This window comes from Salvelinus fontinalis, chromosome 19 (genome assembly GCF_029448725.1).
Source record: "Salvelinus fontinalis isolate EN_2023a chromosome 19, ASM2944872v1, whole genome shotgun sequence".
Classification (NCBI taxonomy): Eukaryota; Metazoa; Chordata; class Actinopteri; order Salmoniformes; family Salmonidae; genus Salvelinus; species Salvelinus fontinalis.
In genome coordinates this window covers 8102580-8380263 of record NC_074683.1, presented here as the reverse complement: position 1 = coordinate 8380263, position 277684 = coordinate 8102580, and the positions used below count along the sequence as shown (strand labels likewise).

The 277684-nt window shown below is 42.6% G+C and overlaps 4 protein-coding genes across 7 annotated transcripts; 3 read left to right on the top strand and 1 right to left on the bottom strand.

The window, feature by feature from the left end:
- The first annotated feature begins 40812 nt into the window (after positions 1-40812).
- xirp2b (xin actin binding repeat containing 2b) lies at positions 40813-75123 on the top strand. Of its 2 annotated transcripts, none has more exons than XM_055870620.1 (9): positions 40813-40938; positions 59679-59906; positions 60852-60980; positions 61785-61877; positions 62187-62247; positions 62400-62488; positions 62919-74148; positions 74644-74774; positions 75036-75123. In XM_055870620.1, exons 2-8 carry the CDS (start codon positions 59847-59849, stop codon positions 74733-74735), a joined length of 11754 nt encoding a protein of 3917 aa, XP_055726595.1. In that variant the 5' UTR covers positions 40813-40938; positions 59679-59846; the 3' UTR covers positions 74736-74774; positions 75036-75123. The 2 variants fall into 2 exon arrangements, with proteins under 2 accessions (XP_055726595.1, XP_055726596.1); XM_055870621.1 differs by lacking the exon at positions 40813-40938 and adding an exon at positions 50526-53109.
- Positions 75124-89641: 14518 nt separating this feature from the next.
- On the top strand, positions 89642-214370 carry b3galt1b (UDP-Gal:betaGlcNAc beta 1,3-galactosyltransferase, polypeptide 1b). 2 transcript variants are annotated; one of them, XM_055870618.1, is made up of 3 exons: positions 89642-89787; positions 131951-132054; positions 211929-214370. In XM_055870618.1, the coding sequence occupies exon 3, from the start codon at positions 212172-212174 to the stop codon at positions 213159-213161; it is 990 nt and encodes a 329-aa protein (XP_055726593.1). In that variant the 5' UTR covers positions 89642-89787; positions 131951-132054; positions 211929-212171; the 3' UTR covers positions 213162-214370. The 2 variants fall into 2 exon arrangements, with proteins under 2 accessions (XP_055726593.1, XP_055726594.1); XM_055870619.1 differs by lacking the exon at positions 131951-132054.
- A 963-nt stretch (positions 214371-215333) lies between these two features.
- Positions 215334-248854, bottom strand: stk39 (serine threonine kinase 39). Of its 2 annotated transcripts, XM_055870616.1 has the most exons (19): positions 248461-248854; positions 246795-246907; positions 246365-246473; positions 245895-246036; positions 242681-242736; positions 238968-239077; positions 238774-238875; positions 238484-238617; positions 238133-238181; positions 237963-238028; positions 235846-235917; positions 235313-235435; positions 234708-234749; positions 232539-232595; positions 231646-231713; positions 219463-219515; positions 219251-219319; positions 218849-218913; positions 215334-216841 (listed from the first exon to the last, which is right to left on the bottom strand). In XM_055870616.1, exons 1-19 carry the CDS (start codon positions 248564-248566, stop codon positions 216767-216769), a joined length of 1611 nt encoding a protein of 536 aa, XP_055726591.1. In that variant the 5' UTR covers positions 248567-248854; the 3' UTR covers positions 215334-216766. The 2 variants fall into 2 exon arrangements, with proteins under 2 accessions (XP_055726591.1, XP_055726592.1); XM_055870617.1 differs by lacking the exon at positions 235846-235917 and having other exon boundaries at positions 248461-248852.
- A 3515-nt stretch (positions 248855-252369) lies between these two features.
- On the top strand, positions 252370-275563 carry cers6 (ceramide synthase 6). The gene is made up of 11 exons (XM_055870615.1): positions 252370-252729; positions 254809-254914; positions 255807-255937; positions 260992-261049; positions 264678-264728; positions 264864-264956; positions 268651-268779; positions 269201-269307; positions 273635-273791; positions 274255-274278; positions 274517-275563. Exons 1-11 carry the CDS (start codon positions 252560-252562, stop codon positions 274682-274684), a joined length of 1194 nt encoding a protein of 397 aa, XP_055726590.1. The 5' UTR covers positions 252370-252559; the 3' UTR covers positions 274685-275563.
- The last annotated feature ends 2121 nt before the right edge of the window (positions 275564-277684 follow it).

The following is a 277684-nucleotide window of genomic DNA, read 5'->3' as shown; positions in this document are numbered from 1 at the left end:
ATATTCCTCCAAAGCTCAGTTGTCCTGAGTTTGCACAACTCTGCCAGGACCTAGGATCAAGGGAGACACTCAAGTATTTTAGTACTATATCTCTTGACACAATGATGAAAATAATCATGGCCTCTAAACCTTCAAGCTGCATACTGGACCCTATTCCAACTAAACTACTGAAAGTTTACATACTTCCTATGTCGAACATAATAAATGGCTTTCTATCCACCGGATGTGTACCAAACTCACTAAAAGTGACAGTAATAAAGCCTCTCTTGAAAAAGCCAAACTTTGACCCAGAAAATATAAAGAACTATCGACCTATATCGAATCTTCCATTCCTCTCAAAAAAAATTGAAAAAGCTGTCGCGCAATTAAGTAGGAAGTCGGGGCACCAAAGAAAATATTCAGATTACAAAGTTATAATTTTCCTAATATAACTTTCAGATATTTTAATATCTGCTCCATTAGTCTTTCAATTAATTAATTATTATTTACCTAACGTTAGTCTTATTCCGAACGTCGTAAATTGTTGGTTATCTGCACGATTCAGCACTATTTAAGCTGGTTAGGCCCGCCTGTTTTTGTGCGGGCTTGTTTCCTATTAGTCAGGTTGTGCGTGTAGTGTTCCTGTCCGTTTGTGCCCTGTGTTGGGTTGGACAATTTCGTATTTATTTTGCCTGTTGTTTTGGGCGTTAGCTTTGGAACCGTAAATAAATTCTGGTTTCCCCAGTATCCTCTGCTCTCTGCGTTTGACTCCGCACCCACCACTCCAGACGTTGTGACAGAAGCCCGCACCATCATATGGAGTTAGCAGGAGCAGCTGCACCTCCTCTCCCATCCATGAAGGAGCGAGTCCTCCATCATACGGCCATTCTCCACCGGATCGGGTCGGCAATGGACCAAATGATGGAGAGGATGGACCGATGGGAGAGGAGTGGCCTTCCTACCTCACCCCCAGCTCCTCCTCTGCCAGCACCACTTACCCCTCCTATGGCGTCTGGATCCTGTGCTCTGTGTCTGGCGCTCCCCAGGGAGTACGATGGAACGGTGGCTGGGTGCCAGGGGTTCTTATTACAGCTTGAGCTGTACCTGGCTACCGTTCGTCCGACTCCTTCGGGGGAGGAGAGCGTGAGCGTCCTCGTCTCCTATCTGACGGGTCGAGCCCTGGAGTGGGCCAACGCAGTGTGGAATGGCCCAGACTCGGCGAGGGACCACTACCCCGAGTTCACCCGCTGTTGTACAGCTGTTTCACCTGCGACAGGAGACGAGGAGCGCGCAGGACTTTGCGCTGGAGTTCCGAACCTTGCCCGCTCGGGCGGGGTGGAACGACAGGGCCATGATGGACCACTATTGCTGTAGCCTCTGGGAGGGCGTCCTCAGGCAGCTAGCTTGTCGGGACGCCACCCTCTCCCTCGACGACTCATTGACATGTCGATCCGACTAGACAACCTGCTGGCTGCCCGCGGGCGTCCAGAACGGGCCCTGTTGGTTCCACCTCCCGGCCCTCCCGCTCCAATCCCCATGGAGTTAGGGGGGGCCGCATCGAGGGGGACCGGAGGAGGAGGCTCCTCCTGCACCAGGTGTGGTTGGAGAGGACACACTGCCGATCGGTGCTGGAGGAGCTCGTCTGGGAGTCGGGAGGGCAGGCAGAGCACTCCTCGTTCACCTCAGGTGAGTCAGCACCAGACTCACCCAGAGCTCCCTGTTGGTCATATGTTCCTACTAATTTCTTTCTCTGAGTTTTCTCCCTCTCTACAGCATAAGGCGCTAGTCGATTCAGGCGCAGCTGGGAACTTTATGTATCGTGGGCTCGCGGTAAGGCTAGGGATTCCCCTGGTGCCGCTAGACCAACCCTTCCCCGTGCACTCCTTAGATAGCCGACCATTAGGTTCAGTGCTAGTCAGGGAGGCCACGGTTCCACTGGACATGGTAATGCAGGGGGATCATAAGGAGCGGATTAGTCTATTCACCTGTGTTTCCAGGTGCTGGGGTGCTGGGGATTCCCTGGCTGGCTAATCACAATCCTGAGATTTCATGTAAACAGCGGGCTCTCCGAGGGTGGTCAGAGGAGTGTTCAGGTAGATGCATAGGAGTTTCCATCGGTGCGACGACGGTGGAGAGTCCAGACCAGGTTTCCACTGTGCGCATTCCCTCTGAATACGCCGATTTGGCTATCGCCTTCTGTAAGAAGAAGGCAACCCAATTACCACCTCATCGACGAGGGGGTTGCGCGATAAACCTCCTGGTAAACGCTGCACTTCCCAGGAGTCACGTGTACCCGTTGTCCCAGGAGGAGACAGTGGCTATGGAGACATATATCACTGAATCTCTGGGACAGGGGTACATTCGGCCCTCCACGTCACCCGTCTCCTCTAGCTTCTTTTTTGTGAAGAGAAAGGAGGGAGGTCTGCATCCGTGCATTGATTATAGAGGTCTAAATTCCATCACAGTGGGGTTTAGTTACCAGCTACCTCTCATCGCCACGGCAGTGGAATCATTTCACGGGGCGCGTTTTTTCACAAAACTGGACCTTAGGAGTGCGTATAATTTGGTGCGTATCCGGGAGGGAGATGAGTGGAAGACCGCGTTTAGTACCACATCTGGCCATTATGAGTACCTCGTCATGCCGTATGGGTTGAAGAATGCTCCAGCCGTTTTCCAATCTTTCGTAGACGAGATTCTCAGAGACCTGCACGGGCAGGGTGTGGTGGTGTATATTGATGATATACTGATCTATTCTGCCACACGCGCCGCGCACGTGTCTCTGGTGCGTAGGGTACTTGGGAGACTGCTGGAGCATGACCTGTACGTCAAGGCTGAGAAATGTGTGTTCTCCAAACAAGCCGTTTCCTTCCTGGGTTATCGCATTTCCACCTCTTGAGTGGTGATGGAGTGTGACCGCGTTACAGCCGTGCGTAATTGGCCGACTCTGACCACGGTAAAGGAGGTGCAGCGGTTTTTATGGTTTGCCAATTACTACCGGAGGTTTATCTGGGGTTTTGGTCAGGTGGCTGCTCCCATTACCTCACTGCTGAAGGGGGGGCCGGCAAGCTTGCGCTGGTCAGCGGAGGCGGGCAGAGCCTTCAGTCGTCTGAAGGACCTGTTCACCGACGCTCCGGTGCTGGCTCATCCGGACCCCTCTTTGGCGTTCATAGTGGAGGTGGACACATCCGAGGCTGGGGTTGGAGCCGTGCTATCACAGCGCTCGGCCACGTCACCAAAGCTCCGCCCCTGCACTTTCTTCTCGGGGAAGCTCGGTCCGGTGGAGCGGAACTATGACATGGGGGGCCGGGAGTTGTTAGCTGTGGTCAAGGCTCTGAAGGTGTGGAGACATTGGCTTGAGGGGGCCAAGCACCCTTTCCTCATCTGGACTGGCCATCGTAATCTCGAGTATATCCGGGCAGCGAGGAGATTGAATCCGCATCAGGCCAGGTGGGTCATGTTTTTTACCCAATTTTGTTTCACGATCTCCTATAGGCCAGGCTCCCTTAATACTAAGGCCGACACGCTATCCCGTTTCTATGACACCGAGGAGCGGTCCATCGATCCTTCTCCCATCCTTCCAGCTTCATGTCTGGTAGCACTGGTGGTATGGGAGGTGGACGCGGAAATCGAGCGGTCGTTACGGTTGGAATCTGCACCTCCTCAGTGTCCAGCGGGTGTTCAGTATGTGCCGCTTGGTGTCCGTGATCGTTTGATTCAATGGGCCCATTCACTACCCTCTTCGGGTCATCCTGGTATTGAGAGGACAGTGCGGAGTCTTCGGGGGAGGTACTGGTGGCCCACTTTGCCCAAGGACGTGAGATTTTATGTCTCCTCCTGCTCGGTGTGCGCTCAGAGCAAGGCTCCTCGACACCTCCTCGAGTTACAGCCCCTCCCCGTTCCACAACGGCCGTGGTCGCATTTGTCGGTGGATTTTCTCACCGACCTTCCCCCGTCTCTGGGAAACACCACGATCCTGGTCCTTGTGGATCGGTTTTCTAAGTCCTGTCGTCTCATCCCATTGCCCGGTCTCCCTACGGCCCTACCGACTGCGGAGGCCCTGTTTACCCACGTCTTCCGGCACCACGGGGTGCCTGAGGACATCGTTTCTGATCGGGGTTCCCAGTTCACGTCCAGAGTTTGGAGGGCGTTCATGGAATGTCTGGGGGTCTCGATCAGCCTGACCTTGGGTTTTCCCCCTCTGGACATCGAGGGGTCCCCGGCGTACACTGTACGTTCTATTCTGGTCTATAGACGCCGGGTGAGGGTCCTACAGTACCCCGTGGACTGGGAGGGATACGGTCCGGAGGAGAGGTGCTGGGTACTGGTGGGGGACATCTTGGACCCATCACTACTGAGGGACTTCCACCGCCTCCACCCGGATCGCCCTGCGCCTCGTCCCCCGGGTCGCCCTCGAGGCCAGTGGCGGCGCGCTGCGGGAGCCGCGTGTCAGGGGGGGTACTGTCACGACTCCCACCGAAGGTGGCTCCCCTGCTTGTTCAGGCGGCGCTCGGCGGTCGTCGTCGCCGGTCTATTACCTGCCACCGATCCCCTTTTCCTTTTCTGTTTGTTTTGTCTTATTGGTTGCACATGTCTCTTATTTTGTTTATGATTCAGTACTATTTAAGCTGGTTAGGCCCGCCTGTTTTTGTGCAGGCTTGCTTTCTGTTAGTCAGGTTGTGCGTGTAGTGTTCCTGTCCGTTTTTGCCCTGTGTTGGGTTGGACAATTTTGTATTTATTTTGCCTGTTGTTTTGGGCGTTAGCTATGGAACCGTAAATAAATTCCAGTTTCACCAGCCCTCTGCTCTCTGCGTTTGACTCCACACCCACCACTCCAGACGTTGTGACATAGTGTATGACTGACAATTAAAAAGATTCACATGCTGTTCTCCTACCACATTCAATTTCCAAGTGAAACTTTAAAGTGTTCATAAATAAACTAGATTGTTATCACTCATTCAGTCATCTTATCTGTTTTAATGCTAAGTGTGTTCTGTTATTGACAACACATTGCAGTGGGATATCTGCATTGCTCGCTCTTTGGGGTTTTAGGCTGGGTTTCTGTAAAATAACTTAAAAGGGCTTTATAAATACATTTGGTTTGATTTGACGTAGCCTAGAAACACAGTTTTCTGTAGAGTCTACACCAATTGTGTGTACACTGTGTTTAGTGCTGCAACTGACTCTCAGAGCATTTCATATTATTCTGTACGTAAATCTGTGGTTCCATTTAGTATGATACGTTATGATGTATTCATTTGAGGAGGTCATCACCCATTTTATATAACAATTCTCTTTGTTACGAATTTTCAAAACGTACAATATAATTTAGAATTTTGGCTAGGTGGCTAACATTAGCTAGGGTAGGGTTTAGAGATTAGTGTTAAAGCTAGGCGTTTAGTTAAAGGGTCAAGTAACCATCTGTCTTATGTAACCATACCAAACTAACATATCATTTACTATGTTACGTCTACTCTATGACACCAGACTGAGTGTTCGGGGAGCTTTCAAAAACATTGCCTCATGATTACCACTAAGACTTGCCTTGATGCTGACTGTTGCAAATTATTGAAGTACACTGTCATCTAGTGGGCACTATTTGAAGATACAATGTGTGAGAGGCGTTTACTACAGTACTGTACACGTTCTATTGACCAATTCCATGTACTGTAGGCATATGAAACAAGGGACTCAGAAGAATGAGTTCTGATTGATCCAAGGTCCATGATGATACACCTGTGCAATAGCCTATGCATTTAATTGTAAATAAAAAAACTGACTACAGGCTACTACTTATGAAAATAACTAGCTTGGACTCCGGTACACAGCAGGTGGGATAGGTAGCTAGCTAGGACACTGGTAGACAGTTTACTTTGCCCCCACCTGTTGGGCACTGTTTTCCCGCAGTTCTGTTAACAACAGCGAGGGCAGGTGTTCAGCAGCCGTTAGCGAAGGACACTGTGTACACAGCCGGCGGGATAGGTCCAGTATCTAGCTAGCACAATGGTAGACAGTTTACTTCGCCCCCTGCCTGTCAGGCACTACTTTCCCGCAGTTCTGTGATCGGCAAGTGGAAGCGAAGGCCACTGTGTGCTATCTTAGCTAGGTAGGAAGACTCCAGTACAGAGTAAGCGGGGGCGACACGGGTAATGTTAGCTAGTTAGGATAGTGTGCAGGAACGAACCAATGAGATGCTCTCGACGGCGGTGTCCAATGCCCACATGCAGGAACGCCCCGAATTGCACGCCACAATCACACACTATTGGCTGGGTAGGGATGTGCTTCTCAGAAAGAACAGTAGATGATGCTAGTAGCTCACTTAGAGCAGGGATGGTTAGAAATACTCAAGATGTTATGGTACTCCTTCATTATGCAGTGATAATACATCTAGCTATGGCTTTTCAGTGCTGCTTCATGTACTATTGTATACAGAGGAGGTTGTGGTTATTACTGCAAGTAACATGTTATTGCCCATTTCATTGGAACCTCACTTTCATAGCATTGTCATTCCGCCTACATACCTAATTGATATGGGCACTCAAGCAAGTGTTATTGCCTTTCATTGCTAAAGGAATTGTGAAAAATCTTTTTGATATACATTGTGGTGCCTACAGAGTCTACCAGTTTTTCTACCATTACTCCCAGCATATGTACCATTATGTAATATTATGTTTTCTGTGTAGGGCCCCATTTTTCCTGACCATGTGACCTGAACATAAACACACATCTTTATTCTACTACTGTGAACCCGAATGTTTTAATTACATTTTGGCTTTTGCATTTCTCCTCCTTGTTTTATTCAGAGTGACTGTGTTATGTTTTGGCATCACAATTAGCAGTAAAATACTGTCTTGGTAGTGCTTATTACTTTAGCCCCTGACACATTACATAACCATATAATTATAACCGATGTGCTTATATTCTATGAGAAACAAAGTGCTAATTATTGGTTATTACTTTTTTTTAAAAGTTTGAGACAATAATGATAGCTGTGGTATTACAAGTATTGTATTAGCCTGTTAAAGACATGTGTTTTATATGTAGTAGTATCTAAATGGTCAATGGCCTTGCTGCCTCCGGGGTGTGTAACATGAGAGGTCTGAATAGATAGGGGATCCCGCTCTGGTCTGGCCTATGCTGAATTATGCATCCCTCTCAGGTGAACAGAGGATATCTGGTGTCAATCAGTCACTGTTGTATGTACACTATACAGTACCTGTCAAAAGTTTGGACACACCTACTCATGTGAGCGAAGCTGTCGTCAAGGCAAAGGGTGGCTACTTTAAAGATTCTCAAATATAAAATACATTTAAATTTGTTTTACACTTTTTTTGGTTACTACATGATTCCATATATGCTATTTCATAGTTTTGATGTCTTCACTATTATTCTACAATGTAGAAAATAGTAAAAATAAAGAGTATGTGTGTCCAAACTTATGACTGGTACTGTATATACAAAAGTATGTAGACACCCCTTCAAATGACTGGATTTGGCCATTTCAGCCACACCCGTTGCTGACAGGTATATAAAATCAAGCAGACAGCCATGCAACCTCCATAGACACCTTTCCAACAATTCAGTTCGTAACATTTCTGCCCTGCTAGAGCTGCCCCAGTCAACTGTAAGTGCTGTTATTGTGAAGTGGGAAAGTCTAGGAGCAACAATGGCTCAGCCGCGAAGTGGTAGGCCACACACGCTCACAGAACGGGACTGCACATTGCTGTAGCGTGTAAAAATCATCTGTCCCCAAGTGCAACACTCACTACCGAGTTCCAAACTGCTTCTGGAATCAACATCAGCACAATAACTGTTTGTCGGGAGCTTCATGAAATGGGTTTCCATAGCAGAGCAATCGCACAAGCCGAAGATTACCATGCGCAATGCCAAATGTCGGCTGGAGTGGTGTAAAGCTCGCCGCCATTGGAGTCTGGAGCAGTGGAAACGCGTTCTCTGGAGTGATGAATCACGCTTCACCATCTGGCAGTCCAGCAGACAAATCTGGGTTTGGCGGATGCCAGGAGAACGCTACCTGCCTCAATGCATAGTGCCAACAGTAAAGTTTGGTGGAGGAGGAATAATGGTTTGGGGTTGTTTTTCATTGTTTGGGCTAGGCCCTTTTGTTCCAGTGAAGGGAAATCTTAACGCTACAGCATACGGTGACATTCTAGATGATTCTGTGCTTCCAATTTTGTGGCAACAGTTTGGGGAAGACCCTTTCCTATTTCAGCATGACAATGCCCCCGTGCACAAAGCGAGGTCCATACAGTAATGGTTTGTCGAAATCGGTGTGGAAGAACTTGACTGGCCTGCACAGAGCCCTGACTTCAACTCCATCGAACACCTTTGGGATGAATTGGAACGCAGACTGCGAGCCAGGCCTAATATCCCAACATCTTTGCCCGACCTCACTAATGCTCTTGTAGCTGAATGGAAGCAAGTCCCCGCAGCAATGTTCCAACATCTAGTGGAAAGCCTTCCCAGAAAAGTGGAGGCTGATATAGCAGCAAAGGTGGGACCAACTCCATATTATTTTGGAATGAGATGTTCGACGAGCAGGTGTCCACATACATTTGGTCATGTAGTGTATTGTCATGGTCGTGCATTAGGATGATACCTCTACACTCCAATGTCTACAATGTCTACAATGTCTACAATGTCTACAATGTCAATGTCTACATTTAAAGTCATGCTGACAGTTACAGTAAGGTCAAGTTGAAATATTCACATTGAAAGTATGTGATGCACTGTAAAAAGAGTGTTGAACACAGTAGAATTTCAGTGTGTGTGTGCCCATCAGGTATTTTGTTCAAAGCCAGTCAGTTACCCCAGTCTGTTGAAAGAGACCTCTCAGATTTCATAGAAAGTGAAACCCTGTGGAGTGTACTGACCTGTGTCCTCCCCTCCCGCTACACGTATCCTGTGTATGTGGACCAGGCCGATACAATTCCCCAACAATGGAAATTCAATCTACCTGTATAAGTGAGTGGAGCCCAAACCACAAACGCTCTCGTCTCTCCAAGCCGTAAGTGGCCACAGCCTATATTGAACCGGTTAAGGGAGAACAAGTCAACAATAAGATGAGGGAGGTTCACAATTTCAGAAGTAAGACAGAAGAATCCTTCGGCACAGCAGACTGTGAGTGTGTTGTTATATCATGCTATCAAATCAAATTACTATATCTTTTTTATCAGATTGTGAGACTGTTCTGTATTGTCGATAAATTGTATAGATTTAATTGAATCGTTTTATTTAAACTCATTCCTATAATTCAATCTATGTAGATGGGGATATGGTATTTGGATCATTGTGTAGAAAAGCATTAGGTTACTTGAGATATGCTGTATGTCTCTAAAGCAGGTCTCATTGAAATGTTGCTCGTAAAATAAATAGAAACAAAGTAAGGGACTGAGTGAATATGTTGTAAACATTTATGCAAATGTGTAATTTCTATGCATGAGAGCAGCAGGCCCAATGCTACTGAGTGATACAGACCAGCTCTTTGTCTTCACACCATCAATAAAAAAACATAATATCCTCTTTCATGTTTCACCTCTGGAAGAGTTGACAACATCCATCCCACCTTTTACAATCATAAGTACTTTAAATAAAAGCACTAGGAATAGTACACGAGTAGTCCATTACTGCGTACAATCTTTGTTCAATGTTCAAGTACAGTCTCAACTTTGCATCAAAAGTAGGATTTGACAATGTTACTTACAGCACTTAAAAAAGATAAACATATAAACAGGCAAAAGCACTAAGCTTCTCTGTGGGGTTTGTGATGATTCATGACAACTATGAGATAATTGAAGGTAATTGAGGACCTATCCGCTTAGATTTTTTTGACTCATTTATTTAATGTGAACTATTATCATTCCACTGTAGCCTATCTGTGAGGATTGGCTAACATGCTCTTTGAACTTAGTCCACCCTGTGGCTGGTTGGGTCTCCGTTTTATTGATTTAGGTGAGAAATACAGTCAACCACTCCACAAATTTCTTGTTAACAATCTATAGTTTTGGCAAGACTGTTAGGACATCTACTTTGTGCATGACACAAGTCATTTTTCCAACAATTGTTTACAGAGTCAATTGTTTATTGAGACAATTGGAGGTGTACCTGTGGATGTATTTCAAGCCTACCTTCAAACTCAGTGCCTCTTTGCTTGACATCATGGGAAAATCAAAAGAAAACAGCCAAGACCTCAGAAAAAAATTGTAGACCTCCACAAGTCTGATTCATGATTGGGAGCATTTTCCAAATGCCTGAAGGTACCACGTTCATCTGTACAAACAATAGTACGCAAGTATAAACCCCATGGGACCACGCAGCCATCATACCGCTCAGGAAGGAGACGTGTTCTGTCTCCTAGAGATGAACGTACTTTGGTGTGCGAAAAGTGCAAATCAATATTAAAACAACAGCAAAGGACCTTGTGAAGATGCTGGAGGAAACGGGTACAAAAGTATCTATATCCACAGTAAAACGAGTCCTATATCAACATAACCACAAAATAGATGGCATCGTGAAGAAGGAAAAGGTATGTGGATATATTGAAGCAACATCTCAAGACATCAGTCAAGAAGTTAATGCTTGGTTGCAAATGGGTCTTCCAAATGGACAATGACCCCAAGTATGCTTCCAAAGTTGTGGCAAAATGGCTTAAGGACTACAAAGTCAAGGTATTGGAGTGGCCATCACAAAGCCCTGACCTCAATCCCATAGAAAATGTGTGGGCAGAACTGAAAAAGCGTATGCGAGCAAGGAGGCCTACAAACCTGACTCAGTTACACCAGCTCTGTCAGGAGGAATGGGCCATAATTCACCCAACTCATTGTGGGAAGCTTGTGGAATGCTCCTGGAAACGTTTGACCCAACTATTTAAAGGCAATGCTACCAACTACTAATTGAGTGTATGTAGACTTCTGACCCACTGGGAATGTGATGAAAGAAATAAAAGCTGAAATAAATAATTCTCTGCTATTATTCTTACATTTCACATTCTTAAAATAAACTGGTGGTCCTAACTGACCAAAGACAGGGACATTTTTACAAGGATTAAATGTCAGGAATTGTGAAAAACTGAGTTTAAATTTATTTGGCTAAGGTGTATGTTAACCTCCGACTTCAACTGTATGTTCCTTCTTTGCATACTAATATAATACCTTGTGAGAGTCATGTGCTTTCTGTCATGTTAGAGGTAGTTCAAACAGTCTGCTATCTTTGGGTGCTACTCTTAAAATATAGAAATATCTGAATTATTGAATTCAAGCAACACAGCACTGGAAATGCACAGCAATGTTTGTGCTCTCGCTATGTATATGCAGCTCTCAATAACAAATCCTAAGATTTGTTTTAATGGCCAAAGACTCAAACTCAAAATACATTATTTCCTGCAAGGAAAATCCATTTGACTCATAATGGATGAGAATGGGGATATATGTATGAATCACCCTCTTGATAAAGTACAGTTTATGACCATTTAAAGCATGACATCCACTTTGTCCCAGAATCGGGTGATCCTTCCCTTTCATTACTACTATGTGAGAGCAGTGTGGCGACTGAGGGGAATAGAAAGTTTAGGTCAGGCTTTGTGGATTGTGAGCATGTGGCTAGGAGAGGATTAGACTTGTCTTGATTTGTTTAACTCTAGGATATAGCTGGATTAGGACAGACATAACAGCATCCCTAATTGCTAGACTAATGTTGCCCTGACCCAAACATGCACCAAGTGTTCCTCTTCCTCCTCTGTAGGAAAGAGCCAATCCTCCCACTGTGTGAGATGGCAAAGCTCACAGTGACCGGTGATTAGAATGCCCAGTGCATTCACACACTGGTTAGTATGTCTGGGATGAATTTCTGCCACGACTGTCTATCTAATTTGCCTGAGTAATATATTTGGACTTTCCCTGTATTATAAATAATGAGTGTTAATGAAACATGCCCTCTTGTCATCTTCTTTAAAGCCACTATCGTGTCCCCCTCTCTGTCTGTGTGGATTATTTAATTCACTTGTATCCTGAATCAGATTATTGCTGCGGTCTCGTTTGCAACAAGGTGACCTGATATGAAAAATGATGATGTCACACACTGATGGTAGTTATATTGGAGCAAATTGTGGCATTGGGGCTCATGACACTACATTCTGTAGATTTGGGAATTCAAAAGCCAATCACAATGACAGTATGTTCTTCATCAATGTAATTTGTGTACCTCCCCCCTGACAAAGTCACAGCATGACTTTGTAACGTAACTTAGGCCACGGCTGTTAACACAATGCAGGGCAATAGACCTCAATGTTTTTACATGAAATACAACAAAGCCAAGTCAATTGGGTAATGAATGTTTCTCTAATGTTGCAGATCTCACTCCATTTTACATGATTAGTTATTATTGTGCAAGAGACAAGACGATGGACATATTACACAAATATGAATCGCTTTTCTTGGGAAATGCAGTCCAATAGCAAGACATGCATGATTACTAGCTGCTTCTTCTGCTAATGGAAGCCAATCCTGTGTATGGCCGATGGAGCAGAGTGACAGGATATTGGTGAGTAAATGACAGTTGTATGATACTGCGCAAGACAGGATCTCCGTCAAGCTAGCAGCTGTTTGGCAGTGCACGGTAAAATAATGCCTCTCCTAAGATTTTTGTTTCCAACATATCTTAGAGTGATCTCTACCATGGCTGAAGCTTGAACACTGTCACATGTTATATAATGAAATAGGCTAGTTATTCTGTAACCAATTAAAGCTGGAATCAGTAAAGGTGAAACTGTCGTTTGTGATATCATAGCAACAAAGAAATACAACCCCCCCCCCCCCCCCCCCCCCCCCAGAAATCCTTGCATGTTATTGTGCGCATGATAGAACAGCAGAGTATGTATTGCATTTTTTTTTTTTACCAAGATGCTCCATGCTCCTCTTCTCTGTTTCATAGACAAAACAAAAACTATAACAAATGTGCTGGGGCAAACAGTGGCGCTGTTTCCCAAATTGCAGATTTTAGGTTTTACGTTTCTGATGTTGTATAGGATCTCTGCATTACAGGCGGTCTTCGATAAAGTGTAATGACTTGTCTCTGCCACAGAGTGGCAGCCAAGACTCTACACACCAGGAGACTGGCTATGTAAGGTTTGGGTCCCATTGAAAGACTGCTTACATTGAGCTCTTGCAAACTATGTCACAATGTGACAGACAAGTTCTGTTGCAGTTGCTAGATCAAGCATATGTATTAAGGTGTATTGATTGTTCTTCAATTTAGGTGTTGAGTACAATAAGTTTGCCAATCTTTTGCCAATATCAAATATCTGTAAAAATGGAACATGTGAAGTTGCACTGTGCCAATATGTTTATCATAGCAGGATTTGACAGACAGTTTTATGTTGCATATCAGTCTCATGTTATTTCTGTCTGAGTTTGCTTCATAGCCCTTGTGAGTCTCTGACTGCATTGCACAAAGCCTTTTGATTTTGTCACATGTATACTTTCCCAGACACAGTAAATACCACACCCATGTCATCGTGGCCTCCTGAGAACATGTTGTTTCGTGTTCTGTACCTATACATAAGCTGTCCTTTCAGGCAACACTCCCCAAATGAATGAGACACATAGCTTTACTTTACAGATCTATGTCTAACTGATCTCCAATAAGTACAAAAGCCTGGATTTTACTGTAAACTGTACTGAGGGAAATGCCGAGATATTGTAATTGTTTATTGGCAAACCATTAACCATAATTTACCCATGGGAATGTAGGTCAATGCTGTTATGTCATCAAGGCTCTTTTTTTCTTCACTTGAGACGGTTATTTTTAGCTTATTTCTTGAGTGTCCGTAGTGGCTTTGGGGGTCTGAGATTAGATGACAGGCGTGACTGTGTGTCATAGGACAAGCACAGGCTAAATATATGTGCTGTTGCCATGAATGTGAATGTTGTGCTCATCCATGTCCTGTGTGTGTGTCTGTTTGACGGACGCTGTATTTGCTGTGTATTTGACACCTTAAGATACACTACGTGTCCAAAAGTATGTGGACAGCTGCTTGTCATACATCTCATTCCAAACTCATGGGCATTAATATGGAGTTGGTTCCCCCTTTGCTGCTATAACAGCCTCCACTCTTCTGGGAAGGCTTTTCACTAGATGTTGGAATATTGCTGCAGGGACTTGCTTCCATTCAGCCATGAGCCTAAATGAGGTCGGGCACTGATGTTGGGTGATTAGGCTTGGCTCGCAGTCAGCGTTCTAATTAATGTCAAAGGTGTTCAATCGGATAGAGGTCAGGGCTCTGTGCAGGCCAGTCAAGTTCTTCCACACCGATCTCGACAAATGTCGCTTTGTGCACAGGGGCATTATCATGCTGAAATAGGAAAGGGCCTTCCCCAAACTGTTTCCACATAGTTGAAAGCACAGAATCGTCTAGAATGTCATTGTATGCTGTAGCTTTAAGATTTCCCTTCACTGGAACTAAGGGGACTAGCCCGAACCATGAAAAACAGCCCCAGACCATTATTCCTCCTCCATAAAACTTTACAGTTGGCACTATGCATTGAGGTAGGTAGCGTTCTCCTGGCATCCGCCAAACCCAGATTCATCCATCGGACTGCCAGATGGTGAAGCGTGATTCATCACTCCAGAGAACACGCTCCCACTGCTCCAAAGTACAATGGTGTCAAGCTATACTTTACAATAACAGCACTTACAGTTGACCGGGTTTGGCCGGGGCAGGCCGTCATTGTAAATAAGAATTTGTTCTTAACTGACTTGCCTAGTTAAATAAAATGTAAAAATTATAAATAGAGCTGCCTCGACCAAACGACGCTGGGCTAATTGTGCCCCGCCCTATGGGACTCCCAATCACAGACAGATGTGATACAGCCTGGATTTGAACCAGGGACTGTAGTGATGCCTCTTGCACTGAGATGCGGTACCTGAGACCGCTGTGCCACTTGGGAGCCCAGGGCAGAAATTTGACGAACTGACTTGTTGGAAAGGTGGCATCCTATGATGGTTCCACGTTGAAAGTCACTAAGTTCTTCTGTAAGACCATTCTACTGACAAAGTTTGTCTATGGAGATTGCATGGCAATGTGCTCGATTTTATACACCTGTCAGCAATGGGTGTGGCTGAAATTGCCGAATCCACTAATTTGAAGGGTTGTCCACATTCTTTTGTCTATATAGTGTATGTAGTGTCTTTTCCATCATACTGTATGTCTTCCTAAATAAAATTCCCTGTTGATGTTGATGACTTTTTGCGAATCCAGTTAGTTTTCACGTTGCTTCAACATCATCACTTACATTTTTTGTTGAAATTATGTGAAAACAACGTTGACTTTTTTCCCAGTGGGAAGCTTCTAGTAGATGAGGGTAAAGTCATGGATGAATAAGTGACGGACAGCTGTGTGTGTGGGGGTAGTCAGAACAGCCATTTATCTGTCCCTGTTCCACATAATGATTAGGGGTGGAAAGCCATACCTGACATGCAATTTTAATGATCTGGCTGCTCAGGTAGAATATCCTCCAAATATTTTCTTAACCTCTGTGCAAACTTCTTATTGCATGTCATGTCACACATAGAGCAAAGGGCATGATACCAATTAACAAAATATCTTCTTAATAGATTCTTCTTTTGGATTTGAAATAAGTACGGAAAGGCACCTTTTTAATTTGAGAATATTTTCATACATGTCTGTTTTACTGTTTATAAATGAATGCACTTTATGTATCTCGTCCACCCATTTGAAGGTGTCATAAGTATTTGGACAAATCAACTTAAAGTGTAATACTTTTAGTCAAAAGTTTAGTATTTGGTCCCATATTCCTAGCACGCAATAACTACATCAAGCTTGTGACTACAAACTTTTTGGATGGACTTGGGCAGTTTGTTTTTTGTTGTGTTTCAGATTATAGAATAGAATAGATAATAAATGAATAGAAATGTATGGTAAATTGTGTCCTGTTGATGAGTCAGAAAGTTAGAGATGTACAAAGATCATTCCCCAAAACATGCTAACCTCTCACCATTACTAATAAGAGGGGAGGTTAGCATTTTCTGGGGGGGGTTATGATATTTATGCCTCTGACTTTCTCACTCACCATTATTCATGATTCATTCATGATCATCTCTCGCTCTCAAAATTCAATTCAAATGTGCTTTATTGGCCAGGGAAACCATATGTTAACATTTCCATGTGACGTAAAAAGTTAAATAAAGTGAAATAAGACAAACAAAAGTGAGAAGAAACCAATTGAACAACAAAAATTGTTTATAAATGAACAGTAAACATTGCACTCAAAGGTTGAAAAAATATTATGTTATATTATCAGCTAGGTACACTGTTTTGAGAGTGTGCAAATAGCTGTTGTACGAATAATAAACATATGTACTGGTGGTATTTACAATGTTTTTTGTGCTCCACAGGTTTTCTCATGGCAACGGGCCACAAATCTTGCTGCTGTGATTGCACATTGTGGTATTTCCCCTTTCAGATATGGGATTTTATCAATGTTGGATTTGTTTTCAAATTCATTGTGGGTCTGGGGCTGGGGGTGCTGGTTATATTATCGCTCTGCAAATACAGGACTAGTAAAAGTACTACTTTTAATTCCGATTTTTCAGGGGGTGCTGCAGCACCTTCAGCACCCCTACTTCCCATGGCTATGCTGTCTTCTCTTGAAAACCAGGTCAGCCTATGGTGATCTCTCTCAATAGCAAGGCTATGCTCGCTGAGTCTGTACATAGTCAAGGATTTTCTTCATTTTGGGTCAGTCACAGTGGTCAGGTATTCTGCCAGTGTGTAATCTCCATTTAGGGCCAGATGGCATTCCAATTTGCTCAGTTTTTTTGGTTGATTCTATCCAGGGTGTCAAATGGTTATCTTTTTGCTTTCTAGTAATTTGGTTGGGTCTAATTGGGTTGCTGGTCTGGGGCTCTGTTTCTGTTTGTGAACAGAGCCAAAGGAACCAGCTGGCTAAGGGGACTCTTCTCTAGGTTCATCTCTCTGTAGTTGAGGACTTTGTAGTGGAATGTGTGGGCATTGCATCCTTTTAGGTGGTTGTGGAATTTAACAACCCTTTTTTGGATTTTGGTAACTGGTGGGTATAGTTCTAATTCTGCTCTGCATGCATTGTTGGGGTTTTGCGTTGTATGCTAAATATATTTTTGCAGAATTCTGAATGCAATCAGGTGTTTGTCCCATTTTGGATATTCTTGGTTGGTGAGTGGACACCAGACCTCACACCCATAGAGGGCAATTGGTTCTATAACAGATAGAAGTATTCTCTCTCTCTCGCACTCTCAAACATCCAGCCCATGCATAATTCCAGCCTTTCCCATTCTGCCTGCCTGCCTGTGTGAATTCAAATTGGTCATTCTTCAAATTGTCAACCTGCCATTTAGTTCTTTCCAGTGTGGAGTTTTCTGTGCTGCCACTAAGCTTCACACAAATTAGAATGCTTAATCCACCCACCTCCTTGTGATACCCAGGCATCCTTGGTGAGAGAAAGCAATATGCTCTCTGCCTCGGCATGAATTATTCCAAAAAAAGTAGTATCTTCAGGACACCCTGTCGCAGACCACCACAACACAGTTTATTAGATAATACAATCAGGGTTTTTATACAGAATATGGAACATTGTTTGTTTTGCAGAACATATGTACTGTCCCTGCAGACATTGTAGAACATTTCTGCCACACTCCACTCCCTGAGATCCACAAGCATGTTAGCGTTGTGAGGAACAGGTTTCAATTGCAAACCTCAGTAGTATATGAAAAAGTAACTTTGGTAATAGCGCCCATGTTGACTAGGATTCTATTCATTCCTAATTTGATTGTTCGGGTAGAGTTGTGGATCCAGTTCGTTATACAGGATGACAATGCCCCCACCCATTCACAGGGCACAAGTGGTCACTAAATGGTTTGATGAGCATGAAAACAATGTAAACCATATGCCATGGCTGTATGAGTCACCAGATCTCAACCCAATTGAACACTTATGGGAGATTCTGAAGCGGTGCATGTGATAGTATTTTTCCATCACCCTCAACAAAACACCAAATGATGGAATTTGTAACAGAAGAATGGTGTGTCATCCCTCCAATAGAGTTACAGACACTTGTAGAATCTAAGCCAAGGTGGATTGAAGCTCTTCTGGCTCGTGGTGCCCCAACACCTTAGTAAGACACTTTATGTTGGTGTTTCCTTTTATGTTTGCAGTTACCTGTAGATCTTTGCACACAGTTGCGGAGCCGCGGGAAGATGTTTGGGGGAAGGGGAGCTGAGAATTTTTTTGCACGTGGTATAGACTGCTATATCGGTCTGCTAATACAGGACTAGTAAAGGCTCAGTACACTACTTTTCCCCCAAAAATGATCTTTGTTTTTTTATAGAGATTTTTCTGGGGGTGAATGCAGCACCCTCAGCACCCCTACTTCCCGTGGCTATTCACAGGTGTCTTTCAAAGTAAAGTATAAACACACTGGGCACTCACTGGTTGAATCAACTTTGTTCCACGTCAGTTGAACGAAATTGCGTTGAACCAATGTGGAATAGACCTTGAATTGATGTCTCTGCCCAGTGGACAGATTTTCATTAATGGATCCTGGTTTGTTGCCATGGCAAACTGAAAAGAAGCTCTAATGAAACATTCTCTGTGGGGAAAATGAATTGTTATAATGGGAACTGTGAAGGTAATTCCTGCAGCATGCATCAAGTGAAGCGTTTCAGGAGGATGCATTTAATTCACTAATTGTGACTTTTGCAAGATTAGGTTATATAAATATAAATAACTAGTCTGTGCTAGTTTATCAACACAGAGCATTTAATGTTTCAGCCATAAAGCAGTCTACACCCTGGGTTAAGAGACACAATACTGTATCTCATTTGACCAAATCGTTGTAATAGTAGTATTGGGGAAAACCAGGGTTCGTTGTCTCACGGGTTGGTTGTCACAGTGCCCCCACTAAGATTCTGGCTGACATATCAAAATGTGTTGGGAATATGTAGTGTGGATAGCGTTTGCACATTGGGAAGATGTCGCCGAGACATCAGAATAGAATGTTGATGCCTGGCCGACGTAGAAACAATGTAGAACTGTAGAATGTAGGTATCTGTGAGTCTTGCCAATTAGCAAACGATGTCTAAACTGTTTCTTCCTGATGCATCATGAATACATCTGTTGGGCAGAGGTATCTGGGTTTGTTGCCTCTCTCTCTCTCATACACTTATTTATTCTGTCACACAACCCGTACAGTACATGTACGCATGCGTGTGCAAACAAATGCATACACACACAAATTTACACAAAATGTCATATGTTGATCTCAAGGCATATAATGCTACATTTTGTCAGGAATATCGTTTGATCAAAGTAAAGCCTTGGCTATTTCTAAGACTGTATATACTGCATTTCTTCCTTTCTTGTTATAAAAGGAATAAACTACTAGAAAACATTGTGACAATCAACCCCATACCTTGGTATTTCTTTAGAAGTTTAAAAGAGTCTTTTAAGATATACTGGTGCTGAGAAATACACACAAGATTAAAAAGTGGGACAGCCAAGGTCTCCCCTAGAGCACAAATATTTCCTCTTCGGTGTCATCAACATCATAATATATTTGCCCTGATATAGCAGCATTCGCATGATCTCTATTTACAGTTGAAGTCGGAAGTTTACATACACTTGGGTTGGAGTCATTTAAACTTGTTTTTCAACCACTCCACAAATTCTTGTTAACAAACAGTAGTTTTGGCAAGTAGGTTAAGACATCTACTTTGTGCATGACACAAGTAATTTTTTGTCACGATCGTGTGGCGGATTAACGGACCAAAATGCAGCAGTTGGAAAATATGCCATCTTCTTTTATTTTAACACGAAGATGAACACGACACAAAAACACTTTAACAAAACAACAAAATAACAAAACGACCGTGAAGCTACAAACGTTGTGCACAAACATACAGGCTACTAACGTTCTTACATAGACAATTACCCACAACCAATGAGAGCCTATGGCTACCCTAAATAAGGCTCCCAATCAGAGACAACCGAAATCAGCTGTCTCTAATTGGGAACTCATTCAGGTAACCATAGACTCTCCTAGATAACTAACCAACATAGACAACGCTAGACATATACACTCAACACAAAACCATCTACTACACCCCATAACCCCTTTACCAAATAAACACCCAAAACCAACAAAACATAAACATTCCCCATGTCACACCCTGACCTAACTAAAATAATAAAGAAAACAAAGAATAATAAGGCCAGGGCGTGACATTTTTCCAACAATTGTTTACAGACAGATTATTTCCCTGCATCACAATTCCAGTGGGTCAGAAGTTGACATACACTAAGTTGACTGTGCCTTAAAACAGCTTGGAAAATTCCAGAAGATGATGTCATGGCTTTAGAAGGAAGGCTAGGATAGGCTAAATGACATCATTTGAGTCAATTGGAGGTGTACCTGTGGATGTATTTCAAGGTATACATTCAAACTCAGTGCCTCTTTGCTTGACATCATATGGGAAAATCAAAAGAAAAAGACCTCAGAAAAAAAATTGTAGACCTCCACAAGTCTGGTTCATCCTTGGGAGCAATTTCCAAACGCCTGAAGGTACCATGTTCATCTGTACAAACAATAGTACACAAGTATAAACACCATGGGACCACGCAGCCGTCATACTGCTCAGGAAGGAGACACGTTCTGTCTCCTAGAGATGAACGTACTTTGGTGCGAAAAGTGCAAATCAATCCCAGAACAACAGCAGAGGACTTTGTGAAGATGCTGGAGGAAACAGGTACAAATGTATCTATATCCACAGTAAAACGAGTCCTATATCGACATAACCTGAAAGGCCGCTCAGCAAGGAAGAGCCACTGCTCCAAAACCGCCATAAAAAAGCCAGACTACGGTTTGCAACTGCACATGGGGACAAAGATCGTACCTTTTGGAGAAATGTCCTCTGGTCTGATGAAACAAAAGTAGAACTGTTTGGCCATAATGACCATCGTTATGTTTGTAGGAAAAAGGGGAGGCTTGCAAAGCCGAAGAACACCATCCCAACCGTGAAGCACCGGGGTGGCAGGATCATGTTGTGGGGGTGCTTTGCTGCAGGAGGGACTGGTGCACTTCACAAAATAGATGGCATCATGAGGATTGAAAATTATGTGGATATATTAAAGCAACATCTCAAGACATCAGTCACAAAGTTAAAGCTTGGTTGCAAATGGGTCTTCCAAATGGACAGTGACCCCAAAGTTGTGGCAAAATGGCTTAAGGACAACAAAGTCAAGGTATTGGAGTGGCCATCACAAAGCCCTGACTTCAATCCTATAGAAAATGTATGGACAGAACTGAAAAAGTGTGTGCGAGCAAGGAGGCCTACAAACCTGACTCAGTTACACCAGCTCTGTCAGGAGGAATAGGCCAAAATGCACCCAACTTATTGTGGGAAGCTTGTGGAAAGCTACCCGAAACGTTTGACCCAAGTTAAACAATTTAAAGGCAATGCTACCAAATACTAATTTAGTGTATGTAAACTTCTGACCCACTGGGAATATGATGAAATAAATAAAAGCTGAAATAAATCATTCTCCCTAATATTATTCTGACATTTCACATTCATAAAATAAAGTGGTGATCCTATCTGACCTAAGACAGGCAATTTTTACTAGGATTAAATGTCAGGAATTGTGAAAAACTGAGTTTAAATGTATTTGCCTGACGTGTATGTAAACTTACGACTTCAACTCTATGTACTGTAGCACTAAAGGCCACAAACAGTCCTCAGACTGCCCCTCTGACAATCCCATAAGCCCAGTTAGCCTACCCTCTCCCATGCTTGAATGGTGTTAAAGCCCTAGAAGCCTGTTCAATGCAGCGTTCAGCCTGTTGTCGCTCTCTCTCTCTCACACACACACATACGCACATACTGTGCCTGGAGAAGAAGCAGACCTCATTCATGGTCCTTTGTCATCCCACTCCTCCTCTCACATCAGAAACAAAGAACTTCTGCCTTGGTTTCTGTCTCCCTCTCCCTCATTCAGGGAGGATAGTTGTGAGTCTGGCTGTGTGGAGTCTTGACAGGCGAGCATGCCTGGCTGCCCATGCCTGCGTGGGCTGGCTGGCTGCTGACTGCTCCAGGAGGATCTGGTGATTTGTTCTAGAGGATTCCTCCTCCCCCTATGCTTCAAAGGCCCTAAGCCTAATGGGGGAAGTGAGGGTCTATAGTATGCAGTGGATAATTAAAGTAGGGGAGAGTTCAGTAAGTTGAGCCATTTTTTGTTTACATTCAGTATCACTCCGTCATGTGAAATATAGTATTCTTTCTAACAAAGATATCTAGAAATAAATTTCAGGATGTTGTGTATCCCTGAAAATGAGCAAAATTCATGTAAACATTGCAATTTTCAAAACATAGCTTGTCCAACAAAAGTGGTCTCTTGGCACAACTTAGTCCGGGTATGGGTAAGTTGAACCGCGCCACAGGGTAAGTTAAACCGCCTACAATGTTCTGTACTGAATTAAATAATATCACTATCTTTTTAAAACCATATCTATCTTTATTTCCCAAACATAATTTAACACCAAAAATACACTTTGTAATGGTTTAAACACTTTTAACATAAGCCCTGTTACCTTATATCCCAGAGATGAGGCCTTGCATTACACCTGGGAAGAAAACACTTCAATTTGCTCAACTTGCCATTGGCTCAACTTACCCCAAGGCAAACATTTTCACTATATTATCCCACACAGCTACAAGGATGCACTTTCATACTAGGTTTAGGAGCTTATATTGAAGCTTACAGAGACCCCAACTGATGTAAGGAACAATCTTAAAATGATCTACTTTGATTTAGATACAAGCATCATAAAACCTCTAACACAATACATTTATTTGACTTGATGGAAATCTGTTTTTTGGACCTAACTTGCTTACCACTTTTTCCATGTTGTTTCTTCCTTCACAGACATGAAATGATGACCTCTTCCTAAACATTTGGTCAAATGATTCATTTTGTGTATGGTTTCCTAGAAACAAGGGTAGCTCAACTTACCCCTTTGGTTCAACTTACCCTACTCTCCCCTAAAGACATAGAGCATCATAGTGGTGCTCCAATGCTCATGCTAATGTAGATTAAAAAAAGACATGACAGTTTTTGCTCAGAATCAAAATGGACAAAAACTTCTGCAATGCTTGAGGCTGGGTTAATCACATGAAAGATACGGTGCACTCGGAAAGTATTCAGACCCTTTGACTTTTTCCACATTTTTTTACATTAGTCTTATTCTAAAATGTGTATCAAATAATTTTTTCCCCTCATCAATCAACACACAATACCCCATAATGACAAAGCAAAAACAGTTTTAGACATTTTTGCAAATGTATTAAAAATAAAAAACATAAATATGACATTTACATAAGTATTCAGACCCTTTACTCAGAACTTTTTGTTGAAGCACCTTTTGGCAGCAATTACAGCCTTGAGTCTTCTTGGGTATGATGCTACAAGCTTGGCACACCTGTATTTGGAAGTTTCTCCCATTCTTCTCTGCAGATCCTCTCAAGCTCTGTCAGGTTGGATGGGGAGTGTCGCTGCACAGATATTTTCAGGTTTCTCTTTAGATGTTAGATTGGGTTTATGTCCGGGCTCTGGCTGGGCCATTTCAAGGACATAAAGAGACTTGTCCCGAAGCCACCCCTGCGTTGTCTTGGCTGAGTGCTTAGGGTTGTTGTCCTGTTGGAAGGTGAACCTTCACCCAAGTCTGAGGTCCAGAGCGCTCTGGGGCAGGCTTTCATCAAGGATCTCTCTGTACTTTGCTCCGTTCATCTTTCCCTCGATCCTGACTAGTCTCCCAGTCCCTGCCACTGAAAAACATTCCCACAGCATGATGCTGCCACCACAATGCTTCACCGTAGGGATGGTGCCAGGTTTCCTCCAGACTTCAACTTGGCATTCAGGCCAAAGAGTGCAATGTTGGTATCATCAGACCAGAGAATCTTGTTTCTCATGGTCTGAGAGTCTTTTAGGTAACTTTTGCTAAACTCCAAGTGGGCTGACATGCCGTTTACTGAGGAGTGGCTTCGTCTGGTCCCTCTACCATAAAGGCCTGATTGGTGGAGTGCTGCGGAGATGGTTGTCCTTTTGGACAGTTCTCCCATCTCCACAGACGAACTCTGGAACTCTGTCCGAGTGACCATCGGGTTCTTGGTCACCTCCATGACCAAGGCCCTTCTTCCCCGATTGCTCAGTTTGGCTGGGCGGCCAACTCTGGAAGAGTCAGGGTGGTTCCAAACAATTTCCATTTAAGAATGATGGAGGCCACTGTGTTCTTGGGGACCTTCAATGCTGCTGACATTTTTTTGTACCCTTCCCAAGATTTGTCCCGCGACACAATCCTGTCTCGAAGCTCTAAGGTCCTTTGACCCCATGGCTTGGTTTTTGCTCTGACATGCACTGTCAACTGTCGGACCTTATATTGACAGGTGTGTGCCAAATCATGTCCAATCAATCGAATTTACCACAAGTGGACTCCGATCAACTTGTGGAAACATCTCAAGGATGATCAATGGAAACAGGATGCACCTGAGCTCAATTTTGAGTCTCATAGCAAAGGTTCTGAATAGTTATGTAAATAAGGTATTTCTGTTTTTTATTTTTAATAAATTTGAAAAAATATCTAAAAACCTGTTTGTTGTCATTATGGGGTATTGTGTGTAGATTGATCCAGTTTAATCAATTTTAGAATAAGGCTGTAATGTAACAATGTGGAAAAGTCAAGGGGTCTGAATACTTTCAGAATGCACCGTATATACTTGCAGCTTAATGTCCTCAGCTTTGATATCCATAAGACATAATTTTTCTGTCTGTGTTATCAACTGATCCTGGAATAGGCCTGTTGAATATGTCCACCTTTTTAGGAATAACATTGATACTATCAACAGCAAAGACTTGACAGAGATTTGCAACAGAGAATGCTTCAATCCAGAAAACAATTGTGCAAGGCAGTTATGCACAAAATGATGAGCGAGACCTGGTATTTGAATTAAACAATCCTCTGAACACAGTCACACATGAGCTGCCTCTGTCCATCAGCTTTTTCAAATGAGTCTTCCCCCAAAGGCCGTCCTTGCCAAGCTGGGAGGAAGAGATAGAGCTGCGAGCTGCTTCTCACATAAAACCCTGGGCTTCCTATCATCTGTGGTGCTCAACAGTCTACAGCAGCACAGTTTACATCTCAATCTGTCTGGCTGATCAGAGTAATCACAATTGGAAATCTGTTGGCACAATGCAAACAATTTACAGATGGATCCACACTGTTTGATACTTGGTGTTGGTGGTGGGAATGTCTTTCCCCAGGACTTGTTGACATTGTTTGGTGAATGATAACATAGTGATTGCACCATGAGTGTAGAATAAGAAATCTTTGAATTGTGCTGAAAAAACAAGCACACACAATACATGTAACGTGAGTAAAGTCATCGAGGATAACATACAATAAAGTCTGGGACTTACAGTATTTACATTGTGGTCCTCTTGATAGTTCAGAAGAGTATGTGTATTGTCAGTGTATATTCAAGCTGTTGTAGTTCAGAACCGGGGGACTTGTTGACTAGGTAGGTTTATAGATGACTAGTGAACTTTGACTTGAAATGCAAAACACTTCTTGACTGATGTCTTGAGATGTGGCTTCAATATATCCATTTAATTTTCCTCCCTCACGATGCCATCTATTTTGTGGAGTGCACTAGTCCCTCCTGCAGAAAAGCACCCCCACAACATGATGCTGCCACCCCGGTGCTTCACAGTTGGGATGGTGTTCTTTGGCTTGCAAGCCACCCCCTTTTTCCTCCAAACATAACGATGGTCATTATGGCCAAACAGTTCTACTTTTGTTTCATCAGACCAGAGGACATTTCTCCATAAAGTACAATCTTTGTCCCCATGTGCATTTGCAAACCATAGTCTGGCTTTTTTTATGGCGGTTTTGGAGCAGTGGCTTCTTCCTTGTTGAGGGGCCTTTCAGGGTATGTCGATATAGGACTCATTTTTACTGTGGATATAGATACTTTTGTACCTGTTTCCTCCAGCATCTTCACAGGGTCCTTTGCTGTTGTTCTGGGATTGATTTGCACTTTTCGCACCAAAGTATTTTCATCTCTAGGAGACAGAATGCGTCTCCTTCCTGAGCGGTATGACGGCTGTGTGGCCCCATGGTGTTTATACTTGCGTACTATTGTTTGTAAAGATGAACGTGGTACCTTCAGGCATTTGGAAATTGCTCCCAAGGATGAACCAGACTTGTGGAGGTCTACAATTTTTTTTCTGAGGTCTTGGCTGATTTCTTTTGATTTTCCCATGATGTCAAGCGAAGAGGCACTGAGTTTGAAGGTAGGCCTTGAAATACATCCGCAGGTACATCCCCAATTGACTCAAATTATGTCAATTAGCCTATCAGAAGCTTCTAAAGCCATGACATCATTTTCTGGAATTTTCCAAGCTGTTTAGAGGCACAGTCAACTTACTGTATGTAAACTTCTGACCCACTGGAATTGTGATACGTTGAATTATAAATGAAATAATCTATCTGTAAACAATTGTTGGAAAAAGTTACTTGTGTCATTCACAAAGTAGATGTCCTAACCAACTTGTCAAAACTATAGTTTGTTAACAAGAATTTGTGGAGTGGTTGAAAAACGAGTTTTATTGACTCCAACCTAAGTGTATGTAAACTTCCGACTTCAACTGTATGTGCTTCTCAATGGTAGTATAAGTGTGCGGTATTATACAAGAGGTGGGTCTAATCCTTAATGCTGATTGGTTACAACTGCATTTCAGCCCGTGTCTAATCCCCAAGTTACCACTGGCTAAATCTATGACGTTAAAATTCCTATTTACTCTGTTCCATCTGACTGCACAATCCACTGTCTAATCAGCCCAGCCAAGCACTTTATAAACTTGATCTCCACTATAAAAAGCATCTCGACATTATCTCACATTTCTTTAGACTAACATATCGCTATCAACAGCGGAGATTTGTATAAACCTTGTTGTCTGTCTCTCCGACATTTGCAACCTTGTTTCAATATTTAAATTCTATCTCCAGCCGTCCCATAGTAATGAACGTGTCGGGACGAGAAGGCAGGCAGGTAGCGTTTCTCAGACAGTCGAAATCATGAATCAGCTGGCATCATTTTTATGAATTTAAACAAAGAAATGTCAATTGAAAAAAGATAAAACGAAACGAAGTGCAGCTAGTTTGCAGTCTTTCCAGCTTCAGTTGGAAGTGATTGTGTTAGCTGTGTTGTTGGCTAGCACCTCTGAACAACAGTGTTCTGATGAGTGAGCACATTTTCTATGCCAGGTGAAATCGCGCCTCAGCTCATTGTTATAGATGTGTCCAAATAAATGTCACTAGCAAACAGCTTAAACAAATGCAAATGTGGCTACTTTGCTTTTATTCTGGCTGGACTGTTTGGAATGACAGTCGGTTAGCTGCAGTTGGCTAGCTACTGTAGCAAGCAAGGGATAAGAATGTTGCCAGCCAGTATGGCAATGGAACATTTAGAACGAACGACTGGGTCATGTCCAAAGATACAGAAAAATAGACTGAATGACTGGGTCGCGTCTCTGGCAACCGAACCAATAGAACGTTACCAGCCGGCTTGGGTAGCAAACCTAGATTTGTGTCAGGACTATATTATGTGGAAGGATGAAATAGTATGAATAAATTTAGCAAAAAGTTTTTTATGAAAGTATGTCAATCATTATTTCAATATGTTGGTAACCCATGGTATGGGTGATAATGCCCTCGAAGCCAGTGTTTGGAGAATACATTGACATGGTTTGCCAGCCATCGTCGAACAACACCCGTGCCAAAATATCCTCATACACAGGCTTCGAGGGCATTATCACTGATGATGAGTTGGTTATTTTAATCAGCTGTGTTGTGCTAGAGCAAAAAACAATATGTGCACTTGGGGCCCCAGGACCGAGTTTGGGAAACACTGCTATATACTACATCCCCCCTTTTCACTCTTAGGATATCAACAAACATTCATGGAAAACATTCTTGTTCTTAAATAAACTCATGACTGAAACTTTCAAATGTCATTTAATAAAAGAGAACATATTAGCTCAATATTTCTATTCAGCATGAACGTAAACACATATTTAATTTAACTCCGTGTTGTTCTGTTACAGGTACGTTTCAAGCTCTAAGTTTTTCTCAACGTCAACAACATTTCATAACACTTGAACTTTCTTTTTTCACATTCAGTTTCAATCTTTTCACAAACCAGGTTTCCATGTGAGTAAAGTAAAGTACGTCAATTAAAAAATGTCACGACAGGCCTGATGGAAACAACATTTGCCGGTAAACGTTAAAAATTTCAACAAAACAAAATACGCTAGACAAGGTGGGATCTTTTTGTGTCGGTAATATTAATTACGTGAGAAATGGCGGTGGAAAGATTTTATGCGCAGATACTGATATAATAATCATCATATCGAAGTAAACATGGAGTCACGCGATGACATGTTGCGTGGTCTCTCCACTACGACTCGGGAAAGCATGCAGTTTATTAGGCTGTAGATTATATGATTTGTGATGAACTTCACAGGGTGGTGAATGTGCAAGTTGATGAGCTTGATGGTCCTTTCCAATAGATATCGAGGGTCTTATTCTGGTGACATGATGATCGATGCTTGGCTGCCGTTTGACAAATTGTCCATAATAATCTCACTGTGTAGGCTTTTTTAAACAAACTATCTGTAGAGTTAAATGCGATGGAAACTCATTTTTAAAAATGTATTCAGAAGGAATAGGAATTTAACAGCAAAAGTAATTTTTATGTGCACTAAGTCATCACGCACAGCCTTTTATCTGCAACGAGTCAATTTGATGGAAACGCATCTGGTGAGAAAATGAGCATATTGTTTTTATTCAGATTTAGAATATTCGTATGAAAATCTGTCGCCATTTGGATGTAAACCTAGCTATGGTCTCTTCTTTAATATGATAAGTCTTTTCATGAGAGAATGGACTGAATAAGGCTATAGGGTCAGAATGGTGAAGGACAGTGTCTCACTTCTCTGGGCCACGACTACAGCTGGACGCCATCCTCGTGGTGTCTCCACGTGCTTTAGCACCTGGTTGCAGCCATTGAGTGGGTTGCAGCTCTGGGAGTGGTTTTGCACCTCTGTTGTAGTAGTGCTCTTGTTGCTCTTGTAGATGCTGCAGCATTGTTTGGGCACTTTGTGATTGGAGGACTATGCTGGATCTTGGAAGAATGCTCCTGAGTACTTTACCCATGAGGATCTGTGCTGGGGAGAACTCCATACCTGTCACAGGTGTATTTTTCAATGTGAGGTGGTGATCTGTGGCTGTTTGTTCAGCTTTCTTTAGCTTGTGTTTCACTGTTTTGACCATTCTTTCAGCCAGTCCGTTCTATTGTGCGTAGCCAGGACTTGAATGAGTCAGTTTTATACCTGAGGCAGTTGCAAAGCTTCTCATTTCAGTGCTTGCAAATGAAACATGGACGCACACAAGTTCTCTAGCTATTTAATTTCTAGCGAACACTGCTTTCATTCTGCTGATGACTGTTTGTGCTGTTTTGCATGACTGTTCTCATTGTTTTGGGAATGATGATTCTGTCTCCTGCTAAGAATCTACTGCCACTGTGTGTCTGATTGACCAGTATTGTTGCAGTCTTGGGTCAAGCTGCCTCCTGTGTTGTGGCCAACCTTTGCTGTGGACCTCGTGTAGCAGTTGTTTTCTTTTTGTGTTGCCTCACTGAGCTGTTTCAGCATGTCTTCACCCAGGGCGTCTGTTGTCTCCAGAGTGTAGATGGTTTTCTCATCTGTAGGTTCATCAGTCTGTGTGTTGACTCAAATCTCCACGACCGCTCGTGACAGCGTGTTTTCTGTGCTGCCACTAAGCTTCACACACGTTTGAATGTTTAATCCACCCACATCCTCGAGACCCAGGTATCCTTGGTGAGGGAAAGCAATATGCTCTCTGCCTCAGCATTAATTATTTCAACAAAAAGTTGTATCTTCAAGGACACCCTGTCACAGACCACCACAATACAGTTTATTAGATAATACAATCAGGGTTTTTATACAGAATATGGAACATTGTTTGTTTTGCAGAACATATGTACTGTCCCTGCAGACATTGTAGAACATTTCTGCCACACTCCACTCCCTGAGATCCACAAGCATGTTAGCGTTGTGAGGAACAGGTTTCAATTGCAAACCTCAGTAGTATATGAAAAAGTAACTGTGGTAATAACGCTCATGTTGACTAGGATTTTATTGCAACCTATTCATTCCTAATTTGATTGTTCGGGTAGAGTCGTGGATCCAGTTCGTTATACAGGTAATTGCCAAAATAATAGAAACACTTGTGCTTCCACACAGGTGTGGTTCCTAAATTAAGCAGTTGACATCCCATCATGCTTAGGGTCATGTAAAAAAAATAAAAAATAAAATAAAAAAAAATATTCTGATTATTCTGCACCCTCAGCACCCCTACTTCCCGTGGCTATGCACAGGTGTCTTTCAGAGTAAAGTATAAACACACTAGGCACTCACTGGTTGAATCAACGTTCTTTACTCTTAATTTCAACAAAATTACATTGAACCAAGGTGGAATAGATGTTGAATTGAGGTCTGTGTCCAGTGGGGAGACATTTTCATAAATGGAGCCTGGTTTGTTGCCATGGCAAACTGAAATCAAGCTCTAGTGAAATAAATGGTTATAATGGGAACCTTGAAAGTAATTTCCGCGGCATGCATCAAGTGATCATTACAGGAGGATGGTCTAATTGAATATTCCGGTTCAAGAATGTCTAGGTACCACCATTGTATTTCATCCACTAATTAGAGACACACACAACACTGCATTTCATTTGACCAAATAGTTGTAGTAGTAGTGTAGGGGTGGCCTGGGTTGGTCATCTCACTGGTTGGTTGTCACAGTGTATATTACACTCAATCTAGGGTGCCGTTTAATAATTTTGAAGAGAAAATGTGTGAATTATTTGAAATTGCTCATCCACCAGGCCAGTTCATGTCAGCAGGACAAAACATTTAGGTGAGGGGAATTTGTGGTTTTCATAGCTGAAGGAAAAAATGTTCCTCATAAATGTTTGAGTTATGGGATTATACATGAACAATTATCTATGTTGAAAAGCAACCTGGTCTCAGATCATTTTGTATTATTCTGTATGTAAATCCACAATTTGAGACACTCCATTTAGTATGATATGTTACGTTTTGTTAGGCATATATTAATTTGTAGGTGTCCATCACTCATTTCATCTATGTTATGTTACGAATTACAATTTGTATTATATGTTACGAATTTGCAAATTGTACAATATGTTCCGAATTAGCAAAACATATGATATGTTAAGAATTCTTGCTAGGTTGCTAACATTAGCTAGCTGGCTAATGTTATCTAGGCTTGGGGTTAGGAATAAGGTTAGGGTTAAGTTTTGGAGTTAGGTTGAAGGGTTAGTGTTAGGTGAAGGGTTAGCTAAAAGGGTTAAGGTTAGAGTTAGGGGAAGGGTACGCTAACATGCTAAGTAGTTGCAAAGTAACTAAAAAGTATTAAGTAGTTGAAAAGTTGCTTAAATGCTAAAGTAGTCCTTGATGAGATTCGAACTTGCAACCTTTGGGTTGCTAGATGTCCGCGTATGCTGACCCATCCACCCCGACCTACCACACTACTTTCATTTTTGGCCTTAACTAACCATCTGTCTTATGTAACCATACCAAACGTAACATACCATACTAATTTGAGTGTCATGGACTTACTTTTACTATATTATGTCTAGTCTATTAGACCAGGCTGTGAAAAGAAGAAGGTGAAAGCTACATCCCAAACCTATTTCTGAGTTGATATGTCAAGCCATGTGGTAACAGCTCCATTATAACCACATTGTTTGGGGACATTGCCACTGCCAGTATACACAATAAATCCCAAGCTCTATTGTGCTGTTGTTATAAAGACCTCCCGTACCAATAATCACAAACACCTTTCTTCAACATATCAAAATGTTGGAACTATGTAGTGCGGATAGCATTTGCACATTGGGAAGGCGTTGCCGAGACATCAGAATGGAATGTTGATGCCTGGCCGTCGTATAAACAATGTAGAATTGTAGAATTTAGAATGTAGGTATCTGTGAGTCTTGCCAATTAGCAAACGATGTCTAAATGGCATCTTCCTGATGCATCATGTATACATCTGTTGGGCAGAGGTAACTATGCTATCTGAGTTTTTTGCCTCTTTCTCTCATACACCCATTTTCTATCACCCAACCATACAAAGAACGGCTTGGCTATTTCTAAGACTCGTTATATGCTATATTGCTTCATTTCCTGTTACGAAAGGAGTAAGCTACTAGCAAGCATTGTGACAACCAACCCCATACTGTGTGACAACCAACCCCGCGATGGGGCTGGTTGTCACAAGTGGACAGAGTGTGTTTGATGGCTTATAACGCCATGTTGAATTACGATAGGATGCTGAAAATGGTCCCCATTTCAATCCAAGACATTGGTCTTTCCATTGAAGTTTAAAAGAGGCTTGTAAGATATACTGGTGCTAAGAAATACACACGAAAGTCAATCATGTGACAACCAACTCCGGTCTCCCCTAAAGCACAAAATATTTCCTCGTAGGTGTCATCAACGTCATAATGTATTTGCCCAGATATACACTAAACCAAAATATAAACACAACATGCAACAATTTCACAGATTTTACAGAGTTACAGTTCATCTAAGGAAATCAGTCAATTGAAATAAATTCATTAGACGTTAATCTATGGATTTCACGACTGGGAATACAGATATGCATCTGTTGGTCAAAGATTACTTTTTTTAAAGTGAGGGGCGTGGATCAGAAAACCAGTCAGTATTTGGTGTGACCAGCATTTTCCTCATGCAGTGCGATACATGTCCTTCGCATAGAGTTGATCAGGCTGTTGATTGCGGCCTGTGGAATGTTGTCCCACTCCTCTTCGGTGGCTGTGCGAAGTTGCTGGATATTGGCAGGAACTGGAACACGCTGTTGGACATGTCGATCCAGAGCACCCCAAATATGGGATATATGTCTGGTGAGTATACATGCCATGGAAGAACTTGGACATTTTCAGCTTCCAGGAATTGTGTACAGATCCTTATGACATGGGGTCATGCTGAAATATGAGGTGATGGCGGCGGATGAACGGCGGATGAATGGCCCTCAGGATCTCGTCATTGTGTAATTGTGTTAATTGTCCATTAACTTATGCCTGCCCATACCATAACCCCACAGCCACCGTGGGGCAGGTACTCTGTTCACAATATTGACGTCAGAAAACCACTGCCCACAATATGCCATACATCTGCCTTCTGCCCAGCGCAGTTGACACCGGTATTCATCCTTGAAAGGCACACTTCTCCAGTGTGCCAGTGGCCATCGAAGGTGAGCATTTTCCCACTGCAGTCGGTTACGATGTCGAACTGCAGTCAGGTCAAGACCGTGGTGAGGACGACGAGCGAGCAGATGAGCTGCCCTGAGACTGTTTCTGACAGTTTGTGCATATATTCTATAGTCGTGCAAACTAGAGGTCGACCGATTAGGATTTTTCAACGCCGATACCGATTATTGGAGGACCAAAAAAAGCAGATACCGATTAATTGGACGATTTTTAAAAATGTATTTGTAATAATGACAATTACAACAATACTGAACGAACAATTATTTTAACTTAATAAAATACATCAATAAAATCAATTTAGCCTCAAATAAATAATGAAACATGTTCAATTTGGTTTAAATAATGCAAAAACAAAGTGTTGGAGAAGAAAGTAAAAGTGCAATATGTGCCATGTAAGAAAGCTAACGTTTAAGTTCCTTGCTCAGAACATGAGAACATATGAAAGCTGGTGGTTTCTTTTAACATGAATCTTCAAAATTCCCAGGTAAGAAGTTTTAAGCTGTAGTTATTATAGGAATTATAGGACTATTTCTCTCTATACCATTTGTATTTCATATACCTTTGACTATTGGATGTTATAGGCACTTTAGTATTGCCAGCGTAACAGTATAGCTTCCGTCCCTCTCCTCGCTCCTACCTGGGCTCAAACGAGGAACACATCGACAACAGCCACCCTCGAAGCAGCGTTACCCATGCAGAGCAAGGGGAACAACTACTCCAAGTCTCTGAGCGAGTGACGTTTGAAACGCTATTAGCGCGCACCCCGCTAACTAGCTAGCCATTTCACATCGGTTACACCAGCCTAATCTCGAGAGTTGATAGGCTTGAAGTCAGAAACAGCAGAGCTGCTGGCGAAACGCACGAAAGTGCTGTTTGAATGAATGCTTACGAGCCTGCTGGTGCCTACCATCACTGGTGCCTACCAGTCAGACTGCTCTATCAAATCATAGACTTATTATAACATAATAACACACAGAAATACGAGCCTTTGGTCAATAATATGGTAGAATCCGGAAACTATCATCTCGAAAACAAAACGTATTTCTTTCAGTGAAATACGGAACCGTTACGTATTTATTCTAACGGGTGGCATCCATAAGTCTAAATATTCCTGTTACATTGCACAACCTTCAATGTTATGTAATGTTATGTCATAATTACGTAAAATTCTGGCAAATTAGTTTGCAACGAGCCAGGCGGCCCAAAATGTTGCATATACCCTGACTTTGCGTGCAATGAACGCTAGAGAAGTGACACAATATCACCTGGTTAATATTGCCTGCTAACCTGGATGTCTTTTAGCTAAGTATGCATGTTTAAAAATATATACTTCTGTGTATTGATTTTAAGAAAGGCATTGATGTCTATGGTTAGGTACAGTTGTGCAACGATTGTGCATTTTTCGCAAATACGCTTTTGTTAAATCATCCCCCGTTTGGCGAAGTTGGCTGTCTTTGTTAGGAAGAAATAGTCTTCACACAGTTCGCAATGAGCCAGGCGGCCGAAACTGCTGAATATACCCTGACTCTGTTGCAAGAGAAGTGACACAATTTTCCTAGTTAACATAAATTCATGTTAGCAGGCAATATTAACAAAATATGCAGGTTTAAAAATATATACTTGTGTATTGATTTTAAGAAAGGCATTGATGTTTATGGTTAGGTACACGTTGGATATTAATACGCTAGATAGTAATATCTAGTAGTAATAGATAGTAATATCATCAACCATGTGTAGTTAACTAGTGATTAAGATTGATTGAGTGATTGTTTTTTATAAGATAAGTTTAATGTTAGCTAGCAACTTACCTTGGCTTCTTACTGCATTCGCGTAACCGGCAGGCTCCTCGTGGAGTGCAAAGTAAGGCAGGTGGTTAGAGAGTTGGACTAGTTAACCGTGTTTTTGCAAGATTGAATCCCTGAGCTGACAAGGTAAAAATCTGTCGTTCTGCCCCTGAACAAGGCAGTTAACCCAACGTTCCTAGGCCGTCATTGAAAATAAGATTGTGTTCTTAACTGACTTGCCTAGTTAAATAAAGGTGTAAAAAAATATTTTTAATATCGGCCAAATCGGTGTCCAAAAATTCCGATTTCCCGATTGTTATGAAAATGAATGACCTAATTAATCGGCCATTCCGATTAATCGGTCGACCTCTAGTGCAAACCCACAGTTTCATCCAGTCCGGGTTGCTGGTGTCAGACAATCCCACAGGTAAAGAAGCCGGATGTGGAGTTCCTGGGCTGGCGTGTTTACACGTGGTCTGCGCTTGTGAAGCCGGTTGGACGTACTGCCAAATTCTCTAAACCAACGTTGGATGCGACTTATGGTAGAAAAATTTACATTCATTTCTCTGGCAACAGCTCTGGTGGACATTCATGCAGTCAGCATGCCAATTACATGCTCCCTCAAAACTTGAGACATCTGTGGCATTGTGTTGTGTGACACAACTGCACATTTAGGGTGTTCTTTTATTATCCCCAGCACAAGGTGCACCTGTGTAATGATCATTCTGTTAAATCAGCTTCTTGATATGCCACACCTGTCAGGTGGATGGATTTTCTTGGTAAATGAGAAATGCTTAGTAACAGGGATGTAAACAAATGTTTGCACAAAATTTGAGAGAAATGCACTCGTGCGTATGGAACAAAATTCTGGGATTTTTTATTTCAGCTCATGAAACATGAGTCCAACACTTGCATGTTACGTTTATATTTTTGTTCAGTGTAACAACAACCACATGATCTCAATGTATGTACTGTAGTACTAAAGGCCACAAACAGTCCTCAGACTTCCACTCTGACAATCCCATAAGCCCAGTTAGCCTACCCTCTCCCGTGCTTGAATGGTGGTAAAGCCCTAGAAGCCTGTTCAATGCAGCATTAAGCCTGTTGTGTCTGAGACAGTGGCAGAGCTGTCTCTGCAGCTCCATGGCTGATGCATGTAGGCAAAGACAGGATATCCTCCTGACAAAGCCTCCTGTCATCCATCATCAGTACTGACGGACAGTACACTTGGACCAGAGTGTGTCTCCAATTACCATCTCTCTCTCTCTCACATGCGCGCGCACATACTGTGCCTGGAGAAGAAGCAGACCTCATTCATGGTCCTTTGTCATCCCACTCCTCCTCTCACATCAGAAACAAAGAACTTCTGCCTCGGTTTCTGTCTCCCTCTCCCTCGTACAGGGAGGATAGTTGTGAGTCTGGCTGTGTGGAGTGTTGACGGGCGATCATGCCTTGCTGCCTGTGCCTGCGTGGGCTGGCTGTTCCAGGAGGTTCTGGTGATATTTTTTTTTCTAGACACCTCTTCCCCTGTGCATCAAAGGCCCTAAGCCTAATGGGGAAAGTGAGGGTCTACAGTTTGTAGTGAATAGTCACAGTAGGGGAGAGTTGAGTAAGTTGAGTAATTTTTTACATTCAGCACTCTGTCAAGGGAAATATACTATTTTTTCTAACAAAGATAACTACATATTTCGTGATGTTGTGCATACCTGGCAATAATCAGAATTAATGTAAACATTCGTTTTGCAATCATAGCTTGGCACAACTTGGTATGGGTAAGTTGAACCACGCCACAGGATAAGTTAAACCACATACACATTTCTGTACTGAATTAAATATTACCACTACCTTTTTAAAACCATATCTATCTTTATTTCCCAAGCACAATTCAAAACAATCACAATCGCTTTTTTGTCTTTTAATCATTTTAATTATCTCACATAAAAAACACTTCGTACTTTTTTAAAACACTTAATTAGGCCAGGCCCTGTTACCTAATATCCCAGCGATAATGCCTTGCATTACGCCTGGGAAGAAAACACTTCAATTGGCTCAACTTACCCCAAGGCAAACATTTTCACTATATTAGCCCACACTGCTACAAGGATGCACTTTCATACTAGGTTTAGGAGCTCATATTGAAGCTTACAGAGACCCCAACTGATGTAAGGAACAATCTTAAAATGATCTACTTTGATTTAGATACAAGCATCATAAAACCTCTAACACAATACATTTATTTGACTTGATGGAAATCTGTTTTTTGGACCTAACTTGCTTACCACTTTTTCCATGTTGTTTCTTCTTTCATAGACATGAAATGATGACCTCTTCCTAAACATTTGGTTACATGATTCATTTTGTGTATGGTTTCCTAGAAACAAGGGTAGCTCAACTTACCCCTTTGGCTCAACTTACCCCTTTGGTTCAACTTACCCTACTCTCCCCTAAAGACATAGAGCATCATAGTGGTGCTCCAATGCTTATGCTAATGTAGATTTTAAAAAGACACCTACGTACATTGGCTGTTTTGCTCAGAATCAATATGGACAAAGACTTCTGCAATGCTTGAGGCTAGGTACTGCAAATCACATGAAAGATATATACTTGCAGCTTAATGTCCTCAGCTTTGATATCCATAAGACATCATTTTTCTGTCTGTGTTATCAACTGATCCTGGAATAGGCCTGTTGAATATGTCCACCTTTTTAGGAATAAAATTGATACTATCAACAGCAAAGACTTGACAGAGATTTGCAACAGAGAATGCTTCAATCCAGAAAACAATTGTGCAAGGCAGTTATGCACAAAATGATGAGCCTGAGAGAGAGATCTGGTATTTGAATTGAACAATCCTCTGAACACAGTCACGCATGAGCTGCCTCTGTCCATCAGCTTTTTCAAATGAGTCTTCCCCCAAAGGCCGTCCTTGCCAAGCTGGGAGGAAGAGATAGAGCTGCGAGCTGCTTCTCACATAAAACCCTGGGCTTCCTATCATCTGTGGTGCTCAACAGTCTACAGCAGCACAGTTTACATCTCAATCTGTCTGGCTGATCAGCGTAATCTCAATTGGAAGTCACCCAAAACAACTGACAGACAGATCCAGACTGTTTGATACGTGGTGGTGGGAATGTCTTTCCCCAGGACTTGTTGACAGTGTTTGGTGAATGATACCATAGTGATTGCACCATGAGTGTAGAATGATAAGAAATGTTGCAATTGTGCTGATTATTTTAATAATAATAATTAATATTTCTATAGCGCTTTTCATTTGAATCTCAAAGCGCTTAGCATATTTAGTGTATTAATTCAACCATTTTAAAAACAAGCACACATAATACTTGGAAATGCATTACATTGTTTACGTGCACTACGTCATCACGCACAGCTTTTTATCCGCAACAAGTCAATTTGATAAACACATCTCTGGTGGGGAAAATGCGCATGTTGTCACCAATTGGATGGAAACCTAGCTATTGTCTCTTCTCTCTTTTTTTGTTGTCTTTTCTTTTCATGAGAGAATGGACTGAATAAGGCTATAGGGTCACAGGTTACTATCACTTTACCCTTTGGTGGAGCTCAACCTTTACCGTCGGGTTACAAGGAAGTTTTTATACCTTACCGCTTACTGGTGGCTTGATTTCTATGCCACTTCTGGTGTGTGTGGTAATTGTGATGGGTGAGAGCTCTGTGTTCACGCGCTTGTCTTCTGGAACTGTGGTGGGTGTGATGTGTGGCTCTTCTCCAGGTAAGTCAGTATCAGTGTGTTGCTTGATGTTCTTCTCAGGTGTCTCCTGTTGCGTCTGTACTGCTGACCTGATGACGATTCAATGGTGTGGGACCGGGGCTCACTTCTCGGGGTCACGACTACAGCTGGACGCCATCCTCGTGGTGTCTCCACCTACTGAGCCACCTGGTTGCAGCCACCTGGTTGCAGTGGGTTGCAGCTCTGCGAGTGGTTTCGCACCTCCGGTTGTAATAGTGCTCTTGTCGCTCTTGTAGATGCTGCAGCGTTGTGTGGGAACTTTGTGCTATTGCAGGTTGGAGTAGTGTTGCCATAGAACAGTTCTGTATAGGTCGCAGGTATCCAAGCAAACCCGCAGTTTCCCGCTTTTCCTCTGTGACTACCAGACTGCTTACCCATGCAGTGGGCTCTGTCAAACGGTCGACAACATCAACCTCCAGTAGCTGATTCAGTGGGCTTTTCAGTCTGTCTATTACTGCCATTGTAATCTTTCTGAAGCCAGGTATGATAGGTGGGACGTCTGGGTTCACATGGATGTGAAAATGATGAGCCTCAGAGAGAGAGAGAGACCTGGAATGGGAATTGAACAGTCCTCCTGAACACAGTCACACATGAGCTCCCACGCGTCAGATTTTTCAAATGAGTCTTCCCCCAAAGGCCAGCCTTGCCAAGCTGGGAGGGAGAGATAGAGCTACGAGCTGCTTCTCATACAAATCCCTGGACATCCTATCATCATCTGTGGTGCTCAACAGTCTACAGCAGCACAGTTTACATCTCAATCTGTCCGGCTGATCAGAGTAATCACCATTTGGAAATCTGTTGGCACAAAGCAAACAAGTGACAGACAGATCCACACTGTTTGATACGTGGTGGTGGGAATGCTTTTCCTCAGGACTTGTTGACAGCGTTTGGTGTATGATAACACAGTGGCTGCACCATGAGTGTAGAATGATAAGACCTTTTTGAATTGGGCTGCTACTAGTTGAGATTGGAATGTGTACCTTCTGTGTATACTCTAACATATTGTTATATTACATTTATTTTAGGACTAACTGATTTAATTCAGATCATTTAATTGAGTCCCAATGGCTGCAAATGCTATTTACTTTTATAAATATGTATGTTTTCCTTTTTAAGCATGCAGTAGCCAGATTAGGTGTGGGGAAACCACCTTTTCGGTTGAATGCATTCAGTTGTGCAGCTGACTTTGGTATCCCCTTTCCCCTTTCCTTTCTACAGTGACCCAACACCCTCAGTGACCTAAATATATACGAGACAAACATAGATATGGACATGTTCCTGAAACCCAGACTCCAAACTTCCGTTAAAACCCTGCACGCTTAATCCTGCCTTCAAACGCAGCACACGTCTATATGCATCAGCATTGATCTGTCAGTAAGACATAGCACATAAATATTTTCTTTTGACCTCGCTGCAAGACGCAATAGAATGCAAGAATGGAGAGCAATCTGTGTTGTTTGCTATGAGCTGCAGTGTGGGATACAAAAGATCCGTGTCTTTTTGAGGTATGTTAAAGAGGGAAAACAGGCGTTCTGAGGAAAGTCAGGAAGAAGGCAGACATATGATCCAGAGGGAGGCTCCTCCTGAAGAGAGCTTCTTTCAATTCTGTTTTTCTTCCCTCTGACTGTTTAGCATTGCTGATCTTCCTTGGCTTCAAAGATTCCAGGCAGGCAGCGCACAAAGCTTTACGAGTGAGATTTGAGTTGCGGGTGCTGTACTGGTTGTTAGAGGTTTGGCTCTGTCTGCCTCCCCATTCTCTACCTAATCCCCCAGAGAGCCTGTTCGGAGGCGCTGTCAGGGGTGTATTTTATTTGGAAACAAATGTGAAAACAGGGCTGGTTAGCAGCTAGGAATATATACTCCCAGCTTTAGTTTCTTGCTTTTATACAAAAACACGAGGTAAGCGTATTTTATGTGTGATGTCTAGAGCTGTGACAGTCTTGTAATTTGAGGTTACGGTAATTGGCAAGGTACACGGTCACCAACATAACCGTTCGGGTTATAGTGCTACTTCACTATAACCATTAAACTTTGTTATCAGCAGGATTTCATTATTATTATTCAAGTTATTACCTTTTAATATTAGTCAAGTATACCAATTAAGAAATGTCAAATTGGAGAGGAATTCCGAAAAAATACAGCAAGTCCAGTGCATCTTTCTCTCCACTTTTCAGAACAATTTGTATAACGTCACCAACGCTGCTGCGGTCACTCTCAGTGGTGGAAAAAGTATCCAATTGTCATACTTGAGTAAAAGTAAAGATATGTTAATTGAAAATGACTCAAGTAAAAGTGAAAGTCACCCAGTAAATACTAATTCAGTAAAAGTCAAAGTATTTGGTTTTAAATATACTTAAGTATCAAAAGGTCAAGTATACGTAAAAGTATATAACATTTTTATTTTATTTATCTACGCATAGCCAGGTGCACACTCCAACACTCAGACATAGTTTACAAGCTAAGCATGTGTTTTTAGTGAGTCTGTCAGATCAGAGGCAGTAGGGATGACCAAGTGAATTAGACCATTTTCCTGTCCTGCTAAGAATTTAAAATGTAACAAGTACTTTTGAGGGTCAGGGAAAGTGCATGGAGTAAAAAGTACATTATTTTCTTTAGGAATGTAGTAAAGTAAAAGTACAGATACCCCCCAAAATGACTTAAGTAGTACTTTAAAGTATTTTACACCACTGGGCAATATGATGAGTTCAAAGTTACTAGAGAGGATGCAGTAATGAGAGAAAAATCATATACTACTGGAAAAATGATATGCTACTGAAAATATTAGGATATGGGCTATGCATCCTACAGGATGAATCATGAAATGAGCTTGGCTACGTTTCATTCCGTTACACCCCATTTAATAAGAGCGGAAACGCAAACTAGCACCAGTCGTCATTTCTCACACATATGCGTCCCCCCCTTTAAAAAAAATCTGATTAAAGAGATGAAGTCCAGACAGGCTAAGCCTATTTTAGGAAACTTTTTGAATGGACATAGAGAATTGGTGAACTCAAACATGCACACCCACCAACCTAAAAGGATCCATCAATTAAATCTCACTGACACAAATCACATTTGTCCTTTCTCTCTGTCTTCTTCACTGTTCCCTTCTTGTACAATTCATGCATCTCCATTGGCAACTCCACTGGCCTATCTCAATCAGTCAATCAAATTTATTTATAAAGCCCTTTTTACATCAGCCGATGTCACAAAGTGCTGTACAGAAACCCATCCTAAAACCCAGCCTAAAACCCCAAACAGCAAGCAATGCTATCTCTAACCCCCTCTTTCTAGTTCTTGAGCAAGTAGGGGAGAACTGGAATGAAAGTAACATTTAGTTTTTTTCCTAATTACTCTGAGATCGATAGAGCTAGACACCATATTTTATGACAAACAACCTATATACAGTATGTCCTCTACCATTAGGAACTGTAATTTAATTTGAAGGGTAAATGAGTTGAAAATGAAATAGACTGAGAACAGAACTACTACAATATTACTTTTGTACCTGCCGGCGGGAGTAACACAGCCTTGGGACGGAAGTAACAACTGGCTAGAAGTCCACAATATCGGTCTTATCTCCATGTTTATGGTTTGTAATGCTCATTACTTTCAACTATCAGCCATAATTTCATGTCTGTGTCGATTTGAATAATGAATGCTATAGGTTAGACATTTATTAAAATGAACCATATTCGTCAACATCGCAATGTTGCGCCAATCACAATATTTTTCCTTACAGTATTAATCAGACTAAAATGGATCACATAATAGCTATATTAACCATAATTTTCAAATTTTACTTTCATGGGAATTTATTACATGATTTTCACAATTTTCAATGGACTTCATTTTTAGCCCAACCGATCAGGTGCACTCCAGCTGTCCTTGTCATGCAAGCTTTATTCTCTTCAGAAACGGCAAACTCCTCATGCTTCATGGCTTAACATAAGGTAATTGATTGTTAGGTTGTGGTGGCTAAGGTAGGGGAAGTTTGTAGTGGCTGTTTAAAGAAAGCTGAACCATAGACTACTTTCAGGGTGAGGAACCATTTAACATCAAGTTGTAACATAGTGAACTACTCCTTGAAACATTTATTTTATTCCAGGTCATCAGTTTACATTGTGTTACTTTCATCCCACCCGTCTTTCCTGTAACTTCTCCCAGGCTAACCCCCAAGACTAGCTAGCATGATACGTGAAACCTATGCTGTCAATTAGTCACTAGATGGGTTAACAAAATGACATACTGTATGTTTGGAACCTTAAACAACTTAACAAACAGAAAAACATTTCCGGGTCCGTTTTTTTTACTTACATTGATCAAAACCAATTTTTGTCAAAAACTCAGAGAAACATGGTCAGACTGGCCTGTTTTCTTTTCAAGGAGGTCTTCCTCCACATTAGGAACGTGCTGACTTCGCTACGTCATTCTAGCTTCTGTGTTATCTGAGAAAATGGGTGTGTTACTTTCGCCCCTTGTTACCTTCGTCCCGGGCTCTCCCCTATAGACAATGAACAGCAATATAGTTTGAAGTTTATTTCAAGCAATTAAACAAAGGCCTATTCGTGGAGAGAAGCATCGATTCTCTTGCTTGCTAAATGGTTTTAAAATAGGCTACAGTGTTGGCAATGAACTGGCGAGGAAGTTTGAATGGCGAGAGGATGATGTGATCACATTGTCTAAATTGATATCTTGCTGCACTGATGCAAATGTAAAAAAAACTGGCTGTGAGAAATGTGTTAATTCGCACAATGAACCCACAGACCTGTCAGTGGCAATGTCCCAGAGAACAATTTCTATTGGTCAACAGCTTATTTTCGCAGGCGAAAATATGCAAAAATCAAACCTGTTCAGAATAAATAATTGACGGATTGTGGAAGGACGATATTTCGCAAATGGTGTGAACGGGGTCATGAACAAGACATCATCGTATTTTTTTTTTCTTCCTAATTATTCGACCGAAAATAATGGACTTGGTGATGATGGGTTCTGACTTCTAATCTTGAAATGTTGTTAATCATCAGGTATCCTATGGCAAGGAGAAGGCCACAGTCTGGTTGTTACACCAGAAGTTAATGGTTATCTGTAGGAGGAATGTATATGGTGGAGTCAATTAAGGTTGGATATGAGCCAGGGCCTTGGAATGTTACTGTGTAAGAGATTGGCAATCACATGGTTGTGGTCACTGATAACGGTGGAGAGCTGTGGATTAGTGAGGAATGGGGGCCAAGGTTAGGTCAGGTCACAGTAAGGGAGAAGGAACAGTTTATTACCCGCATCACTTAACTTCCTGCCTAGCAATAAAGACATAATGTTTAGAGGGAAGGAGGAGACTTCACCTAAATTGGGGTATATATACTTGTGTTCGTGGGAACATGTCTTTGTCTGTTAAGCTGTCTGACCCATTGGGTGAATTAACTTGGTTTGAGCTTTAATAATCATCCGTGAGTTTTTGCTCGGTTCATTTATAACCTAACAGTGAGAAAGGGACTTTACTGAAAATAGGCCTTTTACAAGATGAAATCATAACCGAGGCGTTTGTTTCTTTAGGAAACTTTCTAAATGGACATATAGACCTATAGAGAGAATCAGCGAACTCACACACACACACCCCCATAAAAGGACCCGTCAATCAAAGCCACCAGTGTATATCAGAGACGAGCAAATATTTTAGCTTTCCTTGAGACGTATTCAAAAACCTAGGCTTACCAAAAGTAGGCTATAAGATAATGAATTAACAAGGAAAGTATGAAGGGGAGAGACAGCTATGTGAAAGTAGCATATGAAGATGAAATTGACAGTTATTACAATTGAAACAATAACACACAACATGTCTATACAGTCGTGGCCAAAAGTTTTGAGAATGACACAAATATTAATTTTCACAAAGTCTGCTGCCTCAGTTTGTATGATGGCAATTTGCATATACTCCAGAATGTTATGAAGAGTGATCAGATGAATTGCAATTAATTGCAAAGTCCCTCTTTGCCATGCAAATGAACTGAATCCCCCAAAAACATTTACACTGTCACGTAGAGTAGGCCAGAAGGCTAAACTGGATAACCTAACCTCTATCAAAATAAAAAGATGGCGGAGCCGCAAAAGTTCTTCTGTGCAAAGGTGTTTATTTACAAGTGATTCCGGAACAAAAAAAACAACAGTACTGCTATCAACGTCTACCTGATGGAACAGCTTAAAAACAATGCTGCCCCATCCACAGCTCGATCCAAAATGCCTCCAAAATGCCTCTCTCTGAACTGAAAGAGAGGCTCCTTTTGTAGGGCTAGCCCCTCCCCTCAGAACAATTAACCCTAATTAATTAAGCAATTAACAATACAAACCTACATTTTCCATTAACTAAACATACTAAAGGATATACATTGCAACACGGTTTTAAACAATATTACAACATAACATTTACAACATTACATCACTACTGACAATATCTTTCAATATGCCCATATGCATTAATGAGCCATTTGGGACAGGCACTATAAAGCCAGCCCAATTCCCTTAGCTCGGGTCCTTTTCCAGCCTACCCAGAAGCTACAGAGATGGAGAGAGAGAGGAACAGAACAAACAAACAATGCGCTCATCCACAACATTGATAAGTATAATTTATATTGTATATCTCAAATATGAACATTGACATAAGTGTGAAATGTATGCACTAAGACAGAAGTTAATTTGTGTGTCGACCCACATTGTTAACTTATCTTATAATGGCGCAGGGAGGAGTGATGAATGCGTGTGTGCGTTGAAGAACCAAATGCTGCCCGCGGCCAGTGACGGACTTCTACGTCACATCAGCCCTGCCACAAAAGGACCAGCTGACATCATGTCAGTGATTCTTTCGTTAACACAGGTGTGAGTGTTGACGAGGACAAGGCTGGAGATCACTCTGTCATGCTGATTGAGTTCGAATAACAGACTGGAAGCTTCAAAAGGAGGGTGGTGCTTGGAATCATTGTTCTTCCTCTGTCAACCATGGTTAACTGCAAGGAAACACGTGCTGTCATCATTGCTTTGCACCAAAAGGGCTTCACAGGCAAGGATATGGCTACCAGTAAGACTGCACCTACATCAACCATTTTCTAGGAGAGCGGTTCAATTGTTGTGAAGAAGGCTTCAGGGCGCCCAAGAAAGTCCAGCAAGCGCCAGGACCATCTCCTAAAGTTGATTCAGCTGCGGGATCGGGGCACCACCAGTACAGAGCTTGCTCAGGAATGGCAGCAGGCAGGTGTGAGTGCATCTGCACGCACAGTGAGGCGAAGACTTTGGAGATTGGCCTGGTGTCAAGAAGGGCAGCAAGGAAGCCACTTCTCTCCAGGAAAAACATCAGGGACAGACTGAGATTCTGCAAAAGGTACAGGGATTGGACTGCTGAGGACTTCGGTAAAGTCATTTTCTCTGATGAATCCCCTTTCCGATTGTTTGGGGCATCTGGAAAAAAGCTTGTCCGGAGAAGACAAGGTGAGCGCTACCATCAGTCCTGTGTCATGCCAACAGTAAAGCATCCTGGGACCATTCATGTGTGGGGTTGCTTCTCAGCCAAGGGAGTGGGCTCACTCACAATTTTGCCGAAGAACACAGCCATGAATAAAAATGGTACCAAAAAATCCTCAGAGAGCAACTTCTCCCAACCATCCAGGAACAGTTTGGTGACGAACAAGGCCTTTTCCAGCATGATGGAGCACCTTGCCATAAAGCAAAACAAAACATTGGAACAAAACATCGATATTTTGGGTCCATGGCCAGGAAACTCCCCAGACCTTAATCCCATTGAGAACTTGTGGTCAATCCTCAAGAGGCGGGTGGACAAACAAAAACCCACAAATTCTGACAAACTCCAAGCATTGATTATGCAAGAATGGGCTGCCATCAGTCAGGATGTGGCCCAGAAGTTAATTGACAGCATGCCAGTGCGGATTGCAGAGGTATTGAAAAAGAAGGGTCAACACTGCATGTCACATTCTGACCATAGTTCTTGTGTGTTTTGCTTGTTTTAGTGTTGGTCAGGACATGAGCTGGGTGGGCATTCTATGTTGTGTGTCTAGTTTGTCTGTTTCTATGTTTGGCCAAATATGGTTCCCAATCAGAGGCAGGTGTTTTGTGTTGTCTCTGATTGGGAATCATATATAGGTGGCTTGTTTTGTGTTGGGGTTTGTGGGTGGTTGTTTCCTGTCTTTGTGTTTTCTCTGCACCAGCTAGGACTGTATCGGTTTGCCACATTTATTAAGTGTTCACAGTTTCGTACTAAACATGTTGAGCACTGGCTACGCTGCGTGTTGGTTCGATCCTTGCTACACCTCCTCTTCAGACGAAGAGGAGGAAGGCTGCCGTTACACTGCAAATATTGACTCTATGCATCGACTTCATGTAATTGTCAATAAAAGCCTGTGACACTTATGAAATGCTTGTAATTATACTTCAGTATTCCATAGTAACATCTGACAAAAATATCTAAAGACACTGAGGTGGCAGACTTTGAAAATTAATATTTGTGTCATTCTCAAAACTTTTGGCCACGACTGTAGTCTATAGTCTATAAATTAAGAAAAAGTTCTGTATCAAATGATACCATGCCAGGTTGGATAGGATTGGCATATTGTCCATTCAACACAACGTTAACGCATTATAGGCCTCAGAGCCTATTCAGACACATCCAACCTTTTTTAAAAGAAGACAGATATATTGATTTAATAGCAAGCAATGAAAACGTGCATTGTATAAATGAAAGTCCAAACATCCCCAAAAAATGTTCTACTGAAATGCCATAGCCTATAGGCTAGGGCTTCTACACCCCGCACATCTAGCAGATCAGCTGTTTGAGTGTCAAACGACAGTTGGAAAGAGGAGGGGATGTAGACAGAATTTAGCAAAACAATTGCTTATAATCATTAGTAAATACACCTGCTATTAGGTAGGTAAAGTTTATCTACATAAAAATAAAGGAAATAAAAAAAGTGACTGTTGGCCTATTTTAAAGGGTTTTGATGTTTTTTTTTAAATATTCTTGCTGTCTTCATCCATAACCGTTAGTTACACGGTTATTCAATTGCATCACAGCCCTAGTGATGTCACTTATCTTCTCTTCCATGGCAATTAGGATACAGCTGCATCAGATCTGTTGCAGTGAAACATTTCTATCCTTTTGGGACATACCTCACAAAACCTGCTCCAAATTATGTATGGAATGTGAGTGGAATTTATCTGAATACAATTTGAACCAGTAAGTATATGCAAAAGACCCATCTTGCAGCAAGATTTGATTATTTTTAGGGTATGCTGTTAAGGCGGGGAGCAAGAATAGCGCTGCCATCATCACTCCTTGGTTGTCCTCACCCCCATCTCTCTCTTGCTGCACTGGGACACAAATGTCAGACAGTACATCAGCCATTACATTACAGACATGGGGAGACGTGTCTGGCTGGCCTGTAGGTCAAAGGAAAAGACCACCAGTGTGAGAGATGTCTGCATCCCAAATGGTACTGTATACCCTACATAGTGCACTACTTTTGGTCAAAAGGGTGCCATTAGGGTGCCATTTGGGACGCAAGCCAGAGAGTTTGCACGCTCTAGTGAGTACATCAGTAGAGTTTAGTGCCAGGGTTCTCTTGGTCATCAAAACAAAACTGCATTACATTTAGAAAATGTTCAAGTCATACACCATAACTACAGATGAGGTAGTTACAGTACACTTCAGAAAGGAAACAGTTCATATATTAGCTTTATGAGTGTCAGGTGTGCCGGATTTCTTTAATGTTTATATCCTCTAGGGAAATTTGCTTTTACAGACAAAACATGAAAGTATGTCAGGAAAGGAAAAGCAAGGGAGTGTGGGCATACAGTAGCAAGGGATTGATTTAAAAATGAATGACGGACTTGGTGAGTTCTGACTTCTAATCTTGAAATGTTGTTAATCATCAGGTATCCTATGGCAAGGAGAAGGCCACAGTCTGGTTGTTACACCAGAAGTTAATGGTTATTTGTAGGAGGAATGTCCTTATTGATGAATATGTACGTGTTGTGTATTTCTCGACTCGATGCAGAGAGCAAAATATGCACATTTTTACGTTTATTGTAAAAACGTCATCCAGTAGGCCAAATTAAATATTTAGCTAAAGGCTATAATTACCCTTTATACCCTTATCTGAATATATTTGAGTAGGCTACAGAACATTGTGCTTGTAATAATTTCCTTGATTTGATTTATTAACATAACATTACTGTAAAACGTTTCCACCACTGCAGTATTCCACCTTTTTATACAAGCAAACAAGGGATAAACCCCAAAATAATGAAACCAGAGGAAATAGTTATTTACACTTAATTTTAAGATCAACTCAGTATATATTGTAGTGGTGAAAGACCTGTATAGAGTATTTTATTTATAGGACTATCCTCCCAGTCACCTTGTCCTTCCAGTGACTGGGTGTGAAGACTGAGGTCTAACGTTTTGGGATTTGGCACAGATTCCAGTGTGTCCGTGAGTTTGTGTGCACACAGCTGTCCTAGTGTCATGCAGATTAACAGAGTCCTCCTACAGTAGAGCTACCTTCAGCTCTCACATCTGACTGTGTGTGTACGTAGTACTTAGACACTGCACTAGCCAACTACACTACGACCATACACTACGTAGCAATCGGCCTCTCGTAGACAGTACTTAGACACTGCACTATCGCAGGAATGAAGCATGTACGTGTTGAGTAACCCGAGGCTCTAGAGAGAGTCATTTGGTACTATACTACGGCGTGTTTATGACTGCTAATGTATTACTGATAGTGTGGTGTCAATCGCAGTCATATAGTCAGATGTGTGTAATACTGGTTCATCGAAGACACTTTGAAGTTTAGTTTTCCATTTCTAATAGCACATGTAATAGCATCTCACCTCATTGTGATGCACCACACCGTGGTATCTACTGTATCTCCCTCTTGTCTGCCTGCCCTGTAGTGCTCAATGAACTGAGCAGTAATACCAGCAACACTCTCACTTCTAGACCCAGAATAAAAGCAGTTCTATTGCAGCAGCAATTGCTCTACAGACGCTGTGATGAGGCTAGTAAAATAGCTCAATGTGCCAACCAGTCTGGGAGAGAGGCCACGGCTGGACACGGGCAGTGAAATCCCTCTCTGAGGTGCCAGCTGTGGGCACTCTGTATTATGCTGAAGTGGTGTTGACGGGGATGCTAATTCCTAACACGAGGGTCAGTTGTAGACCACCAGATGATGGTATCTCTGAAACCCTGGAATTGAAATGGGCCACTAATTCCTTGCTCAGACATTATCTGCAGTGTGCAGGATCGTCACTCACTTCACATAAACCAGACAAGGGAAAGAGGTGACATTCAGGTCACAGAAATAAACAGCAGTGACGATACAGTAATTTCAGTTGATGTAGGTGATGGCAGGGCTATTTAATTAACACTGGCAACATTCTGCATGATTCTCCAATGATTAAACTGTTGTACTAAAAGCACTGGAGGAAGGTTACATTCGTATTGTAATTTTAGAATGTCAGGAAAACATTAGCATTCAGTATAGAAAAACAGTGTTTTTGTAGATCAACATTAAACAAACAAATGGGTTTTTATTAGCTAGAATATGATTATGTTTCGCAGCCTAAAACATGATCATTACAGAGGAAAATGCTGCTTCCTGCACATTTTCATGCATTTAGAATTTGGTCTGTGTCTAACTGTAAGCCAACTGTACAATTTATGCTAATAAAAATACATTCATAAAATATAATTAACTAGCTTTTGCAGTTACCTACGTTACTGCCCACTCCTTCTTTCAGACAGAGTAGGAAAGGCTAGCAAAACAAGTAAAAAAGATTTGAGTTTAAAAAAAATCCCAGTGTGTTCAGTTAAATCGTGTACAGATTTAGACACTCTATTTGATGACTAACAGGATGTTTAAAAAAAAAAACATTACAAAAGGAGCAGAAATAATGTGCTTCTCTCAGGCAAAGGAGATTGCGCCAAAAATACATGAGACCAAGCTATTTGGTGGCTTGTGTGATTTTAATTTGTCTTAGCTCTGTCTGAACTCTCTTACCCCTGTCAGCAGAACCAAACGTGTTGTGCTTTAACCAAGTGTCTGTTTATAGAAATATAGCTTGAAGACATCTTTCACTAGTCTCTCTTGAAAGGTACAGGATGTGTAGGTCTGTTCATCATCCCAACATGCTTTGCACAGAGCAGTCCTGGACTTTTCTCGTCTCCCTTGCGGAGGTCTTTTCTGTCACATAGAACATGTCCCTTATACATTTTCCCTCAAGCTCCTCTAGAAAGTACATGTACATGTATTTTGAAGATGTACATTGTCTTCTTTGCAGTAAATAGTCAACAAAAAGGAAAATGTATAGGAAAATATGGAAAGACATTCCTGTATGTAAAAGACAATGAATAGGCTCACGCTACAGTTTCTCTTGAGACCAGTCTAGATAGTTTTCATGTGTAAAATATTATGCATCATGTACTTATCTGTCCTCACTGGTAGCTTAATCTAAACATACACTTACATAATCACTCGTTACCTACAGTATGTACCTGAGGTTCTGATCTACTGTATACTAAAGCTGTCGGTAGAGAAAAACTAACTCATTGTAGCATATATCTGCGGGCAGCATGGATGACATCATGGCACTTCTCCCATGGAAATATACTGCCTCTGAAACAGTTCATTATTCCTCCTGTTCACTGTGACTGGGTCTTTCTCTTTCCTGGCACGCTTGGCATGTTCAGTGATATGTAAAGGCTCTAAGTGTCTGATGGAAGTCACTTCTTATCTCCAGTGAGGGGCTGGGGATGGGTCCACCTGATGAGCTCTGCTGGTGGGGAACGGTGGAATGGCTCTGAGGCTGCCTCCTCTCCACCTCTCTGCATGACTTACCCCTCTGTTACGGATCAGAGAAGACAAAACTTGAAGCAGAACAAAAAGAGCTGCTATGAAAATAACATGAGGCTTAATCAATTCACTGAAAGTTGGCAGAATGGATTTCCATTGCCAGTTTATTTCACTCACTGAGATTGACTGGAAATACACCAACCCCTCAGCACCTCCCTGCCCTTTAAGAGTAGTCGGACTTGTTGATTGGACATTTACTCAAGCCACGAAGAGAGACCTGTATGAAATGAATTCAGGCTGTCTCCATGATCAAGAATCCTCGGAGAGTGTTGTGTTTCTGAAGGATCTCCTCGCGTTTCAGGCTTCCGTGGCGGTAGGAATGCGGTAGACGTGGTTCTTTAGGGCAGGTGTGGGTTACACATGGGGTAGACAGCACTGCAGTGATGCATGTCTGCCACGCCTGGCCTCCGCACATCCCCAGCTTTCAGGGATACCAGAGTCAGCCTGGCGCCGCTGCTCTCCAGCTGGGCAAAAGAGGACAAGGGAGAGGAGCGAGAGGAGCGAGAGCTCTCCGAGCCTCGGGTGTCTCTTGCGATGTCTGCTTTTAGCATTTAAAATCACCACTGACCCCATTCAAAACCCCTGGACGACACATCACATGGGACTGTTTTCTCTCTGAAATTAACTGTCATCATTTCAAATGAGCAGCACTTTCCTAGAATCCACCAGCTCACGCTGTGAGGGGTAATTTAAGACTGTAGAAGGGTAGAGATACCTAAAGCATTACATATAGGACTGAATGTGTGTGGTTTTGGCATATAAAGATGGGTCATGACAGCTGTAGTGGCAGAGTGGACAGTGAGCTATGATGGAATCTGTGATGATGAAACTGCAGTGACCTGATTTATTAGTAGAGTGGCCTGTAGAAGATGGTGGCCTACAGGAAGTATTTACATGTAGATTTCGCAAACTTGACATGGACGGTATGAAGGCCTCACCCTCTAAAAAAAGGGGGCGGGGTGTCTGAAATAAAATCAGCTTGTCACCGTCTGCTCCTTGGACAGAGGTGATCACGTACTGCTGGAGCGGGACTCCAACACCAAAAGGGATTTGACTTGTGGTGAGGAAAGACGTCCTACGGGCCAGGGGTTTTAGTGGCCTTCCTGTGGGATTCTATCGTCTGAGTTATATTTTTCTATTCTTCACCGACCTGGTAGGTGGCATCTTGGAGCAACTGTGCCTGTGTTGTTTGGGTGGTCTTTAACCTCCTACATAATGTTGTTGTTCATCAGCTATTCAAAAGGGATTCATTGATGCATGCATAAATGCCACTGTTTGCTACTCTTGTACATCATAGGCGTTTTGACTCTCAATAAATGATTTCAGTCAATAATATGCTGTCAGGAAGTAAAACAGTGCAATCAATATGGAGAAATAACAACGTGCTTTGCAGACCTGAGTTCTCTTTTCCCATGGGTTCATTATGTGTCAGTATTTGATAGTGTTTTTTAATGCATGGAAATAATTAGTAGTTAGAAGGAGAACTGAGGGGGGAGGTTTTGTTCTTGTGCCGACTCAAAGCATTATTATTGTCCTCACAAAGCAGACATTGTTATGGAGGTCCTGGCTCGGAAGTAATAGGCCAATCAGAAGTATAGTCATTTTACATTTTGGATTCAGACAGTAAGCTAACCTTGAGTAATGTAAACTGCATTTTTCCATGGAAAATACTGGATTTTCCTCTGTAGCCTCATTGACTAAGGAGACAGATGGTCATTCCTTGTTTTGTCATCACTGATAGCAGTAGCTCTGGCATAGACCACAGCTTAGTTCAATATTACTTTTGAGCTCTGCATATCAAAAGCAAGGCCCCGGTCTGTCTGATAACTGTTCCTCAGAAGGTAATTGCTGCCATAGACTACTGAAAGTGTTGAATGGCCAAAATAATTCAACTCACTTGATGAAATCGATGTATGAACACTATGGTATGACCTCAGACGCCACTATCGGTGCACTAAAGATTTGTTATATTAAGCCTAAGGCAGGACAGTGTCCGGATTCTGGAACTGGGTCTTCCAATCTTTAAAAATCTTGTCCTCACTGTTTGTCTCCAGCTCTTACTAAGAAATACGACTCTGCAGGCCAGCAACGTTTAAAATAGTGTTGATTTATTTTTACAGGTAGTTGGCGCCTACATTACTTCACTTTCCTGTTATGTGAGCTCTCAACTGAACATAAAATGTCACAAGATCTCCCAAGATTGTTGACACATTTCTTGGCCTCAAAGTTTCACACATCCATAATAAACATTATAGCTGGTCTATGGTTGCAAAAGGCAATGGTAGACATTGAACTTTCTCCTACAGTATAAGAAACCATTTTCTTGTGGCGTCAAGCATGTTGAAGCTGCCAGGATTTACGGTTTTAGAGTAGGAAACCTATCTTATTTTGGGACGTATCTATGCTTGTCCCCCGTCCCTCTTTACAGGGTCATAGGTTTATACTAGCGTGCCAATCATGCCTAAAAATAGGCTAAAATAGATGGTCAGAGACTGTTTTGCCCGAAGACAGTCTTGTCCACACAATCCTATGACGCTGTACTGATCAACAGCATCAACCAGCAGCAGGACTATCTATGCCTATCAGCATGTTTTAATTGTCCTCTTAAGTGGTCAAGTGTTTATAGACTCAAATAAGGTTAGCGCATAAATAGGTTACTAGTCACTGTTAATTTAAGAGTATACTTATTTATTTGCGGCTGAAAAGCAGCAGATGAAAAAATAACTGATTTGACATGTTCCCGTTAACAGAGAACTTCACAGCATTTAAAGCTATTTGATATAGGGATTCAATATGTGCTTTGCTGTCATAAATCATATTACGTAAGTGAAATATCATCTCCAGCCCGACTGTCTTTTTTGCTGACGGTGTTCTGCAGTTTTCATTCAGTTTGACAAAGTAGCATTTGCGGCTGTTCAGAGACCCTACTTTGTCTAATGCATGTTGAATCTGTTTTTAATTGGATTAATGTTTATTAGGGTTCACACCGCATACCAATTCAAAAACCTGAAATGATTGTAAATGAGGACTTCACTCTTAATGAGTGCCCCCTGCGGGATTCCAAAGCGATGCTTTACGGCTGGGTTTCCTAAACTCGGTCCTGGGGATCGTTTGGGTTTTTGCCCTAGCACCACACAGCTGATTCAAATAATCAACAAATCATCAAGCTTTGAAATTTGAATCAGCTGTGTAGTGCAAGGGCAAAAAACACGGTGCTTTGATAATGTATGTTCTACAAACCCAAAATAATATTTAGTGCTTCTGTAGTGCAACGTGAAACTGTACGTCCACGCTTCCCTAAAACCAGAACACCAGTGCTGAGGTACAGCCATCCCATCACATCATGAGGTTTCCATGCTGGCTTAGTGCACATTAGCCTTGGTGCTATGTGTGGAGTGTTAACAGTCTAAGGTGTCAGAGAGTCATTACCCTAACCATCTTTTACACACAGACTAACATAAATCTGTATTCTCCCAGTCTTTAATTTACCATCCGCTGGAATGGCTGTAATTGATTTGAATGATTCTCCTGTGTTGGAGAGGGACTGTCTTATTCACTAGAGCACCTGCATTCTCATGGAAAATATAATTGTGAATTCCCTTTGTACTGGATGTGTGCTGTCACTGTATAAGAAACGGTTACAATACAGAACGACTCACCTACTATCCATGACATACTGTTGATTACAGAACACATTAATAGTCTACTACAGGGTTTCTCAAACTCGGCCCTCGGAACCCCAAGGGGTGCACGTTTTGGTTTTTGCCCTAACACTACACAGCTGATTCAAATAATCAACTAATCAACCAGCTTTAATCATTTGGATCAGCTATGTAGTGTTCGGGCAAAAAACTAAACTTGAACCCCTTCGGGGCACAAGGACCGAATTTAGAAAACGCTGGTCTACTGTCAATGTTAGATTTAAAAGCTCATTCATATGGATGTTTGTGTACCCTTATTTTATAATAATAGCTGTACTGTAAACTCCTTGTAAGGTCTTCAGCTATATTTAAAACATAGTTGCCTTTTTGCTCTTATGTATGTTTACAGTCAAAAGCATACATTTTATGTCCAACGTTTCGACAGACAAGCTGTCTTCATCAGGGTATAATGACAAACACTGCGGGGTGGCTCATTTATATAGTGTCAAAAGACACACACAGGTGTCTGTAATCATGGCCGGGTGTGGCCTGATGTCATTGGTTAATTTTCATATATTAAAATAGCATACAAAAAACATAAATGGATAGCGCGCGATCATAGATACAATTAGGCTACATAAGCCTACAAACATTTACAATAGCAAAATCACAATAATCACAAGAATAGCTTCAGCTCAAAGTCTAGTTGAGACCAAAGGGAGCAAGGGTCTTTAAATTAAAGATCCAGGCCGCCTCTCGTTTTAACAATAAATTGTCTAGGTCACCCCCTCACCTAGGGAGGGTGACATGTTCGATGCCAATATAACGTAGAGACGAAATCAATTAGTTTTCTTCCAAAAAGTGGGCCGCAACTACGTAAGTCGAGTTTTTGCACCTAATGGTGCTACGATGCTCCGAGATAAGTATTTTAAATTCATGCTTTGTTTTACCCACATCATTTTTACCACAAGGACAAGTTATAAGATCAATAACTGCCTTAGTGGAGTACGTGATAACACCTTTGATTGGGATCTGCTTCCCTGTTTGGGGGGGTTTGTGTCACCTTCGTCTTCCTCCTCTTCTGAGGAGGAGTAGTTGGAAGGACCAATATGCAGCATGTTCATCTTGAATTTATTTAGAAAAGAGAACACTGAACGAACTAAACAAAAATAACAAACAACGAACGTGAAGCCATCGAATAATAGTGCTGACACAAAACACTACATATAGACAATCACCCACAACCCACAATGACAAAACAGGCTACCTAAATATGGCTCCCAATCAGAGACAACGACAAACACCTACCTCTGATTGAGAACCATATCAGGCCAAACACATAGAAATAGACAAACAACATAGAATGCCCACTCAGATCACACCCTGACCAAACAAAACATAGAAACATACAAAGACACAAAGCAAACTATGGTCAGGGCGTGACAGTCACCCCCCCCCCCCCCCCGGCGGCTCCGGACAGACGGGCGACTCAGGCGGCGCTGGACAGGAGGGAGACTCAGGCGGCGCTGGACAGGAGGAAGACTCTGGCAGCGCTGAGCAGGCGGGAGCACCTGTAGTGCGGAGACGGCGAGACAGCCTGGTGCGGGGGGCTGCCACCGGATAGACCGGACCGTGAAGGTGCACTACACGTCTCGAGCACCGAGCCTGCCCAACCCTACCTGGCTGAATGCTCCCCGTAGCCAAGCCAATGCTGCGAGCTGGAATAGGCCACACTGGGCTGTGCTGGCGAACCGGGGACACCATGCGTAGGGCTGGTGCCATGTACCCCGGCCCGAGGAGACGCACTGGAGACTAGATGCATTGAGCCGGCTTCATGGCACCTGGCTCGATGCCCACTCTAGCCCGGACGATACAAGACGCTGCTATGTACCGCACCGGGCTATGCCTGCGCACCGGGGACACCGTGCGCCTCACGGCATAACACGTGCCTGCCCGGTCCCTCTCTCTCCACGGTAAGCACGTGGAGTTGGCTCAGGTCTCCTACCTGACTTAACCACACCCCCCGTGTTCCCCCCCCTATACATTTTTGGGGCTGCCTCTCGGGCTTCCAACCGCGCTTTCGTGCTGCCTCCTCATACTACCGCCTCTCAGCTCTCGCTGCCTCCAGCTCTGCTTTGGGGTGGCGATATTCACCAACCTGAGCCCAGGGTCCTTCTCCGTTTAAAATCTCCTCCCATGTCCAGGAGTCCTGAGATTTCTGTTGCTGCTCGTTACCACACTGCTTGGTCCTTTGGTGGTGGGTGATTCTGTCACGTTCGTCTTCCTCATCTTCTGAGGAGGAGTAGTTGGAAGGATCGGAGGACCAATATGCAGCATGGTAAGTGTTCATCTTGAATTTATTTAGGAAAGAGAACACTGAATGAACTAAACAAAAATAACAAACAACGAACGTGAAGCTATCGAATAATAGTGCTGACACAAAACACTACACATAGACAATCACCCACAACCCACAATGACAAAACAGGCTACCTAAATATGGTTCTCAATCAGAGACAACGACAAACACCTGCCTCTGATTGAGAACCATATCAGGCCAAACACATAGAAATAGACAAACTAGACATACAACATAGAATGCCCACTCAGATCACACCCTGACCAAGCAAAACATAGAAACATACAAAGCAAACTATGGTCAGGGCGTGGCAGTTTGCAGGATCTACATTTCCAAGTGCCATTGCATTGAGCACAGCCATTACACTTGTAGTTTCCATCCAATAGGGGCAGAAATACACATTGTGGAGGGATATCTTGGGGTGGTAAATCAGAGTTTACCAATTGATCTCTGAGGTTTCTGCCCTGCGTGAATACGACCACGGTACTATCGTCGGATCTTAGAATGTGCCAATGTTTGTGAACGATTCCCTTAATTTGTTCAGAGCACTTTGAATAGCGGGTAGTTAGAATGCAATGCTTCTTCCAAACATTTTGGGGCATCTGAGCTCCTAGACTGTGCGGCTCTCCTTTATTTATTCAAGTGTTACACTCCGCTAGCCAGCACCTCGCCTAAATAAGTGTGCGTTTCTTTTGCCTCTAGATTACAGTCAAAAGCATGCCATGTGATTGCACTGTTCCAGTTATAAATGTACTCTGTAGCTGCAAAATAGATCTGCTTCTCTTAAATCTGTGCCCCCTATTTAAAATGGTGAGGGAAGTCTTGATATTGTAGCCTCGCAAGCCGCCTGACCAAGCTTACATGAATGTTGGCTCTGTGCAGCGGCTTGTGAGACTATTAACATAGAGTAGCTCAATGTAATGCACCTCTTTTTATAAGCATGTTTATAATTGCACCCATGGAAACTCAATGCTGGTCAAAGAGAACACTAGCTGTGTATAGTAAATTATCTACTGGTGATATAGGCTAGTCAAACCATAATATTGTGTATAGCAGTGTTTCACAAACTAGGGGTAGCGACCCCATTTGGGTCACCTGATAAAAAAAAAAAATGGGATCACGAGAGATCTCCACCCAAAAATATTACGCTTGGTTCATAAAACCGGTTTATGTCAGTAACCTCCAATATAAGCTGATGTGATTGTAATGAACAGAACGGTTTCTGTTTCCTGCCTACAGTGGCTCTATCTTCTAAATGGTTTAAGATACAAAATAAAGATAAATGAAAGATAAGATTCTCAGTAAAAAGTATGGGTCTTCTGTTTCCCTCTACAATGCCCACAAGCCACGCAGGACACATTAGAAGAGAGTGGACAAGACCAGGCTCTACATCGGACTGGGGGGATAATAACATTATCAATGATGAGGTTCATTTTCTACACAGAATATCATACAAAATTATTGCCTGATGATCTTCTGAACTTCCCAATACCTTTCTGATGCATTACAGTCACTTCAAACCATACTTCCTTCAGATTTAAATACTAACAAAAGTACTGTCAGACTGATTTGTAACAGACTGTCATAGTACCAATTTAATCATTATTTTTTACATGGTGGAATGCAATTGTTTTTTGGGGATCAAAAAAACGTTTGGGAACCCCTGGTGTACAACATAGGCTGTGGGGTAAATGTTATAATTAATGACTGCTGTTCCCTTAGCTGCTGGCAGCGCAGGTGTAACTACCAGGGTAGGACTTCTTGAGGAAGCTGTGAACCCAGAGGAACAGGATTCACTCTGAAGACTCAGATCCCACTGACAAGACCCACTGGCGCCGGGAATCCACTGACACCAGGAGCCACTGACACCAGATCCCACTGATCGTACCCATGGCCATGTACCAGCAGGCAGCTGTCTCCAATCAGCAGGACAACACCTTCTCCAGTGGGGTAGGCAGACACACACAATACACTATGGATATGGTCATACATTTATCAATCTATTTTTCAATTACCAGTTTTAGCTCATAGACTTACTGACAAACATTCTAAACTTAGAAGCTTCTAACAATGTAGGTGATAAGATAAAAAAAAGTATCATTTATTTTCGATGATTGTCCAAGTGTTTGAAATCTTTGTGTCCATTCTAATGAGCTAAATGCATTTTTTTTTAAATTAATTTTGTGTGTGTGTGTTTCATCATGCCTGTGAACCATGCCATGTCATGTGTGACAGTACGACCATTCCATTTTTAATGAGGTTGCATAATACGGGATATTTACAGTAGATAATTATGACCATGTTTTACAGTAGTTGCTGTCATGCAAAGAGTCAGAGTGGCCTGATTGTTGTGATAGCCACTGATGGCTTTGTGGTGCCATATTAGCGGAAAGTGATGACAGCTGACTAGTAGGAGAGTTCAGTGGCCCTGCAGGCCCAGGGAAGCACGACTCCTCTCATGGGGCTCAGAGTGGAAATGGAAGCAGACAGGCAACACAATGGGGTATCTGTGCCCCCTGCAGGATCCCATTAGTCATATTCTAGACCTCAAAGCTGTCAACTGGACTCTGCAGGGTGGGCAAAACAACTATCTGCCTGGACAACATGCTGTGTTGCACCACCCAAAAAGCAACCAACTAGAGAGATTGCTCTGCCATTGTGTAAACAAAATGCCACATGCTGTCAGGAGGCCTACATTGAAATGTGTGTGTGTGTGTGTGTGTGGGTATGTGTGTGTGTAAACACACTGCAATCTAAGTAATGGCTGCTCCAGTATTTTCTATTAACTTGCAGAAGTCTGTAATGAAACCCAAGCTCAATAGCCTATTAGGCATCTGTCTGATCCCAGGCCATGTAGGAGTGCAGGCAGCTAATGATGTTCCACTGCTTCATTAGGTCATGGAGGAGTCTGAGGTCTGCTCTGTGCCTGGGGGGCTCGCCAGCGTCAGGGCACAATTCGAGAACCAGGAAACTGCACCATCGCACAATGTCTCCCAGTTCCACTTCCACCGCAGAGCTGTGCAGGTACTGTAATTAATGCAGGCAGGCTAATGTCAGACATGCGATGCATGGGGGAACGTGCAGATTTAGTATGACCTACGCTGGTCTAATTCCAGCCTACCATTCAGCTTACCATCCATCCATCCACACCACTGTGTTCCTGCCCTCGTAACTTCCCCTGCTGAGTGGAAGTCACTCACTCAGTGAGCAAGCACAAATCTTGGTGAATATTGAATGATTGAAGAGGCTGGGAAGATGCCCTTTACTATATTATCTTTCGCCTAGTCGTGCTCCAAAGGCTCAAGTTACAGATGTTAGATTTCATACAGATCCCTGTAGACTGTCTGTCAAAACCCTTGGATTTCCCACTCTAATTGCTGCTGCTTTGAATGGGACTGTTTCTATAGCTGGGAATCCTAAGCTGAAGTGGCACAAAGGGGCATAAAACAAATGAAGTATTTTTTGTCCCTTTATGCATGGTGACAGCTGCTGTGTGTGATTTAAGGTGAAACATCCATGGAATCGTCCTCCTCGCCTGTCATCCTCCCTTTGTCTGTGATTTGTATAATTTGACTGCAGTAGGCCATCTAATTATCAGCTTCTATCCCATATTGTTTTCAGTGATGCACAGTCTATCTGCTGCTGTTTGAGCATTCATTAAACTCAGCCCCTTTTAGTGCTGGGCTGTCAAAAAGTGGGAGCCATTCCCTGCTGTGTGTCTGTCTGTCTGGTCTGTCTGTGTTTTTGCGTGCGTGCGTGCGTGCGTGCGTGTGTGTGTGAGTGAGAGAGTGTACCTGTATGTGACACTCAATGTCTTCCATCTCACAGGAAGTGCAATTGAACTCTGAGGTGACAATGAGGAGCAGTTCCAGAGAAGTCATCCCAGCCTCTCAGCAGGCTGTTTTCCACCAGGATGAACAGGTACATTTTGACCTTCTGGATTTCTCTGTTTCATCACATGACAGTGAAGCTGTGCTGACTAGATACGTTTGTCTTAGCTATATGTGTTAACAATTGTAAATCAGTGTTTTAAATCAGTTGTTCAGTAGAGAAAAACTCTACAGACCACAGTCAGTATACTGAAAGACCTAGTAGAGAGTGGATTAACTCTAAACAGCTTGATTCGTTCTTCAGTTAATTGTCGTTACATAACACAGATTCACTTTACATGTCCGCATACGTTTCAGAATAGGTGAGTTTTCTTCTAATAGACGTGCCTTTCTGATTCAGGTCACACATGAAGAAAACAACTTTACCTCCGTTTATGACAACAAGCATAATGATGAAAGAGGTACGATGTTACTTCACTATATGCTCATTATATTTGACATTATACACCATCATTTTGATCAATAGCACTGTTCAAATGATTCTAAATTCAATCATGTGAAGTAGATGGACGAATCTTTAAGATGATGTTGTTCTGACGTTTTGAATCTTTAGAGGAGGAAGGTCCTAGATTTACAACCAAGGAATTAAGAGATCACTTTGAGAGAACCATTGAAGAAGCTGCCCCAAGCAAGCCAATGAAGGTAATTGGACAAGGTTAATTAACATGCTTGGTCTTAAACACATTTTATTTCAACGGACAAAAATGGTATAATTCTGGGTTAGGTTACTGTACACAAACCCTGCTGCTTTGTAATCCCCATTGCTGAAAAAGTTAACTTTATTTGAATGGTAATTAGTAGCAGTGTAGCTAATGTGTAATTACAGCTTGTTAATTAAATAACACAGAAGTTTTTCCCTTGTTTTCAAAATTATAAAAATGATTTTATCAAACCATGTTCGGGCACCAATCCTTCAGTTAATAACGATGAGATTGAATATTGACAAATCATGATAAACAAAGAGTCGGCATGTTTAAACAAGCTATACATGTCATGTTTGCATTTAAATGTTGTTTCTTAAAACATGTCGGGGACCTCTAATGACCCCAATAATTATTTTCTTCCCAAAAAGATTGGCCGAGCTGACATCAATAGGTCTCATTGGGCTTCAAATATACCCGAAAAACAAGCCTCAACAAGTGAGATACAAAATGTATCATGTGCGATACAGAATTTCTCATCAAGTGAGATACATAATGTCTCATCAAGTGATATATGGAAAAATGCTGCTACTGAAGTGATAGAGGACACATCTGCTATTGCAGTTGACTACGAGGACACCGAATATTTCCCTCCACCACCTCCAGAAGATTTAGAGTACTTCCCACCTCCACCCCCAGACTTACTGCAGGTCCCATCAGAAAGTCCAGATATGTCAGTAGAGTGCTACTTATCACCTGAGCCCCCGGAATCAGCTTACCCTTCTAAACGTCCACTCAGTAGACAAGAATACTTCAGGCAGAGAAACCAGTATGAGTTAAAGCGCCTTTACAAGCATATCCATCCTGAGGTGCGTAAAAACCTAGAGATGTATAGTGATGTGGCTGAGTATGAAAACACCCAACAAGAGAGTCAGGAGGAGTTCACAGGGGAGACCAGGTATATATACGAGGATAACGGTAGCAGCCCCAACGACTGTATTAGCCCAGAAGAAGAATACCTGGAATGGGACGAGATCCTCAGAGGGGAGGTCCAATCAATGCGCTGGATGTTTGAGAACAAACCTCTGGATGCCATCAAAGACGACGCCTCAAATGAGGATGACGCCCAAAACATGGAACAGGAGATGATTGTTGGGAGTGATGTAAGAAGCAAAGCATGGATGTTTGAGACCAAGCCCATGGATGCTTTGGGATCAGACAACATAGCTTCAACTAAATATAGACACAAGTTCAATACGTTGGACAAAGGAGATGTCCGTGCTGCAGCCTGGTTGTTTGAAAACCAACCCATGGAGACCCTGAACAAACTGCATGGCGATGAAGAGCTAACCAAAGAGATAGTGTTTACCCAGGAAGATGGCAGCTCTACCATACACATGCTTGAATCTCAGTACATGGAAACTTTAGGCCGTACTGAGACCATTGATGACAGTCACCTCCTGAGTCTGAGATCAGTGCTTGAGGAAATAAAGGGAGAAGTGAAGACAATCACAAGCACATTTGAGACTCGGTTTATGTGCGTCCTCATGGGACAGTCAGGCCAGATGTTGGAGATAACATCTATACGCAAAGTGGAGACTGAGAAGGTGGACACTAAAACATCGACCTGGCTTTTTGATACCCAAGCCCTGGACATGACTAATAAACCCGCTGCCCCAGTGAAACTTGTGTGTAGCCTGTCCATGGAAGACAACTACAAAGGAGATGTTCACCGGAGTAGATGGTTGTTTGAGACAAAGACCTTAGACTCCGTTAATGAAGATGAATGGGAGAGCTCAACCCTGCAAAAGGAAGAGATAATTGGAGCCGATGTTCGAAAGCATTGCTTAGCGTTTGAAACTCAGCCAATGAATTCTCTGAAAGATGATGCAAATGCTAGACCCCCGACTATCGGTGGTAATGTTAGATCTGCAAGACACTTCTTTGAAACTAGTCCCGAGTCAGCTTTGAAGGACCTCAATGAGGTAGGGAGCCTCAGAAAGTTAGTGGCAGCTGAAGAACAGAAGGGTGATATAAGACACCAAAAATGGATGTTTGAGAATGAACGACTAGAGAACATAAGAGACGAGAAGAAGGAGATTATTCGTACTGTGAACTTCGACAATCTCACTGAAGATCAAGGTACAAGCTACAATGCAGATGTCCGTAAGAATTGCATGGTATTTGAGACCCAGGCAATGGATACTTTGAAAGATGATTCAAATGCTAGAGCCTTGTCCAAGGCGGAAATTGTCAGAGGTAATGTCAGATCAGCAAGACATTACTTTGAAACCACTCCAGCTGACAATGTAAAAGACCTTGCTGAGGTTGGGAAACTACAAAAAATGGTGAGACTTGATGAAGAGAAGGGGGATGTGAGGCACCAGAAATGGGTTTTCGAAAGTCAACCCCTGGAGCACATTCAAGAGGAAAAGAAGGAAGTTATTCGAACCATTAACCTGGACGAAATCGATAAAGTGGATGTCTCAAACTACAAGCAAATATTTGAAACCACAGACTTAACCAGATGGGATGAATCTCAAAAGATACTCGTGGAGGGTGTAACATGTGGCTCTGTGAAATCTAACAAACATCTGTTTGAGTCTACACCAATGTACGCCATGCAAGACAGCTCTGGCCATTACCATGAGGTGAAAACAGTGCATCGGGAAGAGGTTGTCAAGGGAGACGTAACAAGCTGCAAATGGATGTTTGAAACATGCCCCATTGACCAGTTTGATGAAAGTATCACTAATTATGAAGTTATTAAGGGAATATCCAAAGAAGAAGTTGAGTCTGGTGACGTTAAAACTGCCAAGTGGCTGTTTGAAACACAGCCTCTTGATGCAATTAAATACTTCAGCAATATTGAAGATGAGGAAAGTACAACTAAGGAAAGTGTTGAGATAGTAAAAGGTGATGTTAAAACCGGTAAGTGGTTATTCGAGACTAAACTAATGAATGTCCCATATGAGAAGGAGGAGTTGAAGAGTGAAAATGAGAGTGAGGAGATACGCAAAGGAGATGTAAAAATATGCACATGGTTGTTTGAGACACAGGCACTTGACACTATCCGAGATGAAACGGAAACTGTTCTACAAACATGCACTGTGAATCAAGAAGATGTCCAGGGCAAAGATGTACGAATGGCTCGTTTTTTATTTGAGACGGAGAATCTTGAGAACATCACAGGGGAGGATGAGAGCTTTAAGAGGGTTACAGAGATTGACATTCAGTCAGGAGATGTCAATAGAATGAAGTATATCTTTGAGAATCAGTCCTCTGATATCGTGACCTCAACGTCTGAGGAGTTCATGCAAAGGCTCAAAACTACACAATCAGAGAACATCCAGAAAGGAAATGTGGTGAACTGCAAATGGCTCTTTGAGAACCAGTCCATAGATGCCATACGTGATATCCAAGAAGAGACTCTGGACACCCGCACTGTGACTGATGTACAAGGAGGTAATGTGGACAAAGGTCGTTTTATTTTTGAGAGGTACTCCTTAGACAAAATCCAGGAGGCTTCCTCAGAAATAGATATTACAAAGTTGCAGAAAATAACTTGTGAGGAGGAAGAGAAAGGGGATGTGAGGAACTACACCATGATGTTTGAAACTCAGCCTCTTTATGCCATTCAAGACAAAGAGGGCCATTATCATGAGGTCACCACTGTCACAAGCGAGGAGATATTGAAGGGTGATGTGATCGGGTCCCGGTGGCTGTTTGAAACCAAGCCTCTTGATTCTATCAGGGATACAGATGAGGTCTATATCATCAAATCTGTCACACAGGAGGATGTTCAGAAAGGAGATGTTACTTCAGCCAAGTGGAGATTTGAAACACAGCCACTTGATACGATTGCAGAGGATATAAAAATGTTAGTTAAAACTGTTGAAGATATTCAAGGAGGAGATGTTAGAATGAATAAACAGCGTTTTGAATCTGATGAGCTGTCACAGAAGTCTGTGCGAACAGTTAATGTGAGTGAAATCCAGAAAGGTGATGTCAGGACAGCAAAATGGATGTTCGAAACTCAAACAATGGATAAAATACGTAGCCAGAGCGAAGAAAATTTAATAGAAACAGTCATGAAAGAGGAGGTGTTAAGGGGAGATGTTAGACAATCAGTGTGGCTCTTTGAACAGAATCCCCTTGACCATATAAAGGAGATAGATGAGGAAGATACAGTAGTTATTCAAGAGGAAATCCCCAAAGCCGATGTAAAGACAACAACATGGCTGTTTGAAACAACTCCGTTCCATGACTTTAATGAGAACAGTGTTGAGAAGTCAGAAATCCTGGGTAAAAGTATCAAAGGAACCCTTGAAGAACTTTATAGCCAGAAAATCGTTAATTCAAAAGGAGTACTCATTGAAGCAGATGAAATTGGGGACGTTAGAATGGCAAAATACCAGCTAATGAATAAGGATTCTCCAGAGATCCAAAGAGAGGAAATCATCAGCGGGGATCTGAGCAACATTATGATGAATCTTTTGAACCGTCGGAAAAGAATTGAGAGGGGGGTAGTGGTAGAGTCAGAAGAGAAGGGTAATATCAGTACAACAGTGCATCAACTGTTCAACCAAGAGAGGGGCATCAGTGTGGAAAAGGAGGAAATATTAAGAGGTGACATCCAGGAAGCTGTAAACAATCTTCTCAAGGAGGGAGGATCTGCTAAACGTGGTATACTCCTTCAAGAGGATGAGAAGGGAGATGTGCAAATGACTATTTATTCTCTTCTAAATAAAGAAGAGGACATCAGTGTTGAAAAAGAGGATATAATCAAAGGCAATATAAGACATGCACTCCAAAGACTATCCAACCCAGAAAACCAAGAGCAGATACGGATAAAGGTGGATGAGAACGAAAAGGGAAACGTGAACTTTTACTCCACATGCATTGAATCTGGGGCGCTTGACTATCTCAAACAACTCCAGGTAGAGCCAGATGAGACTCCACCTGAAAAGGTAGAGAAAGAGGAGATTATTAGAGGAGATATAAAGGGGACAAAACTCATTCTTGACAGTAATCGAGCACAAATTGAACGTACAGTATATGAAGAGGACATAGTGCGCGGAGATGTTCACAACTCAGTCAAGGTTTTCATGACTGAACCCACACTCTCATTGGATGGCCTACAGAAAGAGGAAATTGTGAGGGGCGATTTGAAAGCCGCTATGAACTCGCTGTCTCAGTCTGTAAATCAGACAGTGGTTGTAGAGAAAGAGGAGGTGGTAAGAGGTAACATACACAAAGCCCGAAGGCACCTTGAGTTGGCTCAAAGACGGCCCAAGGAGGTGGAAAAGCCAGAGATTGTCCGCGGCAACATCAAAGGGGCATTGAGGTCCCTAGAGAAATCTGCAACCTCTAAAGTTGAAGTTGTCATCGAAGATTTAGTACCTGGAGACATCAAAGGTACCTTAAAATCCCTGGAGCAGGCAAAGCAAACAGTCAGGGCGATTGAGAAGGAAGAGATTGTAAAGGGTAACATTCATACAGCAAAGCAGTGTTTACAAGAGGCTTCTAATGACAGGAGGACATGCCAACAGGAAATGGATGTTCAGGGAAATGTGAGAGGCACTATTGAGCTCTTATTGGAACCACCAGCTTCTCCAAGAATGACACGGAGACCCAGCTTCGAGGGTGATGTGAAAATGTCCATTAAGTCACTCTACGAGACACATGAGGTGCAGGAGGCAAGGGAGGAACAAACTCAACCAGAGAAAGAGGAGGTGATAAAGGGTGATGTTAAAGGCACAATCAAATCCTTGCTGGAATCAGCTCAGCGTGCAGCTCCTAAAATCAGAGTGGGAGCTAGAAGGGTCAAAGTTCCTGTGAGCTCTCCATTGCGCTCACAGCAAGGAAGCCCTCTATTACGTGCACAGCAAGGTAGCCCTGAATGTTCTGTTGTAAACAAAACTGAGAGTGAGACACTTAAAAATAGGTCTCAAAGCATTGAAGCACAAAGAAACTTACGAAAGATAAAGACGGCTAATTCAGTCAAAACGGAGAGCTCAACTCCAGAGAATCAATCCCTCTCAACTCAAACCACAATCAATACATCTGAATCACAGACTACTCAACAATCAACGGAAGTAATACAACACACAACCATCACTCAAAACCATGGTATTAAAACATTGGAGACTAAGTTCTGTAACCTCAATTCAAGTAGAACGGGTTTGATCAGACTAGATAAAACCAAAGTGAAAACAAATGTTCGTACCCCAACACGGACATTGTCTGAGTCTGAACTTTATTTCCCTCCCCCACCTCCATGTGATGATCAATCATCCCTAACCCCAGCCTCCTCTATCAATAGGCTGGATTTGGACCTTCCTCCTCCCCCAACTCCTCCTCCCCCACCCCCTGTTGAGACTTATAATTTCCCTCCCCCACCACCACAGGATTTCCTTCCACCCCCACCCTCACAGTATGAACTGGACTCTATGTCATCCCAGACACCTCATCAATCACTAGCTAAAGCCACAAAAGTTACTGTCAAAAAGGTGAAAGGTCCTGCATTGCACCAAGTGTCAAAACATGAGCCAACCGGTCAGATTCAGAAAATTCAACAGGCAACCTCAGAGAAACATACAACCATAGCCAACAAATCTGTGATGGAAATCAGCAAAACTCAAATTGAATCAACATCATTTTCATCTCAAACAGTTTCGTCTGAAATCCCAAAACCACCAGAATCACCACGACAATTAAAGAAAGTTTATGTTGCCCCTATAAGATTTACACATCCACCCTCTCCCCCTCCCTTCCTGAAATCCACTCAATTCAAAACTCCATTAATAAAGGCAGAGGAAAAGTACAGAAAACAGAAAGAGGATAGTACATCGCCTGCTACACTGAGTCCCATTTTCATGCATGAGCCAGTAACTGCTGCCCTTGAAATGCTCTCCTCTGAGGAGACCAGAATGGAGCAATCAAACAAGAGCATGATGTTTGGTTTCACTCAAGAGAATGCTGAAAAGACTGTGACCAATGTCAAGTCAGACACACTGTCATCTGATTTTTCCAAGCACACCCAAATCTCAGATACTCCTTCAAGCACAAATTTGATCTCTGCTGGGAATGGGCAAAGTCTCCCTGAATCTGCTGTTATTTATGCAAATATACATCATATTGTTGCTAATGAAACATCCAAAGTCTCCTCCATTCAGCACCAGACATCTATTTCCTCCACAAAGCAACAGACAGTTACTGCAGCTAAACAACAGGTATCGTCAGCATACACAGAGCAGTCACACTTTGCTGTAAGTAGCTCTCAAGTCCAGATCTCGAACAGTGATGCTAAAAAGGTTGAAAATGTGAATAAAGATGTCAGGAAAGATGTCAAAAACCTCAAAACCAACTCTCAAGTCCAGATCTCGACAAGTGACGATAAAAAGGTTGAAAATGTGAATAAAGATGTCAGGAAAGATGTCAAAAACCTCAAAACCAACTCTCAAGTCCAGATCTCGACAAGTGACGATAAAAAGGTTGAAAATGTGAATAAAGATGTCAGGAAAGATGTCAAAAACCTCAAAACCAACTCTCAAGTCCAGATCTCGACAAGTGACGATAAAAAGGTTGAAAATGTGAATAAAGATGTCAAGAAAGATGTCAAAAACCTCAAAACCAACTCTCAAGTCCAGATCTCGACAAGTGAGGATAAAAAGGTTGAAAATATGAATAAAGATGTCAGGAAAGATGTCAAAAACCTCAAAACCAACTCTCAAGTCCAGATCTCGACCAGTGACGATAAAAAGGTTGAAAATATGAATAAAGATGTCAGGAAAGATGTCAAAAACCTCAAAACCAACTCTCAAGTCCAGATCTCGACAAGTGACGATAAAAAGGTTGAAAATATGAATAAAGATGTCAGGAAAGATGTCAAAAACCTCAAAACCAACTCTCAAGTCCAGATCTCGACAAGTGACGATAAAAAGGTTGAAAATATGAATAAAGATGTCAGGAAAGATGTCAAAAACCTCAAAACCAACTCTCAAGTCCAGATCTCGACAAGTGACGATAAAAAGGTTGAAAATGTGAATAAAGATGTCAGGAAAGATATCAAAAACCTCAAAACCAACTCTCAAGTCCAGATCTCGACCAGTGATACTAAAAAGGTTGAAAATGTGAATAAAGATGTCAGGAAAGATGTCAAAAACCTCAAAACCAACTCTCAAGTCCAGATCTCGACCAGTGACGATAAAAAGGTTGAAAATGTGAATAGAGATGTCAGGAAAGATGTCAAAAACCTCAAAACCAACTCTCAAGTCCAGATCTCGACAAGTGACGATAAAAAGGTTGAAGATACAAAAACAGATGCCATGAAAGATCTCAAAAATCTAAAAACTAAAGATTCCCATAAGTCTGAGGACAAGAAGAAGAAGAAGGATAATTCTGCATCCCAAGGACCCGAAAAGGTTTCTGACCAGCCTACCAAAACAGAAAAGGTAACCCAAGAAACAATTGTCAAAGCAGCCAAATCACCCTTGGAAGACAAAAATAAATATGACAACTATGTATCACAAGCACCTGAGAAGGTTCCGAGTCAGTCAATTAAAGTAGAAAAGGTAACCTCAGAAACTAATGTCAAAATAGTCAAAAAGAAGGCCAAAGGGAAAGAAAAGCAAGTAGAAGTAAAAGACATGAAACAGCCAGATGAAACTAAGAAGGAAATAATTTCACAGGTGAAGGATGTAAAGGTGGAAGTGAGTGAGGTCACTAAGGTAAAGGTTTCTGGTGAGCAAACGCATCATGAGACTGAGGACAAAGTCAAGGTCAAGGAGGACATTCAGAAAGCTCTTGCTGTTAATGATAACCAACCAGCAACTCCAACTCCCGCAAGAAAGAAGAAGAAGAAGAAGAAGAGGTCAAAAGCCAAAGATGTGGCTACCTCTGCAGAATCAACTAAATCTGTTTCTGAAAGTTCCACTCAAAGTCAGGAGATCACTGTAGTGCAGACGCACAACGCCCATCAAGAGGAGCACATTCAGGTACACAAGGAAGTGATTATCACTGAAAGCAAAGTTGAAAGCAAAGTTCATCAAAGTATCCAGGAACAAGGAACAGTGAAAGTCGAAAAACAAGTCAAGGCATCGCAAAAGAAGAAAGAGGTGACCGCAAACCAGCAGATTCAAGAGAAACCAAAGGAGGAATACAGAAATGTTCCAGTGAAAGTGGAAAGTGGAAAAATGACAAGCCAGTCAGCCCAAAAGGAACCTGCGAAGCCCTCAACAGGGCGCACTGAGGATTCTCAAAGACGAGAACATGTCCAGAAGTTAATCTCACATATAACAGAGTTAGAGGGAGCTACAGGACAAATGGATTCTAAATCTGTGAAGACATTGCTCAGTACTATTCCAGAGTGGCTCATTGGTCCTGAAGAAACAGTTTATTTGGAGGGAACTGCAGTTGAACATAATATACAAAAGCTTACAGAAATTGTTTCAAATGTGAAAAAACTAGCAAAAGCAAAGCTAATGTGTTTAGAGGGAACCCACACTACTCTGGAGAAGCATAAGAGTAAACCTACTTCTGAAAAGATCATTGTTGGTGGTGCAACTCAAAAAATACGTAAGATAAGTGTTGGTTCTTCGAAAGTTGAAAGTCAAAAGAAAGTTGTGGAAAGTAAAAAGACATCACATGAAAGCAAAAAGCAAGAGTTGAGTGTAAAATATATTGATCGTAGCGCACCCTCACCCTTACTACGGATGCGCTCACCCTCACCCACCTTTATTACCATTGAATCTACCCAGAGAACGTACTCACCTTGGAGAATAACCCCATCACCTATCCCAACGCTCAGACCAGCCACTCCCCCAACGCCTCCCCCTCGCAAATTTGAACGTCCTACATCACACATCAATAGGGCTACACCCTCTCCCACCTTTCCTAGAGCAGAGAACGTGGCGTGGATAAAAGATACTACAGCCCAGCTTTCTTGTGGAGTGATGCCACCTCCAGTTCCTCTTCCTATGCAAGTCACAGAAAATAAATCTGACATTGTGGAATCCCCCGCATCATTCTATCGGCAGATCAAAATTGAGGAACAAACTGAGGAAACTTCTGAAATGCTAGCCAAGACAATTGTCACTGCCAAAAAACACAAAAAAGAATTATATGAAGAGGCTCAAAAGGCTGCTGTGGAGATCACAGGTGGAAAGTCATTCCCTAAAATGGATAAAGAAGACATGGACGCTTCAGAAATCTCAGACTCATCAATGGTGACTACATCAGTGAGAGACAAGAGGGAGTTTTTTGAAGAAGCACAAAAAGCTGCAGAAAATAAGACTTATGTGCGAAAGGATCCCATTGACATACCAGAGCGCTTGGGCCCAGACATGGAGGAGCCCAAAACAACAAACCAAGACAGTAAGGATGAAACACAAAGCACATCTGAGAAAATCACAGAGAACAGCACTGAAGTAGTGGGATCTACAGAGTCAACCGATAAAGAATTGATGGAAGCTTCAGAAATGTCAGAGTCGTCAATAGTGACTACATCCGTGAGAGATAAGAGAGAGTTTTTTGAAGAGGCACAAAAAGCTGAAACAAATAAGACCTATTTACGAAAAGACCCTATTGATGTCCTAGAGCCCTTAGGTCCAACCATTATAGAGCCTGAAACAGAAAACCAAGAGAGGAAGCAAGATGTACAAAACACAACTGAGAAAATCCCAGAGAAAATCTCTGAAGAAGTGGGATTTATGTGGGATGACCGGTGGGAGTCAGCTGCCATAGAGGCTATGGAAACTTCTGAATTGTCAGACTCATCAGCAGTGACATCAGTAAGAGACAAGAGAGAGTTTTTTGAAGAGACTCATAAAGCTAAAGTAAATAAGACTTATGTGCGAAAGGATCCCATTGACATCCCCGAGCGCTTGGGCCCAGATATGGAGGACCTCGAACCAGAAAACCAAGGGAATGAGAAGGAGAACCTTCCAAAGGTGGACTTGTCTGGATTAGTCAACAAATTTGAAACACCAGAAGAGAAAGTTTATGTCAGAAAGCCTATCACAATGAGAGAAAGACGTGGGAGTGAGACGGAATACACAAAGTCTGACATAGAAAATACAGAAACTCAAGAGGAGGAAATGCTTACTTTTGACATCAAGGCTATTAAAAATGTTTTTGAAATGAGTGAGCAAAGTCCATCTTTCAAAGACAAGAAAAATCAACCAGATGAGCTGGAGTCAAACCTGAGTGAAAACACCACAGCCAGTTCAAAGCAGGAGAACACCCAGGAGACACAGAGGGGCTCCGGGCAGATTTCGCCCCTGCCTTCCCAGATAGAAGTGCAACAAATGTCAGCAGACCCAACAGACTCTGAAACCAAGTTAGTCACAGAGCATTTCCTGAACTTAGGTGAATTAGGCAACAAGACTATTGGATCACTGAGCAGCACAACTGTTTCCCAGCACTCAAAGAGCGTAACAACCCACCGTCCCCCCTTCTCATATGCTGACGTGGTAAAAAAAAAAGTTTCTCAGGTGACGCCGTCTGAAACACCTGATGAGGCTTCCACTGAAGAGATGCTGAGGAATTTCCACAAAACATGGACGGAGAGTGAGAGTGTTTTCAAGAGTCTCGGCTACAGTGTCTCGGAGGAGAGAACATCACATGTTGTGTCACATCAAACGAAGACTGTTGTTACTGGTAAAGAGTTGTGCTGCCTGCATGACAGAACTTAAACTAACTGTTAATAATGGCATGTAAAAATGCCCTCTCTGATATTCAATGAGACCTAACATATTTACATGTGCCTGCTTCAACATGGAGAGAGATTATTGCGAATGAAAAAAGAACAAATGTGTCAATGAATAAAACATGGCAAAAGAACAAGACCTAAGCATGTTATGATGACATGCCGGAATAGAATCTCACACATACAATATATTGTAATGATCCTATTTAAATACAACCGTTCTCATTGTTGACCTTCAAAACCAACACAAAGTACAAGATTGCGTCAATACTGTATATCAGTAAATAATGTTTTTTTGATTGTGCCTATAATGTGATTGTGCCTGTTTGATGATTTACTATACTACGCATGGTCATGTAATTACGCCTTGATAACATTTCTTAATAACTGAGTCATTGTATGTTGTGATAAAAAAGGCTATAATGGTGTTCACTTTTCTCTGGCAGACTCGAGTACCCAAGTCGGAGCTTTGCACTGTATGTCGGAGGAGGGTCTATCCGATGGAGGCTCTAATAGCGGACAGAAAAAAATTCCATAAATCTTGTTTCTGCTGCGAGCACTGCAGAAATAAATTAAGGTAAAGTACAAATCAACCAAACCAAGTGGAATTCAAAGTGAGTGGATTTTTGTGAGTGGATTTTTGCTGTGAACTGGTAAGCAGTGCTTGAATGGTTGTGGTCCCAACAGTTTGTTGCTGCACATAAGACACCAATTCTATTGTGTTATGTTTGCAAATTAAGCAGTAAAAAGTTTGACATGTTTGTGGAATCTTGGAATTAATTGTAGCCCTTCTTCACACTTCACTGTTTTGAAAAATAATTATTTCTGTCTCCTCCAGCCTTGGCAACTATGTCTCTCTCCATGGACATCTGTACTGTTTACCACACTACAAACAACTTTTCAAGTCCAAAGGGAACTACGATAATCGATTTGGTCAGACACTTCACAATGAAAAGAATGTCAATGAAAGTGGCAGACTCATCACCTCATCAGAGCAACTTGATTGGAGGTATTCAAGGAGCAGCATAGGCACAACAGAAAAGGACACCCTTGAAAAAGAATTTATGAAATCAATTGACGAGAACAAACTAAATTGTAATAAGATATCTGTTGTGTGGCCTCCACAAGCCCACTCCCCACAGAAAGCCTTTAAAGTAGAGGAGGACATAAAGCTGACTAAACCACACTGGCCTCCGCAGGACAATTCCCCAAAGTCACCCAAACAACAACATAGAAAAGCTATTTCCAGGAGCTCTCTTTGAAAGAGAGCATTCCCACCACCATCATGTATGCCACAGAAAACAGAAGGAACTTCAAGCAGTCGATGGTAAGGCAACCTATGAGGGCAAAAAGACAGTTGGAATTGGGAAAAGTCTGAGACTGAAGGACAAAAGGACAAGTGCAGTTGATACGAAAGGAATAAATGGTAGAAATGGTATATATATTTATGGTGTGTGAGAGTGGAAGAAGATGATTAGGAAAGTACTGAGGGTCAGAGAGAAAGAGGAGTAGAATGACAGATGGAAACATGGAATGTTATGCTTAGAAATGGCACAGCCTACCTCATTGGTCATTCAAGATTGATCATTGAAGACATTAGCTCTAGATTTCACATGGAATTGACTCAGATTACTCATGTTTACTTGATCTCTAAAATATAATGTTAATGGGTCTCAGAAATATTTGACTAATATATTTAGGGTAATGTACTTTAATTGGTTAAATGTATATTTATCATTTAGTTTAAGTCCATGGAGAGAGTATTGTAGATTTCGAACACAGTCATTATTTTCTCTTGGCTATTTCTTTCAACATAAAGTATCAACATTTTTACATTGAACTTTTTCTAGCACCTGGTGTGCAGCCTAGTAAAAATGATCTTGGAAATACTTTATTTTTAATAAAATACAGTATATATCCTGTTAATTGGTATTAATATGGTTTGTTTTGGACATTTGTATCCTATTTTAAAGAGCAAATATTTTGCAATGCACATTAGATTCTTTAGATTAGACTACCTTACTTTGTACAAGATAATTCCTGATTCTTTCATCCTGTCAGGCTGGTTACTCAACAATTCTTTCAAATGTATTGCTGATCCAAGGGCAATAAAATTATTGAATTGGATAGTCTCAATTGACTTATTTTACATACATTTTACACAACATTCATACTAAATCTGTATAGAAACATACTGTATGAAAAACAGGTTTTTCAAAAGTGAAGATTTCTCCACACATACACATTTCGTGAAGCTAAGATTTACACTATACATACAAAAGTATGTGAACACCCCTTCAAATGAGTGGATTCGGCTATTTCAGTCACACCCGTTGCTGACAGGTGTATAAAACTGAACACACAGTCATGCAATCTCCATAGACAAACATTGGCAATAGAATGGCCTTACTGAAGAGCTCAGTGACTTTCAACGTGGCACCATTATAGGATGCCAACTTTCCAACAAGTCAGTTCGTAAAATTTCTGCCATGCGGAGCTGCCCCAGTCAACTGCAAGTGCTGTTATTGTGAAATTGAAACGTCTAGGAGCAACAACGGCTCTGCCACGAAGTGGTAGGCCACACAAGCTCACAGAACAGGATTGCAGAGTGCTTGCACGTAGCGTGTAAAAATAGTCTGTCCTCGGTTGCAACACTCACGACTGAGTTCCAAACTGCCTCTGGAAGTAACGTCAGCACAATAACTGTTTCCATGGCCAAGCAGCCGCACACAAGCCTAAGATCACCATGCACAATGCCAAGCGGCGGCTAGAGTGGTGTAAAGCTCGCCGCCATTGGACTCTGGAGCAGTGGAAATGCATCCTCTGGGTTGCCAGGAGAACGCTACCTGCCAGAATGCTTAGTGGCAACTGTACAGTTTGGTGGAGTTGGAATAATAGTCTGGGGCTGTTTTTCATGGTTTGGGCTAGCACAAAGCACGGTCCCTCAGTTCCAGTGAAGGGAAATCTTAACTCTACAGCAGACAATGACATTATCAACGATTCTGTGCTTCCAACTTTGTGGTAACAGTTTAGGGAAGGCCTTTTCCTGTTTCAGCATGATAATGCCCCCGTGCACAAAGCGAGGTCCATACAGAAATAATTTGTTGATCGTGTGGAAGAACTTGACTGAGCTCAACTGAATCGAACGCCTTTGAGATGAATTGCAACGCCGACTGCGAGCCAGGCCAAACCACCCAACATCAGTGCCCAACCTCACTAATGCTCTTGTGGCTGAATGGAAGCAAGACCCCGCAGCAATGTGGCATCATCTAGTGGAAAGCCTTCCCAGAAGAATGGAGGCTGTTATAGCAACAAGGGCGGGACCAACTCCATATTAATGCCCATGATTTTGGAATGAGATGTTCGACGAGCAGGTGTCCTACTTTTGGTCATGTAGTGTATGTGTAATCAAAATGTAACTGCTGAAGAACCTGACTATAAATACTTAACTGATAAATACTGCAGTTTACTCCTAGACAGCCCAAATACCATGTTATCTGCTACAGAGGAACTCACATATGTCAGCTATTGATAGGTTAAATGTTTGCTGAAGGAAAGGGTGCTTTAACAAGAGATCATCCTGTAACTTAACAACATGGTCCATACTGTTTTGAACCTTTTACATTCCCTATAATGCTTATAAGTCACATTGATTGATTCATTGATTGATTACTAGCCTACTATCATCAAATAATTACTTAGACTATGTTAAACCTTTGTTTCAATTCACTCGGGACAACACAGGCTTTAAAACTGTTAGTAAGAGTGTCCATGATCGAGTCTTTGAATGAAGAGATTGAGATAAAACTGTCTTGTTTGAGTGTTTGTTGCAGCTCGTTTGTCACGCCCTGACCTTAGATATCTCTGTTTTTCTATATATTTTGGTTAAGTCAGGGTGTGACTAGGGTGGGTACGCTAGTTTTTGTATGTCTCGGGTTTTTGTATGTCTAGGAGTTTTTGTATGTCTACGAGTTTTTGTATGTCTATGTTGTTTGTTGTTCTGTTAGGTGAGTTTCAGTTGATTCAAATTATGCGGAACTCTACTCACGCTGCACCTTGGTCTCATCTTTACAACGATCGTGACAGAAGATCCCACCAAAAATGGACCAAGCAGCGTGTACAGAAGGAGTGGACTTGGGAGGAGATCCTGGAGGGAGAAGGACCCTGGCCAGGGAGTACCGCCGACCTAAGGAGGAGATAGAGGCAGCAAAAGAGGAACGGCGACGATACGAGGAGCAGTGGGCAGAGCCGAGGAGCGAACCAGAGCCAGTCAGGGAGTCGGATGAGGAGCTCGACGCAAGATTCCGGAGAGAGGTGCTGGCATTACGAGCGCTGCAGAGCGGGAGTGCTGAGGTGTGTGTCATCAGCGCGGTGTCACCTGTACCGGTCCCACGCATCAGATCTCCAGTGTGCATCCACAGTCCAGTACGTCCTGTGCCTCCTCTCCGCACTCGCCCTGAGGTGCGTGTCATCAGCCCGGTGCCACTGGTACCGGTCCCACGCATCAGGCCTCCAGCGCGCCTCCACAGTCCAGAGCTTCCGGCGACAGTTCACAGTCCAAAGCTTCCGGCGACAGTTCCCAGTCCAGAGCATCCTGCGACAGGTCCCAGTCCAGAGCTTCCGGCGACAGTTCCCAGTCCAGAGCTTCCGGCGACAGTTACCAGTCCAGAGCTTCCGGCGATAGTTCCCAGTCCAGCGCTGCAGAGCGGGAGTGCTGAGGTGTGTGTCATCAGCGTGGTGTCACCTGTACCGGTCCCATGCATCAGGTCTCCAGTGCGCCTCCACAGTCCAGTATGTCCTGTGCCTCCTCTCCGCACTCGCCCTGAGGTGCGTGTCATCAGCCCGGTGCCACCTCTACCGGTCCCACGTATCAGGTCTCCAGTGCGCCTCCACAGTCCAGTACGTCCTGTGCCTCCCCTCCGCACTCGCCCTGAGGTGCGTGTCATCAGCCCGGCGCCACCTGTACCGGTCCCACGCATCAGATCTCCAGTGCGCATCCACAGTCCAGTACGTCCTGTGCCTCTTCACCGCACTTGCCCTGAGGTGCGTGTCATCAGCCCGGTGCCACTGGTACCGGACCCACGCATCAGGCCTCCAGTGCACCTCCACAGTCCAGAGCTTCCGGCGACAGTTCACAGTCCAGAGCTTCCGGCGACAGTTTCCAGTCCAGAGCTTCCGGCGACAGTTCCCAGTCCGTTTCACAGTCCGGAACCTCCAACGAAGGTCTACAGTCCGGAACCTCCTGAGACGGTCTACCGTCCGGAACATCCTGAAACGGTCCACAGTCCGGAGCCTCCAGCGACGGTCCCCAGTCCGGAGCCTCCAGCGACGGTCCCCAGTCCGGAGCCTCCAGCGACGGTCCCCAGTCCGGAGCCTCCAGCGACGGTCCCCAGTCCGGAGCCTCCAGCGACGGTCCCCAGTCCGGAGCCTCCAGCGACGGTCCCCAGTCCGGAGCCTCCAGCGACGGTCCCCAGTCCGGAGCCTCCAGCGACGGTCCCCAGTCCGGAGCCTCCAGCGACGGTCCCCAGTCCGGAGCCTCCAGAGACGGTCCCCAGTCCGGAGCCTCCAGCGACGGTCCCCAGTCCGGAGTCTCCAGCGACGAAGCCTCCAGCGACGGTCGGCGGTCCAGAGCCTCCAGCGACGGTCGGCGGTCCAGAGCCTCCAGCGACAGTCGGCGGTCCAGAGCCTCCAGCGACGGTCGGCGGTCCAGAGCCTTCAGCAGGGTTTCTCAGTCCAGAGCCTCCTGCGACGATCTACGGTTCGGTTCCTCCGGCGACGATCCACGGTCCGGAGCCTCCGGCGACAATCCATGGTCCGGGGCCTCCAGAGACGACCCACGGTCTGGAGCTTCCAGCGCTGCGTCCAGAACCGGAGCCGCCACCAAGGGTAGATGCCCACCCAGACCCTCCCCTATAGGTTCAGGTTTGCGGCCGGGAGTCTGCACCTTTGGGGGGGTACTGTCACGCCTTGACCTTAGATATCTCTGTTTTTCTATATATTTTGGTTTGGTCAGGGTGTGACTAGGGTGGGTACGCTAGTTTTTGTATGTCTCTGGTTTTTGTATGTCTAGGGTTTTGTATGTCTAGGAGTTTTTCTATGTCCATGTTGGCCTGATATGGTTCCCAATCAGAGACAGCTGTTTATCATTGTCTCTGATTGGGGATCATATTTAGGTAGCCATTTTCCTCGTTTGTGTTGTGGGATCTTGTTCTATGTTTAGTTGCCTGTCTGCACTATTTGTATAGCATCACGTTTCGTTCGGTTGTTTGTTGTTCTGTTTCAGTTGATCGTTCCAGTCGCTAGCTGCAGCGAACTGAAAAGCGAAGCGATCCAGGGATGTGTGTGCTTTGGTGCTTTGGGGACCTTTAACAGAATGTGACTGGCAGAATGAATGTTGTATGTGGAGGATGAGGGCCGCAGTAGATTTCTCAGATAGGGGTGAGTGAGGCCAGAGAGGGTTTTATAAATAAGCATCTACCAGTAGGTCTAGCGACGGGTATACAGAGATGACCAGTTTACAGAGGAGTATAGAGTGCAATGATGTGTCCTATAAGGAGCATTGGTGGCAAATCTGTTGGCCAAATGGTAAAGAACATCTAGCCGCTTGAGAGCACCCTTACCTGCCAATCTGTAAATGATATCTCCGTAATCTAGCATGGTCATCTGAATCAGGGTTAGTTTGGCAGATGGGGTGAAAGAGGAACGATTACGATAGAGGAATCCACGTCTAGATTGAACTTTAGCCTGCAGCTTTGATATGTGCTGAGAGAAGGACAGTGTACCTTCTAGCCATACTCCCAAGTACTTGTATGAGGTGACTACATCATGCTCTAAACCCTCAGAGGTAGTAATCAGACCTGTGGGGAGAGGGGCATTCTTCTTTCCAAACCACATTACCTTTGTTTTGGAGGTGTTCAGACCAAGGTTAAGGGTAGAGAAAGCCACTAAGAAATCTTTGTTGTGGAGCGTTTGACACAAAATCCGGGGAGGAGCAAGCTGAGTATAAGACTGTATCATCTGCATATAAATGGATGAGAGAGCTTTCTACTGCCTGAGCTATGTTGTTTGTGTAAATTGAGAAGAGCGTGGGGCCTAGGATTGAGCTTTGGGGTACTCCGTTGGTGACAGGCAGTGGCGGACACAGCAGATGTTCTGACTTCATACACTGTGCTCTTTGAGAGAGGTAGTAAGCAAACCAGGCCAAAGAACTTTATGAGACACCAATACTCCTTAGCCGGCCCACAAGAATGGAATGGTCTACTGTATCAAAAGCTTTGGCCAAGTCAATAAAAATAGCAGCAACATTTACATTTACATTTAAGTCATTTAGCAGACGCTCTTATCCAGAGCGACTTACAAATTGGTGCATTCACCTTATGACATCCAGTGGAACAGCCACTTTACAATAGTGCATCTAGATCTTTTAAGGGGGGGGGGGGGGGGGGCAGAAGGATTGCTTTATCCTATCCTAGGTATTCCTTGAAGAGGTGGGGTTTCAGGTGTCTCCGGAAGGTGGTGATTGACTCCGCTGTCCTGGCGTCGTGAGGGAGTTTGTTCCACCATTGGGGTGCCAGAGCAGCGAACAGTTTTGACTGGGCTGAGCCGGAACTGTACTTCCTCAGTGGTAGGGAGGCGAGCAGGCCAGAGGTGGATGAACGCAGTGCCCTTGTTTGGGTGTAGGGCCTGATCAGAGCCTGAAGGTACTGAGGTGCCGTTCCCCTCACAGCTCCGTAGGCAAGCACCATGGTCTTGTAGCGGATGCGAGCTTCAACTGGAAGCCAGTGGAGAGAGCGGAGGAGCGGGGTGACGTGAGAGAACTTGGGAAGGTTGAACACCAGACGGGCTGCGGCAACAAATTGCTTAGAATCAAGGGCAATGGTGACATCATTGAGGACCATTTAAGGTTGCAGTGACACATCCATAACCATAGCAGAAACCAGATTGCATACCAGAGAGAATACTATAGACATCAAGAAAGCCAGTCAGTTGATTATTGTCACGTTTTTCCAACACTTTTGATAAACATGGCAAAAATAGAAATAGGCCTATAACAGTTAGGATCAGCTTGATCTCCCCTTTTAAATAAAGGATGGACGGTCGCTGCCTTCCAAGCAATGGGAACCTCCCCAGAGAGGAGAGACAGGTACAAAAAGATCAGAGATAGCTGCCCCTATCATCGCCAAGCCTATCTTAAAGAAGAAAGGGTCTAAACCATCTGACCCAGATGTTTTTTTGGGGGTCAAGTTTCAGGAGCTCCTTTACCACCCCGGACTCAGTGACCGCCTGCAAGAAGAAACTTTGTAGCGGGGCAGTGGTAAAAGAGGGAGAAGCGTTGGGGCTAGTCCCATTAGAATGGGTGGGAGATAAGGAAATGTTGGACGGGCAAGGAGGCATGGCTGAGTCAAATAGGAATCCTGACTTCATGAAGTGGTGATTAAAGAGCTCAGTCATGTGCTTCTTGTCAGTTACAACCACATCATCAACTTTAAGGGACATGGGCAGCTGTGAGGAGGAGGGTTTATTCTCCAGGTCTTTAACCATTTTCCAGAACTTCATGGTGTTAGACCCACAGAGAGAGAACTGCTCCTTAAAGTAACTAACTTTGGCCTTCCGGATAGCCTGAGTGCACTTACTTCTCATTTGCCTGAACAAGAGCCGGTCAGCCTGAGTATGCGTGTGCCGAGCCTTTCGCCAAATGCAATTCTTGAGGTGGAGTAACTCCGCAAGATCACAGTCGAACCAGGGGCTCAACCTGTTTTTAATTCTCATTTTCTTTATGGGGGCGTGTTTGTTAAGAATACCGCTGAAAACATCAAAAAGTAAGGTCCAAGCAGCTTTGACAGAGAGGATCAAGCTGATTCTTTACCATTTTACAGTTAACATACAGTACCAGTCAAAAGTTTGGACACTCCTACTCATTCAAGGGTTTTTCTTTATTTTTACTATTTTCTATAATGTGGAATACTAGTGAAGACATCAACACTATGAAATAACTATATATTTTTTAATTCAAAGTAGCCCTGTTGGTGTCACGTTCTGACCTTTATTTCCTTTGTTTTGAGAACCATACATGCCGAGATCATCCGTTCATTACTCTGCGTCTCACAAAGACATGGCGGTTGGAACCAAAAATCAGACCAAAGGACAGATTTCCAACGGTTTAATGTCCATTGCTTGTGTTTCTTGTCCCAAGCAAGTCTCTTATTATTATTGGAGTCCTTTAGTAGGGGTTTCTTTGCAGCAATTCGACCGTGAAGGCCTCATCCTCACCAACCTGCCCTCCAAATACACCTCTGCTGTCTTCAACCAGGATCTTAGCGATCACTGCCTCATTGCCTGCGTCCGTAATTGGTCTGCGGTCAAACGACCACCCCTCATCACTGTCAAACGCTCCCTAAAACACTTCAGCGAGCAGGCCTTTCTAATCGGGTCTCCTGGAAGGATATTGACCTCATTCCGTCAGTAGAGGAAAAAGTGCTTTCCTCACCATCTTAAATAAGCATGCCCCATTCAAAAAATGTAGAACCAGGAACAGATATAGCCCTTGGTTCACTCCAGACCTGACTGCCCTTGACCAGCACAAAAACATAATGTGGCGTACTGCATTAGCATCGAATAGCCCCCACGATATGCAACTTTTCAGGAAAGTAAGGAACCAATATACACAGGCAGTTAGGAAAGCAAAGGCTAGCTTTTTCAAACAGAAATTTGTTCAACCTCTCTTTCATATTGTCTGAGATCCCCAAAGATTGGAAAGCTGCTTCTGTCATCCCCCTCTTCAAAGGGGGAGACACTCTAGACCCAAACTGCTACAGACCTATATCTATCCTACCCTGCCTTTCTAAGGTCTTCGAAAGCCAAGTTAACAAACAGATCAACGACCATTTCGAATCCCACCGTACCTTCTCTGCTATGCAATCTGGTTTCCGAGCTTGTCACGGTGCACCTCAGCCACGCTCAAGGTCCTAAACGATATCATAATCACCATCGATCAGACACAATACTGTGCAGCTGTATTCATCGACCTGGCCAAGGCATTCGACTCTGTCAATCACCACATTCTTATCGGCAGACTCAACAGCCTTGGTTTTTCAAATGACTGCCTCGCCTGGTTCACCAACTACTTCTCAGACAGAGTTCAGTGTGTCAAATCAGAGGGCCTGTTGTCCGGACCTCTGGCAGTCTCTATCAGGGTGCCACAGGGTTCAATTCTCAGACTGACTCTTTTCTCTGTATACATCAATGATGTCGCTCTTGCTGCTGGTGATTCTCTGATCCACCTCTACGCAGACGAAACCATTCTGCATACTTCTGGCCCTTCTTTGGACACTGTGTTAACTAACCTCCAGAAGAGCTTCAATGCCATACAACTCTCCATCCGTGGCTTCCAACTGCTCTTAAATGCAAGTAAAACTAAGTGCATGCTCTTCAATCGATCACTGCCCACATCTGCCCGCCCATCCAGCATCACTACTCTGGACGGTTCTGACTTAGAATATGTGAACAACTACAAATACCTAGGTGTCTGGTTAGACTGTAAACTCTCCTTCCAGACTCACATTAATCATCTCCAATCCAAAATTAAACCTAGAATCGGCTTCCTATTTCACAACAAAGCATCCTTCACTCATGCAGCCAAACATACCCTCGTAAAACGGACTATCCAACCGATCCTTAACTTCGGCAATGTCATTTACAAAATAGCCTCCAACACTCTACTCAGCAAATTGGATGCAGTCTATTACAGTGCTATCCGTTTTGTCACCAAAGCCCCATATACTACCCACCACTGCGACTGTATGCTCTCGTTGACTGGCCCTCACTTCATATTCGTTACCAAACCCACTGGCTCCAGGTCATCTATAAGTCTTTGCTAGGTAAAGTCCCCCCTTATCTCAGCTCGCTGGTCACCATAGCAGCACCTACCTGTAGCACGCGCTCCAGCAGGTATATCTCTCTGGTCACCCCCAAAACCAATTCTTCCTTTGGCCGCCTATCCTTCCAGTTCTCTGCTGCCAATGACTGGAACGAACTACAAAAATCTCTGAAACTGGAAACACTTATCTCCCTCACTAGCTTTAAGCACCAGCTGTCAGAGCAGCTCATAGATTACTGCACCTGTACATAGCCCACCTATAATTTAGCCCAAACAACTACCTCTTTACCTACTGTATTTATTTATTTATTTATTTTGCTCCTTTGCACCCCATTATTTCTATCTCTACTTTTTTCTATCTCTACTATCTCTACTTTTTTTTACTTTTTTTTACTTGCTATATTGTATTTACTTCGCCACCATGGCCTTTTTATATTTTTATTTATTTATATATATATTTTGTTTGCCTTCACCTCCCTTATCTCACCTCACTTGCTCATATTGTATATAGTTATTTTTCACTGTATTATTGACTGTATGTTTGTTTTACTCCATGTGTAACTATGTGTTGTTGTATGTGTCGAACTGCTTTGCTTTATCTTGGCCAGGTCGCAATTGTAAATGAGAACGTGTTCTCAATTTGCCTACCTGGTTAAATAAAGGTGAATTTTTTTTATTTTATTTAACATCAGACCATGTTCTCATGAGATCACGTGTTCACATGTGGAATTCATGTGGTTTTTCCCATAAGGGTCACACTCAGATTTAAAAATATATATTTAGAGGATTCAAGAAAGGCAAGATATTTGTGAAAAATGCATGTGCTGTTTCGATAGCTCATCATATAGCCAACACCCCTGTCTTAAAATATGTGCAACTACCATTTTAAAGTAGACTTATGACCAAATGTAGCAGGTCATCCATCATCTTCCTCTCCGCTACCTCCTTTGACATGGCTCCATTTGTGGACTCCACCCTGTTTAGCCATTCCATCCACACCGGTCAATGTGCAAATCCGTTTCTATTTTTCAACACCCCCAGACCTGTGCTGTGGTGGTACATGTATCATATATCTGCTTCTTCTGTGAGTTTAGTCAATCTCTACATCAATTGAGCATGATCTAATTTACACATTTTACACAAGCTATTATACTCAAAGTTATTATAGCCTAGTCATTTTTACTTATACAGAGTTTAAGCTCTTTTAATATAGGCTATTAAATATAGCCTAATATAGGCTATTCTTACTGTAACGGCTTTCCTCCTCCTCTTCATCAGAAGAGGAGGAGCAGGGATCGAACCAAAATGCAGCTGAGTTTGTAGACATGATTTATTAACGAAAAACACGAACTCGACTAATACACTAACAAAACAAATAAACGGTGTAGACAGATCTGAACGACGGACTCACATAACACACGAGAACGCACGAACAGGGAAAAAAGCCTACACATAAATGACACTGAACAAAACGAAACCAGTCCCGTGTGGCGTAACGACATACACAAACACAGGAGACAATCACCCACAACGAACACTGTGAAAACACCTACCTAAATATGACTCTTAATTAGAGGAACGCCAAACACCTGCCTCTAATTAAGAGCCATACCAGGCAACCCATAAACCAACATAGAAACAGAAAACATAGAATGCCCACCCAAACTCACGTCCTGACCAACTAACACATATAACAAACTAACAGAAATAGGTCAGGAACGTGACATAACCCCCCCCCATAAGGTGCGAACTCTGGGCACAAAGTCTAGGGGAGGGTCTGGGTGGGCATCTGACCACGGTGGTGGCTCAGGCTCCGGGCGAGGTCCCCACCCCACCATAGTCAATCCCAGCTTCCATCTCCCCCTAAGAATGTCCACCCTCATCTTACCCCCACAAAATCCTCTTGGTAACATCAACGACAGGGGCAGCACCGGGACAGAGGGATAGATCAAGACAGAGGGATAGCTCAAGACAGAGGGATAGATCAGGATATAGAGGTAGCTCAGGATAGAGAGGGAGATCAGGATAGAGGGGCAACTCCGGACTGAAAGGCAGCTCCGGACAGAGAGACAGCTCTGGACTGAGGGGCAGTTCTGGGTAAATAGCCGCTCCGGGCTAAGGGACAGCTCATGACTGGCTAACGGCTCTGGACGCTCATGGCTGGCTGACGGCTCTCGACGCTCATGGCTGGCTGACGGCTCTCGACGCTCATGGCTGGCTGACGGCTCTCGACGCTCATGGCTGGCTGACGGCTCTCGACGCTCATGGCTGGCTGACGGCTCTCGACGCTCATGGCTCGCTGACGGCTCTGGACGCTCATGGCTCGCTGACGGCTCTGGACGCTCATGGCTGGCTGAAGGCTCTGGACGCTCATGGCTCACTGACTGCACCTGTCTAGCGGAAGGCTCTGGCTGCTCCTGTCTGGCGGAAGGCTCTGTAGGCTCATGGCAGACGGGCAGCTTTGCAGGCTCATGGCAGACAGGCAGTTCATGCGCCTTTGGGCAGACGGCAGACTCTGGCCGGCTGAGACGCACTGTAGGCTTGGTGCGTGGTGCCGTAACTGGAGGCACCTGACTGAGGACACGCACTTCAAGCCTAGTGCGGGGAGCAGGGACAGGACACACTAACCTCTCGAAGCGCACTATGTTCCTGGTGCGTGGTACCGGACTGAGGGCACGCACCTCAGGACGAGTGCGGGGAGAAACAGTGTGCACAGGACTTAGGAGACGCACATGTGGCTTAGTGCGCGGTGCCGGAACTGGAGGCACTGGGCTGGAGACACGCACCATAGGGAGAGTGCGTGGAGGAGGCACAGGGCTCTGAAAACGCACTGGAAGCCTGGTGCGTGGTGTAGGCACTGGCGGTACTGGGCTGGGGCGGGGAGGTAGTGCCGGAAATACCGGACCGTGAAGGCGTACTGGCTCCCTTGAGCACCGAGCCTGCCCAACCTTACCTGGTTGAATGCTCCCCGTCGCCCAACCAGTGCGGGGAGGTGGAATAACCCGCACCGGGCTATGTAGGCGAACCGGGGACACCATGCGTAAGGCTGGTGCCATGTAAGCCGGCCCGAGGAGACGCACTGGAGACCAGACATGTTGAGCCGGCCTCATGACACCTGGCTCAATGCCCAATCTAGCCCTACCAGTGCGGGGAGGTGGAATAACCCGCACTGGGCTATGCACTCGTACAGGAGACACCGTGCGCTCTACTGCGTCACACGGCGCCTGCCCGTATTCCCGCTCTCCACGGTAAGCCTGGGAAGTGGGCGCAGGTCTCCTACCTGCCCTTGGCCCACTACCTCTTAGCCCCCCCCCCCCCAAGAAATTTTTGGGGTCTCCTCTCGGGCTTCCAGCCACGTCTCCTTGCTGCCTCCTCATACCACCGCCTCTCTGCTTTCGCTGCCTCCAGCTCAGCTTTGGGATGGCGATATTCTCCCGGCTGTGCCCATGGACCTCTCCCGTCCAATATTTCCTCCCAAGTCCATGATTCCTGTGTATAATCCTGCTTGAACTCACGCCGCTTGGTTCTGGAATGGTGGGTGATTCTGTAACGGCTTTCCTCCTCCTCTTCATCAGAAGAGGAGGAGCAGGGATCGAACCAAAATGCAGCTGAGTTTGTAGACATGATTTATTAATGAAAAACACGAACTCGACTAATACACTAACAAAACAAATAAACGGTGTAGACAGATCTGAACGACGGACTCACATAACACACGAGAACGCACGAACAGGGAAAAAAGCCTACACATAAATGACACTGAACAAACAAACCGAAACCAGTCCGACATACACAAACGACATACACAAACACAGGAGACAATCACCCACCACGAACACTGTGAAAACACCTACCTAAATATGACTCTTAATTAGAGGAACGCCAAACACCTGCCTCTAATTAAGAGCCATACCAGGCAACCCATAAACCAACATAGAAACAGAAAACATAGAATGCCCACCCAAACTCACGTCCTGACCAACTAACACATATAACAAACTAACAGAAATAGGTCAGGAACGTGACACCTACTTGTTACAATAGACCGTATATGAGATTTTTTCCCCAGAAGTTTTTCCCCATGCTGATCTTTGGCTTTTCGAGCAGTTTTCCCCCTTAAATTACATTTCTGGTAGGCTGCATTTATATGTCATTAATACTGTCTGGGGATGAGCATTGAGAACTGTATGTGCTGAGAGGTCTGTAATGTGGGTGCCACTGTGGTACAGAAAGGAAATCTAGGATTTGCCTCACCACATTTTTACACTTAAGAAATAGGAGTGAATATAATGTCCCTATTGTGTAGTTAATTTTTGTTTCTTGTCTTGTGATTTCTTTAAACATTAAAATATATCCAGTTTATCCCATAAGCAAGTAGTTTAGCCTAGCCAGTTGGTGTTACAATTAAAGAACTGGGCTATAAAGCCATTCATTCCGCAAATTCATAACAATTGTTGGTTGAATGGAAATACCCTTATAACGTCAATCTACCTTGCTACAGTATGTAAAGTAGCTTTCTTTCTCTCAAGTGGATTGGCTACGACTCCATCGGATTACTTTCTGATTGGGCTGGTCTCTTGTCAATGTGTGAGCTCTAACTCCAGGCACTACGATCTTTTCTCTTCGAGACAAATAGCGTTTCGCTTTAGGATGCTGAAGGCACCGCTCTTGCATCAGGACCAGAAGTCTGAATGGGATGGAGACGATAAAATAGGTAGGCTCAGCTTGCTTGTTTCTGCCGTCTATTGTACTGTTTCAGAGTCACTTTAATCAACTGTTTAGTAGCCTATGCCGGGGATTTGACTCCATGTAAATGAGTTTACCGTAATATTTACACGGTTGCGTTCACGGTCCCAACCAGCTCATATCAGGCTACTGTTCAAATCTTTTTTTATTCAGTCGCGAGGTATTTCCTTAATGAACTCCTAAAAATCCACAGTGTTGCTCTAGCATCTGCGTGTTCCTGTGCCCTCCGCTGGACGCGAGCCCACTGATAATAGATTTAGTATTTCTACTCAATTGTGCAGCACTGGGCAACTCTTGATGGGGGCTATTTTGATAATGACAGTGGACTAGCCTGCTTCAAAATGAACTGCCCCCCCCAAAGTACGCTTCATTTTGGCGATTAGAAACTTGGTGTGAAGAAGTCTTCTAATAATCAAAATAAACGGGCAGGTTGTCTTACTGTATGTAGCCCTGTTCTAGGCACTGTTGTCTATGTGGCATGTAGTGTCTGTGTAGTTTCTTCTGATATCTCTAAAACTCCCGCTGTCCTCTTGGCTGTACAGAGGCATATTCATCTTATAGTACCATCATGTCTGTTATATCTCCCGTCCTATGTCCAACCTCCAGAAAGATGAGAAGACTGAAATAAATACAGGAATGCCTATGGGCCAATGTTAGCCTAGACACAGGTATAGGAGTTACTTAATTTAAAGTGTTACCATAAAGTTACATACTCTGTGTCTGTGTACAATACATTATGGAAATTTGGCTAAATTATATTGCGTTGCAGTTAAGTCATTTTAATAGTGCGTTTATTAAATCGTGCTGTGCCCACGCACATGATGCATCCCATATGGCCATGCATATGATTATGCGTTTAGGCTTACTGTAGCTTAGGAACATGATATATGCCAATTCTCTCTGTATGATTTGTCTGATACTAAAAAGCATAATTGTGATTTGAAACATAACCATGATAATGTGATAGGCAGCATATCAACAATACAAAGGCATAGCCTACACCTCTTCAGTTTGTGTGCTTGATAATACCAATCTAGCACTAGCACAATCTTCTTTTGGCAGAGATTTAGGTGTTTACAGAGAAAATGAAAATGTCAGCCTTTGACTACAATCACTTTCATTTACGTACTTTTGTGCTGCTGTCAAAGAGTTCTGCTCCCTTGCACGTTGAGAGCCTGTAGGACTCTCGTCAGTGCCGTCAATGTGACTGCCTCCTTTCAACAGGCGCTCACAGGCTTACATTCATGTTGAATATGCTGAGTCCTTGGTTTTTGCCTTTTTGACCTCAAATACGTGGTGAATTTGTTTAGCACATCTATTTTATTATATGAGATTCCTCTTGAAGTCTGCAAAGGGGGACTGCTTATATAAATGTTCTCCCTTTGGCTTTTCATCCCTGGCAGTCATGTAGTTGTAGGTCCTGCCTTAACCTTGATGTGGAGTGTGTGGTGTCCAATTTAATTTCAGTTATTGGTTTGGTATCTAACAAATGCTACTGTGCACCTCATCCATCTTCCTTAGAGCTCCACTGTAATAATCTTTGTCCTTGTCATTTTGCACTGATTGGATCACATAATCCCTTTAGCCAAAGCATCAATATAAATCAAAACTCTTGCTCATCCTACCACACATGCACCAATAAAACATGCACATCTGCAGAACATATAGACACAGGTGTGTGAACAAATCCTGGCAGGCACAGGCTCTATCGCATCCCCATTTCTGCCTTATGTCTTATTTACAGCTTTGAATCCAGTTCCTTGACATTGATATATCGATTGCAGCTTCAATAGACGTGGGAGTTAATTTATTCAACTTTTTGCATTGACATACTGTGACATTTGCTGCACCAGGAGGCCAAATGGGGAACCACACAACAATTAATGTGAAATGTATTCCAAGGAATGATTTTCAAAGATGGGTCTGGTTGGGTTCACTACTCCTGCAGAATTTCTAGTGGAAAATATAATGCCAAGGAAATCATTTAAGTGGGTGAATATGAAAATATGCAGCCCTATAATTAAAACAATAGGACTTGGTTTGTCATACATCTATTCAGAACAGATGAAGCCATTTGAAGCAGGTTACCAGTAGGTAAATCTGTTAGATATTTGTTTCATCGCCCAATATCTTTTCATGATATTCTTCATTCCCAAACCAAGGCTTGTATTTGATGAAAGATGGGGGAAAAATAAAATAAGTATTTTTGCAGGAATGGGTGTTTTTGCAGAGCTTTAGTAGAGCTTTAGGAGTTGCCTTTACCTGTTCCCTTTGGGTGGTGCATTATACAGTGGGTAGAATAAGTATTTGATACACTGCCGATTTTGCAGGTTTTCCTACTTACAAAGCATGTAGAGGTCTGTAATTTGTATCATAGGTACACTTCAACTGTGAGAGACGGAATCTAAAACAAAAATCCAGAAAATCACATTGTATGATTTTTAAGTAATTAATTTGCATTTTATTGCATCTGTCATCATGACCTGTCTGATACTATTACATTTGGAATTCAGGCTGCAACACAACAACATGTGGAATAAGTCAAGTGGTATAAATTCAATATATATATATATATATATATATATATATATATATATATAGAAAAGTATGTGGACACCCCTTCAAATTAGTGGATTCGACTATTTCAGCCACACCCGTTATTGACAGGTGTATAAAATCGAGCACAGAGCCATGCAATCTCCATAGAAAAACATTGGCAGTAGAATGGCCTTACTGAAGAGCTGGCATCATAGGATGCCACCTTTCCAACAAGTCAGTTAGTCAAATGTCTCTCCTGCTAGAGCTGCCCCAGGCAACTGTAAGTGCTGTTATTGTGAAGTGGAAAGGTATAGCAGCAACAACGGATCAGCCACGAGGTGGTAGACCACAAAAAACAGTACAGCTGAGTGCTGAAGCGTGTAGCACATCAACATTTTCTGTCCTCGGTTGCAACACTCACTACCGAGTTCCAAACTGCATCTGGAAGCAACGTCAGCACAAGAACTGTTCGTCGGTAACTTCATGAAATGCTTTCTATGGCCTAGTAACCGCACATAAGCCTAAGATCACCATGCACAATGCCAAATGTCGGCTGGAGTGGTGTAAACTCGTTGCCATTGGACTCTGGAGCAGTGGAAACGAGTTCACTGGAGTGATGAATCACAAATCTGGGTTTGGTGGATGCCAGGAGAATGCCACCTGCCCGAATGCATAGTGCCAACTGTAAAGTTTGGTGGAGGAGGAATAATGGTCTGTGGCTGTTTTTCATGGTTCGGGCTAGGCCCCTTAGTTCCAGTGAAGGGAAATCTTAACTCTACAGCATACAATGTAATTCTAGACGGTTCTGTGCTTCCAACTTTGTGGCAACAGTTTGGGAAAGGCCATTTTCTGTTTCAGCATGACAATGCCCTCGTGCACAAAGCGAGGTCCTGCACAGAGCCCTGACCTCAACCCCATCAAACACGTTTGTGATGAATTGAAACGGCGACTGAAAGCCAGGCCTAATTGCCCAACATTAGTGCCCGACCTCACTAATGCTCTTGTGGCTGAATGGGAGGAAGTCCCTGCAGTAATGTTCCAACATCTAGAGGAAAGCCTTCACAGAAGAGTGGAGGCTGTTATAGCAGCAAAGGGGGGACCAACTCCATATTAATGCCCATGATTTTGTAATGTGATGTTCAACGAGCAGGTGTCCATATACTTTTGGTCATGTAGTGTACTTACCGAAGGCACTGTATGTCACTGTTGTGCATCAGATTTTTCACAAGGGGGCACCTTTCTTTCAACAGGCGGCCGTTTAGGAAATTATTGGCAAAATTTGAGTATACAGTGGGGAGAAGAAGTATTTGATACACTGCCGATTTTGCAGGTTTTCCTACTTACAAAGCATGTAGAGGTCTGTAATTGTTATCGTAGGTACACTTCAACTGAGAGAGACGGAATCTAAAACAAAAATCCAGAAAATCACATTGTATGATTTTTAAGTAATTAATTTGCATTTTATTGCATGACATAAGTATTTGATACATCAGAATAGCAGAACTTAATATTTGGTACAGAAACCTTTGTTTGCAATTACAGAGATCATACGTTTCCTGTAGTTCTTGACCAGGTTTGCACTCACTGCAGTGTTTGCACACACTGACCAGAGAATCTTGTTTCTCATGGTTTGTGAGTCCTTAAGGTGCCTTTTGGCAAACTGCAAGCGGGCTCTTGGTCACCTCTCGACCAAGGCCCCTTTCCCCCGATTACTCAGTTTGGCCGGGCAGCCAGCTCTAGGAAGAGTCTTGGTGGTTCCAAACTTCTTCCATTTAAGAATGATGGAGGCCACTTTGTTCTTGGGGACCTTCAATGCTTCAGACATTTTTTGGTACCCTTCCCCAGATCTGTGCCTTGATACAATCCTGTCTTGGAGCTCTACTGTCACACCCTGGTCTGTTTCACCTGTCCTTGTGATTGTCTCCACCCCCTCCAAGTGTCGCTTGTTTTCCCCAGTGTATTTATCCCTGTGTTTCCTGTCTCTCTGTGCCAGTGTATTTATCCCTGTGTTTCCTGTCTCTCAGTGCCAGTTCTTCTTGTATGCTTCCAAGTCAACCAGTGTTTTCCCCGTTCTCCTGCTTTTTGCTATTCTCCTTTTTCTGGTCCTCCCGGTTTTGACCTTTTCCTGTTTCTGGACTCTCTACCTGCCTGCCTGACCATTCTGCCTGCCTTGACCTCAAGTCTGTCTGCCACTCTGTACCTCCTGGACTGGTTTTGACCTTTGCCTGTCCACAACCATTCTCTTGCCTACAACTTTTGGATTATTAAACATCTTAAACTTCAACCATCTTCCTCCTGTGTCTGTATCTGAGTTTCGCCTTGTGTCATGATATCTACAGACAGATCCTTCGACCTAATGGCTTTAATTTTGCTCTGACATGCACTGTCAACTGTGGGACCTTATATAGACAGGTGTGTGCCTTTTCAAATCATGTCCAATCAATTGAATTTACCACAGGTGGACTCCAACCAAGTTGTAGAAACATCTCAAGGATGATCAATGGAAACAGGATGCACCTGAGCTCAATTTCGAGTCTCATGGCAATGTTCTGAATACTTATGTAAATAAGGGATTTCTGTTTTACATGTTTAATAGATTTGCTAAATATTCAAAAAACCTGTTTTCGCTTTGTCATTATAGTGTATAGTGTGTAGATTGATGAGGGACTTAAAAAAAAATCCATTCTAGAATAAGGCTTTAACGTAACAAAATGTGGAAAAGTGAAGGTGTCTGAATACTTTCTGAATGCTCTGTACCTATATCCCCCACTATGCCACAGCTGAGTATTGTTTCAGTAACACATCTTCAGTTGCTTTCATGTTTTTGGTATCCAAACAGAAATATACATTTTGTAATTGTGGCAAATGCTAGAGGGTTGTCTTTTTGGTTTTCCTGATATTGTCGTTTTGATTGTATCATTCGCTAAATTTGATGGCATCATTGTGAACCAACTCTCTATACTCATGTGGCACATTATCACTATACTGATTAGCCCTGGTCTCATGTCTTGAGTCCATAGTTGGACCCAAAATCTGATTAGGAAGTATGCATTGTATCTTCTGATAACATTAGAAATGACTTTTTATCTTATCAGTATGCAGGATAGTATTTTGCATTCTCAGTGTTTCATCTATTTTAAGCAATCTACAATTTCATGGGCAAGTGATTTCACTTTAGATAGAATCCCAGATTTCCAGTTTAGCCTTGTGTGGTACTTTGAATCACTGCACAGAACTGTTTTTAGTCATTTGGATTTCAGTAACGCTATTATTTAATATTTTAGTACATGAAACGTTGAAATGCAAGTATTCATAGGAGATGCCTTATGTAGAGTATGGTGAGAGGTGTTGGAGTACATTTAAGTCTCGCTGTAAGCATCCATCAGTTGGCTCCTGTTCGTATAATATACCCTTTTACTAAGCCATCCAAGTACATGGGACCTCAAGATACGTCTAGGAATTCAGATTTTGATTAAGCAGAGTATGCAGGTTTACAATGTTGAAATGTACCATGCTATGTTACTAACAGGACATGACACAAAAGATTGTTCCAGTATATAAACCCAGGCAATTTACAAGCATAAAAACAAACTGAAAGAAATGTGCTTGAATTGTAGGATTAGTGTCCTACCTTTACTCTATTTACTTATTTACCTCTTTAAGCTGCCCCAATATCTCATCGCAGTGAGAGTGCAATCAATGCTCAGAGAGCTGCATAGTGCTTAAGAGATGGAAAACAATCCCTGTCCCAGCTTCCCGCTCCATTTCGGACACCTCTCTGCTACAATATTGGGCATCGCAAATTTTGGTGGAGGTACGTGTGGATGCAGGAGTTGTCTTAAAATCAAATAAATAACTCTCTGTGCACAGCAAAAACAAGCTCTGAATACTTCCCAGCCTCTAGACAATATCCCAGGCTTACTTGCTCTCAGCTGTTTGTGTGGCTGGCTGGCTACTGCATCCTAGTTTTATGCTCATTCTGTTGTTAGCATTCCAATCCCCCTGCACAGGTCTCATTACTTGTCTCTTCCGTCTTTAACGGAAGGTCTCTGAAGGAAACATTAGCAATCAAATGAAACTCTGGAGCATACACCACAGGTGTTCCTCTCAGTGCATACTGATGAGCTGCTGCTAACTGACTGAAACACTGCACTTGTACACTGCTATCCAAAATGGCAGCAGACAAAGACATGGTGTTGAGTGGGAACTTTGTTGTTAACCAGTAAGTGTTGTATAGGAGAGATGCCAGTTATCATCCATGGAAACGTTTGTCTGGTTGTTTACCTCAACACCGAAGTCAGTAAACAAAGCTTGGAGTAGAAACTCTTTTCCTGGTCCTTATGCTTGAATGTCATCCAAGTTTAGATGTATCATTCTTTTGTAATAAGCCACTGTATATGCTGTTTGAAGCCAAAACATGCAAAACAAAATTATTGAAATGTGTGGCCGCTCCACAAAATGTTTAATATTATGTAGAAACTTAAATCATTGATCATTGTTTATCTTGCTTTGTTTTTCTATGATTTTGCCTATTCACGAATATGATAGACAACCAGTTGTAGAAACTGCATGTATCACTTGCCACCCGTTTATTTAGTAATCACATTTTACACAGAATTATGTATGAACATTTCCTTCCTTCTCCAGTCGATGATAAATATGCAAACGTTCATAAAGAATGGAAGAAATTTCAAAGAAAACAATATGGGAAAGGAGCACTTGCGGAATATTGGTCTGCCTCCCTCCCTGTCCCAGCTGCCTGATAGGAGAAGAGTGGTTCTGAGGCCTCTTGAGAATTTTACTTGATTTCCCTTGTGATCAGGGCATGTTTTCAGTGATTTCACATAGCTTTCCCTTCCATGTAGTCAACTGAACCCATGACCTTGAGATGACGGGAAGTCTAAAGGCAGCCATGAAAAGTAGGGCTAGGAATTGCCATGGACCTCACCATACGATATTATCACGATACTTAGGTGCCGATACAATATTTATTGCGATTCTCACGATTCTATATGTATTGCGATTCTCACTATTCTATATGTATTGCGATTCGATACTGTGATGTTATTGCGATTTGATGTTCCAAACATATTGCTCACTATAAAGTGCATTTGGAAAGTATTCAGACCCCTCGACTTTTCCCCCATTTTGAATAGTTACTTACATAAGTATTTAGATCCTTTGATATGAGACTCGAAATTGAGCTCAGATGCATTCTGTTTCCATTGATCATCCTTGAGATTCTTCTACAACTTGATTGGAGTCCACCTGTGGTATATTCAATTGATTGGAGATGATTTGGAAAGGCACACACCTTTTTATATAAGGTCCCACCGTTGACAGTGTTTATCAGAATAAAAACCAAGCCATGAGGTTGAAGGAATTGTCCATAGAGCTCCGAGACAGGATTGTGTCGAGGCACAGATTAGGGGAAGGGTACCAAAAAATGTCTGCAGTATTGAAAGTCTCCAAGAACACAGTGGCCTCCATCATTCTTAAATGGAAAACGTTTGGAACCACCAAGACTCTTCCTAGAGCTGGCCACCCGGCCAAACTGAGCAATCGGGGGAGAAGGGCCTTAGTCAGAACCCGACGGTCACTCTGACAGAGCTCCAGAGTTCCTCTGTGGAGATGGGGGAACCTCCAGAAGGACAACCATCTCTGCAGCACTCCACCAATCAGGCCTTTATGGTAGAGTGGCCAGACGGAAGCCACTCCTTAGTAGAAGGCACATGACAGCCCGCTTGGAGTTTGCCAAAAGGCATCAAAAGACTCACAGACCAAGAGAAACAAGATTCTCTGGTCTGATGAAACCAAAATTGAACTCTTTGGCCTGAATGTCAAGCATCACATCTGGAGGAAACCTGGCACCTATGATGAAGCATGGTGGTGGCAGAGTCATGATGTGGGGATGTTTTTTAGTGGCAGGGACTGGGAGTCTAGTCAGCATCGAGTAAAAGATGAACAGAGCAAAGTACAGAGAGATCCTTGATGAAAACCTCCTCCAGACCACTCAGGACCTCAGACTGGGGTGAAGGTTCACCTTCCAACAGGACAATGACCCTAAGCACACAGCCAAGACAATGCAGGAGTGGCTTCGGGACAAGTCTCTGAAGGTCCTTGAGTGGCCCAGCCAGAGCCTGGACTTAAGCCTGATCAAACATCTCTGTAGATATCTGAAAATAGCTTTGCAGCAACACTCCCCATCCAACCTTACAGCGCTTGAGAGGATCTGCAGGGAAATAATGGGAGAAACTCCCCAAATACAGTTGTGCCAAGCTTGTAGGGTCGAGGCTGTTATCACTGCTAAAGGTGTGTCAACAAAGTACTGATTAAAGGGATTTGCTTATGTGCTTATGTAATTTCAGTTTTTTATTTTTTAATACATTTGCAAAAAGTTTAAAAAACGTGTTTTTGCTTTGTCATTATGGGGTATTGTGTGTAGATTGATGAAGGAAACAAATAATTTAATACATTTTAGAATAAGGCTGTAATGTAACAAAATGTGGAAAAAGTTAAGGGGTCTGAATACTTTCCGAATTCACTGTATGTCTGCTGCAGAGAGACGAGAAAACGAGTTTTGATCAGTCATGGAATGGAAAGTGCTGAAAACATGTTTGCTCACTATTTAAAAAGAAGATGGAGAACAAGCTCTAGGATAAAAAAAAAATACCTAGCAATTTATTTTTTATCGATACTTGGAGTCAAAGCATCGATATTATAGAATCCAAAATAATATTGCGATATTTAACTGTAGCGATCCCCGTCCGTCCGTCCGTCACTAATGAAAAAACAAATGGACTGTTACAGTGTTGCAACTGTAATATACTACTATAATAACCCCATTTTAGGGGGTTGATGAGAGAAACCCAGATGTTGTTGTTTATGTTCTGTTCTTTCTAGTGGCGTTTTAGACATGCTGCTAGAGCCCTGTGTGTGGAATAAAGGGCTGTGAAAGACAGGATTAGTTTTCTGCAGTGCACTGCACACATAATCATGTAAACCTCAGTCTGCCGCTCGCTGTCTGGCTGTTTAGGATTAAGCTGGGGAATCCAACTGAAGCAGTTTGACTTTTCAGCTCTTCGGCTTTTTGAGCCAGACACCCCATTGGAATAATTGCATTTCCTCCTATTTTCCCCTCAAAAACCTACCTTTTAATATTAAAGTCCTTTTACACTATCAATAATCTTAGTCATATACCGAAATATGCTGAGTTGTATAGCTTATTCGTTGTTTACATTGTAACCGCAAGGACTACAGCAACCTCATCTATATGTCTTCACAATTGATTACGACACTTCAATCGAATGATAAGTATTTCACAAATTAATTTAAAGGTCAATGGTTTGATTATGCATTCATGTCCCTTTTATCTATAACTGATGTCCAGGCAATGATGACAATGACTATAGGAATCTGCTTATAGGAATCTGCATATCAGTCTTGTTATACGGTGTGCCTTTAGACTTACTAACAGAGCCTTGTTGTAATCCCCTCTAGACTCGACTTTCTCTTGCTGACAATCTGTCTCAGTCAGACGAGCAACTTCCCAGCCCTCCCTGTCTGAAAGCTGAATTTAAATCTGATTTATTCTGTCCTTCCGTGCTGTCCTTCTGTGCTTCCGTTTTGAAATGCCTCAAAAGTCAGTTCACCAAAACCTTACTAAATCCAGGCATCTCAAGAGAATAAATATTTTTTAATCCCCAAAAATTGACTTAACATATTATACTGTCAATTTCTTTAGTTCCCCTGTAAACAACCAAAATAAATGTGCATTCTCTACAGTTTAAAGCAATTGAATAACATCGACTTGATTTTTAAATACTCGTCTATAGTGTCGTGCCAGTATATTGATGATAATGGTTTATTTTTGCTGACATGTTTGTCATAGAGCTTCAGAGGAAGTCTATGTGGGATATGAAGGAGAGCAGTAGCTCTGTTGATAGTGTCCTTCTGCTTTGCCTGTTTTAGGTTTTACCTCTTCATCAATACAAAATGATGCTTTCGGCAGTCGTATGCAAACAACTCCACTGTACAATGAACAAAGTAACACAGTCCATTTTGATCTTCCATTGCATAACTGTGCAGAGGACGAGCCAATATATGTAGGATCTTAATTTGATCCCTTTTTTGTTGCTGAGAATTTTCCTGCACTGCAGGAAAGGCAGATGAGTTTTGTGATTTACATAATTTCACTGAATACCGACACAGTTATATTAACAGTATTGCACTTTTCATGTAGCCTATTTTTGGCCAGCTAATGGCCCAACCACCGATCAAGCAACATTATGGACTAAACGTTAAAATTCTGTTGCTGCAGGATTACTTTGCTCTGACAATATAGGTCAAATTAAGATCCTACATCTGTATCACCGCAGGGAACTGGGTTGGCATTTTCAAAGCGGCACTGTACCCACATCTAGAAGTATAGAAATCATTTTTGCAGAGATAGAGCTTCTTTAGTCCCGTGTATTAATCACATAAGTTGTTGCTGATAGTCAGACTGATATCTTCAACCTTTTCTTGAACCCTCTTCCCCACAATAATTGAACCCTTCAACCGAAGAACCATAGTGTATTTTTTATTCTCAGATGATTACAGATGTTGTGTCTTTATATCTTTTGTATTAGAAGTTCACTGTAATGTCAAGAGTTCTCAACAGAAATGTACATGTATTGTACATGTTGTCCATTTTTTGTATGTAATATCAAGACTCTGGATGATTCATATTGACTATACAACTAGAAATATACCATATCACTAACATTTCCCAAAATTGAGATACATGGTTCTTTCATTGAAGGGTTCAGTTGAGCTTATTGGGGTGGTGAATTCTACAAAGAGGTGAGAGCAAATCCCTGAAGGTCAATAGTCCTACAGCTAATAGGTGAATTAAGGTACAGTAAAGTTCATTGGAAATGCTGAAAACCCTTTCCTGCCCCCTCTCTCTGACTTTCCACCGCCTCATAAAAATTGGGCTAGAGTTACAGCCTTCGGAAATTATTCAGACCCTGTGACTTTTTCCAAATTTTGGAAGGTTACAGCCTTATTCTAACATTGATTACATTGTTTAAAAAAACAACAGAAATATCACATTTACATAAGTATTCAGACCCTTTGCTCAGTACTTTGTTGAAGCACCTTTGACAGCGATTACAGCCTTGAGTCTTCTTGAGTATGACGCTACAAACGTGGCACACCTGTATTTGGGGAGTTTCTTCCATTCTTCTCTGCAGATCCTCTCAAGCTCTGCCAGGTTGGATGAGGAGTGTTGCTGCACAGCTATTTCCAGGTCTCTCCAGAGATGTTTGATTGCATTATTTTAGAAGAAAAACTTAATCTAGTGCAGAAGAGTAATTTGTGAAGTCATGGAGTAAATTAGCTCTCTATCTGAGAGGATGGAGTGGTCCAAATGTATTTGGGTCCCCTCTTTTAAACTGCATGCCACTAAAGTTCCAGCAGAGGAAGGGCTCGGCGGACTCACACAGAGCTTAGGTAAATATTGTATACAGCACGCATCAGTGCCCAACTTAACCAGAGAACTTCACTCTTCACACATTTAACATCATCAAATCAACCACTTAGAGTATTTTGACTCACTACTGAAACAGATGATGTGCTTAACTGTCATAAGGCCATTTATTTTTAACCTATTTTGGGCAGTTTTTCTTCTGCTCATGTCATTACATTTTGTGGTGGTATTCTCTAGTCTTCTTTGTGAGATTAGATTCATAAACTGTAGTTTTTGTTCTGGATAGGGTTGCAAAGGGATGGTATAAAACATTCAAAGTTTACCAGTAAACTACCAGAATTGTTCTAACTTATGTAATTTATCACAAGTGATCTAGTGGCCTTTTAGGGTAATTCATATTATCACAGGTGTCTGTAATTATATCTGTCCCTCATAAATTATCATAAATATAAACCATTGGTGTTTAATATGTGGGTTTCAACATGAAATATCCTTAAAAAAAAATTTACACAATAAAAAAAAATGTCCATATGTCTTTGTTATACATATTTTGTCAAGGAATTGGTTGCAGTTGTGTGTAACGATTCTCGTTGGTGGAAGGAGAGGAGGACCAAAATGCAGCGTGGTAAGTGTCCGTCATATTTAATAGAAACTGAACACTACACAAAACAACAACGAGGAAAAAACGAAAATGAAGCAGTTCTGCCAGGTGAACATACACTAAACAGAAAACAATCACCCACAATGGAAAACAGGCTACCTAAGTTTAGCTCCCAATCAGAGACAACGATAGACAGCTGCCTCTGATTGGGAACCACACCAGGCCAAACACAGAAATAGACAACCTAGACGTACAACATAGAATGCCCACCCACATCACACCCTGACCAAACAAAACATAGAAACATACAAAGCAATCTATGGTCAGGGCGTGACATTGTGAAAAAGTAAATAGTTGGAAGAGTTGCAGAGTTAATTGAAATGAATTCCATTGTTGATTAGATACTTTTTTTCATTAATTAGGTTATTTTCTCTTGAACCATATGGTCTAACCACTTGAAACTCATGGACAATATGGACACAATTATGAATACTATATAGCAATATATTTTATACTGTAGTATTTGCAGTTTACTATAGTATAAATACTGTAGTAAAAATTATTTTGTAAATACTATAGTAATTACTGTAGTCTTTTTTTGTGGACTGTGGTATACTGTATCAATCAATCAAATATATTTCTAAAGGCCTTTTTACATCAGCAGATGTCACAAAATGTTTATTCAGAAACCCAGCCTAAAGCTCAAAAGAGCAAGCAATGCAGATGTGGATGCACGGTGGCTAGGAAAAACTTTAGAAATGCAGGAACCTAGGAAGAAACAGAGAGTAACTAGGCACTTCTGGTTGTGCCTGGTGGAGATTACAAGAGTACATGTCCATTAAGGCCAGATCGTTCTTCAAGACGTTCAAACGAGCATAGATGACCAGCAGGTCAAATAATAATCACAGTAGTTATAAAGGGTGCACCTCAGGAGTGAATGTCAGTTGGCTTTTCATAGCCAAGCATTCAGATGTCTAGACAGCAGGTGCGGTAGAAAGAGCGAGAAGGAGCGAGATAGGGAGAGAGAGGGTCAAAACAGCAGGTCTGAGAAAGGGTAGCATGTCCGGTGAACAGGTCAGAGTTCCATAGGTGCAGGCAGAACAGAAGAAACTGGAGCAGTAGCATGACCAGGTGGACTGGGGACGGGGACAGGCAGGAATCATCAGTCCATGTAGTCCTGAGGCATGGTCCTAGGGCTTAGATCCTCCAGGAGGGGAGAGAGAAAGCGAGAGAGAGATGGGAGAATTAGAGGGAGCATACTTAAGATCACACAGGACGCCAGATAAGACAGGAGAATTGTACCAATTAGGACAGACTGACCCTAGCCCCCCGGCACAGACTACTATTGCAGCATAGATACTGGAGGCTGAGACGGGGGTGGGGAGACACTGTGGCCCTATCCGACGATACCCCCAGACAGGGCCAACCAGGCAGGATATTTATTTTGTATTTTTATGTAACCTTAATTTAACTAGGCAAGTCAGTTAAGAACAAATTCTTATTTACAATGACGGCCTAACAAAAGGTAAAAGGCCTCCTGCAGGGACGGGGGCTGGGATTAAAAATAAAAATACTTTTAACAGAAATAGGACAACACACACATCACGACAAGAGAGACAACACAACACTACATGAAGAGAGACCTAAGACAACAACATAGCATGGCAGCAAAACATGGCAATACAGCATGGTAGCAACACAACATGATAACAACATGGTAGCAACACAACATGGCAGCAGCACAACATGGTAGCAGCACAAAACAGGGTACAAACATTATTGGGCACAGACAACAGCACAATGGGCAAGAAGGTAGAGACAACAATACGTCACGCAAAGCAGCCACAACTGTCAGTAAGAGTGTCCATGATTGAGTCTATGAATGAAGAGATGGAGATAGAACTGTCCAGTTGGAGTGTTTGTTGCAGCTCGTTCCAGTCGCTAGCTGCAGCAAACTGAAAAGAGGAGCGACCCAGGGATGTGTGTGCTTTGGGGACCTTTAACAGAATGTGACTGGCAGAATGGGTGTTGTATGTGGAGGATGAGGGCTGCAGTAGATATCTCAGATAGGGGGGAGTGAGGCCTGAGAGAGCTTTATAAATAAGCGTCAACCAGTGGGTCTTGCGACGGGTATGTAGAGATGACCAGTTTATGGAGGAGTATAGAGTGCAGTGATGTGTCCTATAAGGAGCATTGGTGCATAATCTGATGGCCGAATGGTGAAGAACATCTAGCCGCTTGAGAGCACCCTTACCTGCCGATCTATAAATTATGTCTCCGTATTCTAGCAGGCGTGCAGTGGTGGAAAAAGTACTCAATTGTCGTACTTGAGTAAAAGTACCGATACCTTAATAGAAAATTACTCAAGTAAAAGTGAAAGACACCAAGTAAAATACTTCTTGAGTAAAAGTATCTGGTTTTAAATGTACTTAAGTACTGGTGTAAAAATTACTCAATCATCATACTTGAATAAAATAAAAAGTAAAACTAAATGTTATACAGTTTAAGTCGGAAGTTTACATACACCTTAGCCAAATACATTTAAACTCAGTTTTTCACAATTCCTGACATTTAATCCTAGTAAAAATTCCCTGTCTTAAGTTAGTTAGGATCACCACTTTATTTTATGAATGTGAAATGTCAGAATAATAGTAGAGAGATTTATTTCAGCTTTTATTTCTTTCATCACATTCCTAGTGGGTCAGAAGTTTACATTCTGTAACGGTTTTCCTCCTCCTCTTCGGATGAAGAGGAGGAGCAGGGATTAAACCAAAATGCAGCGTCTTGAGTTGACATATTTATTTACAGAAAAGACGAAAACACGAACTTGACTATAAACTAACAAAACAACAAAACGGAGTAGACAAACCTGGACATGCGAACTTACATAAAACGCAGAACTCACGAACAGGGAAAAATAGACTACACAAAATGACGATGTACAAAAACAAACCGAACAGTCCCGTATGGTGCGACAAACACTGACACAGGAGACAACCACCCACAACGAACACTGTGAAACAACCTACCTAAATATGACTCTCAATTAGAGGAACGCCAAACACCTGCCTCTAATTGAGAGCCATACCAGGCAACCCTTAAACCAACATAGAAACAGACAACATAGAATGCCCACCCAAACTCACGTCCTGACCAACTAACACATACAACAAACTAACAGAAATAGGTCAGGAACGTGACACATACACTCAATTAGTATTTGGTAGCATTGCCTTTAAATTGTTTAACTTGGGTCAAATGTTTCGGGTAGGCTTCCACAAGCTTCCCATAATAAGTTGAGTGAATTATGAACCATTCCTCCTGACAGAGCTGGTGTAACTGAGGCAGGTTTGTAGGCCTCCTTGCTCGCACACACTTTTTCAGTTCTGCCCACACATTTTCTATAGGATTGACGTCAGGGTAAAGTGATGGCCACTCCAATACCTTGACTTTGTTGTCCTTAAGCCATTTTGCCACAACTTTGGAAGTATGCTTGGTGTCATTGTCCATTTGGAAGACCCATTTGCGACCAAATTTTAACTTCCTGACTGATGTCTTGAGATGTTGCTTCAATATATCCACATAATTTTCCTCCCTCATGAGCCATCTATTTTGTGAAGTACACCAGTCCCTCCTGCAGCAAAGCACCCCCACAACATGATTCTGCCACCCCCGTGCTTCACATTTGGGATGGTGTTCTTCGGCTTGCACGCATCCCCCTTCTTCCTCCAAACATAACGATGGTCATTATGGCCAAACAGTTCTATTTTTGTTTCATCAGACCAGAGGACATTTCTCCAAAAACTACGATCTTTGTCCCCATGTGCCGTTGCAAACCGTAGTCTGGCTTTTTTTATGGCGGTTTTGGAGCAGTGGCTTCTTTCTTGCTGAGCAGCCTTTCAAGTTATGTCAATATAGGGCTCGTTTTACTGTGGATATAGATACTTTTGTACCTGTTTCCTCCAGCGTCTTTACAAGGTCCTTTGCGGTTGTTCTGGGATTGATTTACACTTTTCGCACCAAAGTACGTTCATCTCTAGGAGACAGAACGCATCTCCTTCCTGAGTGGTATGATGGCTGCGTGGTCCCATGGTGTTTATACTTGCGTACTATTGTTTGTACAGATCAACGTGGGACCTTCAAGGGCGTTTGGAAATTGCTCCCAAAGATAAAACAGATATGTGGAGGTCTACCATTTTTTCTGTGGTGTTGGCTGATTTCCCATGTCAAGCAAAGAGGCACTAAGTTTGAAGGTAGGCCTTGAAAAACATCCACAAGTACACCTCCAATTGACTCAAATGATGTCAATTAGCCTATCCAGAAGCTTCAACAGCAATGACATAATATTCTGGAATTTTCCAAGCTGTTTAAAGGCACAGTCAACTTAGTGTATTGTGGCATACAGCAGGTCAGCCACCAGGGAGAGACTCGTCTTGGCTTGGTGACAGACGGATTATACATCACCATGCGTTGGCTCCATCTGCTGGACGTGCCAGATCTCGACGGGCTCTCCGACCAGGCCTAATTGGGGCTGATTGGCAGTTGGTGAGTAATCAAGGACTGATTGCTCACCAGCTGTGCAAGTTCCATAAAGCTTCCAGAAGGGCAGCATACAGTGAGAGAGTGGGGGGGAAGAAAGGACTCCTGTATAGTTGGGGATGGTTGCAGAGGTAACAGGACTCAGTTCAGTTTTTGATCCCCACAGGATACAGCAAGACCTGGAGCCAAGAGGACAGTATCTGGGAGAGGGTCTCTTGAGGGAGACTTATTCTTTTCTTTTGAACGATTATTTTAATGAACACCTTTGAAACTGAGCTAATCCTACTCTGTCTGATCTGTGTAAACGTTTTGACCCAAGCCCCTGGTCTGCCACAGTATGTAAACTTCTGACCCACTGGAATTGTAATACAGTGAAATAATCTGTTTGTAAACAATTGTTGAAAAAATTACTTGTGTCATGAACAAAGTAGATGTCCTAACCGACTTGCCAAAACTATAGTTTATTAACAAGAAATGTGTGGAGTGGTTGAAAAACAAGTTTAAATGACTCCAACCTAAGTGTATGTAAATTTCCGACTTCAACTGTACATATTCTTGGTACCATTTGAAAGGAAACACTTTGAAGATTGTGGAAATGTGAAAGGAATGTAGGATAATATAACACAATAGATCTGGTAAAAGATAATACAAAGAAAAAAACAACAGTTTCTTTTTTTTCATAATCTTTGAAAAGCAAGAGAAAGGCCATCATGTATTTTTCCTGCCCAGCTGCAATTTAGATTTTGGCCACTAGATGCAGCAGCACTATGTGCAACGTTTTAGACTGATCCAATGAACCATTGGATTTCTGTTAACTTTTGTATCAAGACTGCCCAAATGTGCCTAATTGGTTTATTAATAACTTTTAATGTTCAAAACTGTGAACTCTCCTCAAACAATGGCATGGTATTATTTCACTGTAATAGCTACTGTAAATTTTTAACAGTGCAGTTAGATTAACAAGAATTGAAACTTTCTGCCAATATCAGATATGTCTATATCCTGGGGAATTGTCTTGTTACTTCCAACCTCATGCTAATCGCATTAGCCTACGTTAGCTCAACGTCCTGCAGGGGACCCACCGATCCTGAAGAAATTTGAAGAAATTTCTGGAGTGGTTGAAAAATTTGTTTTAATTACTCCAACCTAAGTGTATGTAAACTTCTGACTTCAACTGTAAATTGATGAGAAAGCTTCCTACTGCCTGAGCTATGTTGATGATGTAAATTGAGAAGAGTGTGGGGCCTAGGATCGACCCTTGGGGTATACCATTGATGACAGGCAGTGGCTGAGACAGCAGATGCTCGGACTTTATACACTGCACTCTTTGAGATAGGTAGTTAGCAAACTAGGCCAAAGACACCAATAGTCCTTAGCCTGCCCACAAGAATGGAATGGTCTACCATATCAAAAGCTTTGGCCAAGTCAATAAAAATAGCAGCACAACATTGCTTAGAATCAAAGGCAATGGTGACATCATTGAGGACCATTAAGGTTGCAGTGACACATCTATAACCTGAGCGGAAACCAGATTGCATACCAGAGAGAATACTATAGACATCAATATATATCCCCACCGACTTTTCCAAAGCACAGCCCCCACACCACTAGCAGGATATCAACAGACCATCAATTTACTAACCTGAGACAAGGCGGACTATAGCCCTCAAAAATCTCCCCCGCTGCACAAGCACGAGGGGGCGCAAAACTGGACAGGAAAATGACGTCAGTGACTCAACCCTCTCAAATCGAGTATAGCGGAAAAGCCTGGCACGACGTGATGCACCCATTCTAGGGACGTTATGGGAGAGCACTAGCAATTCCGTAACTCAGCCCCTGTAATAGGGTCAGAGGCGGAGAATACCAGTGGAGAGAGGGTAGCCGGCCAGGCATAGACAGCAAGGGTGGTTCGTCACTCCAGTGCCTTGCCGTTCACCTTCGCACCCCTGTGCCAGACAACACTCAATCATAGGACCTACTGAAGAGATGAGTCTTCAGTAAAGACTTAAAGGTCGAGACAAAGTTTCCGTCTCTCACATTGATCGGCAGACCATTACATAAAAATAGGAGAAAGCCCTGCCTTCAGCTGTTTGCTTCGAAATTCTAGGAACAATAAGGAGGCCTGCGTCTTGTGACCGTAGCGTACGTGCATGTATGCACAGCATGACGAAATCGGAGAGATAGGTAGGAAGGAGCAAGTCCATGCAAGCAGTATTTTTTAGATGTTCATCATAAGAGAGATCAAGGTCCAAATACCGTAGTAGTATTTACTAGTGTTTTTGTGGACTGTAGTACGGTATATTGTAGTATTCACTGTAGTGTTTTTGCCGTCTGTAGTATACTGTAGTATTTACTGTAGACTTTTGCGGGATATTACTATAGTATTTACAAAAGTTTTTTGTTTTAATATTTTTGACATAGAAGTGGAGGGCTTTCTCCTTGAGGAAAACTACTGGAGAAATACTAAAAGAGCAAATGTTCCATAACCTGTAGGTACTGTAGGTAGGACTGTGTTCTGAATGGAGAGTTCAAAGCTTCTGCTCTTTTCTATAACCATAGGGAACACAATATATGGTCTATACTTGGCATGTAGGTTTTTCAGTTACTGGTGGCACAAATTGGGGATGGAATGGGCAGGGTATATGCAAATTAAATGCCTGAAGCTCACTAGTCCCTATGAGGTGTCTAGTGATAGAGGTTATGGGCTCTATTGGCGATTAGTTGTTGGTAGCGGAATCGAGGGAACAAGCAGGGTTGGACATGAACACGCTATTATCCCACACGCAGTCTCCGTGGTTCATATGAACCCCCAAATGAGCTGTCTGTCTCCAGCTCAACGCTTTTCATTCCTGGGAATTAGATTCAAATTTCGAATCGCCCCTGTCTGTTACCACAGAAAGGGCACATTTTTGAGAGCTATCTGTCCCATTCCCAACTAGGTTACAAAGGGCTTTGTCACCAGTACCTACGACTAGTCGGTAGGGTGACCTCCATGGTAAAAAAATTCCAAGGGTCTGTTTTTAATGCTGCTGTCCAGCGCTGGGTGCCAGCCGGGTACCGGAACGTATCTTATCGCCTAAACCAAGTGAGGCTCATTGTGACAACAATACCCCCAAGTGGCACAGCCAATCGGGGTACATCACTGATCGCCGGAGCCCGTGTACCCAGTGTGGGCCTTTGCTTTAGGCAAACCTAGTCACATAAACACCGTTTTTTTCAACCGAGTTCCACAGTGTTCACGGGTGTTAAAAATGTTGTCTCCCGTATGTGAGTTCGATGAAAAGAGTTCCTTTTCCATGTTCAGAAACACGATTGTCAAGAGTGGTGGAAATGTAAGAAGAACCAATTTCTCCCAGTCCACAAAATGGAGTACCTCCCCTTCAGATAGCACTTCACGGGAGTCTCGCTGTCTGCTCCCACCAGGGTGCATGTGCAGTGCCGCCCTGGATCATGCGAACAGTGACATCAGGGTACAGTTTGTTGTGCGTCCCCGACGCTTCAGCAGCGTTATCCCGTCGACTGTTCCTGAGTGCCGGTTTTGAGGTAGGAAATATCCTTCTATCTCCAGAAGCAGGCAATCCGAAAGGTTCCTATGTTGAAGAACCGGGACTGCTGGTACAGCTGGTATTCCTGGTTACGAAAAGGGATGGGACTTTGCAACTGACTCTAGACATACGTGCCCCCAACAAGCATCTCAGAGTCTACAAACTCTGCTCATGAGCTGAATGCTCACGAGCTGCCGGCTATTGCAACGATTGGCTGGTAGCGGCGGAGACGAGTGGCAAGCAGTGTTCCACACATCCATGCTACTGTCATTTATTCAGTCTCTAGGCTTCATAAGAAACCAGAAAAAGAGCTGTCTGACTCCATCTCAGCGCATTCTGTTTCTGGGTCTCGAGCTAAGCTCAAGCTAGACTCAAGCTATTGTAGGTTCCGGCTCTGCTTAGCCAAATTTTGTCTCGGTCACAAACTGCGTTTTTGCCAGTGCCTATGCCTACTGGGGACGATGGCTTCTGTGATAGAAGTCGTTCCTGTAGGGCTATTGTTGATACGGCCCTTACAGCGCTGAGTGGTAACCACTTACCTGAACGCATCTCACAGCCTAATCCAGTTACTTTGGATGTCCCTGTCAGGGCTACGGGCCATGGCCCAGTGTTGGGACCCTCTGCTATTGTCAGGTTGCTCATATGGGCTGAGTTGTATCCCTCAAGGTGATCACAACAGACGCATCCCACCGAGGGTGGGGTGCGCTGTACGAAGGCAACTTGATTCGGGGGCTAATGGACACTGGTGCGGAGCGCACTGCAAGTCAATTAGTATCTGGCGCTCAGCTCCTTCCCCAATATTTTAGTGATGGCGTGCATCAACAGATGGGGAGAGACTGCCTCTCTCCCTCCTAATCTTGGCTCGTTCCCTATTCCTGGGGAGCAGTGTGCACATGCTTTCTCTTTGAGCGACGCATGTCCCTGGTTGCCTCAACTCGGGTGCAGATATTACATCCAGGTGTGGGACCCTCTCTCAGTAGTGGAGGCTCTCCCAGGAATATTTTCGGCAGGGCCGACGTAGATCTTTACGCATCGCGAGAAAACACTTAGTGTTGTCTCGATGAGGGACCCGATTGCCCTATTGGGAACGGACGCTCTGGTGCACTAGTGGCTTCGGACCCTCCTTTACCTGTTTCCGCAAGTGGTTCTGATTCAGTCCACGTTGGAGTGGGTGCGCCAGGAGGGCTAAATATTGATTCTTGTGGCTCCCCATTGGCCCAGGCACCATTGGTTCACCGAGATCATTCACCGTTTAGGCTGGGACCCGTGAAAGCTCCCATTACGCAGGGACCTGTTGTTCCTATGGGCCTGGCCACTAAGAGGGCCAATCTGATGGCTAGCGGTTTACCTCCGAATGTTATTGCTACCATTCAGTATGCAAGGGCATCCTCCACGAGAGGGCTGTATGTGAATAAGTGGCAAGAGTTTGAGCTCTGGTGCCAAGATAAAGGGCTTGTCAGTGCTCATGGCTTTGGCTGAACGTGCTGGGGACCTCCACGCATTATCCATACATCCTTCCTGTGCTCAGTTCTCCCAGGCAACTTTATGGTGACGTTTCATCCAAATGCGGCCTTCATCCCGAAAGTCATGGCTGTGTCCTACAGGTCCTTAGCTTTTGAGCTATTTCCCTTTTTCGCCTCCTCTTTTTTGCTTTACAAGACAGAGGTTACATGCCCTTTGTCTGGTGCGAGCTTTACGCACGTACATTGAGCAGACTGTGGATATCCAGTTATGTGACTAACTTTTTGTCTGTTTTGCTAATCCAGCTAGCGGCAGGGTGCTCTTTAAGCAGCGTCTCCCCCACTGTTTTGTGGAGGCTATCTTCCTAGCATATAGCAGCAAGGGGCAAGGGTTACCTAGGTTTTATCCCTTGGATGTCACTGCTCCCAGTATTGCACACAGTGTGCTTACAGCTGGGAGAGGGGAAAGTCACTAGGCAGCGTGACATGTGCGCAGTATCCAGACTGCTGCATCTGGCGGGGTCAGGACTGGATGGTCTGCCATGGACCGTTTCCTTTAGTATCCATTGGGGTCAGCTTGGGGCGTGATTATACACTGCTCAAAAAAATAAAGGGAACGATAAAATAACACATCCTAGATCTGAATGAATGAAATATTCTTATTAAATACTTTTTTCTTTACATAGTTGAATGTGCTGACAACAAAATCACACAAAGATTATCAATGGAAATCAAATTTATCAACCCATGGAGGTCTGGATTTGGAGTCACACTCAAAATTAAAGTGGAAAACCACACTACAGGCTGATCCAACTTTGATGTAATGTCCTTAAAACAAGTCAAAATGAGGCTCAGTAGTGTGTGTGGCCTCCACGTGCCTGTATGACCTCCCTACAACGCCTGGGCATACTCCTGATGAACTCCTGGACAGTCTGTGGTGCAACGTGGCGTTGGTGGATGGAGCGAGACATGATGTCCCAGATGTGCTCAATTGGATTCAGGTCTGGGGAACGGGCGGGCCAGTCCATAGCATCAATGCCTTCCTCTTGCAGGAACTGCTGACACACTCCAGCCACATGAGGTCTAGCATTGTCTTGCATTAGGAGGAACCCAGGGCCAACCGCACCAGCATATGGTCTCACAAGGGGTCTGAGGATCTCCTCTCGGTACCTAATGGCAGTCAGGCTACCGCTGTGCGGCCCCCCAAAGAAATGCCACCCCACACCATGACTGACCCACCGCCAAACCGGTCATGCTGGAGGATGTTGCAGGCAGCAGAATGTTCTCCACGGCGTCTCCAGACTCTGTTACGTCTGTCACATGTGCTCAGTGTGAACCTGCTTTCACCTGTGAAGAGCACAGGGCGCCAGTGGCGAATTTGCCAATCTTGGTGTTCTCTGGCAAATGCCAAACATCCTGCACGGTGTTGGGCTGTAAGCACAACCCCCACCTGTGGACGTCGGGCCCTCATACCACCCTCATGGAGTCTGTTTCTGACCGTTTGAGCAGACACATGCACATTTGTGGCCTGTCTCCTGGTAGCGCCTCCATGCTCTGGACACTACGCTGACAGACACAGCAAACCTTCTTGCCACAGCTCGCATTGATGTGCCATCCTGGATGAGCTGCACTACCTGAGACACTTGTGTGGGTTGTAGACTCCGTGTCATGCTACCACTAGAGTGAAAGCACCGCCAGCATTCAAAAGTGAGCAAAAAATCAGCCAGGAAGCATAGGAACTGAGAAGTGGTCTGTGGTCACCACCTGCAGAACCACTCCTTTATTGGGGGTGTCTTGCTAATTGCCTATAATTTCCACCAGTTGTCTATTCCATTTGCACAACAGCATGTGTAATTTATTGTCAATCAGTGTTGCTTCCTAAGTGGACAGTTTGATTTCACAGAAGTGTGATTGACTTGGAGTTAAATTGTGTTGTTTAAGTGTTCCCTTTATTTTTTTGAGCAGTGTATTTCCCTATAGTATGTTGTACCAAAGTTGACTGACTGAAAGGGAAAGTAACTTTTTGTTATGACTAAGTACTGTTCCCTGAAGGAGGGAAAAGAGGTCCAACGCCTGTTTGGCCCGGCACCGCCCATTCCTGGGCTCGGTGAAGAGCGGTATTAAATTGAAGGAATAAGTCTCACGCTTATCACCTGTGGAAGACAGGGCTTGCAGCAAGGCTCGTATTTAACTTGCCTTGTCACGCATGATTGTATATCCTTCAACCAAAGTCGCAGGAGTGCGACTCCCCCGTAGTATGTCGTACCTTGTTTTCCTCCTTCTGGGAACAGTAGTTATAGTCATAATGTTACGTTTTTGTGGACTGTAGTGTTTTTGCAGACATTTCTGTAGTATTTACTTCAGTGTTTTCTTTATAATACTGAAGTGTTTACTATGGTATTCTACAGTATACTATAACATTAAAAAGTACTACACATGATCAAGGGATACTACAGTATGTAGTATAGTATTCTACAGTATACTACAGTTTAATACAGAATTCTATAGTATTCTATTGTAATTCTAAAGTGTTTTGTTATGTGGGCATGCTCAAGAACATTTTGATTACTAACTTACGTTTGTCTTGCCACCTTGTGTAGATTTCACCCTATTGACATATATTTCTCTACCAACTCAGAGTGTTGGCAGAGGAACTGTGTAGAAGAAAGGGTACCTTCAAAGCAGGAACAATTCTTTCCTAGGCAGTGTTTGTATGATCCTGGATTGAGGCAGTTAGCTTTGTTTGAAACTTTTGAAACAGACACCTAACCTCGTCTTGGGTGCAAGCAGCAGGCTTGAGGGTCCTAATAACCCTTTTAGTTTCTCAAGCACTGTTTACACACCAGTTCAACGAAATATAAAATAAAAACTATAGCTGAGATTAGCAATGAACGGCATTTACATAATGACAGAAAGGACACAAGATCAGTTGGATAACAAAGCAAGCACTCTGTCATGTAGGAACTACCTTCCTTTATGTACAATCAGTGAAAGCATGACCATGTTTATCTCTCTACCACAAGGATGACGCAAGTGAAGTTTAGTCTAGTTTGTGTAAATTATTTAAATCTCAGTTGGTACTCTCCACATTAGCTTTCTAAAATAGTTCAACTACTCTCAAAGCTGTAATACGCTGACGAGCAAGCGACAGGACTTCCGGTTTCCGAAAATATCCACTTTTCAGTATGTTCAGACCACATAATAGGGCAACAATATGTGATTATACAGATATACAAATCACAATATTTCACATTGTTTGTCTGTATAATATAAGTCTAACATTCATTTGCATGAGACAAAGTCTACTTGATCAATAGTTATTGCTCTAGGATCCTATGGTGCCACTGGTGCCAATGACATCTATAGTGCCACCAACTGGTCTGGTGTAGCCACCTGAGGTTGCAGTGAATTTATATTCACACAGCTTCCAAGGACATATACATAAGGTTTACATACCAAATGTCATGGCCCCATGTCCATCGGTTCAGTTCTTATATCCCTGGTGTGATATGGTGCCATCTAGTAGTTTAGCATGGCCCACTTTGAATGCAGCAACTAATCATTCTCAAATTCATTAGAGGCAAATCTATTGAGTCTATGTACCACATCTGAAGTCAATCTGATGTATGGTTCATGAGAAGATTTTAAAAGTATTTTTAGCGTTAGCATATGTGCTAGTGTGCATCTGTAGGTACAGTGCAGTCATATTTGAATGCAACAACAATAATTTCTAAAAACAAAATCGGACATATGATTCATGAGGAGAAGATGATTGCAGATGATCTTGAGGATGTGTTACTGTACATATGCAAATAATTAGTTGTTAATAGTTTCCTTGTTTGAGATATAAATACCAAATTCAGTGTGGTTCATTTTAGGGACGTCCATGATAGCGATGACAAGTTTCAAGTTGATATGCTGCTGTGGAGTGGATTTACAGTGGTTTAAATGGACACAAAATCTGATTTCCTGATGTATCAATAACTGTCACGACTTCCGCCGAAGTCGGTCCCTCTCCTTGTTCGGGCAGCATTCGGCGGTCGACGTCACCGGCCTTCTAGCCATCGCCGATCCACTTTTAATTTTCCATTTGTTTTGTCTTTGTTTTACACACCTGGTTTCAATTCCCCAATTACATGTTCATTATTTAACCCTCTGTTTTTCCCCATGGTTTTTGTGCGTGATTGTTTCATGTATGTTCGGTCCGTTATTGTGGGCTCGATATTACAACATGTTATTGGAATATTTGAGTAAAGTTACTTGTGTTACTCATCTCTGCTGTTCTGCGCCTGACTCCTCTGCACCAGCTACACCCAGACCATTACAATAACACAGCCTTCTCTCAAACAATCTCTTAGCTTTTCTCAAACTGGTGTAATTATTTGGCTGTTTTTCAAAGGTTTTCCCAAATTTCCAAGATGGAGGAATATCTATCCTGACAGACCTTATGGATCCTTGAGGCAAATGTGTTCAACATGAGGAAAGACGCCTACATACAAAGTTTCAAGTATCGAGATGAAACGGGGCGGCGGATATGAGGCTTTAAGTGAGACTGCTTATAATTACGCCATCTATAGGCCATTGTGCCAAGTTACCCATGGCCTCTAGTTTCTGTGTGCCCTTTTTGTTTTTAAAGAGACCAATCTATTCTTGAGTTATTTGACCAGGTCAAGGGTGGAAAATGTATCGAAGAAGAGCAATAAAAAAAATCGAATCAAATTTAATTTGTCACATGCACGTGTTTAGCAGATATTTGTGTTTCTAGCTCTAACAGTGCAGTAATATTTAACAGTAATATCTAACAATTTCACAACAATACACACAAATCTAAAGTAAAGTAATGAAATTAAGAATATATAAATATTTGGGCGAATAATGTCAGACGGCATAGACTAAGATACAGTAGAATAGGACAGAATACAGTATATACATATGAAATGAGAAATGCAAAATATGTAAAGATTGTTAAAGTGGAGAGACTTGATTCCAAGTCTGTGTATATAGGGCAGCAGCCTCTAATGTGCTAGTGATGGCTATTTAACAGTATTTAACAGTCTGATGGCCTTGAGATGGAAGCTGTTTTTCAGTCTCTCGGTCCCAGCTTTGATGTACATGTACTGACCTCGCCTTCGGGATGATAGCGGGGTGAACAGGCAGTGGCTCGGGTGGTTGTTGTCCTTGATCAGCTTTTTGGCCTTCCTGTGACATCGGGTGCTATAGGTGTCCTGGAGGGTTAGGTGTCCTGGAGGGTTAGGTGTCCTGGAGGGATAGGTGTCCTGGAGGGTTAGGTGTCCTGGAGGGTTAGGTGTCCTGGAGGGTTAGGTGTCCTGGAGGGTTAGGTGTCCTGGAGGGTTAGGTGTCCTGGAGGGTTAGGTGTCCTGGAGGAATAGGTGTCCTGGAGGGTTAGGTGTCCTGGAGGGATAGGTGTCCTGGAGGGTTAGGTGTCCTGGAGGGATAGGTGTCCTGGAGGGTTAGGTGTCCTGGAGGGATAGGTGTCCTGGAGGGTTAGGTGTCCTGGAGGGATAGGTGTCCTGGAGGGTTAGGTGTCCTGGAGGGATAGGTGTCCTGGAGGGTTAGGTGTCCTGGAGGGATAGGTGTCCTGGAGGGATAGGTGTCCTGGAGGGTTAGGTGTCCTGGAGGGTTAGGTGTCCTGGAGGGTTAGGTGTCCTGGAGGGTTAGGTGTCCTGGAGGGTTAGGTGTCCTGGAGGGATAGGTGTCCTGGAGGGTTAGGTGTCCTGGAGGGATAGGTGTCCTGGAGGGTTAGGTGTCCTGGAGGGTTAGGTGTCCTGGAGGGATAGGTGTCCTGGAGGGATAGGTGTCCTGGAGGGTTAGGTGTCCTGGAGGGATAGGTGTCCTGGAGGGTTAGGTGTCCTGGAGGAATAGGTGTCCTGGAGGGTTAGGTGTCCTGGAGGGATAGGTTATCACAGCTTCGCTGTGAACCCCTAAATATTCAAAGAACTAAATTGGTCATCCGCAAACATTCTCCAGTCACTCCGAGAATGTAATCACATTGTCAAATAGCGGTTTACTCATTGTTTACTCTCTATTCCTATTGGTAAACACATTATTATTATTATTATTATTTTTGTACTTTTTACCCCATTTTCGTGATATCCAATTGGTAGTTACAGTCTTCGCTGCAGCTCCCGAATGGACTCGGAAGAGGAAAAGGTTGAGATCCACGCGTCCTCCGAATTACAGCCCAGCCGAGCCGCACTGCTTCATGACACACTGCTCGCTTAACCCGGAAGCTAGCCGCACCAATGTGTCGGAGGAAACACTGTACAACTGGGGACCAAAGTCAGCATGCATGCGCCCGGCCCGCTACAGGAATCGCCAGAGTGTGATGGGACAAGGACATTTGGCCTAACCCGGACGACGCTGGGCCAATTGTGAGCTGCCTCATGGGTCTGCCGGTTGCGGCCGGCTGCGACACAGCCTGGGATCACTGCACCACTGGGGAGGCCCCCCTATTGGTAAACTTTTGTTCCCTCTGTAGATGTTCAGACCGTCAACACACCACTTCAACCAAGCTATTTTCATTGCTGTGAGATTAGGTCTAAGACACTTTGCCAATCTCCATCAGTTGACAATGATCACACAGAGCACCTTTTGATGGCACTAAAAACCTACCTTTATCATTACTACAGCGGGCACTGTGAATGTGACACTGTTACAGTCAGCGACCTGCACTGGGCATGCCAGAGTCTGTCTGTACTGTAATTGATATTCCAAATGATCCCTAGCGAGTTGCCAATAGAAAGGCTTGTGGCTGACTTTGCAGAAAATTCACTTGGCATGGCTCAAAGGGGATGACAGGAGTTTTGGTCAAGTGACATATGTGCTTTAAGGCCAACATCATCTCAGTTGTTCAAGTGGTTACCTATACAGAATGCACAGTGCCTTCAGAAAGTATTCATGCCCCTTGACTTATTCCACATTTTGTTGTGTTACAGCCTGAATTCAAAATGGATAAAAATTCTGTTTCTTCTACACACAATACCTCATAATGACAAAGTGAAAACATGTTTTTCGAAATGTTAGCTAATTTATTTAAAATTAAATACAGAAATATCTAATTTACAGAAGTATTCACACCCCTGAGTCAATGCGCTTGTAGAAGTGCCTTTGGCAATGATTACAGCTGGGTAAGTCTCTTAGAGTTTTCCACACCTGGATTGTGCAGCATTTTCCAATCATTATTTCCAAAAGTTCTTTCAAATTGTTGATCATTGTTAGACAACCATTTCCAGGTCTTGCCATAGATTTTCAAGTAGATTGAAGTCAAAACTGTAACTCGGACACTCAGGAACATTCACTGTCTTCTTGGTAAGCAACTCCAGTGCAAACTTGTCCTTGTGCTTTAGGTTATTGTCCTGCTGATAGGTGAATTCATCTCCCAGTGTCTGGTGGAAAGCAGACTGAATACCTATATCCGCTTTAATCCCTTTTAAATTCAGACTGTAACACAACAAAATTTGGAACAACTCAAGAAATGTGAATATTTTCTGAAGGCACTGTATATCCTGCAGTGTGGGAGCTGTCACAATCAGGGTTGCTTGAAACAAATATTTTTGTACAGGCGTGAGTGAGACTCATTGCTGCTATGAGGGCCAGTGGGGATGTTACTGAAGAAAAGACGTCCCTGCACCACATTATCACTCCCCTCCAGTGTTCGTCAATAATTTTCTTCCAATTGTCAAGTGTGGCTGTGCCTTGACATGTTTCTTTAGTCAATTCCACACTACAGCTGCATCTTTCAAGCACCTATATTAGCATGTCAATTATGTTGAATGTAAACATAATGTATATTATTTATCCAATTTCTCTTGAGCTTTTTACATTATTAGGAAACCTGAGCAGAATGATTGATGTCCACAGAATTTGTGTGGCAACGCCTCTCAGTACTGAGACAATTTCACACAGGAGAGAAGAAAAGCTCAACTCTTCAGCACCTTTTGGATTATGTTTATTGATGTGTGGCTGGCAATATCACAGACAGAGACCTCTATCGGTTCTGTCAAGCTGCAAGAGTAAATTGCTCTCCCGTTAGGCCAGTTTAATGAGAAAATTTGACTGGTATTAGCTGGGACCTAGATTAACTATTGATTTTTTTTTTTGTGGGAGACTGTAGACTTGCAGTCAAAAGAATGTGTTGTTTCAGGTCTGTCCACAGAAAATCTTAAGTAATGTGTTTGGCTGGGATGTTCTTATCTAAAACATGAGGAATGCAATCACTGCACAGTGTTAACCACACCAGAACACAGCTACTCACCCAACGATCAGAAAGCCATGTAGTCATTAACAAGCTGTGTACATTAAACAGGCTGGGAATGTGTACATTGTTGATCTGCCCCTGTGGTGTGGTGTTTATCCCTCATCATAACGCTATCCTATTTTCAGCTATTCTCTCAAGGTAGGCCAGTAATTGCATCAATTAGCGGGGATAGCGAAACAAAAACACACGAGCAGCCCCCTTAACAATAGGTAATGGTTGCATTTTCAAAGACAGAGACAGAGATAAATGCTCTGGATCTTCCAGCTCCATTAGCGCCCATTTTATCCCAAGATTAAAGGGCGTCTCGTGGAGGGTCTTGATGCCTGGAACAGGGCAATATTGGTCAGGAGTGGATGAAAGGATCAGAGGTAGAGAGAGAAAGAGGAAGAGAGTCAGAGAGCACGGCAGTCCTGCAGTGGTGGAAAGTGATGAAGATTGAACAGCCTGCAGCGGGGTGAAGAGGCCGCTCCACAGGCCAGTGAAATTCGCAGCAGCAGAACAGACCTGCTTTTGGGAAATCAAAGGAATTTTCATCAAGGGAGAAGGTCTCTTTATCTCTTAACTATGATAAGGTACGGTGCTAATGGACGTGGGAGAAGGCCACTGTAGACACAGGCAGTGGAAGAACGAGCAGGGTGTGGATCCATTGGAAACTAAGGGAATATATATATTTATCGCTCTGGTGTCTGCCTGAGATGTCATTAGTCAGAGCAATTCCATTCAGCCATAGACTTTTAGGGAAAGGGTTAGGGGACATTTAGTCAGTTGCAAATGTTAATGCATTCAACTGAAATGTGTCTTCCGTATTTAACCCAACCCGTCTGAATCAGAGCGGCGCGGGGGGCTGCCTTAATCGACGTCCACGTCATCGGCACCCGGGGAGAAGTTGTTGTTGGGGGTTAACTGCCTTGCTCGTATTTGATGGATGCATGCTGGGTTCCAACTGGAGGAAAGAAGTATAGCAGCAATAATTAGATTTTGCAGATTTTTTGGTTCTTTTCAGTTGAAGGACAGATTTCTTCCTCCGGGTTTGGTTTTCTTCTCAGGAGCTCCATGTGACTATTTCAGTGGTTGTTCCCAGTCTGGGTCCTCTTGAGCGTGGTGTGTGGGTGCTTCATATGGAAATGGATGGTTTGATTTTTCTGAGACTCACATGTTAAAGTAAATGCCAACTGTAGAATAGTAGATAATCTACTGAGAACAATATGTTCACCTGCTTTACTTTTAGTCTTGCATACACTCACTGTCACGTTCCTGACCTGTTTTCTCTTGTTTTTGTATGTGTTTAGTTGGTCAGGGCGTGAGTTGGGGTGGGCATTCTATGTTATGTGTTTCTATGTTTAGGTCGTTGGTAATTAGCCTTATATGGTTCTCAATCAGGGACAGGTGTTTGACGTTTCCTCTGATTGAGAACCATATTAAGGTAGGCTGTTCACACTGTTTGTTTGTGGGTGGTTGTCTTCCGTGTCTGTGTCTGTGCACCACACGGGACTGTTTCGTTTGTTCGTTCGTTTGTGTAGTCTGTACCTGTTCATGCGTTCTTCGTGTATATTTAAGTTCTCTAGTTCAGGTCTGTCTACATCGTTTATTTGTTTTGTAGTTTGTTGAAGTATTTTCGTGTTTCGTCTTTACTTTAATAAATATCATCATGACATATAACAACGCTGCGCTTTGGTCCAATCCCTACTCCTCCTCTTCGGACGAAGAGGAGGAGGACAACCGTTACACTCACTGGCCAGTTTATTAGGTACACCACCCCGTTCACGAAAATGGTTCGCTCCTACGGTGAGTCACGTGGCCGTGGCTTGCTTAAATAAAGCATTCCGTTACTATTCGATTGAACATTAGAAAGGGCGAAACAAGTGACCTAAACGACTTTGTGTGGTATGATCGTCGGTGCCAGGCACGCTGGATCCATATCTCAGAAACGGCAGGCCGTCCTGGGCTATTCACACACGACAGTGTCTGGGGTTTACCGAGAATGGGGCGACAAACAAAAAACATCCAGTCAGCCGCAGTCCTGTGGGCGAAAACAGCTAAGAGATTGAAGGAGAATGGTAAGAATTGAGCAAGCTAAAAGGAGGGCCACAAACAGACAAATAACGGCGCAGTACATTTACATTAACATTTTAGTAAGCAGTGGTGTGCAGAACGGCATCTCGGAAAGCACAACTCGTCGATCCTTGTCATGGATGGGCTATTGCAGCAGACAACCACATCGGATTCACTCCTATCAGCTAAAAGCAAGAACAAGCGGTTCCAGTGGGCACGTGATCACCAACACTGGACAATTGAGGAGTAGAAGAATATTGCCTGGAACATAACAGTGAGTTCAGTTTACTTGAGTGGCCTACGCAGTCCCCAGACCTAAACCCAGTACTAATACATCTTTGGGATGATATGGAACGGACTGTTCGCAGCATGAATGTATTGCCGTCCAATCTGCCGCAAATGCGTGATGTCATTTGAGTCAGCATGGACCAATATCTCTGTGGAACATTTCCTACACCTTGTAGAATGCCCTGAAGAATTCAGGCTGTTCTGGAGGCAAAGGGGTGTCCGTCCCGGTACCAGATGGGAGTACCTAATAAACTGGCCAGAGAGTGTATATGTTGCAGATATTACAGACTCAAAAGTAGCAACAGATGAGGTTAAAATGGCAGAAATATGTCCTAAATCGAATCATACAAAAGTACTAAGACACATTTACACTCGTACCCATATAGAGGTTGAAAATGGATGAATTGGACATGGATAAGCATCTAAATTGGAATGCAGTGGCTGTACAGCAGAGTTCCACAACTAGCGGCCATGTTGGTTTTATTTGCCCCCCCCAAGTCCTCTGAGCAAAAAATTTAAAAACAATACTGTTACGGTTTATTATTATTTTGTAATTATTTAGAATTTTCTTTGTTGGACATAAGACTGTAAAAACACCAGTAAGTGATTATAATTTTCTAAATCTGTTCTCAAGTATTCCCACACATAATACAGAGACACGTGATCATATACAAATGTAAGACAAGTTTGAAATTATTATGTCTTAGTCAAATATTATATCTGTTTGGGCTTCGAGGTCAATTTGCAGTCTATAAATTATTTGTAATTATGTTCCGGCCCCCGGACCATCCGTTCAAGAAAAAAAATCGGCCTTTGGCTGAATCTAGTTTATGATCCCTGCTGCAGGGCTGGCATTATGGGCGGACCTTAGGTGGCCTTGGCCACCCTACCGTAACTCCTTGCCCGTCCAAATAAAATATTGAATTATTGATCATTTATTTGACCGATACCGACAGAAAGCTGCATCAATCTCAGATAAATCAGAGCGAAACAGCGTCCCTCTGTCTCAGTATGCGTAGACCATGTATCTGATGCTGTCAGGACAAAAATAGTATGGCATGTCATACTCTTTTTAACCAAACAGCATCAGATACATGGGATAAATATAGTAAGACGATAGGGGAGCTGTTTTCTTGCTTGGATGCTTTCTCTGGTGAGATAGTTTCAGCAGAGAGGAAGAGGCGAAGCGAGAAGGCTCACTCTCACAAAAATATGTCCGGAATAAGCCCAATGCGTTTCCATAGGCTTAATATGCAGACCTAAGCTTGTCGCCTGCCTTCCTGCCTTTGGGACAATGACTCCCATTGTTAGGGCAGAGACATCTTGTCATTATACAGATCTCTGGATTCAGGCAGCCACTTGCGAATTGGAAAAGAAAGTTGGTGTGTGCACAGTGCACTGTTCGGATGCTAGCTTTCCCGAAAGTAAATTGATGTTTTGCCAAAATTCTATAATTACTCCTGTCTAAATAAAATAAATAAAAAAACTTCACCAGAAAGCATGATTTAGCCACCGAGGATCATTAGCTTATTTAAAAAAAAAAAAAAAGCTTTCAAATCACAAGCGTGTACGCCAATGCCTATTTGGGAAGCCTGCATGTCAATGGGCCTAGCTAATTATTGAGTTGTGACTTTAGTGAAAAGCATCTAAAATATGTGTGAAGATAATGTGTCATGAGTATCATTTTAAATGTTAAGACAAGAAGACGGGCAGGGGTGTGTGGCTGAGATATGGCACCCCTCTCCAGAAAGCATACACTCAGATCTCCAGAATGCGCTCAGCTGTCTCCCGCCTGTTATTACGCATTCATTGTTTCATTGTGTGAATTGTTTGCCTCTTTGATTGTTTTATAAATTCCCCATTACATATGTCACCAGTAGGTCTAGTAAGTGTACCGTTAATACTCTGTCATTTGGTTACGTTGAAGCCTGTTATTAATTAGAAGTAAATTAGAAGTCATTTACAGCTCTCATTCTCGGAGTGTAAACTTTGTTTGCAGTCACAACCTGCTACAATTGTGAGAAACAAGTTTTGGGTTGTTTGATAATCATCATTTATGAGTTTTGTAAATGTTTTCATAGTTTTTTGTTTGGAGTTCTCCATGTGAGCAATGAGCCATGTGTCTGGTTTCTCTGTCCTAATAATTTTCAGGGAGCGCACGCGCCTGAGCACGGGTAGAAGTACCTGGCCTGCTGCTTGCAAATGTAGGAAAGTGCCCATTTGGGGATGTCTGAGTTCTGATTGTCTTAACTCACCATGTCCAGCACTAATAAGCTGAGCTTCTCAGTAATTTTCTGCACCTCACACAGGAAGTCAACGAAGTCTGTTTTTTTTTTTTTTTTTTACATCTAATGCGTTGTTTGGATGAACTGTTGTGTCCTCACCTTTACATGCTGACCACACCGCTCGCGTCGCGTGTGTGAGCATTGCAAAATAAATGTACACATACACGTTATTCAAGCATTGCACCCACACTGCTTGTGCACGGCAATGAGCGTCTGCGTAGCCAGGTGCTAAAATAGAACTTGTTTTGTGACGCTTGACGCGCTGCAAGTCTCGCCTGTCCAATCTCCTCATTGTTTTTTAGGAGCATATACCCACGTGGGGGATTGAAAGATGAAGTGAGGTTCACACTCCAGTCCAGATGGTGGTGGTAATGCGCCTTAAAGTTGATGGCCAACCGCTATATAAAGGCCAAAGAAGAAGAAGCCTAAAGGAGGAGAGATTACTAGAAACAAACTCGATTTACCCTTTTATCTGTGGATTAACTGTCAGAGTAGAGGACCTTGTGCATTTCAGGTAAAATAACAACCCAAAGTTTATATCCCAGGACAAATTAGCTAGCAACAGCAAGCTAGATAGCTACATTGCCATAAATGTTTAATGCTTTTTGACTTGTCCCCAAATAAATATAGTTGATCCAGAGTTTGTTTTGATAGTTCAACCTGTATGTCCTGATCACATCTGGTGTGGGGGGACTAATTCAACATGCGCGTGATGCCGGACGCACTCGCACGAGTGGTCAGATCAGCATGTTGTCCTAATCATTTTCCCATCATCTCCAAACTATTCCCCTTTATAGGCCCATTCCCATGAGTGTAAGGGGTTTTAATAATTGCTCATGGAAATACATCACATGGAAATTTCTCGTAAAGAAGGGCTCCTTTTTAATTTCATTGTCAATGTTGAGGTGTATCATGTCTGTAACACACTCCAGTGCACTGCAGGGAAGATTTAGAGGGGGAGGTGCGACACTTCAATCACAGGATTATCTGTCACGTGCACGTCTCTGTGTCTCTCGGTGTGGGTGGAACTGGTGATCTGCGTTCACATCTGATATCGTGTGAGTGTTGAGGTGTTTGTCTCTGAGGGGATTTGCTGGGTCGACTGTTGTTTGACCACACTAAAGAAGTGCAACCGGTGTGAGACAGCTAGCTAGTTAGCGGTGAGACCTTGAAGTAGTTATTTCCCTTGGGCCGCGGCTTTTGTGAAGCGATAGGTAACGATGCTTCGTGGGTGACTGTTTGACGTGTGCAGATGGTCCCTGGTTCGAGCGCAGGTTGGGGCAGGGAGAGGGACGGAAGAAATACTGTGCTAATGAGCACTCAGAGAGACTAGTCTATGTAGTAGAGCTCTGCTACCCGACCTACTCATGACTAAATTGATCACTAGCTAATATTTTGAAGCTGAGTTGTTTGCTCGTGCTCTTTGGTGCAGTGTCTCTGTATAGTCATATCTTACTAAGATCGTAACATGGTGTCAGAAGTGCTTCAACATTGTCAAATATAAGACCAGAACATTGTCCAAGTCGACAGGAGAGATTATTTCACAGACAATAATAGTGTTCCTTAAGTTTTGTCAAAGTTGAGAGTGATGAAAAGTAGCTAGCTAACTTCAGACTCTCTTCAGACTCTTTCATCTCTTGAGAGCAGTCCAAGCAGAGCCGTTGCTATGGATATTCACATTTTTTATTTTTTTTATTTTACCGTTATTTTACCAGGTAAGTTGACTGAGAACACGTTCTCATTTGCAGCAACGACCTGGTGGAGCGGGAGCAGGGGGAAGATAGTATGCATTAGCCACTGATTTCTAATGGAAGACACTTTTTCTGATTTTGGATTCGGCAATAACTCTGTGCTCATCTATTACAAAAGCAATCTGGCTCGGTAGGTTAGGGCCTGAACATCATGGGCATGGGTAGGTCTTGGTCTTCAGATTCATGTCCGTGCAGGGCTCTACTGTGCAGGCCTGTCTGTGGTGGAGTGTGTGGCATCAATAACCCAGTGCTCATCTATTCATTACTGCTTCTGAAATAACAGGTCATCCAGGGTCCCTGGAGGTCTCTGGGTTAGGACTGAGGCGTGTCGCTGAGAGGTGACCTGACAGTGGTGATTGCAATTAAAAGTTTCCTGAATACCATCCACTGTGGGGCTGGGAATTGCCAGGGAACACACGATACAATATTATAATGATTCTTAGGTGCCGATATGATGTGTTGCAATTCGATACTGCAATTTCTTTTTTTGTTGCGATTTGATGGTCCAAACATATTGCTCACTATACAGTATGTCTGCTGCAGAGAGACAAGAGAGAGCCATAATAAAAACCTGTTTTGATCAGTCAGGGAAATAAAAGTACTGAAAACATGTTGGCTCACTATTTAAAAAGAAGATGGAGAACGTGCTATAGGATGAAAAATACCAGAGTTTTGGCGCAAGTACAGCCGACCAACACTAGCTGACTCAACCTGGGTTAGCAAAAGAAAATAAACTCGGAGTCAAATATCGATATATCATCAAAAAATATTGCGATATGTAACTGTATCGACCCCCCCCCCCCCCCCCCCCCCCCCCGCCGCTAATCCACTGGCCTCAAGGGGGTTTAGTCAAGTAGTCTAAAGTCATTGTCACGCCCTGGCTATAGAGAGGCTTTTTATTCTCTATTTTGGTTAGGCCAGGGTGTGACTAGGGTGGGCAGTCTATGTTCTTTTTTCTATATTGTTGTGTTTCTATGTGTTTGGCCTGGTGTGGTTCCCAATCAGAGGCAGCTGTCTATCGTTGTCTCTGATTGGGAGCTATACTTAGGTAGCCTGTTCCAGCCAGTGTTTGTGGGTAGTTGTTTTTTGTTTCGTATCTGTACCAGACAGAGCTGTTTCGGTTGTTATTTTTGTCATTTTCGTGTTTATTGTTCGGTTGTTATTAAATTAATTATGAACACGCACCACGCTGCACCTTGGTCCTCATCTTCTTCTCTTGAATGCCGTGACAGAACTACCCACCACAAACGGACCAAGCAGCGTGGTGAGGAGCCGCAGCGTTATCTGGACTCATGGACATGGGAGGAGATTTTGGACGGAAAGGGACCCTGGGCACAGACTGGGGAGTATCGCCGTCCGCAGGAGGAATTGGAGGCAGCTAAGGCTGAGCGGAGACACTATGAGGAGTTAGCACGGCAGCGCAACAGGCACGAGAGGCAGCCCCCAAATTTTTTTGGGGGGGGGGGGGGGTAACACGGGGAGAGACCTGAGCCAACTCCGCTTACCGGAAGCGGCGTGGCACTGGTCAGACACTGTGTTATGCGATGAAGCGCACGGTGCCGCCAGTGCGCGCTCATAGCCCGGAGTGCTATATATCAGCCCCCAGCAAGTGCCATGCGAGAGTGGGCATCCAGCCAGGGCGGATTGTGCCTGCGCAGCGCGTTTGGTCTCCGGTGCGCCGTTTCAGTCCAGTGTATCCTGCGCCGGCGCTGCGTACTGTGTCTCCAGGGCGTTGGGAGGGTGCAGTTCGCCCTATGCCTGCCCTCCGTGCCGGGTGAATGTGGGCATTGAGCCTAAGGGAGAGGTGCGTGTGCTATGCACCAGATCTCCAGTGCTCCCCCACAGCCTGGTTCGACCTGTCCAGAGCCGCCCGTCAGTCCGGAGGCGCCCCTCAGTCCAGAGGCGTCCCTCAGTCCAGTGGCGCCCTCTACGAGGGTCTTCAGTCCGGGGCCCGCTGCGAGGGAGCGGGGTCCACGTCCCGCACCCGAGCCGCCCCCGTAAAGAAGGCCCACCCGGACCCTCCCCTTTAGAGTCAGGTTTTGCGGCCGGAGTCCGCACCTTTGGGGGGGGGTACTGTCACGCCCTGACTATAGAGAGGCTTTTTATTCTCTATTTTGGTTAGGCCAGGGTGTGACTAGGGTGGGCAGTCTATGTTCTCTTGAATGCCGTGACAGTCATGGTATTAACCAATGGGGTAAAAATGGCTTAAGTGACAAATGTCAACGTCTTTTCAACCAAAACTACGTATTTTAAATGTCTTGTGCTCATAGGGACCCTAGATTGAAATCTATTTGACAGAACATAGGCTACGTGATGTTCCTACTTGTTTAATGTCCATTCTTGAGAGCGTCTTTGCACTAATGATGTCTGACAGGCTTTTGTGGGGACGTTTTGAAGCTGAAGGTTAATGGCTGTGTATCCTAGAGCTCTGAGAGAACCAGGCAGTATCTTTCAGCTGCTCTGCTGCTCTTTTGTATTTAGAAACCGTATCCACAGTTACCTGTTTCTCACTATAATTGGTGTCCAGGAAGCTATCGTTACAGGACATTTAGACAAAATAATGGCTGATGTCGTAAAACCTAAAATCGCATTTTGTTGCTTTAAAGTCAATATTTTTGATCAAATGTTATGAAAGGGGTGAAAATGCATGTTTATGTATGAATGTAATAATTGATGTATTAATGCTAAGCTTATGCAAATCTATTTATGTTTAGTTTATTGTGTATCCCTCTATTTGGCATGGGCAAATGTAATTTAGTTTTCAGTCAATAATTCCTGGAACACAAGATGACTGAGAAGGATGTTAATTTGGACTTGAGCACTTAATTGCCTAAAGAACCTGTCAACTTATTACCATTTTTAAGCTCTCATGTCCAGCAGTGTTTTGGAAGGGAGAGTTAAGTGAATGAAGAGTTGCAGAGAAATGCTGAGAAGAGGGACATACGACCACACATGACCACACACACACACACACACACACACACACACACACACACACACACACACACACACACACACACACACACACACACACGCACACACACACACACACACACACACACACACACACACAGTAGCATGCCAGCAGCAGCCCTCCCACTGCGATCCATCACTTTCCATGTCAAACTGCTGTAAATGCTGGTGAAATCTATTTTCATGCTAAACCGAGTTGGGCTTCCAAACCAGGCTTATTAAGGGTTTTACAGGTTTTCGCAATCGCGTACAAGCATTTTTTGGGGATCTGTGTTGAAACGTAACTATGACAGAACAACAAATGGTCAAATGCATTTACAGAACTTCTGATAATTGTATTGCCTTTGTACCCGAGTTGCAGATCTTAGACCCCCTTTTACAGAATTTTAAATAGAAATGTCAACAGTGAAAAGACAATTCACTGATAAGTGTTTTCTTCACAGACTATGAACACATTGTTTTCATCAGAAGAGAAATGTGAGCAATTGTGTTCACTGTTTTCAGCAATCAGTAAATACTAGAGCACACAAAGTATATCACCAAATCACTGTCATACCATGTAATATATAGGGAAAGATCCAGGCAATGGGGACTGTCTAATTGTTATGATTCTTTACAATATTGCGGACCTGCAGAGATCCAGAAAATGAAGTCATCAACTCCAACATTGTGATCTTCCATTATATAGCTTTTCTTTGGTGTGGTTTGAGGCCTATACATTCATATCAGTAATGTTCCTCCATTGTATTCACCTTTCCTTATTTTCTATTGTTTGATTTTGTTTCTGTGTGCCAATAGAAAGTCTACAAAACTATGCGTAAACCAACCTATGTATTGAGTACATAGAATTGGATTGTGATGAATGAATCCTGTACACACTGTGCTTATTTATTTATATTTTATACCCGGAATAATATTTAATTTGATGTGTATGAAATTGTTTGGTCAAATATGCATAAAAGGACAGTAATTGCTCATAATTCTGCTCCTTTGGATAGTTGTACTTCCAATTTTGATCATTATGATTTAGTGACGGCAAAGAAAATCTATTGATCTGGGATTTTAAAAGAGAGATAAGTATGGAGATAAGTATTAGTGCATTTAATCTTTTTGCAGACAGCTGTGTTCTTTTTATGAATGTATTTGAAATGTTGAAATTATAATTTAGTTGTGATGAATGTATTTATGTTTTGAGAAGGTAACTACATTTTTAAAACACATTTACTGTTTTGCAAAAGGCCACAGAGTTCTGTGTCTTCTGGACTCTGTTTTGAAAATCGACAACATTGTTCCTAATAATGCTTGTACACAATTGAGAAAAACTATAATGCCATGCTACATCAAGTGCCAAGCTACGGTGGTGCACAAACGATGCATATTATTCACACTAATCTTTACAGTTGCTGTTTATGTGGGAAGGTGAATTGAGATGTTCTTGATTTTCTATCTAATATGTTGCTAGGTAGAATTAAAGGAATAGGGATTGCTCACATATTTCACAGAGTAGCAAATGCGCTATTGTCATTGTATTTTCCAACCAATACTAAGGTGTCAGGTTATTAGGAACATTCAACCCACCAAATTCCATTTCCATCTTAATTTTCTGTGATGAGCACAGATATTTGGTTATACTGGGGGAAATTGACTTGTAAGCAGTAATATGGGGTTAGTTTCACTAATGGCCCATGGTGTACACTTCTGAAAAGTGAGTGGTGGTCATTTAATGATTGTTCAATTGACCTCTGACCTGGGGCATATGGTTCATGGGTGATATAAGTGTGACAGGCTACCTATGGCTATGGCCCCTTCGATTGCTATTGAGACACCGTCAGCTAAAGGGGACTGTGTTTCAGGAGGGATCAGAATGATTATTCTCTGCTTTGGCCTTTGAGTGTGAATAGAATAATTCCTCAGTTACCACAGACATTGTCCTCTTACACCTTTTCACCCGCTAGTGAAATCCAGGGCTGCAATGACATATCTCTCAGCTGTCTGGGCTCACCCAACGAACTGCCCACCAGGATTACCTCCTCTCGCTCTCTCTCTTTACCATGACACCCTCTCTCTCCATCTCTCTCTCGCTCTCCATCTCTCACTCGCTCTCCATCTCTCTCTTTCTCCCGCTGTCTGACAGCATGATTATAGGACTCTATACCTACTCTAGGATAGACTTGTGCTGCTGCTCTTTGGTCTCCAATAAGTTTTCCCCTCAACTCTGGCAGGTGCTTGAGATGGCATTATGTAAACATCCACCTTGGTGAATATTCTAGCAGTTTGCTGTTTACCAACTGGTGTGATACTGAGAGAGAAGATGTACTGTCTGCTCATTGCCACTTTCTCTCAATCTAGATCTGGAGCTGAGAAACATGCCATGAGTCAGAGTATTTCCGTTCTGTATCTGAGAGGTCTTAGCAAGCCAGCCAGGAACCTGACATCAAAAGAATGCACACAAGGTACTAAATTAATATTATTAAGAAAAGTGTCAACACTGTTTATTGTGTGTAATATCCACATCTGAATTCCATAGTTAACTGCTTCCTTTTCCCTTTACCAAACAGTCATTCAGTTTTTACTATGCAGAAAAAAGTGCTTCGCTTATTAACACAGGACTGGTTGAATAGGAGTTTATAGACACCATTTAGTTTCCTTTCGGTTTTATTTATGGTCTTCTGCAACCTCTTGCACGTTCAACCATTTGCGATTAGAGGAAGTGTTTTCTCAATTGGACTCATCTGAGAATCACAGTCACGTCACTGTGATAGAAGTGTGGACAGTAAATATGATGAATGTCCCTCTGTAATTACACTGCGATTCCATTTCACTAGTCATTAACTCTCTGCGTCAATTAATATCTGTAGAATGACTCATCCTTTTGGCAAAGTTAAGTATTAAAATGTGACCTACTGCAAATGCTGGGTTGTTGGATAACAACATCATTTACAGCTGATGTCTTACAACTAACAAATACAAATGTATGGTCGAGCATGTATTTTCATTGACAGAAGGCTTTCATACAAAGAGCTCTCCTGGCAAATCAGATTATACATGTTGAAATGCACAACCGCACACAAACTCTTGATGAAAATCATGTAAATCATGCAGCGTGTTATGTCAAGATCGCAGATTGTAGAGAAACAACAAATGTCGGTACATATAAGTGTCTTATATCGGCTGAAAGCTTAACTTCTTGTTAATCTAACTGCACTGTCCAATTTACAGTAGCTATTACTGCGAACAAATGCCATGCTAGGAGAGCTCAAACAACAAAACACTTTTTTCACCACGATAGGTTTGATACATTCACCTCTGAAGGTGAAATGTGTACTTACATTCTGAAATATTGCTCTGATTTATCATCCAAAGGGTCCCAGAGATAACATGAAGTGTTGTTTGTTAGATAAAATCCTTTAACATATCCTAAAAAGGTCCATATAGCATGCACAATCGATTTTGTATTTCCACTCATTCAATTTGCAAAGAAAGGAATCTTGAAAATTTCACCCTAAATCTTGTTTCAACGAGTCAAATTACGTTTGTATGTATTCCTCAGAGATCCTAGAAGGTAACAAGACTTCACTATATCAGTAGGGGTGTAGTATATCCTATAGGACACCATATTTGGTCAGAGAGCGACGCCTTCATGTCACGCCGATGACGCGGGCGGTCATCTCTTGAAGAACTATCTTTGTCAAATAAGCACCAATCGGGGTCAAAGCTAGTTAGATAGCCAATGAGCTGGGCTTTACGGGAGTATCCAAAAACCATGTATATGTCGTAAAATGTAGCTACTAACCTTGTACGACAGCATGCCTTTTCATTTTGGACAAAAATTTGTTATGAAGATATGAAAACTGATTGTTTTGCAAATGTTGAACTTATAATATGGCTACTAACACTTGGAAAGCTAAATCAAAGTCCAAGTATACAGATTTGACGATATTCTTGCAGAAAAAGGTTATATGAATGCGAATGTCTCCTTCACAATTTGCCCAAATGTACCTGGGGACTTCACACTAAGTCTTGTAGTTCACTCATACTTCAAGTTATCCATCTGAAACTTTGCACATACACTGCTGCCATATTGTGGACACTATCGGAACCAGCGTGATGGCTAGAACTGTGAACTTTCTCTTGCATTTCAAAGATGGTGGTAGAAAAAGACCGGTTGTTTTTTTTCTTTGCATTTTCTTCTACCAGATCTATTGTGTTATATTCTCCTACATTCAATTCACGTTTACACAAACGTCAAAGTGTTTCCTTTCAAATGGTACCAAGAATATGCATATCCTTGCTTCAGGGCTTGAGCTACAGGCAGTTAGATTTGGGTATGTCATTTAGGCGAAAATTGAAAAAAGGGGGATATCCCTAAGAAGATATGGGAGGACAGATGACAGGCATGATGAGTATATGAGTAAACACATTGCCTTTCACAGAACCATCTCAATACATTCTCTTGAGCTAGATTGTCAAATCCATTGATGAGTGAATAAATATATACACTGATGAGTGGATTTGATGCCTGTCAATGCTGTCAACCATGGAAACATCCTAATCAGGTCAGAAACACTTTCATAAGAGAATATTCCATGATACTAATATCCCATAGAGGAGCATGCATCAGTACGTTTACATTTTACAGTACATTGGCTAAAAGAGAAGTGAGATGCTGCCACAGCTTTGAAATGAAACCATTTATAGCAATTAAAGAGCATGTTCTGTAATCAGTGTCAATTAAGATTTGGATGAGATGACAATATCAACCGTATGTAATCTATTCTTAATGATGTATTCATTTAGTAGTCAATATTACAACTTAGGCCAGAGTCTACCTACCTTGTAATATGATTTAGAAGATCAGATCGCCTGATGATGAACAGTGTATAGTATGGGCCAAGAACAGATGCTTATGCAGTTGACCTTCTAATTGTGACGCTATTGCATCTGTGCAATAGAGTGGAAAGGTTACTCATGTGCTGGCATCAGTGTAAATTCAAGATGAATTATATTCTCCTTCATTTTGTAATGCAGTGGAATTACCGCTAGGCATTGAACAGCCTTGTTCCCATTGCACACAATTATAGTTTGCCGTCGGGAAACATTGAATTTATATTATTGAGTTAAAGGCTATGTGGTGAGCATTTTCCACTAGTGTTATTTGAAATGCCTTATAAGGCCTAATGGTCTTTAATTAACATGCTGAATTCATGAAGTATCAATAATAATGAATTACATTGCTAATTCATATACTGATGGGCTGGCTAAGCCTTAAGGTCTTCGACAATTAATTTGTGACCATTTAGCAATTAAGTGATAGCACATTCATTATTTTTATTGAAAGAAAAAATAATCATGTTCTGTGTTGAAATCATGTTCTGTGTTTGTGGTGAAGAGTTTGACAGATTAGTCTGTGGTGAATTTGCCTTGGTCTGATAATTATCTCAAGTATGAATAAAAATTCAGCCTGAGGAGGATATTGGAGTTTGATCTCTGCTTCAAAAAAGGAACTATTTGTATTCATCACAACATCAATTACTTTGTAGCTTGTGATCTATAATACCTGCAATGAGCTCTGATTTCCCTGTTTCTGTCAATAGCTCTTTAGTCCACTGGAAAAATAAGAATTGATTTACATGCATTTTCGGTGAAATACTGTGAATCTCCTGGAACGATTCATAGGATCATCTTTGTTTGACCGCTCACCACAAAGACTCAGGTCTACAGATGAGGCTTTATATTGAATTTGTGTAGTAACTTTTCTAAATGATATACATTAGGCCTACTAATATAAATAATGTAAATTGATACCCTTTTATATTTTGTAAAAATCTGAATAATGTTTGTGAAGCTCAGTATAAATCACCCCAGTGTCACTCAAACCTGGCAATGTAACGGGTGTCGTAATCCTCCTCCTCAAACGAGGAGAGGAGAGAAGGATCGAAAGACCAAAATGCAGCGGGTTGTGAATACATAATGAATTTTAATAAACAAGACGAAACTAAACACACGAAGAACACTTGATACTTTACAAAACAACAAAACGAAGTAAACAGACCTGGACACGAACTTACATACAACGTGAAGAACGCACGAACAGGAACAGACTACAAATACCTAACGACAATGAAACAGTCCCGTATGGTGCGCACATACACTGTCACGGAAGACAATCACCCACAAACAAACAGTGAGAACACCCTACCTTAATATGACTCTCAATTAGAGGAAAACGCAAAACACCTGCCTCTAATTAAGAGCCATACCAGGCAACCCAAAACCAACATAGAAACAGAAAACATAGACTGCCCACCCAAAACTCACGCCCTGACCATCACACACATACAAAACAACAGAAAACAGGTCAGGAACGTGACAGGCAATGAAACTCTGATGAATAACTTTGACCTTAAGGAATGACTATGTTAATACAGTGTGATCAATCCAGCCTAGAGAGAATAATAAAAGGTCACCAGTAGCTAGGTTTCCATCCAATTGGCAACAGGTCTTCATGCGACTATTCAAAAATAAGCGCATTTTCCCACCAGTGTTGTTTTTCCACCAAACAGACTTGTTGCCGATAAAAATGAGTGTGTGATGACGTACAGTGGTGCAACACAAAATGTACTTTTTCAGTTACGTTTTCATGTACCCAAAACAAATTCTGTGTGTTCCATTGCTTTTTCAAATCTACCAATAGTTTTGTCACAAAAACTGTTAAATAGCAAATGTGCCTAATCTGGTTTTGACACGTATGCTCTAGCCAACAGCTCACGTTAGGCTGCGGGAAGGCTGTACGGGTAGGGTTGTCTACATGACGAGATTATTATGGATAAGAGCGAAACTATTTGTATTTGTCAAACAGCAGTCAAGCATCAATCACCATGTCACCAGAATAAAACCCTCTGTATTTATTGGACAGGAGCATCAAGATCCCCGTGGACCATCCTCTGAAGTTCATGATAACTTATTTCATCTGTAGCCTAATAACCTGTTTGGTTTCCCCCAGTCATAGTGGGAGGACCACACACCATATAATTGCGTGACTCCAAGTTTACTTCAATATGATGGTAATATTTGTACATAAAGGCTTTTCCACCAAAGTTTCTCGCATAATGCATTTTTTCTGACACAAAAAGATCCCACCATGTCCAGTGAACAAATTATTTTATAAAATTTTACCGAAACTACCTGTTTCCATCACAGCTGTCATAATTTTTTTGACACAGTATGACTACTCGCATAAAACTGTGGATGGAAACGTGGTTAGTGTTTTCGAGATTTCCAAAGACCTTTTGAAGAATGTTCAAAGCCGTATTCAAATGCCATGTGCAGTTACGGTGTCTCTTCCATAATTTTTGTCATTAAAGTATAGAGGTCGACCGATTCTGATTTTTCAACGGCGATACCGATTATTGGAGGACCAAAAAAGCCGATACCGATTAATCGGCTGATTTTTTAAACATTTATTTGTAATAATGACAATTACAACAATACTGAATGAACACTTATTTTAACTTAATATAATACATCAATAAAATCAATTTAGCCTCAAATAAAAAATGAAACATGTTCAATTTGGTTTAAATAATGCAAAAACAAAGTGTTGGAGAAGAAAGTAAAAGTGCAATATGTGCCATGTAAGAAAGCTAACGTTTAAGTTCCTTGCTCAGAACATGAGAACATATGAAAGCTGGTGGTTCCTTTTAACATGAGTCTTCAATATTCCCAGGTAAAAAGTTTTAAGTTGTAGTTATTATAGGAATTATAGGACTATTTCTCTATAATTTTGTATTTCATATACCTTTAACTATTGGATGTTCTTATAGGCACTTTAGTATTGCCAGTGTAACAGTATAGCTTCCGTCCCTCTCCTCGCTCCTACCTGGGCTCGAACCAGGAACACATCGACAACAGCCACCCTCGAAGCAGCGTTACCCATGCAGAGCAAGGGGAACAACTACTCCAAGTCTCAGAGCGAGTGACGTTTGAAACGCTATTAGCGCGCACCCCACTAACTAGCTAGCCATTTCACATCGGTTACACCAGCCTAATCTCGGGAGTTGATAGGCTTGAAGTCATAAACAGCGCAATGCTTGAAGCACAGCGACGAGCTGCTGGCAAAACGCACGAAAGTGCTGTTTGAATGAATGCTTACGAGCCTGCTGGTGCCTACCATCGCTCAGTCAGACTGCTCTATCAAATCATTGACTTAGTTATAACATAATAACACACAGAAATACGAGCCTTAGGTCATTAATATGGTCGAATCCGGAAACTATCATCTCGAAAACAAAACGTTTTTTCTTTCAGTGAAATACCGAACCGTATTTTATCTAACGGGTGGCATCCATAAGTCTAAATATTCCTGTTACATTGCACAACCTTCAATGTTATGTCATAATTACGTAAATTTTGGGCAAATTAGGCGGCCCAAACTGTTGCATATACACTGACTCTGCGTGCAATGAACTTAAAACTTGAAATCGGCCCTAATTAATCGGCCATTCCGATTAATCGGCCGACCTCTATTAAGGTAATATTTCCTCAACAGAAATTGATTATCCACATTTTTGTAGTTACGAGTTGAGTCCTAGTGTCTAATGTTGCTTGGAACTCTACCAGTGCATGATTTACATGACTGTTCAAGTCCAGTTAGGATTCAGTCCGACAGTTTATGAATGGTCATATTCCCTTCTCTAGACAAAAGGTGTCAGGACAATTAAGTGGTGGCCTAATCATCTAGGAGAGGCTTTGTGTGACAGTGGTTCTCCTCAAGCCCAAGTAAAGCTCAGCCACCGGAGCTGCTAAATTAAGGACCTTTTTACCACAGCCTTTCTCATTTTTATTAATCAATATCACCAATCAATTGGGTCTGAATTATAGTGGGTAATTAAGAAGATGCACCATTAACACAGGCCTCAGGGACTCCTTGTAGCTAGAGGGTGGATAAAGCTTGGTTGCCCACAAATGTGTCCATTACCCTAAGCTTACAAGAATGACTCTAGTTCAAGGGTTCATTTGTGGGATGTGGCTTACTGTATATATATAGTTGATGTCGGAAGTTTACATACACTTAGGTTGGAGTCATTAAAACTCGTTTTTCAACCACTCCACACATTTCTTGTTGACAAACTATAGTTTTGTCAAGTCGGTTAGGACATCTACTTTGTGCATGACAAAAGTAATATTTCCAACAATTGTTTACAGACAGATTAGTGGGTCAGAAGTTTACATAGACTAAGTTGACTGTGCCTTTAAACAGCTTGGAAAATTCCAGATAATGATGTCATGGCTTTAGAATCTTCTGATAGGCTAATTGACATAATTTGAGTCAATTGGAGGTGTACTTGTGGATGTTTTTCAATGCCTACCTTCAAACGCAGTGCCTCTTCGCTTGACATCATGGGAAAATAAAAAGAAATCAGCCAAGACCTCAGAAAAACAATTGTAGACCTCCACAAGTCTGATTCATCCTTGGAGAGCAATTTCTAAACGCCTGAAGGTACCACGTTCATCTGTACAAACAATAGTACACAAGTATAAACACCATGGGAACACACAGCCGTCATACAGCTCAGGAAGGAGACACATTCTGTCTCCTAGAGATGAACGTACCTTGGTGCGAAAAGTGCAAATCAATCCCAGAACAACAGCAAAGGACCTTGTGAAGACGCTGGAGGAAACTGGTACAAAAGTATTTATATCCACAGTAAAACGAGTCCTACATCGACATAACTTGAAAGGCCGCTCAGCAAGGAAGAAGACATTTCTCCAAAACTGCCATAAAAAAAGCCAGACTATGGTTTGCAACTGCACATGGGGACAAAGATCGTACTTTTTGGAGAAATGTCCTCTGGTCTGATGAAACAAAAATAGAACTGTTTGGCCATAATGAACATCGTTATGTTTGGATGAAAAAGGGGGAGGCTTGCAAGCCGAAGAACACCATCCCAACCGTGTGTCACGCCCTGACCTTAGTATTCTTTGTTTTCTTTATTTATTTTGGTTAGGTCAGGGTGTGACGAGGGTGGTATGTGTGTTTTTGTCTTGTCTAGGGTTTTTGTATGCCTAGGTGTGTGTGTTTAGTATAGACATATGTAGGTCTATGGTGGCCTAGATTGGTTCCCAATCAGAGTCAGCTGTTGATCGTTGTCTCTGATTAGGGATCCTATTTAGGTTGCCATTTTCCAGTTTGGTTTGTGGGTTATTGTCTATGTGAAGTTGCATGTCTGCACTCATTGTTTATAGCGTTCACGTTCGTTTTATTGTTTTGTATTAGTTTGTTTAGTGTTCTTCGTGTTCATTCGTCTTACATTAAAAGTATGTGTTCACATCACGCTTAGTTTCCTCACTACGAGGAACGTGACACCGTGAAGCACGGGGGTGGCAGCATCATGTTGTGGGGGTGCTTTGCTGCAGGAAAGACTGGTGCACTTCACAGAATAGATGGCCTCATAAGAAAGGAAAATTATGTGGATATATTGAAGCAACATCTCAAGACATCTGTCAGGAAGTTAAAGCTTCGTCGCAAATGGGTCTGCCAAATGGACAATGACCCCAAGCATACTTCCAAAGTTGTGGCAAAATGGCCTAAGGACAACAAAGTCAAGGTATTGGAGTGGCCATCACAAAGCCCTGACCTCAATCCTATAGATAATTTGTGGGCAGATCTGAAAAAGCGTGTGCGAGGAAGGAGGCATACAAACCTGACTCAATTACACCAGCTCTGTCAGGAGGAATGGGCCAAAATTCACCCAACTTATTGTGGGAAGCATGTGGAAAGTTACCTGAAATGTTTGACCCAAGTTACACAATTTATAGGCAATGCTACCAAATACTAATTGAGTGTACGTAAACTTCTGACCCACTGGGAATGTGATGAAAGAAATAAAAGCTGAAATAAATAATTATTAGGAATTGTGTCAGGAATTGTGAAAAACTGAGTTTAAATGTATTTGGCTAAGATGTATGTAAACCTCTGATTTCAACTGTATACACACACACACACACACACACAGTCAAAAGTTTGGACACATCTACTCATTCAAGGGTTTTTCTCTATTTTTATTTTTTTCTACATTGTAGAATAATAGTGAAGACATCAAAACTATGAAATAACACATATGGAATCATGTAGTAACCAAAAAAAGTGTTAAACAAATCAAAATATACACGCTTGGCATTCTCTCAATCAGCTTCACCTGGAATGCTTTTCCAACAATCTTCACGGAGTTCCCACATATGCTGAGCACTTGTTGGCTGCTTTTCCTTCTCTGCTGTCCAACTCATCCCAAACCATCTCAATTGGGTTGAGGTTGGTTGATTGTGGAGGCCAGGTCATCTGATGCAGCACTCCATTATTCTTCTTCCTGGTAAAATAGCCCTTACACAGCCTGGTGGTGTGTTGGGTTATTGTCCTGTTAAAAAATATATTATTGTCCCACTAAGCGCAAACCAGATGGGATGGCATATCGCTGCAGATGCATAATGCTGTGGTAGACATGCTGGTTAAGTGTGCCTTGAATTCTAAATAAATCACAGACAGTGTCACCAGCAAAGAACCCCCACACCATCAAACCTCTTCCTCCATACTTCAGTGGGAACCACACATGCGGAGATTATCCGTTCACCTACTCTGCGTCTCACAAAGACACGGAGGTTGGAACCAAAGATGTCAAATTTGGACTCATCAGAACAAAGAACAGATTTCCACCAGTCTAATGTCCATTGCTCGTGTTTCTTGGCTCAAGCAAGCCTCTTCTTCTTATTGGTGTCCATTCGTAGTGGTTTCTTTGCAGCAATTCAACCATGAAGGCCTGATTCACGCAGTCTCCTCTGAACAGTTGATGTTGAGATGTGTCTGTTATTGAACTCTGTGAAGCATTTAATTGGGCTGCAATCTGAGGTGCAGTTAACTCTAATGAACTTATCCTCTGCAGCAGAGGAAACTCTGGGTCTTCCTTTCCTGTGGCTGTCCTCATGACAGCTGTAACGGGCGTCTAAGTCGTTCTCCTCCTCGGGCGAGGAGGAGCAAGGATCGGACCAAAATGCAGCGGGTGATGGATACATGATGAATTTATTAGACAAGACGAAACACGAAGTACACTTGAATAAATTACAAAATAACAAAAACGACGTAGACCGACCTGAACATGAGAACTTACATAAAACGAAGAACGCACGAACAGGAACAGACTAGACAAACGAAACAGTCCCGTGTGGTACAAACACTGACACGGAAGACAGTCACCCACAAACAAACAGTGAGAACAGCCTACCTTAATATGGTTCTCAATCAGAGGAAACGTCAAACACCTGCCCCTGATTGAGAACCATATAAGGCTAATTAACCATGAACCTAAACAAGAAACAAATAACATAGACTGCCCACCCCAACTCACGCCCTGACCATACTAAACAAATACAAAAACAACAGAAAACAGGTCAGGAACGTGACAACAGACAGTTTCATCATAGCACTTGATGGTTTTTGTGACTGCACTTGAAGAAACTTTCAAAGATCTTGACATTTTCCATATTGACTGACCTTCATGTCTTAAAGCGATGATGGACTATCATTTCTGTTTGCCAATTGGAGAGAAAACAAACACTAACCCTCTAAGACTATGTGAAAAATACCTATGTACTTTTCTCTACTCCAAGCAAAATCACACATGTGAAAATCGCAAATTCACACGTGAGGAGTAAGTAACAAAACTCAACATGTGACATTGAGAATTTCACATTTGCATTTTCATATGTGGAAATAGTCCACGTGTGATTGTTTTTCACGTTAACTTGCAATTCCACATGTGAAAGTGATATTTTCAAGTGAACGTTTTTCATATTTGAAACTTCAATTTGATATATACGTGTGATTGTTTTTCTCATATGAACTTGGTATTCCACATGTGAAAGTGAAAATCTAACTTTCACATGAAATAAAATAAGAAATTAAATCCAATTGAATTTTTTTTGTCGCATGCACCGAATAAAACTGGTGTAGACTTTACCGGGAAATGCTTGCTTACGAGCCCTTCCCAAACATTCAGGGTTTACAATAAAATAAAATAGTAACACAAGAGGAATGAAATACAGTACACAAGAATGGAGCTATACTGTATAGAGGGAGTACAAGTACCAGATCAATGTGCAGAGGTATGAGGTACAGTATTTTTGAAGGCAGGATAAAGTGACTAGACATCAGGATATACGGTACAATAATATGAGTAAAATAAAGAAGTGTAGAAGTGAGTATGTGTGAGTGTGCATGTGTGTGTGTGTGTGTGTAATGTGGATGTACAGTATGCGTGTGTGTGTTGTGTATGCGTGCGTAGTGTATGTGAATGTGTGTGGGAGTGTCAATGTAGTGTGTGTGAGTGTATGTGTATATAGTGTAGTGAGTGTGCATAGGGTCAGTGCAAGAGAGTCATAACAGATAGTTTGGGTACCATTAATTTATTCATTATTTAGCAGCCTGGCTATTTAGCAGTCTTATGGCTTGGGGGTAGAAGCTGTCTCGGGCCTGTGGTTAAGGGCAGTGCATTTGCCATACCAATCGGTGATTCAGCCAGTCAAGATGCTCTCGAGGGTGCAGATGTAGAACTTTGAGGATCCGAGGACCCATGCCAAATCTTTTCAACCTCCTGAGGGGGAAGTGGCACTGCCGTGCCCTCTTAATGAGTGTGTGGGTGTGTGTGGACAATTATAGTTCCTTACTGATGTGGATGCCAAAGAACTTGAAGCTCTTGACCCACAACACTGTTGATGTGGATGAGGCTGTGCTCTCCCCTCTTTCTCCTATAGGCCACGATCAGCTCCTTGATCTTACAGACGTTGAGGGAGAGGTTGTTGTCCTGGCATCACACTTATAAGTCTCTGACCTCCTCCCTGTAGGCTGACTCATCGCCGTAGGTGATCAGGCCCACCACCGTCATGTCGGCAGCAAACTTGATGATGGTGTTGGAGTGGTGCATGGCCACGCAGTCTTGGGTAAACAGGGAGTACAGGAGGGGACTAAGCACACACCCCTGAGGGGCCTCCGTGTTGAGGGTCAGCGTGGCGGAGGTGTTGTTACCTACCCTCACCACAGGGCGCTTTCACGCAAGGCACAGTTATTTTCCTTGAAGCGAGTTATTGTCTGCTAGCCCTGCCACATACAGCAAGCATCGGAGCCAGTGTAATAGGATTCCACCTTCCTACTATATTGTCCTTTTGCGTGTTTGATGTCTCGTCGGAGGTTGTAGCGGGCCTTCTTGTAGGTATCCGTGTCCCGTTCCAAACCAAAAAACAGTAGCTCTAGCCTTTAGCCCAGCACGGATATTGCCTGTAATCCATGCTTTTTAGTTTGGATATGTTCTTATAGTCACTATGGGGACGACATCATCTATTTACTTATTAATGAAGCCCATGACTGTTGTGGTAAACTCCACAATGCGATTGGCTGAATCGCTAAACATATCCTAATCTGTACTAGCAAAACAGTCTTGTAGCCTCCGTTTGCTTCATCCAACCACTTCCGTTTGGCCTATTTTTTAACAGGAAGCAGGAGAACGGAGTCAAGGTCAAATTTGCCGAAGGGAAGATGAGGGAAATGCAAGTTCACATGTGGGATTGAAATAATGTGAAAGATGGCATTAATATGTTGCAGTAGCAATGTTTCCACCGGTAGAATTAGGGTGACCACATCTAAAAATCCCAAATGCGGGACAAGGAAACGATTTTGTGGGACATTATTGGAACAGTGGACAGAATAAATGTTTTGGGACAGGTTAATGGATCACGTTCAAATGGCGATATAGTTCTGCACTATGAGGGTCACTGTTTGTTAAAAGGGCAATCCTTAGTTACTACATCCATTTTTGGACTTATAATTAATGATACTGTATGTACCCATTGATTCTTTAATATAACGTATACATGCCTCATGAGCTGTCTTCAAATGTCGTACCCCATCAAAACCCATAATATAAGCTTGTTTTACTCCAAACAAAATAAATGTAAAACAATAGTCGAAAAACATGGTTAAAAAGCTATAATTTTGATATCATGGATGGTCAGTCCTTGCATCCATAGCATAGTATATGGATTTGAAAGTGGTTGCATTTCTCCAGCTCCATCCCTCCACTTGTTAGTGATACTGTAGTGGGGAGAGTACTTTGTTATGGTTCAATTAAGGATTGCTGTTTTAAACACCTTTAATGGAGTAATAATAGTGTTATTAAATGGTGCAATCCTCCAGTGAGTGAGTTGCTTTTGTTCCAATATCAAGCAAAACTTCTGAAGTCGAAAACAATATTCTTAGTATTCTGAACAAAAATAATGATATTGAAAGCAAAACATAAACACAAAAGTATTGATATTAAAACAAAATGTATTGTAAATGGATGCAAAAAAAAGGTGTTTTGCGATTAGGCTAAATAAAGTGCCTCCCTCTTTCCTGCAATTTTCCCTATATTTGGTTATGTTACCCTAGCCTTTGCTTTTGCTGCATTTTTCCCCCAGTTGCAAGTTTTGGCACATTCATTCCAGCAAAACAGCACCCTGCTGGTTTTCTTCTGAAGCTAAGCAGGGTTGGTCCTGGTCAGTTCCTGGATGGGAGACCAGATGTAGCTGGAAGTTGTAAGAATAAATGTGTGAAACTCATGTGTCTGACCCATGTCAAGATTAAAAAGGAAAAAAATGCATTTTTGCACTTTTTTGTTGTTGTAAGGGCTGTCTTATATTCCTATGAGAACTCAATCTTTTTTTATCAGTCACTTGCAGCCAGGCATTTTGGAATTGACAGACTAATATGTTTATTGGAGCTCATTCCTTTTGGCAGTAGTTGAAGGCTCTGCGTGTAGATGTGAGAGAGAAATCGTTTTTCACTCGACAACTGTATCATGCTGCTTTTGCATTTACTGTGCCAAGTACAGAGCCAACATGGGCAGTCTCTTAACATCACTGAGGTCTAGCGTTTATGGTGGACAAAAACTCTTAGTGAAGCTATTGGCGGTTTAAGCCAAGTACACGTAATTCAATGAAACTACAAGTGCATCCTATGGGAAGTTGTTTATTAGCAAAAACAGTGTGCTAGAAGCACTCTGCTGGCCTGTAAGAAAATCCACAGTGACGAAAAAGGATGTTTACATTACAAATCAATACCTAAATGGGGCTAAAAATCTATTGATTTATTTGCCACAAACTACTGTGATAATGGATGGAGATGAATCCTGACATCCCAAGCATAATTCATACCTAGCATTGCAAGTTTCTTTCACCATTAAGTAGTAGTGTTAAATGGTAGCAACCGCCATAAGATCAACCAAAGGTCAAGTCCATTGCTGAGGTTAATAGTTGTCCAGAAAGTAATAAATAGCTAAACTGCTAGTGTCTCACATGATGTAATGGTATTATATGAGGAAATTGCTGCTGGCTCAGAGCAGTGCAGTTAAAGAAATGGCTGGGGTTTGATGTGTACCATATCTTTACTGTTGGAGTTGCTTGTGTAACATTAAAGATAATTGTCATTGACAGCTACTACTTTCTTTGTTTTCGGCGTGCCTCACAGCTAAAAAGCAACGCTGAAGAGGAGCAGCGTAACTTCCATAGACCATGACAAGATGAATAGTCTTAAAACTTAAGTGAAATAATAAACAAACAAAGATCCAACATTTATTCAAGTCTGTTGAACTCCTCGGGTACTGTCTTTTTCATTTCTTTGCTGATTGGAATGCTAGGGTTATACTTTTATACCTCATCCAAGAGAAAATGGAGTGAAACACATGGTTTTGGGTGCGGCATTTACCGTGTCCTCCCTCACTTCCCCTTCCATTCATCACTTGAGAACGTGTGTCCATTGAACTGAGTATGGGGGCTGAACAAAGCTCGAGACGTTATGCGCTCCCTGTGATGTGGTGAACATAAATCACTGTTTGCCACCGAGAATAAAGAGAGTATTGATTTTATATCAAACATTTTAGCTAGCAGTGTTTCGCTCCATGAATGGTGTGAATAGCTTTGAAATGAATGGAGTGAATAGCTTTCAAGGCCATGCACTCTTTTATAGGATTATGTATGCCTGGGGCGCTAAAGTAGTTGGACTGTTAGAGGGACAGTATTTTTCCCATTCCTGGGGCACTGCCTCATCGACATGCCTCAAATGCTACAGCCAATCTCTCTACCTCTGGCATAGGAGTTGGAGCCGTTTCAGCTTTGCCACTGCAAAAAGTTTCCACGTCATATCATGTGATGATATTGAGTCAACGTGGAAAACTGATTGGATTTGCAGAAAGTCATCAATGTAAGGGATTTTTTTATTTGAACCTAAATCCAATGACAGGGTTTCACATTGAATCAACTGAAAACTCAACCAAATGTGAACTGATGTCTGTATCCAGTGGGCTGCATTGGTTGCTGTGGCCATCTGTTAATAAAGAGTAGTCATACAGTATCAATCAAAAGACTGACCAGTGAAATTACATGATTAGCATACTTAATGTAAATTATACTGTACCTTGCCATTATTACAGTGCATTGGGGGAAATACAATATTTGAATTGATGTGTTCAAATTAACATATATTGTACAACCAAATCACATTATTATGCAACTCTGGCTGTGAAGCTTTAAACTCTGGCTAAAAGTGTCCACCTTCCCACATCTAAGCAAACTTTAGGTCCCATTTCCTGTCCCCTAACTCACACATTATTTCACAGTACTGTGATTTGGCTGTAAGTGAAATTTCAAAAAAGTGCTTTGAATTTAAGCAGGGATACATTTCAGCCTGCATCACCTCATTTTACCCTGCAATGCTTTAGGAGCTGGCTCCTTAGATGTTGGATATTAACTTGATCACTCTTTTGTTGCGAAGAATTTTCCTGGAATTTTCCTGGAAATTCAAATGAACCTCGCGATTCGCTAAAAATGAGCAATTCTTCTTCTCTCTATGTGGGGGCAGTCGAGTCATTGGGATCTGGGTTCGCTATCTTAAAACAATGTTCTCTCTCGCTCAAGCGCTGTAGGCCTAGGTCCTATTACTGCAACATTCAAATGTTCAAAAATGTATTTGAAATGCAGCCATACACATCAACAACCGTTGTTCTATATAGCTTAATAACACAAGATAGATATTGGTCTCCACTAGGCTACGACATACAAGTGTCTACTGTATCCTAAGGTTATGTATGAACTGTCAAAATGGAGTTCAGTTGTGGCCTGGGTTTGTCTAGCGGTTAGGGCCGCTGCCTTCACCTTGTCGGCATGGGTTCAATTCCCATCTGGCACAAATAACGCTATGTCCCAATTGACTTGTAGTAGTAACACATTTCAAATTATTTTACCCCTGATCTTGATAAGAAATGACCAAACAAGACACTTTGGATAAGATAAATAGTAAACAAATAAAATAATAATAGTACAGCAACATTAGTTTCCATTCATACAACGTTTCTGATAAATTGCCCCAGTAGATTGCCTGTGGTAGACGAGGAAATACACTGCTCAAAAAAATAAAGGGAACACTTAAACAACACAATGTAACTCCAAGTCAATCACACTTCTGTGAAATCAAACTGTCCACTTAGGAAGCAACACTGATTGACAATAAATGTCACATGCTGTTGTGCAAATGGAATAGACAAAAAGTGGAAATGATAGGCAATTAGCAAGACACCCCCAATAAAGGAGTGGTTCTGCAGGTGGTGACCACAGACCACTTCTCAGTTCCTATGCTTCCTGGCTGATTTTTTGGTCACTTTTGAATACTGGCGGTGCTTTCACTCTAGTGGTAGCATGAGACGGAGTCTACAACCCACACAAGTGGCTCAGGTAGTGCAGCTCATCCAGGATGGCACATCAATGCGAGCTGTGCCAAGAAGGTTTGCTGTGTCTGCCAGCGTAGTGTCCAGAGCATGGAGGCGCTACCAGGAGACAGGCCAGTACATCAGGAGACGTGGAGGAGGCCGTAGGAGGGCAACAACCCAGCAGCAGGACCGCTACCTCCGCCTTTGTGCAAGTAGTAGCAGGAGGAGCACTGCCAGAGCCCTGCAAAATGACCTCCAGCAGGCCACAAATGTGCATGTGTCTGCTCAAACGGTCAGAAACAGACTCCATGAGGGTGGTATGAGGGCCCGACGTCCACAGGTGGGGGTTGTGCTTACAGCCCAACACCGTGCAGGACGTTTGGCATTTGCCAGAGAACACCAAGATTGGCAAATTCGCCACTGGCGCCCTGTGCTCTTCACAGATGAAAGCAGGTTCACACTGAGCACGTGACAGAGTCTGGAGACGCCATGGAGAACGTTCTGCTGCCTGCAACATCCTCCAGCATGACCGGTTTGGCGGTGGGTCAGTCATGGTGTGGTGTGGCATTTCTTTGGGGGGCCGCACAGCCCTGCATGTGCTCGCCAGAGGTAGCCTGACTGCCATTAGATACCGAGATGAGATCCTCAGACCCCTTGTGAGGCCATATGCTGGTACGGTTGGCCCTGGGTTCCTCCTAATGCAAGACAATGCTAGACCTCATGTGGCTGGAGTGTGTCAGCAGTTCCTGCAAGAGGAAGGCATTGATGCTATGGACTGGCCCGCCCGTTCCCCAGACCTGAATCCAATTGAGCACATCTGGGACATCATGTCTCGCTCCATCCACCAACGCCACGTTGCACCACAGACTGTCCAGGAGTTGGCGGATGCTTTAGTCCAGGTCTGGGAGGAGATCCCTCAGGAGACCATCCGCCACCTCATCAGGAGCATGCCCAGGCGTTGTAGGGAGGTCATACAGGCACGTGGAGGCCACACACACTACTGAGCCTCATTTTGACTTGTTTTAAGGACATTACATCAAAGTTGGAGCAGCCTATAGTGTGGTTTTCCACTTTAATTTTGAGTGTGACTCCAAATCCAGACCTCCATGGGTTGATAAATTTGATTTCCATTGATAATTTTTGTGTGATTTTGTTGTCAGCACATTCAACTATGTAAAGAAAAAAGTATTTAATAAGAATATTTCATTCATTCAGATCTAGGATGTGTTATTTTAGTGTTCCCTTTATTTTTTTGAGCAGTGTAGTTTATTTCTGTTGTACAGAATTCTTGTCAAACAGATGAATTGTCCTTAGTCTGTTCAAAAAGGACAACGTTTTTCCCATGACAATACCAACCAGAGGGTGAACAAATCTTGAAAGATTTTGGTTGCAAGCAGGACTAAGTCAGACCGGAAGAGGCGGAACGAAAGGGCTCACTCTTGGCAAAATAAATCCAGAATAAGCCCAATGCGTTTCTATGGGCTTAATATGCAGACCTAAGCTTGTCGCCTGTATTCCTGGCTTTGGGACAACTACCATTGTTAGGGCGGAGACATGAGTGTCTCATAATTATTTACAGATCTCTGACTAAGGTAACATTGACAATCTACTTTTAGGGAGCGGTAATGATGTGACCAATTATGGTTGCAATTGAGATCAGCAGTGCGGATAAATTTTGCGCATATTGATGGTTTAACGAGATATCAGTTGGCGATAACCCTCTAGTGCCATCGATGGTTACAATAGGCATGTGTTAAATCACTATATAGAGTACCACAGTATGAGTCATAATACCCATAATGCAACGGGCTTCCTCCTTCTCCTCATCCGAAGAGGAGTAGCAAGGATTAGACCAAAATGCAGCGTTGTGATAAGACATGATTTTTTAATAAACAAAACACACGACGAACACTTGAATAATTACAAAAACAATAAACGACGTAGACAGACCTGGACGACGAACTTACATGAAACACGAAGAACGCATGAACAGGACAACTGACTACATAAAACGAACGAACAAACAAAACCGAAACCGAAACAGTTCCGTGTGGCGTAACATACACTGACACAGGAGACAACCACCCACAAACAAACAGTGTGAAAACACCTACCTTAATATGGCTCTCAATCAGAGGAAATGAAAACCACCTGCCTCTGAGAGCCATATCAGGTCACCCTTATACCAACATAGAAACACATAACATAGACTACCCACCCAACCCACACCCTGACCGTCAAACACATACAAAATAACAGAAAACCGGTCAGGAACGTGACATAACCCCCCCCTCAAGGTGCGTACTCCGAACGCACCACCAAAAGTCTAGGGGAGGGTCTGGGTGGGCGTCTGACCACGGTGGTGGCTCAGGCTCTGGGCGAGGTCCCCACCCCACCATAGTCAATCCCAGCTTACGTCTCCCCCTTAGAATGACCACCCTCCTATTCCACCCACTTAATTTAAAGGGTACCGTCGATATAAGGGGCAGCACCGGGATAAGGTAGCTCAGGACAGAGAGGTAGGTCAGGATAGAGAGGTAGCTCAGGATAGAGGGGCAACTCCGGACAGAGAGACAGCTCTGGACTGAGGGGCAGTTCTGGATGGCTGGCTCTGGCGGATCCTGGCTGGACGGCTCTGGCGGATCCTGGCTGGCTGGCTCAGGCTGGTCATGGCTGGCTGACGGCTCTGGCTGGTCATGGCTGGCTGACGGCTCTGGCTGGTCATGGCTGGCTGACGGCTCTGGCTGGTCATGGCTGGCTGACGGCTCTGGCTGGTCATGGCTGGCTGACGGCTCTGGCTGGTCATGGCTGGCTGACGGCTCTGGCTGGTCATGGCTGGCTGACGGCTCTGGCTGGTCATGGCTGGCTGACGGCTCTGGACGCTCATGGCTCGCTGACGGCTCTGGACGCTCATGGCTCGCTGACGGCTCTGGCAGATCCTGTCTGGTTGGCGGCTATGGCAGATCCTGTCTTGTTGGCGGCTCTGGCAGATCCTGTCTGGTTGGCGGCTCTGGCAGATCCTGTCTGGTTGGCGGCTCTGGCAGATCCTGTCTGGTTGGCGGCTCTGGCAGATCCTGTCTGGTTGGCGACTCTGGCAGATCCTGACTGACGAATGGCTCTAGCGGCTCCTGACTGACTAACGGCTCTGACGGCTCGGGACAGACGGGCGGCTCTAATGGCTCGGGACAGACGGATGACTCAGACGCCACTGGGCAGACGGATGGCTCAGATGGCGCTGGGGAGACGGATGGCTCAGATGGCGCTGGGGAGACGGATGGCTCAGATGGCGCTGGGGAGACGGATGGCTCAGATGGCGCTGGGGAGACGGATGGCTCTGGCCGGATGAGGCGCACTGTAGGCCTGGTGCGTGGTGCCGGAACTGGATGCACCGGACTAAGGACACGCACCTTCAGGCTAGTGCGGGGAGCAGGGACAGGGCACACTGACCTCTCGAAGCGCACTATATGCCTGGTGCGTGGTACCGGCACTGGTGGTACCGGGCTAAGGGCACGCACCTCAGGGCGAGTGCGGGGAGAAGGAACAGTGCGTACAGGGCTCTGGAGACGCACAGGTGGCTTAGTGCGTGGTGCCGGAACTGGAGGCACTGGGCTGTAGACACGCACCATAGGGAGAGTGCATGGAGGAGCAACAGGGCTCTGGAAACGCACTGGAAGCCTGTTGCGTGGTGTAGGCACTGGTGGTACTGGGCTGGGGCGGGGAGGTGGCGCCGGAAATACCGGACCGTGCAGGCGTATTGGCTCCCTTGAGCACTGAGCCTGCCCAACCTTACCTGGTTGTATGCTCCCCGTTGCCTGACCAGTGCGGGGAGGTGGAATAACCCGCACCGGGCTATGTAGGCGAACCGGGGACACCATGCGTAAGGCTGGTGCCATGTAAGCCGGCCCGAGGAGACTTACTGGTGGCCAGATATGTAGAGCCGGCTTCATGGCACTTGGCTCAATGCTCAATCTAGCCCTACCAGTGCGGGGAGGTGGAATAACCCGCACCGGGCTATGCACACGTACAGGAGACACCGTGCGCTCTACTGCGTAACACGGTGTCTGCCCGTACTCCCGCTCTCCACGGTTAGCCTGAGAAGTGGGCGCATGTCTCCTACCTGCCCTTGGCCCACTACCTCTTAGCCCCCCCCCCCCCCCCCCCCCCCCAAGAAATTTTTGGGGTTTCTTCACGGGCTTCCGTGCTAGCCGTGTAGCTTCATATCTCCGGTCTTGAGCTTGATTCTCCGGCTTCTAGCCACGTCTCCTTGCTGCCTCCTCATATCGCCGCCTCTCAGCTTTAGCTGCCTCCAGCTCCTCTTTGGGGCGGCGATATTCTCCTGGCTGTGCCCAGTGTCCTTTGCCTTCTAGGTCTTCCTCCCATGTCCATTTCTCCAAATAATTCAGCCTCTCCTGTTGTTGCTGCTTGGTCCTGGATTGGTAGGTGGTTCTGTAACGGGCTTCCTCCTTCTCCTCATCCGAAGAGGAGTAGCAAGGATTAGACCAAAATGCAGCGTTGTGATAAGACATGATTTTTTAATAAACAAAACAGAACACACGACGAACACTTGAATAATTACAAAAACAATAAACGACGTAGACAGACCTGGACGACGAACTTACATGAAACACGAAGAACGCATGAACAGGAAAACTGACTACATAAAATGAACGAACAAACAAAACCGAAACCGAAACAGTCCCGTGTGGCGTAACATACACTGACACAGGAGACAACCACCCACAAACAAACAGTGTGAAAACACCTACCTTAATATGGCTCTCAATCAGAGGAAATGAAAACCACCTGCCTCTAATTGAGAGCCATATCAGGTCACCCTGTTACAAACATAGAAACACATAACATAGACTACCCACCCAAACTCACGCCCTGACCGTCAAACACATGCAAAATAACAGAAAACCGGTCAGGAACGTGACACATAAAACCTGGCAGTCAAACAGGGAAATTGTTCTAATCATTTTTCCACCATTCATTTTTCCCATAGAGGGTTTTAGAAACACTTAAAATAAGGGCTGTGTTTTGTGTAGACTTACCCTGGCGTTACGTTTTGATAACAGTCTAAATCTCTCTAGGACAAGGTGACTTTCAGTAAACTTACTAGTTACAAATTTTGTTTGGTAATTTTTTACACCTTATGGTACACTGTGAATGCAAACAAAAAGGACAACAACTTTGTGCAATTGATTTGACATTCATTTATTATTAAAGCCTGTAATGCTTGAAGATGTCCCCCCGCACACGTAGTCTCCAATAGAGACTGACATCAAACAAAGTCAATAGGCTGTACAGTTTCAATTAAGGTAATTCAATGGTGACTTACGGTTGAAGTCGGAACACCTTAGCCAAATACATTTAAACTCAGTTTTTCACAATTCCTGACATTTAATCCTAGTAAAAGTTCCATCTTAAATCAGTTAGGATCATCACTTTATTTTAAGAATGTGAAATATCAGAATAATAGTAGAGATAATTATCTATTTTAGCTTTTATTTCTTTCATCACATTCCCAGTGGGTCAGAAGTTTACATACACTCAATTAGTATTTGGTAGCATTGCCTTTAAATTGTTTAACTTGGGTCTAACGTTTCGGGTAGCCTTCCACAAGCTTCCCACAATAAGTTGGGTGAATTTTGGCTCATTCTTCCTTACAGAGCTGGTGTAACTGAGTCAGGTTTTTAGGCCTCCTTGCTCGCACACACTTTTTCAGTTCTGCCCACAAATAGGATTGAGGTCAGGGTTTTGTGATGGCCACTCCAATACCTTGACTTTGTTGTCCTTAAGCCATTTTGCCACAACTTTGGAAGTATGCTTCGGGTCATTGTCCATTTGGAAGACCCATTTGCGACCAAGTTTTAACTTCCTGACTGATGTCTTGAAATGTTGCTTCAATATATCCACATAATTTGCCTACCTCATGATGCCATCTATTTTGTGAAGTACACCAGTCCCTCCTGCAGCAAAGCACCCCCACAACATGATGCTGCCACCCCAGTGCTTCATGGTTGGGATGGTGTTCTTCGGCTTCTAAGCCTCCCCCTTTTTCTCCAAACAGAGTTTTGATGACAAGCTACACTATATATACAAAGGTATGTGGACACCCCTTCAAATTAGTGGATTTCAGCCACACCCTTTACTGACAGGTGTATAAAATCTAGCACACAGCCATGCCATCTCCATAGACAAACATTGGCAGTAGAATGGCCTTACTGAAGAGCTGAGTGACTTTCAACATGGCACCGTCATAGGTTGCCACCTTTCCATCAAGTCACTTCATCAAATTTCTGCCCTGCTAATGCTGGCACGGTCAACTGTAAGTGCTGTTATTGTGAAGTGGAAACGTCTAGGACCAACAACGGCTTGGACGCGAAGTGGTAGGCCACACAAGTTCACAAAATGGGACTGCTGAGTGCCAAAGCACGTAATACTCAAATTGTCTGTCCTCTGTTACAACACTCTATACCGAGTTCCAAATTGCCCCTGGAAGCAACGTCTTCACAATAACTGTTTGTCAGGAGCTTCATGAACTTGGTTTCCATGGCCGAGCAGCCGCACACAAGCATAAGATTACCATGCGCAATGCCAAGCATTGGCAGGAGTGGTGTAAAGCTGCCGCCATTGGACTGTGGAACAGTGAAAATGCATTCTCTGGAGTGATGAATCAAGCTTCACCATCTGACAGTTTTGGGGAAGGCCCTTTCCTGTTTCAGCAGGACAATGCCCCCGTGCACAAAGCAAGTTCCATACAGAAATAGTTTGAGGTCGGTGTGGAAGAACTTGACTGGCCTGCACAGAGCCCTGACCTCTACCCCATCGAACACCCTTGGGAGGAATTGGAACGGCGACTGCGAGCCAATCACCCAACATCAGTGCCCGACTTCACTAATGCTCTTGTGACTGAATGGAAGCAAGTCTCCACAGTAATGTTCCAACATTTAGTGGAAAGCCTTCTCAGAATAGTGGAGGCTGTTATAGAAGCAAAGGGGGACCAACTCCAAGACAATGAGATGTTCAACGAGCAGGTGTCCACATACTTTTGGTCATGTAATGTATTTTGAATACATTTTATTGGTCATGGGGTTGTGAAACGTTCATACAGACATAGAGGAACATAAACTCAGCAAAAAAAGAAACGTCCCGTTTTTAGGACCCTGTCTTTCAAAGATAATTCGTAGAAATACAATTAACTTCACAGATCTTCATCGTAAAGGATTTAAACACTTTTTCCCGTGCTTGTTCAATGAACCATAAATAATTAATGAACATGCACCTGTGGAACGGTCATTAAGACACTAACAGCTTACAGACGGTAGACAATTAAGGTCACAATTATGAAAACTTAGGACAGTAAAGAGGCCTTTCTACTGACTGAAAAACACCAAAAGAAAGATGCCCAGGGTCCCTGCTCATCTTGCGTGAATGTGCCTAAGGCATGCTGCAAGGAAGCATGAGGACTACAGATGTGGCCAGGGCAATAAATTGCAATGTCTGTACTGTGAGACGCCTAAGACAGCGCTATAGGGAGACAGGACGGACAGCTGATTGTCCTCGCAATGGCAGACCACGTGTAACAACACCTGCACAGGATCGGTACATCCGAACATCACACCTGCGGGACAGGTACAGGATGGCAACAACAACTGCCCGAGTTACACCAGGAACGCACAATCCCTCCATCAGTGCTCAGACTGTCTGCAATGGGCTGAGAGAGACTAGACTGAGGGCTTGTAGGCCTGTTGTAAGGCAGGTCCTCACCAGACATCACCGGCAACAACGTCGCCTATGGGCACAAACCCACCGTCGCTGGACCAGACAGGACTGGCAAAAAGTGCTCTTCACTGACGAGTCGCGGTTTTGTCTCACCAGGGGTGATGTTTGGATTCGCGTTTATCGTCGAAGGAATGAGCGTTACACTAAGGCCTGTACTCTGGACCGGGATCTATTTGGAGGTGGAGGGTCCGTCATGGTCTGGGGCGGTGTGTCACAGCATCATCGGACTGAGCTTACTGTGCGTTACAGGGAAGACATCCTCCTCCCTCATGTGGTACCCTTCCTGCAGGCTCATCCTGACATGACCCTCCAGCATGACAATGCCACCAGCCATACTGCTTCTTCTGTGCGTGATTTCCTGCAAGACAGGAATGTCAGTGTTCTGCCATGGCCAGTGAAGAGCCCGGATCTCAATCCCATTGAGCATGTCTGGGACCTGTTGGAGAGGGTGAGGGCTAAGGCCATTCACCCCAGAAATATCCGTGAACTTGCAGGTGCCTTGGTGCAGGAGTGGGGTAACATCTCACAGCAAGAACTGGCAAATCTGGTGCAGTCCATGAGGAGAAGGTGCACTGCAGTACTTAATGCAGCTGGTGGCCACTCCAAATACTGACTGTTACTTTTGATTTTGACCCCCCCATTTGTTCAGGGACACAATATTCAATTTCTGTTAGTCACACGTGTAACGGTTTCTCTCCTCCTCTTCGTCTGAAGAGGAGGAGTAGGGATCAGACCAAAATGCAGCGGGTTGTGAAAACATAAAGAATATTTATTAACAGAACGACGAAACACGAAAACTCTTTAACAAACTACAAAACAAATAAACGACGTAGACTGACCTAAAACATGAGAACTTACAAATACACGAAGAACGCACGAACAGGTACAAACTACAAACCAATGCTACAGTCCCGTGTGGTACGAACATACATACAGACACGGAAGACAATCACCCACAAACAAACAGTGAGAACAGCCTACCTTAATATGGTTCTCAATCAGAGGAAACGTCAAACACCTGCCTCTAATTGAGAACCATATCAGGCAACACATAAACCCCAACATAGAAACACAACACATAGAATGCCCACCCAGCTCACGTCCTGACCAAAATACAAAGGATTAACACAATAACTAGGGTCAGAACGGGACAACATGTCTGTGGAACTTGTTCAGTTTATGTCTAAGTTGTTGAATCTTGTTATGTTCATACCAGTATTTACACATGTTAAGTTTGCTGCAAATAAATGCAGTTGACAGGGAGAGGATGTTTATAATACAAATTCAAAAACGAAAATCACCAATTTTGGTTGGGAAGTTTTCACCTGACACCGACAATTTATTATTAATCGATGTAACTGAAGTGATTTGGTCAAATGTAACGGAGTAAAAAGTAAGTTACTTCCTTCAGAAATTACTTGAGTACGAGTACAATTACAGCCCACAGAGAGTAACTACAAAAGTACTAGTCGCTCCAAAAAATGTCAGTAGAGGGACGGATTTGAACCCATAGCATGTGTGTGCCGTTGTCAGTAGCAGTACCGGCAGGACCACACAGGTGCTGCTAAATGTATTTAGCCTAATGCTTGCCTTGAACATATAATTTTAAAAAACGATTTTCCCCTAACAAGAAATACATCTACCCCAACAAATATTGTCAATTTATTATAATCCAAATAAGAATTCACACGAGAAACGCTGTAGCCTACACAGGCTACTTGAACTGTGGCGCACAGTGGACCTGCAGTTTAAGTTATTGTATAGCATACAAACCCCCCTGGCAGTGATTCTAAATATTAAATATCCTTTCTTTTCCAGGATTATTATCCTACTGCGACGACATGGGTCATATTAAGATCCGACATCTGTTCATCATCCCACAGCAGCCCAAACCTAGTTGGAGCTCCGATTCCTCCATAGAAAAACGTGTCCTCTGTCAATGTGTAGCGGTGTGACAGTGAGGAATGGCCCCTGAGCTGCAGACTCACTATCCTGCAGGCCCACTGGCTCTCTGGAATGGCTCTGTTGGGGCCTTGCAGCTCTCACTGCTGATCTATCACCTCTCTGACACCGCACACACAAACACACACGTAAAAAGTTAGAGGGCAAATTTAATGGAGCATTTGAAAATTTGTCATCTAAACCAGAGACTAAAAAAATGTGTCATACTGTCTCATTGTCAGCCCCCAACTTTCTATGATAATCCCCTTCAATTATCTCTAATGATAGTAATTCCATGTTTTGAAAAGTGCAGTAGTGTAAGTGAATATTGGGGAGGCAATCTAACAGTAAAAGGCAATCTAACAGTAAAAGTGTCTCATCTTCATAGGCTGGTGATTAATGGAGACAAAAGGTCTGAGCAAGTGACAGACTGACTTGTGGTGGCCCACTGTAATTGTGTTTGCTTCACAGCTTTGCCTGGAATCATAAATTATAAACGGAATGCTGTTTGCATTAAAAGGGTCAAGGAAAATATAGCAGGTTTTATCACGTGGGAATGGCAGAGAGAAAAGGCCTTCTCCCGTTCTGTTTCTGATCCCTAGCCCCTAAAACATATTGACTCTGAAAGCATATTTCATCACAGCATTTGGGAGAGAATGAGAAATGAAAAGGTCAAGGAGAGGGGCACTTTGAGAAGGCTGCAGGCACACACACACACACGTAGTGTGTGAAGCAGGATCATTGCAGTTGCGTGATTGGGGCCAAGTTCTCTCTGTGTGCTGTTACATACTGTATACTGAATTTGTCTATAAAAAGTGTATTAAAGTCACACACCTTGATTTGTGATCTCAGTCACTAAAGAATTAACTCCTTTTGTTCAATTTCAAATATACCAGTTGCTCATCACCAATACTGATTATTGCTTGCGAGTTTAGATTTGGAGAGTTTAATAGTTTATGACACGGAGCTTTATGTGAGTCAAACCTTTACTGAATGTGAGTAGGGCATTATAATACCGGTATTCTTTTTGACTTTGTTTTGAAATGCACCTCTAGTCATTATTGCCCTTTAAGTGCTTGCATGTCTTCATATGTCTATTTCTTGTTGCCGAAGGCTAGCTACTGTTCTGTGTAATATCCAGGTTCCATAAACAAGTATCCATGTGCCAAGATTAATCACAAAGGTTCCGTAATGGCTTATCCTCTGTGAATTGCAGCTTTTATCTCACACCCATGGGAACTGTATCTTAGCAGAAAAACATTGATAGAATAAAAGATAAGAATTATGCTTAAGATAAAATAAGGCTTTTCATTCTAAGATAATTCTAATCTAGAGTAACTTTAACTTTGTACTGAATTTTCTGCTTGAGTATGCAACATACAAATTAATCCGTTTCTAGAACACAAATGCTAGGAAATACAGAATGATACAGTATGATACATAAGTTGTATACTTATGGGCCCTTCGCACATAATCTATGTGTTTTGTGTATGGAAATGGAAATTATGGGGAAATCATGTTATCATGGTTATCATGTTCTCATGTATTACAGTATACTTCAATGTGATAAATGCTTCATGAATTAATTTCAACCTATTATTTTGTACTGTTTCATATTTTCAAACATGAGTCAGGTAGAATTCCTTTTGGCCATGCATTTAGAGGCTACAAGGGGAGACGTTGTAAGCCTTTAACGGTGTGCAGAGATGAGGAACCTTAATTACCTTCCCTCCCATCTCCAGGTTCCATGGCTGCTCTTATTCTGCCAGACAATGCATCCTGCCTGGGTTCATCAACTATACATTATCTGACCCCAATGAACCTGTTTATGAGCAGCCCATTCGGCCATTGGTTAACTAAGATTGCCCAATCACATCAATAGATCTTTCATTTGTGCCTTTGTCAGACATGTGCTCTTAAATAGACTTAGTTGGTAGTCTCATGTCCAGATGTAATCATCTGTTGTCTGTCAGCATGTGATCCTCTTTACCCTGCACTTTGGGTTGTACTCTTCTGTGATCATCAATTGGAGTTGATATGATAAGGATGGCTTAAATTGCTTTAAGGCAATTTGGCATCTGTATAACAATAAACTGTGCCTTGAGGCATGTTTTAATCACAGATTGATGTTTTTTGTCTTGAGTCTTGTCACTTTCTGCAGAATTGGCCAGCTGTGAAGTCAAAATAGTCTATATTGTAAAAATAAATGAAAACAAAAATGTGCTTTTTGGTCTCAAGTTAGGGTTAGGCATTCGGGTTAGCAGTGTGGTTAAGGTTAGGATTAAGGTTTGGGTTAGGTTTAACATTTTATACATTTGTGGCTGTGCCAACTAGTGACCTCTCTGCAGAGCTGCCTATAGAACAAGATTCATGACAAAAAAACGTTAACCTGCATTTTAATCACACAGTCTCTTTGCCAGAGGAAATTGTGTCATACTGATATTCACTTTGATGAGATGGTGGTGGCTACATCTTATCATACCTATCATCTTCCGGTTTCTTTGTGTTCTCCCCTCTCAAATATTCCCTTTGATGATACTAACGGGAGAACCAGAGTCAAACAAGTGCCCAATTCCACTTTCAAAGTTCTGTCTGACATTCCGCCGATCCAGCTAATGAGAAGGCGTTCTTCAGTATCGCAAACCTTTGTCTATGTTTCTTTCATCTCTTATTGGGGTGTGTTTGGACGTTGTAGGGTTGTAGTTTGTCTTTGTTCACTTTTAAGGACCAATTGTTTATGTGAGAGGACAACCTAGTTAGTGAGCTATCCTCAACATTTTTTCATTTTGATTTTCAAGTTATATGCACTTACATTGTTTTTAAATGTGGTAACAAATCTATAGGAATGTGAATTTAGAGCAAATTGCATAAATATTTGATTTCAACATGTTTAAAGTAAAGTGTTTTAAAAGTCACACTATCACAGTCACAGTACAATGAAGGGGCTCTGAATACAACATCAACTGAGTTTTCTGAAAATAATTGAGGGAGCTAAATGGAGAAAGAAAAACTAATGCAAATATAGCTGCAAGCAGCCATGTCGGCATTCAAGCTTTGGCCCCACAGCGCCACCGTCAGGACAAATTGGACACATCACCCTTGGATAAGCTACTTCTGAACTTCTTACCACGCTTGCCAAATATCAGAACTCAAAACAAAACAGATCATGCAATATGCTTTTGATGGTTTTTGAATTTTTTTAATGTTGTTGACTACTTTAAAACGTCTTCTACACCAGAACCGCTTGACCGATTGGCACCAAATGTGGTATATAGCATCTTTATACAACGGGTGAATCCTGAATGTTGACTGGTTAAAACCGAATTCCAGTCAGTGTCTATTCCACAAGTTACAACTTGCTAAATCTATGATGTTAAAATGCCTATTTACTCTGTTCCATCTGACTGCGCAATCTACTGTCTTTATATTTATAAACTTGATCTCCACTATAAAAAGCATCTAGACATTGTCTCATATTTCTTTTAGACTAACATTTCGTTTTCAACAACGGAGATTTGTATAATCCTTGCTGTCTGTCTCTTCGACATTTGCAATATTGTTCCAAATAAATGTTACTAGAAAACAGCTTAAAGAAATGCAAATGCTGCTACATTTCTGTTATTCTGGCTGCACTTTTTGACGTGACTGTAAGTTAGCCGTAGTTGGCTAGCTAGCAAGCAAGGGATAAGGACGTTGCCAGCCAGTATGGCAATGGAACATTTAGAATGAACGACTGGGTCACATCCATAGAGAAAGAACAAAAAGACTGAACGACTGGGTCGCATCTAGCAACCGAACCGATAGAACGAACGACCAGCCGGCTTGGGTAGCAACCGAAGATTTGTGTCAGGACTTTATCTTGTGGAAGGATGAAATACTATGAATAAATTCATCCAAATAATGTTTTTAATTAAAATATGTCAAACATTATTTGAATATGTTGGTAACTTGTTGTATAAAAGTGATAATGCCCTCGAAGCCGGTGTTTGGATGGATATTGGCACGGTTTGCCGGCCCGAGACGAAACACCCGTGCCAATATATCCTCCAAACACCGGCTTCATGGGATATTATCAGTTAAATAGACCCTCACAATATTTTCCAAATCTTTAGTTCAAACAACATGGCCGTTACAAGCCAATGAGCTTGCATTAAGGGTTATTCCCGTGCAACAGCGCCGCCATGACGCCAAACAGAACTATGCTTTACAGTTTATCTAGACTCACATTGCTTAGCATGTGGGCCAAATCTGCATGTGAGTCAAACAGATCAAGAGATTTAAATATGTGCCTATTATAGTGCACTATGTGGTGGATCTTATTGTTCTTGCATATGTTAAGTCTTGACAGTGTTTGGAACATGTGCATCATATTATGTTTCAATACAAATACCTGTCTGATTTATGCATGTATGTGCCAAGTCACACCCACATGAATGTTTATTAGTCAGTAGCAGCTACAATATGAATACCCATCATCTACCCTGATTTAAGTGGATTTAACAAGGGACGTCAATAAGGGATCATAGCTTTCACCTGGATTCACCTGGTCAGTTTATGCCATGGAAAGAGCAGGTGTTCATAATGTTTTGTACACTCACTGTATATCAGTTTGGCTCCGAACTGTCAAAATGAAGACCAGAATTTACTTATTTCAATGGAAAAACATTTCTCAATAAAGTTACTCTTTAAGTGCCAGTTTAGTGTCAGTACTTGTTATTTTTTTATTAAAATGTTGCTCTGATAAACAGTACTGGAGTACATGGATTAACTGATGTATGTAAAGAATGTTGTGTTAATCAATGGCAAGCAGTGTACCTTCATTTACATAACAGATATATCCTCTCTGCATGAATACTTGCTTTCATAATTATCCAAGCACATCATTGGACATCTAAGCACATCATTGGACATTGAGAATTGTACGTAATTCAGATAACAGTTTTACCCGACTGCTGAGAGGATCATTGCCTGCTGTGAAAGCCCTTGAGCCTCCCTCTGCTCTGCCTCCTGATGGGAGACATTATGAATGCAGAACATGATAACCTTACTGTGAAATTGTAATCAATTTGGCACAGATGGATTTTAGTCCTCTGTCCATACAGAACATTTTGAAGTCTTGTTATTGAGGAGATAAGAAGACAGGGAGAAGCTAAACATTTCTCTCAGATACAATTTTCTCCACCTTTGATATTTTAATACACGTCTTCGCAGTTTGGAAGCGATTGCTTTCTCACCGTCTTTGACATCTTAATTGTATACACTTTAGTTCAACTCAATTTGATTGATTGATATCTTGATTGATTGCATGGCAATTCACCTACATTAATGGACAAGATAAGACAGTCATGGTAGTGTTGCACAAGCACAATGAAGCCTAGAGTTGTTTCACTGTAAAAGATGATGGACTGATTACTGTAGTCCTCACACCCTTTCTCTTGATTGGACTGTGCGTTCCCCCCTGCTGCGGCAGAGATCCAATACTGTATGTGATGAAGAAAGATCACCAGCAGAAAGACCAATCAACAGAAGCACCATCTGCCATGTTAATGACAGTACCTTGGCATGTTTGGTTGGAGAGATCTCTTCTGAAACAAACATTACCTCTTACATATGCTCAGGCTCGCGTAGGGATCCCGACCTGCTGCTACAGGAGAGAGGAGCAGAAGCTAAAGGCTGTCTGATTTAAAAACACACGCAGAAACACTGTTTTACTCTTCACTGGGACAGTGTACTGTGTTTATAGTGTGCAGCAGTATGCAAATACCTCCACCATTGCGGTTATTGCTATCGTTTTAATTGTCAAATATTTCAATGGATTTTCATAGTTTTGATGTCTTCACTGTTATTCTACAACGTAGAAAATAGTCAAAATAAAGAAAAACCCTTGAATGAGTAGGTGTCCAAACTTTTGACTGGTACTGTACATAAAATCTCTTGTTGTTTTTATAAGAGTGGGAGATATTGCCAAAATATCATATGATAGCATGATATTTAAAAAACAATTGACAGTATTTTATGCTTTCGAATAATAAAAGTTCTAAATATGCTTCATGAGTAATTCAGTTTCCTAGTTTCAGTGCCTCTGCATGCAGGCTGCCCTCTAAAGTGATGATGGTGCAATGCAGACAGAACATGCTTTCTATCCGTTCCTGCAACCTCCTCTACATGTAGGCCTTTTGCCTTTTGCTTATGATTTTTCTTGCTCTGTACTTCAGAGAAGTGACATGATACCGTATATCCCTAGTTGATATTGGCTGCTAACATGAATGACTTCCAGCTCCAAATGCATCTTATTTCTGTAGCCTATCTTACATTTTGAAAATGTGTCATCGTTTATGGCTGTAATTACAGGCTACATTTACACAGGGTTTGTGAGTGCATGTTCGCGTGTGCACGTGTGCGGGGGTTGCACGTTTTGTACCACTCCTTTTTGGGGGTCGCGGGTCAAAAAGTTTGCAAACCACTGGGATACATGATAGTGGCGACAAATGGAATTGGGTTGGATATAGTCATGACATGTTACAGTGTTTCTTAAAATGTTATATTTTTACTGGAATTGTGTTGGTCTTTACAGTTCAAAATAGTTTTGCAAAATACTTTAAAACGGAGTAAACTGTAAAAATGGACATTACACATGCGTATCACATTTAACAAACCAAACATGGAAATACCTTTATGGAAGGTCAAGTAAACACACAAACCGGTCCATCCATCAATACCGGTATATATTCAAAGCCTAGTCCAACTTCAGAGTTTAACCTTAAACGGCACCTGCACTTCCTGAGTTGCCTTGTTTTAGATTTGGTTCATGAAATCCTTGTTCACATTGGCAGTTCGATGGGAATCACATCATTTTTTTTTTCATATCTGATTCGAATCTATTATTTTCCCTGCAGTCTGAACAGCCGAAAAGCACATGGAATCAGATATTTCAAGCCACATTTCAGATACAAATCCGATTCCTGGTCATGTGACTTCTGTCTAAATGGTGAAATCTGATTTATTTTTCCCTCAAGTGGTTTTTAGACTGTTGTTTGGCATATCTTGTTGCTTGCTAGCTTCTCCCCAGTGGCCATTCAACATGATTAAGATGTCTTTTACTGGTTGAAATCTGGTCGGATGTCAGTTGATATGTTTTTTGGTTGAAATCTGATTGAACTACTGACCAGTTATCTAAATGCTACTCAATTAATAGACACCAATCTATAGAAACATGTGCAAGTCCTTGTGGGCCTTGCACCCATTGCATATAAGATACTAGAACCATTACAATTATTAAAATGGGAGTAATGTTATTTTTCAGTAGAGTTTGAGTGATTTAGTTTAGCACACTTGGCAAACAGCTGGCAGAGCACACCAAAGTGAGTTACGATCTCATGGCATACTACCAAGACAACATGCTCTGGCTTATTTTGTTAGGCCGAGGGGGCATTTGAGGCTTTTATTCGGGAGGTGACATGATATAGAAATGTGAAATATTTCACCTCCAAATAAAATGTGGGACAGTCTCTGCGGTCCTATAGTTATCAGAGATGGTCCATAATTTAGAGAATCTCCAAAGCTATGAGTGCTTTTGCTACAGGCTATGGCAGTGTTTTCATAGTTGCAGTCCACCCAATTGAAAAGTGCACATTCACTTTCGTAACATTTGTTCTAGGTTAACAGCATGTAAGATAAACATGCACAATAATACAGGATACCTTTACAAAAATGCACTGCCGTTAAAATGCAGTAAAACTGCAGTACAATAAAAGTGGTTGTTTAATTAATGATATATGGTATCTTGCTGTCTCCATCTCTTTGTAATCCTTCTTAAATAGTCTATGTTAGCTAATTGCATGTTAATTGTGCTGCACATTTTATTTTGTTCCACTGAATGCTGTTTTGATGTTCTATTATGACTAACACAATTTGTTTTCAGACTTTAACAACTTCTACTTGCACACAATCCCGGATCCGGGAGCACCCCCATCAGTAAAAAAGCTGACTAGCATAGCCTAGCATAGCGTCACAAGTAAATACTAGCATCTAAATATCATTAAATCACAAGTCCAAGACACCAGATGAAAGATACACATCTTGTGAATCCAGCCATCATTTCTGATTTTTTAAATGTTTTACAGGGAAGACACAATATGTATTTCTATTAGCTAACCACGATAGCAAAATACACAACTTTTTTTTCCCACCATTTTTTCCCTGCATAGGTCACAATCACAATTTCGACCAAATAAAGATATAAATAGTCACTAACCAAGAAACAACTTCATCAGATGACAGTCTGATAACATATTTATTGTATAGCATATGTTTTGTTAGAAATATGTGCATATTTCAGGTATAAATCATAGTTTCACATTGCAGCCACCATCACAACTCTCCCCAAAGCAACTAGAATAACTACAGAGACCAACGTGAATTACCTAAATACTCATCATAGAACATTTATGAAAAATACACAGCGTACAGCAAATGAAAGACAAAGATCTTGTGAATCCAGCCAATATTTCAGATTTTTTAAGTGTTTTACAGCGAAAACACAATATAGCATTATATTAGCTTACTACAATAGCCAACCACACAACAGCATTGATTCAAGCCAACAATAGTGATAACGAATAAACCAGCAAAAGATATAATTTTTTTCACTAACCTTCTCAAACCTCTTCAGTTGACAGTCCTATAACATCATATTACACAATACATATAGAGTTTGTTAGAAAAATGTGCATATTTAGCGGCACAAATCGTGGTTATACAATGAGAATAGTAGCCAAGCTGCCAACAAAATGTCGGGAGAAATCTTGGGAGAGGCACCTAATCTAATCATTAACTAATCATAAACTTGACTAAAAAATACAGGTTTGACAGCAAATCTGAATTAGCAGTAAACATTAGCCATGTGGCCCAGACGTGCCCAACTCACTACAACGCAGCACAAAGAATTATCCGAAAACCGCAATATACTGATATAAACTGATATAACTCGGTTTAAAATAACAACATTATGATGTCTTTAACACCTATATCGAATAAAATCAGAGCCGGATATATCTAAGGCCCATAACGGGAGCTTTCCAGAACGCCATCCTGAGGTCTGTCTTGCGTCATGGCGAATGTTGAAAAGAGTGGACCCCACGTTCCCAGACCATTTATATGGCCTCAGATCTGCCTAGCAACTCCATTCCAATTCTCACTATTTGCTGACATCTAGGGGAAGGCGTATGCAGTGCATCTCGACCAATAGAAGACATGCAAATTAATAAACTGACCCCAGAACAGCCTGCCTGATTTCCGATTTCTCACTTCCTCACAGGAAGTTTGCTCCAACTTGAGTTCTGTTTTACACACAGATATAATTCAAACGGTTTTAGAAACTAGAGAGTGTTTTCTATCCAATAGTAATAATAATATGCATATTGTACGAGCAAGAATTGAGTACGAGGCAGTTTAATTTGGGAACTAAATTTGTACAAAGTGAAAACAGCACCCCCTATTGAGAAAAGCTTATTAACAAATAACAGGTAGGCGTCACGTTGTCTCATGATTGGAGACAGGCACAGGAATACTAATCGTTTTTTTAAATGTTCTCCATCCAAACAAAAGAGCGAGGTGTAAACCTCTAAATAATACACGGGACGAGACCCGTAACACAAGTGCACAAATACACGTAGCATAGAAGCCGATACACCAGCACAGGGACTCACTGGACCAACGGACATGGTAACAATAACCGACAAGGACAATGGGGAACAGAGGGCGCATATATAACATACTAATCAGGGAGAATGGGAACCAGGTGTGCGTAATGAGACAAGACAATCCGGGGTTGGTGGTAATGAATCCAGTTCAGTGACACCTAGAAGGCCGGTGACGTGGACCTCCGGGGCTGGTGAACGGAATGGGCAGCAGTACCGAGGGGATCCGTGACAGTAGGCGATGTATTTTATTTCAATATCCTACTACAGTCCACCAGGATTTACAAAACACAATTTTTATCGCATTTATTTCCATCAACAATTAGTCCAAAATTATTGCACCTGAATTTGACTCTGAAAATATAACTATATTTTCCCTTTATTTTAAATAATTAACATAATGCGTGCAATAATTGTATTTTAATTTCAGTAGCTTAATAAGGAGGTAGGCATATCAGTTCCAGCTAAAAATATGTGCTTCATGTGCAATAGATCTCTGCTTGCATGCAGCCTGCTGGCTCGAGTGCATCAGTCAACCTTCCATAAGGCAGTTGGGACAGAGCGCAGCTAGGCTACACAACACAGCTGGAAAACAACGACAGTTTCTTGAAATATACACAAACTAATTTAAAAATATTTGTCTGCTAAGTGGTAGTTCCTGTTCTCCTGCATTCTTGTTTTACTTTTGTAAGTAAAGCGGTGATTTGTTGGGGAGAAGAATGTCAAGGAAAGATTTTCTAGCTAGCTAACGATAGCTAACTTAGCTGGCTAATTTTAGCTATCTAACGTTAGCTCGCTGGCTAATCCTCCATGGAAATGGTAAGTTAACATTTGTAGTGTAGTGGCTTTTTTTTTTTCACCTTTATTTAACCAGGTAGGCATCCTCAACTGACGGGATGAGGTCAATACCCTTCCAGGGTACCCGGGCCAGGTCGATTAGAAAGGCCTCCTCGCAGAAGTGTTTTAGGGAGCGTTTGACAGTGATGAGGGGTGGTCGTTTGACCGCGGACCCGTGGCGGATACAGGCAATGAGGCAGTGATCGCTGAGATCTTGATTGAAGACAGCAGAGGTGTATTTGGAGGGCAAGTTGGTCAGGATAATGTCTATTAGGGTGCCCATGTTTACGGATTTAGGGTTGTACCTGGTGGGTTCCTTGATGATTTGTGTGAGATTGAGGGCATCAAGCTTAGATTGTAGGACTGCCGGGGTGTTAAGCATATCCCAGTTTAGGTCACCTAACAGAACAAACTCTGAAGCTAGATGGGGAGCGATCAATTCACAGATGGTGTCCAGGGCACAGCTGGGAGCTGAGGGGGGTCGGTAGCAGGCGGCAACAGTGAGAGACTTATTTCTGGAGAGATTAATTTTTAAAATTAGAAGTTCGAACTGTTTGGGCATAGACCTGGAAAGTATGACAGAACTTTGCAGGCTATCTCTGCAGTAGATTGCAACTCCTCCCCCTTTGGCAGTTCTATCTTGACGGAAAGTGTTATAGTTGGGTATGGAAATCTCAGAGTTTTTGGTGGCCTTCCTAAGCCAGGATTCGGACACGGCAAGGACATCAGGGTTGGCAGAGTGTGCTAAAGCGGTGAGTAAGGCAAACTTAGGGAGGAGGCTTCTGATGTTGACATGCATGAGGCCAAGGCTTTTTCGATCACAGAAGTCAACAAATGAGGGTGACTGGGGACATGCAGGGCCTGGGTTTACCTCCACATCACCCGAGGAACAGAGGAGTAGTAGGATGAGGGTGCGGCTAAAGGCTATCAAAACTGGTCGCCTAGAGCGTTGGGGACAAGGAATAAAAGGAGCAGATTTATGGGCGTGGTAGAATAGATTCTGGGCATAATGTGCAGATCAGGGTATGGTGGGGCACGGGTACAGCGGAGGCAAGCCCAGGCACTGGGTGATGATAAGAGAGGTTGTATCTCTGGACATGCTGGTCTCAATGGGTGAGGTCACCGCATGTGTGGGGGGTGGGACAAAGGAGGTATCAGAGGTACGGAGAGTGGAACTACGGGGTCCATTGCAAACCAAAACAATGATAACTAGCCTGAACAACAGTATGCAAGGCATATTGATATTTGAGAGAGACATACAATAAGGCATAAAGTGATTGCAGGTCTTGATTGGGAGAGCTAGCTAAAACAACAGGTGAGATAACAGCAGCTAGTCAGCTAACACAGCAACAGCAGGTAAAAATGGCGACGACTAGGCAGAGAGGGTCGGATTAACTACACACAGATCCTGAGTTAAAGCACAAAGCCGACAGATAAAACACAAATAAACAGAATGGAGTACCGTGAATTAATGGACAGTCAAGCAGGCATCAGCTATGTAGCCAAGTGATCATAGTGTCCAGGGGGCAGCCGTAGATGGAGCAGTGAGGCCTCCACTAAGCTAGCACGGGGCGTTTAAAGTTAGTAGCCCGGGGGGTGGTCTGCTCAGACAGAGGAGGTCTGCTCAGACGGAGGCCGGTTGAGGGCACAGCGGATGGGGTATTCGTCTGCAGACCAGACGTGGTCGTGTCGACAGAGAATCCAAGCCGGATGGCGATGGCGAAAGAGAGGTTGTGAATTGTAGAATTGTGTTTGCTAACTGGTGCTAGCTTCGTGGCAGTGGCGCTAGCTGCGCTAGCTGCAAGCTAGCTGTGAGAATCAGAAGTAGTGGCTCAGGGATTACGGCAGGAATCCGGCGTTGTTGTCGAGAGGCAGTCCAATGCTGGTAAATTGGTGAGTAATATCCAGGCTAATAACAGGGCTGGTGTCTGTGCAGAAGGTAAGCTGCTAGCAGCGGCAAAAAATGGCTAAATTAGCTTGTAGCTGATTAGCTGGTTAGCTACTGGGGGTTCAGGACAGTAATGGACGAGGCATATTGATATTAGAGAGAGGCATGCGTAGCCAAGTGAACATATGGGTCCAGTGAGTGGTTGGGCTGACTGGGGACATGGCGATTCAGACAGTTAGCAAGCCGATGCTAACAAGCTAACAGTTAGTAGGCCGGGGCTAAACAAGCTAGCAGTTAGCAGACCGGGGAAGGCAAGCTGGCAGTTAGCAAACCAGGGCAGATAAGCTAGCAGTTAGCAGACCGGGGCAGGCATGCTAGCAGTTAGCAGACCGGGGCTAGCAAGTTAGCCTTTGGGGGACATCGCGATGGGGGGAAGTCTGTTTTTGCCTCTTCGTGCGGTGACGTCGATAGACCAGTCGTGGAATTAGTAGGGTTCCAGGTAGCTCTAGGTAGCTAGCAGGCCTAGTAGGTTAGCAGAATGGGCCTTCAGCGGGCGTCACGCCTGAGGGGCCTGTTGGAGTCCTCGGGCAGATTATGTCGGTATTCCAGTCGTAGAGGATCGGCGGGGTTCCGTGCTCCGTACCGGCAGTAAAGTGGTCCTGATATTGTAGCCCAGGAGTGGGCTTCAGTGGTAGCACAGGAGCCCTGGCCGGGCTAGCTTCAGGCTAATTGGTGCTTGCTCCGGGATGGAAACGCTAGCCAGGAGTGGTCACCCGGGATTGTGGTTAGCTAGTTGCGAAGATCCAGATGAAAATGTTCAGAGTTTGCGGTAGGAATCCGGGGATATGGAGAGAAATAGGCCCGTTATGCTCTGGTTTGAGTCACGTTGTTCGAACTGGCGAGAGCTTTCCGAGCTAAAGGTTAGCTGATGACCGCTAGCAATGGTTTGCTAACTGATAGCTGGTAGGTAGTTAGCTGGCTATCTTCAGTTGATGGATTCCAGATCAGAAGTAAATAGAAATACTTTAGAAAAAAGCAGATCCACGCCACATTGGGTGAGGCGGGTTGCAGGAGAGTATTTAGAAGTTGAGGTTTTAGAAAATATTTTTTAAAAGATATGCGAAGAAAAAGATGCAAAAAGATATATACAAGGGACACGGGACACGACAGGACAAAGACCTCTTGACTGCTACGCCATCTTGGATTAGTACATGTGTAAGTAGTGTAAGTAGATCCAATTGAAATAGCACCTTTTCTAATAATATAATGAACATGTGATAGGTGGCTAAATTGTTAATTGTTTACAAACAAATTATTGCATGTACTACTAAGCTAAATACATCCCATGAAATGAATGAGACAAATGAATGGACAATAACATGAGCTTAGTAATGAGGAGAATGTATCTAGTGGAGTTTCACTGAAGGTCTGCTGCTCTGTCTATGAGTACAGTGTATAAGCTCAATGAAGAAAAGCTATCTTGCATGTTTTTAAAACCGGTATTCATATGTTATTATCTATTCTAGAGGTCGACCGATTAATCGAAATGGACGATTAATTAGGGCCGATTTCAAGTTTTCATAACAATCGGTAATCGGCATTTTTGGACAACAATTATGGCCGATTACATTGCACTCCACGAGGAGACTGCGTGGCAGGCTGACTACCTGTTACGCGAGTGCAGCAAGGAGCCAAGGTAAGTTGCTAGCTAGCATTAAACTTATCTTGTAAAAAATTCTATCAATCTTAACATAATCAGTAGTTAACTACACATAGTTGATGATAATAATAGTTTATCTAGCTTGACCTGCGTTGCATATAATCGATGGGGTGCCTGTTAATTTATCATCGAATCACAGCCTACTTCGCCAAACGGGTGATTTAACAAGCGCATTCACGAAAAAAGCACTGTTGTTGCACCAATGTACCTAACCATAAACATCAATGCCTTTCTTAAAATCAATACACAAGTATATATTTTTAAATCTGCATATTTAGTTAATATTGCCTGCTAACATGAATTTCTTTGAACTAGGGAAATTGTGTCACTTCTCTTGCGTTCTGTGCAAGCAGAGTCAGGGTATATGCAACAGTTTGGGCTGCCTGGCTCATTGCAAACTGTGTGACCATTTCACCCTAACAAAGACCATAATTCATTTGCCAGAATTGTACATTATGACATAACATTGAAGGTTGTGCAATGTAACAGCAATATTTAGACTTAGGGATGCCATCCATTAGATAAAATATGGAACGGTTCCGTATTTCACTTAAAGAATAAACGCTTTGTTTTCGAAATGATAGTTTCCGTATGTATCCCCGTCTCAGATATTTTGAGAACCAATACATTTAATTTCTAATGATCCATTTCCTGCCTCATTTATCATAATGTCGTGATAATAAAAAATAGAAAAAAATAAAAAACAAAATAAACTCAGCTAATCCTACATCGTTTCAGCATTCGCTACATTCGTTGTCAGTAATATCTAACCTCATCCCCAGGCTAATTGCTACCCCATATATCAACAGAGAGATCCGGCTGGTGATGAGAGTACCTGCTATGTGTAACTAGACCAGGAAAAAGGGCCCTTCAAGTCAGCCTATTCAGTCATACAGTGGGATTCCCTGCAGCCCTAATGCATGAATAAAACATTACAGGACAAAGTGGGTAACGTAATTATCATCTTTTCCATTTCCCACTACATCATCCCATTCCTTCCATACAGTGAGGATCACCTACACAGTATGTCATCTCCATGTCCTGTCACTGGCTACGGTCCAATACACATTGTAGTATTCTAGTATGCACATTAGAACAGCTGTGGCTAGCCAAAAAGGCCTTGTTTTGTAAGCTGGATCATCTTATCTTTTGAAGCTTTAAAAGTGTTACACTATGGTTTAGAACATTCAAAGCAAATGGGAAACGTCCATGGCAGGCATTGTCACCTTAGCTTGCTACATAACTTCTGAGTGATAGGAAGCACCACCACCAATTAGCCTGATTATGCCCTAATTGGAAAGAAAAATACAATCTCTGACCTGCCCTTCTATACAAAGCATAATGCTGCTTGGTATTCTGCAGCATGCAGGCACTTTGGCCATGTCAGAAAGAGTGGAATCACTAATGGTCGATAGATCTTGGTATTTAATGAATAGGAGCCTTATAATCGACTCTTCACCATTAACACCTACAACAATGGCACGGTAATGATTCATGGCCAAGAAGCTGCACTTATCCTATTCACATGAGTTTCCATCACTGAAAGAGCTAGCAGACACCTTGAAAGAGAATGACACTAGCTGCTACACTTCAATCAGAATATAGACCTAATGAGAAATCAGTTATTTCCAAAAGTCTCCCCACCCTCATATCAAACCAAGCCACCCAGGCAGAGATGTCCCAACTGTCCCAGGCTTTAGGGAGCATCTCCCTACTGGAGGTAGGGGAGACAGTTCTGAGGCAGGAAAAGGAGGAGCTGAGAGGGAAACTGGCAATGGTCGAAAGCATTATAAGGAAAGAGGTAGCTGACATCAGGGAGGAGCTGTCATAGAATTGTTACAACACAGAGACACCCCCATCCACACTCTTAACATGCTGACCAGACCGGCTCCGCACACGTGTCTCCGTGCGCCATCGTGCTCGTGTTGATTTTGTCTATTCCCATCAGATTTGTTCGTGACACACAGGTTGAAATACAAAAACCAACTGTGAACCAACTTATATTAATTTTGGAACACAAACAAAACATAATGGACATTTAGCTAGCTTGTTGTTGCTAGCTAATTTGTCCTGGAAAATAAACATTGTGTTCTTATTTCACCTGAAATGCATTTTTTTATTTAAAAAAAAATCCTATTTCCCCTTTATTTAACTTTATTTAAAAATAAAGCAAAGCAGTGCGACACAGAGTTACAGATAGAATGAGCAAACGTACAGTCAATTACACAATAGAAAAATCTATATACAGTGTGTGCAAATGTAGTAAGATTAGGGAGGTAAGGCAATAAATAGGCCATATTGGCGAAATAATTACAAATTAGCATTACCACTGGAGTGATAGATGTGCAGAAGATGATAGAGATACTGGGGTGCAAAGGAGCAAAAAATAAATAACAATATAGGGTAGTTGGGTGGGCTATTTACAGATGGGCTGTGTACAGGTGCAATGATCGGTAAACTGCTCTGACAGCTGATGCTTAAAGTTAGTGAGGGAGAAATGTCTCCAGCTTCAGTGATTTTTGCAATTCGCTCCAGTCATTGGCAGCAGAGAACTGGAAGGAAAAGCGGCCAAAGGTGTAGTTGGCTTTGGGGATGACCAGTGAAATATACCTGCTGGAGCGCGTGCTACGGGTGGGTGTTGTTATGGTGACCAGTGAGCTGAGATAAGGTGTGGAATTACCTAGCAAAGACTTATAGATGACCTGGAGCCAGTGGGTTTGGAAACGAATATGAAGCGAGGGCCAGCCAACGAGAGCATACAGGTCGCAGTGGTGGGTAGTATATGTGGCTTTGGTGACAAAACGGATGGCACTGTGATAGACTACATCCAATTTGAGCAGTAGAGTGTTGGAGGCAAGTTTGTAAATGACATCACTGAAGTCAAGGATCGGTAGGATAGTCAGTTTTACGAGGGTATGTTTAGCAGCAAAAGTGAAGGAGGCTTTGTTGCGAAATAGGAAGCCGATTCTAGATTTAATTTTGGATTAGAGATGCTTAATGTGAGTCTGGAAGGAGAGTTTACAGTCTAACCAGAGACCTAGGTATTTGTAGTTATCCACATATTCTAAGTCAGAACCGTCCATAGTAGTGATGCTAGACGTGCGGGCAGGTGCAGGCAGCAATCGGTTGAAGAGCATGCATCTTGTTTTACTTGCATTTAAGAGCAGTTGGAGGCAGTGTTGTATAGCATTGAAGCTCGTGAGGAGGTTTGTTATCAGTGTCCAAAGGGTCAGAAGTATACAGTATACAGAATGGTGTTGTCTGCTACAACACAGAGACACCATATAGTCCTTTGTGGAATTTTTACCCATCTTGAGGCATACAAAAATCGTGTGTTCACTACTCGATAAAAAAGGGGAAACCTAGTTTGTTTTTCACCTCGTTCATTCCTCTTCTTCTTCTGTGGTTTTTATATGGTGGTTGGCAACCAACTTTAAGGTGCATTACCGCCACCAACTGGACTTGAGTGTTGAGCTCGTTCATCTTTCAATCACCCACGTGGATATATTTTCCTTAAATCCAATGAGGATATGGGAGAAGCAGTTTGGATGAAATTAATGAGTAACATATGTGTACATTTATTTTGCAATGCTCACACACCCAACGCGGGCTGTCTGGTCAGCATGTAAGAGAACAACTGGAGCCTAACACAACCCTCACTTTCAAAACCCCTCATTGGCAGTACCACTGCTTCTCATAGTGAACCTCCGGAACTCACAGACTCAGCACAAGAGATCAGTAACTGACCCAGTACAACTCCTCCTCCCACACCTGCACTGACTAGACTTCCCCAAGATCCTCACATCCTAGCCCCAGAGCACCAGTGCCAGCAGAGCCATTCTGGGAATCTGCTATTTCCTGGCATTTCCATCAGAAAGCAAGTGCCTTGAAAAGTCTGTCAAGCAACAAATTAAATGGGGCCAAAGATATTATAATTCACACAGGTACTAATGATTTGATGGCAATGGGAGGACATGTAGCCCCTGCAATGCAGCAAGTGGCAGCCAGAGCTGCAAAAAGATTTCCTAACACCAAAATCACTATGTCCACCCTATTGCCACATGGCGATATGCCCTTCCACATTATTCAGAGCAAGAGCTGTGTAGAGGCTTTGCTCTCTTGAACAATGTTTACCTAGCGAACCACCATGACCCCCCCCCCCCCCCCCAGCTGATGTACAACCTAGTACACTTGAACAAGCAGGGTTTCAAGGTGTTTGCTAGGAAAGTGAAAGAAACTGCTCTAGGAAAAAGCAAATTATAACATTTTTAAATGAGAGGAACCCTTCCATATATCCTCCAAGATCCCGACCACCAGCTCCCACCCAGAGAGACCAGCACCATCCTACACCACCAGGCCCTATCCAGAGAGGCCAGCTCCACCCTACACCACCAGGCCACATCCAGAGGCCAGCTCTACCCTGCAACACCAGGCCCTATCCAGAGAGACCAGCTCCATCCTACACCACCAGGCCACATCCAGAGGCCAGCTCTACCCTGCAACACCAGGCCCTATCCAGAGAGGCCAGCTCCACCCTACACCACCAGGCCCTATCCAGAGAGGCCAGCTCTACCATGCAACACCAGGCCACATCCAGAGGCCAGCTCCACCCTACACCACCAGGCCCTCTCCAGAGAGGCCAGCTCCACCCTACACCACCAGGCCACATCCAGAGGCCAGCTCTACCCTGCAACACCAGGCCCTATCCAGAGAGGCCAGCTCCACCCTACACCACCAGGCCACATCCAGAGGCCAGCTCTACCCTGCAACACCAGGCCCTATCCAGAGAGACCAGCTCCATCCTACACCACCAGGCCACATCCAGAGGCCAGCTCTACCCTGCAACACCAGGCCCTATCCAGAGAGGCCAGCTCCACCTTGCACCACCAGGCCCCTTCCAGAGAGGCCAGGTCCACCCTACACCACCAGGCCCTCTCCAGAGAGACCAGCTCCATCCTACACCACCAGGCCACATCCAGAGGCCAGCTCTACCCTGCAACACCAGGCCCTATCCAGAGAGGCCAGCTCCACCCTACACCACCAGGCCACATCCAGAGGCCAGCTCTACCCTGCAACACCAGGCCCTATCCAGAGAGGCCAGCTCCACCCTACACCATCAGGCCCCACCCAGAAGAGGCCAGCTCCACCCTACACCAGCAGCCCCTATCCAGAGAGGCCAGCTCCACCCTACACCATCGGGCTCCACCCAGAAGAGACCAGCTCCACCCTACACCATCGGGCCCCATCCAGAAGAGGCCCAGCTCCATCGGGCCCAACACCACCCTGAACCATCGGGCCCCTTCCAGAGTGGACAGCACCCCCCACCCCCTCCCATGCTAACAGGACAACATCCCAATCAGAAGAGAACAGTCCAGCAAGACAGCTATGCAGAAGTGGCATGAATAGAGCACCCTACTGCAGCCGAGCTAAACCAGATAAAGCATCTGCTGAACATAATCTGCTAAAAATCTATTATCAGAAATAGAATGATTCAAAATACAACCTATTTACATTAAGAGTTCAGTTTTATATAAGATACCCAGGAAAGGGTTCATATAAATATACAGTATGTAGATCCACTAACAAAATTCATCAGATTAGTAATTTGCTTATCTTAGATAATATTCATATATTACCCATTACTGAGACTCACTTAGACAGCACATTTGATGTTACAGCAATAGGCATAGAAGGATAAAACATCTATAGAAAAGACAGGAATGTCTACAGGGGAGGTGTTGCTGTATATGTATATAGAGTTGAAGTCGGAAGTTTACATACACTTAGGTTGGAGTCATTAAAACTCGTTTTTCAACCACTCCACAAATTTCTTGTTAACAAACTATAGTTTTGGCAAATCGGTTAGGACATCTACTGTGTGCATGACACAAGTAATTTTTCCAACAATTGTTTACAGACAGATTATTTCACTTATAATTCACTGTATCACAATTCCAATGGGTCAGAAGTTTACATACACTAAGTTGACTGTGCCTTTAAACAGCTTGGAAAATTCCAGAAAATGATGTCATGGCTTTAGAGTCAATTGGAGTCAATTGGAGGTGTACCTGTGGATGTATTTTAAGGCCTACCTTCAAACTCAGTGCCTCTTTCCTTGACATCATGGGAAAATCAAAAGAAATCAGCCAAGACCTCAGAAACAAAATTGTAGACCTCCACAAGTCTGGTTCATTCCAAACAGCTGAAGGTACCACATTCATCTGTACAAACAATACAGTTTGTATAAACACCATGGGACCACACAGCCGTCATACCGCTCAGGAAGGAGACGCGTTCTGTCTCCTAGAGATGAATGTACTTTGGTGCGAAAAGTGCAAATCAATCCCAGAACAACAACAAAGGACCTTGTGAATATTCTGGAGGAAACAGGTACAAAAGTATCTATATCCACAGTTAAACGAGTCCTATATTGACATAACCTGAAAGGCCGCTCAGCAAGGAAGAAGCCACTGCTCCAAAACCCCCATTAAAAAAGCCAGACTACCCTTTGCAACTGGACATGGGGACAAAGATCACACTTTTTGGAGAAATGTCCTCTGGTCTGATGAAACAAAAATAGAACTGTTTGGCCATAATGATCATTATTATATTTGGATGAAAAAGCCGAAGAACACCATCCCAACCGTGAAGCACGGGGGTGGCAGCATCATGTTGTGTGGGCCCTTTGCTGCAGGAGGGACTAGTGCACTTCACAAAATAGATGGCATCATGAGGCAGGAAAATTATGTGGATATATTGAAGCAACATCTCAAGACATCAGTCAGGAAGATAAAGCTTGGTCGCAAATGGGTCTTCCAAATGGACAATAACCCCAAGCATACTTCCAAAGTTGCGGCAAAATGGCTCAAGGACAACAAAGTCAAGGTATTGGAGTGGCCATCGCAAAGCAAGGACCTCAAAAGAACATTTGTGGGCAGAACTGATAAAGTGTGTGCGAGCAAGAAGGCCCACAAACCCGACTCAGTTACACCAGCTCTGACAGGAGGAATGAGACAAAATTCCCCCAACTTATTGTGGGAAGCTTGTGGAAGCCTACCCAAACGTTTGACCCAAGTTAAACAATTTAAATGCAATGCTACCAAATACTAATTGAGTGTATGTAAACTTCTGGCCCACTGGGAATGTGATGAAAGAAATAAAAGCTGAAACAAATCATTCTCTACTATTATTCTGACATTTCACATTCTTAAAATAAAGTGGTGATCCTAATATACCTAAGACAGGGAATTTTTACTAGGATTAAATGTCAGGAGTTGTGAAAAACTGAGTTTAAATGTATTTGGCTAAAGTGTATGTAAACTTCTGACTTCAACTGTATATATTCAGAGCCATATTCCTGTAAAGCTCAGAGGATCTCATGACAAATTCAGTAGAAGTGCTGTGGTTGCAGGTTCACCTGCCTCACCTGAAGCCTCTTCTTTTAGACTGCTACTTTAGGCCATCGAGTGCAAACTGTCTCTGATGCTAACAGAGACATTTGTTTTCTTGGTGACCTGAACATTGACTAGTTATGATCTAGATGTCCTCTCAAGAGGCTGCTTCTTACTGTTACTAATACCTGTAACATGACCCAGGTCATCACTCAACCAACTAGAGGATATACCAAAAGTGTTGGATCTGTGACATCCACTTGTGTTGATCATATCTTCACAAATGCTGCAGAGCTTTGCTCGAAAGCAATATCAGTTTGGCTGTAATGACCATAACATTGTGGCAATAACAAGGAAAGCCAAAGTACCAAAGGCAGGGCCTAAAGTTATTTACACTCCATTCGGAAAGTATTCAGACCCCTTCCCATTTTCAACATTTTGTTACATTACAGGCTTTTTCTAAAATGGATTAAATTATTTTTCCTCATCAATCAACACACAATACCCTATAATGACAAAGCAAAAACAGGTAAACATTTTCACAAATATACACTGCTCAAAAAAATAAAGGGAACACTTAAACAACACAATGTAACTCCAAGTCAATCACACTTCTGTGAAATCAAACTGTCCACTTAGGAAGAAACACTGATTGACAATAAATTTCACATGCTGTTGTGCAAATGGAATAGACAAAAGGTGGAAATTATGGGCAATTAGCAAGACACCCCCCAAAACAGGAGTGATTCTGCAGGTGGTGACCACAGACCACTTCTCAGTTCCTATGCTTCCTGGCTGATGTTTTGGTCACTTTTGAATGCTGGCGGTGCTTTCACTCTAGTGGTAGCATGAGACGGAGTCTACAACCCACACAAGTGGCTCAGGTAGTGCAGTTCATCCAGGATGGCACATCAATGCGAACTGTGGCAAAAAGGTTTGCTGTGTCTGTCAGCGTAGTGTGCACATTTGTGTGTGCACACACATGCACATTTGTGGCCTGCTGGAGGTCATTTTTCAGGGCTCTGGCAGTGCACCTCCTTGCACTAAGGCGGAGGTAACATATGTCTCCGAATCCCTGGGGCAGGGATACATTTGGCCCTCCACTTTACCTGCCTCCTCGAGTTTCTTTTTTGTGAAGAAGAAGGATGGGGTCTGAGCCCGTGTATTGACTATCGTGGGATCATTCAGATCACTGTGAGGTACAGCTACCCGCTGCCTCTCATCGCCAGTGCGATCGAGTCAATGCACGGGGCGCGCTTCTTCACAAAATTGGATCTCAGAAGCGCTTACAACCTGGTGTGTATCCGGGAGGGGGACGAGTGGAAGACGGCATTTAGTACCACCTCAGGGCACTATGAGTACCTCGTCATGCCGTACGGGTTGATGAATGCTCCACCAGTCTTCCAGGACTTTGTTGAAAAGATTTTCCGGGACCTGCACGGGCAGGGTGTAGTGGTGTATATCAAGGACATTATGATATACTCCGCTACACACGCCGAGCATGTGTCCCTGGTGCGCAGAGTGCTTGGTCGACTGTTGGAGCATGACCTCTACGTCAAGGCTGAGAAATGTCTGTTCTTGCAATAGTCCTTCTCCTTCTTAGGGTATCGCTTTTCCACGTCAGGGGTGAAGATGTAGAGTGACCGCATTTCAGCCGTGCGTAATTGTCTGACTTTCACCACGGTAAAGGAAGTGCAGCGGTTTCTGGGGTTTGCCAACTACTACCGGAGATTTATCCGGGGTTTTGGTCAGGTAGCAGCTCCCATTACCTCACTGCTGAAGGGGGGACCGGTGCGGCTGCAGTGGTCGGCTGAGGCGGACAGGGCTTTTGGTCACCTGAAGGCTCTGTTTACCTGTGCTCCCGTGCTGGCTCATCCGGAGCCCTCTTTGGCGTTCATAGTGGAGGTGGACGCGTCCGAGGCTGGGATAGGAGCCGTGCTCTCTCAGCGCTCGGGTACGCCACCAAAGCTCCGCCCCTGTGCTTTCTTTTCGAAGAAGCTGAGCCCAGCGGAGCGAAACTACGATGTAGGGGACTGGGAGTTGTTGGCTATTGTCAAGGCTCTGAAGGCGTGGAGGCATTGGTTTGAGGGGGCTAAACACCCTTTTCTCATCTGGACTGACCACAGCAATCTGGAGTACATCGGGGCAGCGAGGAGACTGAACCCTTGCCAGGCATGGTGGGCTATGTTCTTTACCCATTTTGTTTTCACTCTATCCTACAGACCAGGTTCCCAGAACGCTAAGGCAGACGCACTGTCCCGGATGTATGACACAGAGGAGCGGTCCATGGATCACACGCCCATACTTCCGGCCTCTTGCCTGGTGGTGTGGGAGCTGGCCGCGGACATCGAGCGGGCGTTACGCACAGAGCCCACTCCCCCCCCAGTGTCCAGCTGGGCGCCTGTACGTTCCGTCTGCTGTCCACGACCGTTTGATCTATTGGGCCCACACGTCACCCTCCTCTGGTCATCCTGGCATCGGTTGGACGGTGCGTTGCCATAGTGGGAAGTACTGGTGGTCCACCTTGGCCAAGGACGTGAGGGTTTATGTTTCCTCCTGCTCGGTGTGAGCCCAGTGCAAGGCTCCCAGGCACCTGACCAAAGGGAAATTACAACCCCTACCCGTTCCGCAACGGCCGTGGTCGCACCTGTCGGTGGACTTCCTGACGGATCTTCCTCCCTCACAGGGCAACACCACGATCCTGGTCGTTGTGGATAGGTTTTCTAAGTCCTGCCGTCTCCTCCCTTTGCCCGGTCTCCCTACGTCCCTACAGACTGTGGAGGCCCTGTTCACACATGTCTTCCGGCACTACGGGGTGCCTGAGGTTTCTGATCGGGGTCCCCAGTTCACGTCCAGGATCTGAAGAGCATTCATGGAACGTCTGGGGGTCTCGGTCAGCCTCACCTCAGGTTTTCACCTCGAGAGTAATGGGCAGGTGGAGAGAGTTAACCAGGATGTGGGTAGGTTTCTGCGGTCATGTTGCCAGAACCGTCCGGGGGGAGTGGGCGGCGTTCATCGCCTGGATAGAGATGGCCCAAAAGTCACCCGCCACTCGTCCACTAACCTCTCTCCTTTCCAGTGCGTACTGGGGTATCAGCCGGTTCTGGTACCTTGGCATCAGAGCCGGATTGAAGCTCCTGTGGTGGACGAATGGTTTAAAAGCTTGGAGGAGACCATGTGCACCTACAACGGGCAGTGAGGCAGCAAAAGGCGAGCGCCGACCGCATCCGCAGCAAGGCCCCGGTGTTCGCACCGGGGGACCAGGTCTGGCTCTCGACCCGAAACATGCCCCTCCGCCTGCCCTACCGGAAGCTGGGCCCGCGGTTTGTTGGGCCATTCAAAGTCCTGAGGAGAATAAACGAGGTGTGTTACAAGCTACAGCTTCCCTCCGATTACCGTATTAACCCCTCGTTTCATGTGTCTCTCCTCAGGCCGGTGGTGGCTGGTCCACTAAAGGAAGCTGAGGTGCGGGAGGTTCCTCCGCCCCCTCTGGACATCGAGGGGGCTCCGGCGTATATAGTTCGGTCCATACTGGACTCGAGGCGTCGGGCGAAGGGCCTTCAGATCTCGTGGACTGGGAGGGGTACGGTCCGGAGGAGAGATGCTGGGTTCCCGGAGGAGGACGTGTTGGACCCTTCGATGTTGCGGGAGTTCCACCGTCTCCATCCGGAACGCCCTGCACGTCGTCCTCCGGGTCGTCTCCGAGGTCGGAGTCGGCGTGCTGCTGGAGCCACGCGTCAAGGGGGGGATACTGTTACGACTTCCGCTGAAGTCAGTCCCTCTCCTTGTTCGGGCGGCGGTCGACGTCACCGGCCTTCTAGCCATCGCCGATCCACTTTTCATTTTCCATTTGTTTTGTCTTTGTCTTACACACCTGGTTTCAATTCCCCAATTACTTGTTCATTATTTATCCCTCTGTTCCCCCATGTCTGTTTGTGAGTAATTGTTCTTTGTAAATTGGTCAGGTTATTGTGGGCTCGCTATATTGCTTTATATTTGTATATTTTTGAGTAAAGTATGTTGATTACTCATATCTGCTGTCCTGCGCCTGACTCTCTACACCAGCTACACACAGGACCTTTACACACGAGCGAGCACTCTCTCGCAGTCTTTCTCTCTCTCCATCACCTCCATTCAAATTGCATCCAAAATAGATAATCTTGTTGTAGATTGATATATAGCCCTAAATATAGATGTCCTAGCCTACCTCTTTCAGGTAATACATTCAATTCAGTATTAGCCTTATATTCAGCGAATTTATGATGGGTTATGCATAATAAGCTTCTAACTTATAGCCTCTGTCTCTTGAGAAATACACACGCACCTGTGCTCAGCTTGCCTCTCGTTAAAAATGCTCCTTATCTCTTGGAGTCCCATGCAGGACATTTTTGTACTTATACCAATAGACTATTCGAAGAGGGACGCAAGCTTTTGTTTGTTGAATGTTAAATACAGCAGCCAATAGAGCTCACGGGTAGTTTGAAAGAAGAGTGAATGCGCAATGGCGGTAGGCTATAGCAGTTATTTATTCAGACCCATAACCATTCAATCTTCGTGAAGAGAAGTGAAAGCCTTCTCATCCCCACAGTGACTGTACGTACATACCCCAACCAGAAGCCATGGATAAGAGGCAACATCTGCACTGAGCTAAAGGGTAGAGCTGCTGCTTTAAAGGAGCGGGAGTCTAACCCGGAAGCTTATAAGGAATCCCGCTATGCCCTCCAATGAACCATCAAACAGGTAAAGTGTCAATACAGGACTAAGATCGAATCGTACTACACCGGCTCTGACACTTGTCGGATGTGGCAGGGCTTGTAAATTATTACAGACTATAAAGGGAAGCACAGCCGAGAGCTGCCAAGTGACACGCGCCTACCAGACGAGCTAAATTAATTCTATGCTCACTTCGAGGCAAGTAACACTGAAACATGCATGAGAGCATCAGTTGTTCCGGATGACTGTGTGATGACACTCTCTGCAGCCGACGTGAGTAAGACCTTTCAACAGGTCAAAATTCACAAGGCCGCAGGGCCAGACGGATTACCAGGACATGTACTCCAAGCATGCGCTAAGCCAACTGGCAAGTGTCTTCACTGACATTTTCAACCTATCCCTGTCTGAGTCTGTAATACCAACATGTTTTCAAGCAGACCACCATAGTCCCTGTGCCCAAGAACACTAAGGTAACCTGCCTAAATGACTACCGCCCCGTAGCACTCATGTCTGTAGCCATGAAGTGCTTTGAAAGGCTGTTCATGGCTCACATTAACACCATTATCCCAGAAACACTAGACCCACTCCAATTTGAATACCGCCCTAACAGATCCACAGATGATGCAATCTCTGTTGCACTCCACACTGCCCTTCTCCACCTGGACAAAAGGAACACCTATGTGAGAATGCTATTCATTGACTACAGCTCAGCGTTCAACACCATAGTGCACTCAAAGCTCATCACTAAGCTAAGAACCCTGGGACTAAAAACTTCCCTTTGCAACTGGATCCCAGGTGGTAAGGGTAGGTAACAACACATCCGCCACGCTGATCCTCAGGGGCCCCTCAGGGGTGTGTGCTCAGTCCCCTCCTGTACTCCCTGTTCACTCATGACTGCACGGCCAGGCACGACTCCAACAACATCATTAAGTTTGCCGATGACACAACAGTGGTAGGCCTGATCACCGACAACGACGGGACAGCCTATAGGGAGGAGGTCAGAGACCTGGCCTTGTGGTGCCAGGACAACAACCTCTCCCTCAATGTGATCAAGACAAAGAAGATGATTGTGGACTACAGGAAAAGGAGGACCGAGCACGCCCCCGTTCTCATCGACGAGGCCGTAGTGGAGCAGGTTGAGAGCTTCACGTTCCTTGGTGCCCACATCACCAACAAACTAACATGGTCCAAGCACACCAAGACAGTCATGAAGAGGGCACGAGAAAACCTATTCCCAATCAGGAGACTGAAAATATTTGGCATGGTTCCTCAGATCCTCAAAAGGTTCTACAGCTGCACCATCAAGAGCATCCTGACTGGTTGCATCACTGCCTGGTATGGCAACTGCTCGGCCTCCGACCGCAAGACACTACAGTGGATAGTGCGTACGGCCTAGTACATCACTGGGGCCAAGCTTTCTGCCATCCAGGACCTCTATACCAGGCGTTGTCAGAGAAAGGCCCTAAAAATTGACAAAGACGCCAGCCACCCTAGTCATAGACTGTTCTCTCTGCTACCACATGGCAAACAGTACTGGAGCGCCAAGTCTAGGTCCAAGAGGCTTCTAAACAGCTTCTACCCCCAAGCCATAAGACTCCTGAACATCTAATCAAATGGCAACCCGGACTATTTGCATTGCCCCCCCCCCCCCCCCCCCTCTTTTCCCAGGATCCATCAAACGCATTTGGTGTGTCATCATAGTGGTCTCTGACTTGTGGACTCCTTCAGGCAGAACAAACTTAAACTTGCTCTTTTTTTTCAATGCTGATTTCAATGTCAGAAAACAAAAAGGTGTCAACAACAACAACATCTTAAACATCCTTTCTGAACTTAAAAGTAATCCTAGAAGTAATCATCTAGTTTTTCAAAAGTATCTGCAATCTGATTACAATATTTTTGCTGCTAATGTAACAGATTGCAGTTACAGTTTTCTTTTAATCAGTACTCCCAACCCTGTGTGCAACTGTGACAAAATTGGTTAGACTTTGGATAGACTATCCCCAGAGCTAGTTAGGAACCTTCAACACAATGTAAATTAGACAATATTTACATGTTGCACACCTTTTAGTTTTCTTATTAAATGCTTTCAATATTTGTACATGAATTTCTATAATTTAAAGTTAGTTTTAAGTTTTTAAGCATTGCAATTTGAAACTATTGGAAGTTTTACATATTGTCCCATGTACTGTGTAAATTACAGATGGTCCCTACCTAGCACCATAGGGATATCCATAGTAAACCAAATTGTATCATGGGCTTTACGATTGGGTCACATGCATCTGCACTCTGAATTGATGATTACTTGTCTGCTGCCAGCTGTGGGCATGTGGGCACGACTGAAACAAACCCAACCTTCATTTACGTTGTGATGCAGTCACGACCACAAGTCTCACAAAACTTTGTTTTGGACAAGACTGACTTTATGATCAAGATTATCATATCTACATGTTGTAGTCAATTTTGAAAGTAGAATGAAAGTTTCTGACTCATATCGAAATGAGAAGTTGTCAAGCAAACACAGTTTGGGGCAATTTTAGGGGCAATTGCTCTTCAATATTTTATTTGAAATTATAGACTAACTACTAGTGAGAACCTAAAGTTAAGGCTGGTATATTAACATCTGGAAGTTTGGCAAATAGAGATTTTTGCATGATTTCCTTTGCAGGAAAGCAATATTCTGCAGATTAAGTTGTCACGTCACTCAGAGCAGAAACTGTGTTTGCTTGGCATTTCAGGAGGGATTGTCATAATGTTGACATTTCCAGGAAGATTAATATTTGCATAATATCTTGATAGCATACATTTGTCAACAACCTTCAAGCTGTGATGTGTTATTGCACAGGAAATCATTTGGCCATGATGTACATTTCCCCACTCACATTTGAGCCATGCTCATTTAGACAAACATTCAGCTCATGATATTTTGACTTGGGTCCGTGGGTAGGCTAATGCATATTAGCAAAATTGAGCTTGAAAAACAATAAACAAAGGTTCTCTATAAAATGCCACTCATGAATACCAATGTCACACCACAAGCCTGGACAATAAATATAAACTACAGTATTTCTATATGCAGTCTGTACGATGTGTCTAGATCATGTTCACTTCCCTGAATTGAGACACTAGAAGCATGTTGTGTCCAATGCCTTTTATGATGCTTTGTACTTGCTCTTACTCATGTCCAACACTCATCTTCACCCCTAGTGAGCCAGCCATCTGTAATAGAATACCAATAATGGGTTTAGTTTCACTTTGGCAGTACTGTCCCTGAAGATAACATAGCAATTAATGTGCAGGAAGAGAGAGAACCAGGGATTCCGTTCTCTCCTCATCCGAAAGCTGTCAGCTTCTGACAGATGCCGTTTACGCCAATTACATTTCAAAAGAGAATTTATTGCGCTCATTTGCAACGGCATCTGTAGTTGTTTGCGTACGGTAGGATGTTTTTCCCCTCCTCAGAATAGGGGAACCATAACCATTCTCAGACGTGGTTCATGGGCATTTACCGCAGCAGCTGCTGTCTCCCATACACCAGGGTCAATAAATTCCTGTCATGGTAGGTTCACTCCAGAGGTTTGACTGATTAGCATAGTTTGATGGAGTACCTAAACCAGGGTTTGTCTCATGATTTTCCATATTTTAGATAACAAGTTATACAAGTTTGGCAGGCATCACCTGGGCTGACACCTCAGAACAAATTAGCTTGTCGTGACTTAACTGTGTTTTAGGAATCATTTGCAAGGCTAGTGGCTAGGCTTGCAAAAAACTCCCCTATCTTTATTTAAATTTGATCTGTTCCCTTCTTTTCAGAAATAGCAATTATGGGGACAGATGGAGAACCTAAGAGCAGATTAACTGAAAGTAGAAAGGAAAGTCTCTATTAATCTAATTCATAAGTAACTACACAATCCTCTTTCTAAAACGAACACCTCCTAGCTAATGATTACCACTATCTCAGTGTGTCAGCAACTCAGCTTGCCTCAGACATGAAAGGCTTGGCTAGATTGATCTGAATAACTTTACCTCCCCCACAAAGAAGACAGTATGGGCCAGTCCTTGCCATTCTTCCGCCCTAGTCAAGACCAGAAAACAACAAACCTTCAAAACTAGAGTAGTAAGCAAAATGATGTTGAAAAGACGTCTATCTACAAGACGTATTCTCCAGACGTTGAAATCATGTTCATTTTCGGTTCTGAATGAAAGTTGAAAATACGTATTTTCTGGATGTTGAAAATAATATTTTCCAGATGTTGAAATAAGGCTCATTTTTGGTTCTGAATGAAAGTTGAAAATAAGATTTATAGTCATCTATGTCAGGGCCAAATCAAGGCTGGTCCAGATAAAATCTGAACCGAACATAGACGTTGGCTTCAGTCCGTGCTTACTGGGGTGTAGCCTACAGTGTTGCCTGAAATGGAATTTTATGAATACCCATCTAATATGTGGTAAGCCTACCGTTTGTAAAACTCCATAAAAAGCCGTCCAATCCGGACAGCGCTACAAAAAGACTTCCAAAAGACGTTGGCTCATGCTTACTGGGGTGTAGCCTACCATGTCAGCCTGCAATGGAATTTTATGAATGCCCATCCACCGTGGTAGGCCCACAGTTTGTAAAACAGGTCATTGCATTGGCTTTGTTATTCCTGATTCTTGTGACTAATCAATTTTGATATTTAAGCTCTGCATATCAGCTACCCAACTTTATCAGGAGTTTTCGTTAGCCTATTTGGAATATGTTTACATGGCGCTCGTGAAATGCAGAAGTATTTTCTTTTTCGCTATGATCAGCTTGTCAAAAATTGACAGATACAAACTTGAAACCACTGATCATGACAATGGGGTGAAACTCCTGAACAACAGTTGTGATTGTCCATTCCATATTGTCAATTTTACTTTGACCTGTCCTGTTTTTAGGATATGTAAATCTTGGTGGGGCAAACGTTAATAAAATGTGGGGGATGCATGCCAGCAAAGCCACCACACAACACTAAACAATACATTAATTGCACTATAACGGTGACAAACGGTGCCCACAAACTGTTAGGGCCTACATAAAGCTGTCCCAACAGCAGAGCTTTCTTTTCAGCACCATGGAGTGAATCCTTACCACCACTACACCTGGCTATCAGCAGAGACTTGTCTGACAGCGAAACACTTAATTCAGCCTCATTTACTGCATTTAAAAAAAACATAGATGATATTGCTGACTTGCTTAAACAAATGTAGTTTCTACTGACAATTGAGATGCACAAACTATAGCATAAAGGGACGACGAGCGGATAAGAGGAAATCCGTAATGATTAAGACATTAATGAGCGAGCTAGGGCGGATGTAATTAATATAACTATTTGTTCAGCACTTTTGAAATGCACAGCGGCAGAATTCAGAACATGGTGGTTCTTACAGTATTCTCACTGTACATCAAGTCAGAACCGTAGGATAAATAAAGGGGGCATATACTGTAAGCAGACAATGAAAGCTCTTACAACATTCAATGATTACATTTCTCTAAACAGGCTATAGGCTACATGTGCACCACCAAGTCAGAACATTAGCCAAATTAGGAGGGGGAAAGCGACCAAATTATTATGGTGAGGCACATGGGCTACTAACAGCTTACTACACAACATACACTTAGTATTACTTTCTTAGCTACAGTACAGTATACATATCTCCCTGGCATATTACAAAATGTATACAGAAGCATACAAGACATTTTTGGACTCACCTTGTTGTGTTGTGCTCACTTGAACAGGAAGGTGGCACGGAGGTCCTTCGTGGGCAAATTTTGGCATCAAAGTCTGGCATTCTCTGGGTTTATGGTGCTTTCAAGACAACTGGGAACTCGGAAAAAAACAAGGTTGAATCATGATGTCAGTGATTTTCAGGTCAGAGCTCTAGAAAGAGGCCAAAGTTCCCGACTTGGAAATCCAAGTTGGATCATCGTATTTTCCCAGTCGGAGCTTGTTTTTTTCCTGAGTTCCCAGTTGTCTTGAACTCACTGACGTCTAAGATTTCCCAGTTCCGAGTTTCCAGTTGTTTTGAATGTGACAGAAGTCATGCTGGATTGACAGCATGGCCAATGTTGAATGTTTATCCTTTTAAGCTTGAAAAAGAGACCCTTAAACCCAGACTTGGACCACACAACCACTCAACTGAATAGTAGGCTAGTGATTGCTTTTCAATGCTTGCAGTTAACCACTGATTCCTTCCAAACCACTCATTGTTGAATTTGCGATTTCCAACTTGTTGTGTAATATTTATGTCCAAAGGCCGATGAGTACCGATACGTTTTATCTATAATTTCTCTTCAGAATGTCTCTTCATATGACAAGGATTGAAAAGGATTTGCCAGCAAATTGTCTTGATTCATGATGATGACTGCTAGCTAAGATTTTGGATCAGTCCAATCAAAGCTACTGTAGATATAACGTGATTTGACATCATTTTATCTGTGGCCAATGAATTTGAGCCTTCTTGGATGGGCACTTCTAATGTAACTCTATGCCAGCATCCAAGGGGCTTGAATTTTCGAGCTCTACCCATAGACCATGAGTGACAGAACACAGAGCCAATCACGGCGCAACTAGAGAACTTTACCAACCCATAGTTTTCGCTGGCTGCCCCACCACCACAGAAAGCACTGAGCTAGGCGGAAACACCTGCATTTTGGAGCTGCGTTACTCAAAAAAGCAAAAAAGAGACCATAACTCTAATATTATTTTGTTTTACATTATTTGCAAACTGATATGTGACATGTATTAATCCCAAAATAACATGCAAAACAGGCACACAAAAAAAATGTATATATATATATATTTTTTTTTTTGCTAAACAGGTGGAGCTCAAAATAGCCTGAATGACGGGTCTTGGTCAGTTTCGCTCAGAAAATGCCGCCCTCAAAAATCTGCCGCCTAATCCTGTAATTTACCACACGCTAGTGTAAACGAACTGTAATGAGCGGGCAGGCCTTGAGTCTGGCCTCATTTAGACATCCATCATCAGCATGATGGGATATACACAGAGCATAAAATGAACACCCGCCACCCACCAAATACGGGTAGATTTAGGTATTGGCTGTTAAGAATGTCTATTTTAACCAGCCACGTTGGGGGTGGTCAATTTGCAGGGCTCTAGCGAGTGTTACATTCTCTAATAAAAATAGTCAATAGTCAAGTATGAGCACGTTTTCAAAGTATTTCTGCTGTTGTTTCATAACTACTAATCGCAGAAAGAAATATGAATCCTATATCCCACCTTGCGTAGGAAGACTGTCTAGCAAGGGAGCTGTGTGCACAGAGTGGTGCTGATGATAGATTTTTGGAGGCACTGCGCACAGGAAAGAAAGTTGGTCTAATTTAGTCTAAAGTCTACAAAGTGAGACTTTGTCCTCGTGTTTCTTGGCAATTCACAGTGCCTTCGGAAAGTATTCAGACCCTTTCACTTTTAGCACATTTTGTTACGTTACAACGTTATTCTAAAATGGATTAAATTTAAAATTTAAAAATCTATCTACACACAATACCCCATAATGACAAAGCGAAAACAGCACCTTTGGCAATGATTACAGCCTCGAGTCTTCCTGGGTATGACGCTACAAGCTTGGCTGTCAGGGCCGTTGGAAAAAGAGGACCAAGGTGCAGTGTGGTGAGCGTACAATTTCTTTATTGAATAAAAATGACGCCGAACAAAAACAACAAACACTCCAAAAACAAACCGTGAAGCTACAGGCTATGTGCCTTAAACAAAAGTCAACTTCCCACCAAGACAGGTGGAAAAAAGGGCTACCAAAGTATGGTTCTCAATCAGAGACAACGATAGACAGCTGCCTCTGATTGAGAACCACACCCGGCCAAACACAAAGAAATACACAACATAGAACATAGAATACCCACCCCAACTCACGCCCTGACCAAACCAAAATAGAGACATAAAAAGTATCTCTAAGGTCAGGGCATGACATTGGCACACCTGGATTTGTGGAGTTTCTCCCATTCTTCTCTGCATATCCTCTCAAGCTATGTCAGGTTGGATGGGGAGCGTCGCTGCACAACTATTTTTAGGTATTTTCAGAGATGTTTGATCGGGTTCAAATCTGGGCTCTGGCTGGGCCACTCAGGGACATTCAGAGACTTGTCCCCAAGTCACTCCTGCGTTGTCTTGGCTGTGTGATTAAGGTCGTTGTCCTGTTAGAAGGTAAACCTTCGCCCCAGTCTGAGGTCCTAAGCGCTCTGGAGCAGGTTTTCATACTTTATTCCGTTCATCTTTCCCTCGATCCTGACTAGTCTCCCAGTCGCTGCCGCTGATGAACATCCCAACAGCATGATGCTGCCACCAGCATTCTTCACCGTAGGGATGGTATTGGCCAGGTGATGAGCGGTGTCTGGTTTCCTCCAGACATGACCCTTGGCATTCAGGCCAAAGAGTTCAATCTTGTTTCATCAGACCAGAGAATCTTGTTCTTATGGTCTGAGAGTCCTTTAGTTGCCTTTTGGCAAATTCCAAGCGGCTGTTATGTGCCTTTTACTAAGGTGTGGCTTCCGTCTGGCCACTCTACCATTAAAGCCATGATTTGTGTGCTGCAGAGATTCTCCCATTTCAACAGAGGAACTCTGGAGCTCTGTCAGAGTGACCATCGGGTTCTTGGTCAGAGTGACCATCGGGTTCTTCGTCACCTCCCTGACCAAGGTCCTTCTCCCCCGATTGCTCAGAAGAGTCTTGGTGGTTCCAAACTTCTTCCATTTAAGAATGATGAAGGCCACTGTGTTCTTGGGGACATTCAATGCTGTAGACGTTTTTTCGTACCCTTGCCTAAATCTGTCCTTCGACACAATCCTGTCTTGGAGCTCTACAAACAATTCCTTTGATCTCATGGCTTGGTTTTTGATCTGACATGCACTGTCAACGGTGGGACCTTATAAAGACAGGTTTGTGCCTTTCCAAATCATGTCCAATCAATTGAATTTACCACAGGTGGACTTAAACCAAGTTTTAGAAACATCTCAAGGACATCTCAATGAAAACAACAAGTCTCATAGCGAAGGTCCTGAATTCTTATGTAAATACGTTTTTTCTGGGTTTTTTATTTTATAAATTTGCTAACATTTCTAAAAACCTGTTTTCACTTTATCATTATGGGGTATTGTATGTAGATTGATGAGGAAATGTTTTTATTTGATCCATTTTAGAATAAGGCTGTAACGTAACAAAATGTGCTAAAAGTGAAGGGGTCTGAATACTTTCTGAATGCACTGTCAATTTTCATCTATCTGCCAGAGTGGCTGGTGGACCAAAAAGTTACATAACGTCCTGAAAACATGTTTTGAAAAGACTATAGTGATAGCACTGCTAGCTTAGTTTGGGTTAAGTGTTTTGAACTCTAAGCACATATAGAAATTAATTTGCTTAGGCATTAATCATGCAAACACAATGTGTTTTTATTGTGGCACGGCCTCAGGGATATTAGAACCTAGGATCTTCTGTTCCCTATCCATGAAATGAGTCCACAGCACCACCAGGATGGAGCTAGCATGCCATGTTTTTTTAACTCATACAACGTTGTTCTTGTTAGTCTATTCAAAAAGACACCATTTCAAAAGAAACAAGCACTCATTAAGATCAGGTGTGGCCAATTAGTGGGCATGGCCAACACACCTGAACACACTTAACAAGATAGAGGATAGAGAGAGCTTTGTTGATGCTGAGAATGGAATGTATAGTATATGTGTTTAAATAACATTATTAGAATGTTCTTCAAACATTACTGATGTTTTTTGGTGGTATTTATGGAAAGTTTTCTTAATGTTTTGAGAATATGACTATAAACAGAACCATGAGGAAACCTGCAAAAAAGTACTGAAATTCCCACAGAAGAACGTTGTTTAACATTTTCTGAACAATTTGAGAACATTACTTTAAATAGAACCATGAGGAAATCTGTAGGAAACGTTATGCTGAAGTACTGAAATCCCCACCTAAGAAACATATGGTTCTCAGAACGTTATGTGTTAGCTGGGTAATGTCTTCACATATAACCATCTGTCATCATCCTGTTGTAATTATAGAAATTTAGTTATTATGGCGTACAGTGCTTGTCTCTTCATTAAGTTGAGCAGTGCATGGTGGGTAATTGCACAGGGCACTAGTAATGATGAAAAACTTAGCTGTTCATTTCTCTAGCATGCTGTTGTTTTCCCTTGGAGTAATATGCTACAGTTCCCTGCAGTGGTCTGGGCTACCTCTTGTCAGGCCAGCGGTGCATTACACTGAGACAAGACTCTACTTAGGCCTACAATGCTACACACAGCCTTCACCAGAGTCCTGTTATTATAAAGTAAGATCAAATTAAAGTATGATATGTGCCACAAATGTTCACTTGTTGTAAGGCCATTCAGGGCAGACAGAAGAGAGAGGTGGAGTGGAGAGGTGTACCGTCAAGGTGAGCTCTACTATTAATAAATAGGATGTCCATGACACCTCTTTTGGCTCGGTGCATTTTTGAACACAGTAGACCCTGGGGGAGGAGAACAAAGATCAGTGGGTGGCAGCACAAGTGTTGGCCTCATCCCGACAGGGATCCAGCTCTGTGTTTGGAAGCAGGTCTCCACAGAGCAGCTCAACCCTGGTGGAAGGAGAACAGCATATACAATATATCACAGGCATCTGTTACCAGAGGGTTAAGGGGGTTGATAAAGGGTTTATAAGTTCTCTTACGCCAGAAGCATCCCACCCTACATCCCACTGCTGGCTTGTTTCTGAAGCTAAGCAGGGTTGGTCCTGATCAGTCCCTGGATGGGAGACCAGATTCTGCTGGAAGTGGTGTTTGAGTGTCACTATGAGGCACCCTTTCCTCTGGTCTAACAAAAAAAAGAATATCCCAATGCCTCAGGGCAGTGATTGGGGACATTGCTCTGTGTAGAATGCTTTCTTTCGGATGGGATGTTAAACAGGTGACCTGACTCTCTGTGGTCACTAAAGATCCCATGGCACTTATCTTAAGAGTAGGGGTGTTAACCCCGGTGTCCTGGCTAAATTCCCAATCTGGCCCTCATACCATCATGGCTCGTTCTTCCCCACTCCACTGTAACTATTCCCCAGGTTGTTGCTGTAAATGAGAATCAAATCAAATGTATATAGCCCTTCGTACATCAGCTGATATCTCAAAGTGCTGTACAGAAACCCAGCCTAAAACCCCAAACAGCAAGCAATGCAGGTGTAGAAGCACGGTGGCTAGGAAAAACTCCCTAGAAAGGCCAAAACCTAGGAAGAAACCTAGAGAGGAACCAGGCTATGATGGATGGCCAGTCCTATTCTGGCTGTGCCGGGTGGAGATTATAACAGAACATGGCCAAGATGTTCAAGTGTTCATAAATGACCAGCATGGTCAAATAATAATAATCACAGTAGTTGTCGAGGGTGCAGCAAGTCAGCACCTCAGGAGTAAATGTCAGTTGACTTTTCATAGCCGATCATTAAGAGTATCTCTACCGCTCCTGCGGTCTCTAGAGAATTGAAAACAGCAGGTCTGAATGTGTTGAAGAATGTGTTCTCAGTCAACTTACCTGGTTAAATAAGGGTAAAATAAGAAGGTCTGGGAGTTTGGATCTCTGACTCATCTCTCCAGACAGACAGAGCGGTCTCCAGCACACAGCTCGACACCACCACCTGTCCCACAGTGCAGCCTGGGAGATGAGCCTTATTGTTTCAGACGTGCCTAATGATTTATTTACAGCCTCTGCTGTGCCATGCTTAAAATTAGCAACAACAGCTTTCCCACCAAGTGGGTCTTGATAGGATCTGCATGTTCTGCCTAGCATCGTGGCTGAATAAGTGATGCTGCTGGGGAGGGAATTTAATAGCCCCACTCATTCCACTTAAAGAGGATCCTATCTGTGGGTCCTTTGTAGTTGTGTGTAGAAGCTTATTTAAGAGGATTAAGATGTATTCACAGTGGTGCATCGAAGAATTAAATGACAGACTTTGATTTAAGCCAAGCCATGCCCCTGTTCTGTGTGTATTTTCAAATACGTGAATAAAAAGGGCAAGTATGAATAGGTATGTCCAATACTGTAGACTTATCTGTACTGAAGACTTATCTGCACTGCAGTCAGATGGTACCTGATCCCCAAACTTTTCAGACATGTTTTTATGTTTCACTCTTGTTTTACTTTGAAGACCTGACTTATGCAAGGTGATCCTAAAGAACATACCTTCTGATACGTGTGTTTCTGGGCATGCTCAGCCAATTAAATATTCTCTAGGGATTGTGTCCAGCTATTAGATTGCTGAGGCTGTGAATTGACTACTGTACTGGGCTCTCAAGTGAACATATTATATTATAGTCTCTCTTTGTGTGGTTGGTCTTAGCCTCCTGCTACTAGTCAGCATGGGTAGCGAAGGTGGTTCAACATAAGTAACCTGACACCTGAAGATGAGTTACCTTGGCTGAGACCTAGGCTTTAGCGTGATGTGCTAACCTGGTGTTAGTATTTTATTACTCTTCCTGGGATCCACACAAAGCATAAAACATGACATAATACACAACATTGATAGACAAGAACAGTTCAAGGTTTGAACTACACAAATATATATACAGTTGAAGTCGGAAGTTTACATACACTTAGGTTGGAGTCAATAAAACTATTTTTTCAACCACTCCACACATTTCTTGTTAACAAGCTATAGTTTTGCCAAGTCGGTTAGGACATCTACTTTGTGCATAACACAAGTCATTTTTACAACAATTGTTTACAGACAGATTATTTCACTTATAATTCACTGTATCACAATTCCAGTGGGTCAGACGTTTACATACACTAAGTTGACTGTGCCTTTAAACAGCTTGGAAAATTCCAGAAAATGATGTCATGGCTTTAGAGTCAATTGGAGTCAATTGGAGGTGGCTTTAGAAGCTTCTGATAGGCTTTAGAAGCTTCTGATAGGCTAATTGATAGGCTAATTGATATAATTTGAGTCAATTGGAGGTGTACCTGTGGATGTTTTTCAAGGCCTACCTTCAAACTCAGTGCCTCTTTGCTTGATATCATGGGAAAATCAAAAGAAATCAGCCAAGACCTCAGAAAAAAATTGTAGACCTCCATAAGTCTGGTTCATCCTTTCCAAATGCCTGAAGGTACCACGTTCATCTGTACAAACAATAGTACGCAAGTATAAACACCATGGAACCATGCAGCCGTCATACCGCTCAGGAAGGAGATGCGTTCTGTCTCCTAGAGATGAACGTACTTTGGTGCGAAAAGTGCAAATCCATCCCAGAACAACAGCAAAGGACCTTGTGAAGATGCTGGAGGAAACAGGTACAAAAGTATCTATATCCACAGTAAAATGAGTCCTATATTGACATAACCGGAACGGCCGCTCAGCAAGGAAGAAGCCACTGCTCCAAAAACCGCCATAAATAAGCCAGACTACGGTTTGCAACTGCACATAGGGACAAAGATCGTACTGTTTGGCCATAATGACCATTGTTATGTTTGGAGGTAAAAGGGGGAGGCTTACAAGCCAAAGAACACCATCCCAACCATGAAGCACAGGGGTGACAGCATCATGTTGTGGGGGTGCTTTGCTGCAGGAAGGACTGGTGCACTTCACAAAATAGATGGCAACAGGAGGAAGAAAAATCAAGACATCAGTCAGGAAGTTAAAGCTTGGTGGCAAATGGATCTTCCAAATGGACAATGACCCCAAGCATACTTCCAAAGTTGTGGCAAAATGGCCAAAGGACAAAAAAGTCAAGTTATTGGAGTGGCCATCACAAAGCCCTGACCTCAATCCTATAGAAAATTTGTGAATAGAACTGAAAAAGTGTGTGCGAGGAAGGAGGCCTACAAACCTGACTCATTTACACCAGCTCTGTCAGGAGGAATGGGCCAAAATTCCCCCAACTTATTGTGGGAAGCTTGTGGAAGATTACCTGAAATGTTTGACCCAAGTTAAACAATTTATAGGCAATGCTACCAAATAATAATTGAGTGTATGTAAACTTCTGACCCACTGAGAATGTGATGAAAGAAATAAAATATGAAATAAATAATTCTCTCTAATATTACTCTGACATTTCACATTCATAAAATAAAGTGGTGATACTAAATGACCTAAGACAGGGAATTTTTACTAGGATTAAATGTCAGGAATTGTGAAAAACTGAGTTTAAATGTATTTGGCTAAGGTGTATGTAAACTTCCGACTTCAACTGTATATTTTTATTTTTTTAAGTTCCCATTGACAGTTACACACATTTGTGACAGTTACCCAAACATCAGTACATACACATCTGCCTAATAGTTATTTAGGAGAGAAAGGGGAGAGGCGTTGTGCTGTTGTATTTGTTTTTAAAGCTAATTCTGCTGTTTACTTGAGTAATTTCAGATCCGATCATGGCTCTGTATAATACCATGACTTGCCTTGAATTCATTCTGGATTTGGGGACTGTCTTGAGTCATGCAGACGGTTAGGTTGGTGCTTGTGACTCCCATCACCCAGTTGATGTGTATCAGCAGCTGGGGTGGCTGCAGGGAGGAGAAGGTCACTGACAGGAGTGTAAGTGTTGTGGAGATATTTGAAACCCAGTCAGTAAGTTACACATTTCCTCCCTTGGTTTCCTTTTCCATTTAGTGGTTCTAGTTGACCTTACACTTGCTAATTGATACGGTCGTCCTGTTTTTGCACTTCGTTATACAGAAACATACAAGCAGTGGTTGAAATGCGCTGGTGCTCGCGTGTACAGTACATAAAACTGGCACCTCTCATATTTTTTACTACTTGAATACCGTCATTTTTTAGAGAATAATGGCTCTAAAATAGGAACCAACCCTGGTGGGGTAGAATCACAGTGAGTATTGGTACCTTTTCCATTACGCTTCAAGCAGTGCTAACAAGTCACATAACAAGCATGTTGATGGGTTTGTTATTAGTTCAGACTAATAGCCGTTGTGATGGCAGGCCATTTAGCATGAATATTGTACCATAAAGAGGGGTTCCATTCTGGAGTGTACCAGCCTCAACTGAACGCTGACTAATTCACCTCAGGGCTTTACAGTAGGGGTGGCAGAGATGCAGCACAGCGGAGTGCCAAGCTTTTAAACTGTCATAAACTCTCCTCCAAGATGAATATTGCCTGTGAGACTTGAATTATCTCTGTATGGAATAATGTAACAGTGATTCCAATTTTATGAGCTTGTTTTTCTCAGTCTTTTGCGATCAATTTCATTTAGCTTTATGTGGCTTCGCTAGTTTAATTGCCTGGTATATTTTCCCTCGTGTTTTCCGTGCTGTAAGCATAAAATATGTAAATTATAATATTTCCCTAATATAAAAGTGATAGAGCAACAAATAAGAGAGGAGGGTTCATTTTTGAAGACGGTGATATTGATAATTTGATTCACATCGTATCTGAACATCATTAGTTTTGCATCCCTTCCTCTGAGTGCATGGTAGAGGTCTTCTCGGGTCCACAAAGTTGGACCCATACTTGAACTGACCCGAGGACAATCAGACGCGGACCCGAACAGACCCGATCATTTAAACAAAGGGTGATCTGGACCCGATAACAATCAAACCCGATTGGACCCGAGTGACAGCAAAGACTTATCAGCAAAGTTGCTCTTCTGTTTAATGAATAGGTCTTTATAGATCGGTTGGTTGTTTAGTAACAAAACCGACATATGCGCAACTATGGGGCAAAACAGACGGGATCTGCTTAGATTGTTGACAACATGTAAGCTATATTTCGTCTCTAATATTTATTGAAAACACACATTTGCACAGTGAGCACATGTTGTCTTTCAAATACGTCATTACAGTTGGTGGTTAGCTGGCTAGAGAATTTTTATCATATTAGCATTGACATGAAATCCGTCAAAACACCTCAAAACAAGAGATGGTATCAAGAACAAGATGAAACGAGCTGTAACAAGCCACTTGCGATTCTCCACATGGCAGCTTCTTGTCATTCTTGCTGTCAATCTGGCCATCCAGAATCACAACACCATGCTGTCTTCTGCCCCATGAAAGTGCGTACATCGTTTTCATGATGTTGTCAGCTAATATGTTGGCTAGGCCTTCTATTAGTCAATAAATTCACCTTATTAGCGTCAAATAACTATGCTATAGGATATGCAGGCCGTGGTCTGTTAGATAGCTGGGTCTATCAGCTGTAGTTACCTAGACCCAAGACCCGATGACGATTAAACAGGACCCGACCCGGACCCGAGGGAAAAGTTTGGATCCTGGGTCGGTTCTCGGGTATTCGTGTTCGGGTGGACCCGTGAAGACCACTAGTGCATGGAGGGGGCAAACAGAGAGATCATCATGTTACCCAGACGTGTAGTGTAATATGACACAGTGGAACATGGAGCGAGATGTCATTTTAAACGTTATACATATTTTTCGAGATGTCCATGTACACTCAAGAAAACATAAATCACTACCTGCTCTATTGATACCCTTAAACTTCACGTTTCAGAAGTTTGATGACAAATAACCTGCCGTCCAGTCCATTGTCAGAACGTACAATACACTAACAGATACACAGAGATAAAGCTACCGTCATCATTTCATGGCTGCTGAAAGTTCAAATTTGCAACTCAAAGCACCAGCACAGTCAGCTGTGTCACTGTCACGTTCTGACCATAGTTATTTTGTATTTTCTTTGTTTTAGTGTGGTCAGGGCGTGAGTTGGGTGGGTAATCTATGTTTTCTATTTCTGTGTTGGTTTTCTGTGTTTGGCCTGATATGGTTCTCAATCAGAGTCAGCTGTCAATCGTTGTCGCTGATTGGGAATCATAATTAGGTAGCCTGTCTTCTGTTGGGTTTTGTGGTTGGTGTTTTCAGTCTTTGTGTGTCTGCACCAGATAGAACTGTTTCGGTTTTCACCTTTGTTGTTTTTGTATTTTGAGTTGTTCACTTCCATTAAATAAGATGAACAATTACCACGCTGCGCATTGGTCCTCTGATCCTTCAAACATCTCCTCCTAAGGCGAGGAGGAAGACGACAGCCGTTACAGTCACTTTCTTCAGAACCACATTCAGCTGTCTGACAAAACATATTCCACACCAAAGCCATTTATCTCACCAGGAACAATAGATTTCACAAGGTCTGTCTATTGGAACATTTGTAGACTGTGATGGAATAGGCTGTGGAATCAGTTCTATTCTGACCCCTTGACTTTTTCCTCATTTTGTTACCTTTCCACATTTGGTTGCTGAGCTCAGTTTTCGAGTCTCATAGCAAAGGGTCTGAATACTTATGTAAATAAGGTATTTCTGTTTTTTATTTTGAATACATTAGCATTATGGGATATTGTGTGTAGATTGATGAGGAAAACAATTAATTTAATCAATTTTAGAATAAGGCTGTACGTAACAAAATTTAGAAAAAGGGAAAGGGTCTGAATACTTTCAAAATGCACTGTATGTGACGCAGTACACGATTTTCGGGGACCACCTTTGGCTTGTGGGCCCTACTTTCAGAACTACTGGCTAAAAAGTATACAAAAGTACCAGATAATCTCTTTAAAACTCACCACATGCTGTGCTGCACCCTGTCAACTTCCATATAGTTTTTATCACATCTCTTCTCTGCCAGGCTGTTTCGCCATCGGTATTTCATACCAGTAATCATCCAATTATGTGTTATCATGAGAAAACACAGAGCCATGTATCATGCCAGTAGTCTTATCAACACAATTTATATTCAAAATTCTGAAGAAAAATTATAAATACTGTAGGAATCCAACCCTGAGAAAGACCTTCATACATCATGTTATATCAGGAGAGCTGGTATAATGCTTTGATGTGTAAATGTAAAGCAACAGCCAGGCTCACATGGAATTGTGATACACAATGATTAGAATGGAGGATAGAGAAATAGCTGGAAAACATACTCATGAAAACAGGTCCTGTATATAATTGACAGTCTCGATCGACAAAGTACTTGGACTCGTCTTTCAGGTTAAGGAAAAATTGTTTCTGTAGGTCCTTTGAAAAAAGATTGTGAGAAGAAAGGTGGTCAAGAAAGATTTAGGTGCAACCTTTCCCTGTAATGTGTGGACCAGTTAATAGAATCTGGCACCTATTAGAGAGAGACGTGGTTATTGCAAAAACATTTGAAAGTTGTGTCCATAAATCTGCATGGGGCTATAAATCAAGTAATGACTTGTTGTGTACAGAGGACTGTATAATAGCCCTTTTTACAAACCAGTGTTCAAAACACCACTTGCAGCCTGGGAGAAAGGCATGTCACTTTGTGATGAATGGTCGCCTTTGTATTGTGCTCCTAACACAGATTTACCCCTTGTTATAAAAGAAATCTTGATAAATTGAGTCTATTTTCATTGCTTTGACAAATTATTTCACAATTTTGCTTGAGTCTGTGAGGTGTAGCCTACCGGCTCCATTCCAGTTCAGTATGGTTAAAGCGCCTGCAGCAATGTGTGTGTCTGTGTCTAAACAGGAAAGAGTTGTCTTTTTCTTATAGTGTCCTCTCTGACAGACAGTCAGCCGCCTGGTCCAGTCATATAGCAGACATTATGATTGGCTCTCTGCATGACATCCAGCATTATGGAGATGGATTGGAGTAATAAACTCTGGCTGGCTGCCCACGCTACACGCTACAGTAATCTAAACAGAGACTAATACACCGACACAGACCGGACAAACATACAGCAGCAGAAAACATACCAATGCATACAAACAGGGGAAAATGCAATGCCAGAGAATCTACTATACAAGCTGTTCTGTTATTCATTTTTTAGAACTCCCTGCAAAGTCGTATTGATTCGAAATGGTGGTGAAATGAAAACCCCTGTTAAGAAATCTAGAATGAGATGACAGACTCTGATCTACCAGTAGATCTATCTGGCTCAGGTCTGGTTGAATAAATACTATTGCCACAGGAATTGACATACGTTTTGCTAGGTTTTCACAGTACAGAAAGTTCTTCCTTGGTCATTTCCGAAAAATGCTGGTAAGGCACATTTACTTACTTTTTCCATTTTGGCCCCCAGTCTCCAAACACTTAGGAGAGTCAATGACTGAGCCATGAATGTAAAAGAGCAACCTTTTATTGCCACTTTACTTAATCAACTTAAAATGGCAATGTGTCACCGGTAGGCATTGCTTAGTGAAGTGCAGTGGCGCTGGAACACATAATTACACTGTAGGACTGTTAAAGTGAGTCTTTAAGAGCTGTTCGGATCATTCTGTATAAGTGCTGCTGGGTACTCTCTCTTAGATTCATGCCCCCTAGCTTACCCCCTTTTTGCTGTTGACTTCAGCATGCTGCCATGGCAACTAAAAGCCTCTGTCTCTCAATCAAGCTGGATTTGATTTTAGACATTCTAAATGTGGATAGATCCCTTCAATTGTAGAAATTATGTGTGTATTCAAAAACACTCTATCGTGGATAATATTATGAACACAGTGTAATTTGCCTGCTGAGTCACGTGCATCATGCTTGGAAGTTGGCATGAGTATGGGCTGTAGTCACTCAGGCTCTCTACATCTGCTAGCAAGGAACTATTTCATGGCTGGACTACTAATGCGATCCTGCACAGTTCAGCCTGAGATGCATTGGATATTACTCTCATTGAATTAGGTCTAGCATTGCACATTGTAGTGCCATCTTACTGTAACTAAGCACATCTATCAGGGAATTATTAAGTAATTGAAAAGACAATAGTTTTTCTGTTGCAACAAATCACTGACAACAGATTCAGGGACAATTCAATGATTTTAATGCACAGGGGCCGAATGTAGCTGGGAATCTTTGAAACATAACTTAAAAAATGGTTCAGTGCGTGCAAGTGTGTCGGGGAGCATTGCAGGCAGACCTTGTGCTACTGGGATGTCTTTGTCCAGACATTCTTTGCGTTAACTTTTCAGGTTGACGAGAGATGAGATGTACTTCTATGTTTTATAGCCAAGAAAGAATGGAATTTACAAGCTGAAAATAATCGTGTCCGTAACTACATGTGAAGACACCGAGGTGCAGACCTCTGACATGTTTTATAATAAAATATATATACTGTATACATTAAAGAAAATCAATTACGGGTCAACATCTAAATATTGCTTCCAGAGTTGATCAAAGCACAGAACGCCTATATTCTTGATCGGACTAATCGCGCCTGCCTATTTGCGAACGATTGGAATCATGAACAGTGGTTATTTGGTTATTTATTGGTCACCTGCGTCCCCTGGATTTGCCTCCCGGACATGAAACAAACTACCCGTCTGCTCAAGTAGAAACGCTGCTGACAGTGTGTTTGCGAGATGCCGGACAGAAGGCAATTTTAAAACCGCCCGCGACTCCTAACGTGTCTACAGACATCCCCCAAACAAACAAAAAAATACTCTCGGAGAACGAGCGCACAACTGGTAATACAGTAGATACACTACATGGCCAACAGTATGTGGACACCTGTTCGTCGAGTAGCTCATTTCAAAATCATGGGCATTAATATAGAGTTGGTCCCCCCTTTGCTTTGTGAGGTCGGGCACTGATGATGGGTGGTTAGGCCTGGCCCGCAGTTGGCATTCCAATTCATCCCAAAGATATTCGATGGAGTTGCGGTCAGGGCTCTGTGCAGGCCAGTCAAGTTCTTCCACACCGATCTCGAAAAAACATTTCTGTGTGTACCTCGCTTTGTGCACGGGGGTATTATCATGCTGAAACAGGAAATGGCCTTCTTCAAACTGTTGCCACAAAGTTGGAAACACAGAATCGTCTACAATGTCATTGTATGCTGTAGCTTTAAGATTTCCTTCACTGGAACTAAGGGGCCTAACCCAAACCATGAATCACAGCCCCAGAATAGTATTACTCCTCCACCAAACTGTACAGGTGGCAATATGCATTCGGGCAGGTAGCATTCTCCTGACATCTGCCAAAGCCAGATTCGTACGTCAGACCTCCAGATGGTGAAGCGTGATTCATCACTTCAGAGAACTCGTTTCCACTGCTCCAGAGTCTAATGGCGGAGAGCTTTACATCAACTCCAGCCAAAGCTTGGCATTGTGCATGTTGATCTTAGGCTTGAGTGCAGCTGTTCGGCCATGGAAAACAATTTCATGAAGGTCCTGACGAAAAGTGCTGACGTTGCTTCCAGAGGAAGTTTGGAACTCGGTAGTGAGTGTTGCAGTGAAGGACAGATGATTTTTACACGCTACGCGCTTCAGCACTCGACAGTCCCACTCTGTGAGCTTGTGTGACCTACCACATCGCGGCTGAGCCATTGTTACTCATAGACGTTTCCACTTCACAATAACAGCACTTACAGTTGACCGGGGCAGCTCTAGCAGGGCAGAAATTTGACGAACTGACTTGTTGGAAAGGTGGCATTCTGTGACGGTGCCACGTTGAAAGTCACTGAGTTCTTCAGTAAGGCCATTCTACTGCCAATGTTTGTCTATGGAGATTGCATGGCTGTGTGCTCAATTGTGTACACCTGTCAGCAACGGGTGTGGCTGAAATAGCCGAATCCACTAATTTGAAGGGTTGTCCACATACTTTTGTATATATAGTGTATGTCAGTCAGTCATAGCTAGCTGCCAGCAGAAACTTATATTGCAGTAATGTTGAAGGACTCAATCAGCAAGAAGGATGAAGTAAGAAGCTAACGTTATACGGAGCCTACCTCAGCAGGAGCAAAACATTGGCTACTAAGTTCTCATAATAACTTTTAGTTACAGAGAGTAGGCTAGTGCTAGACAGTGAAGTGGCGCTCAGTGGTGAGACTGAGGTAGGCTGCAATGCATGCAGGAGGAAGCAGAGATTCAACCTGTAATAGAGAATGCTGGGAAATATGATAATAATGGGCGTGGTTTTGAGCAAAGATACGTTTGTAATTTTACTCAACAAGCTTGTTCAAATTCAGCTCACTTTGAGCGGAGTTTGTTGAGTAAACAATCGTTTACACACAGGCTCAAGTTCTTGTCCTTTTGAAGTCCACTCAACTCGCAGAATAACGCTGATTAAGCAATTGGTTCAGTTGGCTTTTTAACATTGAAGGCACATTTATTCAATAAATAGGATGTATGGAATGTAAACAGGCTGAAGAACTCAGTGAATAGAATAGTGTCTCCACCAGAAATAACGTATTTGCAACACACTGAGAGCATTTAGACTGATGCTTTGTTACTGCCAGCTTTCTCAATCTCAAGAAAATCCTCAGCAGACAGCTGGACAAGAGGAAATCAGGGGGACAGAGGGAGATTCAGAGTGTATTTTTCACAGTGAAAGAAGAGAATGAGAAATGATTTAGGGGAAAGAATGGAGGTACAGTAATGACTTTGTGATGGAGGGATAGTGAGGATAAGGCCGATATAGATTAGAAAGATTGAGATTGAGGGGGTTTTCTGACGGTCATGGCTGCCAAAAAGGAAATATATACTCTCTGGGGTTCTACCAGTGGTGTGACCAATTGAAAACAAATTGTCTTTAACAGACATGGAGGACAAGGAGTATATTGAAGAGTACAGCATGCACAGTACATTATATGTGAACACACTCCATGCACTGGTTTTAGTCATCGTCACTATCTACTGATATGAATTAGCTTTATTCTCACGAGAGGCTAAAGTTGACCGTCGTCTTGATGTGAATTCTAAAATAATTTTGGAATGTTTTGACAGTACCTAAAGCTTTTGTACTTTCTACATGGAATCGGTTATTTTACAGTTTGAAACCGGTTTAAACCAGGTTTCACAGACTTGCTTTAATAGAATAAAATATATTTCTAATTGTGTGATAAAGCTGTTGATTCCCGGTGCCTATGGTAGAATACTGCAATACTGTGCAGCACACCAACGACTGTAAACGAGCACACCACAATGTCACCATCTTCCACCATCTTGTGTGTTTTATATTATTCCTCGTGTTACTATATTCTTTTTTAAATCTGCATTGTTGGGAAGGGCTCGTGAGCAAGCATTTCACGGTAAAGTCTCACCAGTTCTATTTGGCACATGCGACAAAATAAGATTTGATATGATTTGAAAAATGTTATTTAGTTAGGTCAATATGTTTGTCTGGTAGGCTGGACTCTGTCTCTGTTTACAGGCAGAAATATTGTATGTCAAGATGTTATCAGAATACCCATCACACAGGCTTGGATTTGCCTGAATTAAACCAACCTGTAACGTTCGTCATATTCCTCCTCCTCGGACGAGGAGAGGCGAGAAGGATCGGACCAATACGCGGAGTGGTTAGTGTTCATGATGAATGATTTATTATAACGGAAAAACTGAACACTGAAAAATACAAAACAAATAAACGAAGTGCAGAAAAAACAGATACAGTACCGTGTGGTGAAAAACACAAACACGGAAACAAACACCCACAAAACACACGTGAAACCCAGGCTGCCTAAGTATGATTCTCAATCAGGGACAACGATTGACAGCTGCCTCTGATTGAGAATCATACCAGGCCGAACACAAAAATCCCAACATAGAAAATCAACCATAGACAAACCCACCCAACTCACGCCCTGACCAACTAAAATAAATACAAGACAAAAGAAAACAGGTCAGGAACGTGACACAACCTGTGACCAACCTGCGGTTCTAAAGCATTGATAATGCCTTGATATGCTATCACCTATGACGCCCAGTGTGGGTTGGAAAAAATATCACAAATGAAAGAACCTTTATGTGCTATAGCACCAACCACCTGTTCTAATGCATAGATGCAAAAGGACACCACAGTCTAGTACCTCCACACCATCTAGACATCTCTGAATTGTCCCAAAATATGAAGGTGTTATACAGTACATGGATGTGAGATTTCAGTAGGCTCAGTAATAGCACCATGATAGCAGTGTATTATTCCCCCCATAGATGATAGCATTTCCACTCCAGGAGAAAAGCTTATTACTGAGCGATGTTCCCCTTCACCAGCATATCTGTGTCATAGAGTGCAGTCAGACAGAGCACTGCCAAAACCAGAGCTACTCTGGACCCGGGAAGACAGAAAGCTCACACCATCGGTACCTCTGTTCTACTTGTCATAATATTTTCCACCTGTCTTATCTTTAAAGGGACGTTTGTCCATGCAAGTTTAATGTGGAGGATTAGTGTGGACACATGGTGGACTGAGATAAATCTGTTCTCAAACAGTAGGTATAGGCCAGACATTTAAATTGATTCCATAAATGTGGAGCCTTGTAGTAAGCTGTTGTAGTAGCTTCTTCTACACGCAGCTCTATACAGCACATTCGGAAAGTATTCAGACCCCTTGACTTTTTCCACATTTTGTTACATTACAGCCTTATTCTAAAATGGATTACAAATAAAAAACTCCCTCATCAATCTTCACACAATACCCCATAATGACAAAGCGAAAACAGGTTTTTAGAAATGTGTTATGAACATAATTATTCAGACCCTTTGCTATGATACTCGAAATTGAGCTCAGGTGCATCCTGCTTCCCATTGATCATCCTTGAGATGTTTCTACAACTTGATTGGAATCTACCTGTGGTAAATTAAATTGATTGGACATGATTTGGAAAGGCACACACCTGTCTATATAAGGTCCCACAGTTGACAGTGCATGTCAGAACAAAAACCAAGCCATGAGGTTGAAGGAATTGTCCGTAGAGCTCCGAGACAGGATTGTGCCAAGGCACACATCTGGAGAAGGGTACCAAAACATCTCTGCAGCAATGAAGGTCCCCAAGAACACAGTGGCCTCCATCATTCTTAAACAGAAGAAATTTGGAACCACCAAGACTCTTCCTAGAGCTGGCTGCTCCCAGCCAAACTGAGCAATCGGGGGAGAAGGTGCCTTGGTCAGGGAGGTGACCAAGAACCCGATGATCACTCTGACAGAGTTCCAGAGTTCCTCTGTTGAGATGGGAGAACCTTCCAGAGGGACAACCACCTCTGCAGCATTCCACCAAAAAGACCTTCATGGTAGAGTGGCCAGACAGAAGACACTCCTAAATAAAAGGCACATGACAGCCCACTTGGAGTTTGCCAAAAGGCACCTGAAGGACTCTCAGACCATGAGAAACAAGATTCTCTGGTCTGATGAAACCAAGATTGAACTCTTTGGCCTGAATGCCTAGCGTCACGTCTGGAGGAAACCTGGCACCATACCTACGGTGAAGGATGGTGGTGGCAGCATCATGCTGTGGGGATGTTTTTCAGAGGCAGGGACTGGGAGACTATTCAGCATCGAGGGAAAGATTAACAAAAAAAAGTATAGAGAGATCCTTGATGAAAACCTGCTCCAGAGCGCTCAGGACCTCAGACTGGGGTGAAGGTTTACCTTCCAAGAGGTCAACGACCCTAAGCACACAGCCAAGACAACGCAGGAGTGGCTTCAGGACAGGTCTCTGAATGTCCTTGAGTGGCACAGCCAGAGCCCGGACTTAAACCCGATCTAACATCTCTGGAGAGTCCTGAAAATAGCTGTGCAGCGACGCTCCCCATCCAACCTGACAGATCTTGAGAGGATCTACAGAGAAGAATGGGAGAAACTCCCCAAATACAGGTGTGCTATGCTTGTAGCGTCATACCCAAGAAGACTACTGCAATCGCTGCTAAAGGTGCTTCAACAAAGTACTGAGTAAAGGGTCTGAATAAGTAGCAAGTAGCCGAGTGGTTAGGTTTTGGGCCAGTAACCGAAAGGTTGCTAGATTGAATCCCCAAGCTGACAAGGTAAAAATCTGTTGTTCTGCCCCTGAACAAGGCAGTTAACCCGCTGTTCATAGGCCTTAACTGACTTGCCTAGTTAAATAAAGGTTGAAATAAGTGTGTTTATTATATATTGATTTTTTTATTCATTTGCAAACATTTCTAAAACCCTGTTTTTGCTTTGTCATTATGGGGTATTGTGTGTAGATTGATGAGAAAAGAAAAATAATTTAATACATTTTAAAATAAGGCTGTAACGTCAAGAGGTCTGAATACTTTCCGAATGCACTGTAGATTCTGTTGACTTACACTGTAGTCATTTAATCAGTTTGATTCCAAGGGTGCTTTTTAACCCCAGGTTTTGATTCCATGGAGAATAACCAAAGATGCAAATTGTGAGGGGCTCATTCTGGAGCATTTGCTGTCATCAATAGCATGCAGAGATGTGTCCTCAGCTCACTGCAGTGTCATTAAACAGGTGCTTGCCAAGGTCGCTTATCATATGCAGGAGCATAACAAAGAGCCTGTAATGTCTGTGTCTGAGGCAAAGATTTACATTAAGGATTACACAAACAAGCAGTTTGAAGTAAGCACCTTCCTCAGCGCAGCTCTGAAATAATAAACAGTTATGTCAGGAGATCTTTGTTCTGGTTCTTTTTTTTCTCTCCCTTTCGCTTTTTGATGGATACAAAGTAGATCAGACAAATCATTAAAATGCTATGCCTGGATAAATGGACCTTGTAAAATGTTTTTTAGTGACAGGTGGACAAAAATATCAAGTCAGATCAATTATGTTTATTCTGCTTTCTCTTTTGTTGCTTCCGTGTCGCCAGCATAGTACAGTACTCCAGTAATGATATGTCCTTTAATGTGCCACGTTCAATGTCACTACTTTAATACGCCTTTGTACTGCAGATTTCATTTCAGAATGTGTATCTCGGTTATTGTTATAGCTACCATAGGCATTAAGTATGCTATGTGGTCTTGTTTAATAGATAGTCCATTATGTTAATTAGATTGAAATTGGAAATGTGTGCAGCAGAGTCTTACCATTTACTACCTCTGGCCCGTCATTGCAGTGTTTTATAAAGCACAAGGGTCTATAAAGTGGGTAGCTGTATGCCAAGTATGCTGTGTGTAGCCAAAGCACTAGCAACATGCACTTTGTTAGGACTAGCAACATGAACTTTGTTAGCACTAGCAACATGCACTTTGTTTTAGTCTGTAATAGACAGTAATTGCCCAATTATGCCAACTCCAGAGATTTCTAAACGTATCACTAATTAATAATAATATTATCTTTATTACTGTACCAACAACATGTAGTGTCATTTTTTTGTGTTTGGTGAAGGTATTACAGGCTTGGTGTCAGAGTTATATTAATACACTGAATGGAGATACACTCTTTCTAGACCTATAGGGAAAGATTATGGCACTTTGTGGTTGGCAGCATTTAGCCATTTCCTAAATGCATTAGTCTGAGTCTAAGGCCTTGTGTGAGAGATACTGATTACATCAGACTGCATTACTGTACAATCTGGGTAGATTCTCTCACGGAACTTCTGATACAGAAATGTATAGACTTTTCAATTATACAAAATATCAAAATACTTTTTCAATGTCCCCGAGCTGGGTTTTTGAACAGCTGAGAACTCATACAATTCTGTATTAGCATTTTATTTTATGGTGCACCCTACTGTGTGAAAGCTAAGCTTAGTCTAGAGGCAATACAAAGATAACTCTTATCAAAAGTTGGTTATAACTGCTGAGTGCTGATTTTAGAGAAACTCTTAACACTACTTGATAAAACTTTGTATTCTTTTATTTAGCAGACGGGTGTGCTTGCTGAACCTATTAAGACCTATCTTTTTGTTCCGGCGTTAACATGTTATTTCTCTGTTTTTCAGATGTAAATGGAGAAGCACAAGTGTCAAGAAGAAAAACAGGACATCTGCACGGCTGCAAACCGGATTTACATTAAAAGGCAAACGACGACGTCCCGTCACTTTCCTCTAAAACAATCCATTACTGACAATTAATGTCAAGCAGCACATCAGTGCAGCATTATGCTGCCTTGCTGGAAGGAACACTGCTAATGGAAAGAAAGCCTTTTAAGATTCAATACATTAAATACATATAAATGCACCAGAATGCCTTCAAAAGTCTCATGCTTGTACGTGTTGACGGTCGTTTGCTGGGCAAGTGCTCTTTGGTACCTGGGTATATCCCGGCCGACATCCTCCTATGTCAGTGGGCAGATGTCTTTGCCGATCCGGAAGACTGTGAAAACCCTTAAGAACACTACGTTCAGCAACATCCGGACGCGAACGCTGAACCCCCACGCCTTCGACTTTGTCATCAACGAGCCTAAGAAATGTGAGACCAACACGCCCTTCCTGGTCATCCTGATCAGCACCACACACAAAGAGTTCGATGCCCGTCAGGCCATCCGGGAGACCTGGGGCGATGAGAGCACCTACAGCGACATCCGCATCATCACCCTCTTTCTGCTGGGCCGCAACACGGACGGCGTCCTCAACCAGATGGTGGAGCAGGAAAGCCAGATCTTCCATGACATTGTGGTGGAGGACTTCATAGACTCGTACCACAACCTCACCCTCAAGACCCTGATGGGCATGCGCTGGGTGGCCACCTTCTGTTCCCAGGCCCAGTACGTCATGAAGACAGACAGTGACATCTTCGTCAACATGGACAATCTGGTCTACAAGCTTCTGAAGCCCACCACCAAGCCCAAGAGGAGGTACTTCACGGGCTACGTCATCAACGGCGGTCCCATCAGAGACATGCGCAGTAAGTGGTACATGCCCAGAGACCTGTACCCCGAGGCTAAGTACCCCCCGTTCTGCTCGGGCACGGGGTACGTGTTCTCAGTGGACGTGGCTGAGCTGATCTATAAGACCTCTCTGCACACCAGACTGCTCCACCTGGAGGATGTGTACGTGGGACTGTGTCTGAGGAAGCTGGGCATCCATCCCTATCAGAACAGTGGCTTCAATCACTGGAAAATGGCCTACAGCCTGTGTAGGTACCGTCGTGTTATCACTGTCCACCAGATTTCACCGGAAGAAATGCACCGGATCTGGAACGACATGTCCAGCAAGAAACACCTCAGATGCTAGCACCTGAGGACAACTTGGACTCTTCTTCTGTTTTTTAAAAAATTATCTCTCAACCGGTGTGCTAACAAAGTTGTTTTCATTTTCTGACAACATTAGTTCTCTATAGGCTACTAGTATACTTCTACTGAATCCAATGTAGCTGTTGGGTGCATGAGGCTTGTAAAGTGCATGTTCTCATTCAAACACACACTAAGATAGTGTTGTTACTAGTCATTTTGTAATCTCTGGTCTAGAGCTATAGACTTCAACAACTCATTTTGATGAACATTTACTCGGTACATTTACAAGTGAAACCAGAGAGGTATTATTGAAAGAAAAAATGATGTATATGTCAGTGTAAGTGTCTATCTACTTTCTGCCAAGTTCTCATGCTGTTTTGGGGATGGTACTTCCTTACAGCGGGACAAAGCCTCACCCACATCATGTCTCATCCCTCCTACCAGGCTTATGGATGGTCAACAGTTGTAGGCTACACCATAGCACATACAAATTTAAATAGCAAATAATGCTGCAACACTGACAACAACAATATCTATATTCTGCAAACGTAGACCAAGTGCGAATGTTAATTGTTATTTTCTATTGTTGCCATGTAATAAGAAATGAATACATCTCTGCTGGATGTACTTTATCACTATTGATAGTGATGTTCACTATTACCCAGTGTTCAAACTACATGTGTGGGTCAAACAGATGTTATAAATGTGAATTTTCTTGGATATCTTTGTTTACATATTGGTGTAAATGTAACTGCTTCTTCATCTGGGAAGAGACAGGATAATGCTTTTTACATTTAGATGTCATTTATCATTTTTACTCAAATTATTTTCTTACAGTGTACTTTAAGTATTTAATGGTGTCATGCTACATGCTTCTGATAAAACTGGCTACTATTACTGTACTCTACGTAGGGCGGATTCATTACCACTACCAAGTATCAACAGACATTACATATCATCTTGTGCAAGTGACAATTTACATAGTAACTTTTATCTAAATTCCCAAGTGAATCTATTATAATGTGTATTTGGCATATCTTTACTGAATCACTGCTATTGAAATAATGGGAAATAATTCCATTTTCTGGAAGTTGGATAGCTGTTATGGCCCAAATGTCATTTAAGTGCTTATTATTATTTTTTAAGTATTTAGTATTATAAGCTATTGTGACATTTGACTGTGAAAGTATAAAGATATATCCTGAAGGAGGTTGTTGTGATATAAAGTATGTTTTTTACATAAAAAATATTCATACTTGAAAAGTAATGAAACCTATTCAATGCCTTGTATACTTGGTGACCCTTAAGAGAAAGGGGATACCTACTCAATTGCACAATTGAATACATTCAACTGAAATGTGTCGTCTGCATTTAACCCTACCACTCTGAATCAGAGAGGTGCGTCAATCGACGTCATCGGCGCCCAGTTGTTGTTGGGGGTTAACTGCCTTGCAAAAGGGTAGAACCGCAGATTTTCTCCACCTTGCCAGCTTGAGGGTTCACACCAGCAACATTTTGGTTACTGGCCCAATGCTCTTAACCACTAGGCTACCTGCCACATTCATGTTGATTACATTTCTTTAGGGGTTAGATTTGTTGATTTACAGCTACTTGTATGGATTTTCATGTTCATCTAATGTTATATTCATCAACAAACTCGAGTACCATCCACAAAATTACATCCAGCAGAAAATATTTTCATAGTTCCATGTAAAAGAGGGCATTTGTAACATCCACATCAGTGGATCTAGCCAGTTATCAGGTATCTTCCAAACATCAACATGCCAAATACTGTAACTTGTATGTAATAAATGGAGACACTATTTGGCTGAAAGGACACCTCACCGCCTTTTCCATAGACTCGGGAGAATTGACCTTCACAGGGTTGCTTAACCTGTTCTAATTCACATTAGCACATTGTAATGTTAACATTTACAGTTTAGTCATTTAGCAGACACTCTTATCGAGAGCGACTTACAAGAGCAATTTTGATTAAGTGCCATATTTTTCACCTCGTTGGCTCGGGGTTCTCTTCGTAACCGCTAGGCTACCTGCCACCCATGTTTTGTATTATGACACTCCGCTTTGTACATAATTACTTCAGTTAGGTAACATTTCTGAAAATCAACATATCTATTGCAGCTAAATCAATACCAAATCAACTCAACACAACTTTAGTTTTAATAATAGCAATTTTATTTGTTGCTCCTCTGCAGGAATTCTTTTATCAGCCGATTACAGAAAGGGAACAAAGATAATATGCGTAAATGGTACAACTACTGTACATAGAAAACACAATAACTTACCTTTTAAAATAAAGTATTTAGAACAAGTTAATATTTATTTACCACTTCAATACTTTAGAAAATAATTTAGAGCTACTGTACTTGTTTGGACAAACGAATGGCTCATCAACCTTTCAATAGTTTCCTTTGGGTTTCGTTTGCAGTTGCGTTGTTATACAGCACATTTCAGAGAATAATGTGTAGGACAAATCATCTTGTAGTGCAGTAAGACAGAGCAAGAAACTGCATTTTTCACGATTTTATCAATGAATTTGGCTTTGGAAAACACATTAACTGAAGCATATTACAGAATTAAGGTTTGGGTTATGGTTCAAATCACCATTATGTAATGACAAAGAATACAGGTTAAATTCTCATTACAATTCATAACACAAGTCTCCCAGGGCTAAGCATTGTTTTGTCAGGTGCATATACTCTGCCCCAAAAGTGCATTGTAGCTTGTCCTTAACTATTGACTTGAGAAAATCCTACCATTGAGTTGTATCACTGCTGGAATATAGGCATGTATGTTTGTGAAATGGTCCAAACAAACCAACATGAACAAGTTCTACTGTTCTCGGTCTCACACATTACCTACGTTCTTAGGCACAGATCAATGAACAAGGCACCTCTAGCATTTTTAAGCATCAACACTGTCTTATGAAGAGGCAGCACATTTTACACTCAGCAGGCTTCCGTCACTTTCACCGAAAATGGGTCCCATAAATGTATTGGTTTACTATCATCTATACACAGTACAGTTAATTCCTTTTAAAACATTCATTATGTTTATCACGAAAATGTGCTTTTTTTCCATCAATAAAATAAATTGTACATTCTGAACAGGGACTACAATACAGACCTCTGAGGAACAGTTCTTTATCTCAAATGAGTGGTCTGAAATGGAAGTTGAAGAATATATTTTTCACTGTGAAAACACAACAGTGAGAAACAAATAAAAGGCATTCTCAATGTAATAAATAATAGTAAGAGCCAGAGGTAACATGATAAAAATGAAAAACACAACTCCTAAGCCACTTTGTTTTATCCTCAGCTACTACCGCCTGTGTACATCTTTAGTTTCCTGGGCTGAAACCTGGTCCGTCCGCTGGTCTGGCCTGGGTGGGGGTTCTTGGCGGTGGAATGTAGTCGGGGAGGGGGGACTAGCTGAACTGTGACAAAGCTGGGCATCAGGGCAGGGAGGGGAGAATGGAAGAAAGGGAGAAAGGGGTGTGTCTGGTGCTTCTCGGTCTGTCTGTCTGTCTGTCTGCTCTGACCCACCTCCTCCATCTCAACCGCTTTGGCCATGATGAGGGGGGCATCAGCTAACACTCAGCTGGGCGAAGCCGATTAGCTTCACGTCGTCTGCGATCTCCGTGTCGTCACAACCAGAAACCTGATGGAGGAACAGATTAAAAGGGTTGGCTGGGGACCATAAGATCCTACCAGCCACCTACACAGCAAGATCACCAGACATAATCCAACACCCATTGAACAGCTGTACCCTAACAATAAGGATTGGTTTAGTCACTGATCCTACTTTAAGTAGTAAGCTTCTGTTTAACGGATTCATATTATTTGTGACGTGTTTGGTCTTAAATCCTTTACAGCCAAGAACAAAAGTTGAGCACAGGAGAGATGTGTCCTCTTGTAACAGGACACGAGAGCACGGTAGAGGAATTACAGTCCTTCAAAAGATGATACGCCAATGAAACATTTATGGAGAGAGCTTTCGCAGGTATCTACAGTCTTTTTCCCTACAGCCAAGGTAGAACAATGTTATTCATCCATTTAATAATAGAACACGCCTCATATCCTCAGAGATGGCGTCTTAACAGCTCTTTCAATTACTACATCAAGTTATTTCCCATTACTGTTGTGACTAGAACCATGTCTCTAGACATCATGTGGAACAAACGATGCAAAACGCACAATGATAATTGCCCTTCAGGTATTCATTTCATCGATTTATTAATAATAGTATGATGCGACAGCTTTCCACTGTGACTGGTTGCAGAACAATCCACAGCACTCTTCTGTGTTATGTGCGTTGTACTGACAAATAATGTTCTTTGTTAAAAGCTCTATGACTATGTGGTACAGGTCTCTGTTGCGTTTAATTAGGATGATATGGGCAGTCCTTAAAACAAGGCTTTTTATAAGTACAGGACTTCTAAAAAGATGGTTACAGCAGGCATGCCTTTCTTTTTTTTAAGAAACACATAATTACTTTGTCTGCACTTGCGTCACTGGCACTGATTACTCCACTAAAGCCCTCCAAAAACGAGAGAAAAGCGCTGATGAAATACAAGTTGTATTTTATCGACAGGTTCACTTGAGAGTGAGAGTTTCTACTGCTAAATTCTAAACTAATTATGCTCCTATGCTTGCCCCACAAGTAGGCCTTATTACTGGCAACATGCATTCAGATTGGTTTGAGTGGAGTCCCTGCGAGGCAATCGATATCTCTTTTTCACTTCACTATCCCCCTGGAAGTGGTACAGTGTGAGTCAGTGGCCCAATATCTGCCCGCCTCCAGCAATTTACAGCGGAGCATGGAGAGGGGCTCTGTCTCTCCCCGGCGTCTGTGGCTGCAGCTGTCTGTGTAGAGGCCGCAAACATAATTCAGTGTTTCTGGTCGATATTTGGAGTTGAGTGGCTCTGTGTGACTTTGTGCCGCCTGGACTAGAGCAGTGTGTTAACAAATAGAAGTGGGAAAGTGCTCTGGCCAATATATATATATACACACCCGGCCAGGCCCCAGCCAGCAGCACAGTCTGCCTGCTGCCCCACTAAGTCCTCTGATGCAGTTCTGCACTCCAGAGAGTCTCCAGCGACATTCACCATCTGCCGATAAGACATGGCAGAAAGGGCGGACAGTGATGTACTGTGACCCACCGCACAGATGTTGTTTACCACATCCACGCCATCTAAAAGGGCGCTAAAAAAATAGCCCTAACACTACGGCAAACCACCCGGGATTGTCATTAATTGCTTCCTTTTAATTATTCTCCGTAGAGAAATTGAATTGTTTTGCTCGGTGTGGATCAATGTAAATCCCATCGCGCCGTGCACGGAGGAAAGCATACGTGCAGATTAGGAGCGTCACCCATCAGTTACTCCACTTAAAAAGGACAAAGCCAGTTCTGCGACACGCCTGTCATCACAGATTTCTCCCATTCTCTAGCACCACTGCTCATTTGGGATTTGAACGGTGTGCCTATTTCCAGACATCACAACCCTAGAGCATTGTCCTTTAATACACATATTATGACGGTATATTTTCTCAAATCAATCCGTCGGTGTGATGTAACGTTGTGGTTTTCTGGAAGCATCCCTCTCTTATTTCACGCAGCTATCTTGAGACATGAGGTGGTGTGACATTTATCATCTGGGTACTCACCAGTTTAAAGGTCAACACTTTGTAGGTAGTCGGGTCATCTACAATCTTCTGAAGGTTAGCAGCAACTGCAAGGTAATGTTATATATAAAGAATGCAAGCGTTAATAGTGTTATTACACAGTCACATCAGATAATCACAGATCATAGTAATGAATCAAGACCGTACGGCGCTGCTCTTATGCTTCACATTGACTTTGAGAGGGATATGATTCTTTTGAAAATACCAGACCGGGGTCAAATACATTTGTCAAATCCCTTCCAAATACTTTTAACTGTGCTTGATTTAGTTTGCCCAGTAAAATAGTCCCAGACGTACAAACTCCAAGCTAAATCAAGCACACCTCACGCGGAAAATACACCCTAAGCCCTGCAGTATAACAGAAAACAAGGATGAGACATTTACCGGCAGCAACATCGTGTCCATTGACAAGACCAGCTGAGAAAAGTTCCTGGGAAACCCCAATAGCAGTGTCTATGGAGAGACACACAGTAATAGAACCAGGTGAGAAGTAAACATGTGACCAACGGTACTACAGTACACTTAATACCAAATACAATAACGGGCACTAATAACAACATTATAACATGAGCTTCTTCACTTTGTGCAGCTTTTACCTCGGCCAGGAGTGAACTCAAACCGGATGTCATTCAACTCCTTTCTGGAGTTCCTAAGAAGAGAGATGAGAAGCTGATTAGTATAAGATGTGACCATGGAACCCAACAGGCTGTCCTCCATAGGAACAGACAGGAGGTCCAGGACCTAGTTAGTCTGGTCCCAGATCTCTTTCTGCTTTAAGACAACTATCGCATGACAATAGTCAGATGAGCTGGCTACAGCGCAAACAAATCTGGGACCAGGCCAAGAGTCCCTGAACGGTCTATTTCATTTAGACTGTCTGAGGAGGCTCCTGACAAGCGGACCCCAAGGAATAGTGGAATGGAAAAAGACAGCCTGGCTGCCACATCCACACTTTAACACTACAAGTCTCTAGGCTTAACACACTGGGTCATGTTAAGCAGATCAATGTTGTTTTCTTACTAAGTCAGTGTTACTACTAGCTACTGTAATATCATCCTGTATTTACTGACAACACAGTTGGTGAAGAATTAGTGCAGAAATGTTAATCCTTGCATGTGTCTTGTGCATATTAAATAGGCAGCATTGTAAGCTCAATAAATACATGATTTTATGATGCATTGTAAGTCTTGTGTAGGGTTCCAAAGAACAGCTGACTGATGGTTACAGTAAACACCATGTTTATAGTGCCTCGTCCAAACCCTCACTCTGCTCTGTGTACCAGTGGGGCACATACATACAGTATATAGCCTTTTGCGGTGACAACAACATCATCAAACCAGCAGGTGAAATGAATATCTTAGATGGCAGAAATGCAAATGTAGAAGTTCTCTCTGCACAGGCAATAGAAGGCTAACATGATTATGCAAAATATATATATATATATATATATACCATCAGGAAAAGAGTCCATTACAGAGAATGTCAATGGGTTCCATGAAGTAGATATTGTAACTGTGCTAATGCAATCACGTACTTGCGGCTGTGGAAGATTGACAGATTTGGACATTTGATTTGATTTGGAGTGTTCTTGCAGTGGAATAAGGAAATACATATTTCCAGCAATATCTCATGCCCATTTGAATCACTATGGTTACATGTACTATGTTTAAAGTCACTCAAACAGTGTAATTGTTGTTGTCCGTCGAAATACAAAAGTCTGAACATATTTTAGATGACCGACAAACATGTTCACCAGCCTCCTTTGAATGAAACCATAATTACATTTTCACAAGGACTTGAAGTCATTGGTAAAGCTAATATGAGTTATAATTAATAAAAGCATGTCTGAGGTACACTACCGCCTGAAGTGTTTCCACAATCTCAATGTCCTTGACCTTTTTATATAGCTCTGGTTTAGGAGAAGAAAACAGATGAATTCCTCCATGAAGGCGATCTGGGGGATTTTCATATTTGTCACCTGTACATGATTGATCCTTTACGGAGGTCAGATGAAGTGTTGGGACGCAGCTGAAACAGAGAATATTGAAGCTCAGTTGCAATTGTATTATTGGTCTTATGTAAAACGTGTAGAATCTTTTCTTCATCCAGAGGGTGATAGAAGTAAAATAGCAGAAGGTTGGCTGAGGATAATGGTGTAAAAAGGGCTTTAGTAGTTCCGCATTTTAATGTAGAGCTCACATATGGCTCAGAACTACCGCAGCCTATTCATTTATACAGCTTTCTTATGCAGCAACTTCAATCCAGCAAGACAAGACGACGCCTCTCCTAAGAAACTGTAAGCTAGGACACATTAAGTAAAACGTCCATCCGCATGTCTATCCTGTGTTAATATATGCTGTGCAACCCCCGGGGTAAATTCTCTCTAACGTTTCCATTAATACAGTACATGGTGAATTTAGTCCTAAAAACGACTCCCTACACAATGGCTGATGGGTGTGACAGATTTTGTACACAGTGTCGTGGGAGTGGATTCATTTGGGCTGTAATTATGCTGCATAAATCCCATCCATCTAAACCCACCTGCTAGCCCCTGACTCACATTACACAGGAAATGTTGCATGTAAGGAACATGCTCCGACACATCATTGAGGGCTGATTTAGTTCTGAGAGAGAGAGAGAGCGGATTCCCATCAGCTGCCTGTGAGTCAACTTTACTCGTCCAATTCTGCAGATTGGCAGCTAGAGAGAGGAAGTCAGGGGCGAAACTTGAGCCTAGCAGATGGATGTAGGATGTCTGCAATCTCTCCATTTCATCCACGAACAGTGTGAGAGCGTGCTGTAAGGGATGCTGTAACCACATCTGTGTCAGAGGGCCTGAGCCCAGCGTCTCTATTTGCCTACTTAGTCCTGCTCCAGAGAGATCGGCAGCAGATGCCTGGAAAGTCCCTGTCAGATTATATTGTGGGAGGTAAATAAACCGCACACACAGATTGAGAAACCGTTTAGAAGTTTTAGGTATTTAATGGGCTTCTTTTAAAACTTCAATCTTCCAGAGCCTTGCTACCAGTGTTAAGATGTTCCTAAATAACTGTGTAAAGTTTCAAGTTTTATCAGCACAGGGACAGAATAAAACCATGATTTTGCTCAGTCATCTTCAAATCCCAGCATACCACACCCTCCAAATGAATCACCAGAGATGCCAGTGGGCACTAGCAAGCATTAGGGAGATAGGAGTGTTTACTAGGTAAAGCATGAACTTCAATAATTCTTGGGTGTATAGAGGGGTGTTCTATCTGCTAAAACAGATTTCCCCTGGTAGGCAATGGGAGCTCAGGCAAACAGTTGACTGGCAAACACTGGGACTAAGGACTTACTCAGACTGAAAGAGAAGTGACAAATTCACAAGTTTATATTACAGTAAAAGGTCTTGCCGAGGGTATTTTCGCAAAATCTCTAGGCAATCTCTCGTAGTGAAAAGAGGCTCTGAGAGAAACTTCCAGTTTCAGGTCCCTTGAGTACCTCAGGTAATGTTAGTCTAAAGAACACATTAACACTTCTGAACTGCACTCTGTAACTGAAGCTGTTTACAGTCTGTCCTGACCAGAATTATGATTGGTATGTTGGGGAAAGTTAGGTGTAAAGCTCTGAGTATTTACCGCAGTTCAAGACCGAGGCCAGGTAAAACAGACGGTCTGTTGTGTATCGACTACACAAGAGTCCTCTAAATCCTGTGTAGCAGTGACAGGGGGGTAATTTCTTAACACACCAACAAACACAATCAATACAAACACATGGGGGTAAACTGGGGAGTGTTTGGAGTCCGATGAAAAGTACTTCAGCGCTTTAGCCTAGAAAATGCCTACATGAATGGGCCCACAATGTGAGAGGAGACAGTGTTTAATGTGCCAGTAATTCATTTGGGATGGATTGTGCTGGCATGTAATATTGCGTTCTCATATTTTGGCTTCCTGGTGGAGGAAAGTATAGCTCATAGTTTTCTATATATGACTCATTGAAAAGGGGTTTAATTAAGCAATAAGGCCTGAGGGGGTGTGGTATATGGCCAATATACCATGGCTAAGGGCTGTTCTTATCCACGACCTGGAGTGCCTGGATACAATCCTTAGCCATGGTATATTGGCAATATACCACAAACCCCTGAGGTGTATGGCCAAATTACTTGCCAGCACAGTCCATCCCAAATGAATTACTGGCACATCATAGTTTTCTATATATGACTAATTGAAAGGGGCTTAATTACTCAATAAGGCCCGAGGGGGTGTGGTATATGGGCAATATACCATGGCTAAGGGCTGTTCTCATGCACAACGCAATGCAGAGTGCCTGGATACAGGCTTTAGCCGTGGTATATTGGCCATATACCACAAACTCCTGAGGTGCCTAATTGCTATTATAAACTGGTTACCAATGTAATTAGAGCAGTACAAATAAATGTGTTGTCATACCCGTGGTATGCGGTCTGATATAACACAGCTGTCAGCCAATCAGCATTCAGGGCTCGAACCACCCGGTTTATAATTTAGTTTAAACACTACAAAGCGCAATAGCCACATATGCCTGGAGCACTGTTGGTTCATTGGTTGACTTCTATCCTCCCATCATTACATATACAGTGCAATCAATCAGCAAACAATTGCCAGTGAGGATGACGTGTCAAATGTACAAAATAACATTTTTCAACACCCAGGTCATTCAAAAATGTCCTGTTGTTCTTATTGTATTTTCATTTCAGTTTCCTGACGGTTCAAGTCCCCCAGTGTGTCTGAGATCCTTTCTCTGTTTCAGACATACATCAACATCCCATCTGAATACAGTTCTCTAAAGAGCCTTCATCAACGGGTTCACAATAGCATAAATCCTTTTCTAATCAGCCTTAACACCCTCATCAGTTTTGGGAAGAGAATTGATTGTGCTGTGTTGTTCTTTCAGATGCAATTAAGTTTTCCAATTAGCTTTTTATTTTTCCCAAGAGAGCCACCACCCCAATACCACCAGAACTCTGTTCAAGATTTTAGTCTTCAGCGAGGCAATTGTTGAATTAAACCATAATTACGTTTTAATCTGCGTTGATTATCGTGATTACAAAGCGGAAAACTTTGCAATGCAAGTCTTTTGGAAAAACAACAAGATAAATCTTATAATCATTGTATGGAGGAGTATTAGTTACAGGCTGCAGATCAATCACAGATTAAAATATTAAGATGTATCCATAAGAGAGTGATTACTGTAATGCCATTGTGACTGGAGAGAGATATAGCTGGCACTGTTCCATGTGGGCTTTAATAATGCTATAGGTTTCAGGTTGAATCAGGTCGGATAACTGCAATACTCCTGCTAATCCCCCTATGGACATTAACCTCCCCGCCGACTTTTACTCTGTCCCCACCCCAAGGATATTCATCACTGTTGCAGGTGTTAGTATTATTTTATTATTAAAACGTTTATTGTTTTTAGTTCACTCAATGGTCATGCTGCTGCTTCCCCTATGTTCATTCCACCCCACCCCCTCAACAGTCTTACTCTGCCTCTACCCCAATAGACATGTATCACTTCTGCCTCTTCCCTAACGGACATATATCACTGCTACAGTTGTTATGATATATATGGTGCTATTTCAGTTTTTTATGACAAATTTTCATTATTTCACTTCACTTAGTCCTGCATGTTGGAAGCCTAAGATTTCCCACTGTACCCTGCAATCCCACCTGCAACCCTGTACATGTGACTATTAAACACGCTGGATCTCGTTCCACATCTTTTTTCCCACAACACAAATGAGATTTGAATGGAAATTAACTCCAGTGACGTCACTGTCCTCCCATAATGTTAACTAGATAGCAAGCAGAGAATTGCGAAATAATTGTAAGAATTCCCAACCTCCGTTGGGATGCCCTATAAAACACGCAAAATAACATTAATCATTAATTCCTTTGCTCCCCCTAACATGCATATCCAGTACCCTCAGCATGTTTTCTACACTTAGACCATTGTACTTCTTCCTCTCTCCAACTCTTGACTTTTCTTCAGTTTAGCCTTAATCCTGCTGTCAAGCGCTCAATAAATCCAGACTTAAAGTCTGTCCTCACAAGTATGGTTGCATCACAAATGGCACGCTTCAAAAGTAGCGCACTAGGAATAGGGTGCCATTTACCTCCCTGCACTGTATCTGCTAAAAAGGACCTACTGTTTGTCACACACATATGAAGCCAGTGAATGTGACCAGTGACCATGTCATCTCCTGATCCTCTGGGGACTGTGTACAGCAGACCTCTTTAGGCTGGTGTATTACAAACTGTAGTGACATGGAGGTTTTCTGAAATGAGACGATGAGTGCACATGATAGCGTTATAATGTACCCCCGTTGTATCACTGCACAGTTTACAGCACATTCACAAGCTGTGAAATGTGACCAATGTTATTCACCCCTGTACAAAAGGTACTGTATCTTCCCAGCGAATCGAATGTAATGTAACGCTCTGTCAAGTGCTTCCAGAACTACTTTTACAGTTCATGGACTAAACAGGGCTATAGAGAAAGCTCTATGCAAATACATCTACATCGTATTTCTCCATAATGCGTGTCAAAACCGATTGCAATAGAGCCCCATTCATTATCGCTCTATGGGAGATTGGGAGTTGCATTTGAGTTTATCTGAAGTCCTTCGGGCTAAAAGAGGACTTGAAATTGAGAGGTCTGATAAATGAGCTGCTCTCTGTTGGCTGCTGCCAGACAGGGACTGACTGTTTCAGCACAGATCAGAGGTGTGGATCTTGTCAGTTGACTTTTGACTTAATCTACCAAGACACGTCACTGAAATCCATTTGCTGTGGCGAGGCTGCCCTCAGCGCAGAGCAGGATAGGTTTAATACATAGCACATACAGCTAGCCACTTTATCTCTCTGAGTTTGGGCTGAGTTTTGGCTGATCCTACAGTACATCGCTATCCATACGCTGCAAAGAAAAACAGGCTCAAATGCCTGCAATGAATGGAACTCTGGCCACTGAGAAATAGCTACAGCCCCACTGCTCACAGAAGCGTCCATTTATTTACATGTCAGGGTTAGAATAATTACACTTCTCTAGTAGCCAACCCTCTAGTTGGCCTGCTGGTGTGCAGTGGAGGGGAAGGTTTTGTGTGTTGCGCAGGGGGCCTGGGGAGGCCCCTTCAGATGCTGACTGTTATCTCATCGACCCAGAGTCTACTCTGCACCCAGCGCTGCATTCAGCCCATCGGGGAGCAAAACTGTCCAGAAACACTTCATTGTCTATGTCTGGGGCAGACATCTTTGCGCGCACGCGCGCAGTTTTGCACATTTGCCTCACATATCCTGCTTTCAGACAATGGGCTTAAATCTGCTTCCATTTTGCTGAGGGGGAAGTAAAAAGGATCTAAATTCAATGCAATAAATATAAACTACGTTCTTCTTAGGAAAGGATTTGAGTGCTTAGAGGAGTGTGAGGCCAAATCAACACTAATTATCATATCATAAAAAGGACCACATATAAAAAACAGTGATAAGTCTGAGCCGAAATCTAATCCTAAACCTATTCCATATTGGTCACAAGTCTTGCTACAGCCTTGAATTGTTTTCTAGCAATAGGTCTTTAACCTGGCCAGTGGCTGAAAGTGTCTGGACTAGCTGAAATTAAGGTCAGGTCAGGTCAGGGTTGGTAAGTCTGGTGGCAGCGCAGGTTATTAACAGCCCTCTAATTTAGGGATGGGCAACTGGTGACCCGCGGATCTCTCCCCCCCCCCCCCCAACAACAAAATATATACACTGAGTATACAAAACATTAAGAACACCTTCGTCTTTTCATGACAGACTGACCAGGTGAATCCAGGTGAAAGCTATGATCCCTTATTGATGTCATTTGTTAAATCCACTTCAATCAGTGTAGATGAAGGGGAGGAGACAGGTTAAAGGAGCCTGGAGACAATTGAGATGTTGATTGTGTCTGTGTACCATTCATAGGATGAATGGTCAAGACAAAAAATGTAAGTGTCTTTGAACGGGGTATGATAGTAGGTGCCAGGCAAACCGGTTTGTGTCAAGAACTACAGCGCTGCTGGATTTTTCATGCTCAACAGTTTCCCATGTGTATCAACAATGGTCCACCACCCAAAGGACATCTAGCCAACTTTACACAACTGTGGGAAGCATTGGAGTCAAATTGGGCCAGCATCTCTGTGGAACGCTTTCGACACCTTGTACAGTCCATTCCCTGACGAATTGAAGCTGTTCTGTGGGCAAAAGAGGGAGCTGCAACTCAATATTAGGAAGGTGTTCCTAATGTTTGGTATAGTCAGTACTGAACAAAAATATAAACACAACATGTAAAGTGTTGGTCACATGTTCCATGAGCCAAAAAAATGTATAATTGAAGAAATGTTCCATATGCACAAAAAACATATTTCTCTCACAAATGTGTTTACATCCCTATTAGTGAGCATTTCTCCTTTGCCAAGATAATCCATCCCCCTGACAGGTGTGGCATATCAAGAAGCTGATTAAACAGCATAATCATTACACAGGTGCACCTTGTGCTGGGGGACAATAACATGCCACTCACTCTATGTGCAGTTTTGACTAACAGCACAGTGCCACAGATGTTTCAAGTTTTTAGGGAGCCTGTTTTGGCATGCTGACTGCAGGAATGTCCACCAGAGCTGTTGCCAGATAATTGAATGTTCATTTCTCTACCATAAGCTGCCTCCAATGTCGTTTTTAGAGAATTTGGCAGTACGTCCAACCTGCCTCACAACCGCAGACCACGTGTAACCACACCAGCCCAGGACATCCACATCTGGCTTCTTCACCTGCGGGATCATCTGAGGGGGGTGGAGGGTGCTGAGGAGTATCTCTGTCTGTAATAAAGCCCTTTTGTGGTGAAAAACGAATTATATTTGGCTGGGCCTGGCTTCCCAGTGGGTAGGCCTGGCTGCCAAGTGGGTGGGACTATGCCCTCCAAGGACCACCCATGGCTACACCCCTGCCTAGTCGTGAAATCCATAGATTAGGGCCTAATGAATGTATTTCAATTGACTCCAACTCAGTAAAATCGTTGAAAATGTTGTTCAGTATATACACTGCTCAAAAAAATAAAGGGAACACTTAAACAACACAATGTAACTCCAAGTCAATCACACTTCTGTGAAATCAAACTGTCTACTTAGGAAGCAACACTGATTGACAATAAATTTCACATGCTGTTGTGCAAATGGAATAGACAAAAGGTGGAAATTATAGGCAATTAGCAAGACACCCCCAATAAAGGAGTGGTTCTGCAGGTGGTGACCACAGACCACGTCTCAGTTCCTATGCTTCCTGGCTGATGTTTTGGTCACTTTTGAATGCTGGCGGTGCTTTCACTCTAGTGGTAGCATGAGACGGAGTCTATAACCCACACAACTGGCTCAGGTAGTGCAGCTCATCCAGGATGGCACATCAATGCGAGCTGTGGCAAGAAGGTTTGCTGTGTCTGTCAGCGTAGTGTCCAGAGCATGGAGGCGCTACCAGGAGACAGGCCAGTACATCAGGAGACGTGGAGGAGGCCGTAGGAGGGCAACAACCCAGCAGCAGGACCGCTACCTCCGCCTTTGTGCAAGGAGGAGCAGGAGGAGCACTGCCAGAGCCCTGCAAAATGACCTCCAGTAGGCCACAAATGTGCATGTGTCTGCTCAAACGGTCAGAAACAGACTCCATGAGGGTGGTATGAGGGCCCGACGTCCACAGGTGGGGACTGTGCTTACAGCCCAACACCGTGCAGGACGTTTGGCATTTGCCAGAGAACACCAAGATTGGCAAATTCGCCACTGGCGCCCTGTGCTCTTCACAGATGAAAGCAGGTTCACACTGAGCACATGTGACAGACGTGACAGAGTCTGGAGACGCCGTGGAGAACGTTCTGCTGCCTGCAACATCCTCCAGCATGACCGGTTTGGCAGTGGGTCAGTCATGGTGTGGGGTGGCATTTCTTTGGGGGGCCGCACAGCCCTCCATGTGCTCGCCAGAGGTAGTCTGACTGCCATTAGGTACCGAGATGAGATCCTCAGACCCCTTGTGAGACCATATGCTGGTTCCTCCTAATGCAAGACAATGCTAGACCTCATGTGGCTGGAGTGTGTCAGCAGTTCCTGCAAGAGGAAGGCATTGATGCTATGGACTGGCCCGCCCGTTCCCCAGACCTGAATCCAATTGAGCACATCTGGGACATCATGTCTCGCTCCATCCACCAACGCCACGTTGCACCACAGACTGTCCAGGAGTTGGCGGATGCTTTAGTCCAGGTCTGGGAGGAGATCCCTCAGGAGACCATCCGCCACCTCAGCAGGAGCATGCCCAGGCGTTGTAGGGACGTCATACAGGCACATGGAGGCCACACACACTACTGAGCCTCATTTTGACTTGTTTTAAGGACATTACATCAAAGTTGGCTCAGCCTGTAGTGTGGTTATCCACTTTAATTTTGAGTGTGACTCCAAATCCAGACCTCCATGGGTTGATAAATTTGATTTCCATTGATCATTTTTGTGTAATTTTGTTGTCAGCACATTCAACTATGTAAAGAAAAAAGTATTTAATAAGAATATTTCATTCATTCAGATCTAGGATGTGTTATTTAGTGTTCCCTTTATTTTTTTGAGCAGTGTATATAAAGAAAAGTTCTCTCACTGTCAACTGCGTTTATTTTCTGCAAACTTAACGTGTAAATATTTGTATGAACATAACAAGATTCAACAATTGAGACATAAACTGAACAAGTTCCACAGACATGTGACTAACAAAAATGGAATAATGTGTCCCTGAACAAAGGGAGGGTCAAAATCAAAAGTAACAGTCAGTAACAGTCAGAACGGCCCTTGCCCTCACCCTCCGATCCAACAGGTCCCAGACGTGCTCAATAGGATTGAGATCCGGGCTCTTCTGGCCATGGCAGAACACTGACATTCCTGTCTTGCAGGAAATCAGGCACAGAACGAGCAGTAGGGCTGGTGGTATTGTCATAATGGAGGGTCATGTCAGGATGAGCCTGCAGGAAGGGTACCACATGAGGGAGGAGGATGTCTTCCCTGTAATGCACAGCGTTGAGATTGCCTGCAATGACCAAGCTCAGTCCGATGATGCTGTGACACACCGCCCCAGACCATGACGAACCCTCCATCTCCAAATCGATCCCGCTCCAGAGTACAGGCCTCGGAGTAACACTCATTCCTTCAACGATAAACACGAATCCGAACATCACCCCTGGTGAGACAAAACCACGACTTGTCAGAGAAGAGCACTTTTTGCCAGTCCTGTCTGGTCCAGCAACAGTGGATTTGTGCCCATAGGCGACGTTATTGCCAGTGATGTCTGGTGAGGACCTGCCTTACAACAGGCCTACAAGCCCTCAGTCCAGCCTCTCACAGCCTATTGCAAACAGTCTGAGCACTGATGGAGGGATTGTGCATTCCTGGTGTAACTCGAGCAGTTGTTGTTGCCATCCTGTACCTGTCCCGCAGGTGTAATGTTTGGATGTACCGATCCTGTGCAGGTGTTGTTACACGTGGTCTGCCACTGCGAGGACGATCAGCTGTCCGTCCTGTCTCCCTGTAGCGGCGTCTCACAGTACAGATATTGCAATTTATTTCCCTGGCCACATCTGCCGTCCTCATGCTTCCTTGAAGCATGCCAAAGGCACGTTCACGCAGATGAGCAGGGACCCTGGGCATCTTTCTTTTTGGTGTTTTTCAGAGTCAGTAGAAAGGCCTCTTTAGTGTCCTAAGTTTTAATAACTGTGACCTTAATTGCCTGCAGTCTGTAAGCTGTTGAAGTTATTTGGATTTTTATGAATTATCTTTGAAAGACAGGGTCCTGAAAAGGGGACGTTTCTTATTTGCTGAGGTTATATATATTTTAGGAACTCAGTCGGGGTCTCAACTTACTGTTGCGTCATTTGGTTGTGCATCAGCAGTTTCTCTCTTCTTAGGTCAGTCACTGATAATCAATGAAATAGCTAATTTCAGCATATATTTTTTTTTAGATTGCTAAATTAGTTTAGCAGTCAGCTATCTGATAGCTATCAGCTATCAGCTATTTGCCAGGTCGCAATTGTAAATGAGAACGTGTTCTCAATTTGCCTACCTGGTTAAATAAAGGTGAAATAAATAAATAAAAAATCTAAACTTGTTGTCATGGTTTTATTACCGGCCAGGGTCCCCCATTGATTTTGTTAGTAATTCTCGCTCCCATATAATATTCAAAACTGTAAACATTTTCTCCACCCTATGGCAAAATGTGTATAATTGCAGGAAAATATTTCTAAAACAGCTTATTTTCCTCTCCACCCAATGGCAAAACGAGTCCAATTGCACAAATTGAACTCTAAAACTTCATTTCTCTCCACTGTGTCAAGGTGGCCACTAAAATGTTTTGCTGGCAACGTGGTGGTGGGGGGGGGGGGGGGGGGGTATGGATGTGACTACGCAGACCGGCTATCAACTGCAGCCCATCATGATGAGTTCAGATTTTTTTGTGGCCCCCACCCCCATCAAAGTTGGTCATCCCTGCTCTAATTCAATCCCTGAGAACACAGAAATGCAGAGCGGAGCAAATGGAGAGTCAATGGAGTGTAACACTCTCCTCCCTCCAACACAACCGCTCAGCCAGATTAGAGAGAAACGGTCCTTGGTTCTGTCAGATGATCCCATTAGAGGGCCAAGACATCATTAGGTCATCATTAGGTCTATTAGCAGCAGGGCACATCTGTTGGGTGTACCGGATGCAAGAAGGAGGACAAATTCAAACTCTGCTTACCTTAGCCTTAGGACCATATTCAGAGCAATTTGAATATAGGGCCCTGTGTTCTTCTCAAACGGTTGAACCTATAAGTAAAGAGTGAGTCTGGTGAGTCAATAAAGCCCGCAAGTCCTCAATATCTCCTGGAGTATAGAAAATATATATCTGTATCTCGCACAATGCTGAAATTATTAAACTACAAAACCAACAGAAAAATACATGAATTAAATCACACAAAATATATTCAATATCTACAGTGTATATACTTCTATTGATGTCTTCTGACAAGATAACTGAGTTCTATTTGTGAGGAGGCACAATCAGATAAAAAATTAATATTTAACCTTTATTTAACTAGGCAAGTCAGTTAAGAATAAATTCTTATTTACAATGACGGCCTACCCCGGCCAAACCCTAACCCCGGGAGACGTGGGCCAATTGTGCACTGCCCTATGAGACTCCCAATCACTGCCGGTTGGGGTTCAGCCCAGGATCGAATCAGGGTCTGTAGTGATGCCTCTAGCACTGAGATGCAGTGCCTTAGACCGCTGCGCGTCCCGGGACCCTTGACGCTGACTAGATCCTGACTCAACAAAGTAAGAACCGCAGTAGCACTTATGGCCTCCATCATTGTCGGACACGGGGGGTGAACCTCAAACTACTCTGGCTCATTTCTGAAATGACAATGGCCAGTGAGAGAATGACACAGGGCCTTTTAGATGACTTTAGAGCTGGCAGTATCAGCAGGATGGTCATTTACTCAGAGTTATTACCTACTGAAAGGGGCCCTCCAGGAGCCACTGGGAGACTGGCACATACTCACACATAATCAGTGGGGCATCAAGGTCACTGAATCATGACAAATTAACGTCTGCCTCTGCTGCTGGTGGTGATGATACTGAAAACCTCACCTGGGGATGCTGAATGGATAGCCCTTCAATGGGAACACTATTGGCATTCTCCTCATCCTGTGGCACAAAACGAAAAGCATTTTGTAAACTATATATTTTTGTGTGCTATGGAAAAGGGTGTTTAGTGGGTGAACATGGTTTAGAATAGCAAATATTTGCCCAAGATCAAGGTCATGGTCAAGGTCATTGCTCAACTCGGTCAGCAAATAGATAAAAGTCAATAGAAAACAATCAATTTGTAAAACATTTAGTTATTTTGTTTATGAACATTCAAATAGAGAAAGCATCTACAGTTGAAGTCGGAAGTTTACATACACCTTAGCCAAATACATTTAAACTCAGTTTTTCACAATTCCTGACCCTTAATTCTAGTAAAAATTCCCTGTCTTAGGTCAGTTAGGATCACCACTTTATTTTAAGAAAGTGAAATGTCAGAATAATAGAAGAGAGAATTATTTATTTCAGCTTTTATTTCTTTCATCACGTTCCCAGTGGGTCAGAAGTCTACATACACTCAATTAGTAGTTGGTAGCATTGCTTTTAAGTTGTTTAACTTGGGTCAAACGTTTCAGGTAGCCTTCCACAAGCTTCCCACAATAAGTTAAGAAATTTCGCCCATTCCTCCTGACCGAGCTGGTGTAACTGAGTCAGGTTTGTTAACCTCCTTGCTCGCACACGCTTTTTCAGTTCTGCCCACAAATGTTCTATAGGGTTGAGGTCAGCGCTTTGTGATGGCCACCTCAATACCTTGAGCTTGTTGTCCTTAAGCCATTTTGCCACAACTTTGGAAGTATGCTTGGGGTCATTGTCCATTTGGAAAACCCATTTGCCACCAAGCCTTAACTTCTTGACTGATGTCTTGAGATGTTGCTTCAATATATCCACAACATTTTCCTGCCTCATGATGCCATCTATTTTGTGAAGTGCACCAGTCCCTCCTGCAGCAAAGCACCCCCACAACATGATGCTGCCACCCCTGTGCTTCACGGTTGGGATGGTGTTCTTCAGCTTGCAAGCCTCCCGCGTTTCCTCCAAACATAACGATGGTATTTATGGCCAAACAGTTCTATTTTTGTTTCATCAGACCAGAGGACATTCTCCAAAAAGTACAATCTTTGTCCCTATGTGCAGTTGCAAACTGTAGTCTGGCTTATTTATGGCAGATTTGGAGCAGTGGCTTCTTCCTTGCCAAGCGGCCTTTCTGGTTATGTCGATATAGGACTCGTTTTACTGTGGATATAGATACTTTTGTACCCGTTTCCTCCAGCATCTTCACAAGATCCTTTGCTGTTATTCTGGGATTGATTTGCACTTTTTACACCAAAGTACGTTCATCTCTAGGAGACAAAACACGTCTCCTTCGTGAGCGGTATGACAGCTGCGTGGTCCCATGGTGTTTATACTTGAGTACTATGGTTTGTACAGATGAACATGGTACCTTCAGGCGTTTGGAAATTGCTCCCAAGGATGAACCAGACTTGTGGAGGTCTACAATTGTTTTCTGAGGTCTTGGCTGATTTCTTTTGATTTTCCCATGATGTCAAGCAAAGAAGCACTGAGTTTGAAGGTAGGCCTTGAAATACTGTACATCCACAGGTACACCTCCAATTGACTCAAATGATGTCAATTAGCCTATCAGAAGCTTCTAAAGTCATGATATCCTTTTCTGGAAAATTGTTGGAAAAATTACTTGTGTCATGCACAAAGTATAAGTCTTAGCCGACTTGCCAAAACTAACGTTTGTTAACAAGAAATTTGTCTAGTGGTTGAAAAACGAGTTTTAATGACTCCAACCTAAGTTTATGTAAACTTTCGACTTCAACTGTATATACGTTCGACCTTGCTAAAATCCATGAGTCAGAGAAACTGTGGGGTAAGATGTACTAGGTTTATTTAAGATTTCATAACTGATACATAACCTGCTCCCTGTTGAGGCAGACAATTAGATTTTCCAATGAAGCCCTTTGTAAAGTACTCAAATTACACAGAAACAGACAGAGGCAAAGTAAGTAAATTATTCTAGTCAATGTGCAGGTTTACACACTCACAACAATCTTACTTCACCCACATTACACCTAAGGGTCTGTCTCTATGATATTAAAAAATACTTTAACAATGACAAATCATGTACTCCATATTTGTTTATAGAACAGAAAAGAGCTAACTTACATCTTCGCCCTCGTCTTCGTTGTCCTCTCTGAGTCTTCGCGACTGGAAGGTAATATCAAACACAAACAACATTATATCCTCAGTCTTGACAAATCTAAATATGACTGGCAGATGTAGAGCCCAAACACCTTAGAACGCAATCCCTGCAGAATAATTATCATAATGTAGCGTAGAGGAAACAAACAATTAAAACTGACCAAGGTAGAATATCATTATCAGCATTTTATTTGTTGCATCTTTGCTTTGTGTAATTCTCCCTGTAAGAGACATCAGGTAAGGCATCTATGTCAAAGAACCTTTTAAAATTTGATCATAGCTGTCTCCCCGCTCCATCCTCAGCCCCCTACAGCTATCTTCAAAACCTTACCAATTACCTTTAGCGACATGTCACAGGCCCCTCTCTGAAACAAAGCTTGCTCGCTGCTTTCACAGAAATACATTCAGCTAGAGAATGACTGTACAAAGGCAAAACAAAAAGGAAGGATCAAGCTAGCCAAAGTACAGGTAAAAAGAATAGAGAATTGCCCTCAACATTAGTTGTTGCTTTTTTCCCCAGCCCATGTGGCCAAGTTTTGATGTGCATCTCTTGTCATGGTCTCACCTACCCTGCCTTGATTGACAGCAGCCTTGCCCTCCTCGCTCCCTACGTCGAGCTCGTCATCGCTCCACTCCCAGTCTCCGTCCTCCATCTTGTGCAGGTGGCCGCTGGAACCTGGAACTCTCCTCACCTAGGCCAAACACAGTACAAACGTTTAGACATCCCATCAAACTGTAGGGTTGAGAGACAAAGCACATTTAGTAGCACACACACCTTCTAATGTTCTCTCAGTAAGGTTAAAACCAACACAACATTAAATGGCATTTACTTGGCCTATATGAGCTGATGAGATTTTTGAAATATTTCATAAAAAGTGCAGGTGGATACCAGTAAGCATTGCACAAACACTTAGGCTCGGATTCCTCTCAGAGTTTTTAAGGTCTACAAAATGGCTGCTACGAGCTAGCAGAGAACAAAAGAACAAAATAGAACAAAAATGAAACGAAGAAAAGGAAACACACACAACTCCTTAAGCAGCTAACTCTGGATGAATCTAAGTGGAAGCCCCAGCATTCTAGGGCTAAGTCAAAGAACATGTACCCTTCTGATGGCATCAAGTTCTTTTGCTGAACCTGACACAGAGCCCATGCTCCTGGAATTCTGCTCTGGCTCCTTGAGCAAAAAAAAAAAGCATCAGTCCACTGTGAGTGGATGCATGTGACAGTTCAGTGGCCTGTATGTCTCTTTACACACAAACACGGTACCATCAAGCTGCCAAAGCATGTGAACAACTACATTTAGTATTTAATATTAATAGGAACATTTATGAGCATGCACACTTAGAGAAACGCACAAAGGGAAAATATGGGATGAAGGAGTACATACAGGCAAATTACAGGAGCAATCTATAAATGCTCTGAATCGATACTGTATCCTCTGTGTACTAGCGTAGCAAATCAATCTCACTATTATATCAGTATTATTTTCCAACATTCAATTACGTAGCACATCAATGACTGCTGCAACGCACAGTAATCTTTGATCAATACCTCCTGCAGGTTGCCCTACGAAGAGATCAACTAAGGAGCAGGGCTGCCCTCTTCTGGCCAATGAACAACTGCATAAATTCTGTCATTTGCCTAGAGATACATGTCTAGAATATTACTATTGTGTATTAACTCTGGTTGAATTAATACACCTGCAGAGGAGGAGGGAGTCTCCGGGAGGAAGGGAGATAGACAGAATGAGGAAGGTGGGCAGGATGGGAGGGAGAGTGAGGGAGAGGGTAGTAGATAGACGGACTGAGTAAGGGGGTCAAAGGGGGGAAGAGTCTGATCTGGTCGGGGATGTGGACAGGTTACAGAGTACTGAGATGACCATGTTTCTGCAAGGCTGCCTCTCTGTGCAGGCTAGCCTGTGTCTGCTGAGTGGATACTGTGGGTGATTCTCCATAGGTCAGAACAGCACACCAACAGTTCTAGTGGTGAAACAGGACCAGAAGACAGACAGTGATGTGGTTGGTGGATCAGGGTTGGCTGCAGAGGGTATCATGATTACATTGCAGCCTCAGAATGGAATACTAATCATTCTACAATCAACCATAATCTCTCATTAAAGCTGCAATGTGTACGTTTTTGGGACACCCAACCAAATTCACATAGAAATGTGAGTTATCGATCTGTCATTCTCATTGAAAGCAAGTCTAATATGTGGTAGATCTGTTGCTCTATGTGAGCTATTTCTATGCTTCCCATCTTTTAGTTTAGTTTTTGCGTCTTTTACTTCCGGTTTCGTACACCAGCTGCAAACAGCTGAAAATACTATATTTTTGGTTAGGGAAAAAATATTTCACAGCGGTTTAGATGGTACAATGATTCTCGACAATATACTTGCTGTTTTGTCACATATACTGAAATTAGGCAACTATTAGAATTTTACCAACCAGGAAATGGCAGAGCGATTTCTGCATAGTGCACCTTTAAACCATGTTTACCAAATTAGTCAACCCACCCACACACGATCTGAATGATTGTGACTATTCTGACCAGCATACTGTTCTCCCCTCTGTCTGACAACTCTGTCACGAGTCATTTCCATCTCTATTGACATTATGCTCTGCTAAATGACTTGGTCACGCGACACCTCCACAGTCCCCCATGTCCTCCAGTCACCCATGCCATGTCAGTGAATTTCCATCCAACTCGATCACCCTGGCCTTTTTGCCTTCTGGCAATAGGGTCTTCGCACCCATTTCTTCAGTAATCCACATGTAGGACGATGGCAATCCAATATCAACTTTTCCTGCCACACTGCTGCACTCATGCCCAGTTCACTGTGACCGCAAGGCAAACTGAGCATGCAAATGGTATGTTTAAGTGCACCTCCCCGTTACCTAACTACTCACATTAAATTCCATGTGTCTTTGTCTGCCACTTGCAGTGAGCGTCTGAGCAACGTTACGGACCACTAATGCATGAGTTGTAAGCACATCTATTCTGCATGACTGATATTGTTCCAGGAGTGGCCCATATTTGCAGAACAGTTTGATCACAAAGTGAATGAAGTGTTGATCAGTAAGAGAGAGAGGGAGAGGACACTCAATGTCTGATGACTGGTGGAGTGTCCTGCCAACCCCTATCATCTTACCATACTTTGTTCATAATGTTCAGTCAATAGTGGTGCTGCTTTACTGGGAAGGATGTTTGTTTAGACATTACCCTTTTGGCTCTCTGGGTTATGTTCGGTGCTCTGCATAGCAGCTTTTCGATCAGATATTCTCTGTTCTGCAAATGAAAATCACAACCCACGTTAAACAAATCTACATACAAATTCTTTAAGCCTCAAAAAAACAAAAAGAACAGGTCAAATCCTGGAGGTAAAATCATACCTTGGCTTTCTGGAAAAATTTACATTTCAAAAGTTCTGCTGCTGTAGGCCTGAAGAGAAGCAAAATACATAATGATATAAGAACACGTTCCAATCATTGTCCTAGAACTGAATGTACAATTCCTCGAATCTGTCTGTGTGAGAATAGATATTCTTGGGTGGGTGGGTATGAGTGAGCCCACTAAACATGAAGACTATATTTCAGGACTCTCCTGAAATGTGTCTGACATTCTACAGAGACTCGATCAACTCCCAAGGCCATCAGATTTACTTCATCATCAACCAGTGACAGACTCTACAGATTTAGAGAGTAGGCCTAATGCAGTTCACGGAATGGCAGACATGTACAAACCTCTTGGCGGGCTCCTTCTGAAGGCACAGGGTTATTAGCTTCCTAAATGATTTCCCATATTTTTTCAGCATCTCTTTGTCCTCCACACCCGTGTCTAGGGTGGGAGGATCGTTCTGTAAGGTCAGCATTAAGACCTGGGAAGAGAAGAGGAAGGGTCAAAGACATTCAAGTGTTCTCTCAGAGGTTACATAGACACAGGGTAGTAATTTGCCTCTTCGTGGTTTATTAGTTAAGATGTAGGCCTATTCCGCTTCCTGTCTGGGATCTAGATATGCAGTGATCAGGCTCACCTTCATGGGTGGGTATCGGTGGTAAGGTGCAGACCCTGTGGCCAACTCTATGGCAGTGATTCCAAAACTCCAAATGTCTGCTTTGAAGTCATAGCCTCGTACCTGTGGACATAGCGGAGCAACTGTTAGTGTTGTAAAGTCTATGTGAAAACAGCTAGTATATGTTACTAAAACTGGCCACAAGATAGTCTCACCTGTTCCATCACCTCAGGGGCCATCCAACATGGTGTGCCCACAAAAGTCTTCCGTACTTTGTTTCTGGTCATATCTCCTCCAGTGGCCAAAAAGGCACTAACTCCAAAATCTATGAAGAAATATGGATAATTCAGATGCCATGTATGGATGTAAATGTTAGACCTCATTAACATCTTATAGAAAGGGATAATAATGTGTTGCGGTATTTGCTCAAATATACTCAAACCATTAAGAGGTCTTTCACAACTATTTCATGTTATACACCTTATACAAACTGTGCGCACTCCAGCTCTACAGTTGCATTCATGTTAGAATGGTTCTGCTTGCAGTGTTTGTAGGCTAAAGGTCGTCCAAGTACATGAAAGAGTGTAGGACTCCAGTGATTTATGTTGGAGGACCTGTTTGACTACCTTTATGTTATTCAGTAAATGGGTCGTTCCACCAATTCGGTGTCCTTTGAGATGTATAACTTTGTGGGGGAAACAATGTCACCTAATTGTAGCATTCTGTCATAAAGAGCACATGCTCAACTTAATAAAATAACTGTTTTCCCATCTCAAGAGGTTAAATTACAAAAAATACAATAGTAAGTGTCTATTAAGTGCCAAATAAAGGAACAGGGTTGACTGTAACATGCTTGAATGAAAGCTTCACAAAAGAAATTGAATAGTTCAAACTTTTCTTGCCAAGATATTCTTGATGCACCAGTTTTCCACCACAAAAAAAAAAGACAAAAAAAAGAGTGCTTTTAAACTATGATTTTACTATTAGATGTTCATAGCCTCTTTTGAAAAGAATATTTAAAAGGAATAGTTTTACCATATTAAAACAACAGTTCAGTTCATGTAACAGCGTTGACCTTAAAATGAGGGACAGGTTTTGACCTTGAAAAGAATCAATAATCATATGAAATAAAAGGTATCTTTAGAAATTACTTTGTCAAAGCAACACAATAACTATGGCTTTACAATGTTGGTGAAAACTTGCAGAAATGTTGGGGTTAGGGGGATTAAAATATTCCTAGAAGTCACTGAGGAGGGTAATGTCAACATGCTGAAAGTTGGCACTTCAGCAAGTCTTTATTTATATAAAAAATCTGATTTATTGAATTCTCCATGTGGTCTATATTAAAAGCCACTTCATTGAATATAACAGGGTCAAAATTGGTGCACAATTTAAAATATATATATATATAAATAAAAGGGATGCAAAAGGCACTCATTCTGTGGAAAGACCCAAATATTGTCAACCCCATGTTGTAGAAATACAAGAAATGTCTGTTTCGTGCAGAACATACTGAGTTGAACTAAATGCACGTATGAACTGGTACAGTTGAAGTCGGAGGTTTACATACACCTTAGCCAAATACATTTAAACTCAGTTTTTCACAATTCCTGACATTTAATCCTAGAAACAATTCCCTGTCTTAGGTCAGTTAGGATTACCACATTATTTTAAGAAAGTGAAATGTCAGAATAATAGAAGAAAGAATTATTAATTTCAGCTTTTATTTCTTTCATCACATTCCCAGTGGTTCAGAAGTTTACATACACTCAATTAGTATTTGGTAGCATTGCCTTTAAATTGTTTAACTTGGGTCAAATGTGTTGGGTAGCATTCCACAAGCTTCCCACAATATGTTCGGTGAATTTTGGCCCATTCCTCCTGACAGAGCTGGTGTAATTGAGTCTGGTTTGTAGGCCTCCTTGCTCGCACACGCTTTTTCAGTTCTGCCCACAAATGTTCTATAGGATTGAGGTCAGGGCTTTGTGATGGCCACTCCAATACCTTGACTTTGTTGTCCTTAAACCATTTTGCCACAACTTTGGAAGTATGCTTGCGGTCATCGTCCATTTGGAAGATCCATTTGCGACCAAGCCTTAACTTCTTGACTGATGTCTTGAGATGTTGCTTCAATATATCCACATAATTTTCCATTTATTTTGTGAAGTGCACCAGTCCCTCCTGCAGCAAAGCACCCCCACAACATGATGTTGCCACCCCCGTGCTTCACGGTTGGGATGGTGTTCTTCGGCTTGCAAGCGTCCCCCTTTTTCCTCCAAACATAACGATGGTCATTATGGCCAAACAGTTCTATTTTTGTTTCATCAGACCAGAGGACATTTCTCCAAAAAGTGTGATCTTCGACCCCATGTGCAGTTGCAAACTGTAGTCTGTTTTTTTTTTACCGGTTTTGAAGCAGTGGCTTCTTCCTTGCTGAAGCGGCCTTTCAGGTTATGTCGATATAGGACTCGTTTTACTGTGGATACTTTTGTACCTGTTTCCTCCAGCATCTTCACAAGGTCCTTTGCTGTTGTTCTGGGATTGATTTGCACTTTTTGCACCAAAGAACGTTCATCTCTAGGAGACAGAACGCATCTCCTTCGTGAGCGGTATGACAGCTGCGTGGTCCCATGGTGTTTATACTTGCGTACTATGGTTTGTACAGATGAATGTGGTACCTTCAGGCGTTTGGGAATTGCTCCCAAGGATGAAACAGACTTGTGGAGGTCTAAAAAAAAAATCTGAGGTCTTGGCTGATTTCTTTTGATTTTCCCATGACGTCAAGCAAAGAGGCACTGAGTTTGAAGGTAGGCCTTGAAATCCATCCACAGGTACACCTCCAATTGACTCAAATGATGTCAATTAGCCTATCAGAAGCTTCTAAAACCATGACATCATTTTCTGGAATTTTCCAAGCTGTTTAAAAGGCACAGTCAACTTAGTGTATGTAAACTTCTGACCCACTGGAATTGTGATACAGTGAATTATAAGTAAAATAATCTGTCTGTAAACAATTGTTGGAAAAATTACTTGTGTCATGTGTAACAGTATCACTTTAAGGTCTCAGAGCAAGTGACAACACCGATTGAAAGGCTATTAGCGCGCACCACCGCTAACTAGCTAGCCATTTCACATCCGTTACACTCTCACCCCTTTCGACCTCCTCCTTTTCAGCAGCAACCAGTGATCCGGGTCACGGCACCAATGTAACAGTATCACTTTACGTCCGTCCCCTCGCCCATACCTGGGCTCGAACCAGGGACCCTCTGAACACATCAACAACAGTCACCCACGAAGCATTGTTACCCATCGCTCCACAAAAGCCGCGGCCCTTGCAGAGCAAGGGAAACTACTACATCAAGGTCATCATGACGTCACCGATTGAAAGGCTATTAGCGCGCACCACCGCTAACTAGCTAGCCATTTCACATCCGTTACACATGCACAAAGTAGATGTCCTAATCGACTTGCCAAAACTATAGTTTGTTAACAAGAAATTTGTGTAGTGGTTGAAAAACAAGCTTTAATGACTCCAACCTAAGTGTATGTAAACTTCCAACTTCAACTGTATATCTACATTAATGTTGTATTCCTAGCAAATAAATAAAACACTTATAAAATACTAACTTTTTAATCTCAGTATTTTGAATGGGGCTGAAAGGTCATCAGGACAAGAAAGAGAAACACGCAGTCAATATGTAAACTACTGCGTATTCGCTAGCTTCAAAAATATATTAATCTTTGCCATGTTACAAGTATATTCCTACTTTTGATTGGTGAAGTCTGGCATTATGTTGATTAGGCTGTTGAATTAACTGAATGTGTGGAAGCATCATTAAAAAAGTACTATCTTTGTGGCAGTCAGTGAGCTGTGAGAATACAATTTAACAGGTGAAGATGAGGTGAGGGAGTGACATTACTCACACACCTGCAATCTGAACAGATCCGTCCTCTCCCAACAGAATGTTCCCAGCCTTCACATCCCTGAGGTCACACACACACAGCAAAAACACCCCAGTCATGCCCAAACAGTATCTATCGACGTAAGTGGAGCAGGATCAATTGCATCCATGTGTACAAATTAGTTTTGCAGCCTGCTGTCATTTGGAACACTGCCCAAGGGGGTAATAGTGGTTTAGTTCTTTATGCCCTTGACATCCAGGCAAGTTCAAAGAACACAATCTGTCAATAAATTACATTGAAACAGTAGATAATGTCATCACAATTTAACTAATACCATGTAACTCTTAGATTACATTTTATAGATGAATACTATGTAACTTTTAAATCCACTCTTTTAAAGAAGACCCTGTGCAAAGAATTAATGTCTCAAACTCCAGGCAGTGGAGGCTCCTCCGAGGAGGGAGGGGAGGACCATCCTCCTCAGTGAATTTCATAAAAATAAAAATAGTTAAACATTAAAACAGTTACCTTTTTTAGATAAAACTATACTAAATATTTTCAGGTCACCAAATAATTGATTAAAACACAAGGTTTTGCAGTGAAGGTCTACAGTAGCCTCAACAGCCCTCTGTAGGGTAGAACCATGGTGTAGCTGGAGGACAGCTAGCTCTGTCCTCCTCTGTGTACATTGACTTGAATACAAAACTCAGGAGGCTCATGGTTCTCACCCCCTTCCATAGACGGAGGAGGATGTCCTCCAACCTATCAGAGCTCTTGTAGCATGAACTGACATGTTGTCCACCCAATCAAAGGATCAGAGAATGAATCTAGTACTGAAAGCATAAGCTACAGCTAGCTAGCAATGCAGTGCATTACATATTGTGAGTAGTTGACTCAAAGAGAAAGACAATAGTTGAACAGTTTTGAACAAATTCATATCTTCAAAAATTAAGGAGGAGAAAGAGAGAGAGACTTATATTTTGTTGTATTTTTTTCAGTTTCACTTACTTAGCTAGGCAATGCAGCTAGTTTAGCCTACTCAAACACCCGGATCAAACAGAGCGGAAAGCTATGTTAGCTAGCTGGTTATGGCTATCCAACTCTGGAACTCTTCCAAGTTAAGGTAAGCTTTTGGTTTTATTAATTTATTGTAACTGCTAAACTGGTTGCTGCTGACTGTACACTGCACTGCATGATTGTAGGGGGTTTACTAGCGTGTTAGTTCTTGTAGCTATGTTGACTATGACGTTAATATGGTGACAATGATGTAGGCTGTGTGTAGCGGTTAGCGGTTATGATATGAAGGTTTGGCTTGGAAGGTTTTTTTCGCCTGGTCACAGAAAACTAATGTGTTGTGCACTGAAGTTCACAAGCAAAGGGAAAAGGTGAGAGGAGAAGACGTAGTTTCGAGAAAGAATAAAACTATTAAAGGGATCATGATCTTTTTAGTTGAGCAGACCGAGATTGTTTTAGTCTAGCAGTCTAAAATACATTTTTGGGCACATGAGACAACCGTCTGACTCACGGGGATGGCACACCAGTATCACCAGTAAAACCACCACTAAAAAAAAACAAAAAAACGTTTACCATTAATTTACATAATTTCTAATCTACAATGTTAGTTTTGTTATGGTCATAAATGTTAATGCATTAAATATGTTATTGTTACAATCTTTTACCGTTCTCATTGTCGGAGTGGACATGTTGTTTGCTGACCGCACAACCTAGGCTACACTTGTGAACAAGTTTTGGTTTATTTCATTCCATTTAGAAGTTGTCCATTTGTTAATTGTGGTTTGTTTTGTAGCGCTCCTGTAAATGTTGAGTAAGGACACGTACCTGATTATACATCGAAGTTGGCCTAGGCTACCTGGCCTGCGCCCAAATGCAGGCCTATAAATGTACACATTTGGGGGATCTGGTAGTATTTCTGATTGTCTTAACTTACCACCACTGTGGAACTTCATTTTTTCTTCACCTCAAACACCAAGTAAACAAAGTCTGTTTTTACATCCATTGAGAATGACAATAGTTCCTCAATGTAGCCTGTTTCAAAAATCTTTCCAGTGCTCTTTCGATAACCGCTCAGCGTGAAGGGGGGGGGGGTCATGCTCTGATCAGGTGGAGGAAACATCATAAAATAGGCCTACCTGATTAATTCTTATCCCTTGTGCAAATATCCTACAGCTATGTCTTTCTGGGGCTCACTGGATCTGGAAACTCTGAGGTCCCAGAATATTGTATACAATGTTGCAAGTTCAAGCTTTAGGCTGGACCCAAGTTAATAGATTATACAATGTTTCTAGTTCCTTGCAGACAGGCCATGAGTAGCCAATGTGATTAATAGGATATTCATTTTTATCAGTATATTTTCTAACTGCAGACTGTAATGTTTTTATTTGTTGGCTTTATGTAGGCTAATTTCACATAGTTGGCAATGGCAATATAAGTTACTTTAAGAATTGTTATTAACCATATGGTAATGATTTTGAGATACATAGACTTTATTATAAATGAAATGAAACTGTCCCACGAAAATTTGCATATAAAAATCATAACTGGCACACAGATCGGCAGAAATGGTAAGATAAATTGGCACTCCAAATGGAAAAGGTTGCCGACCCCTGGTGTAGCCTATTAGGAGCGTAACAACAGGAGCGTAACAGCAGAATCTGTGAATGCCAGCAGAAGCAGGAGGAAGAGGGTCGGGAACAGGTTTCTTTTTCTTCTGGTTAGGCTATGATCTCTGTCTCCCTTGAGTAATTTGTGTGTCTATATATTATTTAATCCCAGTGTGCTTAAAGCATCAGACAAGCTCAGTAGCCTACATACAGTATAGTTGATTTTATTAAAACACATAGGGTGTGTCTATGTAGGGAAAGATACACATTTTAAAATGTCTTCCCATCAATTGGTCGAAAGAACAGACCACTCTAGGTCTAACAAGATTTGTTTTAGTCGGGGACAGCACTACTAAAATGTCTCTCGACTGTGCACCTACATTGTAAACTTTCATTAGTAGCCTAGGTTGTAGCAACCTCATGATAGATATAGGGAAAAAAATTGAGTATCATATTGTAGCCTAAACCTATCGATGTTACAATGAGTTGGGTGAAGGGAATATGAATGACAGTCATCAAATATGCTGTAATAGAAATAAGGCTATGCTCATAAAAAAAAATAATCGTCCTCCCTTATCTTAAACGGCACCGACCGCCACTGACTCCAGGGTATCTTACCTGTGAATCTGTCCGTTTCTATGCAGGTAGTCCAACCCCTCAAGGACCTCTTTTAGTATGGTTGCAATGATGAGCTCATCTAGAACTCCATTTTTGTGCTCTCCTCTGCTAAAGGTATGCTTTATTATATCCAACATGGATCCTAAAAAGAGGAAGCAGACAGACAAACAGTGCCCACAATCCCGAATGCTGGTTTGTCAATTTCTATATAAGATCCTTCCATGTCAACTGTTATATTTACCCGTTCTATGTTAAGCAAGTTTGTTACAATGTTCGATATTCATCCCAGCAATATACTGTACATGGTGTGATAACACTTCACTTTTAATGCCACTGCACATAGGTCTACAGTAAACTGATCAAAAGGATGGACAATTGCTTGTTAGATGTCATGATTGTTGACATTTTATGAGATCAATGTCATGACTTAGCAGTTCTATTTTGCTAAGTTGGTGAAGGTCAAAGCTTACCTCCACTCAGAAGTTTCATGACTAACCAAAGTTCATCCTTTACCACAAATGAGGTGTAGTAGGTGACAACATTTGGATGGTTGCATTGGCTCATGGCTTGAATTTCTTTCTATTGTATGAGAGGAAAGAGGCTCATATGAGAAACAAATTAAAGTTAACATCTTTTGACACCTTTCTTATAACAAAGATTGTTCATAGGTAATTTGCGTCTCTAAAATGAAGTGAACAAACGCTGTAACTTATGGCTAATTTATTTTTCAAATGGACACTTGAGTGTAGCACAGCCCTCCTACTCAGCCTCTAATAGACACACACGAGAGAACAGCAAAGTCAAATTACAGCCCAATCAAGAAAGTATGGGCCAGAGAGGGCCCGAGGCACTGTGGTCACACACAATGAAAATATAGCCTTTATTTATTGTTGCTCTCACCAATAACTCATCCATGCTGGTCTGGCATTTCTCCAAGTTGATTCTCTTTATGGCCACACGTTCCTGTCTGGGGGTGCAGAGGGCAGCCTGCACTACGGCTGTGGCCCCACTGCCTGGTATCACAGACAAATAGAGGCGCAATTATAAAACAGGGCAGGAGACAGTACAGTAACATTAAATGTGACCAAGGTGAACAGCATAAGGGATCATTGAAACATACAGTATCATTTTGTGTCTGTTTGAGATAATAAACGTTTTTTGTGACATTTAAATAATAATTAATGTATATTCCATGACAGTTCAGAACAGAATTGAACCAATACAGTATGTGCAAACATATTTTCCAATGACATGTTAATTCCTCTGCATAACTGTCAGTGTATCCAAAGACAAAGTTGTGAAGAGGGGTTTATTTAAGAACCAGGGCATGCTAGGCTATAGTTGTCTTGTACTAAGAATGTGACATAGTACACACCATGCCAACTGCCGGTGACAGATAAGGATGAGAGGAGATCGGACTGCTCAACAGTTGATTATAAGCACAAAAAAAGATGACTGACTAGCCACAACAGCTCATGGTTGTAGTGCTATCACTTTTCAGCACTGATATGGCTTTCTTTAGCTGTCAGTGTCAGCTCAAATGTCTCCCACCATTCACAGGTGCCGAAATTCTTAAATGAGCAGAAAACCTTGAGTACTTGGGGAATTACTGTGAATAACTGCATTATAGGCATACCAAACGAGGTCTGGCATTATTAGCAGTAGAGGAAGTGGAGAGTGACACTCAGTATTGTTACAATGTAACCAGTTCTATAACTCCTTAATGTAACCTAATAGAAGTGAAAATAAACCTTGATGACCTATGAAACTTGACTGACCTGCTGAAACAGTAAACTAAACATTCTTATGCACTGTAATGTTTTATCTATGGATTATAAAATAAAAACTATATATTGCTTACAGTGAGGCAAAGCAACATCTTAAAATGTATATAATTATTTTTATAACTATTATAATACATTGACAGAAGAAGGCTCATAAATGATGTCTATAGGCTTGTCTTTGTTTTCCCTTTTCCAGAGACAATGAAATCCTCTGTGACAACATTCTTACCAAGTAGACTATTTTTTGCATAGCCTTATACCCATCATAATCATAATAAGTATATTAACGTTGGACTTTTATTAAATCTGAATGTTACTCGTGTTTACTTTTTTTCATGTAGCCTAACAGTAGATCCTCTTACTAACTTCAGAGTGGCATGCAATTCAATATCCCTTCTCTACCGAAGGATAACATGCCATTCCCGTGAGGACTGCATCCATGCATAGACTCATCTATTTAAATATTAGCCTACTGGACATGTGCCATAAAGGAGCATCGTTCAGGATTGCATAAATAAACGCATTTACATTAAATTCCTACATATACGAATACAACTTTACAATGACTATAAATATCTCTCAATATGATGAAATAAGTGGTTTCCTCTAACAAGAGCAAGCAAATAGAGGTTGTTAACATCCGCATTGCAAAGCGTTAAAGAGACGCTGTTCAATATGAAAAAGCCGGTAGGCCCTCGTCGTCATTCACCACTGATAACCGCCCGAGTCATATCCATGATAAAACATTATATCATTACACTATAGAAAGGTAGCCTACTAACCTATGACTTCCTGTAACTCGTACGACTCCCTGGTAATTGGCCAGCTCGTTGTCAGCACTGGTTGCGGATTCTGGACAGGAGCCGGAGATTCGCCTTGCTCCGCCATGTTGCTGCTGCTGCTGCTACGCTAGCTACTTAGCGACCACAGACTGTAAAATGTGCATTCACTCCTGACTACAGAAGTGTCAGCTGCTGCAGAGCATTACTACGGTTAGTGCTACCCTGAATCCTTGGGACGTCCCTAAACCCTACCCTAACCTTAACCATAAGAATAGCCCTTACCATTACCATAACCCTTACCATAACCCTTACCCAACCTTAACCCTACCTTAACTCTTACATTAAGCGTTTAAAACGCCAACTTCAATAGGGTGACGTCAGAGTTGGGACGTCCCAAGGATCCCGTTTAGACTTTTACGCATTACTACCGCTTGCGATGAAAACATCAGGAAAATACAGGGCCACATTCATTGTACAACTTTCACCACAACGGCATTGTGTCATTTGACTTTATTATAACCTATTGTATTAAAATGTCTACCCTATATGGTTTTAAACAACAACCAATAGGCTAAATATGAAAATACATTATGTTCATATATTTAAGATTGCCTATTCTATTTCTCTAGATTATTCGTTGAATAGGCTGAATTCAAATATGAGGCCTAATCATGCTGAAAAAAACACCTGAAATGTTGTGATAGGCCTATTAAAGTTGAAATTTTAAAAACAAAAGTCAATTCCAACTCTGAAAGTTGTCTTTGTTAGTTGCCAAATCAAATATAATCAAATGAATTGCCTATTATTTGATTAATAACTTAACTTGAACAAATTCATTCGTTTTAGGCCTATGGCGTTGGTTAAAGTTTAGCCTGGATGTTTTGAATGACGCATGAGGAACTGTCGTTGTGGTGAAAGTTGCACAATGAATGTGGCCCTTTATTTTGTATATTACATTGTACCCTGGATGATAAAAGTTGCTACAAAGTATCACAGCGCGCAATAATAAAATCTTTCCACTAGATGGCAATATTACACCTTCGATCATATACCAACATTTGTGAGGCCCTACAATACATAATGCCTATGAGGTCCTCTTGAAAAAGTACATTACTGATTACAATGATATAAAAAGGTGTCATTCAAAAAAATGAATACACACATTCACATTCTGTATTTACACAAATCTATTAATTTATAATCTCCTGTTGAAAGATTCGTCTGCCAAGGCTACAATTACGTGAGACTAGTTCTGGGTAAACCGAGATTAATTCATTAATGCTATAATTTCCTCGACATGAACATTATACAGCAGCTCTTCTGCTATGAGTGTGCTGGTAAGTAGGGTGGCATGATTGACTAAGTATTCATGTTGATACAGTGCGTGTTTCATGTATTTATTTTTTGCTTTGAATGGCTATGGGACATTTGCCTAACCAAAATGTGTCAGAAACAGTCAGGACAGGAAGTCGGGAACATATTATTCAATGAGTACTTCAAACTAACAACAATATAATCGTATTATTCTGCATTGTATTGAGGAGAAAAAACATCAACAGTCAAGGTAAACTCAGCCTATTCCATAAATTAAACTAAAATCATAATTTAAGATACATTGCTAGTGCCATACACCACTTATGCGTGAATACCTTTGTATAGTGACTGCATGTGTGACATTTCAATGCACCAATCACTTGCGGAGAAGTAGATGCCTGATTCATTCTACTTCCCTACACTGGAAAGAGCGAGGGAGAAAATAGTGTGTTGTGAACAACAGCGTGAGCAACAACAGTGGAATCGGAGGCTCGCATCATAATAAAAGTCCGTCATTGAAACTGACGCAAACGGATAAAAAGAATGGAATCATGGCGCAATTGAACTACATAATGCTAAACAAGTTTGGAATGTTGTTATATAAATTCAACAAAAGACAATTATTAGTTAATTTAAAAAATCAGTTGATTGCACTGTGGATGTATTTGAATTCAGAATTGCATTTGGGGCATACTTAAATGTACAGCCTAACCTATGGATTGTGCACCCATTAAATGGAGTATCAGCCTACTCAGTGACACTCACAGAACACAACTATGTAGAGTTTACACAAATATTAGCGTCTTAGCTCTTATTGTGGCACTTTGATTGTGGGACATCACCTTTCCAGTCTGTCTATTGTGTGCATGTATATTGGACATTAATATTGCGCTGTACAGCCTAACCTATGGATTGTACTCCCATGAAATGGGGTACCAGCCTACTCAGTGACACTCACAGAACACAACTATGTGGAATTTACTAAGATGCTAATACTGTATCTGCTAATACTCTATTCATTATTTGAATATGTTGGTAACCCGAATATGTTGGTAACCCTCGAAGCAGGTGTTTGAAGGATATATTGGCACGGGTGTTGTTCGTCTCAGGCCAGCAAACCATGCCAATATATCCTCCAAACACCGGCACTGAGGGTTACCAACATATTCGGGTTACGAGGGTTACCAACATAAACATTCCATGTTTATGTAACAGTATAACTTTAAACCGTCCCCTCGCCCCGACACAGGCGCGAACCAGGGACCCTCTGCACACATCAACAACAGTCACCCACGAAGCGTCGTTACCCATCGCTCCACAAAAGCCGCGGCCCTTGCAGAGCAAGGGGCAAAACTACTTCTAGGTTTCAGAGCAAGTGACGTAACTGATTGAAACGCTAGTAGCGCGTACCCGCTAACTAGCTAGCCATTTCACATCCGTTACACTTAGCATTATCTAGTCTAATTGTGGCATGATTCCACTATTTTTATCTGTTTCATGTTTCAATCGGGAACTTTTATTTTGAAGGCAACCCGCTGATTTCACTAAAAGTCCGTCATTGAAACTGACGCAAACGGATAAAAAGAATGGAATCATGGCGCAATTGAACTACATAATGCTAAACAAGTTTGGAATGTTGTTATATAAATTCAACAAAAGACAATTATTAGTTAATTTAAAAAATCAGTTGATTGCACTGTGGATGTATTTGAATTCAGAATTGCATTTGGGGCATACTTAAATGTACAGCCTAACCTATGGATTGTGCACCCATTAAATGGAGTATCAGCCTACTCAGTGACACTCACAGAACACAACTATGTAGAGTTTACACAAATATTAGCGTCTTAGCTCTTATTGTGGCACTTTGATTGTGGGAAATCACCTTTCCAGTCTGTCTATTGTGTGCATGTATATTGGACATTAATATTGCGCTGTACAGCCTAACCTATGGATTGTACTCCCATGAAATGGGGTACCAGCCTACTCAGTGACACTCACAGAACACAACTATGTGGAATTTACTAAGATGCTAATACTGTATCTGCTAATACTCTATTCATTATTTGAATATGTTGGTAACCCGAATATGTTGGTAACCCTCGAAGCAGGTGTTTGAAGGATATATTGGCACGGGTGTTGTTCGTCTCAGGCCAGCAAACCATGCCAATATATCCTCCAAACACCGGCACTGAGGGTTACCAACATATTCGGGTTACGAGGGTTACCAACATAAACATTCCATGTTTATGTAACAGTATAACTTTAAACCGTCCCCTCGCCCCGACACAGGCGCGAACCAGGGACCCTCTGCACACATCAACAACAGTCACCCACGAAGCGTCGTTACCCATCGCTCCACAAAAGCCGCGGCCCTTGCAGAGCAAGGGGCAAAACTACTTCTAGGTTTCAGAGCAAGTGACGTAACTGATTGAAACGCTAGTAGCGCGTACCCGCTAACTAGCTAGCCATTTCACATCCGTTACACTTAGCATTATCTAGTCCAATTGTGGCATGATTCCACTATTTTTATCTGTTTCATGTTTCAATCGGGAACTTTTATTTTGAAGGCAACCCGCTGATTTCACTATTGTTGCTCACACTAATGTCGTTCATGACACACACGTGGGAAATAGACAGACGGGCGGCGCATACACTGATCCCATCACACTAAAAACCTGCGAAGATCGACCGTGAGACTGCTGCAACTACGCAATAGGCCATTGATATCGCATTCATTTCTGGTCCATTGGTAAAGTGGACAAAGCGTACATAATACAAGGAAATGGCTGGTATTTTGGCATGGTTTTGGAACGAGAGATTTTGGCTCCCTCACAATGTAACCTGGGCTGACTTAAAAAACACAGATGAGGCAACATTCCCACAAGCCGAGGATTTGTATCTGGCTTGTCCTTTAGCCTTCTGCATCTTTATGATTCGACTGGTTTTCGAAAGGTGGGTGCATTCAGAAGTGATAACCTTATATTGGTATAACTGGAGATGATGTTGGATTCGTTTAATTTACATGTAGCCTAAAGAAAGCCTGCTTTAAAAAACATTGTCTCGGGTAGGCTAATGAAGCATGTATCGCTCACACTGAATTTCTAGACAATGACATGCACATGATGCGATGTATCAAGGAAGGTAACATTGTAACGTTAGCTTCTCTATAGGCCTGTCTGTTACATTGTAACAATGCTTCTTCTATATATTAATAATGTGTTGGAGCGAAAGAGCTGCATTTGGAGATGAATTGTTTTCTCCATAATAAGATGCATGCTGGCCTTGCATCCAAGTTGCAGCTGTCAATAGGAGGCAAGGGCATAATTCGAGTCATGTTCGTATAATTTAGCCTATTATTGACCTTGCAAGGGTCTGTGCTGCCTATGTCTTGATGGTGATCAGTGTTGAGCTTCGTGTTATTGTTGTAAGCCTGCCTATCCCAATTGTACATAGCCGACCAGGCTAAGTGTTGACGCTAGACCGGTACACCACTCAGACACATGGGATGCTCTGTACAATCTAGACCACAAACATCAGTAGGAAACAGACAGACCCCCTCAGCAGTGTCTCAACATTGCCTAATACTACACACTCTTTATATCGGCTCATCATATGATATAGGTGTCTGATTTAGATGTGTGTGCATGCGTCAGTAGGCTACAGTTGAACTATATTTTAGTGTGGGCTACATACATCAAATCAAATCAAATCAAATTTTATTAGTCACATACACATGGTTAGCAGATGTTAATGCGAGTGTAGCGAAATGCTTGTGCTTCTAGTTCCGACAATGCAGTAATAACAACAAGTAATCTAACCTAACAATTCCACGTCACTGATTGGCCGCTGTCACCGCCACCACCGTGACACCTCACTAGCCAGCCCACCACTCGTACTGTAATCATTCACAATGGAACGTTTTCTTAGAAATATGTGTGCTGTATACGTCTTCATGGGACAGTTGAGAGGCTTGTTGTTAAATGTAAATGTCCTTGATTACGGATGATATGACCTATAAAATATGATCGCACTAATAGCCCAAACAAAATAGTGAAGACTGTGGTTCCTGCTGTGAAGTGTTCCTAGATCTAGATGTTTGCTTTTTAATGGTAGATTATACACGCAGCTTGCTTATGCCTACACAAGCCTCACATGTACTATTATCGGTTTGCTAAAACAACATGTAGTAGTACTGGATTAGTGTCCATTGAATCTGCCAACAACTGCTGTTGCTCTTATGTTCCCTCTCACTGAAGACAACACTACCTCTGTCAATAGCAGCTAGAATTCTAAATGAAATTTATACTGAGTCAGTGTTCACAATTCACTTTTAAGGCAGGCTTTAACAGATTAGGTTTTTCACGTTGTGAGGCATAATGTTTACCTCATGAATGGTCTGTTTAGGCAGGTCAGATTTTCTGATTGCTGACAACACACTTCATTTGCAGAGTAAGGACTTTTTATGAATAGACCACAAGACTGCTAATCTCTCTCTCTCTCTCTCTCTCTCTCTCTCTCTCTCACTCTCTATCTCTTGTTGTCTGTCTCTCTCAGCTGTCTGGACATGGACATTTTATCTTGATCTTGGCGTACACTTTCAGCAGTTTAATCTCCCATAACCCTTTGTCCATTAATGTGACTGTTACTCAATCATATAGCTCCATGATGCCATCTTTCATTTATACAGTTGTCAAATTTAGCCAAATTCTTATATTGTGAATTGCTGACGATGCATACTGACATAATAATTCAACAATTCACACATTGTACTTATAGTTGGATAAGATTTTTAAGCATTGAGATTTATTTTTAACAACTTGTTGTCAATATTGTCAATGTGTCTGCCACAATTGTCCCCATTTACCACGATCAAAACACTTTTCTTAGTAACAACAATTAGTTGATGATGATGATACCAATTTGTAAGTCGCTCTGGATAAGAGCGTCTGCTAAATGACTTAAATGTAAAATGTAAAATGATACAGTACCCACTGTGAGAATATTCTGATATTGTTTTGTTATTCTTTGTAGGTTTATTGCCAGACCATGTGCCTTGGGTCTCAAGATACAAGCCAATGGACCACAGAAAGCCCAGCCCAATGCCATTTTGGAGAAGGTGTTCACTGCTATCACCAAGGTAAATCAAATACAAAATAGTTCCTGTGTTGCCATCTTTTGTTTGCATTTTTTAGTGCTGATAACATACTGCATATTAAAATCTGTCTCTTTGCAAAAGGCATTGGATTCAGTTTGAGTCCAGAAAGCAAGACATCATGTTTGAAAGTATTTGTGCCTCATTCTATTGATGCACCATGGTTATTATTAGCTCAGAAAGGGATGAAGGTCCTTTAACAAATGCTCAGATTCACATACTGAGAAAGTTGGCAGACTACCTCCACACAAGGTAGACATCCTCAGTCATTGTGCATCCTCAGACATGGAAACGAAGGTGCGTCTTCTCAGCTTCTTTTCAGGTGATCACATAGTTTCACTTAGTGATGGGGGAAGAAACTGATACAGTTACATATCGGGATATTATTTTTGACTATGTATCATATCGTTTTGAGATAACCTCAATATTATTTTTGCACTAGTTGGCTGTGCTTGCACCAAAACTCCAGTATATTTCCTTCATAGCTTGTTCTCCATTCTTTTTAAATAGGGAGACAATTTGTTTTCAGCACTTTTATTTCCATGACTGATCAAGACTTGTTTATCTCATGACTCTCTCTTTTCCCTCTGCAGCAGACATATGGTGAGCAATATGTTTGGAACACCGAATCGCAATAAAATCATAGTATCGAATTGCAATACATATTGTATCGGCACCTAAGTATTGTGATAATGTCGTATTGTGAGGTTCCCTGGCAATTCCCCAGCCCTAGTTTCAGTACCCCATAGTGCATCATGCTGATGAAATGTTGAGACATTGATTGCCTTTGATTTCAGCGAATATCAAGACTGTTTTAACTTCAGACAATAATGACAGCCTTGTTAACAGTCAGGTGTCTGGATCATGTGTTTCCTAGCATCCAGATGAGAAGAGATTGGAGGGCCTGTCCAAACAGCTGGACTGGGATGTGCGGACCATCCAGCGCTGGTTCCGACAGCGCAGGAACCAGGAGAAGCCCAGCACGTTGGCTCGCTTTTGTGAGAGCATGTAAGAGGTCTCGAAAGCTTCAGAATGCCACGTATTATCACTAATATAAACACATACAGTCTGTGAAAAAGTATTTGCCCTTTTCTAATTTTCTCTACTTCTGCATATTTTTGATACCGAATGTTATCAGATCTTCAACCAAAAAGGATTGCAGTGTTTGGTTTTCGCCAGGCATAATAGGACTCATGTTGTCCAAATACAGGAAGCGTTTGGTTGCAGTCATTGCAGCTAAAGGTGGCACAATCAGTTATTGAGTTTAAGGGGGCAATTCGTTTTTCACACAGGGAAATTCGTTTTTTTGGGTTGAAGATCTGATAACATTCAGTACAAACATATGCTAAAATAGAGAAAATCAGAAAGGGGGCAAATACTTTTTTTATGGCACTGTATGTGCACATTTGTTCAGGGGAAATAGATTTAAGGGGGTGGATACCTAGACTTTCCAGTCTTTCCTGTCTGGAGGGATATCTACTAGTTGAACAAGCCTGTCAGAGTGGGCTCATGCCTGACACCAGTGTAGCCAGGCTGGCAGTGGGAGAAGCAGCGAGGCACAGAGTGGGTCTCTGATGCCCTGGGGCTGCTCACTCAGGAGCTCACTGTTAAAGGGACTCACTGCTTAGACGATTGGCACAGTCATTATTTGATCTTCAAAGAGAAATATCAAATTCAGTTTGTCAGTGTGAAAGTACCATGGTTCAGCAACTGCCAACTGGATTCAGTTACTTTGGTGGAAGAACAAAAAGAAAGACGTCTCACAAAAGCATAGCCTCTATGTAACCAGAGCAAATCAGTTTTGTCAATATTTTCTGCTAAAATTAAATCAAGGAAGTCCCTAAATGTTAAATATATGCAGTGTTGTGTCTGTAGGCAGAGTGGAGTGGACAGACTCTGAATGGAATGGATGCCTGATTGGTTTCTCTGTTGTCTCAATAGCTTGCAATTCCCTAAACTGAACCAGCCACATTCATCTCAGCAGTAATCCTACTGTAATTAGTGCCTTGTATACAGCTGTTTTGGTTTGATAGGACACTATGGCCTCAGACATTTCAGGATGGCCAAAGGTGAGGCCACTGTTCCCTTTTTCATTATGCTAACAAAGAGAGATACATTTAGACTGGAGACATCAGAGTCCAACGACACGGCGCACAGTTATTTATTTTGCAGCTAGTTATATCGGGCCTGTCTGGTCCCCAGTCCCCAGTGGGGCAAGTGCTTTGTTTTAGACCACAGTGCTGGTTGTCTGACCCGATCTGCCTCCATCCCTCCATGGTCCTCAGTGGTTCAATTCTGTCAAGAGGAAAATAACCAAAGGTAGTAGATTATAATCCGCTGAGGTTTCAAAGACAAAGCTCGTATTTGTGTTTCGTGAGATGGAATGTCAGGAACGTCCTAATACAGACATTTTGAGGGACATAAATATTTGCATTAATTTGTGACAATATTTATGGTAAAGCAGCGAGGAACAATGTGACAACTCACTCTGCAGCTTTCTGCTCTATGTTGACCACCGAACACAATGGAACTGAGCCGTGATTGATAACGTCTAAGCGTATCGTCATGTTATAAAACGACAGGCCCATGTACCATCTGGTATGCGGTCACCAGCAAAACGATATTTAGAGAAAGTAGTTGTGAGTCATAGTAATTGTACATAAATGGCACCAGGCCCGGTCCTGTCCGTGGTGCCGCCCTCCTATCCCCGTTTTTATTTTTTTTAAGTATCTGTCTCATAACATTTTCTTGAGAATCATCTCCAGTTTTGTAGGCTTCAGAAAAACCACATAGGCTATGACTCTTTCTACTATAGGCTACATGATTTATGTTAGATAACTTGAGCATTGTTGGAGGGCTGCATCGCGCCAACAGCACCCTGGAGAGGCACACTGGGCATGGACAAGATACATATTTTGCACCCCTGACTTTGGCAAAGTAAGCACTGCTTATCATGGGGCGGCATCAGCGGTCACCTAAATATCCCATATGATATACTGTATATACGTTTTAATTGTTTTTGGGTGGAATTGTGTTAGGTGCGTCTTGGTCAGTTTAGCTTTCTAATGTTAGGGCCTTCCCTGAATAGCGCAGCACTAGAAGCACACTCTTTTACAGTGTTTGACTAACCAGTTGCCAAGCAACCATCTTCTTGACCTATCATTAGGTTTTTACAATTAATCAAGCAGCACAGAGAGCAAAATAACCTGTGGCTTGATTATTTGAATTCCATGAATGACTGCCTTTCTTCTCATTCAAATGTAAAAAGATTTTCTGTTTGCAACCAGAGCACAGGTAGTCTCTATGTACTGTGATCACTGACATTTGACACCTCAGATTCTTTGTCTGATAAAAAGGACTTAACATGGATTTACTGTAGTGTATTAATCATTGCATAGGCTACCGTGGTGTGTTTTCTGTCTTTGGCTGTCAAAAAGACTTACTTCTTGTAAGGCCAGCTAAAACGACCCACCCTAAAACCACCTGGATGTAAGCAAAACTCCCAGTGTCACACAGCATGATCAGCATTTGTCAAATTCCCCCTCTGAGGCCAGTCAGTGAAAGAGTATGTGAGCGGAGCGGGCCCAATTTGACTGGAGCGTGGAGCGAGATTCCCGAAGGCTGTCGCGTCGGCCTTCTTGCCCGCTCCAGTAGCGCTCACTTCACGAGCTCAGGGTGTGCCCGGCCCAGCATGCATCTGTGGTCTACTTGTGTGCTGCTATAGCCACTTGCTTTAGCTACTGTCATGGAGTTCGCTAAATATTTTCATAAAAAAACTGATAAAACACACAAGTGCAAAATCACGGTGACTTAAAAAGATGAGGAGCAAGAGAGGGAGTGTGGTGATGTAGTGTCCACAACTAAAGAATCATTGTGGAATCTGAAAAAACAAATATCCCAAAAGCATGATGAGTACTTACTACGTGCACATGCTAAAAGAAAGGAATGAGATGGGTAGCTAATTAAGTGTGTCATGGTAGAAAAGTATTTCTAAACTAAAAATCAGATCTCTTAAAAGGTTCCTTCATTTATGTTATTATCTATACAATAGGCCATAATTGATTTTGGCCCAATAGGCCTGGCATATTCCAACTTTCAAGGAGCTTTCTGTTTTGATTGGGTTATTTTTGCCTAAAAACCTTTATGCCTACCTAAAGAAAAAAATATATACATTACAACTCTGCATCCAAAAGAGGTGTTTAGGATATTCTCTGCTGCTGGCCTGCTCTCCAGGCACTATCACATGAGCCTGAAGCCACAGACTCTGACCAAATTTTTGTTTCTAAAACTGTATTCAAAGGCACCGTAGACTCGTTTAATTTGTATTTTATTCGAAGTAAGTCACAGCCTATATGCGCAATTTATAGACTATAATGATTTAATACAACAAAATGTTGTTTAAATGCTGAGCACTTAATGTCCCTAAATCTCTACCAGCCTAGTGTGTCACACTCGCAAATGCTTCACAATGTATTACTTTGTAGGCTATAGCCTTGAGATAATATAGCCTAAAAATAAAATAAAAATCCTTATTAGGAACGAAAGTGTTTAATATGACATGTAGCCTATTTGAAATGATAAGCGCTTCTTACATTCACCTTTTCATATTTATTAAAATACTTTTCATTAAAATCATATGGTTTGGTTCCAATACTTCAAAACCAAATGGTAGGTCCAGGTAGTCACAAAAATCGATGGTTGTTGGTTAAATACTGATTTTTAATGAATAGAGGGAATTTGGAGCTGCAGTTATTTTTTCCCCCTGTGAGCTCTGGTCGTATTTCCGACCAGTCAACTCCGCTCACATACTCTGGTCAGTGACTATTCGGTTCATACAACATCCCTGTCACATCATGCTAGTCAGAGTTGGAACTTCCTGTCTCTGATACAGGATGAGTATTCCTGTGTGCTGCTGTGACTGTGTGAAACCAGAGTACACCTGCAGCTGACAGGCTGTTTCACCCGTGAGAGGCCATATTAATGGCAAGACTCAGTCTTGAATTATTGATGCAATTTGTCATCGTTACAAACCAGAAAAAAATAATCAGTCTTTGTCAAGTGTTTCTTTAAATAATTCATTTTTGTGAGAAAAATAAAAAGAATCTCATTACGAAACCCATCTTGTAATCTGACAAGGACGTGTGTTAGTTATTGGCTAGCTCTCAGCCCATTCTCAGTGCAGTAATTAGGTGATTGTTTTGCGCTGTGTGCAGCAACAGTGTGGCTTTGATCTCTGAAGTGTCAACTGGAAATGTCTCAGTCTCTGCTCTGCCTGAGAGCTATAGAAACCCATGTTCACAGGAGACCCTTTCCTATTCAATCAATTTGCAGCAGTCGTGGATACGTGCTGGCTTATGTAAGAGCAGAGGTTGGGACTGAGAGTGCCTGCCTCCCTCTGCCATGCAGCAGTGCAGTGCGGTGGCGTCCGGGCTCCAGTGGAAGTGACTCACCCTGGAATGCAGACGCTGGGATGTGAGAGCCCTGGCGCTCCGGCCACTTCTCTGACAGGCTAGCAGGTCTCAGGACAGGCTAGCGTACTGTAACATAGTTCTAGAATATAACCTAGTCTCTGCCACTGGTTGAATTCACCCGCGGTATTCTTCTGTTAGGTTGAAAACTGAATAGCTGATCATGAGGACGCGCGTGTCCACAGTCCACAGGCCTTTCCTTTCCAAAAGCTATTTTCATTTCATTCTGTGTCTTTTGAAAATGATTTAGAATATGATACGTCTACTGTGTGCACCACTAATTGGTCTAAGAAGTAAAAGCTCTGCATACGAAAACCATCAGTGACTCAGTGCTTACAATGAAAGGAACTGTAGTCAGATGAATAGGGGAAAATAAGAGACTGTTTGTTAAGACGTGCAAGTGCGATTTGAGTGCTGTGTGCTGTCACGGTATTGAACAAAGAGCCTGGACAGACGGTGGCTTTCTTGGCTGTCCTTGGATTGACCTCCCTCACAGGAGCTCAAACATGGCCTCTCTTTGACATTCCACAGAGGATGCATCCAAACCCATAATTGTGTTACTGACTGACGTTCTGTTCTTTGTTTTCTTCACAGGTGGAGATTTACATTTTACCTCTATATATTTACCTACGGAGTGCGTTTCCTTAAAAAGGTTAGTGGGCTACTTCCCAAAATCATTTCATTGATGAATACCAACATCTTTATTCAGCACTTTCCGTATTGAGGACACGTTCTTCAAAGAGGAGCTATAACAGAACCTTGCACTCAAGGATGTGTGGAGGAGGTTAGATTTGATGCATCGTGCTGTGGAAGAAGTACCAACTGAAAAAGAATGCACCTCTCAAATACTCCAACCAGTGATCACTGGTAAATAATTGATAGATTTGCTCTGCACAGTTTTTATTATGCAGATATTAGTGTCTGTGAGCACATTATCAGTTGAGAAACTGGTCCCTGTCAACTACCACCTTCAGTCTAATGCTGTTGTTACTCTATGTTGATATATAGAGGAAATAATTGGAAATCACATCATTACTCTGAGGGTATCACTTGTCTTTTAATGTGTGTGTCTGACTCTGTGCTATTGTGTAATGTACTGAGGCCAGAAGACTTTTGAGTGTCTATAGTAATTGAATGCTGCTGATGCGGCCATTGATTTAGAATAATGATTAAGGGTGAATAAGAGACGTTGCTGCGATGAGAATGTCTCATTGCAACAGCTTGCATGACGAAGCACTTTGTGGAATGAGTTCATTCCCTTCAGCTGGGCCTAGTGAGTCTCCCGGAGGGTATTAATAGCACAGGTCTACAGGGGAGGAGAGGCAAACTCAATTGGCTTCCCTATACGTCGCCGTTTCTGTTTGATATAAGTCTGTGTGCCGCAAAACTCGCCAGAACGGCTGTATTTCTGCCTGCTTGAACGGCAATAGCTCAGATATACAGTACCAGTCCAAAGTTTGGACACATCTACTCATTCAAGGGTTTTCCTTTATCTTTACTACATTGTACTACATTGTATAATAATAGTGAAGACATCAAAACTATTAAATAACACATTTGGTATCATGTAGTAACCAAAAAAGTATTATATATTTTATATTTGAGATTCTTCAAACTAGCCACCCTTTGCCTTGATGACAGCTTTGCACACTCTTAGCATTCTCTCAACCAGCTTCATGAGGTAGCCAGCTGGAATGCTTTTTTTTATTTTTTAATAATTTTTTTTTATCCCCTTTTTCCCCAATTTTCGTGGTATCCAATCGCTAGTAATTACTATCTTGTCTCATCGCTACAACTCCCGTACGGGCTCGGGAGAAACGAAGGTCGAAAGCCATGCGTCCTCCGAGGCACAACCCAACCAAGCCGCACTGCTTCTTTAACACAGCGCGCCTCCAACCCGGAAGCCAGCCGCACCAATGTGTCGGAGGAAACACCGTGCACCTGGCCCCCTTGGTTAGCGCGCACTGCGCCCAGCCCGCCACAGGAGTCGCTGGAGCGCGATGAGACAAGGAAATCCCTACCGGCCAAACCCTCCCTAACCCGGACGACGCTAGCTCAATTGTGCGTCGCCCCACGGACCTCCCGGTCGCGGCCAGCTGCGACAGAGCCTGGGGGCGAACCCAGAGACTCTGGTGGCGCAGTTAGCACGGCGATGCAGTGCCCTAGACCACTGCGCCACCCGGGAGGCCGCTGGAATGCTTTTTAAACAGTCTTGAAGGAGTTCTCACATATGCTGAGCACTTGTTGGCTGCTTTTCCTTCACTCTGCGGTCCAACTCATCCCAAACCATCTCAATTAGGTTGAGGTTGTGTGATTGTGGAGGCCAGGTCATTTGAAGCAACACTCCATCACTCTCCTTATTGGTCAAATAGCCCTTACACAGCCTGGAGGTGTGTTTTGGGTCATTTGTCCTGTTGAAAAACTAATGATAGTCCCACTAAGCACAAACCAGATGGGATGGCGTTTCGCTGCAGATTGCTGCGGTAGCCATGCTGGTTAAGTGTGCCTTAAATTCTAAATAAATCACAAGTGTCACTAGCAAAGCACACCATCACATCTCCTCCTCCATGCTTAACGGTGGGAACCACACATGCGGTGATCATCCGTTCACCTACTCTGCGTCTCACAAAGACACGGCGGTTGGAGCCAAAAATCTCAAATTTGGACTCATCAGACCAAAGGACAGATTTCCACGGTCTAATGTCCATTGCTCATGTTTCTTGGCCCAAGCAAGTCTATTCTTCTTATTGGTGTCCTTTAGTAGTGGTTTCTTTGCAGCAATTTGACCATGAAGGCCTGATTCATGCAGTCTCCTCTGAACGGTTGATGTTGAGATGTCTGTTACTTGAACTCTGTGAACCATTTATTTGGGGTGCAATCTGAGGTGCAGTTAAATGCAGATTTCTGAAGCTGGTAACTCTAATGAACTTATCCTCTTCAGCAGAGGTAACTCTGGGTCTTCTTTTCCTGTTGCGGTCCTTATGAGAGCCAGTTTCATCATAGCATTAGATGGTTTTTGCGACTGCACTTGAAGAAACTTTCAAAGTTCTTGAAATTTTCCGGATTTACCCGACCCTCATGTTTTAAAGTAATGATGGACTGTCGTTTCTCTTTGCTTATTTGAGCTGTTCTTGCCATAATATGGACTTGGTATTTTACCAAATAGGGCTATCTTCTGTATACCAACCCTACCTTGTCACAACAGAACTGATTGACTCAAATGCCTTTTTTAACAAGGCACACCTGTTAATTGAAATGCATTCCAGGTGACTACCTCATGAAGCTGGTTGAGAGAATGCCAAGAGAGTGCAATGCTGTCATCAAGGCAAAGGGTGGCTACTTTGAAGAATCTCAAATATAAAATATATTTTTTAATTTGTTTACATTTTTTGGGGTTACTACATCATTCCATATGTGTTTTTTAATAGTTTTGATGTCTTCACTATTATTCTACAATGTAGAAAATAGTCAAAATAAAGAAAACCCTTGAATGAGTAGCTGTGTCCAAACTTTTAACTGGTACTGTGCATGGAAACATGAAATGACCCCAGGAATCGACAGAACATCGCTAAATGATGCACACAAATGATATAACATTCAACATGGGTGAACCTTTCCTTTAAGTCTCTGTCTTACCAAGGTGAACCTTTAACTGTGTCCTAGCCCTTATCATCTCTCCTAAACTCGAAGTTGATATAGTATGAGTGATGATTGAGTGACAACTCTGTAATGTAGCTCAGTTGGCTTACTGGTCCTATTCTGTATTTTTCCTCCAGACAACTCTTGCTATGTTCCTCCCTAATGTAAGAGTGTGAGTTTGCATGTCAACTAAAGCGGAGTTAGCATTTTTAAGAGATAATGATGATAAGCAGCTCATTAGCAGCAGCCTTTGTAGTCTAGGTCCCTTTTGTGGCAAGACCTAAGACAGTCTTAACCACATCCCCCAGGTCTCTAGAGCATTCATCATGTGGCCTGGGACCAGAATGAACATTCGTAGTCGTCCCCAGGCTAACGCGTCTGTGATTTACTTTGCACTACTAGCATACAGCAAACGCTTGCTTTGATTCAATTAAGTTTCCCTTGATGAAAATGCAATCTGACATGGCTACGGTCCCAAGGTTATTGATGTGCTGGATCTTAATCAAACATTTAGTGTTGAGCCAGAGGCAGCATAGCATTCAGGTGTCGGGATCAATAGCACTTTATGAATGTAAATCCACTTTTAATTTGGGAACAGCATAACAGTACATTAATATTCTGTTCGTGTATTGTCTCTGTAGACCACATGGCTATGGAATACAAGAGAGTGCTGGTATAACTACCCTTATCAGGTAAATCTCCCATGCTTTCTCTGTTTTAATTTGTGCTAAGCGACTTCTTTACACCTATAACAGTTATTGTATTCGAAAGGTCTGTTATACCTAGGTTTAATATAACTTTCTTGATCTATGTGTGTATTTTCACAGCCTCTGACGGTGGACATCCACTATTACTATATACTGGAGCTGTCTTTCTACCTGTCCCTACTCTTCTCCCAGTTCACAGATATCAGGAGGAAGGTAGGATACCAATTAAGTCAATACATTAATAGGAATAATATATTTGACTGTTTGTTTATCACATTGCTTCCTCCATAGACGTGTGCATATGATTTAACAGCAATTTCCTTTTAGCCAAGGTAATTATGTTTATAATAATCCAATATAAAACTAATAATAGTCATCTTTAACAATAAAGACAATATTAAGTCAAGGAAAAGGCTTCACAGCTGGTTTTAGAACATTCAGAAACCAAATGTGTTCTGTTTTTTTTTCTCCTTCATAATCCTTTGTATTGTGCAGCTCCAGCTTTGATTTACACAGTAGTAATCTCGGAGGGAAGCACTAATTAATGTTTGTCTGCACTTGCATTCAGGCCTCCTCCGATTTGTCTGTTCCATGACTTAGATTAAATTAAACTATGTCCCTGGAAGTGGTGCATTTGCCTTGATGTGGTCTAGTCTCTCTGTTCTGTGAAATCAAAGGGCTCTGAGAGGAGGAGATGGATTAGCGTTTGCTCATAACTTTTATGAGTAGAATTTTCTGCCAGCCATTCTAAACTGTTTTCCCCTCATTTGTTTTGGAGTGAGTCCTATTTCAGTATTCAGTTCCTAGAATCTGCCGATTTGATAAATTTAATAAAATATTTATTTATATATATTTTTTCACATTTCTCCATTATTTTTTGACTTCAGCGTAATGTTTGTTGTAGCCACTGATCAAAACGTCATTAAAAATGTAAAAGATTGAATTAAATATTTCATATTGAATACGAATGGTTACATGTTGCTGTTGATATCAGCGTGTGTTTTAGCCCTGGTTTATCTGAGGTAATTTTGTTAGTAGCTCATGGTGGTTATATCACCTTCGTAGCCTAGCTTCCCTCTCCATTTCCTCCTGAACGATGGTTAAACACTAATTGAGGATCAAATAAACAGCTGGGATGACATCAGGCCCAGTTTTCTCACTCACTCACGCTTAATCGCCAGACTAAAGATCAATAATCCATGGAACACGCATGCACAGCCACTATGAAAAAGAGTGCTGCAGAATTGCTGATATACAGACAGACATATATCTGTTCACATATATAAGACACTCACGTACACCTTCCTAGTATCCCCCTTTGCCCTCAGAACAGACTAATTAATTGGGGCTTGGGCTCTACAAGGTGTCGAAAGTGTTCCACAGTTGTGTCAAGTTGGCTAGATGTCCTTTGGGTGGTGGACCATTCTTGATACACACAGGAAACTGATGAGCGTGGGAAAACCCAGCAACGTGCAGTTCTTGACACGAACCGGTGCGCCTGGCACCTACACCCATACCCCGTTCAAAGGCACTTAAATATTTTGTCTTGCCCATTCACCCTCTGAAAGGCACACATACACAATCCATTATTTTACAGGTCAGGGCTTCTCCATGTTTGAGCTGTCAATATTGCCTCTGCTTATGTTTTCTTTTCAATGAGCTATGCTATGCTATCTTCTTTAACACTTTTGAGAGGTGTCAAGAACAAAGGTTACAATATGGGGGGGGGGGGGTAATTGGAAATACAGCATGTGTATAAGCTTTACGATTTGAATCATCAATCAACCTTTTCAGTATTTTTTCAAATCAGCATCAACAGCCATTCGTTTACATTAACACGTGTCATTGTTTATGGAGTTGCCACCTTGGCCCATGGTCTTTTCCATTGTTCTTGTGGTTCACAGAATGTCACTTTGCATGCCTCCCACCCCAGACATGTGCCTGCCTCTTCCTCCTCTCTCTGCCCCACCCCGTCAACTCCACAGCACACCTAACACTCACTCAATTACTCACTCACAGCTGTCCCATGATGCCATAGTATTTATGCCCTCACCTCTCATCTCCGTGTTGACTGTTGGCATGTTGTCTGTTTTTGTTTCTCCTTTCAGTTTTTTCATGCACAAAACCACGCATTGAGGAGGTCCTCTGCACCCCCTGCCAATTCCAGTATGTTCCCTGCACTCTATTTTTGCCATGCTTCCATTCTGCATTTCACACCACTGCTCTTCCTCCTCCTCATCCTCCTGCGCTGGGCCAGTTGCTCTGCTGTCCTGCTGTACTGATTCCCTTCAACCTCGTGGTGGACAGGAAGGCTCTCCCATGTCATCCACATCCTCCCACAACCTCACTCATCAGGACATTGTAACCAGGCTAGCTTTATATAGATTAGACTGATCTAAACAGGCTGATCTAGACTGACTAAAGGCAACTTTAGTTGTAGTACATATAGACTCCCCTCTATTTTAGTGCTTTTTTTCTAGATGTGATTCTCACACTCAATAAAGTGTCAGTCTGAAGTACAGTGCTGTGAAAAAGTATTTGCCCCCTTTCTGATTTTCTCTACTTTTGCATATTTTTCATACTGAACATTATCAGATCTTCAACCAAAACCTAATATTAGATAAAGGGAACCTGAGTGCACAAATAACACAACAGTTACATACTTATTTCATTTATTTCATGAACAAAGTTATGCAATACCCAATGCCCCTGTGTGAAAAAGTAATTGCCTGGTTTTCACCAGGCATAATGGGACCCATGTTGCCTAACAAGTTATACTTTTGACTCATCTGTCCATTGAACATTCCTCCAAGAGTCGTAATGATCATCCAGGTGCTTTTTGGCAAAGTTTTTGTCAAATTTTTGGACGAGATGGTTCCCATTATGCCTGGTGAAAATCAAACACTGCATTCCACAGTAAGAAACTTACACCAACGGTCAAGCATTGTGATGGTTTTGGGATGCTTTGTTGCCTCAGGACCTGGACGACTTGCCTTAATAGAAGGAACCATGAATTCTGCTCTGTCTCAGAGAATTCTACAGGAGAATGTCAGGCCATCCGTCTGTGAGCTGAAGCTGAAGCGCAGCTGGGTCATGCAGCAAGACAATGATCCAAAACACACAAGCAAGTCTACATGAAAATGTTTAAAAAGTCAATGTCCAGACCTAATCCCAGTTGAGATGCTGTGGCAGGACTTAAAACGAGCAGTTCATGCTTGACAAGCCACAAACGTCGCTGAGTTAAAGCAGTTCTGCATTGAAGAGTGGGCCAAAATTCCTCTACAGCGATGTGAGAGACTGATCAACAACTACAGGAAGTGTTTGGTTGGAGTCATTGCAGCTAAAGATGGCACAACCAGTTATTGAGTGTTAGGGGGCAATTACTTTTTCACACAGGGGCATTGGGTGTTGCATAACTTTGTTAATTAAATAAATATAAGTATAAATTGTCTTATTTATAAACTCAGGTTCCCTTTATCTAATATTAGGTTTTGTTTGAAGATCTGATAACATTCAGTATCAAAAATATGCACAAATTGAAGAAATCTGAAGGGGAGCAAATACTTTTTCGCGGCACTGTAGATGAGAAATGAAGGTGAGTCCGGCATTCAGAGAAACAACAGAATTGTTGACACAAATCAAAAGCAGGTGGGAGGGAAGTTGAATTGCACAGCATGTGTTCTGATTAGTGTGCAGCCAGAAAGTGTACAAGGGGCTGAGGAGTCCACTTACCCCTGTGAGCACAAAGAATACAGCTGCAGTCATATTCTCTGCATGACGCAGAGGATTTCATAAAACCCATATGCTCTACAAGTCCCCTTGCTATGAGTCACATGGTGGAGAGCTGTGAATGCTTTCTCCCTCTGCCATTGTGTGACATGACTATGACGCCTGTGTGTCCCCCCAGGACTTCCTGATCATGTTTCTGCACCACCTGGCGACAATCACCCTCATCACCTTCTCCTACGTCAACAACATGGCTAGAGTGGGCACGCTGGTCATGTGTCTCCACGACGCCGCCGATGTCCTGATGGAGGTGAGTAGAGACACGGGACTCGTTCATCGAGGCACAACGCTGTGGAACGTTCAGATGGAAATATGTTTTGTAGAACAAACATGTCATTTCTATTCAATACTTTTCTATGTGCAGCGTTCCACAACGTTTGCCTAATGAACGTGGCCCTGAAGTGAGTTCTTCACACCCCAAGGACTTGTGGGAGGCTCCTGTGGTCTTTTGTGGTTGATATAGAATCGCACAGTAACTATCAGGGGAAATCGGCCATCTATCGGGGGAAATCGGCCATCTGTAGATTTTAACTATGCACTGCTAAAAAGATGATTTCAGTGTATAAAAAAAGATACGGTGGTTTCAACAGCAATTTTTATTTTTTGTATTGTGCGTTATGCCATTTGTAATCATTTTTCATGTGAACATGCATCTGTGACTTCTGTTGCAGGTTGCCAAAATGGCCAACTATGCCAAGTGCCAGAGACTTTGCAACCTCTTGTTTGTTATGTTTGCCATGGTCTTCATCAGCTCCAGGTTGGGTGTCTATCCTGTCTGGTAAGGATGCTTTGTCTCTACATTGGATGGTTGCATCCCACATTGCACCCTATTCCCTATTAGCCACTGGTCAAAAGTAGTGCACTATGTAGGGAATAGGGTGTCGTTTGGGACGCCACTTGTCTTCATTATGAAAATCTACAGCTCAATTGAAATGATGGGCTCGAGTGTCTTGTCAGTTAACACATCACTTTATCTGAGAATGTTTGTTTATATGCATCTTATCTGTCTCCGTGTGCAGGAGGCATGAATGTACTGTAGATCTCAGAATACTGACACTCCAAATGGGCTTTGCAATTTTTCCATGAAGATTTTTCTTTTATACAGGTCTTGGTGAGTTTTGTTGCTTTGTAGTAGTTAGTATGGATACTACAACGACAATATGGACATACAGTGCCTTCGGAAAGTATTCAGACCTCTTGACTTTTTCCACATTTTGTTACGTTACAGCCTTATTCTGAAACTGAATAGTTTTATTTCCTCATCAATCTACACACAATACCTCAATGACAAAGCAAAAACAGTGTTTTAGAACATTTTTCTAATTCTTTTTTTTTTTTTTTTTAACATTACATTTACATAAGTATTCAGACCCTTTACTCAGTACTTTGTTGAAGTACCTTTGGCAGCGATTACAGCATCAAGTCTTGGGTATGACGCTACAAACTTGGCACACCTGTATTTGGGGAGTTTCTCCCATTCTCTGCAGATCCTCTCATGCTCTTGTCAGGTTGGCTGGTGAGTGTTGTTGCACAGCTATTTTCAGGTCTCTCCAGAGATGTTTGATCCAGTTCAAGTCCGCGCTCTGGCTGGTCCACTCAAGGACATTCAGAGACTTGTCCCGAAGCCACTCCTGCGTTGTCTTGGCTGTGTGCCTAGGGCCGTTGTCCTGTTGGAAGGTGAACCTTTGCCCCAGTCTGGGGTCCTAAGCGCTCTGGAGTAGGTTTTCATCAAGGATCTCTCTGCACTTTTCTCCGTTCATTTATTTTTATTTTATTTTTTTATTTTACCGTTATTTTACCAGGTAAGTTGACTGAGAACACGTTCTCATTTGCAGCAACGACCTGGGGAATAGTTACAGGGGAGAGGAGGGGGATGAATGAGCCAATTGTAAACTGGGGATTATTAGGTGACCATGATGGTTTGAGGGCCAGATTGGGAATTTAGCCAGGACACCGGGGTTAACACCCCTACTCTTACGATAAGTGCCATGGGATCTTTAATGACCTCAGAGAGTCAGGACACCCGTTTAACGTCCCATCCGAAAGACGGCACCCTACACAGGGCAGTGTCCCCAATCACTGCCCTGGGGCATTGGGATATTTTTTAGACCAGAGGAAAGAGTGCCTCCTACTGGCCCTCCAACACCACTTCCAGCAGCATCTGGTCTCCCATCCAGGGACTGACCAGGACCAACCCTGCTTAGCTTCAGAAGCAAGCCAGCAGTGGTATGCAGGGTGGTATCATCTTTCCCTCGATGCTGACTAGTCTCCCAGTCCCTGCCGCTGAAAAACATCCCCACAGCATGATGCTGCCACCACCATGCTTCACCATAGGGATTGTGCCAGGCTTCCTCCAGATGTGACGCTTAGCATTCAGGCCAAAGAGTCTGAGACTCTTTAGGTGCCCTTTGGCAAACTCCAAGTGGGCTGTCATGTGCCTTTTACTGAGGGGTGGCTTCCGTCTGGCCACTCTACCATAAAGGCCTGATTGGTGGAGTGCTCAAGAGATGGTTGTCCTTCTGGAAGGTTATCCCATCTCCACAGAGGAACTCTGGAGCTCAATCGGAGTGACTATCAGGTTCTTGGTCACCTCCCTGACCAAGGCCCTTCTCCCCCGATTGCTCAGTTTGGCCGAGCGGCCAGCTCTAGGAAGTGGTGGATCCAAACGTATTCCATTTAAGAATAATGGATGCCACTTTGTTCTTGGATACCTTCTTCAATGCTGCAGAAATGTTTTGGTACCCTTCCCCAGATCCGTGCCTCGACACAATCCTGTCTCTGAGCTCTATAGACAATTCCTTTGACCTCATGGCTTGGTTTTTGCTCTGACATGCACTGTCAACTGTGGGACCTTATCTAGACAGGTATGTGCCTTTCCAAATCCTGTCCAATCAATTGAATTTACCACAGGTGGACTCCAATCAAGTTGTAGAAACATCTCAATGATGATCAATGGAAACAGGATGCACCTGAGATCAATTTTCGAGTCTCATAGCAAAGGGTCTGAATACTTACATAAATAAGGTATTTCTGTTTTTTATTTTTAATACATTTGCAAAAAAAATCTAAACTTGTTTTCGCTTTGTCAGTATGGGGTATTGTGTGTAGATTGCTGAGATTTTTATTTTAGAATAAGACTGTAATGTAACAAAATGTGAAAAAAGTCTACTTTCCAAAGGCACTGTATCTTCTCCAGTAAAGAGAGAGCGGATTTAAAATGAGCGACGGACCATTATTTTTAGATTAATTATTTGAGATACATTTTAGACTGGAATCTAAAATTACACATTTTAAATTACATATTGAAAAACATCATTTTACTTCCTCTTGATGTTATTATGGTCTGTGTCTTTTGGTATCAATACCAGCTGGTTTTGCATTTTCATATTGGACTTCCAATTAAATGGATGAATTTGTATTGTACTGGGATGTTTTTGATGTCATCAGTGACGGGGCATCCTACCTTGAGAGAGAGAGAAACAGTAGAAAATCAGTCATAGTCCTTGAATATGTGCTCACCATCTTACTGTGTGATGTCCTTGTCACACTCTCAAGTAAGAAGGCAAAAGGGACATAATTTACTATCCTGCTCTGAGACGACACCCCAAACATTATCACCCTAAAATATATTTCCTTTGAGACCACACTCGAGGATAGAGCTGTTGATAACCAGGTCCAAATGACAAATGACTCTCTATTCTGGAGATATTAAACCATAAACCTCTACAGTGCAGTACTCTCTCTGTAGAAAGGTTTCTTTTGAATTGTGCAAGTAAATCCTTTAGAAATGTCTTATTCAGTGATTTCCTCTTTTTTTCCTCTTGTCATGTGGGTTATACAGTATATCACAGTGCAGGCAGAGTGCACCACAACAGCCAGAAAGCTGTTGCCATGGCTTCAGTATCAGCAGGATTCATTCCATGTACAATTTTTTGGTCCAGCAATATCTCTACCTTCACTGAAATAGCTCAATCATATCAAGCAATACTTTGTGTGCTACCTCACTAATTTGGTGTACAGTGCATTCAGGAAGTATTAAAGACCCCTTGACTTTTTCCACATTTTGCTACGTTACAGCCTTATTCTAAAAATGTATTAAATAAATAAATCCTCATCAATCTACTCACAATACCCCATAACGACAAATGGAAAACAGGCTATGAGACTCAAAATTGAGCTCAGGTGCATCCTGTTTCCATTGATCATTCTTGAGATGTTTCTACAACTTGGTTGGAGTCCACCTGTGGTAAATTCAATTGATTGGACATGATTTGGAAAGGCACACACCTGTCTATATAAGGTCCCACAACTGACAGTACATGTCAGAGCAAAAACCAAGCCATCGGTCATTATGAGATGGATTTGTGTGTAGATTGAGGAGAATTTTATTTTAATATTATTTTCATCCATTTTAGAAGTCGCGGGGTCTGAATACTTTCCAAATGCACTGCATGTGTTCCATCGGACACGTGAATGAAGGGTTTCACATGTTTAAAGTAGGTCTAGTAGTGTGTACAGTATATTACAGATTGACTTCATAAAGTAAATGCACATTCTCTGCTAGAACCCTTTCCACACAGTGTAGCAGTGAGAAGGGTACAGTTCTGTCTGTATCTGCCGGGTGATGATTATCCTTGGCTGTTAAGAGTGTGTGTCTGGGATGTGGAGGATGGAGAGTGGCTAGGGGCTGAAGGCTCTGGACGTTAGCGTCTTATGTTGTCCCTGAGGGTCTCTCTCAGCCACCTGCCTATTCCTCCACCCTACCTTTTTTAGAGTACCAAGGACATTATAATTCTCTTCTGTTCACCTAGCATTCTAAGGGCTGTCTCTTTACACAAATTATTTGATGACAGCTGCCTCAGATTTGGTTTTCTGACGTGTACTTCAGTTGACAGGTTTTTGTTGATGTCAAAGAGAGAGACTCATATTAAAATCCAAGTCTATTACCCAATTCCCAATAGAGATGTTGTCTCTTCAGGAATAAATTAATCAACTCATTACTACATCCTGTAGCTATGAGCTACACTGAATACTGAATGTGTCTTTTGTGTGGTTCACTTATTAAATAAATTGCCAAACCCCCCTCCCCCCTCTCTCTCTGGTAGGATTTTAAACACTACCTTGTTTGAGAGCTGGGAGATCGTGGGGCCGTACCCCTCCTGGTGGGTGTTCAACCTGCTGCTGATCCTGCTGCAGTTCCTGCACTCCTTCTGGTCCTACCTCATAGTGAAGATAGCCTGCAGAGCCATCTCCAGAGGAAAGGTGAGCGACAAGTCAGAGGTCCCTCCTCTCTGACCTTCTCTTCCAATGGCTTTTGAGAAAGAGGCGAGAAGAGAGGACGTGAGGAGACAAGGACATGCAATTAAGTTTCTCCTCCAGGTCACATTGCTAGGGTCCCAAATGTCACTCTAGTCCCTATGTAGTGCACTACTTTTGACCAGGGCCCATAGGGAGTAGGTTGGAATTTGAGAAGCAGACATTGTCATACAGTAATGCTTTGCGAGAGGACCATCTTTACGTAGTTAAATTCATTCTCATTATGTATGGAATTAGAATTTAGTACTATCATGTTACTTTTTGTAATTGTGGATGCGAAGCATTGGCAATATCTTCACCCTCAAGCTGTAATGTACTGTACCACAGGAGCTAATCACTAAACTGTTTTGTTGTCAATAGCCTTTATTGATTTTACTTTTCTATCCCTTATCCTAACCTTTCCACCAAGGTGGGGAAATGGAATCCTTTACATGTAAGTAGTAGAATAGAAAGTGAATAAATGTATTTGTGTATTATTGTCACATGCTATCTCACTAACAAATCACAATTACAGATTGTTCTGACACGCAAGCCATCCTTTTTGTTTTTGACGTTTTCATCTTATTTGTAAAATGGGGGAACCAATAGTAATGGCCAACCGCTTGTACTTCCTCTGTCATGACATCAGATTGTATATGAGCTGTTCTGACAGCCCCTGCAATTCTCCACAGGTGTCGAAAGACGACCGCAGTGACATTGAATCCAGCTCTGACGAGGACAACGGTCCTCCGCCTGCTCCTGTTCAGAAGCACTACAACAGCACCACCAACGGGACCAATAAAGCCCACGGGACCAACGGGTACCTGTCAGCAGGGGCCCCGTGTCCAGACGAACACTGACCGCCTCTATGAGACATTTATAAGCACTGGAGCAAAGCTGCAGACACCATTCATAGATACTACATGAACAACATTGCCTGTCTGGTACTGGAAGTGCTTAATAGAAATCTGTGAATGCAGTTCCGTTTTCTGTTTGATTATTTCCATGTTTCCCGTCTCATTTTATTCTCTTTCTCTATATTTGCATCAAACTGCACTCAATGAAATATCAAAGCACTCCTGTTGGTACAGCCCACTCTCTGTTTAGCCAATGAATGAAAGCATTCCACTGTTATGGTGAAAGCATGCTGTTTTAAAAGTAGTCTTGACTGGCAAACTGGGGGGTGGTTAATTATGTTAGAGTCTTTGTTATATATATTTTTTTATGGATATGTTGACAAAAATTTGAAAACATATCTCAACTACTTTGTCAGTGTTAAGATGAGTTAATTTTGGACCAATCCATAATGCTTATCAGTCCACTATTCCATCAACAGGTAGACACATTACAGTATGAGTCTTTTCACTGGCAAAATGCTGAACACTTGGATTTGCTTTCAATGCTGCAATACCAACACATGCCAAAACTGTGACCAAATTTGTTTTGCTCACAAAGGAATAGTAATGTGGTCCCACAACAATGCATTATGGGAAATACAAACAAACATTCTCCTTCCATAAGCTGTAAATGAGATGTCAGTAAAACAATTATGTATGTGTGTGTAAAAATAGGGCCATGCTATATTTTAAATTAAAGCATTTTGTTATAAGTACTCTGCAATATTTCTGGTAAGTATTTTTATTAAATGTTCATGGCCCTCTTGGAAGACCGATATAAGGTATTAAGCGTTGACTCAATTATAACCCATGACGATATTAAAGATTGCAAGTCAGAAAGTATGTTTTGTCGATCTGATTTAATTTCAAAGAGCAGGTAGTGGTCATACTTATTCTTGTGACAAGCAACTAAGTAATGTTGGTAGATTACAGAATTGGAATTTAGTGGGATGTCTTAAATTGACTATGGATGTAAAAAAAAAAAAAAAAAATTGACCTCTTGAAACTTTGATAAGCACTCAAGGTTAGTGGATAATGAATTGCATCTCATAAATTAATCATAACTGAATCCTTGAAATTAATATTCATTCAACAATGCTTCCGGTACAATGCCATTGTTTAAAAAAGAAATGTGTCATTCATCTTGCTAATCCAGTCTCATACATTATCATTGAAATAGAACTAGATAGTGTAGTGTATATTCAACTTTACAGTAGCATTTGTTTTTCAGAGAAAAACAATAGCTCTTCAGGTGCCCATGTCATTTCTCTATTTACTTGTATTGACAAATATGAATTATCCAAGGACACATGGATAGACTAGGAAGTGTACTATGTAAGTGTAATGCAGTCTCATCTTAATGCTGAGCATTGTGGCAATGTATTTACCACCGTCTCTTCTTGATGTGAACAGATTACATAATACTTTATTGCCAGTATTATAAACGCCTGGGTTTACTCTGCCTGCGAGAAAGGGAACGTTTTGAAGAGGTAAGGGACTGTACGTTATTTACACTAAACAAAAATATAAACGCAACATGTAAAGTATTGGTCCCATGTTTCATGAGCTGAAAAATACCAGAAATGTTCCATACGCACAAAAAAAGTATTATTTCTCTCAAATGTTGTTTATACATTTGTTTACACGCAACCGACCTCACAACAGCAGACCACGTCTACCGCGTCGAAGGTCGAGCGGTTTGCTGATGTGAACATAGTGCCCCTTGGTGGCGGTGGGGTCATGGTACGGGCAGGCATAAACTACGTACAACGAACACCATTGCATTTTGTCGTTGGCAATTTGAATGCACAAAAAATACCGTGACGAGCTCCCGAGGCCCATTGAGAGGCCCATTTTTTAAAGGTATCTGTAAACCAACAGATGCATATCTGTTCTCCCAGTCATGTGAAATCCATAGATTAGGGCAAAATGAATTTATTTCAATTGACTGATTTCCTAGTATGAACTGTAACTCAGGAAAATCAATGAAATAGTAGCATGTTGCGTTTATATTTTTGTTAATTATATGAGGGTGAAAATCGGACCTCTTTGAAATGAAAATGGATGGCCCTCCCTTCTATATTTTTACAAGACCCTCCCTGAACGCTTGTAAAATAAAATATGAATAAGTATTAAAACATAAAGTGGATAGCAGAGAACATGCCTACAATTTACCCTCACTCTTAAGACAGACCAGAGCCATAGATATGCAGTTTCAAAATTAACTAACTAAATAGGTATGTGTATGCATGATCTTCAAACCAGACTGGCTAACTCCTGTTTCTAAAAGTTAATTTTAAGGCACTATAGCCTAATAACGCATTTTTTGTTTTTGTATTATTTAATTCAAAGTAATAACATTTTTATTTCATTTTATACAGCCTAAATGCAAAATGTATAGGCATGTTGAATGCTCCTGCCAGCCTGTAGCATGTCACAAAATATTTTTGTATTTTACAATATCCATCTTGTCTCATCGCTGCAACTCTCCAACGAGCTCGTGAGGCAAATCGAGTTATGCGTCCTCCAAATCAAGACCCAAACCGTACTTCTTAACACCCACCCGCATAACCCGGAAGCCAACCGCACCAATGTGTCGGAGGAAACACTGTTCAACTGACAACCGAGGTCAGCCTGCAGGCTGCCCGGCCGCCACAAGGAGGCGCTAGAGTGTGATGAGCCAAGTAAAGCTAAACCCTCCACTAATCCGAACGACACTGGGCCCATTCTGCGCCGCCCAATGAGACTCCTTATTTACAACCAGTTGTGACACAGCCCAGGAACGAACCCGGGTCTGTAGTGACGCCTCTAGCACATCAATACAGTGCCTTAGACCGCTGCGCCACTCTGTAGGCCCCTCAATTTGTTTCTTAAATGGTAGGCTTAAGCCTGAAAGTAATAATATAATAGTACATTGTCTTTCCTTCTTAGGCTACCTTGCTTGCTCCTGACTGATTTAGAGTT

Coding starts and splice junctions, on each gene's coding strand:
- xirp2b (XM_055870620.1), top strand. CDS start 59,847: ATGGCCATGTACCAGCAGGCAGCTGTCTCCAATCAGCAGGACAACACC. Junction 61,878..62,186: donor TTTTCCACCAGGATGAACAG/GTACATTTTGAC, acceptor TTTCTGATTCAG/GTCACACATGAAGAAAACAA. Junction 62,248..62,399: donor CAAGCATAATGATGAAAGAG/GTACGATGTTAC, acceptor TTGAATCTTTAG/AGGAGGAAGGTCCTAGATTT.
- b3galt1b (XM_055870619.1), top strand. CDS start 212,172: ATGCCTTCAAAAGTCTCATGCTTGTACGTGTTGACGGTCGTTTGCTGG.
- stk39 (XM_055870616.1), bottom strand. CDS start 248,566: ATGGCGGAGCAAGGCGAATCTCCGGCTCCTGTCCAGAATCCGCAACCA. Junction 235,918..237,962: donor TAACCCAGAGAGCCAAAAGG/GTAATGTCTAAA, acceptor TTTTTGCTCAAG/GAGCCAGAGCAGAATTCCAG. Junction 219,516..231,645: donor AATATGGTCCTAAGGCTAAG/GTAAGCAGAGTT, acceptor CTCTCTTCTTAG/GAACTCCAGAAAGGAGTTGA.
- cers6 (XM_055870615.1), top strand. CDS start 252,560: ATGGCTGGTATTTTGGCATGGTTTTGGAACGAGAGATTTTGGCTCCCT. Junction 268,780..269,200: donor CCGCCGATGTCCTGATGGAG/GTGAGTAGAGAC, acceptor CTTCTGTTGCAG/GTTGCCAAAATGGCCAACTA. Junction 273,792..274,254: donor GAGCCATCTCCAGAGGAAAG/GTGAGCGACAAG, acceptor CTTTCCACCAAG/GTGGGGAAATGGAATCCTTT.